This window comes from Puntigrus tetrazona, chromosome 24, assembly GCF_018831695.1.
Source record: "Puntigrus tetrazona isolate hp1 chromosome 24, ASM1883169v1, whole genome shotgun sequence".
Classification (NCBI taxonomy): Eukaryota; Metazoa; Chordata; class Actinopteri; order Cypriniformes; family Cyprinidae; genus Puntigrus; species Puntigrus tetrazona.
The window spans coordinates 19,176,406-19,445,703 of record NC_056722.1 but is presented as its reverse complement, the minus strand read 5'-3'; the positions used below and the strand labels follow the sequence as shown (position 1 = coordinate 19,445,703).

General features: G+C 36.5%; 13 protein-coding genes across 24 annotated transcripts; 7 read left to right on the top strand and 6 right to left on the bottom strand.

The window, feature by feature from the left end:
* Window positions 1–82,577: 82,577 nt before the first annotated feature.
* Window positions 82,578–84,800, bottom strand: bhlhe22 (basic helix-loop-helix family, member e22). Its single transcript, XM_043225618.1, has one exon. The coding sequence runs from the start codon at window positions 84,220–84,222 to the stop codon at window positions 83,431–83,433; it is 792 nt and encodes a 263-aa protein (XP_043081553.1). The 5' UTR covers window positions 84,223–84,800; the 3' UTR covers window positions 82,578–83,430.
* A 69,609-nt stretch (window positions 84,801–154,409) lies between these two features.
* On the bottom strand, window positions 154,410–163,488 carry ythdf3 (YTH N(6)-methyladenosine RNA binding protein 3). Its single transcript, XM_043226444.1, is given in 6 exon segments — window positions 154,410–156,077; window positions 159,841–161,046; window positions 161,048–161,503; window positions 162,095–162,174; window positions 162,772–162,796; window positions 163,132–163,488. Coding segments are annotated over 6 exon segments (1,815 nt in total). The 5' UTR covers window positions 163,156–163,488; the 3' UTR covers window positions 154,410–156,053.
* Window positions 163,489–164,868: 1,380 nt separating this feature from the next.
* On the top strand, window positions 164,869–169,599 carry pdha1b (pyruvate dehydrogenase E1 subunit alpha 1b). The gene is given in 13 exon segments (XM_043225856.1): window positions 164,869–165,029; window positions 165,482–165,502; window positions 166,068–166,136; window positions 166,204–166,377; window positions 166,462–166,588; window positions 167,002–167,093; window positions 167,168–167,260; window positions 167,351–167,390; window positions 167,393–167,505; window positions 167,647–167,718; window positions 168,425–168,492; window positions 168,678–168,786; window positions 168,874–169,599. Coding segments are annotated over 13 exon segments (1,200 nt in total). The 5' UTR covers window positions 164,869–164,972; the 3' UTR covers window positions 169,039–169,599.
* Window positions 169,600–170,261: 662 nt separating this feature from the next.
* Window positions 170,262–203,107, top strand: rps6ka3b (ribosomal protein S6 kinase, polypeptide 3b). 9 transcript variants are annotated; one of them, XM_043226370.1, is made up of 23 exons: window positions 170,262–170,600; window positions 174,070–174,129; window positions 188,521–188,807; window positions 191,057–191,173; window positions 192,583–192,664; window positions 193,725–193,805; window positions 193,918–193,997; window positions 194,158–194,264; window positions 195,214–195,251; window positions 195,657–195,799; window positions 195,956–196,026; window positions 196,903–196,991; window positions 197,424–197,488; window positions 197,577–197,679; window positions 197,847–197,971; window positions 198,081–198,203; window positions 199,108–199,197; window positions 199,728–199,886; window positions 200,611–200,772; window positions 200,855–200,931; window positions 201,003–201,120; window positions 201,224–201,364; window positions 201,823–203,107. In XM_043226370.1, exons 2-23 carry the CDS (start codon window positions 174,123–174,125, stop codon window positions 201,943–201,945), a joined length of 2,388 nt encoding a protein of 795 aa, XP_043082305.1. In that variant the 5' UTR covers window positions 170,262–170,600; window positions 174,070–174,122; the 3' UTR covers window positions 201,946–203,107. The 9 variants fall into 9 exon arrangements, with proteins under 9 accessions (XP_043082305.1, XP_043082304.1, XP_043082308.1 ...); XM_043226369.1 differs by having other exon boundaries at window positions 198,078–198,203; XM_043226373.1 differs by lacking the exon at window positions 188,521–188,807 and adding an exon at window positions 186,633–186,784 and having other exon boundaries at window positions 170,263–170,600; window positions 198,078–198,203.
* A 257-nt stretch (window positions 203,108–203,364) lies between these two features.
* Window positions 203,365–205,746, bottom strand: si:dkey-226l10.6 (zinc finger protein 133). Its single transcript, XM_043226379.1, has 2 exons — window positions 205,259–205,746; window positions 203,365–205,059 (listed from the first exon to the last, which is right to left on the bottom strand). Exons 1-2 carry the CDS (start codon window positions 205,547–205,549, stop codon window positions 203,911–203,913), a joined length of 1,440 nt encoding a protein of 479 aa, XP_043082314.1. The 5' UTR covers window positions 205,550–205,746; the 3' UTR covers window positions 203,365–203,910.
* Window positions 205,747–206,406: 660 nt separating this feature from the next.
* Window positions 206,407–209,521, top strand: eif1axb (eukaryotic translation initiation factor 1A X-linked b). The gene is made up of 7 exons (XM_043226930.1): window positions 206,407–206,590; window positions 207,154–207,237; window positions 207,320–207,423; window positions 207,697–207,747; window positions 208,155–208,236; window positions 208,363–208,454; window positions 208,556–209,521. The coding sequence occupies exons 1-7, from the start codon at window positions 206,575–206,577 to the stop codon at window positions 208,559–208,561; spliced, it is 435 nt and encodes a 144-aa protein (XP_043082865.1). The 5' UTR covers window positions 206,407–206,574; the 3' UTR covers window positions 208,562–209,521.
* Window positions 209,522–210,253: 732 nt separating this feature from the next.
* On the top strand, window positions 210,254–227,097 carry map7d2b (MAP7 domain containing 2b). 3 transcript variants are annotated; one of them, XM_043226999.1, is made up of 17 exons: window positions 210,254–210,539; window positions 211,727–211,795; window positions 212,084–212,247; window positions 216,824–216,926; window positions 218,134–218,226; window positions 219,949–220,044; window positions 220,167–220,294; window positions 221,192–221,313; window positions 221,650–221,873; window positions 222,181–222,313; window positions 222,399–222,579; window positions 223,339–223,443; window positions 224,107–224,154; window positions 224,247–224,325; window positions 224,629–224,755; window positions 224,857–225,002; window positions 225,842–227,097. In XM_043226999.1, exons 1-17 carry the CDS (start codon window positions 210,512–210,514, stop codon window positions 225,886–225,888), a joined length of 1,893 nt encoding a protein of 630 aa, XP_043082934.1. In that variant the 5' UTR covers window positions 210,254–210,511; the 3' UTR covers window positions 225,889–227,097. The 3 variants fall into 3 exon arrangements, with proteins under 3 accessions (XP_043082934.1, XP_043082935.1, XP_043082933.1); XM_043226998.1 differs by having other exon boundaries at window positions 210,255–210,539; window positions 224,857–225,110; XM_043227000.1 differs by lacking the exon at window positions 218,134–218,226 and having other exon boundaries at window positions 224,857–225,110.
* Window positions 227,098–227,656: 559 nt separating this feature from the next.
* On the top strand, window positions 227,657–236,274 carry zgc:112982 (uncharacterized protein LOC503771 homolog). 2 transcript variants are annotated; one of them, XM_043225862.1, is made up of 11 exons: window positions 227,657–227,881; window positions 228,985–229,028; window positions 229,122–229,649; window positions 229,944–230,612; window positions 233,585–233,754; window positions 233,861–233,999; window positions 234,183–234,240; window positions 234,322–234,452; window positions 235,247–235,343; window positions 235,422–235,530; window positions 235,709–236,274. In XM_043225862.1, the coding sequence occupies exons 2-10, from the start codon at window positions 228,991–228,993 to the stop codon at window positions 235,521–235,523; spliced, it is 1,932 nt and encodes a 643-aa protein (XP_043081797.1). In that variant the 5' UTR covers window positions 227,657–227,881; window positions 228,985–228,990; the 3' UTR covers window positions 235,524–235,530; window positions 235,709–236,274. The 2 variants fall into 2 exon arrangements, with proteins under 2 accessions (XP_043081797.1, XP_043081798.1); XM_043225863.1 differs by lacking the exons at window positions 228,985–229,028; window positions 229,122–229,649 and having other exon boundaries at window positions 227,706–227,881.
* lipib (lipase, member Ib) lies at window positions 236,117–241,844 on the bottom strand. Its single transcript, XM_043225864.1, has 10 exons — window positions 241,753–241,844; window positions 239,300–239,676; window positions 239,099–239,207; window positions 238,899–239,000; window positions 238,601–238,690; window positions 238,210–238,377; window positions 237,382–237,471; window positions 237,187–237,295; window positions 236,927–237,100; window positions 236,117–236,701 (listed from the first exon to the last, which is right to left on the bottom strand). Exons 1-10 carry the CDS (start codon window positions 241,802–241,804, stop codon window positions 236,626–236,628), a joined length of 1,347 nt encoding a protein of 448 aa, XP_043081799.1. The 5' UTR covers window positions 241,805–241,844; the 3' UTR covers window positions 236,117–236,625.
* Window positions 241,845–243,130: 1,286 nt separating this feature from the next.
* Window positions 243,131–246,294, bottom strand: zgc:112408 (uncharacterized protein LOC550260 homolog). Its single transcript, XM_043225717.1, has 7 exons — window positions 246,185–246,294; window positions 245,982–246,088; window positions 245,692–245,761; window positions 245,497–245,579; window positions 245,194–245,397; window positions 244,770–244,904; window positions 243,131–243,533 (listed from the first exon to the last, which is right to left on the bottom strand). The coding sequence occupies exons 1-7, from the start codon at window positions 246,279–246,281 to the stop codon at window positions 243,345–243,347; spliced, it is 885 nt and encodes a 294-aa protein (XP_043081652.1). The 5' UTR covers window positions 246,282–246,294; the 3' UTR covers window positions 243,131–243,344.
* Window positions 246,295–247,018: 724 nt separating this feature from the next.
* abcc13 (ATP-binding cassette, sub-family C (CFTR/MRP), member 13) lies at window positions 247,019–257,951 on the top strand. The gene is made up of 23 exons (XM_043225716.1): window positions 247,019–247,242; window positions 247,597–247,640; window positions 247,718–247,847; window positions 247,953–248,128; window positions 248,394–248,571; window positions 248,714–248,965; window positions 249,093–249,158; window positions 250,014–250,151; window positions 250,588–250,734; window positions 250,850–250,925; window positions 251,044–251,080; window positions 252,395–252,452; window positions 252,555–252,774; window positions 253,071–253,222; window positions 253,450–253,605; window positions 253,724–253,899; window positions 254,410–254,530; window positions 254,609–254,710; window positions 254,904–255,047; window positions 255,805–255,963; window positions 256,216–256,382; window positions 257,450–257,644; window positions 257,743–257,951. Exons 2-23 carry the CDS (start codon window positions 247,618–247,620, stop codon window positions 257,825–257,827), a joined length of 2,958 nt encoding a protein of 985 aa, XP_043081651.1. The 5' UTR covers window positions 247,019–247,242; window positions 247,597–247,617; the 3' UTR covers window positions 257,828–257,951.
* Window positions 257,952–259,550: 1,599 nt separating this feature from the next.
* lyz (lysozyme) lies at window positions 259,551–260,817 on the top strand. Its single transcript, XM_043225718.1, has 4 exons — window positions 259,551–259,756; window positions 259,912–260,067; window positions 260,320–260,395; window positions 260,575–260,817. The coding sequence occupies exons 1-4, from the start codon at window positions 259,621–259,623 to the stop codon at window positions 260,642–260,644; spliced, it is 438 nt and encodes a 145-aa protein (XP_043081653.1). The 5' UTR covers window positions 259,551–259,620; the 3' UTR covers window positions 260,645–260,817.
* A 1,849-nt stretch (window positions 260,818–262,666) lies between these two features.
* chodl (chondrolectin) lies at window positions 262,667–269,013 on the bottom strand. The gene is made up of 7 exons (XM_043225720.1): window positions 268,603–269,013; window positions 266,942–267,287; window positions 266,704–266,861; window positions 266,521–266,571; window positions 266,349–266,435; window positions 265,464–265,560; window positions 262,667–263,912 (listed from the first exon to the last, which is right to left on the bottom strand). Exons 1-7 carry the CDS (start codon window positions 268,676–268,678, stop codon window positions 263,828–263,830), a joined length of 900 nt encoding a protein of 299 aa, XP_043081655.1. The 5' UTR covers window positions 268,679–269,013; the 3' UTR covers window positions 262,667–263,827.
* Between the last annotated feature and the right edge of the window lie 285 nt (window positions 269,014–269,298).

Genomic DNA, 269,298 nt, shown 5'->3' with positions numbered 1-269,298 from the left:
TGAGGTCAAAACATTTGCAAAGAAGTGTTTTTTCAGGTAATTAAAAAAATTAAATAACTTTGTCTTAAAACTTACTGTTGTTCTACTCAACCTAAGTTAGCCTGACGAATCCGGTTACACCTGTGTGTGTACATAAATGAAAACTTATTTTTACATAAGCTGGATATGGATGTTGTTGGTTTTTTTTCTAAACACCTGGTCCTGTGACACAACATTTTATTCCTTTAGATGTCAGTGGAATGACAGTAAAGATCTTTTAGTTATATTTATACAGTTAAATCAATTAAAAATAAATTCTTGAGGACATACAACTTTTTACCACTTTTTTTAAAAATGCATTTTTATCATTAGTTTATCCAATATGATCTTCTGCAGACTTTTCTTAATTCAATTAGGATCTGTTTGATTTTATATATATATATATATCTATATCTATATATATATATATATATATATATATATATATATATATATATATATATATATATATATATATATATATTAGACTTTTAGGGCAAGCAGTATGAAGGTAAATGCAACAATTTCAGTGACCTAAGGTAAACTATTGTAGTTTTCACTATAGCTTAAGATATCATAGTCTTAGATGTCTAACTTATAGGTTGCCAAATATAACACAGTATTTTATGTTTTATTTTTTATTTCTAGGTTTAGAAGAATACAGGTGACCTATAGCGCTTTCTTGTTTCTTTCTTGTCTTTTATGTTTTTTTCTTCACAACATTCATAAAGTCACTTGTATATGAACTCTGTTCATATACATTTTTACTGATATAGATGCAGAAAAGCTCCTTCTTTTTAGTTTAAACCGTATATAAAATATATACAGTGTATATGCATATTCATTATACCCATAAACCTGATGTGTTTCATTGTTTTACATTTGACTGTGAAAAGCAAACTGTCATAAAGACCTTTAAACTCACCTTGGACGCAAATACAGTGCGTTGCCATGAATTCCACTAAAACATGTTTTAATTTATTGAGTATTACAGATGCATCTCTTCCCTCCTCTTACTAGGCAGTTCATTTTATATGAAGAGGGAAGCAGATAAAGCTAGTGCCTCCAAACCTCCCTGGCGCTCAAAGATATCGACCACAGCTCCATATTTGTGCATAAATGTGTCGTTACTATCATGAGCAGTATTTGCATTGTTAATCTGCCTGCGGCCAGGGGCTGATTGTGTGCTGATGGGAGAGAAAGGTGCATCTTATTGCCCAGGCAGTTTGATGATTTTATTTGAGGTTCAGCTCCCAGTCAATGGGATCGGCCGTAAATTACATTCTATGTGCGGGAAAATGATGTGACACCCGTAATTTATGTCAAATAACTTTTTGAGGATGTGAAAGTGTGTGTGTAATCAGCGCTGGTGCTGATACTGGAGATTTAATTGAGACATTTTTCTTTTGGCTGATGGAATGCCGCCTTGTTGTGTAATGTTCTGTAATGTTTCATTTTAAATCTAGGGTCATCATCTGGCTCAGGGAAGGTCATAGATTCACCAGATCGTGGAATGGAACCAGCTTTTTCACATACATCTATCTCCAGAAATCAAGATGCAGCAAGGTTAGTTCAAGCAGGCTGTCTAAATAACGGTATGCAGGTCTAAATTTGGGTCTTGCGGTTCCTCAACATTTTAATGTTCAACTGTCATCAAAGTCTCTTTAAATTTATGATGTAACGTAAGTAGCAGTAAATTTTTATCTTTCATATTCGTATCTAATTCAAGTGTAATGGATTATTGAAAAAAAAAAAAAAAAATATGATGAGATCTGGGATTTAGTTCTGAAAATGGAGATGGGATTTCGAATCAAAATGGCATGGCATTGCAATCAAAACAAAAAGTTGTAAAAAAATACATTTAATACAGGTTATTTAAAATTAAACATGGTCATGTTTTGATCATTTAAAATTGTAAACGTTTATGGGTCAAGTGTTCTATAACATGAGAACTAAAACATGCATTTACAAAATGAATAGTCTTTTCACGCCAACTTTAAGTGAAGTCAGTTCATTTGGCGGCCATCTTGGTAATGTCTCTGGTCTCTGAATGAAAAAAAAAAATCACAAACATTGGTTATCAGTATTGCATTTCTGTAACATTGCAAAGCAGTGCTAAAAACTGTCAGAAATGGAATCAAATGCATTTTCAGCTCAAATTGTGCATGAATTGATCTTTGAAAGTGGAACTACTTTTCTTGGTGGATAAACATCTGCGTAATTGCTGTGAATGTAATTTCAAATGACTCCAGACGAAAAAAGTTTTGAAGTGAAAATAATAGAAGTTTATGAGAAGTGCCAGAATTTTTACATTTGATTTGTTTTGAAAATGAGTTGCTAGGCTTTTATTGTAAGTGCATTAATGTGAACACAAAAAGTAAAATTCTAACAGACGCTGTTATAAAGACTGAACTTAACCTAGAATATCCTGGCATATAATGTGACACTTTTAAACAGCTCATGTTGTGTTTAAGGCGCCCTGTTCGTGTGATCTTGCGTCTGCCCCCCTTGGGCTGATGAAATGTGTGAGCACAGGAGATGATAATAATTGTGTCCATAGCTCATTACAGCTCCCAGATGATTTGAAGCCGTCGGGAGAGCACTGTCCTCTAACACCGCCACGGCCGCGCGGCACCGCTGACTTCAGGCGCTGATTGGTGGGATGAAATATTGCTGGGGAAAATTAAAAGGTCCCCGTGTCAAAATAATTCATGACATGCATATCTTCCGGCCTGATGAAATAGCTGATATCTGGATTAGAAGGATAATAAAAGCGATCAGGCTACAGTTAAACTATTTCGGCGGCGGAGACGTTCATTTTGTCAATGTCAAGCGCAGAGGATCGCAGGGTCAAGTTCTGAGTGTGGAGGAGGAAGTGTGTGTGTGCGTGTGTGTGTGTGTCTCAGTGACAGAAAATCAGTGTATGCTGCGGGTCACTCAATATCCCACCTGCGATTTGAATATCTGCTATAATTGTCCTAAAACGTCCCATCAGTGGATCTGCCGGACGCCATTACGGCTCCACAATATGGTGTGACATTCAAATTCCCCCCAAATGACAGGTTATTAGAAGCGGGGAGCAGGCGGCATGTAATTAAGCACCATAACTTTGACCTGTAATGTGAAGTGATGGCAGGATTGTAATAGGTGGAATGAAAGAGGCACTATGTTAAAACAATGCAGGGAAGAGAGCGGACCACTATAGGGATTATTTGCTTCGGATTCTCCTTGGGTTTATCTTCGTAACGGCCTGTCAAAGAGATTTCTGAGATTTCTGACCGTTTACTTCAAAGGTTATGGGCCACAGTTATGATCACTTTGGACGTGATGCTTGCTCTGCCTCGAGCTTGGCTGACGATATATGATTCAATTGAATTTTTTAAGGTGCAGTCATGTGAAATTTAATTCTCCTGCAAGGATGAAAAGACTTGCCACAACCACCTTTTACTGTGGTAATGATCGCCCTGACTATTGTGTGCACATCGCTGAGTTTTTTAGAGGAGAAATGGTCTAAAGCTGCGTTATATAAATCAGTTTTAAAGAGAGTGATATAAATCTTTTTATAGTGAGATTTTATGTCCACGGGATTCGTGGCAAGTCGAACGCGATGCAGGGGCTTTAAAGTGAAACTGCTCGGTCAGAACTGGCTAAAGTAGCAGAAATAAAAGTTGTGGAGTATTAGTCCAGCGGAATCACGGCAGTAAATCTGATTCCAGGCCTCTACAACCATTACACTTGTTTGGTTTTGATGTTAAACTCATACACACTGAGCAGGACGTGTGACGGTCGGCCAGAATTTGGAAAAGGGGTTTTCTGTGACTTACGCTGTAAAAAATGGCTTATCTCACTTTGTATCTGTGTCTTGTTTCGAGCCAAATATCTTAAAATCAAGATATTTTAATATATAAGTAAAATGACATAAAATATGTAGTCTTGTTTCTGTGGGGAAAAAAATAAAGCGTGTTTTTCTTAAAACAATAAAATCGTCTTTAAGTGGTGTAAGTAAATATACTTAAAACAAGATTATTTCCACTGACAGACAATTTAGAATTTTAGAATTGTTGAACTTTGCGAAACAGACATAGATTTTGGATTATCAGCATTTAGTCAATAGAATTTTTTTTTTATTAAAATACTATAATATAATAATATTTTATGATAAAAATTGGGAAAAAAATTCAAAAAATACCTGTACATTTTAAAACTGCACATTTAAAAATTCTTAATAATAAAATATGTTTGCATGTAAATATATTAGAGAATCATTCCCAGAAGTCCCTGGATAAAGAGTAAGATTTATTTTATGTTTTTAGGTTTTTGTCATTTAAAGGTGTTAAGCTGTTTGATTATTGCGTTATTTTAATGGTAAAAATTGATAGTGAATTTTGTGTATTGTAGAACAATGTTTTTGTAAACATCTCTCTTAAAATGGTAAAAAAAAACTGTGGTATAAAGACTTTATAAATAATTTGTTGGTAAAATGGCGCAAGTAAATATATGAGAAAAATTATTCCCCAAATTTTTGTTGTAAGTTATGTACATTATACATTTTATGTTGTTTAGTTACTAATCATTACATTATTTTTGCAATTTTGTAAAAGTTGATAGATTTTTTAGCAAACGCTGTTTCCTGTTTGTTTTTTGTAGCAGGATATTTTTTCATTTATCTACAGCATATGTAAACTTGTTTTTATCCACCTCTCTCTTTAAAATGATAAAAACAGTGGTATAAAGCCTTAAATTAATCTGAAAACCAGTGTCATACTTATACAGTAATAATCCCATCAGTGACAGATTTATGTTGGCCTGTGTAGTCAGCTGTTAGCCAAAGACAAATTTAAATAGTGAGAGAAAACAATGTGTGATTTTCAAGCATATCTCTTATGTGCCATCAGTACAGGCTCACGCTGGCTTCATTTCCGGCCTCGTCCTTTTTGAAGAGCAACTGGACGTTTTGATGAGCAATAGAACCCATCTGCTCCTTAAATTCCTCCAACTGGTGTGTGAATATGACGTAGACTATATGTTCAGCGAAAACCCTCGTCCTTCTGTTACCTGGACTTCGCTCTGGGAAAGTATGGCAGATTTTCTGCCCGTCTGGCCTCGTCCGTCTTGGAGAACGAATTCGTACCTACGACGCGTCTGCCCGACCCCACAACTGTCCCTCTCGAAGGCGAGCTGGATGCGGCAGCGTGTTAATTCAACACGCTAAAGGCTCATCTATTGTGTGATAGTAGGAAGACTGCTGAACAGAAGGTCCGCTGTCTCTCCACACTCGCCGCTCGAACCCACCCTCACCCCCTTTCATAACGATGGCAGATGGCTCCCGATGAATCCTTCATAATCATGTCAGGACGGCTCCTCCAATCCCAATTCATCTCTTTAAACACATTTCAGCAGACAGAGAATTACACAAAAGATAAAAGCAGCCACCGGACGACAAAGACAAACAAACATCCGCTTGGCGAGCAAGTGTTCCTATTCCTTTTAATCAAACTTGGTCTTATAGGCTGCTCGCGTTCGGCCTAAGAGTTGAAAACACAATTTTCCACATAGACTATTGACTTTTTGTATTCTTTTGTCTGCTAATGTCAAACTCGGCCCATGTAACGTCATTAATTGTGGTTCAGGTGAGGTTTGTCTCACCTCATTTCAAGGTCATGCACCACTAAGGCCATTTTCTTGACTCAAAGGGCACGTAATTTCACAGCAGTGTACTCCTCATTAATCCCTCCTGAGTGGGTGCTTGGGAAGTTCCAGATCACAGATTTGTTTTGGTCTTGTTTTCTGACTCACTGCGTCTCACGGCTCCACCGAAACATTAACCCCTGCACCCCACCTCGCTAAACGAGTGCGCACACACTTGCGTGACAACAATCACAAAGGGGCTCTTTTCGCTAATGTTCCTTGTTTGTGGATGAGTTACTTTGGAGGTTGTGGGAAAGATTGACGGTCTGGCCTGGTGGAAATGAAAAGATTTGAATACAAAAATGTTTGGTTTTCTATAATAGTGGGGACTTCTAGTGTTTTTATACTGAGCTATTGGCATGCTATGGCTTATATCCTTCTCAGAACCCTTTTCAACACATTTAATACAGAGGCTGAAAAAAATTATTAGCTTGTCCATATGACAATAAACTACTATGAGCAATTTTATATACAAGTCGCACTTTACTTCTGGGGTAAATGCTGTTGTCTCAGCTCAGTATCAACATTTTGTTGTCAAATGCACTTTCCAGTGCATGTGTGTGTGTGTGTGTGTGTGTGTGTGTGTGTGTGTGTCTTTGTTCACATAGTCCAGCAATTTTCACTTTTCATTCCTTTTCATTTCTTTCCGCTAAACTTTTGTTGATGCATGAATAATTTATGAGGGAAACTGAAGCTCTTTCATCAACATGAAATAACAATTTGCAAATTTATGGAAACCACTAATTACTCGCCTTATTTGCCGTGACTATGATATTAAATATTCATAAATGTGTGATTATTTTTCTGATTTGTCTGTGGTTTGTTTTCAGACACCATTTTCAATAAATGAGATGCTTTGCAGCAGAAAAAAAGCCAAGGCGGAATAAAAATGTTTTGATTCACGTCTTTTGCAGAACTTGTCTAAAACAAAACAAAATTAACCTTAACCCTTCGCGTCAGATAATCCAAAGACGGTTTCAAAGCCAACTGTAATATTTTATAAAGCTGTTACTGAATTTATATCTCATCTACATGGGGATCTGAGTATCTCAGACCACTAACCACAGCTGACAGCATTTTGTAGTTGTTCTTTGTCTCAAAGGGCTCATCTGATCTCTCAGTAATGGTGAGATGTTGGATCCCAGCTGGGACTTTTATTTGAGCCCCCCCGTCACCGTATCTGAAGGTAATGCCGGCGTTTAACCTTAAATTTACGACTTTGTTATATCAGAATTAATTACTGATAGTTCCAACAAACTGAAATGGTGCTGACGAAAACACTAAGCACAGGCAATTTAGCTCTATTTGCACATTAATTTGGGCCCACCTGTGATGCTCACTGTGCTGAGTAGCTACATCAGTTTTCATTACGGCTCACGCCGAGTGGTTTTAGTTGAATTACGGTATTAATTATCGAATTCACAAGGTATGAGGGTGACTAACGCTCCTCCGCAGACACCTGTGAAAGTTTTCCGTTCCTCCTGGAGACGGTTTGCATGTCTCCTTGGCATAACCTTCAAAAAAAAAAAAAATCTGGTAATGAACTGTCATGATCACCCAGATAACATTCAGGCTGTTTTTGAGATTTATCCTGCAAATATCAAATCAAATAAGCTGAAATTGTAAAGCAAACGTGTCCTGATCGGGTCAGTTTGTGCAGTTTCTTCTTGACAGGTCGGGGTCGGGAATCAAAGAAGGCCGTCATTTAGCCCTTGGCTGGATCTTCATGTTGTAAAGTGCTGTATTAATCATAATCACACAACACCATTAGACTATGTCATTCTATTACAGAAATCACATTATCATACATTTCATTAATTAAAGTCTAACCCAGTCAACCTACTCAGAGAGGTGCCACCTCCAGAGGGGAAAAGCGGAAGGGATAAGTAGTTGAGAGTGGAGGGCAGAGGTTAAAGGTCACACTACTCTCCAACGCGACATAAAAGAGGTGTGATATTTGCATGTACAGGGCTTTTGAGGCATCTCCGGCGGGCAGGTTTTGATGGGTTCTTCTCCCGATGAGTGTCCTCTAAATGCGGCTAACAGCGAGGAGATTTGAGGTACAGGTGAAGGCACAATTACATCCTGGGTCAGGCGTGACATAGGACAACAAGGCTCAGACAACTCCTCTGTTTCTCAGAGGCCCCCCAAATTAACATGGAGTGGTCTGGATGAGTGGTACCTGTCATGGACACCGGTGTGACGATGCTTAAAAGTGTGCCTCTTTCCAGAGTGCCCTCCATGCCCCCTATTTATCCCACCAAGATCTCCATTTTCTCAAGTACACAAACAACTGCAATTACCGCAGGTAGCTTGCACTTTACTCAGCTCTTGTAAACACATGCAACTTCGTGCGAAACTGAGTAAAATTGCACGCATACAGCCCAGTGAATTTTAAAAACTCTTGTGTGCCTCATTATATTGTGAGTAGAGGAATGTGAAAATGAAGGCTGGTGTTTGCCAACAGTTTTTGGAGTGTTTATCCACAAAGGTTTTGTAATAGATGCGACAGTACTCTGAATTTTAACACCATAAGAGATGTGGCAGCAGTGTTAAGGTTTGCATAATGAGCATCCAAACTGCAGCGGCAAAGGTCGCAATTAAAATATCACGCAATGAACTGCCATAACCCACTAATTATGAGGAAAAATTAAAAAAAAATATAACACTAATTCTTTGGTTAAAACATTATTCTTGGTGTTAAACAACAGAGGCATCCCACATCAGAATTTACAACTAGGCTACTTTATTAAGTGCGATTATTTAAATTGCTGAAGCATTAGCGCTGCCCTGGAATACTTGCTTCTGATTGGTCAATAATGATGTTAATATGACATAAATTTGACCCCATACTGTTCACCTCAGATAAAGCTAAATAATGGCACAAAATAATGTTTCTCTATACGCCACGTACAACTTTTTTTAATAAAACGTGATTTAGATATCTGGATTATACACATATATAGACGCCTCATTAGACCGTTCCATGCGAGTAGAGGCTGATCTAAATAAAATAGCCAATCGCTGTTCTGTGAAGTCAGCGCATCACCACATCTGCCGTTAGAAGTTCTGGTTGCTATAGAAACAGTCAGCATTCTGAGACGCGCACCTAGGACTGCGCATTCGCACTGGCTGATCTCGCCTGAGAAAAAAGCTTTTTATAACGCTATTTCAGCAAAAGAAACAACAATTATCGCAAAGGTCAAATTTCATTGGTGATTTGAAATATGAAATTTAATCGTAAGCTTAGTGAACAGTTTGGGAGAATTTGATGTTTCCCAATACAAAGAGATAGGAGTTTCGCTTGGATGCCCGAGAGGCGTTTCAAAGATGGCCGCCTTGTGACATGACTTGTCTTAAAGAGACTTTGACTGTATGTTCGCACAGAATCGTTGAGCTGTTCTGTGCTGGAGAACATGCTTCTTTAAAGGTGAATGTTAAACTTTTGTTATGGCTAGAAGCAAGCAAGAAGACGACGACTTCACTTGGAAACCCAACTAACCAGTAATTTGTCAGTTAAAGTGCAAACTTTATTATTGTAATATTGTAATGTTTTGTTAGGATGCTGATTAGTTTTTGTATTACTTTGTAATGGACGGATTCATTTTCTAATTATCTACAAGTAAGATGATAAAATAGATTTTTATTTACATGGTGGAATATTTTAGCTGCCAGATAAGCTACTCTCTATTCATATAAGCCTAATAAATTGAGTCTAGTCTATTATATGATCTTACTTTTGGTTCTGTTAAATTTGTTTATTTATTTGGGGTAAGTGTACAAGCACAGTAACAAACATACCATGTAAACAAAGAAATACATGTACATAGATATAGGCCTACAAAGATATGACACATTTTGATATCATAAAAAATACATAATAATGTTGCTTGGTGAAATTTGCTCACAGTTACAGGTCAATGGCGAAAATCTAAATAGTGTAATGGCAGAAATACAGGTGATCAGACAGACAGGCAGCGCTGGTGTCTGCCATCTCTCTGGGCCTGATTAGCATGTGTACTGTATGTTCTCTCATGCTGCAGTGTTGACCTGTGCTGTCATATCCCTGATTACCTCCCTGATTCACTTTCCTTGTTCAGTAATGTGCAATCAATCATAATCAATTAGCCAAAATGTTGAATCATTAAAACCATTATCATTAATTAAAATAATTATCACTTTCTGCCAATGCTTCATTGCCACTGTTGTCTAACGTGTCTGCAGCCCACCAGACTCTCTCTTGCTCTCTCTCTTCTCGCTCTCTTTCTCACAGCTCTAATACTTTGACGGGAAAGATTTTTTTTTTTTTGCTAGGAATCATGAAATATTTTTACATGTCACTTTTCTTCTTCTTTTTTTTTATTTACCAGTTTATACATATAACCACTTATTATGTCTTAATACTTATATCAGAATTACAAGACATGTAGTCTACTGTATTTAGAACAATATTTTCTGTTAATATGCACATTTTATTTTTACTTATAATTTTTTGCTAATTCATTTAGCTCCATTTAAACATTGTTTTGTAGTGGGGCTGCATATTTAATACATTTTCTAATCGCAATTACAATTACAGATTGATACAATTGTAAAGTCATTTTTGTGGAAATTGATCATTTAAAAATACTACAATTTGGTGGCACTGGCTCAACCAATAGTGTGAGTTTGTTTGCCAGCGCAGATCTGGCAGTATTTGGAAAACCAGTTTGAAAACAAATATTATTTTTGCAGCTTCTTTTAGTAATATATGGCGAATGTTGCTTTTTTATTTACAGAAAATGCAAACCTACCTTTCGTCTGCTTTTATGCAATGTTGAAATTGGCCCCTTAAAAGTGGCGCAACAATGACTACTTGACATTGAACGCCCTGATGTCTCGCTGTCAGACGGTGTATCATCTTCAATAAGGGAACATTACATACTAGTTCCACTCTCTCACGCTTGACTCGTCTTTCGTAGTTGATGCACATGTGAATTTTGCAGGACTTTGAGAGAGATGCCGGTAATGATGTGTAAACATCCAAAAGGCACACTGCACAGAAGCCCTGAAGGCAGAAGGGAGGATAGAGAGAGTCATCCGAAAGCGCACGGGAATGGCGGTAATTCCATCTTTTCACATGACTGTCAGTACGCTTTTGCTCTCTGCTCTCGGTTTAAACCTGGAACAGACCTGTCATCTTAAAACTCTCAATAATTGCACATGGCAAATTTTCCTTGAACGTGCCCAGGGGCCGCACGCTCGCGTACGTACCCCTGTCGACCGCGTCTCCAGTCAAGCTCACCCGTGAGATTGAGGTCTCTGCACAGCAATGCTCAGGGGAATCTAGGACATCATTTAATGCTACGGTGCTAAAGCAGGCATCTCATTGGGGTCACATCGCACCTTCGAAATGGAAATTGACCCGAACGTTGCAGGGGATCCCACACGCAGCACCGTTAAATCACTCTGTCATGAGTGAACTTCCACACTGTAAGGGTCCTTGCGTCCTCGGAAAACACGGCGGCTCTTGCCATACTACCCAGATCCCAGACTCTGCTGTCAGTGCGTAGGGGGGAGATTGGAGATGCTGTGTCTTCTATGGCAGTCTGCCTGCTGGGGAAAGGAAGGAAAGGAAGGCCCAGTCAGAGAAAAAGGTTAAAAAGATATCACTTGGGCTGGTACCCTTTCAAAGTGTACTAATATGTAGTACATATTAGTACATATTTAGGTTCTAAAATGCATCCTTTTGAGGTAAATATGGTACCCTGTGAAAGATTTTTAACCCACTGACAACTTTTGTACCTTTTATTTTTTGAGAATACAGGCTTAGAGATGTAGGTCTGGAGACATGAGGCATGCCACTCAGGAGCCCATCTATGGAGTGGCATATGAAACGCACTTGATTGCATTACTAGCAAATGGTCTGCAGGAATGAGTATAATTGTAGCTCATTATGAGCTCTGGAGTGTGACGTGGTTAAAAGAGATTACATTTTTCCATATTCAGAACTATTCTGAACTCTGTCCAAAGGCATTGTATCAAACATGCCAGTGAGAAACAAACATAATCTGTCAGGTAAGTAGCTTAATGTGCACAACACAAGAGCAATGCTCCTATTAAACAGTCACGGTTTGATGTTCAAGTTGTCACATGACATGTTTCTCAAGTAGGATATGTTCCTGGAACAGCATCCATTGTTCTTCCTGAATCATATATATATATATATATATATATATATATATATATATATATATATATATATATATATATATATATATATATATTTGGTTGATTGGTTGAACCTAAAATCTGTTCTAATTTTTTAGCATTTTGGTGAACATTTATTTTTAACAGACAAACTTAGCCTAAGACAGGATTAGGCCATAATTTACTTAGGACAATTTTATAAACATGCCTATTATGAACAAAAAAACCCCCAGAAAGCTATAACATTACTGGTATGCATATTGAAACAAAACAAAGGCACTGACATGTTTTAAGATCTGTTGTACTCTCATTCATCTTTGTAAACAGCTTAAGATATTTTTTATGAAATCTGAGAGCTTTCTGACCCTGCATAGACAGCAGTGGAACTACTACATTCAAGACCCAGAAATGTCTGATAGAAAGAATCTGACAGAATTTTTGGGTGAACTATCCCTTTAAGAGGGTAGTTGTTATTCATGATCTTTTGACTAATTTCTAAGTGGTTATACTGACTGTACAACTCACCCTGTTTTGCAACCACTCTAATTATCCCCTACTGTATATATCTGGTGCATTAATATGATAAACGCAAGGAAAAATGTGAAAAACCGATACGCGAATGATATCACATAGCTCGTTTGTTTGCATGATGGATGGGTCCTGCTCATCTACTGAGACTGTTTGTGCTTAAAGGCTCTCATTGGTGTAAAAAAAACCCAAGGCAAGCCGTGCTGGCTGTCGTGTCATAAAGGATGCAGGCCGAGAACGCAGACATGATTTCATGGCTAATGATTCCCGCGCTAATATCACTATGGGCAGCGGAGAGGATAACCAAGTTGAGCTGTCTTAGCTCAAATGATTCAATTAGGCCAGCTGTCCCCATTTGTCATGGCCCAACTCGCTTTTAGATTACCTTCCAAGAGTGCATACGTGCCTCTGCATTGGACATACCCACTCAACAATATTGGGGAAATGAAAAAAAAGAGAAAGAAAAGGAAAGGTAGTTAGAAATAAATACATTAAAATTGTCACATTAAGTACATAAAGCCAATTATTGATAATAAACGTGACCTATTGTTTCAAGCCAAGCTTGATGGCAAATGCTCGGTGTGAAATAGAGGGAAATCCCTGGAGCATGTCACATTGATTGGCAGGACAGAGATGGTCCTTCTATGCTTGAAAGAGACTACAGATGAGACTACACATGAACGCGGGAAGTCATTAAAGCAACTGGGTCAAAAGCACGTGAAAATAATACAATATATGTATAAGTGCAAATGCTTTTGTTTCTAAAATTATGTTTTACACTATAGACAAAAATAATATAAATACATTTTTAGACTATTGATAGACGTATGACAGACTCATGATTACTCATCTTTCACATCTATATTTTTTTCTTTACACCTTAAATGGTAGTTTATGAGCAAAGTAAATCTGTAATTCTGATTTTTATCTCTAATTTGCGAAAAATTTTGCAATCACACATAAATACAAATAAAGTAATATAAATGCTAATGGGAATTTAAGCTAATTTCAGATAAAAAAAAATAACATTACAAAAAGACTTATCAGAAATAATTTCTTATTATAGATTTTATTATAATGTATTTTTAAACATATTATTGTTTTACATAGTCTTACATTATAAATGTACATGAAAAATGTATTTGTTAAGGAGAAAAGTGAATAGTTTTAAATCTGTACTAATTTTATATACAGTGTTTTGTGGATAACATGATAGCAGTCAGATAGTAATTTAGTCATATAGGTGAAAGAACAAGTAATTTTACTGTATTTTGTGTATTTTAGGCAATATTGCTTTTAAACTGTATATGTAGCAACCATGTGCAGATATAAGATTATAAAAATATTAGTGATCACATGTGAGAGATCATGATTCCTAGTGTGAGAGGAGAACATGTATTTGGAGACATGGCTCAGAATAGGGACATATACTTATTACAGTAATGGAGAAAGGAAATCAACAGCAAGGAAAAGAGGGGGTCACACTTATCCATGTGAATTCACTCATTCACAGCAGCAAACATTCATTAATGCAATTTCCATCTATTTTGTCAGTCTTGTAACCCACAATGCTAACAAGGGGCAGGGAAAATGAGGACTGTGGGCCTTGAATAAAAACAAGCACTTAAATTCTGGACTGAATCACAGGGAATTAACAATGCTCAGACACATCAGGCACTGCTCTTGACCTTCAAGCCATCATTATTGGAGGGGTGCTAATAGAACAGTTGTCAGTTTACAGTTGTCAAACCAACAAATAACAGGAAAGTAAATAGCTTACAGATAATGTTACTGATGGAAGATTTAGCTTAACAAACTTCAAGCTTCAGTTAAGCGTCAGCAGGAAATAATAAAGGCTGTTTGCTCTCAAGGGCAAATCCATTATTTGCGATCTTCAAGATACAGTACATATCTTGTTAAATACGTACGGCATAGAGTTTCTGTAACAGCTACGTTCATGTTTCGGCCTTTCAACTTCATAGATGTAGATGTGGAAGGAATACTGAATTGTAATCCAAATTTTAATTAATCCAAAAATATGAAACACTAAATAATTACATCCTTGCTGTTTCCCATTTATTTCACAAATGTTTCTTTAACTAAGTGTTATATTAAAATTAATTGTAAACGGAATTTTTGAAAATTGAAAAAAAATGAAAATAACATATGTTTGTAGATGTTTAGGAAACGTATTATGTTTACTTAGCTGTTTCTCTGAAAAGTAATGTTATTGCCAGTAATTCTAGTCTGTTAGCTGCACCTTTAAATAATACAAATATCAAAAGGTATCAATTACTAAAAGGGTTAGTTGAATTCTGTCAGTAATTACTTGACCTTCGTTCATCTTCAGAACACTAATTAGCATATTTCTGATGAAATCTGAGAGCTTCCTGTCCCTCCATAGACAGAACGGATCCTTACACAATCAAGGCTCAAAAACGTGTCAGGAGATTGTTTAAAAAATGTGACTTCACGAGAATACTATTTGTGTGCAAAGAAAACAGAAATAATGACTTAATTGAACAATTTGTCCCCTCTGCGTCATTTTAGAAAGTATTACATATTTAAACAATGTAAGCTGCTCTGTGTTAGCAGCACCGTACACGGATCTAGTTACTTGAATTTCCTTGAATTGCAAATTCTATTTAAATTCAATTTTACATCTAATACAGAAATCCAATCCTCAGTTGTGAATTGGATCCTTTTAGATCAAAACATTTGCCTTTTAATGAAACAAACCATCAGAGATGTTTAGTATTTGAGCTGGCATTACGACTTTGACTTTCCCGTGCTCCCCAGCATGATGTTCTCTCTGCACATTCTGTTTAAAGGTCAGAGATTATCACCTCATCAAATCCCATTCAAACATCCATCTCTCTGAATCGTCGCAGCGTTCGGAGCGTTCCCGGCGACTCGCGTCCCCTCCTGCTAGCGGTGTGCTTTGTTTAGCCGAAGATGCTGGCACCCGTTCTGTCCCTCCCTACCTGCAGCATCAAGCAGGCTGCATTAGGGGGCTGAGGCCATGCCAAAACACAATTTGGACTGTCTCCAGCACTTCATTGGAAAGTAATGGTTTTCACTGAACTGAGTTATGACCAGCTGTTTGCAGACAGTCTGTGACATACTGATAGACCAGAACACCGTATGTTGCTTTCCAAATCAAATGATACAAGGAGTGTGACAGAGTGGTGAAACATCTGTCATTAGCAATTTTCAGCACGCTCCACTAATTCTGGACAAAATATGGGTAATGAAGTTACCGCAGGAAACTTCAAATACTGTCAGCGCAACAAGGCTGTAAGAAACCGGTGTTCATGAAGGCTTATAATCTAATTCATTTGTTGTAAGACATACAGACGGAGCGATAATTGTTTTTGATCATCGTATTTTAAAATGCAAATCACAAATGTTCTTCTTTAATCAAAGAACAAAAATCAAGGACGGGCGGGAGATTTGTTCCTTGTTACCGAGACTCCCCTCCCTTGTAGTTCTTGCCATCAGCGGGGGCATCTGAGTGAGGGCCACAAAGGTTTGACGTGTCTGAGCGTCATTGCTCACTCGACCCAGTAGAGTGAATCCATTTTTGCTTGTTCTCTGTGATCTACTGAAAAGACTGCCTGCTGTTAGAGGGAGCTGGAATGGAAGCGTTTTATCTCACCTGCCGCAAAAGACCACCATATGCAATTTTAAATTTGCCTAAACAGTAGTTCTCTCAGCATTGACTCTCATTCAGTGTTCATATTTTTTTTGTTTGTTTTTTTTACAGTTTTTCCCTATTTTATTTATACTGTCTCTTATAATCACTCAGGCAGTGAAATAGTAATATTGTGAAAATATTATCTTAATATTATAATATTAAGAATTTAATTATTTTATAATTTTATGTATTTTATTACATTTTATATATTATATATATTATATCTGTATTTGTCTTTCAGTTGATTTTTCCAAAAATCATTGTAATATGCTCAAGAACCATTTCTTTTTATGATGTGCCATTTTTTATTATTATCAATGCTGAAAACAGCATGAAACCATAATAAAACATTTTCAGGATTCTTTAATGAATATAGAAATATAGGCTTACCTTTTATTCAAAATAATAATTTTATATTTATATTAGTAAAATAATAACATTTTTACTTAATAAATGGTAAATGTAATAATGTATAATTTTAAATTAAAGCATTCATTTACTTAGACAAAAATGCACCCACCCCTAACAGCATTTAAAAATATCAAATCATTGTTTGGTTGCTCAGAATGTCTGTCAGATGGTTAGTTCCTGTAAGTGGGCGGTTCTTGGCCAGAATGTAGTGAGTATGTAGTGAAGCAGGCTTTATATTAGTAGAAGTCTGGCTATGTGAGACAAGCAGACCTGTGATGTGATCCATCTTTGGTCTATTTTCTCAGGATAACAAGTGATAACTGACTATAAAACCCCTTTTTTTTGTCTTAAAAGCACTTTCTATATTATATATTTACCAACATAAAATACCTCTATCCTAGGACAGGGTTGGATTAAATACTTGCACTGTTCTTGAGTACAGCTTCAAGGATTTGTCTTTTCAAATCATTGTCAGAGTAAGACATGTTGAAGCAGGGTGGGCGTAATGAAGCGCTCCAGAGATCACTGCACAAACAAGGGGCCCGTTTTGGCAAAGCTTGGCAGCAGAAGGGCTATAAAATGATATGTGTTAATTTTGTGTTAATTATTATGGGTGCCACATGTTAAGCAGAATGTTCTACCATTGCAGAAGTTAGAAAAATCCTCACAGATAATTATGAATGTGGAAGGGAGCAGTTGGACTCTGTGATTGTAAAGCTGTACTGCTGGAGTCCTGCCCCAGATCTGATGCCCTATTTTACCTTTTGTAATGATGCGTCTCATGTGGCACATGGGGTGAATTACTGGCGGACTGTCACTGAACGCATGATAATCACCCAGAATTCTCCAGGGAGTGGGCGACTACTCCTGGGAAGCACAGAACTCATTAATATGCAGACTCCCACAATTCCTGCTTGGAACATGTACTGTCAATTGGTTTTAAAGCGACACGGGGTAATTTTTTATTATTATTTAGACCAACCATCATCAAATTAGATTGATATTATTCAAACATTGTTTAAAATGCAGAGCAGTCAATTTTTATTTGAAATGCAAACATTTTTCTACTTTTCATATGTGTGTGCAAATCAAATGTACAATTTAATACAAGCGTCCAAAACAAAGAAGCTTAAAACCAGATATGTTTAAACTCTAGTAAATCATTCATAATTGACAAATAGTAAAATTTTTAGCTGAAATAGTTATAGATGCTTAGAAATAAATTTAGATGCTTGTATGTGATGTTTAGAGAAAATGCCAATTGTTATAAAGCAATGGAGAGGAAATGTTTTCGTTTTCCTCTAGTGTCACATTAACAAATGAAATATATAGATTTGTCTCAGTCAGAAGAACTGAATTTACGCGCTCATTGGCTTGGTTGACAAGTTGTTGAACACAGAAAAAATGAGCATTGAGCAAACACATTTTACTTGGTGTGCATTTCGGTGCAATATTTTCCGTTTGATTTCCCCAGATCCGTGAATGCTGCTATCTTCTTTCTAAACCGAAGTTGAAGGCATTAAATGTTCCTCCATTTCTCCGCTGGGTTTCGGATGCCCCCTCAAGCATGCTGTCATTGATAACTGCTACAAGCTCGGCAGAGCTTGGCTGGAACGCTCTTGGCAGAGCTGTGGTTTTTGCTTAGAAATATCACACTCCATCATGCGGCATGAAAAGCTTTGTTTTTCTCCTAGTGACCTTCTCCCACTCCTCTGCCTCCTCCGTCCATCTGTCCATTTGTCCATAATGTCGAGCTGACAGAGGATGGACAGATTCTGTCCCTCAGAAACAAGAACTTCCTGTGCGGTAGCATGTGTGGAGGGTAATTCAGTTAGTTGATCTGATTGGGTGTTGGTGACATCACTTCAAGAGGTGTTGTTTTTTAGCAACAGATTTTAGTCATGTTTCATGCATTGTTTCAGGTTAATGTCATCTGAAACAAGTGACAACGTGTGATCTAGATGTCAGCAGCTCGAAAAATACAGGTTTGAAACGCAGTGCAATCATTTTATAAGTTAAATGCGATCATTTCTGCCTTTGTGTGCCGCCAACACCTGTCAAAAGAAAAAGAGATATATAAGAGAAATAAAAGAACCACAGACTTCATCTAACTGCAGAAATAATGACTGTTTTCAAACAAGTTTCCCAAATTATTTCTGCAATAGGTCTTAGACACTAAAATATATTTTCCTTTAAGAAGCGAAATTGCATAAGATATTAAAGGAATAGTTCACCCAAAAATGTCAGAAAATTCTGTCATCATTTACTCATCCTCATGTTGTTCCAAAACCATGAATTTTTTTTGTTCTGCCAAACGCAAAGAAAGATATTGATATATATACGATTGATTTCCATAGTAGGAAATACAAATACTATGGTCAAATACTAAGTCAATGGTGACCCAAAACAACCTGGTTAAAACTTATATATATATATATATATATATATATATATATATATATATATATATATATATATATATATATATATATATATATATATATATTTTTTTTTTTATTTATTCCATTGTGTACTCCAGAACAAAGAAATTCATACAGGTTTGGAACTGATTGTAGTTCGACCTATTTGTAGTTTACTTGGTGAGTAAATAATGACAGAATTTTCATTTTTGGGTCAAGTATTCCTTTAATACCTATTTTCAGTTTGTAATAAAATACTTTTTCTTTATCATGTTTTTGTGGCTAAAGCTAAAATAATAAGACTTTGTTTCATAGGAAAAATACATAAATATATGTAAATATATAAATACATTTTACTTATTACATTTTTATTTAGTTTAAATGTAAGATATAAAGGCTTAAGTAAATTAAATAAATAAAAAAAATAATCTATTTTGTCTAAGATACTAAGACTAAAATCTATTAATTCATCCATCCATCAAATCAATTTTATCAGTCTTGTTTTGCAGTATATCTAAACTTTCAGTTAATAAAAGCAAATCTGCTTAAAATATTAAGACTTATATTCATAGTAAAGTAAATAAATACACCTTGTTCATAAAATTTATTTTGTATTTTCATTCATTTATTTTGTAATGTATTTATTTATTTTTGCAGATGTTTGCAGACTGCCTTGCCTATTGGCAAATCTTTTCACCTAAATTTGACGTCCTTTTTTTTTATTACTTTATAATTATTTTCTATGCATATGTGAACACATTATATATCAAAATAAAGAACCAAGCCTTATTTTATTCTATCTTTATGTGTTCATGTTTTATCATTACTTGAATGCAGGTTGGTTTCATCAGAAATACAACATTTTGAACCAAAAACTGAGAAAAACCTTTTTTTTTCAAAGCAGTGCATTTTCAAGCAAAATACATTCAGATATCAAATTCTTTTACCTGTAAATAATTATATGGATAATTGAAATTTCATTCAGTAAACAGAACAATCAGACACACACAAGCACACACACATACATTTAGGCTACACACATGCATATGTACCTATATATACACACATACTCTATTTATATATAGATCACACAAATACATACATATTCATATCGCCGTGTTATCGATCTATCCATGACATACTAGAGATCTACATACTGTAAAGGCATCTCCGTCACTGACTAGCCTACTTCATACCAATCAGATTAAAAATGGTCACAACACGATCCACATACATGATCTACATATACAATCTATATTGTGATCTACATTATCTCTGATCCTTTCGTTTATGACGATCATCTTTTTTTCAAGCCCTTTTTTTCTGAAGTCCTGTAACTCGTTCAGGTCATGCGCTAGGGCTTTCCTTACCATAATACACCTAAAACAGGGATAACCCTAAAAACTCATCTTTGGCGAGGAAGCGTTGTAACCTAATGGCAAGAAAATTCAAGTTAATTCAAAAAAGTTATATAGTTTTGCTTCTAAAGGATGTTGAAATATTTTAAATATTTTTGCAGAAAAACATACTAAAAAATGCACAAGTTACACGCTTTACATTTAATGCAATTTAGCTTGCACAATAATCCAGTTTGTGAGTTAAAGAAGCCTCCTGCATTTCTTAATGTTGATCAGTGATAAGTGATAGCACAGGATCAGGATATACAGTAGCAGGTCACGAAGAGGAGACAGACAGTGATGTGACATGCAGACATGTCTGTCAGAATAGTGAATGCCTCCCCACTGAAATCTACTGACATTGATTTGTGAGCATAATGGCTGATTATAGGATGGGTGACAGATAAATTTTATCAAAATTAAGGCACAATTAAACATTTCATCTCCCTAATTACTGGCTGTAGATTTGGCCTGATGACCATGTGCTGTAGGAAATCAGCAACCATCACATATTTTAATGGGACACAGCTGTCCTGCGGCCTAGTAATATCTGCACACAGCCCCGGAACTGTAATTTATGAGGGGAAAAAAAAGGATAAATTGACGGCGGAGTTGGAGAATAGATTTAGAATAAGTAAGTTTTGGATTAATTGTTGGTTGCTTTGAAAAAGTATTTTTTCCTCGATTTTTATTTTATTTTAACCGTAAAGAAATTAATACTATTTTAATTTTGTTTTAACTTTAACCTTAAAAAATTAAACACTTTGACCATTTAATGATAAAATGTGACCCTGGACCACAAAACCGGTCATAAGTAGCATGGGTGTATTTGTAGCAATAACCAAAAATACATCGCATGGGTCAAATTTATCGATTTAGCTTTTATGCAAAAAATCATTAGGACGTTAAGTAAAGATCATGTTCCATGACGATGCTGTTGTGATGTAAATATATTCAAACATAATTTTTGATTAGTAATATGCATGGATATGGACTCCATTTGGGCAGCTTTAAAGGCAATTTTTTTGCTCCTCAGATTCTAGATATGCACGTATTTGTATCTCAGGCAAATATATATCAAATATGATATTATGTATGAATCTCAGTTATCACCAGGGTCACAGATATTTAAAATCATGTATGCTCACCTAAGATGAACTCCAGTTAAACCATTAGCGTAATAAAACATGTTTTATTCCACATGAGACTGGTTGATTCAAGGCCAAAATATTGAAATCACGTGACCAGCTGATTACTATTTTTGAATTATTTTGCTCATATAATGCATGAATTATGTCTGACTGAAAATACCACACCAAATTGTTGCATATATGCCACCGTGTCAGTAACGTCAATGAAACTGACCAATTTGACCTGTGCATGCTATAAAAAAAAAAAACAAGTAATATTTAAACTTAAAATCCCACATTTTGCTGTATTTTTGTAAAACGTTTAGTTCAGCCGGAATGTAAATGATTACGGCCAATGAAAAGAAACACAGATTGTTTGGTGGCTTGTAATTATATTTGGAAAATCAAAATCTGTGCCCCGCACATTCCACAGGCTTCCTAAAACAGACAAAGAAGAGACGCTCGTCCACTGAACGCATGAATTTCAGAGGCTTGGAAAGGCTTGTGGGGTTCACACTGAAGTAATCAGCCTTTCTGCTCTGTCTCTGCCAAGGAATTAGCCTGGGAAATTCACCAAAATGTGGGAACAGCTTGGGAACAGATTGATGCAGAGGGGTGAGAGAGACGAGAGAGGCTTAGACTGTATGTGTGCACCATGAGTCCATTCCAGAGCAAATATATGGAAAAGCTTCTCCTAAGTAACTCAGCTCCTCTGAGCACGGCTGTCACGCTCTCTGGTGTGAAGGATCTTGAGTGCTTCTGCCGGCCTGCTTCCGTTACTAGCAGGTTTGCTCCTCAGATCTACACTTATCTTTTTTGAACTAGATTTTTAGATTTGCTGCTCGGCCTAAAAGAGTCCGAACCAAAGTCCCTGGTTCGTAGATGTCTTTTAAATCGCTCTTTTAGTCCATTTTATCATTCATCCTGAAAGTCTGATATGATTTGAGTCTATAGCACAAAAAGCAACAAGATCAATTATGCACTGACGTTTACTACTTTGTGTTAGGAGATTATTAATTTTATTTATTAATTCTTTTTTATATGTGCCGCAATCATGTGCACTACCAGCGTGAAAAGCTGTGACATGCAGGTTGGTTTTCATGTAAATCTTGGCAAAGTTAAGCACATGTAAATGGCACACGCTTGTAGTACTTAGTACTGTTTTAGTATTGATTCCATATTTATTTTCAAACATTCAATGCCTATTAAAAACCTACTCCGAATCGGTTCGTGCCAAAAGATTTGTGAGCAGTCTCAGCCACCAGAAGTTAATTTCATTGCTGTTTTCTGGGTGACATCCTCAGTCTGGTGTGGTTCTGTTTCTGCAATGTGCTCATGGCAGTTTCCATGACCACCCACTGATCTGAACCTGGTCCCAGTTCAGGTAAACATGGTGCCCTAAAGGGGCAGTTGACCCTCTTTTTGTGGTGGCTATTTTTGGGTCCTACTATGCATTTGGCGTGTGTGTGTGTGTTTTTTTTTTTTTTTTTTTTTTTGTGGGTCAGGTTTTATCTTTAAGCAAGTCTAAATATTTACATATGCAGTATGTGCAACAGAGATGTGTTAATTGTAAAATGGAAAAATAATGCTTGACATAATATACTGTATTGTATATATTATATGTAATTATTACATTTGATTTAAAGTATTAATATTTTATTAATATTTCTTATTTTTTATCTATTATTATGATATTATATTAATTTCTATATTAAGTTCATGTCTGTGTGTTTGTATGTGTGTGTGAGATAATATTATGTATATATATTAAATTATATTTAAATTGTTCAGTATATATTATAATATCATAAATAAATATAATATATACAATATATGTAATATATTTGAATATATTTTAAATGTATATAAAATATATATTGTATAATATGAACCTTACACCTTAATATGTATGCATGTATATGTGTGTGTGTTAATTTATTTTATATATTATATACAAAAAAACATTTTATATATAAAAAAAACTTTTATTACTGCAAATAAACATTTAATTAGAATAACAGTAGTGTGAATTGTGTGAATGGTGAATGATACTGTTCATATGTGTTGAGACTTTGTTTTAGGGGCATGGATGGGCATAGGAAGTTGAAATTGGCTTTATGTGTGCACATTTGTGACCACAGGCTCGTGTCACTGTGAGCACTGTGCTGAAGCCTGACAAGGGCTCTCATGCTCACAGATAGCCGGCTGTTGTCCTAAACAACGCAACATATTGCCACATTGCCCTGGGACAGGGAATCAGGAAGAGCAAAGAACAATGACATGCACAAGGTCTCCACACTGTTTATTCCATCTGAGCTAGGCGAATATGACTTTACTTGAAAATGAAATGAACCAAGTAAAGGAGCTTAGATTTATGAGGCTGTCAAGACGCCACTCTGTTTACTGTCAAAACAGATTATCTGTTGCATTCGGCACGTTCTATCAATATGTTACAGTTGGGGTCTCAAACTTTTTTAAAAGCATCAATCCAAAATGTTTTATTGTTGTTCTGAGAACTACTGAATATTCGATACAAACTAGTACCTAACATTTTATCCGTTGCATTACTTTTTTTTAATTGTATTTTGTTAAATTTTTATATTTATCTTTTTTTTTTTAATCCTGTTTATGAAGTGACATATCTTTGAGTTGTATAGTGTTGTTTCTTATATTTTGCGTATACAGTTCTGATCTTTTCTTAAGACTCAAGATCTCTCACAAAGTCTTCTTCGTGTTGTGACATGACATTGGCATGCTAGATGTGTGCGTAGCGTTCGTCTCTGAGAATTGGACTGCTCAGTGTGAAATTGTCTAATTTGCTTCACTGGATGGTATCGCAAATGAACTCGGAGTTCTAAACAAGCATGAAAAATATGCATTGATGGTACACATGTCGTATTTTCTTTCTGCACATTGTCCTTTACCCTCCTGGTCATCTTCTACATATGTCTGGGTTTGGAACACATACCGCCTGCCATCATTTCATACCAGGCTGTGTCTGTTCTGAATGTGCAGAATGTGCCTCTTTTATGCCCAGTGACTTTTACTAAAAGAGGCAGACATTAAACCATCTGTGAGAGAGAAACACTTTGTTAGATTTAGGTTTTTTTTATTTTAGTACCATTTTTGGAAGAAATAAAATGTAACATTTTTTTCGTGCAAAATATTGTTTTATATTCAATGTATATATTTAACATATATATATATATATATATTTTTTTTTTTTTTTCCCATGTAAAATATCTCCTTATAATGTACATAACAAAATTAGCCCAGTAATACTTCATTTAAATGACCTATTCTTATTAACTTCTTGCTTATTAGCATGCATATTACTAGCATATTGGCTATATATTAGTACCATATTTATTAGTATAAATATTAATTCCTTATGAATGCCTTAATCCACCCATACCCAAACTTAAATATTAACTAAGCAGTAAACAAAGAGCTTATTAAGGAGAAACTTAGGTAGCATGTGTTCCCTATTCTTTGTGGAACTTTTACTATATCCTATTAAAAAAAATTAAGAAATAAATTTGGTTTGGTGATTTTATTTGTGAACTTTTGCTATATCCGTGTTTTAAAAAAACAAAATAAAACAGAAGTATTATAACATTTCACACGCAGGGAATGTTGTTTTATTTCTTCTTATAAAATGCATAACAGAATGAGTCCTTTAATGTGGTCATGATGTTTGGTGATTTTATTTGTGATAATTAAACTATATTTTGTCAGTCACCAAAGGCCGTATTAGACTGGACAAAATATTCATTCCCATAATAACCAACCAGCTTGTTATGCCAACCTTTGATGTCACAGTTTCCATGGCAACTGATATCAACACGGATCCTCGGGATTTTGCAAAGCCTTCAACAACTCTCATTATTTCCAGACGAAAACAAAGCGCAAATGCGCGTCCTCGTGTTTACCTTCATATTAACCGGCGTGAGCGCATTGTTGTTTGTTTTTTATTAGCGGCGCGCGCAGGACGCTGACAGCTGAAGAAGACTGTATTTGGGGAGGAACAGCATGGCTGCAGAGAGGAGTGGAGATCCTGAGGGAGGCCTAATGGTTCCACTCCTTCCTGCACAGAGATAAAGACTCATAATAACCGTGTATACCCACCATCTGGCTCTGTGCATGTGGTCCTTATGGAAGAGAAAGCAGTGCAATCTGTAAACGATCAGGAGCCATAGCACTCCCCCCAGAGAGACCGCCATGCAATCAAGGTGACAGATGGCATAGCTACTGCTGTGGCCGCATGGAGGAGATCAAAATCACCTTCAATAAACTCTGACTAGAATGGGCACGGGCCTCTCCAAAAGTCAGTTTGTCAGTCAAACTGTGGCAGCTTGCTGCATCGGGGGGTGAGATGCACTGACCGCCGCCCCTGTTTTCCATATTTTCCGTCTGACTGCTTTTGAACTGTGATCTTTCTCTAGTTGTCCTCGCTGCTCGTGGCGACGTGGGCGAGCCAGGTCTGTCGTTTGTTGGGGAGGAAATTAGGTACATGATGTCACAGATATGGGGCACGGGCGGCTGGTGGTGTTTGGGTCACCTAATGCAACTTTAAAAGAAGCACTAGCTTACTACCGAGTGTGCACTGTGTTCTACATGCAGTACTGTATACACTTATATGTATATGCTGCATTTTTGCGCATGACTTTGCATGTTTCATTTTAATAAGCTGTCAATTTATAAATGTAAATTTAAATATAATGTAATTAAAGTGTATTATTTTACACACACACACACACACAAGCTGGTAAAGTCTTTCCTGATTAGCAGTCTTTTGTGTCTCATCACTGAGCTTCAGTAATTTCTTGTTCCTGCTCATAAATAAAATATATAAATATAAAATATATGTGACCCTGGACCACAAAAGTAGTCTTAACTTAAAATTATCCATTTTATGCCAAAGATCATTAAGACATTAAGTAAAGATCATGTATATATATTTTATTCATGTATTATGAAGAAACCATGAAGATTATTACCTGCTGAAAATATATCAAAAGCTAATTTTTGATTAGTAATATGTATTGCTAAGATGTAATGTTTAATGTTATAATGATATAATGTTAGCTATAATATTAATATAATAATGTCTAATGCTGTTTGTCAGAGAATGGTTGGTCTAAATATTTTGGTCCGTATAGAAAGTGTTTTACGCCTTTTGTATGCATGTATTCATTTATTTAGTAGTTGCATTGTTGTAAACTATTGTTATTAATATTATTGAAATGATCTGATCTGATCAGTGGTGGGTCATACTTCTGGATGTTTTGCTGCATGGAAATAGAAAGTCAAACTGAGTGCATTGCATTATGGGATAAGTATTGCATGCAGTGTGCTTTGTATGCTTAATACTACACACAAAATATACATACTACAGACTGCAGAAATAATAAGATTTGCCAATATGTTATTGTGAAAACAGTCACATTCAAATCCAATCATGTTTTGTTTGCTCTTTACATTCATGGTTTGCTCACATAAACAGTCTGAATTTTGAAAATGTAGGGCAATAATCAACAGCTAATGCGTCTGATTTCAGCACTCGGTTTGGGAGGCTGGTGAATAATTATGCAGCATGGTCTCTAGCCCTGCTTTGGCTCAGCATCTCTTGGTGAGCTTGGTGAACAAATTTGCGAGGGAGAATTATTTCACACGTCTTCTTCATCTAAGCCACAGCTCGTGTCAGTGATGTGAGAAAAACAGCCTGACTTTCCAAGCTCTTTTTTTCTGCTCTACTGCAAAAAGTTCAAAATGGAAACACCATCTGTTAAATCCAGGAAAAAGCCAATCAAATGTTTTGCTGATTGGATATGTCATATCTGATCTTGAGACTACAAGGTTTGAGTGTAGCATTCACAAAATGCTATATAAATGAATACATAAGGAAATGTTTTATTAGTTTATAATTAACGTTATATTAATAATACATTGACACTAGTATTATTTAGGCATTTGTACTAGATTGTATTAGATGTGTATATATAACAATAACTTTTTTGATGTAAAAAAATATATAAAAGGTACTAATACTGTATAGAATGCAGTGGTAAAGTGAAAAAAGTGAAAAAGTGTTGGCCCCCATCCTGATTTTTTTTGCACGTTTGTCACACTTTAATGTTTTAGGATAATCCAACTAATGTAATCATTAATCAAAGATAATATTTAATATTTAAGTTTGTTTGATGATCCGAAACATTAAAGTGCGACAAACATACAAAAAAATCAGGAAGGGGGCCAACACTTTTTCACACCACCGTATTTACTTACAGTATGCGTAATATATTTTAATGTCTAATAAGATGACATTCACACTTTTTAAGTACAACTAAAGTATCCGGATACTTTTGAGGCCACTGAAGGTATAAATCATCCCTCATGAAATATTTTTAGACAGTACTTTGAATAACAAAAAAGACCAGGGGCTACAAAACCCATTTCATATCTCTATATTATAATGTCTACCCTCTTTAACTCATATGAAGAGTTGGGCACTTATGAAAGGTTCCTTTGTCCTTTCACCCAGCTCTCAGTGAGTATTCACTTAGTTAATTGGTGCTCTTATTTGATTAATTGGAAAAATTCCATTGTACTCTCCACAGCGCCTTGTTTTATGGGGGTGTCCCTCCACATTCTCAATCATCCACTTTTAAACATTTTTACAAATGTTAAATATGTGCACTTGAGTCAGTAATTAGATCAATTAAGTTAATTGAAACCTTAAGCTCCATTAAAATCAGGAGAGATTTTTATGACTTTCATTTGCCACTCTAGCCTTGGCAAGATACTGTCTTGAGGACTTTTTGCTGCATCAAAAGTCCCTTTCTCACCTCTCACGGTTCTGTTTCCTGGTTATTTGATTATTTATCTGGCACGAGAGATTGTTAAAGCTAACGAGTCTTTTCATGATAATCATTCTGAATGGTGACTGCAGAGGTCACCTGTTTGTTTTGGCTGTCAGGTTGCATTTCCACATCCTCTTATTCAACATGACACAGACAGCAGTGTGAGTGTAGACTGTGACATTTCGCTCCCTTCCTGTCAGCTGAGGGGAGGCCTGCGCTCGTTGCTAATTGTGTCTCTCTAAGTGGCAGCTAAAGCTCTGTCGTGCCATTTTCAAAATGTCTTTCAGAATGTGCTCAGCAGACAGAAATACATCTTATTCATTTAGCTCTGATACACCGGGGCTACTTTTTACCCTATGTTATAAGGTAATTAGCATATATATATAAGGATAAGCACATATGTTTACATTTAAAAAACAACAGAAAACTTGATTTTTTTACTCTTCCCCTAAAAAGGTAATTTTTAAAGGTAATGTCAAGCATAAATAACAAAAATGTAATTTAATTTATGACAATAAAATACTAATTAGTTATAATTTTACTTAATTTGCCACTATATATAGGTTTTACCTATTTGTCAGTGAGAATTTTTATATATATATATATATATATATATATATATATATATATATATATATACACACACTAAATGACAATGTAACATTATTATTATTTTCCTTATATCTTAAAAGTAGACACTTTACTTAAATTTGAAGTGCTTTCTTTTCTTCTGAACATAAAATCACTTTTGTACATTTATTTTGATGTCAACATCTTGATGTCTTGACCCATTTATTTCATTATTATTTGCTGTAATTACATCTGTTAATTATTTTAATATATTATTTTTTGAACTATTATTTTAATATTGTATTTATTTGAATGTCATAGAATACCAGCTCATGACAGCTGTCATTCAGGCTGATTACAGATAAGTGCCACACAGATACACTTACTAGAAGAATTACTACACAAGCGATGTTGTCCCCCATTCTAGAATTATGCCAGATAGATATTAAAAGAGGAGGAGAGAAGCAGATGATCTTGATGCTAATGTTGGCTTTGGGGCTCAGTGATTGGGTTAAATCATCTTGATTCATAAGTAATCTCACACACAGGCTACACTGCGTTGTCAAATGAAGTGTTTAATTTAAACCCATCCTGACTGATGCCTGTATTTTACTCTGATTGGAAACGAAGCATAATTTTTTTGCCTTTTAACCGTCTAGAACAATAGAAGATCTATCCCTGCTGAAAAAAACAGCGGATTAGGTATGTTTTGAAGCTGGTATACTGGTTTAATCCAGTCCTTTGTTGGTGTAAAGTAGGTTTTAGCTGCGCCTTTGCTTGTTTATGCTGGTCCTTTTGCTGGTTTATGATGGTCACACGCTGGCAAAGGACCAGCAAATACCAGCAAAGGACCAGCTTAAACCAGCATCCCAGCTTCAAAACATACCTAACCAGCATATGCATTTTTTTTCGGCAAGGATATGTTTTCGTTTTAAAACGCATAACTTTTGATACGGTTATGCCTATTGTTTACACTCCTTAGCAATTTCAAGGTTGAAAATTGAGACTTGAAAAATGCTGCAGAACCCTATTTAGTCGGAGAACTCCAGGGTTGCATTTCAGTGTAAATGGAGCAAAAAAATGGTGTGACTGCTCACATTCGTTCTGCCATTCTAAAACAGCGTTTTAAATCGAAAACGCACTAGTGTGAACCAGCCTAAAAGCTTAGCATTTCAAACTTTCAGTGCTGTATTGCAAAATGTGACAGGCACTACGACATATCTGGCGTCCTTTGTGAAATTTAAGCATGTGGCGGCTTGTCTGGAGCGTCCCTCAGACCGCACTGTACGTGAATGACAGGTGTCACCTCAGCGACTGTGACCTGTATGCGTGAGAGAGAGGGGTTTGGTGGAACAGTGTATGCAGAGGAGTTCTTCCACTCCGTTTTGCTTTGCTTCACCTGACAGCGCTGCCACGTATTGTCAGTTGGCATCAGCAGATGACTGACAAAAGAGCCTCTCCACTGTAGACAGATTCCCCACCGTCTGTGGAGGGGAGGGTGACATGGAGTCCGCTTGCACAATGTTCCCCTGTTCCACATTTGAGGAATATGGGCACCCAATGGCAGCTTTATGGGATATACGCTCTAAAATGACTCAGTAACTCATTTTTAAATGATTGCATTTATGATTTGGTATGATTTGGAAAAAAATGTTTGTTTATATCTAAAAAAGAATAAATATCCACTTGGTACATGAATAAATTTGCTCGGCTCAAGTGGAATCCAATTATGCATTATAAGCTGGAGTTGTGCAGAAGCTTGTATAGTCAGCCCTGTGTAGCAGATGGCTAGTCATGCTAGATCAAAATGGTGTTTCATTCGTAGACTTGGAATCATGGAAGGACCCTCCTGTTTCCAAACTCAGTGCACCCGCCACAAATCGAGGTGCTCGGCATAAACAACACTGTCACTTTAATATTTGCCCTTTTGGTGACGGTGCCCATAAACCTGACTCTATTCCAACAGCTTGATTTCACAAATGGAAAAACAGCATCTGTTTTCCTGCAGCTTCACATATGGCTGTGATTGTTGCTCATATGAGATGAGGCAGGTAGGCCGGGCGGCGGGGGTCCCAGAGCATAGCATGAGGCTCTGGGGACTCGGCTGGGGTCTGCTGTGAACGGTGCTCGGTCCCTGGCCAGATGAACTTGCATTGACAATGAGGCCAGGCAGAAAAAGTCATACCGTTAGGGGTCCTGTAGGGGCCTCACTCTGTGGGCTAGAGCAGAATAACAGATGATCATTGATAATGCCAAAACTACTTTGTTTAGTTGATTGATCTTTCCGTATTTGCTGGATTGTCTTGGCCATCTATGACTTGTACTGTCTATAAGATGGAAATGGTGCTAAAAACAATGCAAAACAATTATTATTTCTAGGTTTTGTTTTGTTTTCAGGGAATTAGCCCGAGATACTGTAGTAACAACTGTAGGTGTTTGAGATAGAGGATGAATAGATGTCAGAATGATAGATAGATAGATAGATAGATAGATAGATAGATAGATAGATAGATAGATAGATAGATAGATAGATAGATAGATAGATAGATAGATAGATAGATAGATAGATAGATAATAGACAGACAAGCAGATAGATAGATAGATAGATAGATAGATAGATAGATAGATAGATAGATAGATAGATAGATAGATAGACAACAGAACAATAGACAGACAGACACAATACAGAACAGTAGATAGATAGACAGACAAGCAGATAGATAGATAGATAGATAGATAGATAGATAGATAGACAACAGAACAATAGACAGACAGACACAATATAGAACAGTAGATAGATAGATAGATAGATAGATAGATAGATAGATAGATAGATAGATAGATAGATAATAGACAACAAAACGATAGACAGACACAAAACAAAACAGAACAGTAGATAGACAGACAAGCAGATAGATAGATAGATAGATAGATAGATAGATAGATAGATAGATAGATAGATAGATAGATAGATAGATAGATAGATAGATAGACAACAGAACAATACACAGCCAGACACAATACAGAACAGTAGCTAGCTAGATAAACAAGCTAATGGACATATAGACGGGTAGACAGATAGATCTACTTGCCTGTTCTTATGAGATTACTCATCATGGTCACAATCAAGGACCCTGCTGCTACACAGCCTCAGAGGGTCACTGGGGAATCTGTGACCGCTCAGCAGATAGTGATTTCAGAGCCACGCAGACTTGCTTTGTTCTTATGCAAATAGAACTCAGCCTTTCTATGATCTACTGCTCAACATGTTATGCATGCACAAAAATACACTTAGACACAAACACCGGTGTCTACATAATCATTCATTATTGGATGTACACAAACTCGAACGCTGGCGCTCAGCAAATGATTAAATAGTCTCAAATTCCTCTTTTGGCATCGAGCACATCTGATCAGGGGAAAAAAGAGAAAAAGTACTGGTAATGATTGCTAATTGCCTTGTTAGTATGAAAACAAAGCTGTACTTTTTTGCTTCAAGGGCTAAATTACCAGCAAATAAACGAGTGGAAAAAATTGCGTGAAGGAAGCTGGTTTTACACGAGCATCTGCAAATGCAGCTGGTGTGCGATCTGGCCTCTTCTCCTCCTTCAAGAATGCAGAACGCCAGACGAGGCCTTACCCGAGTCTAAACTGCAAGCAGCATGATGTGACGTTACAAAACTAGGTCGCTCACATTATAATCAACAAAGCTGTCTACAGTACAACAGCAATTTAGATGGGAGGTAACGGAAACTATTTCTTTTTGTTAATACATTTCAGTCGACTGCAGCATGCAACCAAAGCTTTGTCCCAAATGTTGACTGCTCTGCTTCCTCAGTGACATTTTGAAAAGTACATCCAATATTTGCATTATACTATAATTTTTTATTTACACCTATATTATTTGTTAAATGAAATAAAATGTTCTCATATTGCTTCAAATCACCAGCTATTTTGAATGTTTAGAATTGTGATCATGATTTTAGAATTAAACAAAGCTGTCTGCTTTCAGTCGTACATTGCAGAAAACTTTTTTGATTACAATGTGAGAAAACTATTTTTTTTAGCTCCAATTGCTTGTGGTTTAGACATGGGTAACGTATAATAAACGCTTATCTTATGGTGAAAAAAGTGACACTGACAGCATATTCTTCCATTTTACGATTGTAAGCAGTTTCCCACCACCTTTCTTAGATTTGTTCTTAATAGAACATGTGTCTATTTATTCTTTTTGTACTGGTTTTTCGCTGATATATATAGGACGCTGAGACATGGAACTTGCAGAATAGATTAAAGTTTATGAATGCACAATAATGATGCCTACAAATAGCACCTCTGGATATTTTCCTTTTTCTCCTGGAATAAAGCAGAATTTCCGATGCAGCTGTTAACATGATTAAAAGAGAGCGGGAGAGAGGGAAAACACAGCTCTATTCCTTGGAGAATTGCATGTTTATACCAGCAGTCACCTGTCACGGCGGAGCCCAAATGAGATTCAGCAGCCTATTGTCCCAATCAGCATTTTCCTTCGTTCTAAATGCTCCCCAGAGACAATCATTATTACATGACATGCTCTTCATCGTGGATAAACGGTGCTTAGAGTGCCAGGCCCGTCTGCGTTAGATGGACAGCTCTGGACCCGAAAAATGAAAGGGCCTGCAGCTTCATTGACATTTTAATCAAAAACAGTTAGCGAGGAATCACTTGCTTGTGGGAGGGCTTTGTATTCAAGCATATTCTCAAAATTCACTGGCTGCACCACGCAACCATCTGACAAGCAATTTACCTGCTGTCACTGGGATTGTGGGTGTCACCTAGGCTACCTGTTGTGACGGGTCCTTCTGAGGCTGGGCACGGTAAAAAGAAGAGAATAAAGGGGACAGATTGGATGGTCAAAAAGTCTGGGACACAGCATGGAGTCGCAAGCAGATTGGGGGATTTTAGATGTTGATGAATTTAATGGGAGGGTGGATACTCAATTAAACTGTATTTGATTTTCTGAGAGGAACCAGAATTTTATTTTTCCTATCCATCACAAAAATAATATTGGTTACGGAAAGTGTTTTTAAGCCCGACAAATCATAGAAATTTCCCACATTATGTAGTACATTAGAAAAATTCCCTCAGAAATCTCTAACAAAGTGAAGAATTATATAGAAAGAAACTTTTAAACAATTAAACAAATTGACAGACTGAAATCTGTCATCTTTGGGAAAAAAAATGTTCAAAATTGTAAATAAAGCAATGTAATTTCTTTTACAGAATACATTGGGGGGCGTGATTAATTGTGTTAAGCTTTTATCACTTCGTTTTTATTATATAAAGTGTTAAATATGAATTATTTCACGTATGTCTCTAGGGATGAAGAAGCTTTTACATTGTTCGCAGAGTTGGCTCCCATTGCAATTGATAATCTTTTATATTTTAAGGTCAGTTTTTTTTTTTTTGTGCTGCAGGAACAAGCATTAAGATGTGTTATATTCTTAAGATCTCTTGAGACTCTCAGCATCATTCATTTACTTGCTCGTTGGTTGGCACCATTTTCACTTGTCACTGTTTCAATAATCAGGCGGGGAAATATGCATTTCCAACTGTGCAACAATCCAACCAAGTATATTTACATAAATGTTGAACGAACAATTTCCACCTCATGAAGGTTATTTTGACTCCTTTTGTCAGATTTAATGTCCTCCGTGAGTTGGAATGTGCAGGCGATATTAGGCACGTAAAACGATAACATTAGCATTGCTGTTAAATAATTCATGGTGTTCTGAAGCCCCTGAGTAAGTTTAAACATTGCAGACAACAATCCTCATACCCGGTCCCATACAACTAATTGTTAAATACACTCCATTGGGTTTTAAAGATGTTGTCACAGACTTTTCATTAAACATTAATGTGCAATCCCAGTGATTTCATGCTATCCAATTTTTATATCTCCCTTTTAATGGCACTCTCCGAAAAACATTAAACTCATCATAAATCGCTTAGTAATAATGATGGTGAGGAAATATCCTGTTTCTAACCTGTCACAAGTTGATCTATGTTGAGCGATGCAGACAGTCTTGATTCCAGCTCTAATGAATTACACCCTAACATTAGGTGACAGAAGAATCTAAAAATAGAGATAAAAACTGAATTTCTTTTATCCCTCCCAAATTAAAAAAAACTACTTTTTTTAATAACTTCAATAAATGAAGCATCAACACAATGCTAGAGCAAAAAAGTCTTTTTTTCATATAGATCTCCTTGTTATTTACTGTGAGTGGGCTATTAGGGTGAAAACCAGCTCCTAATCAGGAAGCAAATGACTTTCAGTTTCAGTTTCATTGCATTTAACACTGTATTGAATCCAGAACCTGGATGTTTTTAGTGGATCAGAGCATATATTTATGATTAGTCTTATGAATCAGTTATAACATGTGTGTGTGTGTATATATATATATATATATATATATATATATATATATATATATATATATATATATATATATATATATATATATATATATATATATATATTATACATTGTTTTCATATATCAGTATTCATATATCAATATCTTATGAATTCTGAAGAAATTATTCTTATGAGGCGGTTGGTTTTTAGTGAATTAAACATATGTAGCACAACAAGTGTAGTCTAATTTGCAAATAATGACAAATTCTTTTTACTGATTTAAACATATGAAAATTTTATTTTGTGTCACTTCTTTTTACTGATTCAGCATAACCAGTGTAGTCCAATTCCCAAAATAATGACTCTTAGGAGTTGGTTCTTATTAACTGAATTAAACATACAGCACAATCAGTTGTTTATTTATACTGAAACAAACAAATAAATGCATAAAAAGTTTCCAGTTTTTGGCTGAAAACATTGCTGTGTAAACAGCCCCTCAGGCCCTGAGTTTTGTTTCAAACCACAAAAAACACAGTTGCTTCAGTCGCTAACAAGCTCTGCTGACTCCGCCCTTCTCTTCGGTGGAGTGACAAGCTGTTCTCATGTTTACTTTAGTTGAGGAACTTGCTAACTATCACACTGGATCATGAATGATTTGTGTAAACATGGATACATTTAGACAGATCAGAGATCTGCGCATTCTCTTCAAAGTGAAAGTAACGTTAATCCTCTGCGTCTTCACTGGCTCAGATCTCGGCAGTAAATGACGAGCGCTATATTCATTATTACATCCAAAAGTTAAACACCTAAATTTCTTAATCGAAGATCACTCGTCTTCCCTGCACTGGAGCTGACCCCTTTAAAGCTCACTGACAGGTTATTCTACATTGGAACGACATTTCCGAATACTTCATACTTAAACAGCACCAGTGATGGGAATAACGGCATTATAAATAAACTGCCTTGCTAACAGCGTTATTTTTTCCAGTAATGAGCATTTAAATTAATTACTGTTTCCCTCGTTGAAACGCCGTTACCGCTATTAACAATAAACTGAGGTGTTACCATAACTTATTTTAGGCTCAGTTCATCTTATTGGCTGCGTTATGGAATGCACCTGTATTTGACGTACAATAAACTCTAGTGTGAAGGCACACAGATTGCCGAAGCTTTGACTCACACAACCAAAGAAAGACACAGAGCTAAACAGTGTTACATAAAACACAGAATTGACTCGCTACGTGTAAATGTTATTTTTTGTTGCGTTTTCCTGTCAAAATAACAGATAATAACCAGAACTGCCGGGTTTCTCTGGTAGTTGGCAGTAGGCGCTCACCTATTGTTGTCCATGTTTGTTCTCAGCAAATCAAAGTTATTCTAATTACTAAGGCTCTATCATCTTATAATGTTAAATTAGCACAGTATCATGTTATAATGCTAAAAAAAATACTATGGCAATTAGATTCTAAAGGTGTCCATGGAGAGTTGAAAATATTTTCAATAATATATTGATTTTGATAGGTGTCTCTCACATTGTCACATGAAAATAGTGTAGGTTAGTGTACAGTGTTTTATAATAATAATTTATTCTATTTAGTGTCCTTTTCATTCATTTTAACATATTTATATTGGGGACATCCAATTTATTTGATATATTTAAATAGCTACTGGTAATTAGTTACTGTTATGATTTGTGGGAAGTAACTAGTAACTGTAACTAATTACTTTTTTTAAAGCAACATGCCTTTATAATTAAGATTAACGATTCCCTTCCTATTTATGATAGTCTAGAATAAAATCGGGGGTTTTCATCGCAGCAACTCTTAGTTTGATACCGCTCAGTATGTATGATATTATTTCCTTGAAATAGAAGCAAAGCACGGCCTGACAGCTGCCTAATTTACTTGTGTCACTGGGGCGACTTAATTGAGCAGCAGTCCTTCTGACAGCACGCACGCAGACGGCACAAGAAAGGTGGTGGTGTCTGCTTTTTTGATGCACACAGAACAACCAAGGTCACTTTAATTAACTGCCAAATTGCTATTTAAATGATGATACTGATCACTCACTTTGCAATATAGGAAAGCTACTTGCTGTCATGGTAATTTAGTGCCATGGGGGAACGGACGTCTCATGTCCTGCCACATAGCAGGTTTTATGTCTCCGTGCTCAGTATTTATTTACAGGAGATGCATTCCTCACGAGGATTTCAATTAGATACCTCTGATGCTTTTGTTTTTTTGTAAATGCTTTTGCATTGCATGCTAAGACAAAGCAACTGATTGCGTACCGAGCTTAAAAATACCAAATTGTTTCACCAACGTAATTCCCTCGCTAATGGGCACAAGGTTACTGTGAATCACTATGCGCATTTAGCTGCTAATTGGAACGGGATGCGAACATGTCCCCAAAATAGACTACATTTGGAGTATATGAACATATTACATCAACAAATGCCTTTCCTCGAGCTGTACTCACACACAAGAGCCTGGCTGGAGACCACTAGACTAGGGTCCAGACCATTTGAGATTTATTCCAGCCAGTCTCCACCCCATTACCATTAGCGTCCATCTGGCACTGTAGCCGTGTGCAGGACTCCTAAAGGTTACTCATTTACATACAGTAAATGCTCCACCAATAATTGCGGGCCTTTAATCAGTTAGCAGCTAGCTGGATGGCCAATCCCTACAGTGAAATAAAACTCTGATTGAAGAAGGGAACAGGAAATGAAGTCCTGAATTGTCATCACAACGGCTCTCTCTTTCAGTTAAACAGTGCATAATTTGGTCATACATTACGGTGGGAGATCAGAACCTGATTTATTGTTGTAATCATTTGCCATATGGCACAAACTGCGTTTCCCCTTATAGTCAAATAAGAAGAGATTATAAGATGAGGTCATAACCTTCCGCACGGCATAAAATGAATCTGTCTGCTTGGAGAAACTAAAAAGGCCAAGAAATTATGCAAATGCATTTATATGTTGACAACGTGGGCCTCTGATGTTTACAGCTCTTTAAACCCCTCAAGAAATGCTACAAAATGTTTATAAACAAAATGTGATTTCTGTCAGATAATCAGTGTTGAGAAAGCTGCTGTTCCCCAAACTCGTGGAAGACCTTATCTGTGACATAAGGTAAAACCCCTCCCAAAAAACATGTTTTGGTAAATCATAATTAATAAAAAGTAAAAAAAATTGTGACATAAAAGGTCAGATTTATGTGAATCAAATTTATTAAATATATGTTAAAAAGTATTAGATAAAGACTAAAATTATTATTAAAAATGGTCCAAATTATTGATTATTAATTAGGGATCATGCTTCACAAAGGGATTTTGTACATTTCCTACTGTACATATATCAATTCATTTTTGGATTAGTAATATGCATTGCTAAGAATCTTTTACTCAATATTTAGATTTTTATTATAAATTATTATATATTTTTTTGTGGTCCTGGGTCAAATATGTATAATAAGTATATAAACAATAAGGACTGAAGTTAGTTTGACCGTATTAACTGAATTATAACTAATACAACTGAAAATACATACATAAATATTTAAAATCCCATACAAGGATTTTATGCAAAGAATCAATGAATCAAATAAGATTACCAACCCACTATCTTTCCAATGCTATATGAAATTTCAGTATGTGTGTTAGTATAGATTATTATCTAAGCTCGCTTATAAAAATGAATACACTGGGCTACATAGCTTTATGTTGGAAAAAGTAGCTTGTTAGCACACGAAGAAAAAATATTAGTACTTATAATTATTTAAATACCAATGTGGCAGATTTTAATAGCTTACAGCTTTTCCTTTTGACTCTTTTTTTTGATGTAAACGTGATGTGTCACTCTGATTCATGCGGGAAAAAGATGGCATGATTGAGCTGCCGCAGCGGGCTCGTCTGAGTGACAGGTGTTTGGCAGGTCAGGCCCTCTCTGTTGAGTCTGGCCTGCTTCAGGACACTCACCTGTCATCTCAGGTGAAGCCTGCTGCACATCTAAGAGCAGAGGCAGCAGGCCGGCTAAAAAGACGTGAGCTGACTTTGACATCAAGTAGGTCTCTGTTTATCTGGTGTCTGAATAATATGAGAATTACGTGTTATCTGAGATACTGTGAAGTCAGCAAACGGAAACGTGTTTATTTAATGGAGTCCAACCAAATATGAAAGTTCTGTCATTATTTGCTTACCTTCCCGTCGTTCCAAACCAGTTTCAGTGAAAACTCATTTCCTCGCACGAACCTAAATAAAGCTTGAGTTAGATCCTCAGCCTCCGGGACCCATGGGTTCCTTTCCAAATGTTGTTTAATTACCATACTATGTCCTCATTTAAACAGTGTTCAATTTTTGAAGGTATATCTGTAAAATTAGCAGCAACTGAATAAGACTGTCTAAGGTTAGAACTAGTAGTGCCTGAGATTTAATAAAATGTGAAGTACATCACATTCATTATCATAAACTACAGTGAGGAGGCACCGTAATTAGGCCAAATCTGCTCTGACATCTTTCTGCTTCGACTCGCCGGCTTCTGTCCTCCCAGACTGCAACAGCAGATTTAACGTTGCGTTACAACTCTTTCACCATTAATCCTAGAACTGATGGGAAAAGCAAAAGATTCTTGCTTCAGACACACACATCTCTCTCAGACACGTCAAGGGAAATCGGGAACCGGCTACACACACACCACATTTTTTTTTCTGTCTATTTCAAAAGAATGTCCTGACAAGTATCGTGGGCCATGTGTCCATCAAAGTCAGTCTGATATAAGCAGCAAGGACTAAGGAATGATGGGAAGGTGGAGCAGTCCCTGACTCAGCCTGACCAGAGTACAGCAGATCAAAACATTGCGGCTGCTTTCTAAAGTAAATGATTTAAGGGGAAATTAATAAGACAACCGTGTGTGTGTGTATATGTAAGGAATAATTGACGACAGGCCCTTTTGCTTTGTGGCCGCATCCTCACCTCGGCTATGCATTATTTTTATAATAAATGAATGGCCCTGAGTCAATTATTCCTCTTATACTATGGTTGCCACACCTCAATAAATTGATCAGATAAAATATTTCTAGGTATTTGTGTGTGTGTGTGTGTGTGTGTGTGTGAGAGAGAGAAAGAGAGAGAGAGAGCATGTGAATTACCTCTGAGTTCAGCTAATAGTGAAATTTAAATTCCATTTTCTTCATTAACAGCGCCATTGTTACCTCACATGTGATAAGTCAAGTTGTTTTCAAGTTGATGTTAGAGATAAAGTCGTCAGAGTTGTGCAAACAACATTAGCGCATATGTTAAAGTGTGTGGGTCTCTGAGGGAGAGAGAGACAGAGTATGTGATTTCCATACATAATAAATAAAAATGTAATACAAAATAATAAACATTTTATGGCGAAACATGGAAATTAGCTGTTTTTATCATATTTATTACTATATTTATTTGTTTGGCCAGTGTTTTTGTGGGCTTTGGTTATTTTGCTGTTGTAAGCATTGATATTCGTGTATATATCTATGGTTGTAAGACCTTTGAAATAGTAGAAACCATTTGGTGAAGTGATATGGAACTGTAATGCTGCCTGAATCTACGTTCGACGTGCAAGTCCCTGAAAATAATATTGGTATTAATTATAAAAAAAGTCCCTTGTTTGTCCTGAACAGTTAAACTGTCCGCTGTTCTTCAAAAAAGTCCTTCAGGTCCCACAAATCCTTTGGATTTCCTGCATTTTGTGTGTATTTGAACATTTTTTAACAATGACTGTATGATTTTGAGATCTTTTTACACTCTGTACAACTGAGGGATTTATATGCAACGATTACAGAAGGTTCAAATGCTCACTGATGCTTTGGAAAAAACATACATTAATTTATAGATCAAGGTAAATTTAACTTGTGTTGATATTTTAAAAATGCACACCCTCTCCATTCTGTTCAAAAGTATTTTTATATATTTACATCAGATTGATGTCAGTTTTGTGATATACATTCAATAGTGGTGGACGTATACGTTCACATTGGCGGACAAATGCATATGCGAGAATCATGAAAGCATGCTGGTATTTGTAAAACGTAATGTGTTTGCCGTATGTATTATTAAAAACATTAAAAGGGAAATTGGCTCAGTTGCAATACATTCATATTTATGCATGTACTTTCAATTCTTTTAAGCTGTAGTATCAACATTTCACATTTAAAATAATGATTTTACATTACTTACAAAAAAAAAAAAGATGTGAACTCTAAATTAATTACTTAAAATATTCCTCCCTCCCTCCTGTCTCTATGCAGGAAATGTGTTTTCATCTATCTGTTGGCTGTTTAAAGGCCGTGTATCAATGACTCGTTGCTGCAGGTGATTTCTGTCCCCCAGGCGTCGAGGGGTGAACATCAAAAAATTGCATCTGCATTTTAAATATTATGATTTTCATTGTCACATTAAAATGCATTTGCTCGTGTGTCCTCCATGAAGAGAGCTAAAGCGTGCCTTGGGAGCCTAGGCCCCGTCGATGAGATTTGCATCAAGGCATCGCCGGTGTCCCACATCTCTCTCTGGAGAGCGGCACACATCAATCTAGAATCAACAAACAGCTCAGCTAATTAATGGTTGCACCATGAGGGAGCGCTTTTAAACAATGTTGACTGGTCCTTGCCTCCAGACCCACCACACTAAAAGTTACTGCTGGATTCCTGAGGATAGGTGACCTAGAGGTTGCTCCAAGGCTGTCTTTGAATGCACATGTTTATGTGTTTGAATTTTGTGAGGTTGAATCATTCTGAAACTCTGCAGGAGCTGTACCCTAATTACTTTTAAATGACTGTTTCTTCACAGAGCCTACCTGCTGAGAGGCAGGTTACCATTTTTGTGTGAGTGTTGGGCAATTGGAAGAGCGTGTTTTGGTTATAACATAATAAATTGGAGTGAAAAGATTTTTTAAATCCATGTTTATCCAAGGCATAAAAAGATCAACTTTTATAGTCTAATATAACTTAAACTTGTTTTCATTCATAGCTATAAAAATAATTGTGTATGAGTTCTGATTGGCTTTCAATGCTTTTTGTTCATTAGCTGAAAAAACGTTGAAAGTTATTCCAATGTTATCGTTCTTTAGTTCTCTATTGACTTCTCATAGAATACTTCATGATCATTGTTATCATTATAGCGTGTGTCCTTGGTTTGAATGGGTTTTAACTGATTTCAAAAAGTGGTATTTTTTCCTGCCAATGTGAGAGTTTCTCCGCATTGTGACTAAAAATATGTGTGCAAACTGTAAAATGTATTTAGAAACACCTGAGCCCTGTTAATTAGCTACGCTGAAAACAAAGTTTCTTGAAGAAACATTACTGTAAAAATAAATGGTGACCATCGGCTGTCAAGCTAAAAAAAACACCATAAAAAGTCATTCATAAACTACATTTCTGGTCTTCTGCAGCTGAACAGTATAAAATAGCTTGATGTGGTCTGTTTTGAAGGACATGACGGTGAGTAAACGATGAGAGTATTTTCATTGTAGACAAACTGTCACTTTAAGTACACTGAATTCCGCAGCCAAAGTCCTGTTTATTTGTTCATTTGGGATGAGTGAGGATATTTAGTCACCTTTTGTGTAGGCATGCTAGCAAACTGCTCTCGTGAAAGGTGCCCTCCCACCATCCCACCCCAAACACAAGGCCCCATCTGCTTAGAGAATGCCACAACATTTATCAAAGCACAGATGATAATGGCCTTGGCATCCTCATTACGAGCGCAGAGTAATCTTCATTTGTACATAGCCATGACAATGAGACAGGCATGGCGTTGGATACACAAATAACTTAATATCTTGTTGTTCTCCATTGGTTTGTGGCATGATGAAAAACACAAAAAATGTAATTTTTGTGCCACTAGCTGAATCGAATGCTTTCGTTCTGATTCACAAAGTCTCTGTTCACTGCTCCTTATACCCTGAGCATGGGATATCAGTTAACATAAAATAAATGTATATTGTATATAGTGCCTTTTGGTTTGGATTCTCATAAAAAAATTGTGAATAGCCTGTGAAGTCCACATTAGAAGTGGAATATGTTTGAATAGAGCTTACCTATTGTTTTCAAACTGGTTTCCTGAACACTCCCCCATCTTCCATTGGTCAGACTAATAAATAACCCCTCCCCAAACTCACACAATTTTTTCAGCTCATGCAATGCAGTGTTTTTAAAGTGCTACAGCAGTGTTGCCAAGTCCACAGCCACTGGAATGCAAATTGTACCATGGGAACCCTGCCAAAAATGTGTATTTATCCCTCCTGAATGCGATGTTTACTGGGGGACCCCTTTGAAACTTGTTTGGGCTAGTTTTAGACTAGTTTTAAGCAGCAATTGGATGGGTTTGGTTGTGAAAACTTGGCAACCCTGTTCCACAGAGCCACAATCTGCGTCTCTTTGTGCATATTATCCACCCTTTCTGCCTTAAATAGTATTGAAATAGAAGAATTTAGTATAATAATATGCACATTGGGAGGCAGATACAGTGTTTTGAAGAGCGCTGGTTAGAAAACAATTACTTTTCCTACTGACTTCCATTGTATGGACAAAATCTACAATGGAAGTCAAATGGAGAAAAAAAGGTTTGATCACCAAAATGTATTACTCTGTTTTAATTAAAAAGTCAGTCATAGAGGTTTGGAATAGTTTTGCAGTCGTGATGTCAAAACATGGAAGACTAATTCGCCATGAATTTCCTCAAGATTTTCGTATGGGTTTTGCTAATGAGATTTTTCAGGTTGTGAGTAAAATAAGGTCAGTGGTAAACATAACTTGATGATACGGCCATTTTCTTTAAGAACAAAAACCAAAATAATGTTTTTCAAAATAATGCATTTTTAGTATGGATGTGTGCAATTTACGTCATAGAGAAAAGTGTATATTGTCAGTTAATATTTACCATTAAAATGCAATAAAAAAAAAAGAATTAGTCTTGCAGGGTTTGGACTTCATAGCTGTTGTAGTCTGTAACATAAGATGAGTGTGTAAGTAGTCAACTTCACCTTTAAATATCTGTATCATCAGTGATATAAACACTACACTGAAAGGTTGAATTTGCACCCCCAGAATTCAACCGTGCAAAAGGGGGACAAGCTCGATTTTGTGCCCCTGCTTGGCGGGAACACGCAGACGGCCACTTCCCTTTATGTGGGTCACACACGGTTCCCAGCTGTTTGAAAGAGTCAGCTGTGCCACTACTGCGCCCACCAACATCTGCTCCACAAAAACAATCTCCAGCTTTTAGCACTCAAATGGAGGTTACACCATATGCCAGCCAGCCACTTAGTTTATGCCAGGGGAGCCAGGCTCGCGCTCGTCTCAGCAACAATGAGGAGAACGGGTGATGTGACTGCAGCCTCACATGCTCCGTGTGGCTCCATCAGGCCATCAAGGATGTGCCATGTGCATCTGTTCAAGGTGTTGGCAGCGGTGCCTGCTGAATATTAATGCCTCTAAACAACGGTTTATCTGCAAGGTCTGCTCCAAGGTCTGTTCAAGTTTTTTCTGGGCGCGTACGGCACGCACGACAGGTAAACACGCAGGCGCTGAATGTAATCAGACCGTGGGCAGTAAGCTCTATCGCCGCACGTGAGCGGATTTGCGACTCTCCGTGGACTGGAGGTGTTTGTGTTGGCGCGGAGAAAATGTCAACACATCTGTTTAAAGAGCTCGTCCCTGTTTGAGATGTGAGGTGACTTACGTAATTAAGGCTCTCAACTTTTGACCTGGAATTGTGTGAAAACTCTGTCAACATGTACTCACCAAGTGGAATGCAGAAATGTCATTCTAAAGACTGTTATGGTTTTACTTTTAATGTATTTAAAGCTTCATTTTTGCACACCATAGAATTGTTATTAGCCTATTAACCTACATCCTTCCCTGAGGTCATTGTTTTTTCAAAAGTGTAACAAATAATACCTTTGTGGGTCAATATGACCCAACCATAGGAATGAATGAAAATATTTTTTTTAAATATCTGACACAATCCAGAAAAAAATTATGTCCAAGAGAATGGGCTACAAAATGAAAAACAACACTTACACACACACACATATATGGTACATGCACACAAGTTTAAGGAAAATATATATTTTTTCATAAATACAAAATCTTTGAAATAACTACAGAAACATTAATAAAAATACTGACCTGCAAGGGAGAGATTTGCAAAAGAAAGGATGAAGGTTAAGTTGTTCTGGTAATATTCACCTCCGATGAGTTGTAAACATCTGTGACCGAATTATCGATTCAGTATGTTAAACTTGAAATGAATTAGCTTGTTTCATGAATGAATCAATTCCTGAATTTGAAACAGCATAATACTACTCTTACTACTTCATACACATCTTTAAATGGCAGAAATATTATAAGTAGTAGCCTATATGGTATGCTATTCTGAATTATTTTAACTAAATCAACCAATTCATTAAAGATTTGACTCAAAGTAATGATTCAATCAAATTACACTTCTCTCGTGAATGAAACTTCTCTTATGTATGAATTACGTATAGCGCATTCTGACCTGTTTTATGATCATTTTATAGTTCATTTGCATTTAGTTTTTTTAAGTTGAGCTTATATACTGCTCATTGCATTTGCATTTAAAAGGGAATGGATACAGCCTTTAATAAATCACCATTCGTGAAAGACTTTGGCACAAAGTAAAATGATGACAGAATTTTAATCTACAAGATAAATCGTTCTTTTGAAAACATGATAGTACTACATGTCCATAAAGCATGTGACCGAATAATTGCGCTCCAACTTTGCTTCGCTATTCAGAGAGAAAAGGCAGAGCATGTGATATGCAATCTACCCATTAAGACCAATTAAGAAAACCAGTCTGAATTGTATCTGCTGTAACACAGCTCAGTACACAGAGGTGATAATGATGTTTTAATTAAATATGGGAGGAAAAGGTCCCAAAATGAAGCTTACAGCTAACCAAGCAGCAGCCATTTGGTAACTGTGCACACAAGGCCCTGTTAATGTCTCCAGCCTCTGTCTGCCTGGGCACATGTGGCTCTCTTGGTTTCCTTCAAGCTAAAAGCTCCCCGTTAATCAGAGTTAAGTGAGAAACTAAAGGTCTATACAGCTGTAAGTTAAAACTATGCTGATCCGTGATGATGCGTTTGAGCCACGGCACATTTTAGTTTATGTCTCACGCCATTAGCACTCACCGGAGAAGTGTTCCAGTTTTATTTTGCAGTTATAGACCCTGTTAAACCCTGAGTTTTAAGTGCCGTATTGCCATTTAAATGCTCTATTTCTTTCTCAGAAAGAAATATATGCACGGGTTTATAACATAACAGATATAAAGAGACTTGGAGCTCAGGTGGGAGGGAATCATGGGAGTTTGTCCTTGCGGCAGTGCAGGTGAGAAATCGATTGGTGTAGACTGGGCCGGGTGAACAGATGAGATTGTGAGGTCAGGTCGGGGCTGTGTGCCGGGGGTCATGGTTTGTGATCTGTTTAATAGTGAAGTACAAGTCAGACGTGGGAATCTTCTGATGGAGGGTGAAAGTTCAGTGGAGGAGTATGAAATCAAAGTGACCGCTCGTATATATCAAACCTTGAAAAGGCAGTACGAGAGTGTTCGCGGAATAAATGCTGCATGAAAATGAAACTGTTATTGCTCAAATGCGAGAACCGATCTGGATGGAATGTAAAACGTAATACAATTACACAGCCAAATGACTTGAAGTCAAAAAGTTTTGCATATTTAAAGGAATAGTTCACTCAAAAATGTACATTTGCTGAATAAGTACTCATCATGTGAGCGATTCCTCAAGGGCTAGTTTACAAAGTGCATTTATTATCTAGACTTATTTTTTAATAGCTTTATAAATCACTTTAAAGGGTATCTACTATCTTCTATATATTTGATATTTTCTGTCTGACCCTCCCTAGACAGCAACGCAACTGAAATGTATCCAGGTCCTGAAACGTAATGTTAGTAAATACATCTGTAAAACAGTCCATGCGGCATCAGTGTCTCTACCCGGGGAGAAGTAAATTATGCTATTTTTGTTTCCTTTGAGCAAAAACATATTCTCGTAGCATCACAAAACTGAAGTTTAGCCACTAATGTCACATGGACTGTTTTACCAATGCGTTCACTATGTTTCTGGACCCACATAGCTCTCCGATTTCAACAAAAATATCTTAATTTGTGTCTAACATGCGAGTAAGTCATTAATGACAAGGCGAACTAACCCTTTAAAAATTATTTATGAAGCTTTTCAAAAAATCTGCCTAGAAACTGAACGCACTTTGTAAAGAAGATGGAGGTGGATATTGGCGTTTAATACTCTGTCCACTTTTTCCACTCTGTAATGAAGCTGAGATGTGGCTCAGGGGCTAGTGTTAATTTTTGACGCTGAGGTTACTTGACGCCCACCGCTGGAAGAGATGCAGTAGCAGCATGATGTTTTCGTCTTGTAAAATAGGCTGGCTAAAATGAAAAGCAGTTGATCATTTTGCACAACCCCTCTTCGCCTGTGACGACACGCTGTGAACATGTACCTCACAGATTGTCTGCGATCCACTTCAGGTTATTTTGATCATATTTATCAAATACTATATCTGTGTACAACATAAAAGAAGCATTGGCCCTGAAAGTAGTGCATATTTATGTTTTTGAATTTCAGGTCACAGAAAATACTTTCAGAGAGATGTGTTAAATTCTTGCCAACGTCTTTCATTTGCGTGTAATCTTGTAAAGAGATTTCGAACAACAACTTAATCTGCTTTGAAAGCAGGGTGATGGAATACCGCCCTTATTTATTGCTCCAAAAGATTTTGTTTACTCCCTTTGTCAAGATATATTCAGTTTTTCAATTTCTCGCATTAATCTGATCATACACAGGACATAATGCACTTTTAAAGGTGCATTATCTTTCGTGCGAATGGTTTTGTGTGTATTTCTGGTTGCAGTCAGAGGAGGGCGCTGTTACAGAAGGAGCCGGGACTTGTTTTTCTGTTGCAGAGAAAGAGGCCAGAGCCTGTATTAGTTTGGCTGAAACAGTAGTCATACAATTAAGTAATGATAATGCAATCCAAATTACAAATTCATATTTTCGTTGTTATTGTAATGCATATTCACAGAAATTTCAGCATGTAGCATGTTGTTTTGTCTGCTGTTTATCTGTTAATGATAAATAACATGGACAAATAAGCTCTGTGATTATGCAAATAATACAGTGATTATGTTAATTTGGGTAGAAAGGTCTAAAAAGCTGTGATGAAGTTTTCACATTATTATTAAGATGATCTGAACCAGTTATATCACATACTATTTGCATGTTTCCATGCAGTTTTTGCTTGCACGTGTTAATATTTGAGTTTTTGACAAAATTACACTTCAAAAGTTTTACATGTATTATTATTATTATTATTATTATTATTATTATTTTAGTAGAGGTTTAATCTTAGTTTCCTATTATGCGTTACATATATAATAATTTGTGCACACGTGTCAAAGCTTAATGCTTAACTATAGTAAATAGTATTTTTCAGGATCAATTTTACAGTAAAATTTATATTTAAGCAAGCAACAACTGTAGGACGTGACAGGAATAAAATGTAATGTTCATTTGTATATAATCTACATATTTAAACTGCCATTAAAACTTCAGACTTCAGCAAGAATCTAATATTAAACATCCAGATGCTTTTGGAGCAGGAACGTTGACATGTAGCTGTCATATTCATCTTTAATTTAGACTAAGAAACGCAGGCACGTTCTTTTGTCGCCAAGTTTGCACAAAGCCATTTTCACGCCACTCTGATTTATTCATCGCCAGGCAAATGTATGCGATCCTGCGCATCAACCCGATATCCAAATACATTGCCAAACCAGGAAATGGAGCCCAATGCCACGCGTCATTGCCTTTAATGGTCAGTGCCTCAGAGCTGTGCGCAGACAATGGCTTTAATCTCCCTTCAGCTCAGTTCGTGGGTCCTGATGCTGACGATGTTCCAGGAGGATGCTGTAGGTGCCTGTAGGTGCGGTTAGGGTGGCATGTGCAGCACCCGCTCTGTAGGACGATGCTCTCGATGGGCACCGCGGGGCAGGACCTGGTGCTGTCGGATGCAGGCTGGGGCTTGGTGGCACTGCCATCTGCTGCGGAGAGAGGCGTGCTGATGAAAGATTCAGGGCCTGAGACTCACTCATCTGTTATCGATTATGCTGCAGATGTGGAAGCATCCCACTCGGAGACCGTGACAAAACCATGCCAGATTATAACATACAGTGATGACATTTGCCTTACATAAACCAAGCATTGTTAGTAATTATTAGATCAGAATTATTAGATATTAGATCAGAAAGTCGCGTTTTGTAAAGGAAATAAACATTTCTCTGGAGGCTCAGGAAATGCTCTTTGTGATTCTGTACAAGTTAGCGAGGAGCAATTTTGGCTTTATCTTGAGGAATACATAACTTAAATTCCACTTCTAACTACAGTGAGGCAATTAAATAAAAGTTAAAATACTCACTGTTTCAACAGTATAAGATGTAAGCAATATGTTGCATGATTTTTGTGTGAGATAACTGATTAATAACCTTCTCTGTGCAGTATATGCAATTTTACAGCTTTGTTAAAAATAACAAAATACTTAAAACTTAAAACCATAACCATAAACAGCATTACATTTCAAATAACAGTAACTTTAACAAATGAATTAATTGTAAATGCTTTAATAAACTTAATAAAATACTTAATAAAAGTAATACTTAATACTTAAAAAGTAGTATTTAATAACCTCTGCTCCTGTAAAAGTTGGTCTCATTCCACAAGATGTTTATTTATTCATCTATTTTTTTGTGGCTATCAACATATATATATATATATATATATATATATATATATATATATATATATATATATATATATATATATATATATATATAGTCAGTTGAGTAATCACATCCAAAATGAAAAACTGTTTGTTTACATAATATATTTATGTGTGCTGTGTATATTTATTATGTATATATAAATACACACACATGCATGTATATATTTAAGAAAACAATGTTATGTTTACATAAAGTCTCAGATAAAGTCCAAATTCAACATAAATACAGTTACAGTGTTAATATCTAAATTGATTGATTGATTGTTATGAAGCATGCTTTTATTATTGGTTGGTAAAACTTTTATTCTCAGACCAGCTATCATCTCTGCTTTGTTTATTCTCATTTCATTCATGCAGCTGCGAACCTCGCTCTCAAAGAGACTTAAAATATATATATGTAAATGTATTGGTGGGGCTGAAAAAGTGAAATGAAGCAGCCCATTTTTTCAGATCAGTCGTGCACACCGAAAAAGCTAGAACCTTCCTCTTCCAAAGAGCCAGGGTGACCTCAATAATTAAAGGACAATTTTCAAATGCAATTCTAATTTTCTACTAGACTGAAAAGCTTTATTATCCAATGGCTGACAAAAAAACTCCCCTGAATAGTCTCGACTCTTGGGCTTTCACTAAACTGGTCATGAATGCACAAACCATCTGTTTTTCTGGACGTTTGTCAGCGTGAGCGTGGCAGAGGCAGCTGCCAGAGTGGCACTGGACTGAATGATGAACCGCACAACCTTTGTTTGCCGTGCGCTGGGCTTTGTGTGGCTTCGAGCTGTCCACTCGCTCCTATGGGCCTTTCATTGCTTCTCCCCCCGGGCCCCCCCACCTCTGTGCGCACCAGTTACTGTGAGGGAGCAGAGGAGAGGAGAGGAGAGGAGAAGAGAGGATGGACACTGGCTGCATTGTAGCTGCAAGGAGGGATTTGGGGTATTGTGCGCCTTCCAATCTGTAGCGCAGTGGGCGAAGATGTCGGGAGCCAAAGAAGCTGTGTGTGTGTGCCAGTGGGGCAGGGGAGAGGTGAGAGCAGCCAGAGGGGCTGAGAGACACAGAAACAGAGAGTGAGATGAGAGAGAGAGAGAGAGAGAGAGAGAGAGAGACAGAAAGAAACAGGAATAGAGAGACAGACAGACAGGGCGGAGGGGGCCCTCTAGAATATTACACACTTAAAATATAATCATGTCCTGGCAGTCGGGACACAATCTGTCTGCATATTTTCAAATTAAAAAAAGGCCAGCGTCGGGCAGCCCCGGCATATTGGAGCGTAATTTGATTCTTATCATGTGTGGTGCACATCTCGCTGTCTTTGTCGCTTATTTATTTGCGATCTCGTTGTGTTGTTTAGAAGATTGCGTCCTATGAACTTATTTGTTTGCTTCTTTTTATTTCACTTGCGTGAAATATCACTTTCATTTCGAATCAGCGTCGACTAATAAGTGGCCCTTGTACTGGCTATCGCTGTGACCTAATTGCATAAATTTGCCTCTCTGGTACACTTGACCAGAACAAAAAAAACATAAAAAAGGGCAATCTGTGATTTGAGGAGACAAGATCAACCTGTCTGAGCACTCTGGGTGAAATAATCTGCTCCATTTTTGAGCAACCTTATTTACTAAAAAAGGATTAGCATCAAACGGAAACTATCTTAAATGTACGATCATGAAGCTTAAAGTATAAGAAAGACTAGACTCTGTATACCAGATAGATACAATTACATTCATTCACTTAGATAGATAGATAGATAGATAGATAGATAGATAGATAGATAGATAGATAGATAGATAGATAGATAGATAGATAGATAGATAGATAGATAGATAGATAGATAGATAGATAGATAAAGAGAGAGAGAGAGAGAGAGAGAGAGAGAGAGAGAGAGAGAGAAAGATTAAAATGATTTTTGATCAAAATGAGTCACAAGCTACACTTGAATAGCATAATGTAAAGTCTTGGTCTGATGGGAAGAATTTGGATGAATGGACATTTGGTTGAGCTGGTAAAGTCTTTCCTGATTAGCAGTCTTTTGTGTCTCATCACTGAGCTTCAGTAATTTCTTGTTCCTGCTCATTGGGTTTCAGCCTCATTAGAAAGCAGGCTAATAGCTCAGAAGAAAACGATTTAATTGTTATAAAAGACTGTGTTAAAAAAAAAAAAAAATATATATATATATATATATATATATATATATATATATATATATATATATATATATATATATATGTGTGTGTGTGTGTGTGTGTGTGTGTGTGTATATATATATATTTGTGTATCTGAACATGCCTATACGTATATTTGTGTATATCAACATGCCTAAATGTTCCTTTGTAAAACAGAGACTTCATCTTATTATTCCTGTTATTAATTATGACATTTTTGCGTGAATTTGACTGCCTCCCACAGCAAAACAAAAAACCCTGTTTACAGTGGCCTACATAATTGTGCATGGCTGCTGCTGGTAAAGGAAGGTTTTAGCAGGAAACAGTTGTGCGCTTTCACACAGCGGTCAGAGCATGGCGGTTTTCTTTAGCCCGAGGGGCTGGAGGCACCCAGCACCGATGCTATGAGCTTCTCTCCCTCTGAGCTGCGTGTCATGAGTCAGACTCGATTACCGATGACGGCTTTGTGATGTGGGCAAATTGTCACTAAGGGCAGATCTGGAGCTCCGGCTCTCTCGCTACACTCGGAAGTGAAAGTCAAAGCACCAGAGACCTTGTTAGAGCTAATTCTGTACTCCTGTCTGCGAGACAAACTGTGCTAGTCTAGCATGCTTGGTGTGCATGACGGAGATGATAGAGATAAATTGTAAGAGTTTATTTCTGCCTGCTATTAAAAGTATAAAAAAATTATTGAAGGTTTTTATCGAACAAACTGCTTCTCAGAGAGGTGAGTTCATCAGATTCAAAATCTAAAAAAGTCTGAACATTGAGATACATACTCGCAATTATGCAAAAAAATTTGAGATTCCAGTTTTTTTTTTTTTATCCGAATAGTGACAGAAATGTCAAAATTGTGAGATATGCATAAGCTCGCAATTGCAACAAAAGTTGCATTTGTGAAAATAGATTTTGTAGATATAAACATTAGGACTTTTTTTTAGCAGATTTGCGAGCTGATGTCCCACAGTTCTGACTTTTTTCTTAGAATTGTGAGATAAAAACGTAGTGACAAAAATTGTGAGAAAAATTTTTAATTGTGACCTGTAAACACAAAATTATTCAAAAATCTGAACTGTGGGATATGAGCTGCAATCGCAACAAAGTATCTAAAAAATATCTCAATTCAGGTTTTTTCCACAATCTTTTCCAAACATTTTTATATCTCAATTCTGTTTATTTTCCAGAATTGCAAGTTTATATCTCAGAATTGGGCTAAACTTGAAACATGCAAGAAAAAATCTGAAAAAAACTGATTTGTGACAAAAAAAAGTTCAAATTGTAAGGTATACTCGCATAAACTCGCTATTGCAACAAAGGTCAATAAAATAATTTTCAGCAATGCGAGTTCAATCTCAGCAAGTATGAGAATTTTTTTCTCAGAATTTGAAGTTTATATCTCATAGTTTATTAAGTTTATAGTTTATAACTCATACTCATAGTTTATTAACTCATAAACTTAGTATTTAATCATTTGTGAGTTTATATCTTACAATTAAAATTTGTCAGAGTTTCATGTTTACATTTCAGAATCAAAAAACTGTCACAGTTACCATTTTAGCTTCAAATGCTTAGATTTCAAAGCAGGTGCTTGCGTGGTGTTGAAACCGATAGTCTTGTTTTGTGAGACATTCATTGTGATTCAAATTTACAATAGACTGTGAGTCACTCATTGGGGATGTGGTGCTTTGTCTCTAACTTTAAAATTGCACAATAGCCTCAGCGATTATTGAGTACCCTTCTTTTTTTTAACGGTTAGTGGGCCGTGTTAGCCTGAGCATAAGCTTTTGACTTCAGTTGGGGCCAGAGAAACATATGGAGAGCTAAATAAAATTCAGATCAAGCACAATGATCCCTGCAAATCTTTTGTTATGCCACGTCCCCCTGTGAAAGACAGTGGGAGGAGAAGGGAGTTAGATACTTATAATGAGCTCATGAGGCATGAGCAAATGAATGTATAGCTCGATAATGTGGCCTTCTTTTGAGGCAGGGGAAGTGCAGTGCTGCCTGGGGAATTTTCAGAGACCCCTTTTCTCTAAGTTTGACGGTTGAGGATTTTGAAGCCTCATTGGCCGGCCCGTGTTGTCCTGTAATCAATGACAGTGACACTTGACAGATTGTCCAAGCTTGCGTCCTTTGTTGCAGATTGGTGAAGTGAAAAGGCTTGGGAAGTAGCCAATGAATAAAGATGTTTAAAGCCAATAAATAAAGCTTATAAGGCTATCGGTGTGAGCGGCACAGGGAAAAGCTTTCTTTCACACCAGTAAAAAAAAAAAAATCTGCCACCTTTGAAGGACTTGTGAAGCCGAAGGCGTCTCATTGCTCAATCAAACAGATTAAGTCAGTCAGACAAGCAGCAATCTGTCCTTTTCAATAAAGTTACTTTTGTCATGTGGGATCACACAGGCTCACATACATCAGATATTTATTTCATCATCAAAAAAAATTGTGACTATTTTTTGAGAATGGTACAAAAGTAAATATAAAAGTGTATATAGTTGCTAGCTATATATATATATATATATTTATGTAATATATATAAATTACATATTTAATTATTCACACACACACACGTGTCTGTGTGTGTGTGTGTGTGTGTGTGTGTGTGTGTGAATAATTAAATATGTAATTTTTGTGTGTGTGTATTAACTAACATCAACCATGCATTTACTATACATTTATTACTTTAGTATTAATATTTTCTTTTAATGTTAATATTTTTAATGAAAATACAGTCATTCATTGTTGTTTTATGTTAGGTCACACAGCATAAACTACTGTTAAAAAAACAACTTACTATTTTAATAATGCATTAGTAAATGCTGAAATTAATATCAACTAAGTTTATTAAATGGTGTAGAAGTATTGTTCATGTTTATTAATGTCGTTAACTAATGAACCTTATTCTACAGTGTTACATAAACTGTTATATATATATACACACACACACTGTAATTACACTGGCTGAAATTATTTGAAAATGACAATTGTGCCCTTTAGTTTAAAGTAGAATTTGAATTTTAGAATCATGATTTCATAAACTTGACATAAAGTTGTAAAACAGCAGTCCTCACAGTCACTGCGATTTGTTGTTTACTAATAGGAGCATGCTGTCTTTTAAAGCAGTTACGACCCAGTAATGAGGACATCTGTTTTCATATGGCGCTTGACGCGTAGCACCAGAAATTTGATGTCATCCTGTCCAAACTTGTACATGGCTGGCAGATACTATTAGATTCTCTGATTGGTTCTGACAAGTCACTGACAGCTCTGGAGGTGAGGAGGGCGCATGACAAAGGGCAAGAAAAGGCTGAGCGAATGTCAGCTGGAGTCCACTACTCCGTGCTATTCCTCACAACCCCCAGCACCCAGCCTCTGTACCTCAGCACCCCCCTTCCTGACCTCTGTGACTTCAAATCGACACAAGCCCGTCAGCACTCTCACAACCCCCCACAAACAAGGCATGCTGTGAGGCCCCGCCCACTTTGATAACAAATCACGCCCACAATCTACACCTAGACAACCATTTTCCCAGAATTCCACTTAGAATTCTTGATTCGCAGCGTTTTCACAGGTGTTGTGAAAGAAATTTGATGCAGATCGATGCCAGCATTTTCTCTAGAAAAATGCTGTTATGCAAGTTAAGCCATTAGTCAATTTTAGCAGGCAGACACAGCTAATCCATTTTATTATTTAATCATAGTTTATTATTCTGGAATCTCTTATATTGTCTACTTTTGTGTTCCAAGATTCACAAATGCTTCGTTTCCAAGATTGGCTCTAGCTTTGGCAACATCTTGCCAATTCATGCACAATTTTTGGCCAATTTTTACGCTAAACTTGGCAAATGGCAATACTCTGTAAATTAATAGTGTAGTGGCCATGTGTGGTTTAAAATAAATGAGGCTTTATTTATGTCTCTTATATCTTTCTGTATAGACCAATATTTTGAGACTTTTCCCTTCAAAATCAATTTTTCACATAAATTTTTAGACTTTAGATTATTTAGATTATTCCACATCAAGCTTTTTAGAGTCATTGTAAGATTGCAATTTTTCGGCTTTTCCACTTGTGATTTATTGAGTCTAATCTGAAAAACCTGAATGTGGAGTCGCAGTTAGAACGATGCTGTTACTGTAAAAAGATACAACAGCCAATTCATTTTAGATTTGAGCCATGATTGCAGAATTTCTTAGAAAAATAAATAAGTGAACTGTTTGCCACCAGCATCAATGGCCAAAACATAGGGTTCCCGTGTCTCTTGACATAATGCGTGGAGCAGATTTTTGGCTTTCAGTTATCGTTAGCACCTTTTTGGTCCCCTTTTGAAAATGAAAAGATGATTCACAAAGAAAGAAAAAAAACAGACCTTATGATGAATGCCACTGGAAAGCTTCCCAAACAATTCAGATGCTATCTTATGTTTGTCTTATGTTTATCAAGTGTACTGTATTTCAGTATTTACTGTATTTATTAGTCTACATAAAGCATTTTATGCATATAGATTAATTTAACATCGAAAGATTAATTTAACAGTGAAAAAGTTGACCTACCTCAATGGTTATATTAATTATGTATTCTGTTCAGATTTAAGCGCAGCATGCTCACAGAGATTCAGAATGCATAATGCGTTTAGTAACATTCTGTGTAGCAGAGAAGTTCATTTCATTGGTGCCCTCTTAGAGGAAACCCGGCCCTGTTAGCAGCCTTTCTGTTGTGTGCTTGACCCTCAAATCTTTGCTGTATATCTCTAGCATGTCAGTCCAGCTAAACACTGACCTGTCATGTTCTGTTTGACCTGCGGTGGTGAGATTGCTATCTCAGTGCTACAGGGGCATCTTTAACTCCCTGTGTGGGGAAACATAAACGACCCAGGCCTCATCTCATCAGATAATAACATCCTTTACAATTATAATAACAGCCCTTGAATTTGTTCATATATGGACCTCTTTGTTAGTGTTGTATGATGTTATCATCATCATTAATGTTAATGGTTTGCTATGATGTTGTAGAGTTTGGTCTGTTTCCCAATTTAAACACGTATGCATTGGCAGACTTACTTTGCATTGAAGATATTAGACTGTTCATGCACAGTGGCTATAGTAAAACTGAGATGCTGCAACCTTTTTATTTACTTATTTATTTATTTAAATTTAATACAGTATTTTAGAGTTGAAACAATACCTTTACATTTTACAGTCATTTAAAAAAAAACACTGCAGAGATCTGAAGTTTCACTACCTCCAGGCATTCATGTCAGAAACACACCTGAGCTGGGTTGAATCACAGGAAATGTCTTTCTCACAGTGTTTTTGCAGCACACTGCCCTGACTTTATGTCAAAGGAGCAGTGACGTCTCAGAAGCTGCAGGGCAGTTTGGACCATGACATGACCACCTCAAGACCTATAACGGCAAACTTTAAAACACCGTGTCACTGTAAGCATGAACATGATTTGCTGCGTGCATCTTCAGTCTGACAGATGCACAACCTTTGATTTGTTTGCCTGCCAACCAGACACAAAACGTTTATATGTAATCCAGCCTGACCACAAAAAAGGTTTTGAACGAGAACCATGTGTTTTCACGATTACAGTTTGACCGGTGGCCTTTCATTTTAACATAGCAACATGCTAACGATGAGCACACCCGCAATCCCCAACGAGCCTGTTTTATATGCCGACTGCTTTGCATGCTATCAGCAGTTTTCTTCATGACATTGCGGTCTTACAGTCAATCACCCCTGAATTTACAGCTTATTCTTGTCTTAATGTAAATGAACAGAGAGCTGGAAGCAACATTGCCGTTAACAGACCTGTATTCTGTTTAGCCATAGATACAAAAGCATTGATTCTCTACTGCAGTTCTGGCTATGAAAATTATAATATGGAACAGAGATTAGAAGGAAATTATTATAGCCAGGAGGCATTTACCCAGAGATGGTGGGCAGAGAGGAAGAAAAAAGCCCTCGGCCCAAGAATAATGATAATCCATTTGGTTGGGCACGCGTGGTATTATTGCTGTACATTATGTATGTTCCATTTATACTACTACACACGCCACGGCCATGCTGACAGATAGGTAATTACTCTCTGCGCCAATGAACACTTATCAGCCCCACTGCTGTTTATTGCCAAAATGAAGAGCACTTGTCTGTCAAGGTCACTGCCTTGTACGTCCTCTTTAATAGTTCTTTCTTCACAGTTGTTGAACTTTGCATGTGAGCACTTTAAGTGGCAGGATGGCGGTGCCCTTATGAGAGCTCAGAGCTGAGTCTTCCTGTCTCCCGAGGGAGATTGTGCTTTATCAATCATTGTTTCAAGGCTCTCCAGAAATTTCCTTTGGGCTATATAAAAAGAACACAGGGGAAAAATGGCTGCAAAGCTCCCGTAGAGGCAGAGATATGTATTTATTTGTAATGGATATAGATGTTTGAACAAATCTATAGAAGTAACAAATACTTCTGTAATCTCTCAAAAGGAAACATCATTTTATTTTGAAACTGTAATTGTGACTTCATGCCTGACGAAGTAATGCAAATTAGTCTGTTGGAACAATTAAGTAAATTCAGTTGGTGATTTTATTATGTTGTTGTATGTTTTAATGTATTAGTGTATAATTGTGTGTGTTCATTTCATTATTTTAACATTTAGATACTGTACTCGCTGAGTTGAAACATTTAAATTATTTTATAATAATGCCATTGGTTCTTGTAAATAGTATGGAAAACCATTTGTGCCATGGAATAAAAAAAAAAAAAAATAATAAATAAATTCTGACTTTGTTTCTTGTAGATCAGAGTTCACATCACAGAGTTTATATCTCTTAAATTCACTTTTTCATTTCCACTTTCTCACAACTGTGAGCTCTTCTTAAAATTATATGTATGAAAAAAAAATTCTAAATGTGTGTGGAAACGAGATTCCATAATAAAAATGACTTGGTATAAGTTGTGCAAAAGCAAATGTGAGAGCTTTATAGAAAAATTAATATCCAATTTTCATGTTACGTTTTATAATGTTATGATGCCTTAATTTATGTGTAGCATTTACATAGATGGACTTTAGACTTAAGCATTGTGTACTTTATTCGATAGTCAAAAAAACAGCCATTTTAATACGATACATTATAGCTTCTCAGTATAATAGTATCTCCTTATTGTTACTGGACAGAAATGAATAATCTTGCATATTGCACCTTGATATTTCTCTTCGTAGGTACTTGTGTAGAGTAAAATTTAAAGGATTATTTCACCCCATAAGGAAAATGGTCTCATTAATTACTCACGTTTATGTTGTTTCAAACCCGTAAGTCCTTCGTTCATGAAGGGAAAACCTGCGTCGTTTACGTCTAGAGGAAAGCTTGCGTATGCATTGAGATACACTCTGAAAAGACGTAACTCGGGGAGAAGAATGGTTGAGGAAATTATGATATTTTTGTTTTCTTTGTGCAAAAAAAGTATTCTCGTAGCGTTGCAAAAATTAAGCTACTGACATCACATCCTGTTTTACTGATCTGTTTATTATGTTTCTGGACCTGGATCGTTTCAGCTGTGTTGCTGTCTATGCAGGATCATCATATCATCAAAAATATCTTCATTTGTGTTCCGAAGACGAACGAAGGTCTTACGACATGAGTTTAAATCTGTTATTATTATATCTGCTCTTTGCTTGTATCATGAAAATGCATCAATTTTACTCTCATTCTCTCATTTTGTGCACTAGTGTTCTGAAGCAGGAATCTGAGGTGAGAATGTCACAATGTTTTGGTAGTGTTGGATAAAAGTCTCTACAGCGACGTTTCCCTTATGAGGCCGCCTGGGTGTGTACAATAAGTTCAGCTGACAGGAACCAAAGCCTGTTCCTATCTCAAGGGGCAATAGTAATGCATGAATGCCTTTGTTACTCCAGTTAACACTAAAATTACAAGTAACCCATAGTGCAGGACATGCTATGGCCTTGGGATAAAAACATATTTTTGTTGCCTGGGCCTAGTATAGCCTAAAGCTGCAGATTTTTGCCGTGTGAAGCCCGGAGATTCTGCCCTGTCTCATATGAGTAGTGTGGAGACATGTGTTCGCTTACGTATTCAGACTGTTTAGGTAGTTTGGTGTGCCCCGTGGTAACTGTCTGCTGTAGTTTATGTTGTGTTTGAATATTAGTGCTGTAATACTGCTCACTTCATTACCATTTCAATTAGTTTGCTCACAGTCCCTCAAGAAAATGTTTTTGGATTGCAGTATTAGGTCCGACATTTTGTATCGGTTTGGTTTAATATTTATTATAGCAAGTCTGACAGAAAAAGCTGATTAAAAATTTGAGTGAGTTTGTCTTTTTAATGTATTTTTAATGAGAATTTGATATGGGACTTTACATGTTTACCAATGTTTCAAGCAGTGTATCATTTTTGCATATGCTATTATTATTTTTGTTAATATTTTAAATTAGATTTTAGTTTTATATTTTCAGTTTATAATTTGTGATGTTAATATTTATATATACATAAAAAGAAACATTTTGCTTTGGCATACATATATATATATATATATATATATATATATATATATATATATATATATATATATATATATATATATATATCAAATTCAGATAGTGTTTATTTTATTTTATTTTAGTTTATTTATTAGTTATTTTTATCTTTTGAGTTTTATTTTTAGATAACGATAATAACCCTGGTTTCAAGCTTTAAATGTATCTCCAAATTCTTCCGTGTGGACAGATTAGATTGAAGAAATGAACAGTTCTTTTTCCTCCCTCTGATGCGAGGCTGACAGGAGTCACTTTGATACACTTTTGGAGCTGGGATTTTTCTATCAGTTGTGTGTGTTTTTTTCCTGGGGCTTCATCTTTGCAGACGTTGTGAGCTGTCATTTCGTTACTCCCTGTGACACGCTTGACACTCACAGGTTATGACAAGTGCTGGACATCAGCCTCAGCGCAGAGCCAACTGATAATATTTCTTTAGGTGAAAAGACACAGCGTGTAAATACACTTCCCATTTTTGCAGGAGCAAAGCTTGTAAATATTCTTTAAATACAACCAAAGGTACATGGACATTTTATCTAAAAGAATATTTAGGATTAACATTATTATTCATTTATTTTTAGATATATATATATTTTAAACATTTAAAAGCTTCAATAATATAGTGCAAATTTTCCTTCACAGTTTCTTTCTTAAAAAGAAACACTTTATCCTGCCAGATTTTTTTATTTAGTATCTACTTGACCTCTAGTGCTTTAAATGTTGTAATTTCTGAATATGTCCTTTAATTTTTTTTCTGTGGCCTCGAGGCACATTTTCACAGTTCAGTGTAGATTAGACACCTACGAAGGGCCTGTTGTGAGCCTTGGGCCCCTGACCTACCGAAACGCCTGGTGAGCGGTGCAACTGTTTTTGAGTTGAAATTGGTCATTTTAACTCTTTCTTAAGGTTGCTTATTGCTCATTAGCATGTTACTCAAATATTAGCCATTTACTAGTGCTAATTAAGCACATATTAATGCCTTATTCTGCATGACCTTATTCTACATTTGTAATCCTACCCAATACCTAAACTTAACAACTACTTTACTAACTATTAACTAGTAGCAATTTAAGTTAGTCATGATTGATTATTTGATAGCATTAGTAAAAAGCAAAAAATGTTCTGCTTCCAAACTACTAAGCATTAATTTAGTTTAGAATAATTAAGATTATGCTCTTATGCTCTTCAAATTCTGCATTTATTTGATCGTCAATGAATATCAATGCAATCTAAAATAACTTGTGATGCAAAGCAAAGCAAATTCACCGCATCACTAGTTTAAATACAGTTTAATCAGCTTTTTTAACATTATAGATGCCTTCAGTGTCGTGTTCAATTAATTGAATGCATCCTTGCTGAATAAAAGTTTCTATTTCTTTAAAAAAATTATTTACCCCTAACTTTTGATTGGTAGTGTATCAAGGTTTGAACAAAAATATGAAACAGCACAAATGTTTTCAACATTCATAATAATAAGAAATGCTGAGCATCAAATCAGCACGACACTGAAGACACAGTAATGGTTGCTGAGATTCTGTGCACTTTTAGAGAATGCTTTACAGATCCATTCTGCATGCCGTTTATTTTGGTTTGTCTCTTCTTTGGGGCATGTTAGCTGAGGTTGTTGAGCGGGGAGTCTCGTGGTATTGATAGAGGTGGAGAGTGTGTGACGGGCTTCAGATCTGTTGGCATATGACCTGCAGGGCTGCTGCCGCCGCTGAAGCCGGTCCAGGGCGCAGAACTGAGCCCACGCCGCACTTCACAGCTAGAGAGGGAATCTTGTCACCACGCACCACTCCAGGCCAGCCTCGACACAAACACACACACACACACACCACTCACGCACACATGTCTCCAAATTCATCCATCACCACGGAAACCGCCACAGGCTTCAGTTCCCTCACAAAGACAGTTTTGACTGGAGTGCTAAGAGCCAAGATGCACTCAGTCAAAATGCCAGAGATTTTACATGCCAAATTAAAAAGGGGACAAATGCTGATTTGGAACACTTAATGAGATGAAGCGATAGGAGAAGACATGCTTGTGTATACTTGGGAGAAACGTCTCACTGATCTAATCTCTTGCCGTTTCTTTTTTAAGAAGGCGTATTTATAGACAGATTGTTTTTGCAGATATGGTTTTTCGTACATTTTCATTGCTCTCTTTACCTTATTTTCCAATGTGCACTAGATTTTTAAGCATTTTAATAAATGCTTCGTACTCCAGTTTTATTAAGTATTTTAAAAAGTACAAAAGCTGTCAATGGGGCATGGCTTTTCAAAATCTATGCAAGGATGCATTACATTAATCAAATTAATTAAAAGTCACAGTAAAAACATCAAGAAATGAGGGGTTTTTTTTAATTAAGTGCTGTTCTTTTGAGTGTTTTTTTTGTTTTTGTTTACACTAAAATATAAAACAGCTGTTTTTAATATTGATAATAATTAAGCAATGTTTCTCGAGCACCAAATCAAGATCATGTGACACTGAAGACTGTTACCAACGACTGCTGTCAATAAACATTTATCATCACAGGAATTAATTACATGTTAAAAGATACTAAAATATAAATCATTTTTTGTTTATTGTAATAATATTACAATTAAAGGAATGGTTCACCCAAAAATGAAAACTACTCTCCCCCGAGCCACACTAGGTGTACATGACTTTCTTCTTTCAGACAAACACAGTCATAGTTTTTTAAAAATGTTTTCTGGCTCTTCTAAGCTCTTCCAAGCTTGGTAATTCTGGTGGATGTCGGCCATGATTTGGAAGCCGGAGGTGTATAGGTTAGTTTCATGAAGCAATACTTGCAGATATATCAGATTTATGAAGCTTCAAAATCATGGCCACCATCCAGTACATGAGCCAGGAAACATTTTTTAAAAACTTAGACGATACACCTAGTATGGCTTGGGGGTGAGTAGTTTATGGCACAATTTTCATTTTTGATCTATATAGATAGATAGATAGATAGATAGATAGATAGATAGATAGATAGATAGATATACATTGTGCTGTCCAGTCAATTAATAATATTATTTAAATAAAATATAAATATGATTATAAATACATATATATATATTAAACAAAAACATATCATTTGCTTTTGAATTTATTAATGTGACAGCACTAACGTGTATATGTTATTTAGCATATTATTTAATGATATATGTTTATATATGATTTAATTTGCTTGGTGTTTTTTAATTACTGTTTAGGAACTTTCAATCAGGCCATGGAATTCTATTTTTGTTTTTTAGAGTTCACATGCCTTTCAGTTTTTCAGATACTAGGAGGAGCTTGTATGTTCCGGGTGTGGTCCTAGCTTTGTTTACTTCATGTAGAGAACTGTAAGTAGCCATTATTATCATTATTTTGCATCTGCAATCGCTCAAGAAACAGCTGTTGGATTTGAGAACAATGCAAAGTGGCAGAGCCTGGAGTTGTTCTTGTTCATTCGGCTAACTACGCTTTGACGTGATGAATTCTGGCAGGGTTTTGTGCTGAATTCCACATCTTTGACAAGCATCAGTGCCACTGACCAGCAGTCATGCTATTGCCATGTTTGAAGGGGAAAGAGGAGGGGAAATGTGGAAATTCTCCACCTTCTGCTTTGGGTGCCACTGGATCACTGCCGGCTGCCAAGTCTCATCCGCGTCACTGGCCTGTCAGCAGGTCCCATGGTCCTGGGGTCAGCCCAACATCTGGCCCCTCTGCCTCGTCCTTTAAGGACTGTCACTGGGCAGCATCTGTTTATAGACACTGGCCCGATACCTCAGACTGCGGCCAGGAACCGCTTCAGTCACCTCCATGGTGTCAACACATCTGCGTGAAGTAAATGCGTCTGCTCACAATTTGCTTCCATGTTAGCACCATTTTTTGTACATATTCATTAAGGCTGTTTTTATAAAACGATGTTTGAAGACATTTATTTTGCAATCATTAATAAGATCGGCTAGTCGGTCACATGAGAAGGCTTTATCAGAAACCATTGCATAAATGCTTGTTTTCTCTAGCCTTGATTCACTCACTATGTTGCTTTCAAACATACAGCATTGTGTTGCATATTTTTGGTAAAACTTTACAATAAGGTTCATTAGTTAACACAAGCTAAAAACATTAGCTAACATGAACAATAACCGATACTTCTGCAGCATTTATTAATATTTGTTCATGTTAATTTCAGCATTTGCTAATGCATTTTATGTAGCCAAGACTTTACAATAATTTGACTTAAAATCATCCCCCCCGAGAAACATTCACTTAAGTAAAAAAAAAATAATAATTTATACAATTAGCCCTAATCTTCAATATACTTGCTCTTAGTTTGCATGCATTTGCATTCAGCATATATGTTAAAGGAGATTTAAATATAAGGCTTTATATGTAGTACAATTCTTCTCAGAGCCTTTATTGTTTGGATATCTGATATCCTTTGCACATCACCAAAACGCAAGTCACATGACTGTTTGTTTGTCACAAAGCAAAGTTTGCGTTTGTGGTAAGCTGGGAGCGTCACGGCCTCAGAAGGGTCATGGCAGAAATTATTGAACACAGGTTGAGTGACAGAGGGAGCTGGCTCAGGGATCAAGCAGATGTTGCAATCATAAAGAAATACACAAGTCCTGAATTAAATATGAGGCCTTAAGGCACGGAAAACACAGGCCTGAAAAGACATGGATTATTGCTGTTCTACAGGCTTTTTGGATGCAACAGGAGCATAGATTGATTGTAGCTCGTGGCAAATGCAAGGAAATCCCAGTGAACATAAACGCATTGGATTATGTGAAATAACTGTAGTTATGTCTAAGGCTGTCTCTTGATGTGTCAGTCTTGAAGAACATTTCATTTCTGGCGAGTAGACAGCTGTTCTCAACATATTGCAAATTCATTATTCAAATGGCTGGGATCCCTGGACAGCCCCTGTTATGTCAAAGGGTTTTAAAGCATTTACTTTGCAGAGCACAGAGATGAAATTTGTAAAAAGGCAAAGAACTTGACAGAATCTCCTCAGAACATGGATTTACCAGGAAATGATTTGTTAGCCAATCATTTCTCTATGTTGCAACATGCTTGAAGAGGCCGTGTTGAGGGATCTGTGAATATTTTACAGTAAAGCTGCTGGGTGATTACAGAGTATTTTATAAAAACAGTAGACAAACAGATAAAAGCCTATATTTATATTATAATTTAGCCCGAAATTCTAAAACACAAACAATAACTTTATATATTTCTAAAAAAAAAAATTTTTCCAAGAGGTAATAATGTAAAAAAAATGGGGTTAGTACATCAATATATTTACCTTCATTTCACTCCAAACTAATTTTAACCCCCTTTTTCTTCTGTGGAACACAAAGATATTTGTGTTAAGTCGATAAATGGTGATCAAAAATATCACCTTGACTCCAAAAGTCAGGTTTGAAAGAACATGCGAGTAATTTAATGCTGACAGAATTATCATTTTTAGGTGAACTATCCCTTTTAAAGTGCTTCAATTTAAGAAAAACAAACAACGAAAGCGAGTCATAAAAATAAGGAAAAGGTAAGCCTTTTTACTAAGAAAAATTATTATTATTTATTTATTTTTTTTATGACAATGCAAATTAGTCAATGCTAGTATTATTTAGCAGATTTAAATATATTCCTGTGTTGTTGACATGCAGACAACATTAACAAAGCTGAAAATACATTTGGCAGTATGAAGCTTTTTAATGTTTCAGAGCGATTAAACTTTTATTGCCTTCCTCGTAGCAGAACCTTTTAGCAAAGCTGCCGATTGTGTGATCGTTTCGCATGCCAAAATAAAGATCTCTCACTGCTATCCTTCCATTTAGTGAACTATACGTCTGTGATTCCCTTAACAAGTTTCCAAAGAGGCCACTGGACAACAAAAAATATTGAATATATGAATAATATTATACCTGACAAAACAATTACTAATGATTACTTAAATACGCAGTTAAAGCATCATGCAACAAATACATTATTATTTTTTCTCTGTCAGTTTTGGTATCACAAAATGAATTGTGGTTTAACAATCCCAGTTTTGTCCCAGTATCGTGTCGAACCATGGGAGGCCTTTGGTTCAAAAATCATAATATAATGGACGACCGCATTCAGAGTTGGTGGCCTTTTGCCAAAGCGACGAGTCAACTTTGCCGCCATATCTGTAAAACAGTGTCAACAAAGTCAGGGTCACAGCCAGATGGATGATGTAAGAATTGACACACTCCCTGAAATCACATTTGCTTTGCAAAGAAGGCAAGTTACCGAAGAAAACAATGGTGTTGTGAATTCTTGGCAGCGGGTTGCGGGGCGCCATTGACAAAAGCAAATGTGATTAAATTTTACTGGGATGGCTAGAGTCTCCGCAATCATCAGTGAGCTCAGGCTAAAGAGAGATGACACATAAATTACTCTGCCTCTTTGCCTCTAATGGGACTCGTCACTGTGGGGAAGTATCTTGCACACAGAGCAAATGACAGAAATGTTCACAGCTAATAGACTAACAATTTGCCAAAGCATCTCCATCGTTAGGATAGAAATCACAGAGAGGCGAGGTGATCATCTCCTCTAGATGGGCTTTTTCGGAAAATCTCGACGCTGTTGTGATCGAAATTTCGAATCGTGAAGCGCTTCAAAGTATGTGACATTTTGTGAGACGCCGAAAAATGGCATTTTGGATGGAAATATGATGAAATATGATATTTATGTCCATCTGTGTTTGTGAAGAGCAGAGCTCTGAATATGTGTGTCTGTCCGGGGCTGTCTGTGTTTTGGCGTGTTATTGCATGTGGGCAGTGTCTGGGAGAGGAGTCTAACTTGCGTCTCTGTGTGGACAGACCCCTGGGGAGTGACATTTTCCACAGGCAAACGCAGGGCAGCCGTGTGACTGTTTGACTCCTTCAGTGGTCAGGCACCACGTCTAATGCCACACACCTCTAGCGCTCAGTCGACATGCTTTCAGCTGACACTTCACTGAGCACAAATCGCTTCTGCCAAGGGTTTGTTTAAGTGTTACCTGAGCATGATGGGTAGAGCGGGTCTCAGTACCGGAGAGAAAATAACTTTGAATTAAAGCTGAAATGCTTAGAAATTATATGTGTTTCTTCAAATGTAGTGGACAGTCTCATAAAACACAATCTTTACCCTATAGACTTACTCCTATAGACTTTTTTTTTTTTTTTCCATGTCAAATTATATATATATATATATATATATATATATATATATATATATATATATATATATATATATATATATATATATATATATTTTTATTTTTTTATTATTTATTTATTTTTTTACCAGGGTTATTATCATTAGCTAAAAATACAATTTAAAAAAAAACATTCACTGAAGTAAAATAAAATAGAAAATGTAATCTTATTTTCAGCTAGTTGTATATGTCTCATTTTCATTTAAACTTGAGGTACTAAATAACAAAATACTGAATATACTAATTAATACAAATAAATAAGTACTATATAGACATGTTAAAAAATGTTAAATTAAAAATGTTACTATGATTAACCGAAAACAGAAACCTGAAAAATGAAATGCACTTCAAAATATGTACATGTGTGTGAATGTGTGTGTGTGTGTGTGTGTGTGTGTGTACAGGCAACATTTTTGAACATTGGTATAACTCATAGACAGTCAAAGATTTTCAAATTTAATTTGACCTTGAATGAACACAAGAATAAAAAGTCAAATACATAACAATACTGGATAAAATTGTAGTCTCATTTCACGTGGAAATTTTTAACAAGCGTGTGCCTGTGTGGGAAAGCAACAGTGCACAAATCTGTGTGTGTTTTAGTGTGTCTTATGAGGTTAACTGCGGTGTGTAAATTCCTGGGCGGCATGAGATATAGACTTGTGATCCTCTGATCTCTGATTATGTCTGAGCCTGTAAATATCATGTGATTAATCAAGAGGGCTTGTTCTGCACACGGCTTCCTCAGTCACCTTCACAGCTGGGAGACCAGCTCTGCCCTGTTTGCACGGATTTGTTTCAGTCTCGTCTGCCTGCAGCTTATTTCATTTAATAGACCTTAAATCTGCTGCGCTCTTTACTGTCTCTGTATTTCTGTGTTCTCCAGCGGTTTGAGACGCACAATTTATACCACGTCACATGTAGTTTACACTGTTCTTTTTATGGTATTTATGCACATCACACCTGGAATGTGTCTCCAACCTCTTCGACCATGAGGTGCTGTCAAAGGACATTTGCTCTGTGTTTCTTTCACAAACATATTCAGAGGTTGTAAACGTATAAAGAAAAATGTAAGGCTTTTATGCATAATATGTGTCTTTTTGACTTGTCTGGAAAGTCATTTCGCATGGCTCAGCGCATATTCTTTAATATTTAGAGAGACAGGCTTTAAATATATAGACCTTTATTTTGAAACCAGTGTCTTTTATTTTGGAAGTTATATCTGATTGGTATAAATCCAAGCCTTGATTGTAGCTTCATAGCTGTGGTTTGTTTGCTAATTTGCTAATTGTTTGTTTGCTAATCGGCTGTGTCCTAAGCTGGAGGTAGCTGTCTTGCTGCCTGGACGACAACAGTGAATATTCAATAATTAAATGCTTATTTCTTGGTAGATATTTAATTGTGAGGGGAAAAATATATATATATGGACACTTTTAACCAATCTAGCAGACATGTTTGAATTCTTTCAACTTCCAACTCACACACACAGGATTATGGGATATCTTAAAAAGAAAGGATATATTGATGCTACCTTCAGTAATCAACCAAATAAATGTTTCACAAAGATTGGATATTTTTCTTTCCTGACTAGAGCCACTTTTAGTGAGTTTATAAATTCTGATCATAATAAAGACATATTTTTTATTACTGTAATTATGCTTTAGAGTAGGTTTTTGTTACTTTTACATTTTGTCTGTTTCACTTTGGTTTTAAACAGAGTGATGTATCTCGAAAACAAGCAACACGCATGTCTCCTTTAAGTGAGGTTAAAAATATTATACATGAATGACCATGCAAAGTTGTATTTAAAAATGAAAAACTTAGGCTGCGTCTCAACTACTTCTTTTGAAGTAATTACTTTGCATTTGTTAAAAAAACATAATAGGTGTAGTATGAATGTATGCAAGAATTTAATCCAGTCATAGTAAATTTGTCATCTAGGAACATTTGGCCTACTGTAATTGACTCTGTACTGATTTTGTCTGTTATGTAGCATGGAATCATGGAATTTCAGATGCAGCTTTGGAATGAAAGACGGAAAGTCAGAAGAGGGCCATGTAAAAAATGTTGGAAAACAAATCTGTTTTGAGTAATACAGTTAATACAGTTCCCCTTGGCTTATACTAAATAAATGTAATTGTTAAATGATGCTTATTTAAGTGGTGGAGATGAGTGGCATTCACCATTTTCTCTTTAGACATAGAAAACATTTTGATAATACTTTATTTCAAGTAGCTAATGCCTAATATTATGTACTTCTAATGTAACAGTATCTGCCTATTACATCTACATAATATAAAACTGTAAGTATCTGTTCCATGACTCAAGTACATTTTGTTTTATATAAGTACAACGGCTACTGCTAAGTACTTACTAGGTAATAATTCTGTATTGTGGACACCCTAAAATAAAGTGTTACCAGAATTTTCCATTTCCAAGTCATCCATAATTTTGTTTGGACTGCCTCTGTATTGTATAGCATGTCATGATAGCAAACACCCAACTTAAAAGTAGAATTTTCTCAGGTGCACTCCATGGCTTGACCTCTTAAAACATGCATACACCGAGGCAAGTCTCCTTTCTGCATCTTTGACAAATGCCCTGTCATCTCCTACCGCCGTTATCTACCAATTACCCCTTTTCAAACCAGTTCACTTGGAAAATGCAGTCGGATGGCACGGGTAACTCACCACGGGCTCGAAGAGGGCGAGTGATTCGGCTGATTGCTGAAACCTCAATGATTGTCATTCTAAGATGGTGTAGGGGACATATATGTCAGCTTAATCAAGACATTAAACCTAGCGCCCGTCCGCCAGGATGCGGAGCCCTGACCTGTCTGAGAAAATAGTTCTCTAATTGGTTTTGTGTGGTGGTGCAGCGTTCCCGTTCCCGCCCAACCGTCATCCCCACACACTCCCAATGCACATCACTGTCAGTAGGCCTGGAAAATCTCCTTAACAAGATCCACGTTACATAAACACTCCTTTTTTTATTGAATCTTTAAGTGAGGCTCTCAAGGAGAGGTTGCGTTTTCTATCCAAGTCGAGGCCAGATGAGAGAAGATGGTGGAAAAACAACAACCGCTAACCTGGGAATGCATCCAAACCTTAGCTATGCTAATTTTGTCAGTATCACAGCTTGACCGTGGAAAGATAGAATTAAGTTCTTGAGCAATTTGAAAGGGGCGTGAGGGTGGATGACAGGCCTGGTGAAATATGCCACGCGCTGCCCTTCTTCAGGTTAAGATCAGGGAGAAAATGCAAATTTACTGGATGCGCTTGTAGAGGTCATGAGCCGTTCTATTTATCAGCCACCCTTGCGACAATGAACAAATACTACTACAGTTATTTTTCAGACATCATAGTGTGTTGTACTTGTGGCATTAAGTGTTTTTGATACGGGTTGTTGGTGATAAAACTTGCAATCAAACTCATAAACCTAGTAGTTTTTGATATAAGCACGGGATTTTTTTTACATGTTGTTGAAAAACAGTCTAATATAGCGGGGGGGTTAACTCAAATAGACTTCAGACCGTACCATATCATAACGTTTTACAGCAGCTAATGCAAGAGGAGTTTCTTTTATGTAATTCTACTCATTCGTTTACCCCTTTTACTAATTTACATATTATTTTAATAAATATTTGTTTGCTTGCATGTATGTGTTTTTGTATATAGTAAATAAGCAAAGAAATTATGTGTGTATATGTTTTTACTTAATTATATGTGGGAAATAAGAAAAAAATACTAACATATTTTACTTGTAATCTTAAATACTTATGTGTTAAAAAATACCAGAATAACATGATCTTGCAGGAAAGTGTTTGTATGCTATAGCGTCCGTGCTAAGATTCTGTTTGCTTGTTTTTTCTTCAGTACGTGCTGTTTATCACTAATGATTCAATTAAAGCCTTTTATCAGGATTCTGATGGGAACTAAAATAAAAGCTCTCTTGTATAGATGTCATATTGGCAGAGTTATTTATTTAATCTAATATATGCATGACTTCAGCCACAGTCGTTAGGTTCTTAATGAATTGTTCTATTTTATTTACCCTAATCACGTCAGACTACACTCCTTAATAGCTGAGCAGTTTTTAGGTTAATGCGTTAATTGAGATATGCAGCTTTTATTTCTATATTCAGATAATATGTGGTTGAATCATCATTTAAAACCAGCATTAGAGAGCACTTATGTTGAGCATTCAGCATGCTTTATTTTTAATCTGGCTCATTACTGATGATAAATTACATCTTAATTATAACGATAAACACCCTGAGTAAATGAATGAGGTGTATCTGACAGGAGGACTAATTTGCTAATAACTATCACCCTGTGAATAAATGATGACACCTTTCATTTTGCTTTTCACATTAGTCATGTCTCTTTTGTATTCCTTTTAATATAGATCCTTTGGATTGAAATGCGATATTTAATATCGATTAAAGGGATAGTTCACCCAAAAATGAATAATTTACTCACCCTCGAGTTGTTTCTTCTGTTGAACACAAAAGAAGATATTTTTGTCAGCCATTTACTTTCATAGTTTAAAAAAAAAATACTATGGAAGTCAATGGCTATATATATCTATGTATAGGGCCGTGGTTAAAAGAATAAAATCAAAGTACACAGCAAGTCTCAGACATTTGTTCACAAACGCAAAATCCCCATGTCACTCTATTGACAAGCTTAAGTGCTCAGATAAGCCTTGAATCATGGCACTGTACCTCGGAGCAACGACTCAACCGTGAGCTAAACCTCTTCAGTGATAAACATTAACGTGAGGCGAGCAGACAGAGAGTTCCTCCATTAAAATATACAGCCCTGGTTACTCCACAGGAGACCGACGGCTCGTAAGACGGGACGAGGGTGTGCGACCTTGAACCATTAACTATTCCTGCTAATTGACTAATAATAAAATGTTTTTATTGTGCAAAAAAAAAAAGCCTTTAGGATAATTGAATTTTGCCTCACTTTGTGATAGGTCTGGATTTTTGCTGAGGTTGTAAAACATGACTCTTAATTGTCATAATGAAAAAGATTACAGTGATGGCTGTGATTACTGTCCTCGCTTTCTGTAGCCATCGCTCTGCCAAACTTTACATTTAAACCAGACTCATTAAGCTGCAAATTACAGCACACAAACCCATTGGTCCTCATTAGCATTGACTGATCCTTAGCTGGGCGGACACCCTCACGTATTTTAATTAGCTACACCTCACATCCAATCAGTCTAATAACAGGTGTTAATTTTTCATTTCCTCTTTTCTTTCTTCTGTTATCGATGTTGATTGCATAATATGAATGGGCACCTTAGATCGCATGATCTGTTTGACCTTTTTTGTATGCTGTCTTCAAAAAAGTGCTAACAGTGTTCGCCAACTTCTTTTTAGCTCCAGTACCTCTTTAACAAAATGTGTTCCTATTAACTTTTGATACCAGGGTTATTCGTCGTACAGGATTGAGAATGCCTTTTAAATTCTAATTCAGTTTATGAATTTAAACGTGAATTCGTAATCAGTATTAGAATTAAGGAAATGAATACAATTAAATCATAATCTTATTTTATCATTTATATATATATAGTCTATTTTGTAATTTTTAATTTGCTTATATGTGTGTGTATGTGTATATAAATCTAAAAATAATATATGACAAAAAATTGCTGTCAAACGGTTAATGGCCATTAACTGCATTCAAAATAAAAGTTTTCATTTACATAATATATGTGTGTGTGTTGTGTATATTTATTATGTATATATAAATCCACACACATGCATGTATATATTTTTAAAAAAATACGTAAGGCTTATATATTAAATATATTTATATATGATCTAAGTTATATTAAAATAAATATATAAATGTAAATATGTGTACATATTTTCAAAATATATGCACAGTACACACACACATATATTATGAAAACAAAAACTTTTATTTTGGATACGATTAATGATTTGACAGCACTAGTATTTGAGATGAAGTACTGTATATTATATCATTTTATTTATAAAACATCAATTTAATTCGAAAATGCTTTTATTTGCTTTTCCTACAATTACGTTAAATTATTTTAATTTAACTTTTTATTTTATATTATTTATTTTTAATGAATGAATTCGTTCACTCTTTATGTTTTTTTTGTGTGTGTATTACTCCCATGAACCCCTTTTACTCATTACTCATACCTAAGACAATGCGGTTTCAAATCTTTTAAAAGTCATCTACACAGAAAACGCCAAGGTGACAGAAGGTACATGGGTCTGTTTTGATTTCTGATTAAACTTACAGGAGTATCAGACAAGTTTTGTCATGTTATCATGTATTCTGCTGCATGAAAACTGTGACGCTGGCTCTGCCCTGAAGGCAAGCAGTCAAAATGCATCAATCTCAGCCGAAGTTTTGCTTACGTGCCTGCAAATACAAACCCTGCAACAGCGTCTTAAACGACGCGGCTTATACTGTATACATTTTCAATTTCTACTTTGCATAAAGGACCAGTATTTCACATTTATGTCCCGTTTAGCGATGAATCCCCAGCACGGTGCAAACTAAAGATCAGGCTGTGGTCTATGCAGCGCTGTCCCATATATAACAGGGACTGACGGGTCTTCTGATAGGGTGTCAGTTTGACTGTGTGTTAATGTTAGGTTGCCGGGCCACGCTCCCAGTCTCATTACAGCAAATTTAGTCCGCTGTGAGCACGAGAGTACCGCTCGCATGCGCATTATAACAAAGAGATCTGTTTTGATATTAGCTCTAATGTTGAATTTTGCAAAATGAACCATAGCAGTTTACATAGCAGCCTATATAGAGATCAGCAGGACAGCTGGACGGGATCAGCGCTGGGCAAAGCAAATTCCCTGGTCTGCGAGATCCCTGGCAGATATTCAGTTCCGACTGAGAACCTTGATAAATGTGTCTTTCTCTTTTTAAACCGCCCCATACAGCAAGACCACCACCGTAGGACCCCTCATAGTAATCAATAATACACAGAATAAACCGCTTGATGCCTTCCGGCGTTATCGTAACATGATGTTAGCAGCATACGGGCATCTGAATCACCAGCCGTCATCCATCATTCCTTTCCCGGTAGAATAATTGTACGTGCCTGGATGTCGATAGTCCTAAAACGGCATTCAGATTAAGTGTCGGAGCACTTCAGTGACATTAGAGCTGTTGGTTTTAGGGTGTTTGACTGAATAAAGCGTGCGCTCGGGGGGAGGCGGGGGACTGTGTTTATGGGCCGATCCCTTGACATGCCCTAAATTGCCTTGTTTGCTCAGCACATGCACAGAAACAGATGCTGCTTCACTGCGCTGGGTCATTCACTCCATCTCCCGGTGCTTTGAGGAAGACCTTCGTGGTTAGTCTCGTCCTCTCCTGTCCGCGTTTGTTCATACTGTTAAAGCAAAAAAGCAAGCGTTTTTTTGTAATCGCGAGATGCAAAAATGGTTTAGGAAGCGAGCCATTCGAAATGAATTAATCCACTTTGGCTGAGGCTAATGTGACTGCCATCATTTACTAATTATCGTCTGGCTTTCTGAAAACCTGTGTTAACTGAGGGACCTCCCCAACCCCTGGAGAGGAGGTGGTCTGTGCAGACATGTCATTTAGAGCTTTGTTACGGAGGTTTGTGCTCTCTGGCCTGGATTATTATGATTAAGATCCACCTCGCAGACGACTGTCCAATTGTCACCTTCATTATGCCACCGGATCTGGAAGGGCACATGTGTTGTGCCAATTCTTCGTGGCACCAAATAAATGCTCATTGTTTTGCTGTCATCTGATGGTTGTTTCTGTGCCATTACGGAAAAAAAAAAACCTTATAAAGGTTTTATCTTTTTTTTCACATCTAAAGCCATAACACACATCTAACCTCTAACACATCTGCTGATTATAGTAAGAAAGGCTTGGCTTACAGGATGTCACACTGGATCATGACAGTTGGCAATTAAACACACTGCCATTGCTTTTGATAAATGTATGAAAAGACAAAAGACTTAGAAAGTGCCGTAGAGCCAGCAAATATAATATCCTAAAGCTGAATGTTTTTTGTTTTGTTTTGCACTAACATTATGGATGCCCAATATGTTGGTGGTCATGTTGGTATAGGGTTTTATATATATATACAATATAAGTAAATGCAAAGATTTTATTTGTGTTATAATGTAATTATAAATGACTATATATACATGTAATATATGAATAATTATTTATTCAAATATATAAATTATAAAATAAATGCATTAAACAAATTATAAATTAAATAACACATTAAAATTGAATCAATTATGATTAATTCGTAACATAGCGCAAGTGATTTTATAATTATATAGGAATTCATATTGTGTGTTGTAATACATTATAACTTTTTCAGTCTTTTAACTTTTTCTATTTCTATTTTTAGTACTATTAGTGAATCAAGTTCATTCGAAATGAGAAATGTTGGCAATTTTTTGTCTTCTTTTTTGTTTCAATTTAAATATTAGTTTCTCGTATTTCAATTAAAGTTTTTTTTTTTCGGTTAAAAACAATAACCCTGTATAGTAGTCCCATATTTTCATTATTAATTAATCATATTATTAATAATTACATATCAATTATTTAATTTATTAATTTAAAAATTATTACTGTAATTTGAAGCAAGCATGTCAAAAAGCAAACTGGTTCAATTATAATTAATTATTGGCTCGCATCATATTCACCAAATAACACTGCATCTCTTTACATCATACTCCATTATAAATCTTTTGTGTATTTCTTTGTGGCTCCTGCAGATTATCAGGCAAATGAGGCTAAGGCTTTGGTGGTCAGACCTTCAGATTTTGTGAGCGCTGGTGGAGAGAAGTCAGCTTTGATTACAAACTAAGTGCTGCGCTGCCAGACGGGGGAGGGTCTACACGCTGATATGCATTCTATCAGAATGATTCATGCAAATTATGCACATTATTCCTGCAGGAATTTCCTCTGAAACTGCCTGGAGAAATTGCCGAAAATTAGCCATAAAATTCAGCGTGTCGGGAGTGCAAGGTGAAGGCCACTAGGAAGCCAAGGACACCGGGCTTGTGGTTATTCTGCGTGTGTGTGGTCACCTGGTGGTTTGCCCATGGATGTGAACGGGCAGCGTAGTGTTCTTTAGAGGATTTTCCTCTACTAACGCACGGATGAGATTTTCAGTCACATGTCTGATAATGAGGTCGTGAGATGATGATGAGCTCTGTGAGTGTTACACTAAAACACATCCCCAGCTGCTCATTCATTGTGTCCTGCACCCTGACTCGTTTGTTCCTGTTGTAGCATTCATTCATGTTATCTTCCATTAGAACATTGTCTTAATTTGCAGATTAATTAAAGTGATCAGTTAACATCTTGATGAACCGGTTTGTTTTTCAGCGTTTGCATTAAGAAACGTTCGTTTTGAAGAGCAGAGTTGAATCGGTTAGAGTGAATGTTCAAGTCATGCAACTAAAACCTAAAATCACTAAAATATCACTAATATTTGTCTACTTCTGTTGTGTAGTATCTGTAGTATTTTATTAAAAATATTCAGGTGTGTGTGTGTGTGTGTGTGTGTTTTAATCTATAGAAATTTAAACAGCGATAAAAAATATACACGTTTTAAAAAGAGTGTGTGTGTATAAAGATATGAATATATAAATATATAGATATATAATATTTGGATTCATTTAAAATATATTTATATTTATTTCTGTGTCTGTGAAATACGTGAGGACTATATTTATGCATGAAATTTCAACGTGATTAAGAGATAATAAAAGATATATGCATAATATGCATAAATCTGTGGAATGTGAAACTTTTAATTGTTGTTGTTTTTAGACAGTTATTTTTACAGTAGTTTTTAGTATGTTACAGTAACCTAATCAAAACAGACATTATTAATGTTCTAATGCACATTATCTTCACAAACAAATCATATTTTTCTTAGAAATGTAATTTAGCTATAATAAAACGCGCTTAATAGAAAAAAAAAACAAGTGATTAAAAAAAGAAGATCGATCTATCTATATACAGAGAGAGAGAAAAAAAATGTGTGTGTGTGTGTATATATATATTTTTTTATGTTCATGAGGATGTAATGAACAACAACAGCAAAATGTTGTTTTGCAGGCTACAGGGCCCTTAACAATTAACTCCCTTTTTTCTCATTAGGAACACAAAGCCTTACATAAATACAGTGCGTAATGTAGAACATGAATGCATACATTAATCGTGGGCCACAATCAGCAGGGGTCTTGCTTTAACTCCATATGTCTGCTCTGAGCCTCATATGGCTGATGCTGAAAGCCTGGCCCGCCTCATGGAGCGAGGGAGCAGGGCTGGGGATGTTGCTCTGACTGACTCCCCTGGTAATGTTATTGTCCCGCCAGCACTTTACGCTTCCCCCACAGCCACATTTAATGAATATCAGGAGTTGGAATGTATTTCAGCGTAGTGTACACGAGGGTCAGTGAGCTTTGAGCACAACCGTAGCCCTTCAATGTGCACGCTGTGATCGTCCTGAACAGGTGCTGGACTATGTTGCTCATAACCACCTAAGCGTACCTTAGAATATGCACATTAATATTCATATGCCATTTACAGTGGTAAAAATGAATCATTTTATAAATGAGTCATTTGATATGGCAAGAATCGGGCCGTGATCACACTTTGTCAGTTTTTTCTGTTCGGAACACATATGGTGATTATGTGACAACAGTTTCATGTAATGAAACTCCCATGCCAAAGTATTTTTACTTTTTTTAACTTTTCAGAAACGCGGTCGCTTATATTCTCGCTGCTTTTAATTAAGTATATTGAAAACAAATTACCACATTTTCTGTGTCATAACCCCTAAACTGTCTCTAATTGGGCTGAACCGAAACACTCTGCGTATGTTACAAATTGAAACATTTTCCCTCGAAGCCTAACGAGACCGTAGTTACTGGTGCAGGTGGTCCCTCACCTTTGACCTCTTGTGTAATACTAATCTTTCACTAGCAGCATTGTGTCTGAGCAAAGCCTAATCCCAAAACAGCTCCAAGAACATCAGATTATTATTTAAAGAAAAGGACAAGGGATTAAGATAATAAAACTGTCCATTAATCTCATTCATCTAGACAATAGACAATACAAATTTAATTCAGTGATTCCTGTTTTTTCAAATAATAGCTTGTAATCACAAGTGACAGATCTAGACCGTGACTAGATTTCCAGTACTTTCTCTGACGAATTTGGCATAATTACAACACATAAACATATATAAAGATCAAGTGATTGAAGGCTTTAATCTTTTTAAGACCAAAAATGCAAGATGCACAGATATTACCGTGACCTAAATTCAAATACAAATTGCAATTGCATCGCGATTAATGTCACAGAAACAAATTTGACAAAAAAAGAAATTGTTATAAATATATATATATATATATATATATATATATATATATATATATATATATATAAATAAATGGAAAGAAAACTTATTCCAGTGCGCCTTATTGACAAAATCAGATCAGTTTACCTTAATATTGGGTATTTTGCACACTGTTTTTTTTTTTATATCCGCATTATGCACAGCTCTCCCACAGCCAAGTGTGAATTACAGCGTGTGACATTGGGGTAGCGTCGCATGTATACAGCATATTTCTTCATCTTCTTAGTATAAGAACAGAGAGATGATTCAATTCCTAGGCTTTGAGCCTGATTCTGATATGAAGAGGACGGTCCAATAGGGTCCTCTAATGTATACTTTGAATATCCTTGTTTATCACCCCCAGCATACATCACATCTATATTACAAATAGGTGCCCTGGTAGCTCTTGATATGGTAAATTGGATATTTTATGGTTTATGAAAAGCCGCCTTTTTTATCTTTCACTTTTATTCATGACCTCCGAAGCTACCACGCAGACATAGTAAAGACAGGTTAAGCTTTATTAGGTTCATGAATACAAACACTGCTGTGATTCTGTGTCACCGTTAAGGTGGTTATCTCTTAGTTGCCTCATTGCTTTGGAGTTTATGTGAGTTTAAGCAGCACAAGCTCTAGAATCTGTGCGATAGGACTTCCTTTATGCATCCCACTGTGTTTGATGGATCCCGTCCTAATACTTTTGAATTAAGCCCTTTGTGAACTAATTGCCGTATTAAATAATGCATCCCAACACGATCTATAATTAATGCACTGTCGTTATTATCTCGTTGCCTGTTAAGGTATGCGAAAAGGCAGTACTAGTTGCTCTGAGAAAGTGAACATGGGAGCGAATGATGGAAATCATGTAAATGGGGTCTTGGAAGTAGTTGACTCCACACAGTAATTGCTGACAGTATTTATCCAGGCAAGGCTTTGTGATGGCTGATTACTGCTGGCCCTGATTAACGACTCCTGCATGTGTCTCCACATCTGTGCTGTGCAGAGAATTAGAGAGGACAGAGTAATACCATAATACCAGTGCTTTCCAAATGGCTAATTTACAGAGTTGAAAACATTGGAAAGAGTCAAGGTGTTTCAAAAACCGCCTTTCTATCTCGTGCGGATTTGGGAACTTTTGATGTTTTTTTTTTTTTTTGTGTGTGTGTTTTGATTGTTTCATAGCTTATTCATCTCCATTCATTGCACGGAATACTGTACTCTTTTTCGTTTAGCAAATGCAATTTTTTCATTACGCAAGCTAGTGCATTTTTTTTTTTTTCCGAGATATTTTGTGCTCCGTTAAATATTTCATTGGTAGAGAAAGCCTTTTTTTCCCCCTACCTCGCCTCTGATTTCATGTGATTATTGTAATTGGCTAATGTGTAAAATTAGAAGGGGCTTGGCTTTTTTAATTATGTATGATTTTGTCTCATTAAACGGTGGCTGAGCGGGGTTGCCAGGTCGTCCCTTGTAAAACTGAGCGAAAAATCTGGTCTAAAACTCTTTAAATGGCCCTGACAGTTCTCCTTCATCCTTTTCTGAAAAGGCATTTCCGGTGACGTGGATTACAAAGGTTGTGATGTCATGCGGTGACACTGCTCGTCATGTGTAGTGTTGGTGCTGTCCCTGGTGCTGAACTAAACACGAGTCACATGGTGCGCGAGAAAACACTTTGTAATTGTTAAAAGTATCTGATAGGAACAGCTCTGTTCGTGACACCCAAAAACCTCTCACTTTTTGGCGATTAGATTTAGATTTCATCCCCCTCAGATCTCTCAAAAAATACTCTTGACAAGACGTATTAAAACTTACTTTAGTTACTTATCTAATACGTCGGTAACGTGCAATCTAACTGTTTTATCTTTTACTCAAAGGCGCTGAATCAAGCCACGGTTTTTAAGAGAAAGTCTTCGATGTTAACAATACTAAGATTTCCTTCTCGCACTTTCGTTTATTAGTAGTAGCAGTGTGGTGGTTAGTATCGATTCTTAACATTTTTTAAAGCTTTTTCACCTTTTTTATTTTGCTAAAATAATGTAGTAAATAAATAACTAATCGTTTATAGAGCCTAATTTTCTAAAGAATGATTTTTGATATAGCCTACAGAGCCTATAGATTTTTGAAATACATCGCCTATAGAGTCGCTATATATTTGAATATTGCATGTAACATTTAATATATATATATATATATATATATATATATATATATATATATATATATATATATATATAGGCCTAGTTGGATATTGCATTTTTGTGCCTTAAACATTAGCACAAGCTCGACTATTTCATTTAAGAAAATGTCAGCTAAACGTGAGCCGAATGTCCTTCAGATGCGATTGTTGTTTGTTGTAGTAATGAAGTTTTCAAGTTTATTTCGCGCTCGCTGCCAGCTTCATGTGAAAGGGCATCTCCCTGTCCGTATCTAATCGTCCCGTCGTGATGGACAACCGAACTAGAACAATGCAAACTAATGACACCGACACCGATGCTGGTGACTGTTTCCTGTGATTAAAGACACCCAATTACGGCAGCGAACAGTGTCGTAATTATGTTCCTTAATCACATCCAGGAGGTTTAATTGCCTTAACGATGTGTTTAATTAAAAAGAATATAGGTATTACAGTCGACAGTTTTGATACACTGTTGTTTTCAAATTAACATTATTAGACAACGTCACGGATTTTCTTTTAATAATCATGATCGGGGTGACTAAGCTTTATCCTGTAATACTAGCAGACATTCTCTTTTAACCGTGGGGCATCGTTGCGCGTAAAGTCCGGCCTTTTTTTTTTCCAAGGGCATTTAAATGTAAGCGAGCATAAAATTAAAAGCACTCGTGTTGTACAAACCACTGATCATTTAAAGAGAAAAACGGTCGTTTCTACTTCGTTAAACGTAACTGAATTGTTGTTACCAGATGCCGAAGTTTATAATTTAACAAATTGCGTGTCAGCAGTAAAATATTTTTTTTTTCTCCCGAGCCAGAAGAAGCCACGAATCACTACCAGAGGCATCACAACACACAACCAGGCGTAAAACGTTGGATCAAAATATTTTAATAAAGCTTTCCAATACATCGACACATACAAATGGCCCTCTGTGGTCATATTGATACTAATATATCTACATTGCTTCCAGCCTCGACCTGACAACAAGTTGAAACCGCCACGTCTCTAGCCAAACTGCATGTGTGTTTGTAAAAAGCCAAATCGGCGAGATTTACAGCAATGATGACAATGCATAATCAGACCAGGCATGCAGACCCACTTGATTTCATCCATTTAGAGAAATGAAAAAGGCAAAACAACTTTTTTAAGATTCCACCAAACTAACAATATATTATATTACAATTTTTTTTTTTTTAAAAATGAACGATCTCAACTAAGCTTTCGAAATAACACGTAGGCTACTTTGGAATAAAGTCCAGCACGCCGCTCCTCCCAGCAGCTGCTTCGTAAAAACACAGATGTCACTTGAAAGCAAACATTTACATAACATAAATTCAAAGTAGCAAGAATACGCATTATTGCAAGTTAAAAACCTTAAACCGTTTGGCATCATAAATAAGGTAAAACATGGTTGCATGTTGTCAGGTCAGTGATACACGTCATTCTGAAGGGTCCACGATAATTAACTGTTCATTCTTCATCATCATCATCATCATCATCATCAGTCATTAGACTTTGTTTGGTTTTCATCCCACTCTCACCAGCACTTAAAGTATAGGCTATACCGTATTTACACAATCAGTGTTTCTTGGAATGAAGTTGTGTAAGAAAAGTTTTTAGCATTCTTCTATAGCGACTTCATTGTAAAACTGCTGGCAAACATCAGTCTCTCTTTTTCAGAGTCAAAAGTTGCGCGTGTGCTTCTAGCAGAGTCGGCTGCAGAGTTTAAGGCTTGTCAGTGCATTGCTTACAGAGGCTGGAGGTGACATTGTTGAAAAGGGCACATTTGTCTGGACAGGAGGACGCTGCGACTCCTGCGGGGAACGGGTACCCGGGTACAGGCGGCTGCTCGTACGCGCTCAACCCCGGCGTGAGAGCTGTGGTCGCGGGCAGCGAGGCGGCAGAGATAGCCTGGCCTTGGTTGAGATACGCAACCAGCCGTCTCATCTCCTCCAGCGCCTGCGCCTGCATGAGGATGTAATTTTTGGCTAAGAGCAAGGTGGCAATTTTGGAGAGTTTCCGTACAGACGGACTGTGCGCGTAAGGGATGACCGCGCGCAGCTCATCGAGCGCATCGTTCAGATCGTGCATTCTCCGTCTCTCCCGGGCGTTGATGTTTAGTCTCAGCATTTTTTGCTCTTTGTTTTTCTTACCTCCCTCTGACTTTGCGCCGGGCACCGTCGTTCTCCCGTCCGTCATGAGCATCATCTCGCACCGGCCGTCACTGTCATCGTCCGGGCTCTGCTCGCCGCCGCTGCTCTCCGCGGCCGAAGTCCTGTTTGCGCTCTCGCCGTATTTCACACACAAAGATCCGGTGGGCAGACCCAGCGTGCCCGCTCGCCCGCCGGGCTGCACCGGGTCCGGGTCGGTCTGCTCAAAACAGCTGATGGGCGACTGGCTGTCCCGCGAACCGAGATCAATACCCGCAGCCGGTCGAAATGAGTCCATCTTTTTGCTCGAGACTGCGCTGAGAGTTTTGTGAAAAATGTCTCCACCCAAGTTTATTCTCCTGTCCATAGTCTCCCGAAAGTCGGATGCGATGATGAGGCTTCACTCAGCCGCTGTCCTCTCCTTAAGTTTCTACTCTATGAAGTGGAGTTGATGTTGATGGCCGCTCCGCTTGTCAAGTGAGGCTCCTCCTAAAGTGCTCTACACTGCGTTTATCGTGTTGAGACGCACTTTGTAGATCTCGGCAGCGATCAGCATCAGCAGCAGAAGGGGGAGTCTTTTACATCATTATCTCAAGTCGGGCTATTAATATGAAGAAGATTCGCCTATCGGGATTGAGCGCGCGCTACCCAATCAGGTTAACGTTTTAATTAATGGGATTAAAACGGTAACAAACAACCCAAACGGCTTTCTCGCAGCTTTACAAAAGCACCCCAGCTCTTTTATTCCTCTGCCCATCTGCGTGCACCCAATGAGCAACTGTGTTTAAGCCGCTGTTGAGGTTTGTAGCGCAAAAACTTATATTATAGCCTACGTTCTGCGCTGATGGTGCTTCCTGATGGACAGGCTACCGCGGACGCGTTTCGTAATGTCAGAGTTTGGACATAAACTCTGAGGAGGATACTGAAAGGGGGCAAATGCTCAGGTCAGATGACCACGCAACAAACTCTGGAATCAACTGTGTCAAGCTTTGTGTTTTCGAAAATGCAGTATTTTCGTGGGACAGGCAAACGTTAACACTGGAAATAATACAACTGAAAGAAAAACAGTTATCGTCTCGTCGTGTGGCAACGTTTATTTCGATAGATATTTAGTAGGCTCGTGTTACTTTTAACAAAAATCTTTTCGACGCTCCCAATAATCAGTGCATTTTTTTTTGTATTCATATTAATTCATATTACATAACTTATTTGGATGAAGTGTAGCCCGATCTTCAAAGCAGAGCGTGAAAAAAAGTTTCTGATATTGTTAAGGTGCGTCTAGAAAAGAGCACTGCATTTTTCTCGTCTCCAAAAGCATTCAACTCAAAACGGTACGTTGGATCAGCGAGAGGACTTTTTATTGACCCTGTGCCTTATATCAGAGGCGTTATTTAACAGTCGTGCTAAAAACTCGTGTCATTTTACATTTGTGAGTGAAGTGGACACGTGCACTTCTAACCTGCTTCAAACGCGAACTTGTGAGACAATGCTCCTAAAAGAAAGAGGGTACATTTGTGAACCCGAGTCGCCCCCGCGTGGTCACAATGTTTTTCTGGGGTTTTTAAAAGTAGTGTCACTTTCTGGTCGTTTCGCTATCATATAATATAGCCATCAGCAGTGATGTTCAACAGAGGACCATAGCTTTTAAATGTTGTGCTTTATATATGCGAATGAATATAAGATAACCATAAAACACTCAAACAAATGACTTGTGTTGGCATTAATGTGAATACACAACCTGTAAGATCACTGTCAGCAGGAATGGTCACCCTTACAACCAGACAAACTGGGCAAAGGAGACAAGATGAGGCAGGAAGGACAAACAGTCTGCCTTCACGCTCCAAGCACAACTCAGCTACCTCTTCTCTTCTTTACTGCAGTCTTTACTTTTTATATAGCCTGCAGACAGCTTTTTCACGTTAGTAAACTTCTTAGACTTCAGTAATGATATTGTCAGCTTTTTTTAAACCTATTTCATTTATCTGTTTAGTTAATATTGTTGTATTTATTTTTTGAGCTGCAATAGCCTACTCACCTTTAAGATCCCTGCAAGTAGTTATAAACAGTACATGCACAGTGCATCGCGCTGTAGTAAATGTTTTTTTTGCAGTGACTGTCCTGTGCCACATGGTGTCAGACTGCACTCATTAAAAGCACGCTGAAACGTCTTACAACTTTTTCTGTACAACAGTTTATGAAAAAACACTTTCTGTTAAGTGTTATTAACTGTTTGCATTCATACTTAAAGCACATATATAGTCTACTGTTGTGCCGATAATTGTAAACTTAAAACATAAAATCATATTTTATTGGGTACTTTCTGTTGGGAGATGACTGTCCCGAACTCTAAACTTTAAAATTATATTTTTTAGTTTTTTTTATACCTTTTTTCCTGTTGTTGTTTTTAAAAGTAACTTTTACACTCAAAAAAAACATATTTTTTTAAATATTTACTGTAAATGATTAAAACATTAAACTTTATGTAGGAAAATGTGTCCTGTGTTTTCATGTCACTACCGAAACTTACATTTATGTTCAGGAAATATTTATGGGTCACAATCACTCATAGCTACATGGTGAATAGATGTAGACCCTCGTTTTGAGGTAAGTCTATTTGTGTGTAACTTTAAGGAATGTCATAACCAAAGTTATTCCATATTATTTGGTTTTATATGTGTACCATCATTCAGGGCTGCGTTTTTCTTAAACATATACATGCACTTGTGTGCATTTATACAAACATAATAATGTCAACTAAAACATTGATTTTCGGATGTGATTAATGTTTGTGTGTGTGTGTGTGTGTGTGTGTGTGTGTGTGTGTGTGTGTGTGTATATATATATATATATATATATATATATATATATATATATATATATATAGTTTTTGAGTATCATTAATTGTGTTAATTTGGCTATATAGCTGAGTATACAACATCCAACTTTTCTGAAGGCAGATGCATATAAACCTACTACATTTACCACAACTAGCATTTTCCAGTGTGGTGGATGAACCGGAAGTGTTTTTAATTTCTGTTTAGCTGCTTATTAGGACTGTGATATACCACTTATTAAACATGCAAAAGGATTTGCACTTATTCAGTCCATTTTTTTTTCATTTTACTGTTTCTGTTCCCTCGTACACTAATGTGTAGTCTACTCGTTTAATAAATATTCTCATTCATCACTTAGCAACGGCATAGATGCTTCCCATGTTTACGCTCAAATATTATTTTTTTAATTCTGCTGCTCCTGCAGATGGCGGAGTTGCTCTCTATATGTCGTTTTTTTTTTTAATAATCTTGCGTTCTGTCCTTTTCGTTCTTTTAACAAACACTGGTTGCATAGCAACACAATGAACCCAGGCATGTTATTTTTTAGTGAGTAGCAATTTTATCATTTCAAAGTGGTCACTTTATACCAATTACTGCATACTTCTGATACGAGAGCGGCTCGCCTCACGCAATCGTGGCCGCGCGTGCTGATCTGTCAAGGCTCGCGCGTGATATGAATAATGATGGCGGAGTTTATGTGATGCATGACTGCTCTGCGTTCAGCGCCTTGGCTTATTTTAATAATGGTTATGCGGAACGTGATAGCGGGTTTAGTGCATAGACGTGATTCTCTCAGTTAGCTATATCGTTTATCCTCCAAATTTACCACGTTTTATTACGTTTACGTTTTTGTTGTTGTTTTGTCAAAATGCCTTTAAAGGCTTGCGACTTGTACGTAAATATATAAATATGATACGGTCAACATCTTGAAATGTCCTGATGACGTGCGTTACGTAACTATGCTGTGGCAGCAGTATCATGGTGCCTTGTTCCTAAGAGTGCCTTTAGTAAGGCTTATTTAGCTTTTCTTCAATCCTGGGAGGTTATATATTTATTTTTAATTTTATTCATTTTTTGAGCCATGCTCCGTATCCTGTTGCCATTATTTGGTGTCTCTGTTATCCTCTATCACGACCACTTCTGACAGATGATTAGCGTCGCTGTCACGTTGACCCTAAATATGTAACTGCGTGAACGTTTTTCTTTTATTGTATCTGAATTCGACATTTATGTTTTTGCATAGCATACCTCACGTTTTCTTCTTTGTTTGACGTATGATCTTGATGTCTCGACGCAGCATCATTTGGTTTTGTAATTTGTATGCTTGTATTTTCAAGGAGGAAGGTGACAAGTCTGTAATGTATCTATTCTGTAATGTATGTGAGAATGCATGTACTGTGTACATATTTGTTTTGGTATAGATATAAGTCTTAAAAGTTTTGGCTACTATTGACTGTCAAAATAATGTCAAATGATCTTATTTTGTGTTTTGCAACAAAGTGGTACAAATTCGGTAAATAATGACAGGGAGCGGGGTGTACTGTCTCTTTAAGTTTTTCCTCTTTTCGTCTCGATTTGGAGACTAACGTATACGTGTTTAGCCGTTAGGGGTCGACATCTCCTTAGGGATCGTTCAATTGGATTGAAGATTACTGTAGAAGAAAATCAACTCTAAGCAGGCCATCCAGAACGTAGCAGATACATTTGTGGATTTTTTGCCATCAGTGTCAGTCTCTCTCTGATACTCAGGCGACGGTGGGTATTCATTTACGGTTTTCTAGATGAATTTGTGGTACGAAATACAAAACTATGTAAACAGTTGAGTGAGTGCATGTTTGGCTGACTTTTTATATGATTTCAGATGCACGTGATCTCTAATTGTTGCTAAATACGGTGTATTTCCTTCGTGCTGTGGTTTATAATAATAATAAAAAAAAAACCCTGCCATCTTTTGTCGCTCAAACACACTTGCACGTGTGCAAAAGGTTCGTTTTCGGTTATTTGCTTGATCCGTTCCCGTGATGCAGTAAGAGATCCGCAAAGAGAGCTTCAGCACCACGTGCGGTGGACAGCGCCTCACCTTCAAGACCTCTGCAGCGTATCGCATTGTTTCCTTTTTATGGTTTTCCAGATTGCAGCACACGTACACTTTAACAGTTGCTTAGCACAATATGCAAAAAACACAGACCAGAACTATCAGAACTAGCTTTATTAAGGGGGGGAGGGAAACAATTGAATCAAATTATCAGGAAGGATTTTTTTTCGATCCTGCGGTACTTTTGGCCTGCTGATGGTGGAAGGCTCCGCTCTTGGCATTCACCGCGTGCCTTAATTGTAAGACATTAAATCAAGGTCCGCTGTGAACACGGAGAGCCAGAGTCTCAAATCACGCAGAGCCTGTCTGAAACATACCACAAACCGTCTCCGTCGTTGTAAAGAAAGCCAAAGCATGTGTATTATCATGAAATCCTTCGTTTATCCAGTCATCCCCCGGCCTCTGGTTTTAGTGTCCCGGCGCGTATGACTCTACTACGGCGTATTTCCTATTACATGAATGCTTTTCAAACCCCATTTCGGCGATGTCCTGTGCTACTGAAACCATCCCGTTAAGTGTTTAAACGCAGCACGGATCTGCAATAAAGCGAAGCGAATGCTCAAAAGGATTACTTAACCGCCGCATGATGAAATATGGTCATGAAACGTGGACAGCAAAGGCCTTCGTTATTTTTTTTGGAGCTGGTTTCAAAATCACAGCCAGTCTGGGACAAAGGGGACGAGGGGGTGGGAGGGGAGGAGGGTAGGGGTCGACCATTTCAACTGCTTGAAAGGACCTCTGATCTGTCAAAAAAGCGTCAGGGGCTTCGATCACGTCCGTACGCACTCAAACACCTACAAGAAGAAAACACAAAAAAATGCATATTAGAAAATGTGATAGGACTCCAGTTAAACGTGCAACCAAATACTCAACCCTCGAATGCGTCAAAAAAAAAAAATTCAGATAAATTCCAGGCAAACGGCGCGTTAAGATAATACGCATATTCGAGAAAAGAGGCGTCCAAGTGCGTTCTGTATTCCACTCCAAAGAAACAGCCGACAAAAGCAACGTACGTCCCGCAGCTTCTTCTTGGACTGAAGATGGGCTGAATATTCCCAATATCCGTGCTGTCTCTCTCTCTCTCTCTCTCTCTCTCTCTCTCTCTCTCTCTCTCTCTCTCTCTCTCTCTCTGTCCAGTCTTTTCCCCACGCTGACTGACTTTAGGATTAATGGCTCTCCAGCCAAACAAATAAGGCATCTGCTTTTAGCAGAAGAGGATTGCATGGGGGGTGGTGACGTCACTGGGCAAACAGATGTTTGCGACCAACGTCCTGACCGTCTCCTTATGTCCTTGAGAGTAAAAGGAGCGCACGCTTGCTCTGACGTAACCGCGCTATTCGTTTCCTTTTAATAATTACTCCTTCTTTATCAGCGTCCGCCGCTTACAAGACGCCTGTCACCATTGTCAATCGATCAGCGTAATAGGCCTAGAACTAAGAGGAAAGAGAATTAGCTATTGAAATTTAAGTTTGCCATCATCAGCATTTCCGGTGCAGAATTTCCCTCAGGATTTCCGAACGCCGTCTTCATCTATGCAGACTGTAATAGGACGTTTTTATAACGTCGGATTAGTTTGTGCTTGGCGCAGATAAAACGCTACGTATGCGTTGTGCTACTCTGAAATACGCGCACGGAGATAGTTCGCGCCATGTCCAAACAGTGCAGCGTATGCTTGCGTTTAAAAGGAAACTGTCATTAGTGTCGCAGAGAATTTCTCGGATGATATCCTACTTCTTAAACCCGGTGCTACAAACAGCCTGGGGAGGGGGGGAAATCTGAAAGTCGAGTTCGTTTGCGCAGTAATCCGCATTTAGCAGTGCCAGAAGACCTCTCAACAAAAACCTACTACTGTATGCTGTTTTTAATTGGCGCGGATACTGTATGCCAGTGGCTTATTTTCATGCAAACAGGCAATCGTGGGATCAAATAAAAATGTAAAACGTAAACACTGACGATTTAAATGCACCATCGACATCCACACCAAGAGGACCCTGCATCCGTTAAAACACCTTTAGTACACGGGTCTACTGCGTTAAAATCTATTTCGTGTTTTTGAGTCACGCAGCTGTCTTTGAATCATTAGCAACTCAGTTAAAAGCTGATTTTTTTTTTCGTGCGACGGTCGTGTGAATAGAAGCGAGAAACAAAGGGAAACGCCATTTTTGACCAAAAATGTCTGTGCATTGCATTATAATCCGTACCGGTTGCTCGTTTCTGCCATGTAACCCACGCGCTTCTGATTTATCAGTGTTTGTGCTCTCATAACGAGCAGTAAAATATGACCTAGTTGACCCAGCGTCCATTAATCTATTGTCTGTGGCAATCAAGCGGGCACAAACAAAGCGAAACCAACACGTAACGAGACCTCGTGCGTTTTGCGTGAAAACCGGTCCGCGTTTGCAATAAACGGCGGGTAAGCCGTTTCGAGCGCTGGCGTGCTTTGATTTTGCATGCGTTTATCCATGCGCCGTAAAAACAATAGCAAGTGCAACGTGGGAAAAGCATCACCCCCGTTAGGTAGGCTACCGATGATGCCGATCGCGAGCAAACGCTAACAAATACGTTGTGTCTATTACTAGAAGCGTTCCTTTTTAAGCGTTCTGTTTTTTGCATTTGTCGTTTTATGCTGTGTATGCGTAATCCCATACATGTGTCCTACAATATTCCACACTTACGCGTTCGCTCGCTCCACTTCCTCAGCAGGCGGTCGTTGGTATCTCTCGCATTCATATCCATCAATTTTCACCAGGCAGTCTTCGTATTATAATGCTCTTTTCTCGTTTTAAAGCAACTTAATTGTATTCCCGGGTTTCTCTGTCGATGTGTAGCTGGATGCCTCCGCTAAGCGACTTGCCCTATCTTGCAGTGAGTCAGGGGCTGGAGCCCCTGCAAAGCATGGCTGCGTTTTTCTCTTTTTTTCAAAAGAGGGCAGGTCGCTATGCATTATAATGAGTTAAATCTCTCTCTCTCTCTCTCTCTCTCTCTCCCCCTCGCACACACACACACACACACACACACACACACACACACACAGTTGCAAATTTGAAATTGCAATAGACCTCTCAATAAAAACATCAAGCTTTTGTGTCGTTGAAGAGCCGACCCGTGGTGTCTAATGTATACATCACTGATATTGCATTTATCAGCGCATTAAATAAAACTCTGATGTGTTGCCCGAGCGATGATCTCATTTTAGACCACTGATGCACATTGTGTGTTAGTGTTTTGAACGCAGTTTGTCACGTTCGGTACGTTTGTCCGTTACGACGCCACTGTGCGTGCTCCGGGTTAGCCTATATGGAGCAGTCCTTGCCCAGGCTCACTGTATTTCTTAGAGTGCATTTCTTGCTTCTTATGAACACAAATGGCATTTTATTTCACCGTGCTGGAAAAATGCAGTTTAAGTGGCTATAGCAGGCTCACTGGTTTCCTTCTTCTTCTTCTTCTTCATCTCTTTTTTTTTTTTTTTTAGAAATATAGGGTACTAAGAAGGATAAATTCACAGCCAATCAGGCGGTAGTGCTTTAGCCTATCTCCTGCAGTAACCTATAAACCCAAATGATAATTATATAATATTCGCACGTGCAGTTGTTAATATTCCACACCGAAAACCGAATCAAAACTTATCAGAAAAATCGAAGAAGGTTTTGTTATTAGTATTTATTCATCTATTTAAAAGCGTTTACCACAAGAATGAAATGTAGCCTGTGTCTTTCTGTCCGAATGTTGCAGAAAAACGTGTGAAAAACACGATTCGTTGTGGATTAATTTGAGCGAATGCTTAAATTGAAGCAAAAAAAAAGGCTTTTGGTTCTTCGAGAAAAGCCAGTGAGAAGTGAAGCAGCATTAATAATTAATCGAAGTACCGTAGTTGTCTGCCATGTCAGTGGTTGTATTTCTTTTATTTTTAGCCATGGACAAGTGAAGCTAATGTTCGTAAGGAACAACACAGACGTAGCCTATAAAATAAGAGCAATGTTTTACTATCGTTTGTGTTTGTCCTTTGGTGCAGTAGCTATCGGTTTAATGCAATGAAATCACTTTTAGGAGGAGCTACAGAGCTTAGTCTTCATTTTAAACACGCTTGTTTGCGATCTTAAGGTTTCTGTCAGCGATGGAGAACAAACTGGCAGGCAGATTAAATAACTTAAATGCAACACATAAACCTAAGACGCATGCTAGTGATTAATATTTTAATTCATACGCAGTTCGTTTCCTTTTGCATCAAACCCTCCGAAGGCAGCCCATCAATTCGTGCCACTGTCGTGCTGCAACTTTAAAGGGAATTTTAAAGAGCTTATTTTCCCTGGGAAAACGCCATTGTTCGTACAGAAACAATAGAGGCTGCAGGCAACCGCAGTGAGGCGGCATGAATGGCGAAGCTCCGGGTCAGTGCATTGGGTCTCAGGCCCCAAAGCCCCCTTTCCCTGCGCGCCACAATGACCCTGCGCGAGGTCGAGGCTCCGCGGGGTCACAGGGCATCACCTATTGTTCCGCACTTCAAAACAGATAAACATTTTTTCATCTAGGTTGGCCAGAGGGCCCTGTTTCTCAGGGGAAAATCTGGTAAAGTTGTACCGCGAGTGCCATAGGCCAGTAGGACTTCTGATGTTGCGTACGAATAAGACGTATACGTTAGAAATCAAACGGAGCCAATTATCATCTTTCCCAGGATGAAAGGACCTCAAAAATTCGCTTCTCAAGTAAGGCAGAATTTTTTAGACGTTTCCATGCAGTAATGTGCAGCAGTCTAGCTTACACATATGGCACGATTTAATGTATGTTTTGGCGCACGTTCTTTTTCAGTGCTGCCTTGGTTTCAAAAGAGTTTAATGACAACTTTCTGCACAGGCCCAAAATCATTCTTAAAAATGTCACTACGGATCAGCTATTGTTTATGCCGGTTTTCTTCTCACGTTAGAGATAGCTTGCGTTTTTAATCTCGCGTCATATTTTACACTGATGCATTGTGTTGACATAGACCACGAAACATTTTTTTGTTGTTGTTGTTGTTGTTGTTGTTGTTGAAATGACTGGAAAGCAGCGTTTATTTTTAATACAGCATATTTACCAGTTTAATTAAAATCATTAAAGTGTCAGCTTAACAAACGATCTGGCGTTTTTAACGAAATCATGTGTGATTAGAGTAATAATATATTTAACTGTATTGTTACGTTGTAGCTAGGTGCAGCCTACTGAAGCTGTAAATCGGTTAAACAATTCTCTGTAGTGATATTGCTCTTTAGTGCACCTAAATTATTGTTCGAACGATTATGCAATGTAGTTTGTGCGTTGAAATATCAATTTGACCAGGTGTGTTTTTTTTTTTTTTTTTTTTTTTTTTTTGCAAAGCATGGTGCATGTTGCGTTCAAATCAAACAACGTGAAAGCACGGGACGAGAAACCGACGCGCGCTTTTATTTAAATCGCATATATTTGTGGGAATTTAGCATGCGTTATTCTTAAACGTAAGAAGTGAGTTGCATAGCAATCCGTCATGAAGGCTGCGATACTGCTGAGCTTCCGTCCCAAATCAAACGCGTTGTGGTTAGATGAGGAGCATGGCTCAGCTTCCCCCAGCTACCGACCGAGCCATCGTCATATTCTGTGCGATAAAAAAAAAAAATCTACTTCATTTGAAGCGTCTTTTTTCTCTTTAAAACCCCTTAACGTGTACGTTGACTCCGGCACAGGGAATGTTATCTCTGAATGCTCTTCAGATAAACTGTGCTGCCAGGTAATTGATTTTGTGAACTTAGTATTTGTAGGCATGTAAATGCATGCTTTTGAGGAGGTCTGACCTTTAGAATTGCATTCTTCAATTTCAAATAACGGACAGAGTGCATACTTATAATGGTCAGTCAAATCTCTACTTTTAGTCAAATTGAAACGCGTAGGAAAAAGACCTCAAATAAATTCAGTGTCTTTGTTGCATTTTAATGCAAAATTTGGTTTAACTGTGCAATGCATTGTCTTAATCGTCATAAGTGACACGTAATCATTTAGATTTATTTCAAGAAGAATGCAGTCAGCGGCTTATATCTGTGTCTGTGCCTCAGACTCGTTCAACCTTGCTAATCTGCAATATGGATTTTATTATCAGACCTCGGTGTTTGTGTACTGTATATGTCTGTGCTGAGCAAACATCAGCAGGTCAGTGATGGAGTGATGTTTATGAAGTCCCTGTTCAGATTTGTGCTCCTCACCCTCCACATTCTGCTCTCAGCTGGTCTGGGAGGGGAGTCTTCCGTTTTCCTTTGTCTGTAAAGGATACTGTCCTCATCCACGTGAAAGAACATAACTAAGGTTTTCCCTTCTCTCCCACTGTGATCTAATTTAGTTGTTAATAAGCTGTTAAAACTCCCAATGATTGCCGCTTTAGAGGATTTCTAGGTACTGGACTTGGATAGGAGGTCGGGTCATTTTGCACAAACCAATCAGAATGCACTACAGGCCTCTGAAGTTATTTTTGGTGCTTTTTGCCCTTCGTGTATATTGTGCACTAAGCTGTATATGTAAAGCTTTGTAGTTTTAAAGTATCCGTGATCACTGGGCTTTATCCTCACTCACAAGTGTGTGTACCATTCATATGCATGAACCATTGTCACCTTTATTTTTTTCCTGACGGGTCAAGAAAGCACATGACTGTGTTTGGGCTTCTCCTGTCCTACATCTCTTGAGGTCAAACATGCACGTTGAAGCATCTGATCTACTAGCTGCTATCACACTGAGCTGTTAAATGTCAGAAAGAAACAACAGAGAATTAAGGCCATTACAGTCTGTTATTAACAGCCTTTGCTTTTATTTCCCTTCCAGCTTCAGTTTTTTGACTGACAATTAAAGAAAGCGAGAAACTGTACAGCGGTGACCAGTTCTGACGTTCTTGCGTGAATGCCCCCGTAGGTCAGCTGTCCACACTTAACTTACCTGGATGAAAAAAATTAACCATTGTTTATATTCAAGGACTGAAGTGGGTCAGAAACATTTTTGTTTTTGTTATAACAGAGAATTAGTTTTGTTTAAATTGAAATATTTAAGTCTCTTCCTGAAGTTCTAGTGCATAGTGCTCATGGAGGCTCTTTAGAATTAGCCCGTTTTGAGAAAAAGATAATAGTTTAGTGTGTACTGTGCATTTGGAACTTGATTATTATTAGTAAGTAAAATTTACATAACAAACACAGAAAGCTCTATACATTTGGAACGACACAGGGGTGAGTAAATGAAGACAGAATTTGAATTTATGTGTGAACTATCCCTTTAAGGACCGTTTTTTTTCCTGTGAAAGGAAAATTTTAAGCCCTTTTACTGAAATCTGCAATCTCATCTAACCTCCCTTAGCATTAAAATACATCAACGGTAAATATTACGATATCCAGCAGCGACAGTAGACTTATAATCAAATATAGAAGGCAGCATGGGAACATCTCTCGGACTAAATATCTGTCATTCTTTTACAATGCATCTTTATGATGTCACCTGAAAAGTGACAGATAAATCAGCATCCCAAATAACAGTTATTACGCTTTCTGTGTTTGTTTGTGTGTGTGTGTGTGTGTGTGTTCTGCATTGCTGTAGTTCATCCAATGCCACAATTGTTTCAATAGGTTTGCATACAGCTTTGCAACAAACAATTTAATCTTTTGAAAATATCACTTATCCCCCACAGCCTTTGAAATGCTGTACAACCGGCTAACGCAGTTCCACTGGAAATAGTCAATTTGTCAGCATAAACAAATAGACAGATAGAACCAAAGGGGCTGGAAATTTCAATTGCAGCTCAGGCTTCGCATTGCACATCCACCCACATGCGCTACCAAATCTTCATGTGCTTTGGTGGGTCCGCCGAAGGATCTAAAGGCTTAAGCTAAACTCAAATGAATTGATGACAGATTTATGCTGCGTGTGCTTGTAAAGGATTTTGCATACACCTTGTGAACGCAGGACATTTGATTGAGAACCATGGGTTGATTTTTTATTGAAATCTAACTGATGCATTGTTTTTAATTCACAAAACGATAAAATGTACATGAGCAAAGGGAATTAGTATGATTTACACTGTAAACTCTAAGCAGATGCTCCTAGTATTTGTAATTATTGTGGTATGAATAAAAACATATTTGTTGGCGTAATTAATGTAGTCAGGCTGAGTTAGTCTTTTCATACACTGGTCGATTTAGATGTAAACCGCAATTTTAGCACATTTCGTTTTTATTCCTTCTCGTCATGTGCAGCATTTTTCATTAAGCGCAGGTTGTCTTTATAGCCAAAAAGGATGCAAACCATAAAGAAAATTAATGTGAGGGCGTCAGACATTAAAATTAATATTTGATTCTACCAGCCATTATTTGCACCAAACTACGGCGATCATTTTGGCCATTTATGATGCTATTAATGCAGCAAATGATGGGCGAACATATGTTTCCATGCGATTACTATCCTAGTGACTTGCTGTCCTAGTTGCCTGCTATCGCCTGACTGCTGGAATGAGAATATGTGCCTTGAGTTAATGCTGATTGCAGCAGCTGCCAACACGTGAATCTCCATGGCAACAATAATGGTTGCCTAGCAACCATGTTCTTTTAGGGACACTGGAAGTGCCCAAAGGCTTACTAAAAATATATGAGTATAATTCCCCATTAATGCTTCAGCTACCTTTACTGCTGCTCCTACCGCATTTACCAACAGATACACACGCCAACTCGCTGAGGGTCGGAATGGAAGCGCTTTGAAATTGGATTGCAATTTCATATACGTGAAGCTCACTTTTAAGTCAGATTTAAAATAATCGAACCTCCACTGTGGCTAACACTAGAAGGCAGATATACAATGAGACGTGCCTGTATTTTTAAACAGCGTTTGGATTCGTCGCGCGAGCCCTCGGTGGCTGGTGTAATTGAACGGAGCATCAGCCATCTTGCTGCACACGCAGCGTGCATCTCGCAGCTCTTGCTCAGACCCAGGTGGCATGCGCACACGCTGAGGAACAAAGCATTCCATCAGTGCAAGTGACATCACTGCAGTCAGCTCAGCTGTTTCGGCCCACGTTCTGTAAATTGTGGAAGAGAGTGAGGTGCAGAAGCTCTTCCAGGCCCGTATTTTGAAAGATGCTAGATATATGAAGTGTATTATTTTATGTGCGGTTCTTAAGTGTGGCTTGTCTGAATTTTTAGCCGGTTGTTGGTTTGATGAGGCAGTTGATGGATTTGACATGCCGAATGACTGTATTTTTCTCTCGCTTTGCACATAACGTATTATAATCAGTAGCTCTCGATCATAAAAAAGAGGAAATCTTATTTTATTTGACCTATAATTTTCAAGTTTGAAATTGCAGCATATATTGTGCAGTTATTTATAATATTCTAAAAGATTGCATAGAAAATTGAATTGAATTTTCATATATACACATAATGCCGTGTGTGTGTGTGAGTGTATATATGGTGTGTTGTACATGTGTGAAATATACATATGTGTGTGTGTGTGTGTGTATTAGTAGGTACTTTGGGTTTGGAAAGCTTATTTTGTTTTCAAACACACTGAAATGCACAAAATCTTATTATTTTTTAAATGTACATGTATTGCAGACTTTTATTCCCTGATATTTTAAATGTTTGCATGTTCACTGGTCTCTATTGCTTAAGGTTCACACAACGTACAGATAAACAGATACAGTTTTTTTTGATTGACTAATGTTCAAATGATCAAATTCTTATTATTATTTTAATCAAACTTTTTTATTATTTAATTACCCCCTGCAGTTCCTGTACAAACCCAAGTTTGGGAAACCTTGTTGTCCAGTGCAATAAATGGAATATCTTTTCTTGGTCTTTGTCTATTGATTACATGATTACATTTAAATGAATGTGATAAATGAATTCAAAAGTAATCTAAAAGTGAAATCTAAAATGTGTAACATAGTATATTATGTTACTAACTATAACTTTTTTGCCATGTAATTTGGAATCAGTAACGTACTATAATTTCTAAGTAATCTAGTGTGTGTGTGTGTGTATGTATAAATACATTAAATTATTCATTAAATCATTAATGTTATTATTATTATTATAAGTATTATTAATTATTGTAATTATTTCAAAAAAATATCCTTTTGATGTCTTTAATGTATTTGTCTATTATATCATTCTAATTAATATAAATATATACATGTAAATTCACGTAAATATTTTCAAGAAATATACTGTATGTGTTTATTAATATATGTATTCGTAAATACAAATGTATTAATATATGTATACACAGTACACACATGTAAACAAAAACGTTTATTTAGGATTAATCATTTGATATATATATATATATATATATATATATATATATATATATATGTGTGTGTGTGTGTGTGTGTGTGTTTATACATACAGGTAAATAGGTTATATTGTTAGATATAAAGTTATTAAATTATTATCAGTGCAATTTTATATGATTTTTAAAATAGTAATTTGATCTATTTTTCAGCATAATCATATTTTTCATCTAAAATCTCAACCACAGAACCCATCGGGCCAGATTCAGAATATCCACTATTTTCCCAGCATGCCGCTGTGGGGCTTGGTGAAGGGGCGCACCTGCTTGCAGGCTGATAACGCCGCAGCAGTACAGTGGATAGGCCAACTTTCCTATCTTTCACTATTGATCCCCTCTCAGGAGATAATGGCTCTCAGACCTGAGTAACTGACTGATTATAGTCACTTGATTCCTTCCCTCTCTCTCTCACACACACACACACACACACACACACACACACACTGCCCAGTGTGTGTTTGAGAACACAATAGCGGGCCCTCTCTCTGGCACTGAAGGGAGAGTTAATGCACGTGCAGCTTAAGCTGTCGCCGCAGCGAACCGGTGCTGGGCTGCAGCCGCTGGCTCGGTGCCAGCTCTGCCGTGTGCCCGCTACGTTCCCCTGCAGCCACTGCTCGGCCAAGCCCCGCCGGGCACTCTCTCATGCAGAAGAGGGCTGAGGTGGTACTGGCCGAGAGCCAGGACGTGTGCTTGCGGGACGGATGCCATGGGTGCAGCGCTACAGGCTGGCAGCAATGGGGAGCATGACGGTATTCAGAGTGGGTGAATGTGCTTTTTGTCTCTGAGCGCAGTGCCAGACAGCCTCTAATGAGACGCGTCTTTGTGGCAGGCCTCTCGACATCAAGTGGGCTGGTGGGCTCATTAACCTGACGATGGCAAATAAAAAGCCCCACACAAGAGACGCCATGATAGCATACTTAAGGCTGTTCGAACCCTCTTGCAAGCTTTGTAGCCACGGAACTGACAGAACAGCACGTGTGAGAGTATAGAGTATAGCTTCGGGTGTTTTTCTTAGTGTCACATTTCTGCCTCGCTAAAAATAACTCAGCATATCATTTGTTCAGTATTGCCGGTAGTGATTGACATACTATAAGTAGTACTTCTGAGCGTAGTCAAGTTAGTTCTGCTGTTGTGCTTATTGTTGGCACGTTCTCTGCTCTAAGAAGAACAAAGCGGTGATAGTTTTGCCAAAATAGATTTTTTGGAAAAACTCTTTTATGAGAGTTTTTTCAATTATTTTTTACTGTTCTTCTGCTAAAAAATCTTAATATAATGTGTGTTCGTTTGTTGGTTACTATTGCATTTGTTACTACTCGTATTTCTAAATTGCTCTTGCCATAAAAATAGCCTAAAATGCTGACATGGCATTAAATAAAAATATACTACTACTATTCTTCTGCATATTGATGCCATGTTTTGAGTATTTATGTGGATAGCTCACCCCAAAATGTACATCTCATCATCATTTAATAATGTCTTTCCGTACCTGTATGACCTACTTTGTTCTGTGAAATGCATTATTTGGTGTGTCATCGTTCTGATTTATGAGATATAAAATAATATAAATATAAATATAAAATATAAAAAGTTGCAATTATGAGATACTAAGTCATAATATGTGACATGAGATAAAGTTGAAATTAAGAAGTTGAAATTCAGATATCAACGACAACATTTGACTTCCCAGATTGTAATGACTTTTTACATTTTCATTTAAACTTTTAATTTCATATTTATGACAAATTATTTTTAAATCTCATGTTTATGACTATTATGTGTTAATCAGAGTGTTTTTTCATCTTCTGCTTCTTATGTGCTGGAAATAGACTTCCGTAATACGAAGATGAATAAATGATGACAGACTTCATTTTTGGGTGAACTGTCCCTTTAAGGCTATAGATAAATACAGTAAAGAGCCATTCGCAGGGTTGTTCTGTTTAAAAGCATGCCGTGCAACCAATTGCTGTTTTTATCATCTCTGATGCATTTGATGGGGTGGCCTGTATGTGTTTGCATTAATTACATATTCACAATTTCCCGTTTTTTAAAAATATTGCTCTTCCTTTTATAATTTTTAATGTGATTTTCATTGTAAATTATTTTCTGCTGCTTTGGCTACACAGAAACATGCTGTCTTTTTCAGCCTGAGCTATAATTCTGGGATGTGGGAGCTCATGCTAAGGATTAGCATTAGTCAGGGTTGTCCTGCAGAGAAAAAAATTGAACATTGGTATAAATATCAAAGGGATGACTATGTGCGACACTGACAAATTGCAGTTGAGGCGCCATTAATTAAACGGGATCAGTAATGTGTGTTTAAATGAATTTACTGTTGCATTATTGATTCGCTCGCCGCACAAATTATCTTTGGAGGTGCATATGGAGGTTGCGGGTCCGGCTCCCCGTGAAGGATTTGTCAGGGTGAGGTCTGTAGACGTGATCTAGGCCTAAGGATGTACCCGTCCCCATTTATCTGCCGAGGAAAGCCTGGGGGGATAGAGGGGGGTGGCAGAGCTTGCCGGCTTTGTTTGCATTCAAACTGCAGATAACAAGGAAGCCCGAGCGGGGCTCAGAGAAATCACTGGCTCTGCCCATGTTGCCAGACTGAACGGTGAATTAGAGAGGTGTGCTTGCGTACTTCACACACGGCTGATTGTGTAGCGCACGTGCTTTGTTCTTTTCTCTCATTTTTCCTCCGTTTTTTCGCAGGGAAAGTGCTGACAGCACGCCGGAGCTTCCTTCTATCTGTGTTTATTTGGCCTGCGAACCATTTGGGCGCAAGATAATGTCTGTCTTTACTTTGTCGGCATGCGGAAAATAGATATTTCGGAGGGGGTGGAATTGAAATGATTGCTTTTCTTTCCTCTTTCTAATGTAATAAATGAATGCAAATTCGAAATTTAATCAGCCCATAAAAGCACATAGCTAACAAAGCCCCCCGCAGCTCTAACACAGATCTGAATTATATTCGATTACACCTATACAGGCTCTGCAATGCATTAAACTCCAACCAGGCCTGTGACATTTTCTTTGCATTGTACCCGAGGGCGAGATCGAGTCTGTCCATGCATCCCAGCATGCCCCAGGGCCCTGGCTGAGCGAGGGAGAAAGCGCGTTAACATGCAGCAATTTGTCAGGACAGCAGTCTTCTCTGAATTGCGGTTCATTGACAGGTACACAATGCACCAAAGGCAAGTGCTCTGACTCGATAAAAGTGAATGATGCCCTCTCCTAGATGTTCGCTCTTTCTAATTTCCTGTAATGGACTTTTGTATGCTTTGAGATTTGATTTAAGTTGAAGCGGTCGGTTTTAGGAGTCTGTTAGCCGGTTTGCTTTTGCTCTAATTGTTCCAGAGTAATTCAGCCGCGGTGTGGAAAATGCTGCTGCCTCTCAGCTGCGTGTTTATAATCAGAGACACAGAGTATATAAATCAACCGCTGATTTAACTTTACCACCTACTTTAAGTGGCGCTTCATTCATAGTCTTCTCTTTTTCTGATTCACATATGGCCATTTTTATCAGAATAAAAGTGTAATGTCATCAGTTGTGTCTAAGTTTACAGGTATGCAGAGGAAATCTGGCATTTATTTATAAAATTATTCACATCTTATATGTACTACATTTGTATTGTATATATTATTATTGTATAATATCTATTTTATATATATTTATATAGATAGATAGATAACATTTAATTTGATGGATAATTGCGCTCATAACAAGTGAAACATCTGCCAATGTTTCACAAGAAAATATCATTTTATTCATAATTTCAATTCTTTTTTTTATTAAGCTTGAAAGCAAACGTTTGTCTTTTTTTAAGGATGTATTGATGCTTTAATTGGAGAGTAATACAAACACATTTATGCAGTGTATTGAATGTTTTTTTTTTCTTTCTTGTTTTCCAGAACAAAATATCTAAACATCTTAAAAAAATAAATTTTGCTGGTAACATATGATATATCTTTTTTTAAGAAGTAACTTGAATTTATTTCAGCGTATTATTACTGAAATAGCTGGCATTGTATTTTTTCCCAACACAGTTTATTAAGATGTGTGCTCAAAACAAGAAAAAAAAAAAACCCTGTAGCTTACAAAGTAATAGTGCTTGCAACATCCAGGTCATGGGTTCGATTCCCAGGGAATGCATGTACAAATAAAATGAATGCACTATACATTGCTCTGGATAAAAGCACCTGTCTAATGCACAAATATATATTTATTATTAATTCATACTAACATTATTCTATCAAATTAGTTTTAGATATGGTTACTACAAAAATGAGATCTACTTCTTATCTTCTTTTAATATTTGTTTTGTAATTTTACACATTTGGAATCAAATTGTGAGTGTTGATTGAGGTATAAGGCTGGATGTTAATTTAGCATTGCTGTCCTCGTCGGCAAGCGATGCAGCTTTGGGTCTGTGGCGAGGTTGGCTAGATTCCCATGGCACAGAGAGCAGCTGCCTGAGTTTCAGGGCTCTGGATAAAACTGTTTTTCTTCCATGCCGAGAGAGCGTAATGACAGTAGGGCCCTTTGGGCCTGCCAGCCATCTGCAGGTACAGGTACACACTCTTCCACCTCCAGATCTCTCTCTCTCTCTCTCTCTCTCTCTTTCTCTGCAGCTCTGCTCCGGCTAACTTCCTCTGCACCTTACACTTGTTGAACGTCCCCTTTCCATCTGTCCATCATGGCGCCTGCCCCTAGTCTTGGCATGCATGCGGTGCATCTGCTGCCAAGGGAAGGACAGAGAGAGAAAAAGAGAGATGGTGAGAAGTGAAGCAATAGCAGGCAGTATAGGGTAGATAGCATATGACATTGTGACAGCAGACAGAGGTCAAACTCAGCAGGCACAGGACCAAGCAATATCATCAGAAGTGGCGCTGTGGGCCTGAACCTCAGGGGCCGGCTTCTCCACTGTGCCCAAATCTCCAAATCTGTCTTTGTTTGTACTATATGTTGATTTGATGCAATTACAGTGTCAATATGGTATAAATCAGCAGCTCGTTTTTGATCTGTGCTGAATTATTTTATGGTTCTGCAAAATGCCTGTGGTTTACCTAAACATAGCTGTGGCGTATGAAAACTCACTAAGCTGTCGTGGGATGACCTAGATAACTGAAGCCGAAACGCTGCTCACCCACATAATAATGCAAGATAATTTATGCAGGATTGGCTCGATTTTCCTTTTCTAATCATGGCGGTTATCTGGAAATAAAGAGCGGCTGTCATTTTCTGCACCTCGCAGAAGTTCTGTTTTTTAATATGGATTAATCACAAACATTACAGATGCATTTGCAGGTAATGTTTATATCGAGAGTATTATGATAAAGAACAAAAAAAGGCTGCGCAAGTATGCAGATAATTTTAATTACAGATAAAGGTAACTAATTGAAATCTTTTGCATTTGAAGAGTTTGCGCAGTTTATTTATATACAGTCATTTATATACAGATCTTTTGTATTGATGTGTGTGTGTGTGTGTGTGTGTGTGTGTGTGTATATGTATATATATATATATGCATAAATATTTGTAATTTTGTTGTTTTGCCGCTTTTATTACTTTCATTTTAAAATATGTCTATATTGTTTTCCTTTTATTTTAGCTGTAGTTTTAAACCATAGTAAAATTAGAAATATTGGTTGAAATAACAAAAAAATAATTTAAATAAATGTCATTTTCTTATTTTATTTTTAAGCAATAAGTCTGCCTTTATTATTATTATTTTTAATACACACACACACACACACACACACACACACACACACACACACAAATACACCTTGTTAATAAGCAGCAAATGAGGAGTTTATTGAGGGAAAATTCATAGTTAATTGTGAATATGTGTTCCCTATTCTAAAGTGATACCACGAAGACAAGATAGAATATATTTCCCCATTTCTTTTTTCAGTCTCTCGCTCACATGTTCCTGTGTGCTTAAACACACAGTCATTATTTTGTGCCGCTATCATGACCCCTGCACACATGCGGCATGTGAGCTGGAGAGACGGAGGGGAGGAGGGGTGGAACATGATGGTGTCTTTCTTTCTTTGCCTTTCTCTGTCCTTGTCACTCCCTCTTTTCCTCTTATTCCATTTTTTCGTTCAGGTTCCCTCCAATTTTCCATCTTTCGTGCTCTCTTTGTCATTCATCTCCCGTTCGTTCCATACACACTGACACACAATGGATAATGAAAGGCAAATAATATCTCTGTTTGGCAAAATGCGTTCAGCCTAAACTGCACTGAAGCTTCAATTAATCTCTCCTTGACTGTGTGTTTCTATGCCCACCTAAAGTAGAAGATGATTTGAAATAGAAGAGATTGAAAGTAATTAACTAATAAATTTAAGGTGAACAATTAGTGTGTACAAATACTGTTACTTTGTAAAGGTATGTAAAAATACGCAGTGCTCGTGCATGTGCGCCTGCATGCTTTCATGAGTGTGTGTGTGTGTGTGTGTGTGTGTGTGTGTTGTGCTCACTGGCTCTCACAGACAGTTAATAATGTTGCATATTAATCAGGGCCCAGGCGCCCTATGGCGGATCAAAGCCTTCAGGTTGAGATTTTCTGCCATTAATTTTCTGAGGATGTGGAAGAGGCATTTAACCCAGCTGGGGCTGCCAAATAGAGAGCAAATCGTTCAGTGTCCTTCCCATTACATTCTACTAAAAACCTTAAATGCGGCTTAAAGGGATAGTTCTCCCAAAAATAAAATTTAAAAAATTATCCTTGTCCTTCCAAATCAGTATGAGCACAAAATGAGAAGTTTAGCAGAATGTCTGAGCTGCTCCATAAAATGAAAGTACATGGGGACCAGGTGCAAAAAGGAAAAAATAGCTTCATAAAAGCTTCATTAAAGTATTCCATATCACCCAAAATGCACAAGTCTTCTTAAGCCGTTTGATTTCTTTATGTGAGAAACTGTCTTTATTTCATGGAAATCATTAAAATCCTTTCTCCACAATTGCAGTCACTGTTTATTCGCATTTAATGGAAAAGAGCATCAATGTTTGCATTCCTCATATAAAAGTAAATCGGGTGTGCTAGTATGATAATCCTTTAAAATATCTATAGCATTCGATTCAAGCTGGTGACATTATTGAATTCTGCCATCCAAAATATTAAAATAAAATTGTTTTTGTGAAACATTATGCCACAAATTCGGTCGATGCATTTTATAGCTTATACTGAACCAAGAAAAAATGTAAATGCATTTAATTTCTCTTTTAAATGGTGTCATTTATTTATTTATTCTCTCAAACAAGGCAAACTAATTTTGTTCTGTTTTTTTGTACCCTGCACTATAGATAGATAGAGCTCTTCTAAAATAATGCAAAAAAATCCTAAATCATTTAATTCATTCATTAATTTATTTATCGACTTAAATAAGGCAAGAGATTTTTGGTCTGCTTATTGTACTTTGTAGCGCTGCCAAAATAATAATAATAATAAAAGTGATGTGATTTGATGTGAAGTTGCTTTTAAACTGCTAATTTTGTGTTAACCACATCATATTAATATTTGTGTGTTTTTTAGTTACTAAAGTGCTAAACATTCATTAAGCCTTTGTTTCTCTTCTTATGTCGTCCAGGTCCAGGTTAAGCATGACCAGATGCAGAGAAAAGTCTTCATGCTTCCTTTCAGCTGATTAGTGGAGCCGGTTGATTGGTGCAAATGAGGAAGCTTTTATCCTGCTTGAGTATAATCTGCTTGCATCTTTATTGGCTAAAAGCAGGCGCGATGCTGGCGTGACCCAGGCTGGCCCAGGTACCGTCCTCAGAAAGGGAACTGACACTAATGTTTTCTGACACACACATCACCCATGCCCTTCCTGTTAAAGGTACACACACAGATACGCTGCTGAAAAATCTCCAAAGCTTATGGATGCACTTTTTAATAACACCACTTTTGTGAAAAGTACTTTTAAAAACATACACCGTATTAAAATGCACAATCGTAGAGAGGGCGAGCGGGAACGATCAGCGCTTTGTAGCTGTCGGCTTTGGCTTATTGGCTGCCTGTTTTCTTCTCATCCTCTTTTGTCCTTAAAGGACGCTGCCTTGCCTAGCTGCGCAGATCCTTGGAGCATCTTTCCTATCTGTCTGTCCCTTTCTTTGCCTCTTTGCTGCAACACAGCCTGTTATTTCAAGGAAAGTGCAACCTTTGCCTTGGGCTTTAATTATGTTCAATTTGCCAAGCCGAGCCTGAAAAATTCAGAGGGTAAAAAAGCTCTATGACCTATTTATTAATGCTGCGTTGGGTCTAAAGCTACACTGAGATCAGCACTGCATCACTCAACAATAACATCCATCTCTGGAGAACAGACTTCAATCGCACTCGATGTTTTATGTAATAATAAATAATACTACTAAATAATAAAGTGTGCATTTCTAAAATATATATCTGAATTATTGTATGACAATATCAAACAATGTTTTCTTTTCTCACATGAGGTAAGTTCTCTTTTCTTCTCAGTTTTTTTGTACCTTGTACTGTTCGGTTGAGCTCTGCTCTAAAGCAGTGGAAGAGAGAATTCTTTGTGTCGATACAGGAGGAAAAGCATGAATGATTTATGGGTCAATCTGAAGGTTTCCCCAGCAGTGCAGTCACTGCTTCAGCCCTACAGCAGGCAGAGACCCCCTTCCACCCCCTGAAACGCTCCCTTCTGCAGTCATGCAAATGAGAACATTCTCCAGCCTAGGCATTTGACAATTAGTTTTATTTTTAGAGCTTGTCCGATTTACCAATTAAGGCATGCAGCCGTTGTAGCGAGAGAGATAGAGACAGAATGTGTCATTAATGTCACACCCTTTGTTTATAAAAATCGAGAAATATCGATCTAGATTCATCAAAAGGGGACGTAGTTATTTCAGAATCTGCTGAAATATTGTTGAAAATGGTTGGCGTGTATGCTCTGTGCCAGTCACTCAAATATTAAGTGTGTGAGTGTGGCATTCATCATTTATATGTGTTAGCGCGTGTGAAAGTCCACTGTCATTTCAGCTCCCTCTCTTCTCTATTGCACACACCTCTCTACATCTTCACAAAAAGATGCCATATTCGATTCATATGTCAAAATCGTGAATTACACAAGCACTTAAATATTTAAATTCAGAAAAGATGCACTGTCACCGTTCATCCACAGTGCATTTGTTCCCATACAAGAAGTATCACTGAAACTTACTGTCGGCAGGTTGGGGTGAAATAGTTTTGCATAGTTATAATAGATGGAAAGCACTTTTACCCTGAAGCTGAGCGCAGAAATAGAATCCAGGTTGCAGTTTCAGCCGCTCTCTTACTGAAGGCACAGAGGATTTCAAGAGCTTACATTATTTGATGCCTGTAATAACTGATTTATTTGTGAATGTTTCTAACAGCAATTATCTTTAGTATCTATTGGCGTTCAAATTAGTGTGTGACTCTCAGAATGACCCTGATATGACATCAACAGGAAAAAAGGAGCGTTCCATCTCTCTAGCCTTAATCACTTATAATTATCATAGTTATTTTCAGCTAGGTTATTGTTGTCTTAATTCTGAGAAGAAGAGACTCTAAAAAATCAAATGATTGCTTTTGTATGAAATAGTTTTTTATGACAATGTCATCTCAACCTTTTCTGTAGTTGATACACTACCTTTAAAAAAGTTAATTAAATCGATCAAAAGTAACAGTAAAACGGTAAAATATTTCTATTTTACATAAATGCTGTTCTTTTGAATTTTCTGATTATCAATGAGTCCTTAAAAGAGAAATATATTTTTTCACCAAAAATATTACTGCTTTTAACAACAAAAATAGGAAGAAATTATTCCTGATGTGACACTGAAGAACATTCAACAGAAATAAATGTTTAGATTTTAAAAAATTAAATAAAATATAATAAACTGTTTGAGTTTTTACTGTATTTTTGATCAAGCGAAAAAAAGAAACATTTTTTTAAAACAATCTTTTCAGACCCCCAAACCTTTTTAATGGTAATGGTAATTCTCATTTCTACAGACATTCGATCACATAAAGACCATTGCAAAATTACCCTCCCTAGATTTTGAGTTGCAAAAATAAGATCAGATTTTATAGATACAAACAAACAAATGCTAATATCCCCCAATTATTTGTGGCAATAAAGACTCCTTGCATATTCATAATTGGTCTGAGACTGCTGCAAGTATTAACAATTTGCATATGCATACAGTTACATAAATTGTAATGGGTCATTGAAGATGAAGCTGTTAGAAGTTTCTAAAATATAATGAATGCATCCCTCATCTATTCTTTGCTCCCATAAGAGTTAGGCGAGACTAGACATCCTGTTCACCACAAGGAGATCTATGACCTCCAAAGCCCAGGTGGAGTTAACGGATCATTTTGACAAGATATGAAATATTGATGGTGTTCGGTTTTCATCCATATTAAAATGTTGACACCCTCCAATGGCTTCATTTATGGTTATTTGTTTACCTTCATTTGGAGCATAGAGAGATGAAGCAATGCTATATTTGCACAAGCGCTATCTCACGAGAGCTTCACCTCCAATTCCATTTAATCGGTGTGTATTGATCTCCCTGATGACGACGTATTTGATTGTGTTGTGACAGAGAATGTCAAAGTGCTATAATCTTTGTTGGTGGTAGCAAAGAGCTTTCCAAATAGACTCACAATGCATTTAAGGCCTATTGTGTCACAATATAAAGACCAAGTGCATCACTAATGCAATTTGACTAGCCCGTGCAATTGTGTGGAAGAAGGTAGTGCGTTTTCATGGGAGGAGAGAAGCTTTTAAACTGTCACCTCAACTGTCTTCCCTCCAGAGAGGAAGCCTTTTAACGGGGAATGTCCTCTTGTTGGCCTAAGTTCTCTAATGGTGGAAAAACAATGCCTTCCCCCCATAATAGGGTGATGGTCTTTGGTTTAATAAGCATTTGTCTGATTCTCTTAAAGATACTAGACTGGAAGTAAGTGATGGTAAAAATGTGGCGAGTTTCTGCATCTCAGCTCCTTCTGAGAGTCTTATAAGGATAGTATACTATAAAATGTCATTTACTCACTTTGATGTCATTCCATACGCGCATTTTGGTTTTTTCCCATTTGATATATTTGTTTTCCATGCTCTTTTTCTGAGCGATTATTATGAACAGGGAACTGTTCAAAGCTTTCAAGCTTCAAAAAGAATGCAAAATCATAGTAAAGGCATCATTAAAGTGGTCTATATGACTTGCACAATATATTTTGAGACTTGAAATAGCTGTGTTTGAGACTAGTAATGTGTAATCAGTGAATCATTGTTTTCAATGAATCAGCACGATTCTGATTCATTCAGGAATTAAACTGATTGATTCAGCGACTTCAATTTAAGCTATACAAACTGTTTTTATGATGCATTCATGATTCTTTTATGAGGCTTTTTCAAGCTTCAGATTTGTGAACATCTATATTTATGTAACACTGTTAATGTGTAATGTGTCAATCATTTTGCTTTCAGTGAATCAGTTAAACCAGTACAACGATTCAGTCGTGAATTAGACTCATTTAGTAACAGTTCTTGAGTCCACCTCACTGACCATGAAGTAGATCACTAGTAAATAATGATTTAAACAAACTGCTTTTATGATACACATACATTTTTTCATGAGTCATGAGTCAAAAGGTCCTTTTTCAAGTCTCCATTTATTTTAATTGCATGGAAAAGACTGTTCAAAATATTCATCAGAACTTCTCTTTTTGTGTTCCACAGAAGAAAGAAACAGAAACAGTGGGTAAATGATGAAAGAGTTTTCATTTTGGTTGAATGATTCCTTTAAGCCTGAGGGAGATGAGATGTCAGCCATGATTCAGAGTGGCTCCTTTTACCAATTTGTTTATTTCCATTTCTTGTTTCTTGATTTTACTGGAGAATCAGTAGAATATATACAAGTGAAGTCATTCGTTTTGCTTTTTTTTTTTATTTCCGTACTTAGTAACCCGCACAGTGATGTGTGGGTTACTACAATACTTTTGATGTCAGTAGTTGCTTTTTGTGTAATTGTGAAAATAAATAAAAGTAAATAAATTTGCGGAATGCTCAAAGTTCACATTTGTTTATTTAAAAAAAATTAAAATATTATTAGCCATGACAAAGTTGATGCGCCTGTGTCTCGAGCTTCATGCATGAATAATGTATAGGAAGCCTTGGGCTATAGATTGAGTGTGAATATTCATTAATTTGTTTGCCCTTTGGGAGGTAATGCATATTCAAACAAAGGCGTGCTCAAGTCCCTGTTTGCCAACTTGTCTGTCCACGGTTTGTGTGAGTAAATGACGGAATAAGTGCAGATAGTCCTCTTCAGAGGGACTTGAGTGACTCTGTCTGTCCCTCTCGACAACTTTACAAGGACATCACCTCAACTTCGCTAGTGGGTAAATGGTTTAAACTCGGATTACTTATTTCACAGAAGGAACCCAGCTAGCTCTTTAAGTGCTAAGACACAACGGCGCTGGAAATCCTATTACCTGACAGGACAGAATCAGCTCTGATTGCACTGATAGGATGCAGCAGACCTGTGCTGCCCAGGTCAAGATTAATAAGCCCCAGAATAGCCAATTGGATTCAAACATGGACTGTACCAAACAAACACATTCAGTCTAACGGCACTGTGTATTCAAAAGCAATGTCCAAAAAGCTTTGGGTGGCCATAACACTTGTCGAGAGAGTGAGTATGTTACACCAACGGTCCACAATAATGCCTAAAACTGATGGAGACATCAGGACCGGAATCAAGAGTACAAGTAACGCTGTTAGCCCCTGCTGGTAGGTGTTGTAACTACACCATCTGGACCCAAAAACACACTTTTTTCATTGAGGTCATTGAAAAACAGTAGCCATGTTTTCTGATCGAATGATACATTTAGCTGTTATGTAGCTTGCAAAGAATGTATTAGATTGACGCAGATGCTTAACTTGTGTTTGTTTATTCGAACATAAATATATTCAGCACAAAATTTGTATAATTAATATGAATTCACTAGCTTCTAGCCCTAATTATTACACATTAATAAGAGTACTATCAATTAGTCACATCTCAAAAAAGTTTTTGTCTGCATAATATGTGTTTGTTCTGTTTATATTTATTATTTCTTTAAATATGCACACACCAGCACACATATATATTTAGAAAATATTTGCATATTAACATGTCTATATTTATATTCATATAATTTATGTTATAAATAAATATATTCAATATAGAAAATTAAAAATAATAAACATACAACATACATAACATTATAAACATACACAGTAAACATCGGATGTGATTAATTGTGATGAATCATTTGAAAGCACTAATTAATCATATTAATAAATAATTATTGTTGTTTAATTATAATAGTTTACAATCTACAATTTCTAATTATTACAATAAAAAGTTTGTTTGTTTAATAATAATACTTCGCTAGCTTCTATCCCTAAATATTACAATTATAAATGATTATTGCTTATTAATAATAATAATATATAATTCTAATAAATAATAAGAAAAATAAGATAATTCACCAGCTATTGAAATAATATTTGTTTTTAATAATAATAATATTGATAATAATAAAACTCCAGGCTTTACTTTGAAGGAACCGTTGTCATCATGAAGAAAGCCACGTATAAAATGTGAATGTTTGTAAGGTCAAATTTTGCACTCAAAGAAACCACAGTAATCTACTGAAAAGTCATAAATGATTTACCCCCTGCACCTCACACCCTGCTCTGCAATCGTTTCATTCACACTGGTTCCAGCACCTCTCACCTCCCAGTTCTGAATCGCTATTGAGGACAAATTGCTTTTGTTTAGATGTTGATTTGCGCAGAGTTCATCAGCGCCTGTGAGCTGTGCCTGCCCTCGGAGTGAGGGTGGGGTACTGAATGGACCAAGATAAATGACTCATTAGCTGTAGATTGATAACAGGCTGTAGGCCCACACGGACATTTCACTCATTAATATTCCAATTTAATTATTCTGCCGGCTCGGCACGCATGTTGACTTTGTAGCTCTAATTGACACGTCACTATGTGATATATGAATTATAATAATGAACGTCATTTTGGTTTTAATAGTTTGTGTGTCGTGCGCAAGTGTGTGTGTGTGTGTGTGTGTGTGTGTGTGTGTGTGTAGATGCGTTCATGCACCGAGGATTCATACATACTAAACACTTGGGCATTTATCAATACAGTCTAATCAGTCTGTTGCCGTCTCAAACACTCTGACCCAAAGGTCATCAGTAGTTCTGTATGAAGTGCTATTGAAATTTTGAAAAAGTTTAAACTCTGAATGAGCTAATTCTGTATGTGGGCAAACACTCAGCGCAGCAGGATGACCCAGATAGCCTGTGGGCTTTGGTGGGTTGTGTTCGAGATAAAAAACCAGGGTGCGTTTTGTCATTGTTAACACGTTGCAGAGTTGGTAAATAGACGAATAGTCGTGTTTCTGCTTCTCTGCTTCTTTTACCTATGGAAACCTGTTTCCACAATGGAGTTGAAAAATGTAGATCATTTTTAAAAAGATAATTGTGACTTTTTATATCACGATTTGAACTTTTCTTTTCACAATTCTGAGCTATTTTTTGCTGACTTTTTTCTATAGTATTCGGTACTTTTTACCACTTTGGCACTTTTTAATTCAGACATTTCTTATTACAAATTGTGAGTTTATGTCTTGCAGTTTTTAGTTTATGCCTTACAATTCTTACTTTTATTTATAAATGACATTTTTATATTAAAGAGTTGCTCCACCACAAAACTAATATTTGCTATGTCCAGTAAACCCATAAAAGCTTTTTTCATCCTCAGAACACAATTTAAGATATTTCAGATGAAGACCCGGAGGCTTGTGACTGTCCCATTGACTGAAGTAAATAACACTGTCAGGGTCCGGAAAAGTATGAAAAACATTGTCACAATAGTCCATCTACCATCAGTGGTTCAATCTGAATGTTAGGAATCAACAAGAACTTTTTGTACACAAAGAAAAAAATATATAAATTATTTTTTCCCTCAAATTTATTGCCAATTTACCCTATATTTAGAAAAAGCAACATGGAAAAATTCTGAATTTTCAGAAAAAAAAAACACAATTCACCAAAAAAGGCCATATTGCAAAACAAGAAGTCACAATTACCTTTTTTGTATCTTTTTTATCTCAAACTTCGAGGAAACAAGTTTTTTACATTACCTCTACATACTAGAACGAGAATGAAGGAGAATCCTATTTTCCTCTTTTAACCTGAGCAACAAATTACACGTGCATTTATATCAGTCTCTATTTTATTTTACTATTCTGTCCAATCTGATCTGTAAACCGGATATTTTTCAACTCATAGCTGCTGACATCCCTGACAACCTTGCTAGCGCGAGAGATGAATCAAAACCTGTGCATCAGCATGTCTTAATCTCAAAGAGCATAATCTGGGATTATTCTTCATGCGGACGCAGATCAGTTTTGGTTCGTGTGCGATATTGGTGCAACTTGCACATGCTTTTGCATACAAGTGTGTTATTACGTTTTCTGTATATGTGTTGAAATGCACCTGTGCTTGTATAAGTATGCCTAGATGTACGCACGTGCATGGCATCCGAGTTGCCGTCGGATATGGGAGTGTGGGAGGTGCATGAATCAGTCGAGCGGATGGCGGTGATTGGTTGGTTTTTGGAGTAAGCCTCTGTGTTGCCGGATCTAAGAAACAGCTCAGATAGGCTATAAATGATTATACACGACAGAGCTCGAGAGGCACGTTTTTGACAAAAGACTTCGAGGATGTTCAGACCTGAGTAATAAATGAATCAGTTCTAAGAAATTATTTGAGTTATTCTTGCTATAAATGGTTGCATTATTACATTTTATAAGGTTTAAGAGATGTTTAAAGGAAAATGTTGCAGTCTTAGTTTTATTAGTGTTTCAACAAATATTACGTTTCAGTTATCAATTGGTGATATACTGTATTATCAATACAAACAGATGTTTCAGACAGTAAGATTGTGCCACACAGCCTAACCCTAATCCAAAGGTCAAGGGTCAGACCGGAATGGCAGCCCATCCAGTCTCAGCAGCTTAAAGGACAGATGGGTGCTGGTTGTCTAGTTATCTGACCTGGGTTCAGCCTACTGTCCAGCAGGTCTGGATCGGAGCAGATGTACTCGTGGGTGTGCATAAACTACCACCCATTTATAATATATTTCACGTTTTGCATTATAAGCTTCAATAAGAACTAAGCTTTCTGATCGGAGCATTTTAACTCCTCTGGTAGCACAAAACAAAAGCAGAAGAAAAGGCTGTGCACTAAATGCTATTTATTACATTTTAGTAAATAAATGGCATATATAATATTGTTCCATGTATAATATTTGTTAATAATGCAGCGTAGTATGGCTTCAGCATTCATAAGTGGTTTCGTAACTCTCATTTCAAGCACTGCTGGCCGCATTATCTCCTTCCTTTCGCTTTTTTCAGTTTTTTAGCATCTTGGATTACATTTCCGGCAGTGTTTGTTTTAATAAGTTGCTCTCAGACGGACTCCGAGGTTAATGCAGAGCAGAGGTAGCTCTCGCCTGTAGGCACAGCATAAATGAGATTGAACGCTGACTGTCTGTGTGTAGGACTGTTCCCACAGCTCTTAATTTGCTCAGGTTTTGCTCCGGGGACTTCATGTGCCGTGAGACTGCAATTTCCAGCCCGATATAAGCCTCTCGGCTCTTTTTGGCCAGTTTCTTTACTGCTGTCATATTTATTTACAAGTGTAGATTCTGAACGTACATGACCACAAGTCACTACTAGTGCAGTTTGTGGATGTTTAAGTACACGATTTGTGCAAGGAGAGTTTTGCGGCACTTAAAAAAAATGGGATCATTGATGTGAGTATTAAAAATGCAATATCATTGCATCAACTTCATTTCTATAGCATTTTATACAGTACAGATTGCATCGTAGCAGTGCAAAACAGTAAAAAAAAAACAATCAAATATAGAAATGTTATACATGGGTATTTAATGTATGTAAATATTTTATATATGGACTGCATACATGTTGATACCATGATTGCTCGTATAAGGCGAAACTAAAAGCACAGATCATAAATGGTGTCATATTAGATTGAGTTCAGACTGCTCTTATTTATTAATACTCTTAAAATGAGTAATTTTCCATAAATATTCAGCTGCTAAAAACAGTGCTGCATTTGTAATTAACCTTGTTTTTAATGTGTAAATAACTCAATTATTTAATCAAGAACTGGCACTTTTATTGTATTTATTAAACAATTTGCAAATTAAATACCGTATGTCTAAGCTACAGTACATAATTAATCTAGTAGCTAAACAAAAAATGGCCAATTAATTTGTTTTGCCGATACTCTGTGTTTTATTTGTTTGTATTTTTAATAGAATTTTGATTATATGCACGTCCGATACAAAAAGGAATAATTGCTCTGCATTTCGCTTTAGATGTTCGCTGCATTTAGCCGTAATCTGGCCGTCCCTTTCCTACACGAATGTGGTATTAAACCAGTCCAATTCAAAAGAATTTAATGCACCGTAATCTGCTTTCCAAACCCAGATTAGATATTCACATCAGAACAAATCAGCAGGATGACACAGAGTGCACAAGCCGCAGGCTTTGAGTATATTATTTTCCCTCAGCATTATTCTGCTTGGTTGCAGGAGAGAGAGGTAATGGGCTCTAGTGCTGGATGTGTTTTAACACACACACACACACACACACACAAGATTATTCCGGAGAGATGCCAGAATGAATATTAAAACATTTTCAGATTGTACACGTCCAATGCCTTATTACTTCCATTCTACAGCACTAGTCATAAAACTAGCCTAAATGGAAGGTGACATAATACGGAGCTGAAATTGAATAAAATAATGAACACACAATTTAAGATATCAGCGACATCGCTGGATCAAAATGGAGACCGTGCCATTTAGGGCATGTGCGTGAAATAAGAACAGTTTACTTATTTATGACGCAGATGTCCGAACGTGATCCGTGACATCGTTATAATGACCAATGACAGAGCACCTTTGACACTGTCAGCGGGTGAATATGTGAGTGTTTGTACACAGACGAGCGTGTGTGTGTGTGTGTGTGTGTGCTGCTGTGCAGTCAGGGAGCAGGTGAGAAAGGTGATGCCGGGGGGGAGCGTAACGATCAGGATGGGCTGTTTTTCAGTCAGGCCTGTCAGACCTGCAGCTCAGCAGCCTGTCAATGCCAACACAAAGCTGAGAGACTGGAATACATTTCATCCCTGGCCTCCTACAGGTCAGCAATGACAGGCCTGTTCTTCAATTACCAAGCATCACTGCTTTCTCTCTCTGTCACACACAAATACACACACCTGTGCACATGCATGTGTCCCGGTGGTGTGTCAGGATGTATGCGTGTGGTTTAATTTATCCGTCTCATGTTTAAGAACTTAAATAACAGCAAAAAAAGTGTCCATAGTTGAAGAAACACACAAACTTTTTTGTACATGTGTGCAGTGCATTATACATTTTTAGTATGAATGCAATGAATCACATGGATTTTATGATATGTAAGTATGCAGGTGGCATAATATATATATATATATATATATATATATATATATATATATATATATATATATATAATATATATATATCTCACTCACACCATCATATCTGATCCTGGAGGAATCATCATTGTCTGTAGCTTTGCATATGCACACAAGTGCACGTCTAATAATCAAAGGCTGAACCGAGGGCCATGCATTTTAATGGGACCTCTAGGAGAACAGACACATGGCCTTACAATAGAATAGATTTAGGATAAGTCAATACAATAGCAGATTGACCAGCTGGAGCCTGTACTCTCTGACCCGGGTCAGCAACCATCATAGATCCGATTCCATGCCCTCTCATTTAATTACATGCTCCTTTTTAAATTGGAAACAGCTTATTTTGGCATAATTTTCAGTAATGATTGCTCAATTAACCTCTTTTCCTTGATTCTTTTGTTCAAATACATTGTATTCTATTCATATTCGTTATAGTAGGTTTAAATCATTTTTAATGCTCAATGGCCCCGATAGAACCCTTTACTGTGATGAGATAAGGTATTGCTAGCTTTTTTTCCTCTTCAATTTTAAGTTTACATCTCAAAATTCTGTCAAAACATCTCACAATTCTTACTTTCTCTCATCATTTTTTCCCCACAGCCCTATTTTTTGGCTGAATTTACATCCTGCTATTATTTTTCTGTTTATTGTGACTTTACCTCCCACGACTCATACTTTGTCTCTCAGTTTGGATTTTTTTCCCCATCGCAATTAAGGCTTTATAAAGATGTCAGATGGGAATCAGAAGTGCAACATAAACTCATGATTGATGAAAAATGACAGAATTGTGAAATTTAAAAAAAAAAATTGTTACCTTTATTTTTTTTTAAATCAGTTATGTTCACAAATTAAACAAATCATATGAGGTAAACATGAACGATCTTGTCATATCAAAGCTTAAAACAGTTGAAACAGAAAAATGATCAGTTGACCCCAAATTGAAATTATACCATCATTTGGTCCTCCTCATGCCTTTCAAAAAATATGTCTTATTTTTATTCATAAGCTTTAGTTGCATGCTGTTAACACTGTGTTTTTGTCATAGTGTGAAGTGATTCGACCTGAAGTTATTAACTTCTTTCTCCGAAGAGCTTTGCTGACTTTGCTGAGAGTGTTTAACACCACAATCAACAACCAAATAAAATGAGACTTTTAATTATCTTCCACTCTGCTGCCTGAACACAATATCGTTTGTGCAGTTATCTAATCTTTTCTGTAAATGTAATTTGTCATTAACATAAAAGGTAGGAGGCGTATTGCCGGGTTCAGTTCTTTTTATATTTTGTCATTGTAACTTTGAGTGTAGTGATTTATGCTTTTGAGGTGCTGGCTGAGAAAGTGTTCGCTTTGCTCTTTGCTTTCAAACCCTTTTCAGAGAGATTCGTGTAGCCTGAAGCTAACCGTGATGTCAGATATAAAGGACCTTCATGTTTCTCTGTGGCTGAAGTAACCAAACAGTTCTGGATAGACGGTAATAGACATGCTTACCATTAACAGAGAGATGGACTCAACAAAACACAGGCCTCGGAGGTTTGAATCTGTGGGCATCTATTGTTAGCTGTGAATGCCTGGCTGCCATCCCATAATATCTTGAGAGCTCTTTGTTCGCTCAAGCCTGTCACCAGCCATTTTTCCACACACTCTATAAGCTGCTTTTGCCTGATAGGCAGTTTGTTGTGGATTTCCCTCTGATATCTTCTGAAACGGGCCAATTGGTTGACAATATGAAACATTAACTAACTTAACTACAATTTTTAGTATAGTGTGACAGTCACAGTAACACAGCTGTTATAAAATAAAAATTACGATAAGTGATGATAAATGGTAAATCGCAATTTTATTAGGTATTTGTCATTCAGAATATAGTGGGAAATATTTTACTTAACATATTTATATCTATATTATAAAATGTTATTAGTGTGTGTGCATGTTTTAATTAATATCTAAATTAATAAAAATATTGCAAAATAGTAATGTTGTTAAATATTATTGCAATTTAAAGTAAATGTTTCCTATTTAATATGTTTTAAAATGCAATTTATTTCCGTGATGGCAAAGCTACATTTTCAGCATCATTACTCCAGTCTTCAGTGTCACATGATCCTTCATAAATCATTCTAATATGCTGAGTTGCCGCTGAAAAAAACATTTCTTATTATCATAAGGAAAACAGTTCTGCTTTTCTGCAATTCTGCTTTATTTATGGAAATCGTAATATATTCGTATTCTTCAGGATTGTTGGGTAAAGTTCTATTTCTCTTCTAATTTCTATGTATTTTATTTGAAATAAATAGCTTGTAGCATTACCAGCGTCTTTAATATAACAATGTAATGCACTTTTGCTGAATAAATATAATCATTTCTTTTTTATATTCTTACTAAATCTATATCACATACCGATGCAATGAAATTATTGTAGCAAATTTTGGGCATACTTGGTCACTGTAATATATTTGCTAACCAAAGAGGTGGAGTTCTCCATACCTGTATGCAGCAGCAAATTCCCATTTCTCTAAGAATTATGTCCTGTGTCTCACAGGCTCCAAATCAATAACCGAACCACTGATGGAATTTGCAGCATGAGTGCGCAGAACTCAGGCCTAGTTCTGGTCAGCCCGGCATGCTTTCTTATTCGACACTTTTTATTTGACTTTTCAATGCAAGAGGGATTGTATTTTTCATTAGGATTATTCTTTTTTTTTCTCTCGATCTAGTTCCCCCAGGCTGAAAGAGACTGATATATTTTGTACAACCGTGGCAGACCCTTTTCAAAGAAGGTTTCATAAGACCGGGACACTGAGGCAAGTGAATCCATGAGACCCTTCGTAAGAGCATTGTGCACCTAATTCATACTGATGGATCCAGGTCACCCCAGTGAGACGGCCTGACGGGTCTGTTCCTGACCTTGACTTAAAATCCGGGATTGTAGGAATAAAAATGTTGAATTCTGAGAAGCCGTGGCCTGGATATTGATTTCTGTGGAAAAACGGTTTAAGAAATCACCAGATTAAATGCAATTGGTATGGCTCATCAATCTTCAAAGCAACGGAAATGACTACATTTAGTTCCTGTGTTTCACTTGCTTGCTTTGCCTTTTACACAGATGACACATAAAGGAATATACCATTCATTTTTTAGAGATTTAGATTCAGGTCGAGATGTGGATGAGTGTTTTTCTTCATCGATTTGTCGTTCGCTTGCTCACCTTTGCAGTGAATGGGCGCCGTCAGAATGAAAGTCCAATTAGCTCATAAAAATTTCAGTTCATAAATTAATATCTTAGAAGAGAAAATCTATTTGGTCGTGACAAAAAAAAAACAATTAATTATGTGTCTTAAAAACTAATTTTGCACTATTTTTGTTTGCTAACTATACTGGACCTGTGCATATTCTGTGCTCAAGCAATGTTATGTATTTTAGCTGTAAGCAACTTTTTTTTAATCAGCTGTTTCATTTTGGCAGCACCCATTCACTGCAGAGGTAAGTTTACTTTGGCAGTGGGTCATGTCTTGGCCAAAGTGGACTTACTCCTGTCCCAGTATCCTGGCTGAAAAACACCTTCTCTTAAAGCGGCAGTATAATTATTGAAATACTGGAATAATTCCTGCAAAACAGAATTAAATTTAGTCCGAACATTTCTTTATTTTCTAGACTTGTCAGCTTGGACTAGGCGCAGCATATGACTGTGAATACACTGCGCTTTGTAGCATGTTGGAGGAGGAGAGAGAGAAAAACACTGTTTTAATCAGATTAAGCTTGGCTACAGTCCCAAGATGAAGTGCACTACTTGTGTTTTGTGCATGGCTTATCCTAAGTCTCATCCATGGAAATAATCTGCTTTTAAAAAGCAGGAAACAAATCAGCTACAGTAAGGACATAAGTCAGTGTCATTAGAGAGTGATTAAATATTTTATGTAGCGCTTTTGAAATTTTGCATGCGTTTCAGTGTGTGTGCGTGTGTGTGTGTGGTCCAGCTGGTAGACATGGGACGCATACGCCGAACTCTTAGTAATAGAACAGGAGTCACGGTCTGCCGCCCACCTGCCTAAACTAAATATCACACTTAAGGCAAAATCATAACACACACACTCACAATGTACATGCTGCCTCTATATAATAATATAGCAGCCTTGACTACAAGAGTCCCAATTGTCCAAGACAATATTCCACGTCCCCCATGTAGAAAAGATATTTCCTCTGGTACTTCTGCTGAAGTGATGACAAAGCTCCTGCCGTTTTCAAACTATAGTTTAAATCTCATTAAAATAAACCTTTTAAATGATTTTATATATGTATATTAGATTTGAATTAAAACAAATTGTGTGTGTGATAAGACTAATATATTAATAGATTTTTAAAGTTGTTCTGAGAAAATATTAAATATTGTACATTTTAAAAGGTGTTTTTATAACATTTTAATTATTATAAGGGTACTTATTTTAAGTAATTGTAGTTATCCTGCAGCCCCTCGAAGTCAAAGAGCCCGGACAATATTCCACAATGAGGAGTCATCATTCTCATAAATGCAACATACTGGCTGATATTATATTGTATATACATTTTTTCTGCAGTAATTAATGTATTTTGGTACATGCATCAGAATCCTAGCAGTTCAAAAATAAAATGAATAAATAAATAAGGAAATAGGTCCTGAAGAATCCTGAAACAACACAAATTTTTTTAGAACTGATAATATTTAAAAAAAAGTTTATGAGTACCAATGTATATTGATTTCTGAAGGATCGTGTGACACTGAAATTGCTGTAAAAATGTTATTTTATTTTCATATGAATAAATTGAATAATTCAGTTTTAAATTGCATTTCACAATGTTTTTTTCCATATTTTCTAAAATGTAAATGCAGCCTTATTGAGCATTAGAGACTTCTTTCAAAACCATTACTAACATTGGTATGAATCTTCTATTTTAAGATTATGATCAGAATAGTTTACAGAACATTTTCTCTTATTATAATCGTATTAAACGATCATTTCAAATTAAATTATGCAGAGCTTTAGTATTAGCAAATGCTTTTATAAATAACGGTGCCGTTTAATAAGTCCATATGCTCTCAGACAGTGAGGATTTACTTTATCTTAATAATGAAGTGATTTCCTTGGTTATGTGAAAAGGGAGAGATCAGCTGGTGTGGTTTTGCAGAGGGTCTAAGGGCCGTGGTACGAGCAGCAGGGTTTTAAATTATTTATCAAAGGCCTCAGAGAAGTCACTGCAGCGGTTCATTTCTCTTGCTGCCTCTCCTTCATTCCCTTTCCACTCAAGCGTAAATATCTAACAAGGAAAAGATGAACATCATCGCACTCAAGATCATGCACACCATCCGACCGGATTTTAATGACACAGACCGATGTCTTTCATTAATTACAATACTCCTCTGCAGCATGTCGGAGTTATACAGTAGGACGGCGTGGTGAAGAACAGATTGATCGGACTCCGGTTGGGTTTGTTCGTGTCAGCCGCTGCCACACTTACCTTGATTGGATTCCGATACAGCCCGTTTCAAAACGAGCCAGGACTCATTATATCCTTGGAGTTGACTCCATTTCATTCCACGCTCGCTAGATTAAATGTAAGAAATGCCATAATGCAATTTTAGCCCATTGAGGGCGGGGATTTAATTGCATTAGTCTCAAGCGTTTGCACGCAGACCCATGCATGCGTACGCCGTGGAGCAGCAGGTGGTGTTTTTGCATGTGCCAGCACTCAGTCAGATTAGCTGCAATCCATCCATCCACCTTAATGCACACAATAGCATAGCATATGCCCTGTAGGCCGACTGTCTGGTCTGTTTCGGGATTTTCCCGTTGAAGATTTTGTCCTCTATGGCAGAAAGATGTGCTTGCAGAAATAACGTCTAACCAAGGACATGATCTTCACCCTCGCTCGTATACAGCAGGGTGATTGGAAGCTGAAGGACGGAGACCTTGGCAGGGAGGTTGGTTCGGTGATCTAAGGCAGGCTATTGAGACTGGAAGTAATTACAGACTTTTTGGATCCTGGGTACAGCTTCTTTAGAGATTGGAGAACGCTTTTTTTTCTGGCTACAATATAACTCTAAAAACGTACGTTTTTTTTTTTTTTTATCACTGATCTTTGAGTATTCAGATGTAAAGGATGTATCAAGGTAATACTACCATTTAGATGTAATTTTGATAAGGTGTGACTCACATAGAGTTTGAACATGAAATGTGTCCTGTGAGGCCATCCGTGAAATCTGAAATGGGCCAATCTCTCTCGGTGGGCCATCTTTCTGCCTTCTTCCTGTTGGATGTGATATTCGGCTGTGTGTGCAGCCTGTTAATGGAGTTGATTTAGAGCTGCTGTGGATATGTGGATTATATGTTTGTTAAAGCGCTTGTCTTTTCCGTTTTTCAACCAGTATCACTGCGCATATAGTCATACATACACTACCGGTCAAAAATTTGAAATAATTACAGTTTTTATAATGCTTTTGAATAAAATCTTTTTTACAGTGCTGTTAAATGATTAATCACATACAAAATAAAGGTTTAGTGTACCTAATATATGTATGCATAATGTGTGTATTTGTTATGTATATATAAATATAAACACATGCATGTACATGTTATGTTTATATATTAAACTAAAAATTATAATATTTGTAAAATATATACTCAATGCGTGTGTGTTTATATATATATATATATATATATATATATATATATATATATATATATATATATATATATATATATATATAATAAATATACACATACATATACACAGTACACATACATTTATTATATGTAAACAAAAATGTTTATTTTGAATGTGATTAATCATGATTAATCGTTTGAAAGCACTATAATCTTTTAAATTTCACTCAGCAATAAACAGCAAAATTGTGGAATAACTGTCTCTGTTTTAATTGATATTAAAATGTAATTTATTCATGTGTTGGAATGTTGAATTTTCAGCAGCCATTAGCTTACTCCAGTCTTCACTGTCACATGATCCTTCAGAAATCATTCTAATATGCTCATCTGGTGCTTAGTTTTGCTCAATTATTAATAATGGTTTCTATTAATATCAATATTGAAAACAGTTTTTACTGTTTAATATTTTTATGGAAATGCTACACATTCTTTTCGGGATTATTTGATGAATAGAAAGTTTAAAACAACAGCATTAAAACAGAATTAGCTTTTGTAACATTTTAAGTCTTTACAGTCATTTTTGCTAAATTGAATGCATCCTTGTTAAAGAAACGTATGATTTCGTAAAAAAAAACAAAAAAAAAACTTGCTTGTGCCAAACTTTTGCATGATACTGTATTAGGGTTTCCACAAAATATTTAGCAGCAAAAAAAATCTTGCTATTCCAAACTATTGGCTATTGTTTGTGTATACAGTATGATATATTACAGTTTTTTTTTATCTTTATTTTATTTTTTTCCTTATCAACATGATCTTATGATCTTATTTACGATAAAATAATGTACTTTATCAAATAATTTTCTTCAAGAATATTTTATTTAATATTATATATAGGTCTAATAAATTATTATTTTATTTTATTTTATATTATTTTTTCTATACAATTGAATTTAGAATTTTTTTGTGGACATTTTGCTTCCAAGCTGACTGTAACTTTAAGCTGTACACACAGTACGACAAGCGTTTAGGAATTCTGCTGATGAATTCAATCAGTGGAGATCCAACAAATGATGTTACAAGCCAACTGTGTGCCTCGACTCTGGAGTGAGTGAATTTGTTCTTTGAGTCATGGCATCCACTGCTACAACCCCATTGAAAGGCAGAAGGCAGACCCTGGTATTATACTCGGCCCCACTCTGCAAGAATGGTCCTGTCAGGCTGTCGCCAATTACTGGGACAAGTGCCTAAAAGTAAACCAAACACGCCTGTCCGGCTTCCAGCAGACCCTACAAAGAACCAATTGACTAACCAAGTCTCCATTAATTCTCCAGCCAATTTGTAAACATCACGGGCATTAACTTTGACACCCACAGGCCACTAACATCTTAAGCCACAGAATTGTGAGATTTTCCCCCGATTAAGTGGAGGGAACATGTCTGGCACGTGTGCATTAGGCCAACAGGGCAACCTTAATTAAAGCCAAAGGCCACAAACCCACACACTCCCATCATGCATCATTCATGCAGATGGTGGAACAGGGATGATTTTTTGTGCTTATTTTAGCCTTTAACTGAACGGAAGGTCTTTAGGGATCAATTTTGTAATCGGTTGTATTTAACAAAGAATGAATCCAGATGAGTTCATCAACGCGGGTTCTGCCTGTAAGTGAATGTAACAATACATGTGTGTGTGATTTTTTATTTACTTTTGTTGTATTAAATTATTTCCTATACAGTGAAAGTCACTGTGACCATTGTTGTTTTGTTATATATATATATAGATATATAATTCTCATTGTAATTATAAAAGCAGTTGAAACGTTCTTCAAAATTTCAGCTCCTGTGTTGTTGTCGAAGAGTTTTGGAGAGCTACTCCTCTTTAACATGTTTTATGTTCCTGTAAAGTTCAGCAAGGCAAAGAGAAATAAAATTAAATAGCGGTATATCCTTAAAAACGACATCAATAATTAGAAACATAAAAGCATAAATGGATAGGTGGATACGATCTAAGAAATATAAGATCAAAGCGCGGTATGAACAGAGGGGATGAAAACAGTCAACAAGACTGCTTTTTAACACTTTTTTAATATATATATATATATATATATATATATATATATATATATATATATATATATATATATATATAAATCAGCCTTTTTATTCCTGTCTACTATCTGCAAATGAACAGAATTCCCATAATTGCACAACCTTTAATGAAAAGAAGTGAAATAATGCTTAATCAACATTGGCTCAGTAAAACTGACAAAAGTCCGCTGATAATATGTTAAGCAATTTAGAGCAGCTATGTTTAAATAAGGTCCTTTGCCTGTGATAATTAATATTTGTGCTCATAATTTTACTACAGAGAAAATGTGTTTCTCCTTTAGCCACACACTTCTCCTCTACATTCATCCTGGTTTTGTATTTAATATAACATGTATTGTTCTTAGTTATATTTGAGATCAACACGATTTGCTGTTTGCACATTTTTTTTTATTTAACGAGCAAAAGTGAAGGATGGGATTTGATTTGATTGGTTCTTAAAAGGTGGGCGTAACATTACAGTAAAACAATGTTTAAACAGCGGTTGGTTAACGTCATCTATTTACAGTAAAACCAAGAATGTGCAAGCGAAATAATAAATAGCGTCAGCTTTAAACAACTCACTATTGATTACTGTCTTCTGGCTCTTACACCCACAAACACATTCACACACTCTTCTCATGCAGCGTAACTACTGTACACTGTGCTGCAGAGATGCTGCTTGCTGCTCGCTATTATTACACTTTCATCTTATTGAGTCTGACTCATAAAAATGTGATCACCTCGGTGGAATGATAAATGTACCTTCCAGCCTATAAGAGAAAATACGTGAGGAAAGGATTTGGCACTTCTCCCTCTAACAACTGAGGAACCCCAAAATGCTAATGTATTAAAGAAGCAGATTTATGACTTTAGGACACCGTGTTTTCGTGTCTTTTCTGTTTTTGCAGCATGGCACGTATGTGTTAGACCCGTTGTAGGAATTTGTGTCTTCACTGCAATGCAGTTATTGTGATCTGTATACTGTATAGTGTACATTTTGCATGCAATTTTTTTATTTTATTTTTGCATAAAAAAAGGAACCTTGAATGCTGGATTAGTGCTGTGAATAATCTTTAATTTCTTTTTCTTCAAGGATGTTTTTCCTTAAAAAAATAAAAATATATGGACATATCACAAAACATAAAAATAAACTGCAATATACAGTATGCATGGAACATATTCAACATTATCGATATTTATTCATACATTGTGTGTTTGTGTGTGTGTGTGTGTGTATATATATATATATATATATATATAGAGAGAGAAAAACTGTACTACAGTTTACATTTTTATGTCACTTTTACATTTTCTTTATTATTTTCGTTATTCTTAATTTAAAGTTACTCTTAATTTAAGTTACTCTTAATTCATAATTCAGGATGAAAACATATATATGTATATATGTATAACACAATCGCATCCAAAATAAAATGTATCATGTATTTATTTATTACTGAGCATTAAATTAAATTATATATATTCTCTTAAAATGTTCAAATGTTTTTAATTCATTATTAAAAATATTATAATATATTAACTCGATATATTATTCTGTATAATTACAATATGCATTGAATTATTTAATATATTGACTGTAAATGTAAAAGTCAATATATTTTCTGGCGTTGCTGCGCATCCCCATCACAAACGTGACACCGCAGCAAGGCCCACGTTAGGCTTAACGCATTAGTTTGTGCATTACGCATTCATTTGCGTGATATGTCTTTCCTCGCCGAACGCTGATGACAAACAAAGCTGTTTAATCCTCAACAAGCACCTCGGTTTTGATAAATAGTGGGATAAAAATAATATGAAGACATCAGTAGGATTCAGAATCTTCTCGTTATGCTCCCTCTCGTGTGGCATGAGCAGAGGCCCTTATAACAAGTTCATAATTAGTCGCATGCATAACCTACGGTGATTAGCGCAGGCATAAGGTTGTTAACACTACGTTCCCTCATTTCCCTAAAGAGGTTCCTTTTAATTAGAGAGCGTATTGTTAGTTTTTCTGCTGCTATCTTTCTCTTTGTGCTAAACGAAAATTGCATCTGTTATAATGTGAGCCAAAATGTAAACTGCATAATGTATGTGTCAAATTCATCCATGCACACCGGCAATAGCCTTTCTTCTTTATTTACAGCAAAATAACTATTTTACTTTTTTACGCAGGCGTAAACAGCATTCCATGAAGTCTATTGTTCCTTGAAATTGAATTCCTCCAATCCACTAACCCTGAATAGAAATAAACAAAACACAAAGCCATAAGATAACAAGACAGACTTGGCTATAATATTAAGTGTAATGAAGGTTTCCTCGTCGCCCTCAGCTCACGTGTTGGCGATCCTCACACACATGGTCAGTGGTGACTGACACAAGAGAATCTATTAAAGAGGTCAGGATTTTATCAGCACTGAATATTGATCCGTCGCCGTGCTAAGCCTACAAAGATGCATGGAAACCAAAGGGGAAGAGCATTTGGCTTCATGCTGCATGGATATGCTGTTTTGAGATTGCTCATTCTGATGCAAGATGAGTTGGACTGTGTGAGATCCATGTTTACGGCTGCCATTTTTTTTAATGATTAATACATGAAAAATTCCTGGCAAAAAAAAAAAAACATTTACATGAAAGAAATCCAGCTGCAACTTCAGTCAGGTGACTTTCATACCTTTAATAAAGTCTAAAATATTTACATTTGCGTTTGTTGCATAATTAAATGGAAAGAGACGAAGACCGTGATCATAATTATATATTGCTGTAATTTTTTTTAATTAACCTGTCTACTTATTTATTTATCTGTCTATCATCTGTTTGTTTGTTTGTTTGTTTTTATGTAAATTGCAAATCACGCACAACTGCAAATAAAAAAGTGTTACTTGAAATAAAATAAATGTTAACTAAAATAAAATGTAAAAGCCTCAGTTTGTTTTTATTGTTTAATTTACAAATACAATTTTATTAGATATATTTAAACATATTGATAAAAATGGCAAATTACACACATTACTAGATTGCTAAAAATGAAATGACTATGAAAACAATTTATATAAAAAAGGTAAAGAAAAATCTGACTAACAAAATCCAATTACTAATAAAAAGTAGAATCGTGATCGTAGTGCTCAGTTTGTTTTTAGTATTTTATTTACTTTAACTGAATGTACTAAAACTAAAAACAAAACAAAAAAATTTATAAAAATGTATGAATCTATATAAATATTTATTTTTAAATATACATTTTAAAAATGTGAAAAATACAATTTAATCACTAAAACTTTGAAATGACTAAATATAAAGAAAAAATGTATAAAATTATTAAGATATTATGAAAATATTCTTATATGAAATATTTTTTTAAAAATTGTAATAGTATCTTAATATGATATTAAAATATGCACATGCGTATTGGTTGGGGAAAAAATTATTTGAACTTCCAAAAACCTGCGTGAAATATTCAGTTATTTGAGGCAAAACCTAAAACGACACTTCTTTTACAATAATTATTGCTTTTCCGGATGAATAATTATTGCTTTTGTGATGCATTACTTCTCCTGTCCACACCGTATTCTAGACGCATATATGAAATCTTTTTGAAATTGCAAAATCGATGCAAAAATTCAGCGAGTAGCGCTCTCTCCCCCGGTGTCACCATTCATTTGCATGTTCTGTCAGCAGTGGTCAGAAGAGCTTTGATTCAGCAGAAAGAGGCATGCTCCGGTCTATAATATTGATGCCAAAAGAGAAAGAGAGGAAAGAGGGGGAGGTGTGGAGGGGTAAAGGATGCAGAAGGGGTGGTGGGGTGGGGCCTCTGGATTGGTGGGGGTAGGGCTGAGCCTTAGCTGCAGATTATTCTAGAAATTGCCAGCTGCAGCAGTGTCTGCAATCAGGCTAAAACCGGTTTTGACTGGGGAGGTGGAAGTCACAGTCGATTTTTGTCAAGCCAGCCCGGGTGACTGTTTATCTCTAGGGCTCAATGGGACAACATGCATTACAGCGAATGTGAAAATGTCCCAGCACTTCATAGTCAGTTTAATAATTCATTCACCTCCTTCTCCAGCCTGTCACAGATTGAGAGAGAGAGAGAGAGAGAGTTGTGATACTTCCTCCCAGCTCTGATAAACCGTAGCCCATGCTTTCAAATTCAAACAGCAATAATATGTACCAAACAAAAGCAAAGTAAACGCTGTAGTGTTGGTAGATTAGATACAGCGCAGGATGTCAGGCCGCAGTCGTTTCCTTTTTTCCCCCCTCAGGACGGTGTTCTCATTTCCACTGCACATCTCTATGGAGCCGACAGATGCCGGAGGTCCTGCAGGATCCAGAGCCCTGGGACTGTGCCTGATTAAAACACACTATTAATAACGAAGAGCCGCTCTGCCGGCGAACGCGCCCACGCAGATTTAATCTTAATCTGTAAGCGTTCGCATTACGGAGCCCAGAGCCCTGACCCCCTATCGCCTCCGTTCCCCGTGACATCAGCAAAGACAGGGCGCCATTTTCCCGCACAGCGCTGAAAATTTGTAATGGAGGGAGCTGAGGGGAGGGAAAGAGTGGAGGCCAGATGCATGGACGGCAATGCAGCAAATCTAATGTGAAAACAATTTGACGGTTGGGGGGACAGTTTTAAAAACGGTACGCTACCGTTCTAAAGTTCAGTACGATTTTTTTTCAGTAAGGTTGGGTTGCGCTCACCAAGTCTGCATTTATTTGATCAAAATTAAAGCAGTAATATTGGGAAACATTATTACAAATTAACTGTATTCTTTGTTAATATATTTAAAAAAAATTGATAGATGAAGAAATATATGCCCCTGGACCACAAAACCGGTCATAAGTAGCACAGTTATATTTGTAGCAATAGTAAAATAACACTGTATGAGTCAAAATTATTGTCCAAAAATCAGTTAAAATTAGTAAAATATTCACTTTTTTTTGCATCCTCAGATTCCAGATCTTTAAATAGTTTATTATAGTATATTTATTTTTAAATATTGTCAGATCCTAACAAACCACATATCAATGGAAAATTTATTCAGCCTTAAGATATAGACGTATAAATCACAATTTCAAAAGACTGACCCTTATGACTGCTTTTGCAGCCCATTAACCATGGATTTAATATAAATAAAACTACAAAACTGTGGTTACTATAGTTAAACCATGGTAACCACAGATTAACCATAGTTTTGCTACACTAACCATACTTTAACCATGGTATTTGTAGGAAAGCTGTGATTATACAAATGGTAATCAATACACAAAAACCATAGATACTACACTTCTACTACAATAAAATCACATTTCATTTTCATAGGACTATGGTAATGAATTGTAACCATAACCAGATTGAATTCAATTTTGAAAGCAGGAAAGTCCCTACAGGCTAAATGTATAAAATTTATTTCATTCACTTCTAAAGACCATTAATACATTTGATTTAATCTGATTATTTTACCCTATATTTGTTACACTAGTTTGGGCTTATTCGAGTATCACTGTTAGCTTAGCAACATGCTAACAGCAAACCATTAAAATCAGTTCAATTCAACTCTGAGAAATCAAAGTCAGCATTTTAAATTGGTCAGTTATCGATGTTGAAAGAAGACGGCTGTCTATGTAGGGAGCAAGACAGCTCACTAGATTTTGATACAAAGCTTATGTCTGCAAATACAACACCATTCTTGAGTAAACACAGTTTATCATATTGATCGCAGTGGGGATCGCTCCATCTTCAAACTGTCTAGAGACAGCCATCCTGTCTTTCAAACCCAAATCATTTTTCTGGCTTCAGCATGAGCGCGCATGCTCTCGGTCTGCAGCAGAAGAAAACGAACACCCACAAGGATTTCTTACATGCCAGCTCGCCTCTTTACCTGAGAGGACGGTTGATACACATACTGTGAGTGTATGTGCTCTTCATCGGTGTTTGCCGAGTGAAGCCGTGATAATATCTCTGGGCAGAGCAGTACATGTCCTCCGGCAAGGTAGTAGTGGGCCAGTCAGAGATCAGGTGGATAAATTTAGCCTCGCTCCATCCTGGATTCACATCTGGAGAGGGCGCTGTGTAACAGCAGTTTGATTAAAATAACCACAGGTAACTACAAACCAGGTCAAAGCAGACAACCTGTGTACATGTGAGAGAGACTAATGTGACAACTCGCCCCTTGTATATATAGAGTGTGTATTTTTAAGCAGAGATTGGTTTTACATATACAGGCCTCGTTCGTTTAAATATATAACACTGATCACTTTTGTTTTAGATTTTAGGGAATGAGGGTAAAATTCCAAGAAGCAGCAGAAAGCAGCACCTGAATTTCAATCAATGGTTTGGTATCATGTGGAGGCTGATATTTCCTCTGTTGTTCTGCTCGTCGTGTCATTCCCTCTCTCTCTCTCTCTGTTAGGTTCTTGGTTTTTTTGAGCCATAATCCCTTGACATTTGATGTTCTCACGTTTACTGTTTGAAGTTCTCTGTGCCTTGCTGCTCCCTCTCTTCCAAGCAAAGACAAGATCCTTCGTCCTGCCTTTGTACAATCGCAGGGCACAAAACAGCTCCTTCTACATATTCAGCTGTCGTTGCTATCAATCTTTTGATGCTTTTGCCATACCAGGATGACCACTACAGTACATGCATTTGTGTTTGGCTTATTTTGTTATATATTATACTACAATATTATAGTACAACGTTTACTTTATTTATACTTATCCTAAACCATTTATGAGACATAGAAAAGCCATGTAAACAAAATCAGTCAAATTTTGCTAAACTAAGATGCAATTTACTCGAGAAGCCAACTAGTTAAAGATTGAGATGTATCCTGTATTAAGATCATTTTTCTTACATTGCATTTGCAAATTGGTTGTTAAAATTCTTGCTTTAAGCATAAACCTCACTTAATTTATGATTAAAACAAGGGAACAAAAAACTGTTTGCTAAATGGATGAGAAAAATAGCTTATTTTTTCATATTCTCTGAAAACGAAACAAGCTGATGTCAAAATTTTGGGATGTTCTAATCTTTTTCTGGATGAAGGAAAAACAATGTAGTGTTCACATTTGCCATTTTTTCATCATGTGTAATATCAAAGGGGAATATTTATCGTATGTCAAGCTTCTGAATAGATGATGCAGCTGTACGATACAAAACATACATAAATATAACAATGCTGTGTCTTCATATTTAAATTTCACCTCCCTATAGCTAATATAAATTACATTTGTTTGTGAGATTGGGGTAAAATATATGTTTTGGATTTTAATAATATGAAATAAAATAAGATAATAAGATTTCAGATTTACTTTTTTTTTCATACTATTAATACATTTCTAAGCAAGTTCAGAACTTACCCTGCAACATGAATGATGTCAAACTGTAAGGCTTTTTGAGGAGAGCGCTATTTAATCAATCAATCAGTCAGTATGTGGTTTTACCGATTAAAAGATGAACTGAATTAATGAATCAATCAATCAATAGGTTTATATCGAGCGATGGATTTGCATTTACCAAAATATCATATGCACTTTTCCCCAAGAAATCATATGCATAACAATATCAAAGCCCATCTTAGTTAAAGAAAACACAGTAGCAGTAGCTTGAATTTCAGGAGCACTTGAGAAACAGGTGAAATCACTTGAAGTTGTGGTGGAGTGCATCATAACATAAAAAAGACAACTCTCTGGAAAAAAAATTAGGCTGAAGAACTGAGCTAATCAGACACAGTTACAGCCAGGTGTCACTTTTCCACAACTGCACAGCAGAAGTGTGAGATTTCCTGGAGATCCATAAGCTTGTTCTTAGAAGTAGATCTTCTGGTTTAATTCACATCATTTGAAAAGCAAGTGGAACCTGGTTAAAAAAAAAAAAAGAAGCCACATGTGGTCCCATCAGTAGATGACACATCTGCCAATTTGATCCCTTCTGCGATTTGAGCATATTGTATCCCATGACGTGGACCCTGTGTTTTAATTTCTGATTTATTTTCCCACAATAGCTTTATCATTCACCTTTAATTTGTCAAATGTTCTCTGGAAAACTCCATTTGTTTGGACTGAAGCAACCAATCACTTCATCTAAATTTAAATCTTAAATACGCAACGCATTCATTTGCAAATCTAACAATGGGAACTTATATGTGAGATGGACCCCTGTGTCATCGCAGCTGTAATTTAAAGCAGTGATCCCCTGTTCCTGCCTCATTTTGCAATCACTCAGGGGGGTGTACGTCGTACTTTGTTCAAATGAGGCTATTTGAATATGAATAACACAAGGTGTGGTGCATTATGATAATAGCTTTCAATTAAGCACAGATATCTACATACTCCTTAAAGAAGCTAGAGTGGAATATTAGCCGGCTAACAACGCTTTGCACAATAGGAAGTGCTGGTTCTCATAACAACATCATATGATGATTTGCAATTTCATTATATCCTTGTATTTGTATTTGAATCTGTTGGCATTAATGTTAATGGATTGTCTTGTTTTTCAAGCCCTCCTGATTTTAAAATTGCTTGGTGGCTGTCAATTGTGCGAGTCAATTTTCCAATAGTCGCCAAACCATTTAGTTTTCCCCATTGGCTGGTGAAATTGGTCCTTTTGAGGCTGTCGTTTCGCATTTAATGTGAATAGGGTATTGATCAGCGCTTCAGAGTAATGGCTTAAAATAACCTCCCATAAGTGCCAGAAATAACCACAAAAAAAAATAATCCTGGACATTTTGCAAAATGCCTTCACCTGAAATACTAGTTGGTAAAGACGTGTTATTTAGTACAGACCTTAATAAGATATTTCACGTAAAAGACGCTTACTTATAGTCTTCTTAAAATGAAACCATTAAAAGTTTATATATACACTTCCTGACATACCTAATTTGTAACTTAGCTGATCCATGTTTTTTAATTAAATTTCAATTTCAGTATGAAAATCAGGGAGAAGGTACACATTTAAGTATATTCTGAAGGGCGGTATTAAATGAAAAAAGATATATATTTAAACAATATAAAAAAGGACATATGCAAAAGATGCTGTAAAACCACTTTTTTTTTAAGAAGGTTTTGTTGTGAATCAACAGAATAGACTTGCAGTGATTTAAAGAATGAAATTTCATTAAGTTCCAACATTATTAACTTCATACCATGCCAATTTATCAGTTTTATGAACACTACGTTTTTGTACGACACTTCAACAATATTGCGCAGTTCACAGATTTGATGTCAATAACAAAAGGAAAATCCTAAATGGCGTTTTATGCAATGACAACAAAAACTTATTTCAGTTTCCGCCTGGTTTAAATAGCCCAATTTAGTTCATTTTTCATCATTTGTCATGCTTGAATTAAGAAACAAAGTCTACGAGTTGCGCTATGTAGTCATTCATGATGTTGGTACAAAAAACTTTTTCATTAAATGGCTTTTTTTTTTTTTTGCTTAGATGATGTTGTTTAGACAATCAGTGTGGGTCCTGAATAATGTATTACTCATGATTGGGAGCGCTGGTGATTTGGAGAGGTCAGAACTGTAGACTTATACTGAAAAAAAAAAAAGATTTATGGCAGCATAATGACATGGTGGCATGAATATTCATGAGAAAAAAATTAGAGTAGGCTATGATAATTCTAGGTCCTTTGTCCTTACAATGTCTGAAAGCAGAAGAGCTTGTGTCTATCAGATAGGTTCCATAAACAGGTAAAGCTTGAAGTGTATACCAAAAAAAAAAAACCTCAAAGAGGATTGTTCTTCTTTATCTGCCTTTGTCTGCATATTTACCTAATTCAGATGAATTCAACATTCATGGCGGCCTAATTATCATAATTATACATGTTTCTATGGAAACCTACTTGTCCTTTATTTTTGATTCATTAAGTTTTACCTTCGGGCAGATTTTAATTATTATGTTTTGATGTACGAGAGAATGTTACAATGGTGTTTAAAAAAGGCTGGATTAGAGTGGAATCTCAGCAGACTTTAAAGTGTGTCCTTTAAGAGTGTTTCGCAGTTTCAGGGTGAAGAGAGCGTTTGAATGTATATGAGAAGCATTTGAATATCATTTTATAATGTTGGATGGACAAAGCTGATGTCTTTCATTAACATAGACACATCTTTTCACAAATGTACCCAGAGGACATTACCGTAGATTTTGCTTGTCCTGTCTATCTTTGAAATTACCAACGTTTTTGCATTTCCTTTACAAATAAGAACACTAGAAGATCTGTTTGGTGCCAATTAACTTCTCAGCAGGGAAAGATGTACCGCTTGCTATGCTTTTCATAGAAAAGAAGACCGTTTTAAATAATAATTAAGTACCAGCTTGCAGATCCTGTACGGGCTTAATTGTATATATATCACAATATATATAGTACATATACAGCTAAACGGCTTGTGCATTTGTGTAGAGATGTGTGTGGAGATTCTCATTATGGATGACTTTTGTTTGACTTTGTAGGAAATAATGGCATTAGTGTGGTTTGTAAAAGTTTCTATCTGCCAGTTTGATGTATATTATAGATTTAAGTAATGCTTAATCTTCTTTTTAATATAATATTAATGCATTTATTTAGTTCTTTATCATTCATGTCATAAATGATTGTAGATGTGTGTTATTTGTTGAGGTGGTCTCCAAATGCCCGCCAAGTAAGATGCCAGTCATAAACCAGGATAACCATCTTTTATGCCTGGATATATCTCTGCTGCAGCAGTATGTGATCACTTAATTTCAGTGAGACACCCAGATAGCTCTAAACGGATTAGATAGCATCCATTCAGGATCATGCACTTATAAAAGGAGCAGCAAAGGCCTGTTTCCTATTCAGGGGTAGTTCTAATCATATATCAAGGAGTTCTGTCAGCTTTTGATGATTTTATTTTTACAAAGCTTTTGTGGTTGTCCCCTGTAACATGTAAGTAAATGTCCTGCTTATGTTTTGAAGTAAATAGACCAATACTAGAGCTGGGAATTGATTAATCGGGATTATTCGGATCCAGAATAAAAGTTTTTGTTACATAATATATATGTGTACTGTGTATATGTATTATGTTTAGATAAATACGTACACATGCATGTGTATATATTTATTAAAATATTATGCCTATTTGTTAGATATATTTATTTACAAAATATATACATGTAAACATTTACTAAATATATACTGTATGTGTGTGTCTTTAAATATACACAATAAATATAAACAGTACACACATATATACAATACAATTTTTACAATACATACAGTATTTATTTGAGCTGAAATTATTTTACTTTCTTCCACTATTCACATTCCCAGTTTGTGATATCAAGCAGCATGTGGAACTTTTTTTTACAGTTAAAAATAAACTGGAAAGTTACAATTTTTGTCCACTCCAAGATTAAAATTTAGCTTAAATGACAGCATAATTCCATGATTGACCAGTATTTCATAGAGCCATGTAATAAGGTGTGATACTCTAAATCGGAGACATTTTATCGTCATTTAAAGCCTTTCACTGTTCTGGCTTTGAAAATGAGGCCGAGAGAGATTTGACAAACACTATTAAACTTTGATAATGGAGTACAGTAGAACAGCTACAGCAGCTGTGTGGACAGATGTCCAAACCTGGGAGAAAAATGCACCGTTATCCATCAAAGCAACAAGCGAACACACACACACACACACACATGCCATTTGCGGTGTATTAACAAATTTTACATCTGTTATGCTGATAGAGTTTTTCTATGTTTGAGTGTGTGTGTGTGTGTGTGTGTGTGTGTGTGAGAGAGAGAGAGTGTATGAGTGAGTGAGATGCCTATAATAACCCTAGTAAGGGGGAGGGAGCTGTCCAACAGCAGGTGCTGAAATCCACAGATGCACATACAAATACAGTATTCTTGTCTGCATCCGAAACACAGCCATACGTTCCTCACATATGATTTAGAGGCACATTTCAGATATCATTCTCATAAATGTTTACTAAATATCATCCCGTAATGGAAATCGCAGGAAATCTAGGTGCATTTTAGAAACCCTGCCTCCTCTTTCCTCTTCCCCAGACATGAGCGTATTGATGTGAGACAGAAGCAGAGAAACTGATATTCTCCTCCTGCTGCTTTCATGAATTTCACTCGCAATGCAGGGGTCAGGCCACTGCACTGAAACATTAGCCAGTCTATTTCTGGGCTTCCCCAGTAGTGCTCTTTCCTTTCTGGTTATATGTTTGCAAAGCATTTTCCTCTCTCACTTTCTTTTCTTTATTTGCTCGCCTCTTTTTATTCATTTCAATCTTGAGTTAGGGAAACGTCGGTCGTATGTCGTCCATTCTGCACTGTCCTCTCCGTGACCTTGAAAAAGAGGCACGCGCCGTGCTGTCACTGTATTCGGCACAAGGCTCCTGTGGCTCGTTTGGGGCCAAGGCCTCTGCGGGGATCCATCCAGCATGAAGGCTACAGTGTCGGCTGCAGGAATTAACTGAGCGTGGTGTGGTCACGTGGAAGGCTAGGCTCGGTCTTTGGGGGAAAAATGAGGGTGAGAGCAGCAGTCTGAACCACAAGACATAGTTTATCTCCCACACAAATGGGACAAGGTACAAGGTTTTTTTGTCAAGGGTTATCGGGGAACATTGATGGTTTTTGAATGTCAATATTGTTCTCTAATTGTTTAGAAGTAAATGCATTTTGGTTGCACATGTTCATTCTTCTTTGCGTGTGTTCATTGTGAAAACGTTTTCAGTTTCATCTTCAGGTTAGTGTGTGTGAGTGGGCTTGTAATCTTTTTTTTTTTTTTTTAATTAAGAAAAGATTTCTATATGTATTATTAAATGTAATGTAAATAAAAATAAAGTGAAAAATGAAATATAATTTACTGCCAAAAATAGAAAAAATTATAAACATCTTATTTAGGAATGATCGTAAATTTGAGCTTTTTTTGCATATTTATTTCTATAGTATGTATATATAAAATAAAAAATAGACCCTCAGTAAATATAAAATGCTCTAATAATAAATGCTATAATTAATATAATATAAATTATATTTATATTACATTAATAAATACACATATTGTAGTGCAATTAGTGTGTTTGTTCCTTCACAAAAGCTGTGTGTCTGAGGTTAGAGAAAACAGCGCCATCACCTGGTACCAGAAAGACCTGCATCCAGCAAACCTCCAAAAATTATCCCAATCTCCAAATACACATAATTTCGTACTCAGACTGACAACAATCAGCGATTCTTCTAATGGTGTGTTTATTTGACTCACAAAGGGAAAAAAATGAAAGGCTGAGTGTTACCTATTATCATTATCAAAATTACTAGAAGTCCTCATTTAATTCTTATTAGCATTTCACAAACACTCAGCCTATTTTCCTTTCATTTTTCTGTACCTGTTTATTGAATCCACCCACACATTCTGACACACAAATGAACCCATTAGGATGCTGGCATTAAAAGCATTAAAAGCAGTTTAATTCATAATGAAGTGCTTCATTTTAGAGCAATTCTTTTCACTCTAATGTTGCTACAACAATGCTGATGCTTCAGTGATATTTGTGGCAGGCTATTTTCATTATTGCCTTGCTCAAGTCATAAAAAATAAACACATTAGTAAGACCTTAACAAATACTTTTGAGGAACAATGTGACCCAGAAAAGAACCTTGATATTGTTTTGTAATTTAGTTTTTGTAGGCATATTACATGCGTTTTTCCTTGGTGAAGACTACATACTCATACAAAGAGTTAACTAACCATAAGGCCTTCCAAGCTGTAGATGAGTTTATTCTACATAAGAAAAGATTTGGAAAAAAAATCACCAATAGATCTTCTGCAGAAACAAGCCATCATTAAAGGCCAAACATATCAGTCCCTATTTACACAAGTGTAAAAATTACATGTTGTCATTTGTCATTGGACAGTTTTTTTTCTGAACAGTGCTTGATCGTTGCATATTTCTCTCCTGATTCAGACAAGATGAATAATTTATGAATAAAGGAATCATATATAAAGCCAGAAGCAACAGTTTGATGTTTAAAAACATCTTAATGGATTTGTTTCTTTCAAGCAAGACTGATGGACTGGAGTTACTTGTGGATTATTATGATGTTTTATCAGATGTTTGGACTCTCTCTCTCTCTCTCTCTCTCTGACGGCACCCATTCACTGCAGATGATACATTGGTTAGCAAGTGATGTAGTGCTAAATTTCTCCATATCTGTTCCAATGAAGAAACAAAGTCATCTTTGATGGTCTAAGCGTGAGAAGTACATTTTAAGCTATTTTTTTGGGTGAATTAACACCATTAATTGACAGCCCCAGTTTCTAAACATGAATCCTGGGGTCCTGTATTTAGGTAAGCGCATGATTCACACAAATGCACACAAGCACAGACATATCTCAGAATCGATAACAGGCCTGCAAAGAGCGTGATATGGCCGTGTGCTAGTAGCTAGTGTAATTTTAGGTTCACACACTCTCGGTGTTTGTGTTTATTCTGCTCATTTTTAAACGCCACTGACTGTGATTTACCTTTCACTACATAATTGAAAAAGAAAATCAATAGAACTCACTTGAGATTGCTGTCTCTCAGGAACTCTGACTCTTGGCTAATGAATCGATCCGTTTTTTTTCCCCCCTCCATGTTTTGTTCTTGGCTGAAAGAGCAGCCCACCTCTCGCATTCATATCCACGTATTCCGAGCTGTCAATCAATCCGCTAGACTCCTGACATTACATATTAATTTCGACATATACCATCACCACATCTCACATGATTGCAACACGACTTGTTTAGCACCGCTATCACAAATCGATGGCAGGTGGAATTTGTTTCTGACACACTTGGGCGTTTCTGAGCCCTGCTGTAATCTGTCCACTGGCAGAGGGAGGTGGAATCCATTGTGCATCTCTGATATCTGCTGCAATGCTGAAACAATCCAGCCTGCTTCCTCCAGATGTGGTGAGCACACATGACTGGGCGGATCAATAGTGCTGGCATGGGAAGCATATTGATTGGAGTATAATCACTGGAGAAATGGCTGCTTCAAAAATTCACAATCAGAGAGAGAGAGAGAGAGAGAGCTTAGAGAGAGATTCTGCGCTACGTATATCACATCTGACTCAAGATATTGGCTGCGTTGAAATTATTTATTTAGGAAAAAATAGGTATTATGTTTCAAACTGTAGTAGTGAGTCCTTGCAATGCATATTACTAATAATAAGTTAAGTTTTAATATATTTAAGGTAGGAACATGATATATTCCAAAGATTTTGGCCATAAAAGAAAAAAATATTCATTTTGACCCAAACTATGCATTTTTGGCTATTTCTACAAATATACCATTGCAACTTGACTGCTTTTGTGGTCCAGGGTCACATATATATTTTACATAAAATCATTCAAATAAAAATCATTAAATTCTATATGTTTTCAACTGGTTTCAACGCTATTATAATAACAGCTCTTTCCTAAACACAAATCAGCATAATGACATTGAAGACTGAGAATTAAGCTAGAAATTTAGCTTTGACATAACAGAATGAATTACATTTTAAAATATATTAAAATAAAAAACAGTTAAGAGTTTAATCATTTAAATTGCAATAATATTATGCATTATTACTGTTAAATGTAGATCAATTGAGAAACTGGCTTGACATTTGATTAGCATTATCCAATTACAGTATTATTTCTGAATCTTTTGTCATAGGTGTATTGCCAAGTCAACCACATTTCGTTGTGGGATTTAGTATTATATGCTGGCGCGCAAGTGAGTTCAGTGGATGTGTTTGAGCATTTTTGAATTTAATAACGGCAGAAAATTGTGAAAAGAACAGCATAAATTATTGTGACATAATAAATGGATAGGAAAAAATGAGGTAAACGCATTAGTAAATACTGTTCTGCACAGAATATTTATGCAATAAAGGTGAAGGAACAAATTAGTGACGTTAATGGCATTAGATGTATTGTAAATAATTATACTCTAAATTGAAATTTTGTTTATTCGTGATCAATTCGGACCGACTAGATATTGAGCTGTTTGCAGTTTGTTTCTTTACAATGACAGAATGAGAGCAGCTCTCACCTGCCCGTAATCCTGACTCTGCATGCTGGGAGTGTGTGAACGGCAGCTGACTGAAAGAGCTGTGCCATTTCTGAAGGTCAGCGCAGGGGGTGGCCTTTATCTCCCTCTTACTTCCCTTATCTCTTAATCACAGCCATTACCACAAAAATGTTGTTTGTTTGTTTGTTTTGTTCTGTCGTATTACAGTGTTTGTTTCTTTCTGTGTGGCCCTCACAGCAGGAGCTGAGACTGTGGCACACATTCATGCTGCCTGCTAACCCGCAACCTATTACACACAAACACGTTTCTTTCTGTGAATTGTGGGGACTTTCCAAAGAGTGTGTGTGTATGTGCACTTGGTATTTATCGCGTTATGGGGACCAAATGTCCCCAGAATGATGGATATACCAGGTCAACTTTGTGGGGACATTTTTCAGGTCCCCATGAGGAAACAATCTTATAAAACATACAGGATTTAATTTTTTTAAATATTAAATTGCCAATAGTTACACCTAGGGGTCTGTGCAGTATACAAACCATTACACCTATGGAATGTCCCCATAAAACATGGAAACACAACGTGTGTTTGTGTGTGTGCGCGCATACACTGCTTGGCTGAATTACCTTGGGTTTAAACATGGTATATTCATGGTCTTTTTGGAGCTGTGTCCCACTGCTAAAAGATTAATGTGCCATCTATGATTCTTCAGCATCTCTAGGCAGGTAATTTCCTCTATCAGCCTTTCCGTAGATGGTGACCTCCTTTTACATGGCAGGTCTCCTCTCTCCAACCCATGTCGGAGAGAGTGTTATTAGACAGCAAACTGGCTGTGTGAGGTGAATGAGAGAGGGCAGCTCTATGAAGATGGTTAATCTTGTGAGTTCCTCTCACCTTTGCCCAGGGGTGAGACATCTACACTGTATAATTACCACATAAAACTTGCAGGAAACACCTCCAGCATGCTTAGAGAAATATAGAGTCTAGGCTGTCATTCTCACCGCCTCTTTCTTGCTCTCTCGTACTCTAACTTTGCTAATTGTATATCCCACTGTGAATGAGAGGAGAAATGGTTCATAGAGTGGTTACGGTAATATATGAGTGATCTAAATGGGGATATATAGTACTATATAAAGCTAATTATACTGCATTATCTGCAGGTTACAGTGAATAGGTGAATGAACAATTTGCTCGACTGGCTCCTGCAAAACTAAATAAGTGACCATCTTTACATGTAAGCAATTTAACTCACTCAATTTAATTTATTCAGGACATACATGTCTTTAGGAAGTGTCCTTTTGTCTTTCAACCGACTGATTTGTTCACAAATGCTAAATCATTAAGGGATTAAATAAACAACTAATTAGGAAGTCACTGAATCATTTGTTCCTAAATACTCTGGCTGCATCTGCACTTGCATTTGTATATGTAGCATATGTACAATATCTATATGCTGAGATTACATTCACGCTATACACATTTATATTACACAGAACATGCTTTTTTTGTACGGTTCTTATCCAAAATAGTACATATTCCGAGTTTTGGATACAGGTACTACTTTTGAACGAGTCTTTGAATCATTTACTCAACCGACTTCAGAAACACTGATTCATTCAGGAATGTCACTATTTTGTGTTGTATGAAGAGATGTAAAAATGGATTCTACTTTGGCTGTGTTTAGAGTAATTTTCACTGGTGAAGCAAACAGCTGTGTTGATTACGCGGCATTGGTTAATTCAAAATAATTTTTGCATTCTAGAGTAAAAAAATGTTTACTTTTGACTTTTTACATCCTACTTGCTTTAGTGGACGTCACATGCCTCCTAAAAGAAAGATCACATTTTCAGATTTAGCTCACATTTGGGAATAACACACACACACGAAACAGACTGTGTCTTATTTATTTAATGCCATAATATTTATTTGTTCACAACTTCTCAAAATGCTGCTTTAAATTAGAATGGCAGATTTTCAATGTGGCCTCAGACTTTTTGACCCCGTTATCTCTCTTCATCCTTTTATCTCCCCTGTATTTCTGTTTTTCCATCATTCCATCTTGCTTGTTATCTCACCTGCATATATTCTCTGAAATTGTCCATACATGTCAACCAAACAGTGAGGAGAGACAAAGCCACTGAGCTAATTGCCCATCATTTACAGCAGATGGCTGCTGACAATATGTAAATGGTAGTGTGTGTGTTTTTGTGTGTTCATGTGCTGTTAGGGCATAAGTGTGTGTGTGTGTGTGTGTGTGTGTGAATTTGGGGGAGATTTGGTCAATGATTTTATTTTTTCTTGATTGATAGTTAATGACTATAAACTGATAACAGCTGCAATTACCGGTTGTAATTTTCATCAGTTTTTTTCTAACCTTGCTTGTTCTTATATTTATATATTTGAGCATGTAAAACAAGACCACTGGTTATGAAATAGAATAGTTTTATTATATAGGAAAACCCAAGTTAAATATGGTTATCATTCACTCCATCTCATGTCATTTTATTCACAATAATGAATAATGAATAGTGGCTATAAAGCAAGGTTTCTAGTTTTTCACACAAATCTTTTTATATGGATTCAGAATATTTTAATTTTTGCTTACAAGTCAGACTGACTTCTTTTATAGTGTTTTTTTTAGCTTGCAGGCTCTAGTCCACATTCGCATTCATAAAGAGAAGCACTTGAACATTCTGTTAAAATCATTTCTTGCGTGGATAAAGTTCATCAATTTCAAACAACTTGAGGGAAAGTAAGTGACATTTTGGCTTGAATCAGTGTACGGTATAAACTCACAATTTGCAATTAGCATTCTTTTCGGTCTTCTAAACTATCACACAGATGTAAAAACACTTAAAGTAATCTTTTTATCCACCCAGCAAAGCTCTCCCGTGTTTATGTGACAGTAGACCTTTTTTATTTAAGGCAAGGCCCTTGAGGTTTTGCCTTCCAAATCAAGCACTCTTCATAAAGAGCATGGACTGTGTTGGTAATTTAAGATGGGTGGTTTTAATACTTAACATGAATTGAATAAGGGGCTGGAATCAATGGACTAGGCAGAAGCTCAGTCCACAGAGCGTGATCTATGTTCCAGTGGGCAGCACACAGGAAGCTGTGAAACCACAACCGTGTAGAATCTTCCTGTCGCTGGATCGATATGGCCTCTGTAAACACTCACCCTCTTACTCTCTTGCGTGGCTATAAATCAGGGCTCAGCGTATAGTGCTTCCACAACAGACTGAGAGTGTGTGAATGTAAATATGAGGGTAGCTCCTTGGATATTAATAGATCTATTCCCACATTGGTAATCCAAAAATCCTTTGAATGGCTTTTGGGGCGAATTATATATTGGGCATTAGTGCCCATTCAGTGAAGAATGTATTCTCAGAGGACAATTTTATTGCTTGGAGGTTGCTCTGTCATGGCTCAGGAGAAGTAATGGAGCTCTCAGTTATGCTTCAGTGAAGTATCAACTCTTTTAAGAGATATAAAAAAGAAACGTGAGCATGAGCAACGTAGCACAGAATTTGATGAGAAATGTTTGAATTAATATTGAAATGTGTGTGTTTGTGTGTGTGTGTGTGTGTGTGTGTGTGTGTGTGTGTGTGTGACCCTGGACCACAAAACCAGTCATAAGTAGTATGTGTATATTTTCAAAATGATGTAATTTGATGCCAAAAAGGTTTATTATGTAAAGATATTTTGTACATTTCCTACCATAAATATATAAAAACGTAACTTTTGATTGGAAATATGCATTGTGAAGAACCAGATGTGGTCTTGAAGTATATTAAGTCTTGTGTGAAAACATGAAACGAACAGTCTGTTAAAACATGTCCCCCTCTCACGCTGCATATTTGGATTAGATTAAATATTTGCTATTAAGTGTTATTGGAGCCAGATGGAGTCTTGTTAATTTTACAGTAATTAGGACAAGACGGATCACTAATGAAACACACACACACACACACACACACACACACACACACACTGTGGTGCTTTAGCATCCCTTCATCTGCTCACACACACAATGCAATTTGATCACTACAATATTGTAGTTTCCATGTCTGGATAAAATGACACCCTGCTTCCGTTCAGTTTTAACAATGTCTTCTGACTTGCTTTTGGTGACCTCTAGACATGTGCTCTACTTGTTTTAAATAGCAGGTTCTTATATTTACATTTCTTCTGCACTCTATTAAGGAGGATATTTCAGTTTCAATACTAAATCAGACAATAGTGTTGACTTGAAATTAAGGGTACATCTCTAGTGATCAAGTCAGTGCATCACAGCTGGCCTTGAGTGCTTGTTGGAGAGCAAAAACACAGTAACCGGCTTCAAAGCAAGAGGGACCTCTATTGGTCAAGATCTAGCACTTACACCACAACTGCAGAGGGAGGAATAAACTGCTGCTTATATGTCAATATTCATTTGAAATGCTAATTCTGATTGCCATGGAAATAATCACATGACAACGATTTTTAAGGGATAGCTTTTTAAAGGGATAGTTCGCCCCAAAAATGGGAATTAACTCATGATTTACTGACCCTCAAGCCATCCTAGGTGTATTAAACTTCTTCTATTTCTATTTCTAATTAAAATAGCCATATTTAAAGCTTAATCGCTAACTGTTGTGCGTTTTCACAAGAAAGTGGCATTCCAGCAGATGATATTTTCATTGCTTCACTTCAGAAGGCCTTTATCAACCCCCTGGAGCTGTATGAAGCTTCAAAATCTAATTCAATGCCACTATGAAGTTTGGAAGAGTCACAACATTTTTATAATATAACTCCAATTGTATTCATCCAAAAGAAGAAAGTTATATACATCTAGAATGGAGTAAATCATGGGGTAACTTTCATGTTTGTGTGAACTATGCCTTTAAGTAAATAAATAATCCAAAAACCAATCATTTTAAAGGAATAATACTTTAAAGTTAAAGTATGATTGCACTAAAGCTAGTGAATTTCTAACAAACAAGAAATATTTTCAGATTAACTTCAGGTAACGTTGGGGCAGGGTTCTTTCAAAATTAATTTTCAACACATTAGCACAAAAAAATACATATATATTTATACATCAGTCATTGGAAATGTTTAATTTCTGAAATGTTACAGTTGGACTTTCATCTTTCATCTGGACTTTCAAACATTATTTTTTTACGTTTCTGCTTGTTTTGGATGTTCAGACTGAGGGAACATTCAAAACTTCAAAAATAGGATTCCCAATACGTCTGAAAAATTCTAAAATGGAATGTTGCTTTAATGTTTGCATAACACACACACACACACACACACAAAGTTAGAAAACTGGATGTTTTGAATGTTCCAAGATCCTACAGTATATGGGACATTCCTAGAACATATTTTATAGCTGGATTAAAAAGGCCTTGACCCATTCATATGGCTGAGCTAGCCAATTAGTTTATTTAATTTATTAGCAGACATGCTTATAAAACCGTGCGGCACATCATATTAAATACACACTCTAGTAAGCAACATATCTTGAATCTGCTTTGCTCATTAACTGCCAGTGAAAACCCTCACTCTCTCTCTTTTCATACAGCCCTCCTCATTCCCAATCACTTGCATCACTTTCTGCCTGCTAGCGGTGTGTGTGTAGCTCTTTGATCCTTCCCGATCGGAGGATAAACACGGGTCCCGTCCTGAAGCAGAAAGCCATTATATGCACTCTGTGTCTGCAGCCGCCCGTCATGCATGGCGAGGCTCAGATCCCGGCGAATCAAAGGTGTCCATTCTACCTCCAGCTCTGGCATGAATATTAATGGGTGCTGTGCCGGCTGCCCTCCTCTGTGATGTAATTGCAGTGCTGAGTGCCTCTGTGCCACAGAGTTCATCCAATACAAAATAAAACACAAGGACCAACCACACCCCCTCTGTGTACTAGCTTGTTTTTGACAAGAGAAAGTGAAAAGCACTTTTTCAGTGCTAAAAAAAAACCTCCTGAGATTAGCACATGTTCCGCAATTTGGAAAATATGGTTATATAACACTTCAGGCTGTGGCTTCTACACACGCGTTAGTATTCAGGACAAAACAACTGCCTCTTTTCTTTACCTGATATGACCTTCTTTGTCTTTGTGACCATCTGCCCACAACACATATTCATACACAACTGATGAGCTCTATATCCATTCATATCTGGCAGACTGTCATTCATCAGTGCGATATACAATCTCTGCCCAGTAATGAGAACTGTAGCGGTTATATTCATTTACATATTCCTACATACACTGCCCCTGTTGAATATTTCAGCATTTAGGCCTAGGTTATTTACTCAATCGCTCTTATCCTTAGGTTAAAGCTGGTTTACAGTATTACTGATTATACTGTGAGGTTGTTTTTTGTTTTTTATGAATGATGCTGTGACACATACAGGACAACCAGTGTAGTTGTATTCATGAATGAATCAATTTAAGGATTTGGTTGATTTTAGTGAATCAAAAACATAATGCAACCGGTTTATAGAGCTGGGTAAACTACTTACAAGTTGTAATCCGTTACTGAGTACAAATTACATGCTCAAAAATGTAATTAGTAACATAATCCATTATATTATGCAATTTAGGTTGGCTAATATAATCAGATTAATTTTGGAAACGACCAAAATTTTTGCTCTAGTGCAAATAATATGTAAAAAGTAACTGTAGTCTAAATATGAGTATTTTAAATTGTAGCTTACTTAAATCTGATTACATAATTCAGATTACATATAATCAGTTACTACCAAGCTCTGGCAGAGTTGGTTATATTAGTGAATCTAACACAAGAATTGCCACATGTAGGTGATTGCTAAATTAGTTAGTCTTTTTAGTGAATCCAAACAGTAGCTTAATTACATTTAACTGAGTTTCTGAGTAGTTGTTTATGATTCATTTTAGCAAAATGCAACCTCAGCGCGGTGACGAGCTCAACTGTAGCCATCTTACACACTAGTCTAATTACAGTATGAACAATACCTGTGAACTGCTTCTTTTTAGTGAATCAAAACAAACAGCACAGCTGATTCTTTATTGAATCATTTTATGCCTGTTCTTTTCAGTTAAAAACAAAATACATGCAAAACTAGTAGCTCATGATTCCTGGGTGGGTAATAAGTCTGTATTTTAGCAATTCAAACACATGCAGCTTTACAACTAATTGTGAGCCTACTGAGTGATAGTTCATATGACACATAGTTAGGATGCACATTATGAGATTTGTATTCGTCTCATATTCAGAAATCTTTAAACCTGACACTGTCTACGTTTCTACCAAATTACTCTGTGATAATTCCTATGGTGAAACTTGGGAAGTGACCCTTTGTGGTAAATTCTTTATTGGCAGCCACTGCTGAGACGTGGAACTTAACAGAAATTCTGCTGTTCTGAAGTTCTGAGAACTTTGAAGATTTTTTCTCTCTCAATCTTTTGGGTTTATTTGGCACGTTGTTTATTTGTCCTGGATCTGTCAATCATGTGTTATGTGACAGATTAGAGAATAAAAACCAAAAGGATGGGAGAGAGAGTGCGGTAATCACCAGCACCATCCACTCTGTGGAATAAGACCCAGTTCTGTCACGCTTTTCCTCAGAAAAGCTTATATGAGCACTATAGAGACTGCTAGAATGAGATCCAACCTTCAGGTCCAGACAGAGAGCAGTCTGTAATTCTGTCCCTGATGAATGGATAGGAGACATGCACACCTGAGGTCAGGGATTTGAACACTTAACCTTAAGTATTAAACTTTAACATATAACTTATCCCATTCTGTTTGTGGTAAAGTTTACCGAACTTCTTTTTCTCATTTAGTTAAAATATCTAACTAACTCATTCATGTTGATCAGTTGATTCTGAACAGACTTCTATATATAAAATTTCAGATTCATCCTAGAGAATCAGTTTATCCTGAATGGTCCTCTCTCGTATATCAAATTAATTCAAGTGAATCGGTTCACCCTAAATGAACCTCTCTCTTGATTCATTCAAGTGAATCTCTTTTTTTTGGAACAATTAATTCAAATGACACAAAAATGATTCACCAATATGTGTCCCTGTACAGTGCATTTGTTTTTGACTCAATCTATGTTTTTACTGTATTTCATATTATTTGGCTTATTCAAATATGGTCACTCTGATGAAATTGTTAAATCATTCAAAACCTCACATTGCTTTTAAACGTAACTTCTGGTTACATTATTAAATATAAGAATTATATTACTATACTTTAAATACTATACTTTTAATACATTTAAAAATAGCTTGAATTATTTGTAACACATTGATTGTATTGTTACATTTTGTATATGTAGGTTTATTTTCTGACACTATAAACGAGAATAACAAATACTATTTCAAATAAACTCTGGAATTAGGTTGCTGTTCTGGATTTGAAACCATAGCTGCACATGTATTTCTGGTTAGAGTGGTTATGTTGCGATCATTCAGAAAGAAAACATGGAGAACTCTGATACCCAGTGGCATCCTATTTAAAAGAAATCCAAACAGATTAATAAGAAGCGCTCCATAACTTGCAGCAATTCCATAAAGCAGCCTGTCACACTTTGCATTGTCTTGGCCGTTCTCGCATTCTCTTATCAGTCATGACTGTCTGTTTTTCTGGGCTTCTTAACTCGGACCTGTCATAATCCAGTGTGGCAGAGTTGCAGTCCAGGCTTGGTCTGCCTCAGTCATGGTGTGGAGCTTTAGGAAATGCACATGTCAGCATATGGTTCTATGGCATAACCGAGAACTTTAGCAGGGGACAGAAGGAAGAGGGCCAGGGGAGGGGTGACAACAGTTGTAATCGGATCATTGGCTAAAACAAGCTGAGTCGATGGGATCAATAGAAACTGCACATGCAGCAAAGAGCCTTTAATGGCCTTTAATCTCCATTAGGTCTTAGAGGGGAAGTCAGAGGAGAGAAGGTTCAGGCCCCTCCGAGCGTCTGTTTTGTGAAGATTCTTCTTTCTTTTAACATTTCCGAACGGTTCTGGTTTTCTCCTCTAAACTGATTGTCATATTTATATATTAAATATGCATTTGAAATAGTAATTGAATAAAATGATAAATAAAAATCCCAGGCTTTGTATACAGATACACTACAATTAGAAAAATACTAGAATACAAATTCACGATTATAAATAAATAAGCAAGGATATATACATATATACATATATACATATTTAGGTATAGGAATCAAAAATATAATAATCAAAATAATATTGGAAAAATCAGTATATTTCTTGTGAAATGAAATCATATGACATAAATATTATCATGCATTTATGCATTTAAAGGAAATGCTTTTAAGATAACACTAAACATCATTATCCGTTTTTTTGGCAAAGCCCTATCAGATGGATAAGTAAAATAATTTTTCAACAGGCAACCATCCTATAAAGCTTCAGCCTAACCTTGCTCTCAGCCATTTCTCGGCAGTTAAATACGACAGTTGCTTCAAAGAGAGCAGAATCAAAGGCCTTTGGCTGTGGCTCTCATCTCTTCCTAATTGGCTATGCTGAGCCTTCGAAAGGAACATCTGTAGAATAACAGAACACCATTCAACTGCATCAGAATGAATCAGCTCCTTCCGATAAAAAAAGATTAACATCACTCACTTGGTTTGTCCATCATGGTAAAATCTCGACTGCAGCTTTAACCTTTAGGATGGATGATACAATTAAATGCATTATAAATATGTATACCAGGGATAAAGTGAAGTATTTCACAGTATCACTCGCTGTTTTTTTAAAGATGTCACATGACTGTTTAAATTTGTAAAACATACTCTAATCGGACGCCACATGGTTTAACATTGAAACTCCTATACGCAAAGGATGCAGAAGGTGAGGAGAGGAAAAATGTGAAAGATGAGCGCTTCTCAAAAGGTCATTGGCAATCCTTCGCAATGCACAGATCAAGAAGATACCCTGAAAATGTCCATTTATATTATGCTACAAAATGTTCTACAGATGCGTTTACATTCTCAACGTGGTTATTTTAAAAATAAGGACTTTTTATGCACAAATGGCACAGTCTGTTGATTTGCCGTGATTGATCTAAGATGTATGTTTTGTTCAAAAGGCCTGTTGTGATCTGATCCGACTTCTCAAAAACAAGGGCCAGGAAACCCCAAGCCAGCACAAAGGCTGATGAAATAAAAACCATCATTTGCATATTCAGCCTTTGTTCTTTTCATGCCTGTGAGCCAAACTGGCAATTAGAGGGAGTGCAGCAAAGGTTATTAATAGCATAGCCTGTGTTGTACAAACTCACCTAAAAAAAAAAAAAAAAAAAAAAAAAAAGGTAAAAGAAAACGTTTAGCAGTTTGATCCAGATGGGAGTACTGATGCATACGTGGCGATCGCGGTAAAGTCATAATTTATAATTTAAAGCCTCCATCTTAGTAATTACAACTTTTTCACCGCACCAGACAAAGAGAAATTTCTTCTGTCACGCAGAGGGATTCTCTTGGCAAGCCACCATTAATTGACTTTACAAAGGTGCAGATTGGACAACAAGTGCCATGTTCATGCTGTAATTGCCTGATTAAAGATGAAGAGGCTTCTGGGCGAGAGACGAGAGCTCTGCCTTTTTTCCACCGAAATGACATAAGACCTTGTCACCGAGTTCATGTATCTGCACACTCATCCTTGCTTGCCATTATACTCTTCCAGTTGAACAGAATCATTTAATATCACTTTCCTTTTACTGGTGTTGCTCTTTTGTAACATACTTGCACACAAAAATGCATATATATATATATATATATATATATATATATATATATATATATATATATATATATATATATATATATATATATATATCTGCAATATTTACCTAGTGGAATCTAGTGGACCACTGGTTTTAATTTTGTTAATTAAATAGTATATAAATAAAATAGTATCTGAATATCAAAATAAAATATAAAAAGAAACAGAAACTGTGGGTATTAATTAAGTATTGATATATTAATAGGAGGGGGAGGTTGATAAGAATTATGATTTCAGTAAACATCTTGATTGTTTATAAGCATTTAAAGCAAGTTAGAATATTTTATTAGATTATTAATATATATACATTACATTAATAATGATAAGTTATGATAAGTATTTTAATTATATATAGTTTATTAGTTTATATATAGTTTATTTATTATTATATATATAATATTAAGTATATTATTAATTATAGGCTATCAATAGTAAATGTCTTACCACTGAGGCATTAATAATTATGATTTTTTTAAATAATATAATTAGATCTAATATTTAGAATACAAATGATACTAATAATTAAATAATTCTAATAATAATAAGTCACCGTGCCCCACCACTTATGCATTGCGTAAGGTTTTTTGTTTTTTGTTTTACATAACATTTTTGTATATTTATTTACTTTTTGTTTTACATTACTTTATTTGCCCATATAATGGGATAATTTCTTCTTGGTAGGGTAATTTACTCTATAGTTCTTTATATCTGTTAATTTCAAAAGAAGAAAAGAAAGCTTCAGGCTCTAGACCTGATGTATTGGGCAATAGCGCCACCTAATGGATGAGCCATTGAGCACAACAACTCCGACTAAAATACAATAAACCATGGCAAATGTTTACATTTCATCTCAAACGAACCTATGTGAATATTTAGCATTCAGACTTGTGTTATGCGTTTCCAACTAAGGTTAACATTAAAGTAGCCTATTTTATTTTCATCTAAAATTGCAACGGCCACTTTCTTATTTGAATGCGTATTGTCATATTTAAAACTAGTTCAGGGGGATGTTTCATAAAACAGGTTCACCTAACAAGCCGGCCTTACGTCAGTCAGTCCGGTTTATTTTGGATCAAACCGACTATGCCATACTAAAATAAACCCGTTTTATTTGGTACGCTTGTTTTACGAAACGATGTAAAAAACCAAACCTGCTGCAGTCAAGACAATTTTCAGAATCCATTTCCATAAATCTATATTTATTTTTCAAATCAGATTAATCAATCAATCACATCATACCTCAATTAGCATCAGCATCATTAAGAAGCATTGATTTACAGTAACCTATACAAACATGGCCTTAAACCAAAGCACACAGAAAAAGGGAACGGAAGGCGTCTCTTTCTGCAGCAGTGTCGTCTTCCCGCTGATTTCGACCGTAGAACGCGAACCCAGACGCGATGCCTGTTCCATCACTGGGTCCGGTTCTTCTTACCCACAACCTCCTGAAGCAAGAACAGCCTAAAGTGGTCTGTGGAGAAGGCAGCTTCCAGTGAACACACAGGAAATAGCAGAGACTGTAGTTACTTTTGCATTACTCACAGATGTTTGAGAAGATCAACTCTTATGGGGGTGACCTCAAGACACCCGGTATCTTGCACCATTCAGACTTTAACGTCAGGCCATAGCAACAATATTCATTTTATCATTCATTCAATCAATCAATCAATCAATTAATCTAATCAAGACCTAAATAGATTGTTTCATTTGCATGGCCTCAGAACAATGCTCAGTATATAGTTGCAAACAGCAAAACCGAAAGTTCTCATGCAATACGAATTTGGAAGATACTAATAATATTTCACGCTCGTTAAAGAAGGACAAACTCAAAACGTGGCATCGCTAAACATGGATAATGTTTATTTTAGCTAGTGAGTCACCTATAGGAGAAAACTGTCACGTTCTCACTGAGCTTCAGCAATTCGGACTGAATCCTGATTAGCAGCAGATTAGAATCCTGATCAGTCCAAAAAAAAAAAAAGCGTTAAAGAGGTTCTCCTGAACACCAGGCCTGGTTACGTCTGGGGACGACGGACTTCAGAGGAACTTATGGCATTTCTGAGCAGGTTTCTCCTATGACAAATGCACTTTTGAATGACAGGATTGCAGGAAATAAAAATAACCAAACAAAAATAAAGTACAGAAAAAAAGTGCATTGGCTGGTGTCATTCTACACCAAGCTGCAAACTATTATTTGGTACACAGAAATAGATGCTGATACACAAAGGTGAAAGGGCTACTCTGGAGGCAGTCTACTATATCGGACGTGATTATTCTGACTTGGGATTCAGTCAGATGGGACGCAAGCTTCTGCGCCTCTATGTTTTTTACAGCTTCACGTAATTCAAGTAAAGATTTTTTCTTTCCTTGGATGCACAATTCTCATCTCCTCTGAGCGTGCTCAAATTTAAAGAGCGCAAAAATGTAAATGATTTACCAAAACAAACGAACAAAAACAAGACAAAACAATAAGCCTACAAATACACTTGAAATCCTCAGAACCAACTACACTGGTTAGTCAGTTAATACCAAACAGATGTCCAATGATAGTTAAGGGTACTGGTAGAAGCTTTTAGAAGGGCTGAAAGTGCTTTAAGATACAGTTTACGTGACTGATTTTCTTTCCGTTTCGTGCGAGACTTGAGCGTAAGGGCAGATCCATCAGAAGTTGACGCAGAAAAGTCCACTGTCGTGATTAAGTGTTCATACATCGTTTTCAGCAGAAAAAATACGTCAGAACCCCATTCTTCCTCTGAGGTTATACAATATTTAAGGTTCTACATCATTAGTGTTGACGTTCTACCGAGGAGATCTCTGTAAACCTACTGTTTATTTCTATTTCGCTCCTGTAAAGAGAAAGAGACAAAAGAGACAGAAATTAGATGATCGAATGGAACATGATGCCATTCAAATTTTACTAAGCTAGTTTGTTTTAACTAACAAATTAAAACCGTTGGTTGCTCATTATATCAATATAATCTTTCCCACACTTCAAAATGCTCTAGAATCTTTTCTACTTGCGATTTAGCTGATTTTAACATTTTACCAATTAGCTGATCATAATTACCCTGAAAATAAAATATAAAATAAGTTTGTTTACATGCTGTACATTATAATGTCGTGACGCCCAAGTACACTGTATGAAAAAATATATTAATTTTGAATTCTGACATAAAATAGTCAGTGATGTAAATTTGAGTTTCTATGGAAGTTTACCTTTGTCATCTGACTCAATGTAAAAATTGAAATTAGCCCACAAATATAACACATATCAAATGATCAAAAACGTATGCTGTTCACAAAGCAATCTTTGTCAGATGAAAAGGTTAAAAATGTTAGTTTGCTGAAGATGCAGGTCCAACAATACTGATGCATGTAACAGTATGATTCTGCGTATCTGAACTGCTGATACAGCCAGTGGTTTCAAAACAGTATGAGGCTGATTAGATCGCTCTGACATGCTGAGAGTAAAACTTTTCACCCTTGACGTGATTTAAAAAGTAGCGAGTAATAATTTTGACAAATGCTCATGGTAGATGAAGACCACGGTTACATAAAAGCCATTTTACTTTACATTAGTGTGGTTGTCCACGTTATACGTCCAGCTGAATAATGCTTAGTTCATCTTAGATATTGGATTGGAGAATAATTAATCATGCATGAAAACGATATGCTTGTGAACAGTGTTTTTTTTTTTGTTTGTTTGTTTTTTAACAATAAAGGTAACTGAAAACCTCAAACACACCAATAGATGTGAGTATAAAGGCTGATGACCATGTTCTTATCTTAACAAAGTTTAGAAACAAATAGCTAAAAAAAAAAAAAAAAAAAAATTCTAAATAATTACTCACCCTGAGACCATCAGAGATATTTATTTTTATTTTATTTAGAGAGTACATTTTTTGTATTTGCCAAAGATTTGGAGAAAATAAGCATTACTTGCTCATGGATCCGCTGCAGTGAATAGGTGCCGCCAGAATGAGAGTTCAAACAGCTGATAAAAGTATCACAATAATCCATAAGTAATTCACACAACTCCAGTCCATCACATCTGGAGCTCCCTGTTGAAGCTGACATTCAGTGCTTGATCTCTACATCTTTCTTTCTAGGTTCAGACGAGGCACGGTTTTTCAATCAACTATATGATTAGAAGACTTTTATTTTAGCCAGAAGCAAGATTGAAGCTAAAAACATGTTATTCAAGTTGGTTGTATTAATTTTGGATGACTGTAATGTTTTTATGAGCTATCTGAACTCTAAACCAACAGCACCAAATCACTGCAGAGGATCCTGTGGTGAGCAAGTCATGTGATGATAAAATTCAGTATTTTTTTTTTTGTGAACTATTCCTTTAAACTTCTGGTGGAGTTTGGTCATTTTTGAATTCAAAACATACTTTTACAACATACTTAACTTTTTTGTTTTTGTTTTTACTTCACCTGAATAGCATTCAACTTGGTAAAGGTTTTAACACTTGCTTTGTGAACAATCACAAATCATGGATATGATCTGAAAATTTAAAACGGTCCTAAAAAAAAAAAAAAAAAAAAAAACCTAAAATATAGTACATTAACTTAAAAAAAACAAACACTTTTTAATAGCCATGTGGAAAGCACCAGAAGGGTAGTATACCTTAATGCATAGACCTGTTACATTTAAAGATATGATGCAAAAAAAAAAATCCAATGGGTACAAAAATCGTTTATGTTTACTGCCTAAGCAGAGGTATGTTAGCTGCTTCAGGAGACATGTTAGACTCCAGTCTGGCTCATTAGTATTTCTAAACAACATAAAGCCATGTGCCACTTGAAGGCTTTAATACCCCTAATTGGAGATACTGATTGCATTATAGACAGTGCTTTTACAGCCCACTGTTGGTGACTAAATCAGTTGTCAAAATGTCAATGATGCAGACTGACAGAATAGATTAGAATTCATTAGCTCATCATTCCTAAATGCTTGACATTTCTGATGATGATAATAAAAAATAAATAACCAGATTTAAGCATTACATTTATGAATACACAGTGGCATGCGGTATTATGCATTTTTTTCCCCTTTACACTGCTGTATGCCTCAAATTAAAACCATTTCATTAGATTAAATAAAGCATTAGGTTTCACAAATTAAACCAGAGGCCTTGGAGACCTTTTTAATTTAAATAGTTGATTTTATTATGGCTTTGGCAATCTACACATGATTGGCAAGGTAATGAAATAGAAAGAAATGAGGTTCCGAGAAAAACTTAATCTGAGCTTTGATAATCTCTCACAAAAAAAGAAGCTAAATTAGTCCAAGTACAACAAAACACCATGATTAGGCCAGGCGCCATTTTGATTGCAATTTTTCCATTTATGTTCTTGACTAACAAGTTCATCCTAAAGTGGCTTACGTAAAGATGCACATATATCGTGTAAGTGACAAATACTCAATCAGCTGAATACAAATGACATGCTGATGTAACAAGGCCAATAGGGTTTCAGAGCTGCATACAGGCCATATACATGCAGCAACAGTTTCAGTCAATTCACAATTTGGTTATTCACAGAAGTAAAAGCAGCAGCTTAACACTGATAAAACACAGAACTCTGTTCAGCCGAAGTTTATTGACAATTGCTGGACAATTAAAACATTTATAGCTTTGGTCAAAAATACCTAAAACTAAAAAAAACTGCTGGCATTCATCCATGTTTATTCTATACAGGCACGTGACAGCAAAACATTGCAATGGTTATCAGGCATGTAAACCATCACAAGTTTGGGAGTCACTCCAAAAAAATGAATTAAGTACATAACCACAGTGGTACAAAGTTGGGCCGATGAGTTTAGTGTAGATGCTAAACCGTCTAGCGCCGAACAATTTCCAACAACTTCCAAACAAGTTTAAACTCTATCAAGAACAAATACTGAATGACTACTTGTTTAGATGCAAAACAAAACATTATTAAAGGTCTGAACTTGATAAACCCCCAAAATCATGTGGAATCTTATCTAAATGCTGTTTTCATAACTCACATTCAAAAACAAAATGCAGCTGGTGCCGAGGTAACGTGCACAGACATCAATTATTTGTGTTGGTTAGGCAGGAAATGATGTAAGTCCAATCTATTAATGGGACATCTGCCTGCTGTTTGAGCAGAGACACTGATTGGTGTCACAGCTCAACGCCAGCCTTTGTCAATAACTGGTCAGACACTTTTTCCCCCCAATTTTTTTAAAGAACTATTTATTTCACAATACCCATCTTCTGAGACTTTAGCAGTTCAGTTAACTGAAATATAGGGGAAATGTGTTATGTGCAAGTGGTGTTGAGCAATAACACAAACAACTTATTTTGTGACCACCAGTGATGATGTATGGACCAAATGATGTTACCAAATCTAACAATTCATTTCTAATTATGACTGACTGCACAGTTTTTGTCTTGCTGCTGCCTATTTCTGAAACTCAAAAGAGACAGAAAGGCTTGGAAATGAGTTGCTATTAAAAACCTACCTTTGGAAATGGATGGACATGCTGACGGCACTAAAACGAAACAATGTTTACGAGATCTAAAGGTGCAGTGCCTGCTTTCTGCTATTGTGAAGAGTGGCAGAAAGCTGCGCTTACCCTTCGCATGGCTTCCTCTTCCTCCTGCCGCTTTTCGTAATGTGCAAAATCGTCAAAGATTGAGGTGGTATGCTTGAAAGTAGCAATAATTTTAAGCACTTGCTTTGCCTTTTCTAGGGGCACTTCCTGAGTGTCCCTGGAGTTGGTGACAGGCTTGTTGTCATTGTTTTCTAAGCGAATGTGCCGCAGTTGGTTATTGGGCACGTCCTTAACAAAGATCCATTTCACCTCAAACTTGCCCTTCCACTTATCCTGGGACCAGACGCCGGCGTAGGCGTTATAGTCCACGGTGGACTTCATCTCAGCCACACCGCAGAAATGTCCGCTGCCGTTGACGCTAAAGAGCAGGTAGAGCGGACCTTTGGCACCGAGCGAGCGGTAGGCGCCATCCAGACGCTTGTTTCCGTGCTCTGTGCTGCACCAGATGGAGTACTTGATGGAACGGTGGATGTCGTCCTCAGAGTAGCTCTTGATGATAAAGACCCGTCCGTTTTTCAAGTTCCAGTCAAAGTCTTTGGGGTTGTAATTGTTGAGGGCCTTGAGCTTCTCCAGCACAGGGTGAACCTCACTGGAAGAAGGCGACGAGCTCATGGGGACTCCTGTCCCAAGTCCAAAGTTCTCCATGCCACTGTTCTGGTTAAATGTGGTTCCTCGGTTCCTCGGAGCCACCCAGCGGTTCTGGAGTGGGGTGTTCTGCACTTGAGGTGGGTGCAGGGCCTGCGGGGGACCTGGTTGCGAGTGATGGTGAGGGTGAGGGTGGGGGTGGGGAGGACCTGGAGGCAGCTGCTGAGGGTGCTGTGGAGATTGTAGCTGCAGCTGCTGGTGTTGGGGTTGAGGAGGCAATGGACTCTGCAGCATGGGCTGAGGTTGGGCCAAGAGTTGCTGCTGAACCAAGGGCTGAGGCGGGAGCATCTGCTGCGCAAGAGGGGGTTTGGTGATGGAGCCTTTGTCCTCCCAGGTCCCAATGTTCATGTTATGCTTTATCGGCGGAGGAGGAATCGTGACACCGCTTCCCAAACCCATGTTGGGCTTCGTCTTCAACTTGGGCTGAGGTTTCGCCGGTTTCCTCGCGATGGCAGCCCACGAGGTGGGTTTTGGTGCGGAGGAGCTGACAGGTGGCATGCTGTTGGCAGCCATGCTACTCATACCTGCTGTCCCACCTAAAGGAGAACCAACCGTTTTTGTAACAGCCGACATGTCGGAGCCGAAGCTTGAGCCCGGCCATTCCCTGATCGATACTACTGAGCCCTGGAACTTTACTAAGTTGCGAGTCACTGCCAAATCCGGCCTGTCCGTCAGCAATGGCCCGGCCCAATGAGCTCGGGGGATATCCATAACTGCTGCTGTATGCTGAGCTCTGTGTAGACTGTCCCTGAGAACCACTGGTGCCCCAGGTGGAAAAGTCTGCATTTCCGGGAAAGAAGTTAAATCCATGTTGGCTGAGAAAAGGGGGCGTGTTGCCTAAAGCACCAGGTTGGCTGAAGACTCCATCGGGAATGAAGTGATGCTCACCATTGCTCATCTGTCCATACGTGGTCAGGTATGGCATAGGCGGGTCTCCTGCGGTGGACCAAGCAGCCTCTCCCAGGGAGTAAGGGAATCCAATAGAGGGAGCATAATAGCTGGGCATGTAGGGATCAGACATTGGTGGGTAGCTATTACTCTGTAGGGGGTAATTAAAGATAAGTCAGTAATGATGACGTAACAAATCAGGGTTGTGACATAAAAATGTAATAGTTGGGAAAAAAAGTGTCATAAACACACTTTTTTTAAATTAAATATTTTTATTGAGCACGGGTGCACACAATGTATAAAAAAGACATTTATAATCTAACAAAGATTTCGATTTATTTCTATTGACCAATGAAACTTGAAAAAAAAAAAATAAATACATGTATCACAATTTCCACAAAAATATTAAGCAGCAGAGCTTTAATAATAATAATAAATGGCTCGAGCATCAAATTGTCATATTAGATTGTTCTTTGAACATGTGACACTGCAGAAACTGTACTTCACAAAATCACCATTGTTTAATGTATTTTTAAACCTTTAATGCAGCATTGTTCAGTATAAGAGACTTGTTTTAAAAACATTACAAAAATCTCACAGACAACAATGTTTTAAATGGTAATATACAACACAAATAATACAATACGGAAAAGGTCAATGATTTGTTACATATTTACCATAGATTACATTTTCAGAGTACTTACAACTAGTAAGACAATATAATAATAAAAAAAACCCTCACCTGATTTGTCTGGCTGCTCAGGTAATTGTCAAAGTCATCATCATTTACAGCATCCTTCTGATGCATCGAGCCGTTTTGCACTAAGAAAAATTACACCAAAAACAGTCAGAGGCAGAGTGTCAGTTAGTTTTACTTCATTCAATCCGCCATGATGTTGATAAGAAATAATGACACACAGCAAAAGTAAATTACTTGGAGATGTCTAAGTAGGATCACCAAGTAAAAACATATTAAAATCGCTTCATTAATCAATGTCACAACTAAGAAATCACACAGAGAACTGGATTAATATCAGGTTCTACTACATAAAATACGATTCACAGAAGGAGTGACTATTTATAAATGCACACAAGTGAGACAGCGAGAAACACAACAGTAAACCAACCCCCTTAAAGAGACAGCTCACACAAAATGAAATCTTTCATCCACATGTCAATTTGATTTTCTTTGGCAAAATGATGGCGCCAGTCATCATTTATTTTTATGACATGGAAAAAAAATGAAATGAAAAATTAATGCTGACTTATAGTGTACGTTGCTACCATCATGTCTCACAAAAGAACAGATCAAAGTTATACAGGTTTATAACATGAGGGTGAGCAAATGATGAAAAATTTTATGTTTGAGTGAACTGCCCCTTTAAAAGTGGACAGAAAACGAATCTTTTCAGCACATACCTTTGTTTCCTTGTCCTTTAGGTCTCTAAATTTTGGGTTCAGAGTGTGCAGACAGTGACAAAAAGACAAAAAACAAACTATGAACATCAGTTTATCACGAGCAGAACATGGGCACAATGATTCGGCCTAGCAGAAACACAGCTATCAAATTCCCAAGACAGTTTGTGGAGAAGCGGCTTGAACGTGATTGAGCTCGACTGTGTTTTACAACACAACGAAGAGCCTGACTGTGCGTTAGGTTGTTTTGAATCGTTTATACCTACCAAGCGCGCCAATAACGCTGTCTAGGTAGCTAGGTTTTAAAACACAGCCACTACCTGTACATGCACAATCGCGCTTATATAGTTATATAGATGGGACCTGATCGACAGTTGTCGCAGACATCCTCCGGGAGCCCGAGCTGATCGCTGTTATGACTGTCCACGGCTGTCTCTCCTGCCACCGCTGCGGGTTCACGTTGTTTTTCCTCTCTCCGGATTGCCCTATAATCACAGCGTATTTCTCAGGCGTTGATCTCCTCGCCCGGCTTCAAACGGTCGGCAGCGGTTCTCTCTGCGGTACTGACAGCGAACGTAAAACGGCTGGGGGAGGTCGGCTGCTGTGTGATGCGTTCAAGTTAGTCCGAAACATTCACACTCTGTGTAACGTCTGGACAGAATATTACCCCTGCTCTGCTCCACAATGGCGGATGGGCTCTGACTCTCACTTCCGTTTGAGCGCTGACCTTCCGCCGCTGACGTAAAAGAGGAGACATGCGCTTGTTTTTTCATGCAGTGAAAAATATAACTCTTCCGACTTGTTAATTGTAATAGTAAATATTTTGTACATTTCGTGTGTTTACAACGCGGTTTGTTTTTTTTTGTTTTTTTTTAGATTTCTTTACATTAATCTTTTAACTGTTTCGAAAATGTTCGGGTATTCCCTTTCACGTTTTTCCCCCCTTGTGACATGTCTTATCATAAAGGACAATATTTAAATAATCTGCTGCTTCTATTAGCTAAATTTAGAATGCATCTTACGTAAATAAACCTTTGTTTTCATTATTTCATTATTAAAAGTTCAACAATGCCTAGAAGCGATATTACGTTTAGGGGGAAAAATATTTAAACTTTTTTTTTTGTTTACGTCCATTTTTTTTTAAATAGTAAAATCTGCACACTGACAAATAAAAATTAATAGCCCACCCAAAATGTAGGCAAAATGTGTTTGGAAGTAATATGTTGACATAGGCTATTTCCATGACCAAAAAGAAAAAGCATATTTTCAGTTATTACTATTATTTAGAAGTAGCACCAAATAAAATATTATTAAGTTTAAAATATCTTCATTTTATATGTGGCATTATGTATTTATTTGTATTTTTACGGTTATACTTTGGGGACAAATATAAATATTTAGTTATTTCATACGTGTTGTTTTATCAGGTTATTTTACATTATTTTAATAATTAAATCATATGACAAACATTTTACAAAATAATTAAGAATTCGATTAGAGGGCATAACCAAACAGGTAGGAGGAAATCAGACATAAAAGACATCACTGAAAAGACAAGATTAATTCTGTTATAAGTGTTGTTTCCCGCTTGGCGGCACTGTTACATTTTACGAAAATAACATGACCTGTGAATGACGTTCTTTTCAAGTCATCAAAATAAAAGTCATGTTTCTCTTTATAACACCTACAACCATCCGAAATATTGTAACTTAAATCCCAAACCTCAAGAAAGTCGAGACTATATCTGTTATTTTTATCTGTTACAAATAATTTACCATAAGGAATTAATAAATATCAAAATGTAAACCAATCATTCTGTCAGACTGTTATCAGAGTTACTTTTCTGTAAAATAGATTTTCTTTCTTTCTTTCTTTCTTTCTTTCTTTCTTTCTTTCTTTCTTTCTTTCTTTCTTTCTTTCTTATTTTTTAAAGCACAAATACAAATATTCACCTTTATCTGTCACATATGTGCATAATGTGACTTAAAATTATTAAATTACTCTAATATCTTTTATTTGAATATTTATTTGATGTTTAGATTTTGTTGCTGTTTTTGTTCAGTTAAAGCAAACTTTAATTCTTAAAACAAAGTGCAGTCCAATCCTCGGCCATACTGAGCTAGTGTGAGTGTTTCTGGCTTCAGCTTACTCTGTGGGGTAATCCTCCTGAAACGCTCCTGCACAATCAGGCTGGGCTTTGGAGCATGCAGAACATGCTGACAGTGATAGCAAACGCACTTAAGGGTGGTGCCAAAATAAATGTAGGTATCATAATCTATGTGTGTTTGATGTAAATGAGACAGAGCATCGAAAGATTCAGGCTCTGTTTAGATTAAAGTCATTAAAAGATTTAGAGAGGCTAAACTAGATCTCTGTAGTCTCATCGACCTTGTAGTGTACCGCAAACGCAGAGTCATGCTTACTGTAAATAAAATAGCCACTGAACTGACCAGATCGGATTAAACTACAGAGACGTTTCATGATTCAACCACTTTTGTGTTAAATGATCACAATTGGTTGTTTTTAACTTTGTTTTAACTTTGTTTTTGTGCAATTGAGGATTGGTATAATTTGCTTGGTCTGACATGGATGTCAACACTGACCATATTGTGGTCTTTTTCTGATATGCAGTCTTTCTACAATTGATGTGTTATTTATGTTCATTTACAGTATCTAAATACAATATGTTTCTATCTTTTTGTCTGTTCTATAGGGTGCCCAAACAGTGTCAGAGGTAAGATGTAAGGTTTGGATTTGGCACTCAATTAACTTCTCTTTCATGATCCAGCAACACCAGCTCAACCACTTTTTTTTATGTCTGCTACAATATTAAAATTTGAAATAACAATGTTATATTTTAATATATTTTAAAATGTAATTTATTATCATAAAGGCAAAGCTGAATTTTCAGCAGCCAATATTCCATCCGTTAGTATCATATGGTGTTCAAGAAACATTTATATATATATATATATATATATATATATATATATATATATATATATATATATATATATATATATATATATATATATGTGTGTGTGTGTGTGTGTGTGTGTGTGTGTGTGTAAATATATATTTTTGTAACAATTTATATTTCTTTACTGCCACTTTGATAAATCAAATAAATCCTAAATAAAATTATTAATTTCTTTTTTCTTTTTTTTTAAGATAGTTTTTTTATTTTAGGTACACTGTGTGTGTGTCGACGAAATGGTTTTCAACTTTTAATCAACTCTTGTCAAGTTAAATACATTCTCGGTTTTAAAAATTTATTTCTGCACTCTACTCTTCTCCAGGGCTCCAGAGTTGTGGTATCAGCACGCTCTTTTGCTGACTTGACACCTCAAGCCAGCTTTGACATCAAGGTATAGTTGTCATATTATCTTAAACGCATGCACAAACAACTTTATTCAAGAACTTGTTTGATTTCAGAGATGTGATCTTCATCGGTTGGATGAAGGCCCTTCGGGGCAGACGGTGCTCACCAGAGAGGATGGACTCAGGTATTACCGCACTATGCAGACCATGAGACGCATGGAGCTGAAGGCAGATCAGCTGTACAAGCAGAAGATCATACGAGGCTTCTGTCATCTTTATGATGGCCAGGTAAGACTAAACTGAATGCCTTGTAAGTCTATAATAGCTGTTTACACACATTGTAACATTGTTTATCTCTTTGCTACCTCTCAGGAGGCCTGTGCTGTAGGCATTGAAGCAGGTATCAATCCCAAGGATCACCTGATCACAGCATATAGGGCTCATGGGTACACCTACACCAGAGGTGTGTCTGTGAAAGAGATCATGGCAGAGCTCACAGGTGAGGACGTTCTTCATAAATTCTTTGTACACAAAAAATATCGTCATAGCTTTATAAAATTCCATTTGAACCACTGATGTCACACAGACTATTTTAATGATGTCTTTACTAACTTTCTGGGCCTTGATTTTCATACTTCTGGATGGTCAGAGAGCTCTCAGATTTATCATAAAAAAATATAGAAGATAAAGGTATTACCGGTTTTCGGAACGACATTACACAAGTATTAAAAATTAAAATTTCTGGGTGAAGTATCCCTTTAAGAGTGTCACAGTTTACTGCAACAGCTGAGAGAGAACTTCTTACACAGACTGTAACTTAAAAATACCAAATGAATCTTGTGCTAGGCGTCAAATCAAGAAATGTGTATTAGTACCTAGCCCTTATTTAAACATGTTTACAATCCATTTCAGGTCGAAGGGGTGGTGTTGCCAAAGGCAAGGGTGGCTCTATGCACATGTATGCCAAGAATTTTTACGGCGGGAATGGTATTGTTGGTGCCCAGGTGAGATGCACGCATCATAGCTTACAAGAATATTACAACAGTCATTTTTAAATCTAAAATTCACTGTTTTGAAGGTTCCTCTTGGGGCTGGTGTGGCCCTGGCATGCCAGTATCAGGGTAAGAATGAGGTTTGTGTCACTTTATATGGGGATGGAGCTGCTAATCAGGTGAGAGCAACTTTTCCTCAGTGTCTTCACAGGTTTGCGTGCAACCTGCTGTTGCCAAATAATGTATTATCTGATTAATCTCTTTATCAGGGCCAGATCTTTGAGTCGTTTAACATGGCAGCTTTGTGGAAACTCCCTGTATTTTCATCTGTGAGAATAATAAATATGGCATGGGAACATCAGTGGAACGGGCCTCAGCCAGCACAGATTATTACAGGAGAGGAGACTACATTCCGGGTCTAAGGGTAACTTTTTTAAATTGGTTTTTAGTTTTTTCTAGTTGCCTTATCCTGTTTGTAAATTTGCCAGTGCATGCAAGTACATAAAAGGTACATAAGTCAAACAACTGAGCAAATAAGTCAAACCCGTTTTGTCGTTTTCTCCAGGTAGATGGTATGGATGTTCTCAGCGTGAGAGAGGCAACCAGGTTTGCGGCAGATTATTGCAGATCTGGAAAGGTAAAAGAAAAGTGTTTTACATGCTTAACAAGTAAAGGAGACGTCATAGATTTAAAGGAGTAGCTCACCTTAAAATGAACATTTGCTAAAAATGTACTCACCCTCAGGCCTTAAGAGCGTAGATGAAGATCTTCATAAGAACAGTTTGCTCACTTGCTCACCAATGGATCCTCTACAGTGAATGGGTGCCGTCAGAATGGGAGTCAAAGCCTGTCAAAACGTGAAGTGAAAAGCTTTGGAATTGAAAAGCTACATGCTGCATGTTTGTGATAAGAAAACATATCATTGAGATTTTTTTAACTTCAATCTTGTGGTCAAATTACTACAATATAATAACATTTTATAATAAATAACCTCTTATTCGTTATTATTATCTAATTCAAATTACTTTTTCACTGCAAAAATAAACATTATGGAGTTGTATTTTAGCCAGAAGCAGTCATGTAGATTGCTGTTTGGACTCTCATTCTGACGGCACCCATTCACTAAAGAGAATTTATTGGTGATCAAGTGATGTAATGCTAAATTTCTCCAAATCTCTTTCAGTAAAGAAACAATCTCATTTACATCTTGAATGCCTTGAATAAATGACAGCAAATGTTCATATTGGGAGGAACATTTCTTTTCAGCACAGCTAGTTTAGTAAAGGAAAATGACTTTGGGTGGTCTGTACTGGTGGGGCAAATGTTTGGCCTATGCTCTTCAGGGTCCCATACTAATGGAGCTCCAGACATATCGTTACCATGGCCACAGCATGAGTGATCCTGGGGTCAGGTGAGGTTGACCTTCAACCTTCCCCCGTGGCAAGCGCTCAACCTTCCTCGGTTCATTTAAAACCCTCTCCCCATCTGCTAAGCTCCATAATCACAGTCCTTCCTCTTTAGTTTTAGGTAGCTTAAGCATCATTTCAGTGGGCTCACAATTCTCTGTACTCTAAACCAGTGCTTCTTTCTTCTTAGTTATCGCACACGCGAAGAGATTCAGGAAGTCCGGAGTAAGAATGACCCCATCACTATGCTGAAGGACCGTATGATTAATAACAACATGGCTACCCTGGAAGAGATCAAGGTACCTGATGCATTACAAGGTACTTAATGAATACTAGAGGGTTAACACCTACCGCATAACCATGTTATGTTGTTGGAACTATGACAGGAGATTGATGCTGAGATTCGTAAGGAGGTAGAAGAAGCAGCACAGTTTGCTACCTCTGATCCAGAGCCCCCGCTGGAAGATTTGTGCAACCACATCTTTTACAATGATGCACCTTTAGAGGTCAGAGGCACCAATCCTTGGATGAAGCTGAAATCCATCAGCTAAAGAACCTGTTAATAATTCAGCACTCTGTTCCATATAGTACAGAGAGGACCTCTGTTCCTAAACCTATATGCACAAAAAGATGGATGAGATTGTTCCATAAAGTCATAATTACGTTCCATAACTGCTGTTATTGCCTCTCTAATTAGCAATCGGTTTGGCAGGTTGTTAATACATTTGGAAACACATAGCACAACGTACAGCAATAAATATTTAGAGAAATAATGAAAAAATAGATTATGAATAATTATTGAGCACCATCTTTACTTGTTAATGTGAAATCAAAGGCCTCTGAAAGAAATGTAGGCCTATTGAAAATTATTTGTAGCAATGGTGCAATTTTTATGTCCTATAATAGTGTGATGCTGTAATTGCTCTTGAATTATGAGTGCATTTGTCATTTTAATATAATATCACTAAGCCTAAATTTCTGTTAGTAGCCAACCAAAATTTTCGCTAGCATCTAAGCTTAAGTAAATTGTAGCCAGCACATTTGCCCTTAAAAAAATCTGTATTCTGGTTTTGAGAAGACTAAAATGGATGCAATTAATAAATATGTAACAATTTGGCTTACATTGTGTCATATGTGTTCAGTTTGTTTGGAATGAATGCGAAGACCCGAGTCACTGAAACGCACAGAAGAAATTTCCATAGACTCACCAGCAGGTGTTGCACTCTCACTCGTGAATCACAGCTTGACAGGGTGCATTTTTAATACTGTACATTACTGTAAATTACTGTACTGCAATACTGTAAATGTAATTTGATGCCAACCAAAAACAATAATAATAATCATGAGTGTACACATACTACACGGAATAGTTAAATTGGTGCTTATTTTATTGTAAACATAGTGATGCACTAGCCCCGGGAAATGACTTAAAATGTAAAATCATAAACTGAATTTCATTTATGGCTGCGTGTGTACAGAATAAATATTGCGGAATAGGTAAAGCTGGGCCTACATTTTTGGATTATAAAGTTGACCCTACAGATTTGCTATCTTCCATACAGTAAAGTGTGATATTAATTTAATGTAATTTGTATCTAAAAACCTGTCAGCACATATCACAGGTTGCTGCATCGAATGCACTGCGCTCTCACCTGTCCGTCTGTGAGCGCCACCGCTTCAGCCCCACCCTCTGAGAATGATTGACAAGCATATCAGCCAATCCGATGCGTCATACCGAAAGAAGCGGAAGTGAATTGAGAGCGTGAACGTGTTTTTTCTGTCAAAAGGGGACAGTGGCGAGAGAGAGAGAAGGCGACTGGCGCGAGATCAGGGGCACGGTCTTTCTATTTCTATGGAAACGCTGCACTGACTGACAGAGGTGAGTGGAGGAGAAGGTGGCGGCGCTTTCGGATGCGTTACGCACGTAGCGGATTCCCAGCTTTCTTCTCTCAGTGTCCAGAGCGCGGAAACAGGCACAATCTCCCCAAAGTAGCTCGGAATTGTTCTTTTGAATCAGATTTATAAAAGAAGGAAGCAGCAAAAAGTGAAGATGCCCCTGGCACAACTAGTTGACCCTTGGCGAAAGATGGCAATCGGGAGCGCGGCGAGCGAGGTGAGTCCCCGCCGTTTCTAATGGTTTATATCACCGATATGTTCATTATAAATTCGTTACTTCTGTTTTTAGAGGCCGTTTTTTGTGTGTCATTGTTGTACAACCTGTTCCAGATCTTTATCTGTATATCCGATGCCGGGGATTAGCGGTTATAGAGTATGACCCGTGTTATGTCTGTGCGTAAATGCTTTTAAAACGATCCGTTTGCCAAAGGCCACGGATACGTCTTTCTTCTTTTTCGACTTGTAGTTTCTTTGTAAGCAGCGTACGAGTTCTTCTTGATCACCGTGCTTTGTTAATGGAGACTGAAGTTTTAATGAATGACACTACGTAATGTTCACGGATCTCGGGCTGATTCATACCGGTGCCGTGATGATGACAGTAGAATGATGAATCGGTTCATACGTGGGACTTTTTGCGTTATGAATTCATGTAAGTCATTTTATTTAACCTGGTTAATGCAACAGTAACGATAACAACGACTGCGTGCATAAAACGACGTTTTAATCAGATCAGACAGATGCTAAATGTATTTTTGGACATTTTTAGGTTCATTGCAGAGAATGCTCATTAGTCAGACCTCATTAGTCACGCGCAGTTAAATAGAAATATGTCTGAATTTCTTTTCTTTTTTTAAAGGAATTGTTAGGGAGAATGAAAGTGAATGTTGACTGGGGCTGTTCTGCCTAATTTCATTTCTTGTTCCATAGAATTTTCATTTTTAAGTCAACTGTCCCTTTAAGGGGAAACAGTTTTTTATTGCCATTATTTAAGAACGTTATGTGTTTTTAAGATGTTTTCTGCCAGTTCAAGTAAAGTGCTTCTATTGTGTCAATTAATTAAAACAGTCACTAGAGCGTGTGACCCACTTGATAAGCCTAGAACTGAATTTTTGTATCTGTGGCTGAAAGTGCATTGGAATAGTTCTAGTGGGGTTATTTTGCCTATAACAAAGTTTTAACATTTATTTACTGTCGCTTTACCGCAGCAAAATTTGCTCTTTAATATTTGGTTCAGTCTGTTTCATGTTATGTGTTACGTGTTTTAATTATAGTCGCACATTTAAGTGAGTGATTACACAAGGAAGATCAAAAGGTTTTTTGATGTTTCCCGAGGATTCGAATGAGAAATTATATTTAATTCAAAAGTGAAAATGAAATGAAATACAAAGCACTGCAAACATGTTTTAATATTTTGTCTGTATGTACATAAGAAAATGTTAGGACGATGTATGGTCACTGAAGCTGTTCAGTTTAATTTATTTTCTTGTTACATTGAGTTTCCTTTTAAGTGAACAGTCCCTTTATGGGGCAGGATTTTCCCACTACAGTTAATGTGTATGGACATTTTGTCCTATTATGAGGATTATGAGGTGCTTCCCAATGCCATTTAATACTTGTCTAAATTGTACCTTTAACATAGGCCTGTCACGATAACAACGTTTTGTTGTGCGATATTATTGCACCTTAAATATCTACATAAGTGATATTATTAAAAAATTTCAGTTTTTGTTTTCTTGGCTGAAAGTAGACTGAAATCATTCCAAGGGTTATTTTAACCGTAACAAAGTTTAAACCTTTACCAAACCCACATCACTTTTCCGCAGTTTGCTCCAAGACTGATCAATTTAATTGCTGAAAATTTCCTGAAAATTCAATACCCCTTTATTTTGTCTTTTCCCGTGATGATTTGCAAAAGGCTAACGATTCTGTGAATTCAATAGCGTGCGTGCAAACGACTGTAGGCTTATCCAGTGGGTTAGAAAAACTCATATTCGGTACAGCCTGCTCTGTCATCTGCTCTGGAAAGCACAAGGCTCAGAAACGACTGCTACAACTCCATTGATCCACAAGTAATAAGTCCGCTGTAAAGCTGCTGAGGTGGTATTGTGAAAGAGACCAAGGGAAAAGAGAGGCAGGTAGCACGATGTTCCCTTCCAGGCAGCAGATGATCACTGGCCATCCGTCAGTTTCGCTCCCGCTCGGTGACAGATCGGCCCGTCTGACTAATTAACCCTAAACAGTCAATGACAGCATGTAGGCCCGGTCTAACGAGACGTTCCACCACTGTCATTTGGTGCAGAGCAGCAGACGTTCATGCTGGCACGAGTGCGTGTCTGCTGTAGTAATCAAGGCTTTGTATCGCTCTTAGAAACCGATCCACACTGCGTTGTTATGTTCAGTGTCGTCTCAGCCTCAGACGGACCTCCTACAGACCGCCCACAGTCAGTTCGATGACCATCTGATGATTCATGTTTTATACAAAGCTGAAAAGCACTTGTGAAATTCACAAGCTCCAATCAGATTGTTATACAGTATGTCATAATCAATCGAAAATGCAATCGTAATGTGAGAGAAACAAAAGGTGAAAATAACGGCATAATTATGACATTGTAAAATGTGGCTTTTTATTTTGTAATTGTGAGTTCTTATCACAGATTTTGTGGAAAAATGTAGGCTTTTTGTTCATAAATAAATGTTAGTGTTATGAGTTTTTTAGAATTAGGATTTGCTAAAAGATTAGTTTTTTTTTTCCCCATATGGCTTCCGTATTGATAACTCAAAGTTAATCTTTAAAAACCCTACTTATTTTTATAACTGTTATGTACATTAGAAAAATCAGAGGGGGTGTAATTCTTATATACTAGGTCATAATATGAAAAGAACTAAATGTCAATATGAATGACTAAATGTAGCTTTTTATGTTATATTGACTTCTTATATAAAAAATAATCAAATATTTGCCTGTCTCATTTAGACTGTCATAAATGCATAAATGTTAATAAATGCTAATGTTGTGGTTATGAATGTTTTATGTTTTTACCAAAATATCACTTTTTCTTCCATATTCATCACTTAAAGTTAAAACTCAATGTAATCTTAAGCAAATCTCAAAATGATTATACATTTTTAATGCCTCACATTACAAATGTTGCGACGCCTAAATTCACTTAATTCAGCTTTCAAAAAACATTGATTTGAGTGTTATTTAGACAAAACTGCCCGTTTATTGGGTATTGAGTGTAACGTGAAAATTAGAAACATGAAAAATAATTAAAATCGTCACTTATATATTACAGACATTAAACCTATGAAAGTTTTATCTGAAGCGTGTTTTCAAATTTGTTCTGCGTTATAAAATGAAATAGCCAGTGCTTATAACTTTTGGACTTGATAAATTCTCATCCCAAAGTTTATGGAACTTGTTTATTCTGGCATTATATCTGGCACATAAATAATAAAGAATGAACTGTAGTTGTTCTGTGTTGCTCAGATGGTCTCTTCCTGTCTGAGCTGGCAGATACTGGCCAGAATAAGCCACAATGTGAACCAGGCGTTACTCTGTTAGTCAAAGGTCTGCCTATGTGCTACTGTGTTCACTGCAGTTCAGACCTTTAACACGTTATACTGTGTTCACAATGCATCGTGAGACACTCATTTTCCATATTCACTTTTCTCTCACATGACAGACGGAGCCCCATCATGTCTTGGAGGACTCCACGGGAGAAGATGAAAATCTACCATGTCAAGTGAGTGTCATGCCTCTCCCCACTGCTTGTACACCCTTCTTATGTCTCTCTCACTTTCCTCGGTTTTCTCAAGCTGTCTATTTCTCAAGCTCTTTCTACCTTTTTATCCCTGTCTTTCTCATTTTTTTCATGGGCTTTGATCTCCTCGTATTATAGCAGTTCGGTGTTTTGTAACACTTGACATTTGTCAAGGAGCTTCTCGTCAAGGATGCAGCGCAGAGAAGTGGCTCTTCTGAGACGGTGGTCTGAAATGTCCCTCCGTGTGCGTCCGTAAGGCGAGCTGGTGATAAATGGTAGCTATTGATCACGTGTTCTCCATAGACAGCAATTGCATTGATCGGTCCCTGATTGCTCTGTGCATGGTGGAGAAGCTGGAAATCCGGCTTGTTACATGGGCACCCTTACACTCACACTGAGCGCCACTGTACCATACACACTGTATGGGGGCCCAGCATTCCTGTGCCCCTGCTGAAAAGATACCAGCCTAGACAACAAAGTGCTCATTGTTTTTGTTTGTGGGAGCAATTCTGTTTAAGCCGCAGTGGTTGTTCTTGTTCAGGAAGGATTCTTCCTACACTCAAATGGCATTAATGAGTTTCCGTAACAGGCATGTAACGAGTCCATTATGACATCATGCAGTCTGACCTCATACAGGAAATGGCAAAGACTTTTCAGGTCTTCTCTCCCACTAAAAGACTCCTCCGTCTTCCTCCCAGGCTGATGCTGAGAAGCATTGATTTTTAAATGCAGGGCAGATGAACCTATGGATCTCGTTTGTGAGGAAAGCTGGGCCATCAAAAACATTCTCTAGAGTATTTGCTTTTCTCTCTGAACGTCCCCACACATAAGCACACGCTCGGATGGATAAAGCATCTGAAAGCTGCAATTGTTTCATGATAGATGTGGAATAGATACGTACTGTATGTTTCCTCGCTCCTTTTACATCCATACTTGTGTTTGCCTGTCTATTGGAGCATCTCATGAAAACACCTCAGTCATATTTTACATAATCAAAATAGTAAAAATAAGCAAATAGGACAGTTTTATGAAAGTTAAGCATATATTCTCACTAAATTCTTTTGACCATGATTCGTTTTTAATTATTCTTATCACTCTGAACGGTGACTGTCATAAATTTATTACGTAATGCAGTAATTTTATTTGCTGCAATGCATTATACGTCGAGCTTTCTGCAGATCTTAAAAGGATCTTTCAAAATCCTTAATCCACAAATTAAGGCCTTAAAAATCAGAGTAGACGGTCTTTAAATCATGGCATTATATGTTGCATGCTGTGCAAATTCAAAAACTATAAATATCTTCCACAGTATTCTTGACCTGTTTTCCAGTACAAATAACTAAACATCCTTACAAAATGGGTATAGCGCTTGTACTGTATTCATGTTCTATATTATATATTGATTATATAAAACGGTATATATCTTTCTAATCCGTTACAGTATGAAAATTTGATTTAAGAGAATTAAGTGTGAGAAATATACTTAATTATCATGACAGTAAATAATGTAAATAAAGTCTTTATTCCTAAATATATATGTACATTTTGTTAATTTATTTATAAACAAAATGTAATTAACAAATAATTTAATAATAAATAATGTATATAGTCATAATAAATGAAAAATAATACAAAAATAATCAAATAATGCCGGCGTTGGTATAATTAATGAAATAATTGTCAAATAATGCGGCTGTAGTTTGTTTTTGCTTTTTTTGTTTATTGTTAATCAAAATATAATTTCTGTATTTTTATTTAAAAATGTAGAGCTCTACCAAATAAAAGAGTACATAATATGAGTATGTCCTTCAAAGCTTCAGCTCTGTAAATGCATGTAGGTGTATCTTGGGGTTTTTTGTGTTTATTTAGTATACTGTTGTGGTTGTTTTTATGTGTGTATGTGTATTCACCTGGACTTGTTCCGATCCCTGTGTTTAATGGGGCGTATGAGGGTAAACAGTATTTCAGTAGCGTAATGAGAGTTAATGAGTAGGAGAGTGTGTGAATGCATTAGTCATGTGCTCAGTTAAATGGTCTTAAAGCAGCTCTTTTTCTCGGAACAGCTAATAAAGCAGGAAGGAAGTAGTGAAAGTGTGTGTTTGTTATATTTAGTTTGCAGTCATCCACTTAATTTTATCTGGAAGCCATTTGAGAGTTTATAAACGGGATCATATTTAAATTCATTCTCAAAACAGATGCAAAACAGTGAATCATTCCAGTTAGAAGCTCACTGGCTCCCTCTGGTGAAAACGCATAATTAGGTGATTCATTTAAATTGAGATGTAAAGCATTTCAGACACACTAGCGGTTCACAAAAACAGTAAGGCTTTTTTGATCCAACACGTACATTTATTATAAGCACATTTCCCTGAGTGATCCAGGATTACGTGCACGGTATTGATGACTCACAAGTCTCCGTAGTTCAGACTTTTTGGTGTTTATCCACTGCACCATGAGTATATGTGAAAGAAGCTCTACCTAAAAAAAAAAAATAAATAAAAAACTACTGAGGACTCCACATGTAGCCTTGAACTCAAAATGAGCTGAACCCCTCCCTTCTTCACAGCTATCCTCTCATCAGGTAGATAGCCTATGATTGCCTGTCATCATCCCAGTCGCTGTGATGTGTGTTGTCCGGCAGCATCCATGTCTATGTGCGGGATGTGTGTGTGTGTTGCTTGTTTGTGCTAATGTTTGGCTATGTGTCCAGATCTCTCTGGCAGATGGTATTTAATCTTCTCTGGCCATCTGGACTGACTTTCTCTCGCTTTGCGGACACCCACTCTTGCCTCTTTTTACCTCTCTCTCTCTCTCTCTCTCTCTCCCTCTCTCCATCTCGGTCTTCTTCTGCAGTCACTTGTGTGAGAGAGTGCCGAGACATCATGCTGTCTTTTATCTACTCTGACTCACTCTTCCAGCATGGCCCTGTACACCTGATTCACAGAACTTGCCTGACTGTTAAGTCACAAACTCTGCTTAAAAATTACTCTTTTAATTTGCTGTGGAATGAGTCATTAGTAGCATCACTATTACTTTTGCCTCGTAGTTAAGGTTAGGGATTGGAATAATGCATTAAATGGAAAAGAACGATACATTAGATCATGCAGATTGTTTCGGAAGAGTATGCATAATCTTTTGTCTTTTTGAAGCCACTTGCAAACTATACAGCTTTTTTTTGTGCGGCCCGACAAAATGTAACCTGAAATCTGAATGGTTTTTACCTTATTCAAAATTCCAATTTGCACAAATTTCCATTTAAATGTCTGGATTTTGCCAACAGAATTGAACTTGGCAACAAATGTGACCACACCTTTTGATTTAGGAGAGGTTTGGAAGAGGTTTGGCTGACAGAAAGCTTGGGAATCCCTGCATTTGTGGTCATGTTTGCGAAATTTTGTGGGCTAAAAGGTCAATTGTCCATTGTCAGTATTGTAGCAATGCATGAAGCACAGCTCATGAAGTCACTTTCAAATTTGCGATCGTATGAATTCCTATTGAACTTATTTTATCTGAAAGCATTGCCAAATAGATGGTAAATGTAACCTTTAGATTTCCGCAAGGAAATAAGGAATAGTCCAGAAAAACTTCATAGACAAAATCCTGTCATTTCCAATAGTAATCCATAAGATCAATAGTTTCACATGAGGGTGAAAAAATTCCCAATGCAGGATTTCACTCATGTTCAACCAAAGATTTTTGGGTTTAAATCTGCTTGGTTTGAAAGTGACATCTGTGAATGACATCTACTGACAATGAACAATGCACCTGTTTTGTTTTTTTGCTTGCAAAATTTTGCTAGAATTGTGCTAACAACCATACCTGTAATTCATAAAATGCACCTGACCATCAATTTTTCTAGATTATAAGCCCAAATTTTGATAACCATTTATTTAAAGCAAACACGTTTAATTCTTTTTGAATATATTTGACTATTGAGATAAGTGGGATGGGGGGAGATAATGTGTGTTTGGGGGGAGTCTGTTGAGTGCAGTGCATACTCATCTCGAAGTGAATCTGTTTTTATATATCATGTAAACCTATGGCTTTTTCAGGATTACATTTCTCCGCCTTGTTTCTTTCTGTATCCGGACCGAATTCAGTCCATCTATTTCTGGTTCCAGGCCATATGATCCTGCACCAATTGGTATAAAATACCCGTAATACCCTTTTGATTGATTAAAACATGGGTCTGTTTACTGACGGATCTATTAAGAGCCGTTTACACATGATGCTGATGGCGTGACCAGGCGGTGATTCAGTCACAATCCCTCCCCACCCCGTCCTCAGTCCCAGCGGCATCGTGATGGGTCACAGCTGGTGACTTACAGTCCTCTAATGCTTGAGAATCAATAGAGCTTGCTGAGAGTGATGGCCCTCTCTGCCTGTTTGCTGCATCCATGTGTCCATGCATGTAACACACACACACAGGTTGTACTGCGTAATGGCATTAATTCTCACTAAAGTCTTCCTGTGGATCTTTCATTGTGAAGCTCTTTCCTTTAACGTCCCACATAACCTGGACATAAAAGCGGTGTGACGGCACTCTGTATGTGTGAGAGAGCGCGAGTGGGTGTGTGTCAGAGACGTGCCGTGTGACTGCGGAGCGATCCGAGACCCTCGGAATCCGTGTTGGTTAAACTCTGCTCTTTGTTCCCGGCTGAATAAGTGTGGGAGAGTTGATTCATCTTCATTCCATCGCTCAAGAGCTGCTAGGACAGACTCTCATTAGCACGGCAGACTCACAGCCTCAAAAGTGGGGTAGGGGATCGGTCAGGACCTGGATGGGTCCTGTGCAACAATGCCTCAGCCTGCAGAGATCAGCAATAAGGATTTTTGTCTGCTGGCACACTTGGGCAAGTAGGTCAATTGCCCTACCTTTGCCATTTGTCCTTATGCTTTTTTTATGTGTGAAGGGGGCAAAAATGTATATATGTACATATGTATGTGTGTTATGTAGCTGTATGTGAATGTAAACCGTTGTAAAAAGTTGTAAATCCAAGTGTAGACAATATATAAAGAATACTCAAAAAATATAGAATCGACTCTATACAGCTTAAAGGAGTTGTTAGTAGTTCAAATCCCACTTCTGTGATGACTACACATCATTTGCATAATTCCTGCCTATGAACAACTTGACCCGCCCACAAGTACGTCATTTTACTGACAACTGGTGTACATGATAGACCAATCACAGCAAACTGGGCCGTCTGACCAGTCAGAGCAGAGTGGACTCACAGAAAGGAGGGGTTTAGACTGAAGCTTCGGATGAATCATTTGAGAATCACTGGAAAATGTTGTAAACACATATTTTTAAAAGACAAAAGCATTTTTCACCTTGCGTGCATGTAAACCAATTGGACACTCTCTAAACAATATTAGGAGCTTTAAAACTGGCATAATGGGGCACTTTAAAAATGAAGCACACGGTTTCATCAAAATTCCAACATTGATTATAATAATTAGAAATGTCTGAAGGACACTGAAGACTGAGGTAATATTTGCTGAAAATTCAGCTTTGACATCACAGAAATAAATGGTCCGATCTGTTTTTCTCTCTCTACCATCACTTTGTTGTCACCTCACTGCTGTTCTACTGCATTAAACACATTAAAAAGCTCATAGATATAACTTATCCAAATTTTGTGTATGGGTTTATATATATATATATATATATACATACATACATACATAAAATAACTTTTAGCAGAATTCATCATATTTCACTATATATCTTTTTTTTTTTTTTTTTTTATATCTAATAATGTTGAGCATAAAAAAATCTTAAAGTATTACAAAATCTTTTGAACAATATAATATAGTATATGACGGACCATTAAATTATAATAGCATTGTGATAAAATGCATTACATGTGCATTACAGTGGCCACAACATGAAGCAGATAATAGAATAGAATAGAATATTATGTACATTAATGTATACATTTGTATGTATCAGGTAAAAATAAATTCATATAACATTAGATTCACAATTTTTTTTTTTTTTTTTACACACATTTTATCATGTTTATTGCAGTGATATATTAATATTTTACAGCATATGGTTGCACATGGTGCAGACATGTTTTTTTGTTTTTTTTTTATATAATTTTATTAACTCATGCATGTGATGACGAAATGTAAGATGCACGGAACGTACATACTGTTTTGACCGGGTACAGCTCCGTCAAGTCGCCTGAAGTTCTTTCACAGTGACATTGATTCAGTGTTCATTCTTATTGTTAAATCCTAGTCTGTATTGCCAAGATGAACACATGACAGAGGAATGTGAAGAAAAAAAACAAGGACAGTAAAGTGGCAGCCAGAGAGGAAATTGAAGGCAGAGGAAGAGAAACATTTTATGAGAGAGATTGTGGAGGGGGGGGGGAGGTTGTTGAAAAGTTATTGAGATCTAGAGAGGAGGATCCATTAATCTTGTCTCTGTTGGCTTTAATGCAAATGTCTTCTTCAGCAGCACTCACTCTGCAGTTAAACCGCCCTCCATCTCATATACATCAGTGGCCCAGTGCCACAACGACAATAATTGTGAATGACTCCAGTGAGTGTTTTGATAAGACAGACACGTCTGAGAAGCAGCAGGAGAGACTCGCTGAGAAAATGCTGCTATTTTCTGCAGTGTGCATTCAATGCCGTGTCGGGATGAGTAAGTGCCGTCCATTGCTCTGCCTGAAGGACACGCCATGTGGAAGGTATCTCAAAGGCGAGCAAGGCTATGCATATATATATATATATATATATATATATATATATATATATATATATATATATATATATATATACTTTTAATTCAAAAGTTTGGGGTCAGATTTTTTATAAATTTTTTTAATGAATATTTTTACTCTGCAAAGGATGAACCTGTTTAATATAAATGTATTTAAATTTAAATATAGTTTGAATCTATTAACGTATTTAATGACATATTGATCAAGACTTGCAAATATAAAAATTAGAATAAAATTTCATTTATTATTCACTTTTATTAATATTTAATCTAAAATGTATTTTAATGTCACTACTGATGAGGGTTGTGTGATCCTTGAATAAGATCAGTTTTTAAATAAGTGTACCTGATATTTAAAGTGTACCTGAAGTATCAATCAAGTCAAATTAAATATACTTCAGTGTATCTTTAGTTTAACCTCAGCACCATTTCTGCACAGTTAGAGTATATTAACTGCAAAATTATTTTGTTTAAATTTTGCAGACTTTAGATAAACCAGTTAGTATAGTGTAGTATGTTTATTAAGTACAAATATGTAAATGCATTTGTAGTAAACTTAGCAGTAAAGTTGTTTTTCACATTTTTGTATATTTTCCACTAGGGAACGAATCAAAGGATCACCGTTTTCACAAAAATATGAAGCAGCAAAACCATTTTCACTACTAATGATAAGAATTTATTCTAGAGAACCAAATCAGCTTATTATAACGATTAATGAAGGATCATGTGACACCTAAGGATGGAGTAATGACTGCTAAAACTGAATTGAATTGAATTTTAAAATGCATATAAATAGAAAATGTATTAAAGTTATATTAAGTTGTAATAATATTTCCGAACATTACTCTTTTTACACTGTATTACTGTATCAAATAACGATAATTTTTTTTTTTTTAGAAAAGATTTATAAATTGTTCTCGTTATTGGATTTTTAATTGGCTTCATATTGATTTTGTTTATATGAACCTTTACAAAAAACATTGTTATATAATAATATTGTAGAATGTAGTTTAATGGCCCATTTCTATATTTATATAAAAGCTAAAAAAAAATCATCACCATAGGCAGGTGTGAAAAAACATCAATTTTATACTTGCATCATTTTTGGATCACAAATTCCTCCTGATTCCGTGTTCAACTCAGCTTTCGGCACTGTTCTGTTTATCATTCTCTTAACTTAGAAAAACGGCATTAGTAGATGTCACACTTCCCTCCGAGACTAGAAAGAGACAGGGACGATGTTTTTCCACATCTGACGCATGATGGGAGGCAGTCTTGGCGCGGTTCCACGCGTGAGAGGAGGATTTTACACCCCTGTGAGGTCAGGATCTGAGAGTGATGTAATGCACATGTCAGGGTGCCGCACTTCCTGAGAGCCTTCCAAGAACAGGGGGCCGACGGGAGGGTTCCTGCTCTGTCATTCAGCACAGGAAGTCGGGAGAAGCAGATGAAAAAATACCACCAAACTTTGAACTTGATCTGGCGCCACATGACCTGGTTCAGCCCAGGATGATCTGACGTTGACAAAATTTCAGCTGTAGGAGATCAGCTATTTAAGAACTTTCCCTCAATGTCTCACTCCTTTTAAAGGTTCTTTGAGATGTCGACAGCACATTTTTGGGTTAAAAAGGCCTCACACTTTAAAATATTAACAACGATTTTTGTCCTAAGCATTATTTCATTTTGGAGGATGTGCGACAGGAAACTATATACATATGTATGTTCATGGCCGATGTATTAGTGATGCTCTCTTTGGATAGATGTGCCTCTTCCTGTGCAGGTGTTGCCTAGGAAACCAGGGCAGGACATGGTCTAATCTCGGTGCTGACCCACAGCTGTAGGCCCTTCCTGGGCAGGCGTTTCCTTTTGCTAGTCTTTTGTATGAACGTATGACTGCACCACAGTCAGAACTCCTAAGTGACCACTCCTGGACAAGGGTTCTGGTTTAACCATCCAGAGCATGAAGCGCCTGACATGACGACAGGACCATGCTGAAAATGTTTCCCTTGCGGATCAGGCAGAGAAACGCACGGGTAGGAACTTTAGTATTGTCAGTTTGAAATATTAGGGAGATTGTTGCAGTGTGTAAAAAGTGGATCCGATATAAACTGTTAGCTATGTTTTCGTTCTTGTAAGCAAAAGAGGTGTATCTTACATTTTCCTTATAGATCAATGGAAGTGGAAACTGGGCATAAAGAGGAAACTGATGATGTATTAAGGATGTGTAGATGGAACAATGTAATGCAGTTTGTTTGGGTTCTTTCTTTTTGTCGTTTTGAGCAGGAAGAACCACATCAAAGCACTAAAGCACATTTTTTTTGGAATGTCTTCAGCTTGCAATAGTTAGGAATCTCTCCCTCTCTGCTCTGTTTTGTGATAGGCCACGCTTTCTCGTCATTTTGTTTCAGATTTTGTGTTGTGCATGTGTTCTTTTGTTGCGTCTTTCTCTAATGAGCGAAAGCTTTGTGCCCTAGAGACTGAAAGTTCGGCACGGTCTCAACTTTCGCAATTAGTAGCTTTAGGACAAGGCCCAGGAGAAGCAAAATTAATAGGGGACATTGACAATGAGATTGTGTTAATCAGAACATTCTGATTCATTTAAATTCAGTTTATAATTATAATTTACATTTATTTAAAAAAAAATTATTTAAAAATGTATTTGTGTACAATAACATTCAAATATTTTCGAATATGTTTTGAAAAAAGTATTATGGTGTAATACTGTGAATATTACTATTTAAAATGCTATTTTATTTTATTTCATTTTTGCTATTTTAATATATTTTAAAATGTTATTTATTGCTTTATATAATAAATCATTCTAATATGCTAGTTTTATTATCATAAAAGTTAAAAACTGTTGTGCTGCTTTATTTTTGTGGAAACGTTCATTTTTTTTTTTTACATTGAAATACAGGATTAATTTGTGTATATAAAATATAAAAAGAATTATGTTTGAAATAGTCTGTCACTTCTGTTCAATTTAAGAAAAAACATTTGAACAGTTGTGTATGTAGAAATTTCAAATAAAAAGGTTGTTTGCTGTATGATAATCACAATTAATATATTAGCTAACTGAAACTTTTTGTGAAGCACAACCCTTTAGATTAGGAACAGTGTGACAATGTTTTTATGATAGGCTTCATTTTTTTTTTTTTTTTTTTTTTTGCAAAATATTCTTGGTTTTAAGATGAAATGTGACCCAGATGTGTTCTTGACATGTTTGATTGAAAACCTGACTGTCTGTTGGGTATTGTACGTTGGTCTAGTCTTTCTGACATCTGTCAAAATTAGATTGACGTTTTGATTTCTCTGTCTTGGCTTGGAAGGACCGAGCTTTCATTTCTTTCTTTCTTTGTGTTTTTATCTTTTCTTTTCATCTCTTTTATGTTTTTCTTTTCCTCTCTGGGCATTTCAAGTTCACATGGAGCACAGAAATTGTCAGGAAGTTGAGATTGGAGAGTTGGACACAAAGGATAGAGGAAACATTTTTAAAAGATATGGATAACCCAGTTTGAATGCAGTCGGCAATCTTGTGACTTTCAAAAAACCCAAAAACCAGATAATCAGGTTTTTGTTTGTGACTTGTGACTCAGTTCAAATCCCTGTCCTATAAGAGCCACAGAATACATGCTCTGGTGTTTGTGGGATCTTTGCCTAGTTGACTTCAGACATCTCTTTGGATTAGTCATTCAGGTCCTGAGTATTTCTGTCAGCTGAAATATTACAGAAGGCTCAGTGCTGTGGGCCAAAGAGTCAGACTGTGTTGAGGAGTCTAGCTCACTTATAATTGATTAGTTCTATTGATCTTCTTGTCCCCCCTCGGAAATGTATGAATAAATTATGCCTCCATTTCTCTTCCATTTGCTTCATGTAGAAATCTTTTCGTCTCTTTAAAAAATGCACACACTTGATTTTTCCTTAAGAATATGGATTGATATTGGATATGTTATTGAAATTATCGCTATGCAGATCATCCTTTTAAATAATTTTATATAATGTTAAGATTATATGTTAATACATATTATTTAGTCTTTATTCATTTATTTTAGAAAATTATTTTGCCAATTGTATTAACAATAGTGAAAGAACAAGGACAAGAAATGTTGCAGACTTTATTCAAACTTCAGTTGCTCAGAGTTACAACTAAACTTGATTATTCGTCTTCTCTTAGTTCCCACAATGCACCTGCCTCTGGCATCTTTGAGTTTTAGGATGTTTTATCTCATGAACAGATGGATTTTTATTTTGTAGAATGGATCATCAGACTCTCACTTATGTCATTCACCAAGGTTGACCTTGAAATTCTTCAGTACAATGAGAGAAATTGGATCCTCGGAGATCTCACAGCTGCTGTCGGAGGTCACAAACCTGCTCCGTTGTGTTGCATAACACATACGCCAAAACGCGAATCCAGAGAACGGTCCAAATCGGACAGAGTTCGCCACACTCGGCTTCTGTTTATTAGCACCTGACTTATCGGAACAGGAAGCTCTCCTCGTACCGTGATAATGCGCTCTTTTCAGAGCTGTTGGTTGAGCTTGTGTCATGTCAGTGGAAAATGGTGAGTGTGGCGTCCTGTTTATGGGGCATAGAGTTTGCCTTTCTGACTTCAAGGGCCTCAAAGCCCGGCCAGCCTAGCTGTTAATTGTGTTGCGCAAGCGGCTTTAGTGAAACTGACTCCCAGAATTCCATACATGCAGCTGAGCTGACAGGATCTACAAGCATGGAGAGGTGGAAAATAGATAGTATGTTCCTCTTGGGTGATCCCTAGAAGCCCTTATTGTCCCTCAGTAATGTCCTCTTGAGTAATCAATTTTGTAAAAAGGAAATTAGGTTTGAAGTAGTTATAAACTAAAATATGACAGTCAGGTTGAATATTAATATACTATTTGACCCTTTTTTTTGCATGTGTTTTGGAAAACCTTCCAGTGGATAAACATATTCTGTTTTTGACTATTTTTGTTGTGTAAAATAAATGAATGAATGTTACTTGTATCTGTTTATTTTTTCAGATTTACTTGCACTAGCTACTAATATTTTTATAGAACCAATGAACCTTCAAAAATATTTATTTTGCTTTTTTGAATTATTCTAAAAAAATTTCTCCTTTTTGTATATTTAAATTGCTTCACCTTTCTTTTTTTCTCATGAAAAGAACAACTGCAGCAATATGTAAATAATATAGCTCTAACTACAAAAATCTATAAACAAAATTTATGAACTTTTGCTGGAGAACAATGTCACATTATGCAAAACTATTCATTTTTCAAGTGATTTTTGACAACATGAGCTACAACACACACACACACACACAGTTTAATATTTATCACAGACATGCCTTTCTAGTTATCAACACTGAGCATATGTTAAGGTTTGTTTGTGTTTGTGGAGTTCACTGTGTTCTGCACACCTATGGACTGTTTGAAGGCGAACAGCCTTCTGGACTGTACACAACAGGTGTTTGTTAATCTCGGCTATAGCCCAACATCCTGAAACAAGGCTGAGCGTGTGTGTGTGTGTCTCTGTGTGACTGGTCAGCTGTGAGAGTGTTTGGGGATCTCCAGGACGCTGTACTGGAGGGATTGGTGGGTTCGCAGAAGGGGAATCTCCCAGTTTGGCTCTAACACTGCCTCCTTCAGGACTGGGCTTCCCCCCTCAGTGATTGCCATCCAGGCGTTCACTCCTTACAACTTCTGGCATATCCTGGCACACGCACTAACTCACTTGGACCGTGTTCCTCTAGATCAGAGACAGAAGCAGGGCAGTAGCGGTATGGCAGCTTTTAAGCCCTGGACACTTGTTTTCGGGGAGGCAGTGATCCACATGCTGCAATGTAGGCTGAAGGCTCTTCGGAGGCTGTTTCAGAGACCGCCTGAAAGATTCCCCTGCAGAACGGTGAGTACTGTACACTGGACAGTGATCGGGTTTCCACTTGACTCCAAAGCTGACGTGTACCTCCGGAAGGCATGTATTAGACACTCACTTACAGGTTATTATGGAAAACAAAGGACTACATTATTATTATTTAGTTTTTCCCCTTCACTTGTAGGCATCATGTTACATATTTATTTTTCAAGAAATAATAATAATAAAAAAAAAGATGATTAAGATTAAATATCCAATATGTATATTATTATCTTCTTTTAATTGTAATTTCTTTTAATCTGAGAACTTTATTTCCCTGCATAGACAGCAATGTAATTAAGGGGCAGAAAAGAATAAAGACGATTAAAATAGACAAAAAGCTGCATAAAGTTGTTATTTTTGTTTTCTTTGCACACAAAAAAAGTATTCTTGTACCTTAATAAAATTACAGTTGAACCACTGATGTCACATGGACTATTTTAGCAATGTCCTTGCTACCTTTCCGGGCTTTGAAATCGTCAGATCCCTTGCTGTATATGGAGGGTCAGATAGCTCTCAGAGTCAGGTTCTGAAGATGAACAAAGGTTTTATATGTTTGGAACAACGTGAGGGTGAGTAATTATTGACACAATTAGAATTTTTAAATGAACTATTTCTTTAACTAAACCACCAACACAACGCACTCTTGAAGGGTTGCCATGTCCACTTGTCTTGGCTCAAGTGTTTTATTTCTAGCAACACTAATGATTTAAGACATACCTTTTCACTGTGATTTCCTGCAGTGTGTACAAAAAATGCACAACTCTGATATGTGTTTAAATGCATTGTTAAATACATAACAAGTTGAGTTCGTTTTCTGATGCAGCATATAATTTTTGTAAATGCAGTTGCCACTGCCTGAGTTTTAAAAGCAATTAATTCAGTTATAGAATGCGCCTGTCACTTTGTGAATTACTGAACTGTGTGTGCAGAATAGGATTAAAAGGTGAATTGACAAATAAATGTAGCTGCAGTGTTCACTGTGAACCCCAGATGTGTTTTTCTGTAGATCAATAAGACGTGCCTTTGTTTGTACGTGTGGTACAGGTGCTCTTTAAGTCTGTGATTACATGGTACATGCACATCCTGTATTGTTACCATCTGTACTCTGAATCACAGTCTCGAACATACCACAACAAGCACACAACACTTCATCACACTTCACACACACACACTGGACAACAGCGCTCCATCAGACAGGAATCATTCACAAACTGCACACAAACACACTCTCAAGCATCCTAGAATCAGGCCTCAAGCCTTTATTGTACATCTTTGATCTTTTTAGTACTTATGAGTTTATAAGATGTAACTTGAATACGTTGTCTTGTATTCCTATCAACCCTAAAGCGTCAGCGACTCATTCTCATTCTGAAGTATCAGTTTCCATTCTTGGCGACATTGAGATGAGGTGTGAATTATGCTCAGCGAGAGCTGAGGAAAGAGGCGGGGAAGTGCTGCTGGTTGGATGCTTGTATGTGTTTAACATGATGCAGGTGAACAGCGGATTCATCGTGCCTCCCTCCCTTTGCGTTTCTTTTCCTCCTTCGTTGGGTTAAATGTTTTTTCTCTTTCATATATCAGGAAAACACCGCTTGCATTGCAGCTTTATAGGCTTCTAAATATTCCAAGTTCCTGCAGATCCTTTGCCATGCTTTTCAGCAAGACCTTAACAAGCCAAGGCGTCTGAAGTGGAGTGCAATTGGTTTTATTCTTTATCTCAACAGATCTTGTTTTTGGGAAATACTTAGCTTGGATGCTAGAGACAAACTCTCTAGACTGGACTAGACTAAGACGGCTACACCGTCATACCATAGACTTGCCCGCGGGGCTTCAGGAAGCGACAGAAAGGTTTGAAACGCTGTCAGGGCTGGACGGAGATCCAGCACCTCATGGCAGGATGCTGGCTGCTCTGAGAGAGCCCAGGCTGACACGATGCCAGACTGATTTGGGCTGGAACAGGATGGAGGATTCGCTGGCCTCACTTCCACATCGCTCTCCATGCGACTCTGAGGTATTTATGTTTCCAGCCGGCTTGAGAGATAACACAGAAGATGGGAAAAAGAGGGAATTCGGGGATCTTTGTGGAGGTGGACTTTACACAAGACTTGTGAGCTTTACACAGGGGATTGTAGAAAATCTCTGGGTGTGTTCAGAATGGAATACAAACATTCTGCACAGTGTTTACAGCCTTTTTTCCAAAATAATATTGGGAACAGAAGGCAGTGAGCAACGATAAATGTTAATTTTATCCTGACATTTGGCAGTTCAGTCAAGTGAGTCACTATGTAGATGAGGATTCGATATTGATTATGATTCATTTGTCACTCTCCAGATTGAAGGTTGGGTGCATTGCATCAAGGGGGAAAATAAAACACACAGTGTGCTTGTACAGAGTGTATACTTTATAGTTTTTATAAGGTATGTTATGACAAAAATTAGGATATTATGCAAAGTATACTGACAACATAATTCTCTTTACATTCACAACATATTTTAATTAATTTAATGTTGTTATTTTGAATTACCGTTAATGTTTTCCAGATAATATTAAAATATTTTAAAATCGTAAAACGTAACTACTTATGCTGTTTTAAATGCTTAAAAAACAACAGAGTTGTTTGAGGTAGGGTTAATTTAAACACAATCTGCGTCACAACCTTGTTGCATTGTGGTCTATGGAGCTGCCTGACATATGAAGTATACTTGCTTCCTTGGTCAGAATCAAGGGGTCAAGGGTCTGTCCGCATAATCTTCCATTGTCCACTTCACGAAATGGAACGCACTTCAAAATAGAAGCGGGGATTCCCCCAAAGGGAAGTGCTAAGGGAAGTTTGTGAGTGATTGTGCGTCCAAGCAATTTGAAGCACAGCATTAGTGACTAGCGTTTAGTTTCATTAACATATCAAAGCCACTATCAAAGCTGGGTAGAGTACTTATGCCACACTGATATAAAAATACAAAGAGTAAATCTATTCCAGTGCATTTAACCATTGTTTCATCAAAGTTCCAAAACTGGGGTTTGTAAATAAACTGCAGGGGGTTTGTCAGTTTAGTGAAAAGCTGATGATTCATGAAATCATAAAAATGTCAAATAAAAAAAACATAAATCAAAATCATTAACCGTGAACATGGAAATGTGATGATAATTATTATTTCATTTTTTTTTTTTATTACAGGCTACGTTAATATATTAGGTGACAGATGTTCAGGTGATGAAAAAGTAAATGTAAATAAGAAATAATGCGAATTTGTGCATTTTAAAATTGTGCGATCTTTGTGTAAATGTCCTCAAAACTGACTCAAAAAGAGTTTCTTAATGTATATAAGCAGTAGGCTATTTTAGAAAAGAAAATTTTATAGGAAAAAACAGGTAAGACTATGTCTAAAGAACTAGTTTGACCGACTAGTAGTTAGTCAAGTTACTTCTTCGGATTCAAGTCAACCAGTCTAACTGACTAAAAAATAGCATGACTAACTATTTAGTCGAATTTTGTATAATTTCACTTGTGTCTAAACAACTTCTCTTAATGCATCATGGTGGAGGTTTTGTTATTGTTTGAGTCTCGGTATATTGAGCAACAGAGGACCGTCTGTGGTCGTAAACTTTTATCGGTTGCATGAGAGACACTTTGCTGGTACGCCAACGTAGGATGACATCATCTCACCGTGTGGAGATGGAAAGCTGATGGATTAGAGGGGGAGACAAAGAGAAATGGATGGAAAGAGAGAGAGAGAGTGGGAGGAAGAGAGTGAGGAAAGAAGAGCTTGAACGTTGTGTCTTTAGTCACCCTTCTCCACGCCCACCGCTACTGTGATGGAGCAGGAGGATTGGGGGCGGTGTCATGGCAACCGTGTGGGAAGCTGTCCGTCACATGAGCTTTCTACAGAGTTTGGTCCTGCTCTCTCTGTGCATCAGAAGCCCAGCAGCAGGCGCACACTGCAGGGGGATTGCCGGGGCTCAACCCCTCCTCCTTCAGGCATGGAGCGGGGTGACGAGCCCCAGGTCGGGCCCGAGAACACGTGGGACACAACGGCGCACTGCCGTGATGTGCGTGGCGTGGGTGAGAGTGATGCGTTTGCGACCGCATATTCAAGCCGTGTGTTCATTTAATGCTGCTTGTTCAGGTTTATTACTGAGTTGAGGCGAATTAAGTAAAAGTGCTTTCTCTCTGGCTGGTGAGCTTGTTTTCTTGTTCCGTCTGTCAAAGTTTTTCACGCTGATGTAATTCTTTCTCTGGCTTGTTGTCATCTTCTCTCCAGGAAGAAGTGTCTGTTAAAGAAATCAGCATCACACATCATGTTAAAGAGGGCTCAGAGAAGGCCGACCCGCAACAGTTTGAGCTCCGGAAGGTGCTTGGACAGGGCTCCTTCGGAAAGGTATGACGCATTCATTTAGAGCTGTGTAGTATGATTATTTTTTATATATGTGTATATCTCTTTATGTATGTATGTGTAGTATTATTTAGATGTTTATTGCATCCATTTATTTAGTTATTTAATTTTTTTAAATACCTGGTATCCAGAAACCATATACAATAATTATACAGCTCTACTGAATACAGTATAAAAAAGACAAATCATATAAAACCAGTATTGTGTAGTTCGATTTTATATATAAATATGATGGTAAATTGGTACATCTTCTGTTATACTGTTTATACCAAGGGTCTTCAAACTTATTAGTTCAGGTAGGTCAGTGGAGAGAGCAGGGACTGGTGTTGTTATTCTAAAATAAACTTTAAAAAAATGAATATTAGATGAAAAGCTTTGTTTAATAAAGTAATGAATAAATATTTTTAAGTTTAAAAACTAAAATATTAAAATACTGATTAATAAAGAAAAGGAAAAAACAAATACCAAAATTGCGAAAAATAAAATTAATCAAGACTGAAAATATTTTATATTATCATAATATATTCATATTACAAAATATGAATTATATTATAGTAATATAATAGAAGTGGTATAGTAAATAAAAAGGCACCTCCACATGCTATATATATATGGGGTGCTGTATTTTAAGCTAAATCTAAATTAATAAATGTAATCAATATTTTGTTTCATTTATTAACAATGAACAACACTTCTACAGCATTTATTAATCATCATTATTTTACATTTCAGTATTTAGTACATTTTTAAGATTGTTTCTAAAAGGTGAAAAGTTGTAACATTAATGTACAGTGAATTAACATGAATATACATTTTTGTTAACTAATTAACTAATTAATAAAATAAAAAAGGTTAATAAAGGTTGTTAAAATGTATTGCTCAAAATGTATTGTTTTTACCTCAAGTTCCAAAAAATACAATTATGATTTTTTTAAAGTGATTATGTTATTACATAAAATCAAATGATGCATATTATGTGATTTATTTTAAACATTTTGAAAAAGGTTTTGTGTACATATTGTTACTGTGATTTAAAATAACTCATACAGTGATATAAGGTTTTGGTCATACCGCCCACCTATATGAATGTATTTTTAGTGTTTTGTGTGTGTGTGTGTGTGTGTGTTTGCATTGTGCTTTGAGAGGCAATCAGCACAGATGAAAGCATGAGCCATGCATTGATTGAAAAAAAAAAAATAAAAACCCAATCATTCATATTTTCAGGACAATCTCAGTAAAATTACACATGGAGCTAGTCATGGTCACTATAGTTACAGTGTTACAGCACAGAACTAATTATGTTTTCAAAAAGAACTGATGAGTAAAACAGATCCTGTTTTAAAGTGTTTTTAATGTTGTTTTGATGAAGCCTTGATTTTGTTTGTGTGTTGCAGGTGTTTTTGGTGAAGAAGACAACAGGCCCAGATGCAGGACAACTGTACGCAATGAAAGTGTTGAAAAAAGCCACTCTTAAAGGTATTAAGTAAGCCAATATTTAGTTTTTGGTGGCCAGTGCTGAGATCTAGAGCAACGGCCATCATTACAGTATGTGCATGGACATAAATGCATGCATATACATTTATTTACACTTTTCAAAGTTTTTTTTAATAATTTGTTTAAACTTGTAAGGTATGCATGCATGTAAATAATTGTACAATAAATTCAAATATAATTAAAGAAATGATGTATATAAAATTTATGTGAATTTACATGTAATACATATATATGAATATAATTTATTTAGTTATACATTTTTGTAGATTTTGTTTAAATTAAATATATTTCAAATAATAATATAAGTGAAACTACCATTATTTTACATAATGCTGCTGTTGTTAATCAACCATTGACAAGGTTGCCGGTACAATTTGAAATTGAAACAAGTAGCAAATCCTGTTTCTGTAATTATTATTAAACACTGCCAGTGTTTATTGAGTAGTGAAATTGACGTGGATCATGTATAAACTAGGAACTGTAGGAAGTACGGTTTGGCTTATTTCGCTCCTTAAAACCACTTCAACAAAATAGGAAAAAGATTTGATGTCCGGCCTTAGTCCTGTTGCTTAAACTTACATTTTTTTTGTCCTCAAGGAAGACTTTCAGGATTGCGTGCAAGATATTAAAGGCAGTACAAAAGTCTCAATAACATGGGACTCCAGATTGCATTTAGTTTTTCCACAGTAACCCGTTTAAGTTCTGTTTATTCCAGTGTTTCGGTTGGTTAATTCCCAGCTGTAACACTTTAAGAATGTAAATTGATGTTCGTGGAACTATGAAAAACAGCCCTTCCAGATGATAAACACATCTACATCCACAGGAGTAAAATGACTCTCCTCCCCCTACAGCTCTCAGCTTCTCTTGTCTCTCTTGCACTGCATTTTTCTCCCTACTTTATTTAATTAGTCATCCGGTGCCATCTGCGTAATTCTGCTGTGCCAGATTTCTGGGCGGGGGACTTGTTAGAGGGGAGAGAAGCGTTGTTAACGAACTCAATGGAAGTAAACAGAAGTGTTGTTATTTATGCGTGTGTTTTCAGTACGGGATCGGGTCAGGACTAAAATGGAACGAGACATCCTGGTGGAGGTTAATCATCCCTTTATTGTCAAGCTACACTATGGTAAGTGCTGGTCATCAGCCAATCAGAATAAAGAACCGCTCTCGTTCTAGTGTTCTGTTAACCAGTGAAGCCATTCTTTCTTTTTCACACTCTTCTTGTGTACTTCTTGCAGCATTCCAGACTGAAGGAAAGCTTTATCTGATTCTGGACTTTTTAAGAGGAGGTGATCTCTTTACTCGACTGTCAAAAGAGGTGAATAGTGAATGGTTATCTCAAGCATTACATTTACATTCAGACGTTTAGCAGATGCTTTTATCCAGAGCATGGTCTCATGTAAGCACCAGTCTCTTTGCAGCACAGAGAGGAAGACTTTGTCTGATTGACATGTAAAGCATGTGCTCTCTTTGCTCAGGTGATGTTCACAGAGGAGGATGTAAAGTTTTATCTGGCTGAACTGGCTTTAGCTCTGGACCATCTGCATGGACTAGGCATCATCTACAGAGATCTAAAACCAGAGAAGTAATGAAATTTCTTAATTTTTTTTTGTGGTTCACCCAAATCAATGAAAATTGTCATTATCTACAGTGCTTATTATTTACTTATTCCAAACGTATTTATTTTAAATCAAAATGCGGAAATGTTAATTTAATTTAATGTTCATTATGTATTCAATGTTTAGACTTCTATTGTATTCTTAAAAAACTAAAAGAAGAAAAAAAGTGACATATAGAAAGAAAATTTGTGAATTTTTTTTATTAATGTTTTTTTTTAGCAAAGATGCACGACATTAATCAGCGGTAACAGTATAGGCATTAATAATGTTACAGAAAATTATTTATATTTATTAAGAATTAAGAAATAATTTGTGTTCTTCTGAACTTTCCCTCAGCAAAGACACCTCTGGAAAAAAAAAATATTTTCTGCAAAATAAATAAATAAGAAAAATAAACAGCACAGCTTCAACATTTATGATAATAATACAAAATGTTTCTTGAGCAGTAAATTAGCATATCATAGTGATTTCTGAACAATCATGTGACTGAATGATGCTGAAAATCAGGTTTTAATTTTTTTAAGTTAACACACACACAAATATATAGATATTGTAATATTACTGTATTTTTATTACAGTAAATGCCGCATTGGTGGACCTTAGAAAAAAAGGTTTTGAAAAACATACTTTTAAAATCCTTTTTTGAAAAATAGTGTGTTTTTGTCCTCTCCATGCTTTTGTTTTTTTTCTTCATTCTCCTTTTTCCTTCCTCACTGCTGTCTATAAGGACGACCATAAATCACATTTATGTCTGGGTAGAATAGGGCTATAAAAATAATGGCTGTAGTCTTGTAGCCGTGACATACAGAGATATGTCCTCATGGCTCAGGGTGGGAATATAAGTGAACCCTTTGTGTGAGTGTGTTCATGCTCTGTTAAATGACTTTTTAATGCTGTGAATCTGTGTAATTTCAGCATTCTCTTGGATGAGGAAGGCCACATAAAGCTGACAGGTAGGTAATTTCAGATTGCTGGAATGGCTGCATCAGCATGGTGCCACCTTGAGCGTTTAGGGCTTGTGTTGATAGCGTTTGACTGCAGCCTCTTGGGAAGGAGACAGGAGCTTTAACCTGCCCTCTGTAGAGCTTTATGACTATCTAAACCGCACTATATGACAAGGTGAACTGCACAGAGCTAATGTGTGGAAAATGTATATGTAGAAAATTAGGTTTTGTGAAATGATAATGGGAAATTGAGATGTTGCCCTTTATTACTTATAACTTAGTTAGTTTTGCATGATATAAACTCTTATTGTGCATGATTCAGCATTATTTGAGTTAACAAAAACTATTACATTTAGTAGTAGATTTAGGTACATGATGTTGCCATACTCAAATTGTATTTATATGTGTCTTCAGATTTTGGACTCAGTAAAGAGTCGATCGATCACGAAAATAAAGCATACTCTTTCTGCGGGACAGTAGAGTATATGGCTCCAGAGGTGGTGAACAGAAGAGGGCACACTTATAGCGCTGACTGGTGGTCTTACGGTGTACTCATGGTGAGAAAGCGCCACTTCCTGCTTCATTTCGTTTATTTGAACTTTTTGTAAAGTAATCTTTAGCAGTTAAGTATAAACGAAAAATTCCTGAGAGCGCTTTTATTCATATGAAATCACACTTCAGAGAAACAGCTTTTGTTTGTTCTCCATCCTCAGTTTGAAATGCTGACTGGAGCGCTGCCTTTCCAAGGCAAGGACCGCAAGGAGACCATGACTATGATTCTAAAGTGAGTGCGACGGCCTCATCCTTCCGCTATCCCAGCAGAGACTCCACTCACACTATAATCTAAACGCAGTCATCCACTCTGAGTGGGAAGAGCCAGCGGAATTGGTCTGAGTAACATCTGGATGCTTAGTGCTGCAGCAATGAGGATAAGCCCTTAGTTTAGCTGACAGTGCTGTTTAGCTTAAAGACTAAGCACTTAACCATCAGTAAACACGCAACCACACAAAACACACGTCACGTCATAATGCGGCCTGCTGAAGAGTGAATAATGCTCCGGCGTGACACCAGCACTGCTGCGGTGGATAGTCATAATCAAAGGTCTACGTACAGTTTTACGGCTTTGATAAACTGTAGTAATGTGGTTTTGGTGGAGCGACTGCAGACGTTTAGGGAAGGCAAGATGAGACTTTGTCAATTACAGTGCTCATCTGAGGCTTCTGCAGAGGACTGATAAGAACCGACAATCGCCACTGATGTGAATACACAAAGTATTAGCTGTGAAAGTGACATCAGTGCAGATGACAACGACTGTCTTTTTCCTCTGTTCTGTTTTCTGACCTCTAGGCTTTGTGTAGACCAATTTTGGGCCATAATTTAAATGATCTTCTTCTTAATAATCTGAAGATCTGACACGGCTATATTTTAGCTCATTCTGGTAAATGCTCACTTGGACAGAAAGTAATTTTCATGCCGACATGACATGTTTGACGTGTAAAACCTCAAAAATGATGTAGAGAAGATGCTTAATTGGATAACAGAACATTAAAATGAGAATATGTTCTCCAACCTGATTGGTCAACATCTGGCACTCATCTTTCATTTGCTGACTGTCTGAACTCTGGCTTGACTCTTGATGGTTTTGTTTCGTTTTTTGTAGGGCGAAGCTTGGAATGCCTCAGTTTCTGAGTTCAGAAGCTCAGAGTCTCCTCAGGAGCCTTTTCAAACGAAACCCTTCCAATAGATTAGGTAAGCCTACTAACCAAAACCGGCTTTTAAAAGGTTAGGGACTTTATTGTATTATATACAATTCTATCATTTTGGATGCAGTTAATCGCTGTTAATCGTTTGACAGCACTAGTAACAACAAAGACATTTACAATGTTACAAAAAATATAGATTTCAAATAAATGCTGTTCTTTTTTACTTTCTGCTCTTTAAAGAATCCTAAAAAAAAAAAAAAGAGTCATGTGATTTTTAGCAATCACGGGAATAAACGTTTTAAAATGTATTAAAATAGAAAGCAGTTGGTGTCAAATGATATTAATATTAAATTCATCAACCATTATATTTAAATATATTTATTTTATTGTGTGAACTGTATTTGTTATTAAAAAAATAATTGTATTAGAATGACCGAGTGGTCATTTCTGCGTATTTGATGACTGTGATCATCTGCAGGTGCTGGTCCAGATGGAGTTGAAGAGATAAAGAGACACCCATTTTATGCTACTATTGACTGGAATGTAAGTCTTTACAGAAATGGTTTTACAGGAATGACACTTTGTGAATGTAAGGTGGTTTTAATGTTTTCTCATGTGTTGTTTGTGTAAGAAATTATTTAGAAGAGAGATTCACCCTCCCTTCAAACCAGCCTCTGGCAGACCAGACGACACGTTCTACTTTGACCCAGAATTTACAGCAAAAACTCCCAAAGGTACATCAGCTCGGCTATGTCTGCGTTTGCCATCCATCTCTAATCCCCTCTCAGACAAATACACCAAAACCTATTTAATTAAATGCTGCTAGACCTTTTGAAATCTGTCAGATTATTTGATGGTGTATTTAATGACCAAATTAAAACCGCTGTGTGTTTTGTGGTAGACTCTCCAGGTGTACCCCCTAGTGCCAATGCCAATCAACTCTTCAGAGGTTTCAGTTTTGTGGCCATCAGCTCAGAAGAAGAGTCTCAACCCCTGCAGAGCAACAGCGTGAGCTCTATAGTTCAGGTATGCGCGCGGTTCCACGTAGTATATGCGGTAATGACTGTTTTTAACGTCTACATATGAGTCAGATTTTATGTCAGCATTACATCTGGTTGGTTTTACTCTGTAGCAGCTCCACAGGAACGTGTCTCAGTTCAATGACGCATATGAGGTGAAGGAGGATATCGGAGTTGGCTCATATTCCATCTGCAGACGCTGCGTACAGAAAAGCACAGGCATGGAGTATGCAGTAAAGGTAAGTAGCGAGTCATACTAAATCACTGACTGGTTGCTTTCATTGAGGCACCAATAATAGCAAAAAAAGGATTTAAAAACCAAATGTGGTACAATTATTTATATGTACCAGTCACTTTTGGAAATTTAACTGTTCCTGTTAATATCCCATTTAGTTTCTATTTAGATAAACACTAAAATGTAAAATCAATGATTTTAATTGTAATTTTAGGCCTCATAACGTAAGAAATGTATCAAAAAGAAATTATCATAAATAATAATTAGTGCTGTCAAAGGATTAAACACGATTAATTGCATACATAATAAAAGTTTTTGTTCACATAATATATGTGCATATACTGTGCTTATTTATATATGAATTCAAACGCATACATGTATATATTGTTATATAATGTTTATATATCAAATGTATTTATGTATAATATAAAATATAAGAATATAAAAGTATAAACATGTAAAAAACACTGTGTATATTTGTATATACATAATAAATATACACAGAACACATACATATGTAATGTAAATAAAAACTTTTATTTGGTATGCAATTCATTGTTTGACAGCACTAATAATAATATAATGACAATTATTTAACTGTATTATTTAAATGTAGTTTAAAATAACTAATTAATTTTCAATTTACATACTGACATTTTACATTGACATTTTTCATTTTTAATAATAAAAAACTACAAATGTATTAACTTTGTTAAATTATAACATTTAGCATATAACAAAAAATATCAGTTTTTATAGACATTATAATACAGGAATTAAATTATTTAAATTTTACACAGCATTCATTTAGAAAATATTGGCCTTTTGAAAGACAATTTAATATTATCTTTTTATACAATTACTTTCTTGGACATTGTAATATATCTCTCTATATTTTTCTTGTTTAGATAATCAATAAAGCTAAACGGGATCCAACGGACGAGGTGGAAATTCTGTTACGCTATGGACAGCATCCAAATATAATCACCTTGAAAGACGTGAGTGTTTAGAAACAAGGATGCAACCTTTTTATTTTCATCCATAAGGATGAAAGACAATAGTCTGTGGCGGCAGACTGAGCTTTGTCTTTGTGGCTAAACACAATTATATTAAGGTAATGTCTCGTTCTTTTCAAAGAGCATTGATGTGTTTACCTAAGACCGATTCTGCTCTGACATTTCCGGAATGAAAGAGTAGTGTAATCAGTTTCTGGTCTTATTGTCTTTCCTGCAAATAACTCTGAGCAGACTATCCATCATTCATATTCATTTAGCAGTGTATTAGTATTATTGTTTCCAGTGTTTCCTTACATTATAAATGCTTCTGCGTCAAGTGTCCCTAAACCGATTGCCTTTAAACACAAAATTAATTTTGCTGCAGATGTAACCATCCTAATCATGGCGTTATGTATTCCAGAATTTTTTTTTAAAGCATTTAATGAAAAGTGACGTTAGCAATAATATAGAAGAGATTGAATTTAAACTGATTAGCGATGATCCATTTATTATAACTACATCACTGTATGCAGGTGTACGATGATGGGCGTTCGGTGTATCTGGTGACAGAACTGCTGAAGGGAGGCGAACTTCTGGATAAGATCCTCAGACAGAAGTTCTTCTCGGAGCGGGAGGCCAGCGCTGTACTGTACACCATCACAAAGACTGTGGAGTACCTGCACACTCAGGGGGTATGTGACCTCTCTAGAGCTAGTAAAGTAAAATGTTTGCAGGGAGACAATAGCTGAGGGAATGAAACTTAAAGCCCAGCAGAAGTACATTAAGATTGTGATCTTGGGAAACAGATGAGGCTTTGTGAGACTGCCGCACCCCTAGTCTTACCATATACTGGTTTTCTAATGCAGAAGCTAAGAGAATCTCATTCAACAATCGATGAAAAATATTTTGAATTAGACCCATATGCTTATTAAGGCTGCATTGTTTTCATGAGAAATACAGTAAAACAGTAACTTTGTGAAACATTATCACAATGTTTTCCATTTTAATCTGTTTTAAAATATCATTCATTCCTGTGAACTGAATTTTCAGCAGCATAATTCAATGGCACGTGATCCTTCAAAAATTATATGTTGTTAAATGAATTTTTGGAAACTGGGAAACTCCTTTTTTTTCAAGATTATGAACTGGATACGGAAATCTGTGTCACTTTTGATCAATTTAAAGTGTCCTTACTGAATTACATTTTTTTTTTTTTTTTTTTTTTTTTTTTTAAATCATACCAAATTTTATTTTAGAATGGTAGTGTATATAAGTGTTATGATTATAATTGAAATGATTATGTAAAAATGTATAATAACAGTAATAATTATAATTAGAAAATGAATTTAAAAAATTCATTAATAAGGTCAGTGAGCCACTCTGGTTCTAATATAAGCTTCCTTTCCTCCTTATCAGGTGGTTCATAGGGATCTGAAGCCCAGTAACATCCTTTATGTTGATGAATCTGGGAATCCAGAATCCATCCGGATCTGTGACTTTGGCTTTGCCAAGCAACTGAGAGCGGAAAACGGACTGCTGATGACGCCCTGTTACACTGCCAACTTTGTGGCCCCAGAGGTACATTTTGCATATCGGACATGGCACATTTTGTAAAATAAAAGTCAGTTTCTTAATAAAAAACAAAAATTTTGATCCCCAGGTGCTGAAGAAACAAGGTTATGATGCTGCCTGTGATATCTGGAGTTTAGGTGTCCTTCTGTACACAATGCTAACTGGGTAAGTATTCAAACCTAGCACTGTAGTTTTCAAAGTGTGCGTGTATTCGACTGACACTGAGTTTTTCTCAGTTTTACTCCATTTGCCAATGGCCCAGAGGACACGCCAGAGGAGATTCTAGCTCGAATCGGCAGTGGGAAGTTTTCTCTCACAGGCGGATACTGGAGCTCCGTTTCACTTGAGGCAAAGGTATCCACTTGAGAAGTACATCTAAATTACACTCTTCAAAAAACATCTCCTTTTGTGTGGCTCACCAGACAAAGAGATCATTCAAACACCTTTTCTCTTACAGGACTTGGTGTCTAAGATGTTACATGTGGACCCCCATCAAAGACTAACAGCTGCACAGGTGTTGAAACATCCCTGGATCTTTCACAGAGACCAGCTCCCCAAATACCAGCTAAATAGACAGGACGCCCCCCATCTGGTTAAGGTTCGGTCCTGTACACACACTTTGCTGTAGAATAAAAATGTTACTATGCTGTTAGTCTTTCTTCCCATTTTCAAAAATAATTCTTCTGGGATGATTGAAAAAATTTTGTCTTACATTAATCTGAAAGACTCTATATAACTGTCCATATTTTTTTTCCTAATATTTGCAGTGTGTGTAATTTTGTATATTTATGCTGGTTTGTTTTTTTTATAACTATATATTTTAAAAATAGTTGTAAAAATGTATTTTTGAATTGAATTGTAGAATTGAGATGTCTTATTTTGCCATGAATGTAGCCAACGATGGCGTTAAATCATAAAAAAATAGTCTTTCTTCCAGTGAATAAGCACTAATTATTCTGAATAACGATAGATGGATAGATGGATAGATGGATAGATAGACAGTCTTCTGAAATGTGTTTAATTCAGTAAGGTTTTTATGAATCTTTCCTCCTGTAGGGGGCGATGGCTGCTACATACTCTGCCTTGAACAGGAACGTTCCTCCCATGCTGGAGCCCGTGGGCTGTTCTATTCTCGCTCAGCGCAGAGGAGTGAAAAAATTGACCTCCACTGCTTTATGAGCCAACACCTTCCACCTCCAACCCCGTGACCTCTAGCTTGGTTTGAGCACAGCCTGAACTCGGCTTGCTTGCTGCCCACCATGCATCTAGGCCTTAGAGCCAAGCGTAGATTCTGAGGACCCCTGGTGGACAATCAAAATCTTCCTTCACTGGTTACTACGAAGGCCAAAAAAAATACAGTCCGGCCTCTACAATCACGCCTCTGCCTCTAAACGCAAACCAATGAAGAATCTGTGGACTATTCCTGAGCGTATGAATATAAACATACTCAGTCATTATAAAAAGCTAAGATGTATTCAGGGAGGATGTGGATTTTAGAGGACAACAACAAAAGTGTGCGCACAGTTGCAAAAAGCTCCAGTTGTATGGGGATGTTGTATATGGGATACGTCCCTGTGAGGTTGACACTGAATTTTCAAACTGTATCCTGTTCTGGCCTGTTATTTTACATCATTAACGCCACATTGCGTATTTTAGTCCCACCATTCCTGGCGTATCCCAGCAAACCTTGTCTAGGAGAAACTCCCTCACCAGATCCAAATGACGAGTCCAAATGTTCATACGACCACTGCTGGCGTTAGCTTAGCGTTCTTTTTACAAAACGACAATGGGAACGAGGTCCAAAGCACAAAATGCAGTGGAGGCCTATGTGTAAACGGCACAGAATGTCAAATAAAGAACTCAGGTGAAACGCAATACATTATACAAAAAAATAATAAAAAATAAGCTGGGACGGATATGTATATGGTTGTATCGGCTCACCTAAAACCTGCTGACCTGTTTATTTGTTTGGATGTAGAGAAGTACAGATATGCTCAGAGATATATGTAGTGACTTTTTTTAAAGTGACTACTTACAGCCTTGACATATTTTTATAAATGTGCATGGGCAAGATGCTATATTAGCTAGTAGCTCTGTGGAAGTGGGCATGACTGAGGATGTTTTCCCCCTTTAATATTTTTTAAAGTTCTTCTTCTAATTCCTTGCAGTTTTTTTTTTCTGAGCAAGTTTAAATATGATGTACATTTTTCTTTTAATCTCAGTTGTATTTTTCCCGTCTTTGACTTGGAAGAGTGCTGGAAATGTTGCTGTCCATATAGCAAGCTGCTATCCTGTTCTTTTGTACATGTAGAAAATAAAGTTTGCCATTTTTACAAAAACACTTGGGTTGTGATTGTAAATGTATTTTATTTTTTTTGTACTGTTGTCATTTTTAGAAAGTGTTTATCACAATACTCAGACAAGACAAGCTTCTAAATATGCTTTATTTGTAATGTGACTAAGCACAGTCCTTCAGAAATCATTCAAATATGCCGATTAAATGCTTAGGAAAAATGTATTGTTATTCTCAGTGTTGAAAACATTTACGCTGCCTAATACTTGTGTGGAAATCAAGTTTAAGAAGAACAAAAATTTAAATGCGAATTATAATTGTCTTTATTGTCATTTTGGTCAATATAAGGCATTCTATACTGAATAAAAGTATTCATTTCTAGAACTTACTAGTGCCAAACCTTTAAACTACAGTATTCAAAACTTTTTAAAATCTGATCATAAGTGAATCTCTTTGCATCAAGACTTTACCAAAAAGAAGGCATGATTGTTATATAGTTATAATCATAAATTATATTTTAACAGTTTTTAAGAAATGCATCTTATAAAGTATTTGTCGTCGTAAATATGCACATATAATGTCTAAATATTTATTATCAGCTTAACTTTAATACTAACACCACAGAGACATTTTTACATGATTAAAAGATAATCAAATGTACATACAATATACTGTTACATATTCTGTAAAAAGATACCTACAATTTCTAGCTTAACTGATCATGATCAAAACATTAGGTCCTTAGTTTTAACCATAATCTTAAAAATAAAAAAAATAATGAGTTTTTTGTCTTGGGTAAACAAAACTTTTTTTTACGCAGTTGATTATAAATTGCTGTTTAGACTGAGGTCTCACTGTGTTCCAGAGCTTTCCTCGCTCTTCTGCTTCTCTTCATGATTTTCTTGAAGTTCCTTTTCCACAACCACATTTCCAGACTCCAAACCTTCGACAGTTGATGGTTCCACTGGATCCCCAGACAGAACCTCCATCTCATCTTCACTGAGCGGCTCCATCTCGGCTTCTTCCTTCCTCGCGGTCACTGGATCCAGTCCTTCCTCAGAGCTATTCACGCTGATGAGACTTATTTCGGTATCATTTGGCTGGTTCTCAGCAGACCGCTGCTCTGGAAGGCTCTTCTGCTCGTGGGTGGCCATGTGTGCCGCGTAGCCTCGCTGCGAAAGATAAATTTTGCAGATGTCGCAGTGGAACGGGGTCATGACGTTGTGTTTGTCCATGTGTTTGACGTAGCCGTTGACTCTCAGGAAACCTTTATCGCAGGTCTTACACAAGAGTTTCTCTCCAGCGTGAGATGATTTGAGATGCTGAATGAGGGAACCTCTGAACTGAAAGCTCTTTTCACAGATGGGGCAGATGCACGTGAGTTTGGATGAGTGATGTTTCATGTGAGCAACGAGAGCAACTTTGTAGCCGAAACGTCTGGGACATAAGTGGCATGTGAACGGCATGGTCGACTCCGCATCCTCGTGAACTTTCTGGTGAGCTTTCAAAAAAGCTTGATGTGGGAAGCCCTTTCCGCAATGTTGGCACACGAACCTCCCTTCTGGATTCTCCTTAGTGTGTATGACTCGATGGCGCAAAAGGAGACCCATTTTATGAAACCTCTCCCCACAAATTGAACAAATGAAAAACTTTTCTTTGACTTCAGCTTCGGTTTTATTTTTAGCGTGATTAGCCCGTCGATGCTTCATTAGTGTGCGTCTGCTGCGGAACTTCTGGCCACAGGTTAGACAGTTGATGAACTTTCTGCCATGATTTGCTTTAACCCCAAAAAGTACAGTCGAGATGCCGTCCTCAGTGACGGCTAGCTCACTCTCTTCATATTTAACCCCCTCATCCAGTGAGGAGTTCAGCACCTGTCCAGATGTCATGTTGGTACTCAGCTCATATTCAAGAGGCTCCTCTTTGACGCAAGCGAGTGAAACGGCCTCAGAAATGGTGATTTTACATGCAACATCTTCCACACTCTCATCTTCTGCTTCCTGTCAGACAAAACATAATATATAGTATTACATATTACAGATAGATAGATGTATTTACATTTCTATATACACATTTAAATTGCATATAATTAAACGTAATATATATATATATATATATATATATATATATATATATATATATATATATATATATATATATATATAAAATTATATCAAATATATACAATTATTTTCCTACCGGTATCTCCCTTTCTGGCTCAAGTGATCGATTAACAGTCTGTACTGTAGGAACAGCATCCACGCTTAGTATCATGCATGTTGTGTAACCCAGATCCATTTTGAAGTAGTCCTCCTCGGAGAAATGATTCCCGCATACTCGGCACGAAGAGGTCGCGTCTTCCGCATTAGCTTTACTGTCTTTGATAAACTTTAACCACAGACTCCGTCTTTTGGGATCCTCGGGTAACTTGTAATGAATAATGGTGTCCGATCTGTTCGGACAACCACCGACCACACATTTATGCCGCATGTTTACGACGTTACTGGTTTGGGCTTTAATATGGAAAGACTGCGAAAACGATCTGCAATCTGCATCTAGATTGCTTACAATCCATTGATCGTGGTAAATAATTCGACTTTAAGAGCTTTTAAATATACAGCGTGAAAAAAAGCGTTCGAAACAAGCCGCAATGCTCTTTCTTCTAATGCCACACGCGTTAATTATGACACAGTCGCCACCTACCGGACAGGAGGGCAAGTCAATCTATTGGGATTAGTTCGTTTTATTGCTCTTAAACATTTTATTTTATTTTTATCAAGCGCGTCTTTTAAACTGTTGTTTTTATCCGTGTTTATATCGGTAGTTTTGTCTTTTAGTTACTTTTGCCTTTTCCCCCTAAAATTATATAATATATGAATTTGAATTTGATATCATATCGTATCGTATCAGATAATAATAAATTAGATTCAACCCACAACCATAAAAATGCATAATCTAGCAGCCCCTGAGCTGGTTGTTGTCGTGAATAAGGTTTTGCCCTGCGCATTGCTCATTGTTTATTTATTCAGTGCTTACAAAGAAGAGGAAATATGAAAATGGACAACATGTACTTGTGAGGCTTATGAAAGAGATCGTTTCCAAATAACCAACGCTCTTAAGATATTTGGAAATAAATGACCTGACACTGCAGTTGGTTTTATTAAGTGATGGACCTAAACAATTAAGAAATAGTTATTTGCTTAAAATAAATAGGATTTTGGTTTTTTTTTAAGCAGCTCTAGTTTCAAAACGTCCTATTCAACGAGCGCTTCACACTCCTTTCCAGTAGTGGCGGGATTGCACCTATTAAGTTGGTTTACCAGCCGCCATTAAATGCTAAAAGAAGAAGAGGAAGAAGAAGAGAGGATCTGCGCATGTTCGTTGTCAGCTTTTCTCGCTAGCGGCGCTGATCTGCTCACAACAGCACGTTTGAGAAGTAAAATATCTGACGTATTGTTACAGCTCCCTAACGTTTCTGATCTTTATACGAGAGCCCTCGACGTCGTTTAAAGAACATGCCGAAAAACAAAGGTAAGGTGGTGTGTAAAGACAGCCATGTGAGATGTTAGCATTAAATTTAGCACACAAGGTAACGTGAGCTATTGCGCGTGATGTTGAATGTCGAAGTTTATTGTCACGGTTAGATGTTTGATTGTGGCGGTTAAACGTGTTTTTGGTTTTGTATTTGACTCTTTTTGGTTTATAACATGAAATAAATGCCGCTGTCAGGAAACGCGAGGGATGCGTTTGGCCGCTGTGTGTTGGTTAGGCAGGTAACTTAACGTTACTTGTGGATAGTAGCGGACCTGTTAAACGTATTTTGATCGATACACGCTTATAAATTAAATTAAAACCTTTACTTATTAAGCTAATATTTAAAAATCTCCCATACATGCTAAAGCTAAATACGTACACAGGAAATGAACAATAGTTTAAGATTTCGTTGTAATGGGTGTTCCGTTTAATGTCTGTACTTTGCTCAGTCATTAGGCAACGCTTCGTTATTGTCATAGGAGTCTGTAGTTGTGTTAATAAGATGGCATTTTTCCAAGTGTATTGTGGTATGTGATCGCATTTTATTCCTCTGTATCCAGGTAAAGGAGGAAAGAATCGGCGACGTGGTAAGAATGAGAATGAATCTGAGAAAAGGGAGCTGGTGTTTAAAGAGGATGGACAAGGTTTGTTGTAATAACACCGCCTTCTTTTCAAAACATCATCTGCTTTTAGTTTTTTTTCTAAAAAGCTTCTTCTGTCTTCTAGAATACGCTCAGGTCATCAAGATGTTGGGAAATGGGAGATTGGAGGCCATGTGTTTTGATGGAGTCAAGCGGCTTTGTCACATCCGAGGAAAGCTCCGGAAAAAGGTGCACTTTACAGATCCAGTCTGTGAAGCTTCAGACTGAATGCAAATTCAGCATTTCCATCATTTTGTGAATGAGATGTGCAGTGTGGACTGACAGAAAGATTTAGGCCAATATAGGTCAATATTGTTTGATCAAACCAACGAATGTAACTCATTTTAGGTTTGGAATTTTTGATATGCTGTAAAATTTCAGCATAGGACAAATTTTATGTTGTTCTTCAGCAATGTTTATATTCTTTACACGATATTTTAACAAACTATTTTTTTTATTTAGGTGTGGATTAACACATCAGACATTATTCTCATTGGATTAAGGGACTACCAGGTTTGTTAAATATTTCTTGATAAAATTCCATGTATTATTATACACAATATAGCTATAATAAAATTATTTAATTACTCGCTGCTTACTGTAATTGTGTATGTTCAAAATTTAACATAAAATTTAATTACTTGTACTTGCTGGAATTAGTTATCAGCTTTAAAATGTATTTTTAATATAATTATTTCATATACTTGTAGCTTTATACAAAGCAAATAATCATATTTTGTTATTTTTATATATATATTCACACACACACAAATGTATTATGAATTAAATAATTTTGTTGTGAAAGAGATGAGTTTACAGTGTTTTGCCATTTGAAAGTTTTAGTCTTTTATGCACAGGCATTTTATGGAGTGAATTATTTTATTTATTTTTTTAATTTAATTTGTGAAATGTCTTGTCAGGATAACAAAGCAGATGTCATTTTGAAGTATAATGCTGATGAGGCTAGGAGTCTGAAAGCCTATGGAGAGCTTCCAGAACACGGTGAGTATATTTAATTTAAAAAAAAAAAAAAAAAAACCTGGTTCTTGGCTTACAATATGCTGATCTTTTTTTGCTGCACTGTATTAAATGTCTTGTCATTAAATTCTTACCATTGGTGCCTTGCAGCCAAAATCAACGAAACTGATACCTTCGGGCCTGGTGATGATGACGAGATTCAGTTTGATGATATTGGTGATGACGATGAGGACATTGATGATGTTAGTACTAAAACACTCATAACTATCTGAAGTTTTATTAATTGGAGACATGATGTAAGCAGTCAGTGTTTTGTTCTGACAATATCATATTCCTTCCCCAGATCTAAGAGGAAAACGCTGGGAAGTGAATGTTTCTCGGCCCGAAGCGACAATATCCTCACCCCCCCTGAAGTCGCCCCTCCATCATTATGTACGCGGAGGCTCAAGTTTTAGGTTTCTCTGACTAAACGCAAGACTGCATTGTCCCCTTCAATCCATTTTGTTATCTTTTAATGTATTTATATTGATTTCACATCAAGTGGAATTTAGTTACAGTACAGAATCTATGGATTCGCAATAAAAAGATAACCAATTTTATGTTTGGTCTTGCAGTCTGTATCCTAATAGATATGTTTAAAAGCTCTGTAAAGGAGAGTGAAACTCTTTTGGTAAAAGCAGATACCTCTAGAATGCCTTTTTGAATGTTTTTGAAATCTCTTATGATTTACTGGTCACACAATGATGCATTTGCTCAGAAAGCCTTTCTGATTAGCTCTGTTTTAATCCATCCGATTTTTTTTTTTTTGTGTGTGTGTTCATGTCTACTTCAGATGATTACAATTGAATACTTATGCAGGGCTGCTCAATTTTTGAAAGTAACTAATCTTGAAGCTCTATGTATTACTTCACAGTTGTTACTCAGTTACAACGTAAAAGCTTGATACTAAACTACAGTCTACATCAGCAACTGAAACATTTGTAAGATGAAAATGGAAAAACTACTTTTTTTTTTTTTTTTTTTTTACTTTCTAAAGTGATAGCTCACAAAGCAAATAACCAGAATAAGGACGTATTTTTGTATGCAAATAGGCTAATCAATGCAAGAATTCAGAGAGTTTATTGATTGTATTCTTGCAGGTTGGCCCTTTTGAACGAGCATGGTGGTTGTTGGTTATAACTTGTTCATTTTAGGCGTGTTGTTGATGAGTTTATGATGGTTGCTTTTGTCCTCTGCTGCTTTTGATCAGAAAACCTGTGATTTTGAAATAAAAATCAACCACATTCAAAATCCTAAAAAGCCTTTTAAATATCAGTCGTTGTCCAATTTATTTTTATTATTTGTTATCCACCAGGTTTCTGGAAGTAAATTTTTACCTTTTAGTATTAATGAAAAGCACAATCTCCTAATATATTGTCTTTATTGTTGCAGGTGTTTTGGATTATGTGGGCATAAAACATGCAGTATATTTATAGCAAGTGTGTGTCTAGCCATAGGCCTGAGTGATATTAGTCACTGTTTCGCCCCATCACGTGTGTTGCAGTGTGAAAAACAAAGGTAGCCTATAGCACATGCATCTGCGTGCTCAGACAGATGTTAACATAGGCTTGGAGGACAGTACTGTAGTGTGAAAATAGCCCATATGCTACATAATGTCATTTAAATTATGGTTAAAAATGTTACTAAAATGATTTTTTTCAAACCATGCTAGGAATAGACTTTAGAGGATCTGATTGTGCACATTTTGCATGCATATATCTAGTCTAGACATAATCCAGGCGTGCATTTGCATATTTGAGCAGTCTTCACCTCTCAATTATAAGACAATGCCATATTATAAAATGGCATCCCGTGTTTCCCTTTGTGACAACTGAAGTAGGCTATGCCTATATATTTCTAGGCACGTTTAATTAAATGTCTCAAGGGGGGGAAATGGGAATTTCTGCCCTGTGCTCAGCTGCTGAGCTTTCCATATATAGCGCTATGTAAACTATGACGTAATGCGTTGCTCGTGGGTGCATTGCTTACGCGCGCGTGCGCTCGGCACGCGGCAATTGGTCGAGCGTGTTATAATTTATTAGAACCTCGCGCTCTTGAGGCTCTGCCTTCAGCCTTCGCTAGGAATATCTGGTCACAGACCGAGATGGTGTTCGGATGAAACGAACCTGAGGTGAAACGGTTTAGTTTTTTCGTCGCGTTTTGATATTTTCAACTTAAGTAGTGATTGATAAATAAATGTTGTGAGACGGAATGTCATCTGGATATTGATCGTTGGAAAGCTCTCATAAATCAACTGGATATGGCCACCGTCGTGGAAAACCTGACAGGTACGTGATGTTGCGTTATATTTTCATTCTTTACAAAAAAAAAAAAAAAAAAAAAAAGCCTCACCCAGATTTGACAGTATTGAGGAACGGGAAACTGGGAAAGCGAGCTGTTGTCATGGAAACAGGCTGCTGAGGTGAGAGGAGGATGGGAAACCTAAGACTGTCCTGTCCAGGTGAAGACTGCAAATTAAAATAAAACATGCGTTTTTGCAAGTATATTTGTTTAAATATGTTTGTATTATTATTACTATAAAAAATTTGACCGGGGCAGGTTGTCACACTGTTTATGCCACTAAAATCTTTTCAGATTTGCACACATACCTTAAACTGTTTACCACACAAAAAAGGGCATTAAACATTTCCACTGACTGTTATTAGTAAGAATGATGATGAAAGATGCAAGTTATTAACCACTTTGAGCTAATGTGAAAACATGCCCCAGTAGCAACAACATTGGTTCTTGGCATTATGAAGCCTATTACATTTTCAGCTAAATTTACACAGTAAAAAGTTCATGAAGCATATAACAGTTCAAAAAAAATTATCAAGCCACCATTTTAGCAGACAAATTATTAAACTCTGTAGCATTTAAAACAGCCAAATTTAAAATAAAATAAAATAAATGTATGAGACTAACATACAAAATCACTGCAAAATTTAATTGCACTGAAAATCTTAAATATAAATATACATTCTATGTGACAACTAGCCCTGGTTATAGCTATTTATAGCTATTTTTGAACAGATACAAAATATATGTGTTTGATGTTGGGTTTATTTATTAGATTCTTGTGTTTACTTGAAGATTCCTATAACTATTTAACAATGCATTCTATGTGAAATATTTTTTTTCTTAAATAAATAAATAAATGTGCTTTTTAAATGTGCTTTAGATTTGAAGCTAAAAGGGATCTGACAGACTGTGCCACAGGCTCTGCTGTGAATCGTGGAAAATGACTTTACGAAAAATCGCATTTGTGTTCCCTTTGAGCATTTTGACTTTGCATGTATTTGCATACCATTACATAATTAAAGCCAGTGTTTTCCGCCGCCTTGTAACAGGACTATAACCACCACAGCCATCGAGAGTCTTGAATATTTGGTGCAAGAAAAAGATTGCACAGGCTCATAAAGGTATGTTCACTGTTTATGCGCATAGTAACATTTGTTTCCTTTCTCATGCAAAGATGGAGGCTCGAAGAAGGACAGAATTCGACTGGCCAAAGAAAGAAGAGAGGAGAAAGATAAGAGCCAAGGTGAGCTGCAAGTTTCTTTCAAAATAGTCTTGCCTTCTTTGGAAGCATGTTTAATTCCTAAATGGATTTCATGACAATCTTATGGATAAGTTAAAGCAGAGGGTTATTTCAGGGCAATAGACTGCTGCTCCATTCATCACTGAATCTGATGGCAGTAGACTTCTGATAATACCACTAAGTGCTTAGCTCAAATGAATCAGTATTGTCAGCAGGTAGGGAGAGGCTTGGCCTTTCCCGTATCAGGGCAATCTATAGACTTACCCATGTCCACCCCCACCGTGTGTCTAGCTGTGCGGGAGCGAGCTCTCCTGGAGAAGGAACAGCGTGCACAACAGCAGTATGAACGCTCGATGGTGGAGCGAGGGAGGCGTCTGGAGGAGCAGCGGCAAAAGGAGATGATCCGTCGTTCCGCTGTGGAGGAGAAAAGGAAGCAGCGAATGGAGGAAGAAAAGGTCAGGGATTACAGCCAAACTTTATTCTCTTTGTGGTATGCACTCATAGGACAGATATAAACCTTCTTCTCTGTGAATTCTTTCATTTTTGGTGTGTAATATTATAATTTTTTTTTTATTATGCATAGTTTATTGCTGTTTATTTTTTTCACAGGTTGCTTAATCCTTGATGTGACGTGTGTAATTTATAGCCATTTTAAAATACTTAAACATACAGTTTCTGGAGTCAAAACAAATCAATCATTTTCAATCAATCATTTTTATTTATATAGCGCTTTTAACAACACAGGTTGCATCAAAGCACTGAAATGAAATGCAGAAGAGTAAAATATAAGTAATATGCGATAATGTTAAAGGTTTGAGGTCAGTAAGATTTTTCTTTTCTTTCTTTTTTAAAAGAAATTAAAACACATTGTATAGATATATTGATATAACAGAAATAATAGAATTATTTCTGAAGTGTAACCTGAAAAGTAATTTTGCTAAAATTCAGCTTTGCCATAACAGGAATAAATTACATTTAATAATGTCATGCAATATTCGGTATACTATACTGTCTTCAATATTAAATAAAAGCCTTTTTGTTGAGCATAGGCAACATTAAAAAAGTAATAATCTTACTGGCCCAAACATTTAAATGTTATTTTATGTATATTTCTAGTATTTTGTTATATTATAATCTATATCTGTGCTAAACATAGACCTTTTGATTTCAAGACAGCAACAAAAACACAGTGGGACTACCTTTTTGTCCAAACAATAGAAGATCTAGGGAACATTTAGAAAATCTGTTTGGAAACATTTATTATCTTTGCATTTTTGCTGAGCACAAAAATTACACACATCATCTTTAAGTCAGAGCAAAAACAAAGTTTTTTTTTAAGGTGTAGGAACGAATTCCACTATTTTTCATATAGCAATATGAAGACCAATACATTGCAGACACCTTGCATTGTGATGGTGTGATGGTGATATCACACATGTTGACATCTTTACTGGGCTCTGGTTAGATTTTTAAAAAATAAATTTTTGTAACCTGTGTGTAATGAAGTCTTTATCCCAATTGTATATAACCTTCTATAGACTTCCCACCTTTTGTGACATTGAGCTTTGTCTTAGCAGCAGAGCGAAGTCTTTGTTTATATTGATTGAAAACTAGCCCCCAGTCAGAGGCTACAATGATTGGTGACTCTCTCTGGAGTGATCAGATGACCTCACTGTTCCCGATATTCATCTTAACTGACATGTACAAATCAAATTTCTCTAGACAAACGTGGTGTGTCATAGTAAGAGTGTGTTTGAAGAAGCTAAAAGGAAAATACTGTACAGTGTGATTCAGATGCTTACTAAGAGAGACTGCAGTTAGGCCGTATATCATTGTGTGCAGGGTGTGGTGCTGTTTTATGTGTTCTGGTATTGCTGTGTTTCTATTATATGTGGTCTTACCTCAGACTGCTCTGATCTTGGCCAGCGTTTGGATTGAAATGAATTCTGACTCCTCTGTATCTGCAGTGGTATCAAATCTTTTGCAGTACACTGGCCTCTTTACGTCCACCTGCAGACAATATATGCAGCATGAGCAACCTAGTTTTATGTTTGCTCAAAGCCATTCATCACCTTTTCTCTTTGTTAGTCTTCTTTATTAGATTAGTAATGAGATGTGAAAGGAGAATGCAAGATGCAAGAGGGGTTTTGCATTATCCTAAAGGGTTTATTTTGTGATAAAATGTCTACATTGTTGCTGATTACATGGCTAAATTATGATGAGTCTGATATTGTTTGCTCACATTCATGTTCACTTGTGTCTGATTTCTGTAGAAAAACGAAAATAACCTGCCTTGTGCTTTTCCTTATAATTAAAGTGAATGGGGACTTGATGTGTTAAGCTACAAAATAACAAAGAAGAGTGATCCATACAAAATGTGAAGAACAATTTCAATCAAATCATCCCACAAAGCTACCATACCTTCAGGATACAACCCGGATTCCAGAAATTTTGGGACATTTTAAAATTAAACGTATTTTGATAACATAACAAATGTTTAAACTGAGAAATTTGACAATTTTATGCACAAATTTCAAATTTGATGCCTGCTACAGTTCTCACAATAATTGGGACGGGGGCATGTTTACCACGGTGTGGCATTCCTCTTCTTTTCAAAATAGTTTGAAGACACCCAGGCATCTAGGGTATGAGTTACTGGAGTTTTGGTTTTGGGATTTGGTTCCATTCTTGGCTGATACAGATTTCCAACGGTTGAAGAGTTTGTGGTTGTGTGATGCACCAAACGTTCACTATAGGTGAAAGATCTGGACTGCAGGCAGGCCAATACAGCATCCGGACTATAATAGCTGTAGTATGTGGTTTCGTATTGTCCCGCTGAATTAAACAAGGCCTTCCCTGAAATAGATGTTAACTGGGGGGAATCATATGTTGCTGTAAAAACCTTACATACATTTAGTATTCACTTTTTGCATTAAAGAGCTGTAGTTGATATCTGCAGATGGCACGGTAGATTGTGTTTACTGACAGTGGTTTCTGGAAGTATTCCTGGACCTATTTAGTAATGTCAATGACAGAATCATGCCGATGAGTGATGCAGTGTCATCTGAGGGCCCGAAGAACACGGCATCCAACAAAGGTCTTGGCCTTGTCCCTTACACACAGATATTTCTTTGAATCTTTTGATTATATTATGCACCGTAGATGATGAGATTTGCAAAGCCTTTGCAATTTGACATTGAGGAACATAGTTTTTTTTAATATACCATAATCTTTTTACTCGCTCTTTCACAGATTAGAGAGCCTATGTCCATCTTTATTTCTGAGAGACTGCCTCTGTAAAACATCCCTTTTTTAGTTAATCATACAGACCTGATTTGAATTAACTTAATTAGTTGCTAGATGGTCTCCCAGCTGAATCCCTTTAAAATGTATTGCTTTTTCATCCCTTTCTTGCCCTCGTGCCAATTATTCTGTAGCATGCATGAAATTTGATAATTTAGTGGATAAATGTGTAAAATTTCTCAGTGTAAACATTTGTTATCTTCTATTGTAAATAAAATATTGGCTCACGTGATTTGAAAATCAATTTTCATTTTGTCAGATTTAAAAATGTCCCAACATTGCCGTAATTCAGGTTTAATACACAGTTTAATATCTCACAAGTCATGTGAACTGCTTTTATGATACTTTCATGGTGGTGATTTTAAATCTTGACAGTTCTTCTCCATTTCAGTTTTCAGTCTCTTGTGAAGTACACAACAGGGCACTTATTACAGAAATAATACTTTAAAATATATAAATATAATTAAGTACAAATTGAATGTAATGTTTTCAGGCACATAACTGCATAATTGCAATCAAATAAAAATGTATTGTTTGTTTAATTTGATAAATGCAGTACATCTTTATGTGTAATTTAGTAATTGCTTTGTTTGGTTAAACTGAATTGCTTTGTATGGTTAAACTGAATTGCTCAGTATATTAACTAGTAATTATGATAATTTATGGTAAAATGACACTTCCATGTCATTTCTATTCAAACTTATTGAAAAAAATACTTTAAAATTATAATCACACACTTTACATGTCTTTTGTTATTGATCACATCAAAACATATCTTAAAAAATATGACAAAAGACTATTAAAACTGATTCAGCATGTATGCTGAAGTAAAAGTGTACTTCATTTTGTTCAGATGTAATTTCTTTAATATTCTATTACTCAAAGTACAGTTTTTTAAATGATATACTAATATTTTTTATATACTGACAAGTAATCCATTTATAAGTGCAAGTTGTTTTTTTATAATAAACAAAGAGACTACAGAGTGATGAATAACTATATAGATATATAGATAGAACTATATATATAGTTTGTAAATATTTGAATCCAAAAAAAATTGGAATGCAATGTAGATCAATCAGAATGAAGTTAAGAGAGTCACGTTATTTCAGTCTTATGATTTTAGTATTCATCTGACTAGGCTATGTGTTGTGTCCTTGAATCTGGGGAGTTGTTTGTGTATTTTACATGTGTAAACATCAGTGCTATGGAAAAGGTTATGAGTATACAAAATGAATCAAAATGTTAAAAGCAAGGTTATACTGGTCAGAGGAAATGCAGATAGAGGGCAGGAATAGAGAGAGAAATTCAGGAAAACACATATAGGCTTCCTTATTTTCACTGATGCAACCTGTGTCATTATAATACTCACTCTGTGTGCGTGTGTTCACCGTTTATGTCAGCTGCTGAGGGGGGAGGGTGTGGGTGGAGTTATGGCCGTTCTCTCCTCCGTCTGGCTGTATGCTCTCTTAGACACACAGTCACCTGGGAGGAGAGAGATACAAAGACTGAGTGGAAGGGAGAGAGAGGCAAAAACAGAAGGCAAGGCCCTCGTCATTTCGCGCGCACACATACGACGAGGAAGAGCAGGGAGAGAGGCAGAGTCAGAGACGGATAGGAGAGGTGGTCGCCATGGAGCAGCCAGCCTCATCCCCGTCCACTCGCCGACGCAGCGAGAGCTCTGTCAGAGAGTCTCTTTTCTTTCCTGTTTTGGAACGCAATGAACAGGAGCGACTGGAGGCCCTGATGCGGCGATCTGTGGAGCGGAACCTGCAGGCGGACCAGAGGCCCAAACGCTGGACCTGGGGCGGACCTCCAGGAGTCTGCGAGGGTGAGTGTGTGTGCGTGTGTGTGTCTGCGTGCAAGGCGTGGAGGGTCCCTTGTGTGAACTCCTCTATGGGCCGAGGGGAGCGGGAATGGTTGGAGAGATAGGAAAAACAGGGTGTGGGAACTGCACTGCAGCCCTTTTGTTTTAAAACCGACCAGGACATTGACTAGTACAGCAGCTGTGGGATGAAAATGCAGCTGTTTTATGAGGGAGCTGCAGTGTTACACTGAGACATCGAGCTGTTGCTGATCTCAAGGAGTCGCCCCAGTCACATGAAAACACTCTGTCTCAAGGTTAGCATTGTCAACGACTGATCACAGACTCGTAGGCATTATAAATCATCCGTGCAATAGCTGCTTGGGGGCAAGGGGCAATTTAGCTAGCTGTTTTAGCTAGAGAACAAACACCGTAAACTGTGCTGTCACTGTGACTGCACAGGCTATATTAGACTGCGCAGCCAAAGGCTTTTTGCTCTGTCACTGCCTCGTTCTGACTTTAAATAACGCCTTTTCAATTACACAAGCCTACACTGAAACTGTTTTTTGTAGTATGTTTCACAAATTATATTTCAGTTTCATTTCAAAGTATTATGCTCACTTTAATGTTTTTTTTGATATGGTGAAATTCACTAGTAGTTCCTGATTAAAAAAAAAAATTCTAGACCTGAGGCTCTGGTAAATCACATCACCACTGGAAAATGATGCTTTGAAGGCAGATGTGAAAGCACCACCCTGAATCCGTGGTGCATTCATAACTACATCAATTATTTATACTGTCCAAGAGCAGAGCTTTAAGCCTGATCCTGAGTCAGTCTGATAATATATCTAGACAACATGCATGTAGCTTCTGTTTTGCTTTGTGGATAAGGGCGAACGATTGAGAATGAGTTTATGGTCGCCCTTGGAAAACATTAGGCTCACTGATAACCTGATATCAGTGCATCAGCTGCATGCTGTGCTCTGGGTTATTTCATCTTGCGTTGGTTCATATTACCATCCTGCTTTTATTAGCGAAATTACTTTTTTTTTTTAACAAAGAAAAATGCCCTGCTGGATGTTATGCAGCTTCCCGTCAGAGAAAAAAAACTGCTGATGGGGTATATCAGTATTTCACAGAGACACACCGTTATGACTTCTCATAATATTCACTGTGATCTTGTGAAATATTCACACACTTGTACTTTCTCTGCTTTGCATCACCTGCCGAACAGGTGATCCTAAGATTGCCCCACCCTCTCCTGCTGCTTCAGCCTCCTTAACCAATGACCCCGCTGCTCACCCTCCTGCCAGCAAATCCAGGAACGGTACTGACTTCCTGCTGCTTTATGTGTCATCCCCGTTCACCTCCCTAAAGATTTAGTCACAGTGATTCTGATGTTGTTGTTGTTGTGATGGTTTGCATGTGCATGAGATTTTACATAGGTGCAGATTATATTTGTGCTAGGATTTACTCTATGCTATCGTTCAAAAGTTTGGGGTTGGTGATATGTTTTTATGTTATTTTTTAGGTTTAATGTTAAAGAAGCAGTTATTACAACATAACGTTAAACATTAATATATTTCATGGCGGGAGTAATAACTGCAAAAAATCTGCTTTGCTGTTACAGATGTTTTGCTGCGTAATTTGTTTGTTGGAAACTCTGATATATATTTATTTTGAGGGTTCTTTGATCATTTGAAAGTTTAAAAGAACAGCATTTATGTAAATATATGTATATAAACATCTAAACTGTCACTTTAGATCAATTTAATGTGTCCTTGCTGAATAAACTTATCAATTTCTAAAAAAAATCTTACTGACCCCAAGCTTTTAAACGTCAATGCATATTGGTTTTTATCTATAAGTGTTTCTGATGTTGTCTGTTTTCTTGTTTATTTCAGTGGCAAGTTTTGTTATTAATGGTGCTTGCTAAGGCAAACGTCACTATTGCTATTGTTCATTATAAGATTTTTAATTAATTCAAATATTTGCCTGACAAATGATAACCAGGAAAAAAAGGTTTTGACTCTGACGTTGGTGTATCTGGGGACCAGAATAACAGTGGGTCAGCATTTTAGACTTCGGTCAATAAGAAACCACTAAAAAAAACCTTGCTAAAATCTGCTTGAAACCCCTTAACATCCACATAGCGATATGCTAAAGAAATCACAGTGAACACTGTAGCAAACAAATAGCGATATGCTAAAATATTTGCATCTAAATAACGGCTTTCATATCGTTTTATATTATAAACAAAAAAAACCCACCATGGATCCCATCAAACATCAACAAAATGGAGGTGACTTTTTTAGATTAAGCACCACTTACATTTGTATAAAATGTATAAGTCTAGTTGTAATCATTATTATATTGTCTGACGTGTGTGTTTACAAGCAATTGCAGGCTATATTTATGCTGCAGCGCCCTGGTTACACCCTATTATCAGTTTTTGCATGGACAAGCACCTTATATCATTTTTGTGTTTGGAGTAGTTTTTATACTGTACGTGTCTTTCTTTCCAAGGTGAATGTAAACATTGTAACAACAAGGAAATTAAACTGTCTGGAGAACCAGTCAGGCTCCCATAACAGGACATAAATTACATACATAGATTTCACATCTGTCATATTGTTCCTGGTCTAGTAAGGGATCCGGATGCACAAGAAAAGAAGTGTAATCAGGATCTGCCTACAGCTGCATTGCACCCCCTAAAGAATGCACAGGGGGTCTCATCTGTCAGCTCATTTTAAATGCAGGCCAGCTTAGCAAACTCCCCCTGCAACATCACACATGAGCTTCATAAACTCAGAAATCTACCTCATGTGAAAATGAGCCTGCTGTTCATGAAAGTCTTTGATCGGTGTAAATATTCATACCCAAATGGCCACTAATTATTAATCACAAAGAAAGCCTCAGGCGTTCATCTTCAGAATTAACTTGAATCTGTTAAGTCTCTGGGTGAAAGAATATCATTATGATTGTGTCTGATCGCCTGTGCCTGTGTTTTCTTTCTCCCTGGAACCTTTCGTAATAATTTTTACTGCAGTCCAAGATTTTATGATTCCGCCCGAGTCCCCAGACTCTGTCCTGAGCAGGCACCTCTCTTCCTCCTCCGCTACTTTGCCCAATGTGACAGAGAAAGGCAAGTGTTTTTGCATTAACCTTCACTATTTAATTGATTGCAATTTCTGCCCCGCCCCTGTTTGCTCCTTTGTCTTCCTGTGACCTCTGGCCCCTCAGTGTCTTGTCTTTGTTCCCGAATAGCCTCCTCCAGCCCTCACAGGTCTCCTTACAGGGCTTCACCCAGTAGAGCCGAGCGAAAGAAGGTTAGCACATCATTCTACGGACAGCTGGAAGACTGCAGAGTGGCCACAACCCCGAAAAGCCCCCAGGTCTGCTCTGCGTGGATGTGATCAACATTTTGTCAGATAGCTCAGATATTTATATTTGGTGCAAAGCACAATGGGACACAACCCAGAGAGGAGCTGGTCTCCTAGCAACTGCATTGCACAGATCTGTGCATGTCCAGTTTCAGTGATGGATTTATAGCCATAGATTTTTAAACAGGAGGTTGGGAATGTCCTGCAGATACAGTATGAGACATATATAATTTTTGTGTATACCTTTTGTGCACCTTATATATATTGAATGCTCTAGAAGGTAAAGAATTCAAACATTATACATTATTTACATTATTTGAAGGAATAATGAATCCTTATTCTAAACCTGAGTGACCTTCTTTCTTCTGTGAAACAAAAAGAATTGAGAAATTGTTGAGAATCATTTCCCAAAATTATCTTTTTTTAATGATCCACAGAAGAAAGTCAAAAGACCTGAGCATAAAATTAAAACAATAAAATGTTGTTATTTTTTAACAGAAATCAAATGCAATATAAAAAACTTAAACTTAGTTGCCAAGGCAGATTTTTTTTTGTTTTCATTTAGTATAATTTAAAGTACTAAAATAGTTCAATTAAATTAATAAAAACTATACAAACAATATTTAAAACAATGAACACATATAAAAATAGCAAATACACACAACGAAAAATCTAAACAAAATAACAAATAACAGTACCATAATAGCATATCAGAAATAATAAAATAACAATGGTGCAAATTAATAAATGAGAACAGAATTTAAATTCTTGGTTATACTATCACTTAATGCATTAGTCATCATGAATGAGCAATACTTATGTTTTGTTTTTGGTTTGGCTGAGAGTTTTGTGGCTTCGTTAATGAATTGTACAAATGTATAATTCTGGTATCTGTTTTTGGGTGTTTAGACTGAGAGACCTGAAAAGAGCATCACTCAAACCTTAGCTGACTCATCTACAAAAAAACCTGAGTCTCCAACAACACCCACCCGAAGTTCTTCTAACCGCAAGAACCCCAGCACACCAAAAAGGTTTTGTATTTTATCATATTATCATATGAATGAATGATTCATTTGTATAGCGTGTTATTGTGTATTAGTGTATACCTAAAGCATTTTACAATCTCTCCACAACCAACACCACTGTGTTCACTACACAGTGGTGTAGTGAACAATCTCTCCACAACCAACAATCTCTCCACAACCAACACCACTAAGTGCATCCACTTAGATGGATGGATGGATGCCTATATTATTACTTGTTGTCATTTATTCATTTAAAGACTTCAGACTGAGTGTATTTTATTTTATTTGTAATTAGTCCTGACTGAGTGTAAATTTGTTTTTGTTTTTTTCATTTGTAATTAGATCTAAGTCCTGTAAGAGCCGCATCCAGTCCCCAGCCTCCCCAGGTCAATACCCCCCTTCTCCGATGAGACACAGAGCCACAACGCCAAGTTTAGAAAACAAGAGATGGGAAGGAGAGGAGAAAGGGTCCATGGAGAGTAAAGGCAGCAGCACTCTAGAGAGAAAGACCTCCAGAACAGAGAAAATCACAAAATCTGCAAGCAAGGAATTTGGACATAATGCAGGTATTGTTTTTTTAAAGGAAAAGTTCAATATTCTGTTATGTATATACTATGATATAATTTATTATTATTTTGAACTTGCTTTCACTTTTAGATTTTCAGGTTTTTCTCGTTTTTTTTTTACATGTTATATTATTTGAGCTTTTTTACAGATATACAGTTGTAATAATTTAGTTTTAATTTCTGTTAACAGTACCAATACTCATTTTATCATCGTTTACTATGGCAGTCTTTCTTCTGGTATAAAAGCTGTGCTAGTGGGATCTCAATCACGTGACGTGGACTAAGTGCCTCCTGTCTTGTGTTTCAGAGTCTCCAGTAACTCCCACTGGGAAAGCAGGTACCACTGATGCCGAGGAGGCCTCCAGGCTGCTGGCGGAGAGACGACGCCTGGCAAGAGTACAGAAGGAGCAGGAAGAAAAGCAACGCCTAGAAGAGGAAAGGTAGATATTGTGTGTCTCTAGGGTCTGTGTGTCACATTTATGTGTTTGCTTCTGTATTATATATCATCTTCTTCATGAATCACAGGCTCAGGGCTGAGGAGCTCCAGAGGCAGCAGGAAGAGGAGAGACAACGGCAGGAACAAGCAGCTCGAGAGGCAGAGGAGAAAAGACAGAGGCAGGAAGACGAGCGCTGTCAAAGAGAGCTGGAAGACAGGCACCAAAAGGAACAACGCTGGAAGGAGCTCCAGGATGATCTGGAGAGACAGGTCGTTACATTAAAATACTATTAATTATATACATTTTTGAAAGAGTCGAAACTAAAAGTCTGAGAAAAATGTTATATTCAACTTTTTTAAAAATAAATTACATTAATAATACAATGCAGCATATATTATATGTTATTTAAAAAATGAATAAAAAAAAAAGGAATCTATTATTTTTTCTGCAGTGGTCTCTCAGATTTTTGGACCTCACTGCTAAAACAAACAAAATAAAAATTGAAAAATTAACGTAAACTTTACATACAAAAAGAACAACGAAAAAGCACAAAAATAAAACTGAATTATCAAGACACTCATCCATTAGGTCACTGACACGTGCGGCACCAATCTGTCCTAATTAATTAGAATAATTGTTTAAACACTGGAGCTTAAAAATTCTGAAATGTTTTTTTATATTATATGATACTATATTATATCATATGATGCTATATTACATTTTATGTTTATCAGATGTTGTATTTTTTTTCTTTTAAATTCTATTTAATATTTATAATGACAAATATATTATATTGTCAGCAGTAATGACCCTACTATTTGAGCAAACAAATTAATAATAATAAAAAATCAAAGAAACATTACATAAATACAAAAAAGACAAAAAACAAAACAGAAATAAGAACTGACTCATTTAGCATACTCATCCATCCGGTCACATGCAGCACCAATCTGTCTTCTGTAGCTGTGAATATCTGTAGGGATGAATGTGATATAGTTGGAGATGTGATGTGTCATGATGTTTGGCAGAGGGAGGAAGCAGTGCAGCGCGTTCATAGAGAGGCTGAACGGAAGAGACAGGAGAGAGAGCTTCTGAAAATTCAAGAAGAGCAGGAGAGACTTCAAAGAAAGAAGGTTCTTCTCTTTTCTGTGTTTTTATGTTTAGAATCAAGCAATACATGGAAAATGTATCCACAGTGGCACTATTAAAATGATTATGTAATGTAAAATGCATTATAATGAGAAAAGTTTAGTGCTAAGTAATTATTAAGTTGTAATCTCCAAGGGCTACTTATCTATGCACAGATTTATTTCTTAATTAAACCTTAATATAAACTTTGTAGAGCGTGCAACATAGCAGCTGAATCTGGCGGCATGTGAAGTCAATGAGAAATGTTGTTTGCAACCCAATTGTATTTTTCGTGGCAAACAAGATATTCAAGATGTATTTAAATAAAAATAAAGCGTATATTGATTTTATCCATCATAAAATGATTAGGTGTATTTTACATGTCTGGTTCACTGGCTTTTCTTGCTTAGATGTTTTTGTCTTGTTTCCACATTCCAGCCAAAATATCTAAAAATGATTACATCAAAAATTCTTATCTAGACAAGTAAAAATTATTGTCTTGTTTTCTTGTTTTTTTTGCTTGAAATAATCTGTCAATGGGGTAAGCAAAATAATCTTATTTCAAACTGTAAGCAGGATTATTTAGCTTACTCCACTTGAAGTTGATCTGAAGTTATGTTTTAATTAATGTTTATAATGTGGGATGTTTGCATCTTTTATTATGACAGCGTATTGAGGAGATTATGAAAAGGACAAGAAAAACTGATGGGGAAAAGGTAAATAAATTCTCTGCAGGCCAATTAAATTATCAGGTGACGAGTATTTACTGACTGAAGCAAATAATATTGAATGTCATGTGTTTGGACAGAAAGAAGAAGTGCAGATGGAAGTCCCATCCCCCATATCTGTTTCCCAGTCCATCTCACCATCTCCTTTGGAAATCGAAGGTATTGATATGATCTGTATCACTATACAATTCTACAGTGAGTATATAGCAACATATAACCCTCCCTTTCACTGTGTAAGTTCCCTCAAACACACACTCCTTATTATTAGTCGTTTTCTTGTTGCCTAGTGACTCAGCATCTAGAATTTTTTTTTTCTGCAGAAATAAATTAAATAGCGCCATCAAGCGGTGTAATTACGACCTGAAACGAGTTTGTCCTGTCAAAACAGAATATTGAAAATCTGGTAAAATGCTCAGAATTTTTGTTTCTATTGTATTAAGCTACATTCATCTTGCACAACAGGTAACACGCCGATCATTAGTTCACCAAAGGTACCATCTCAGTCCCCAATTATATGCCTTGAGCCACTGGAGGCAAAGAGCTGCGGGGCAGATGATCTCTCGGATGGGGTTCAGTCCATGGATGTCAGGTTAGCACCAAAAAAATTCATTTCACAATAATTTGGGTCGCTAACCACATTGATAAAATACTGCCAGTCCCCGTAATAAACCAAAGTACTTGTCATTGCAGTCCAGTGTCCAGAGACGAGCTCGTTCCGGAATATTCCCCCATCAGCGAGATCTCACAGAACAGCATGACTTCTGTGGCTTTGGGCGATATCCACGTTCTGACGGGGCAGGTCTCACATCCCAAAGTGTCTGCTGCTCCAGCTTTTGGTGACTGCAACAAGAACCTGATCCAGGATTGCAGTAGCGCTGCTATTGACTCATCACTTTTCCAGAGTCTTAGACCCACCTCAGACAAGCTCAACATCTAATGCAAAGGTGATTGCTAAGTCAAAGGTTTGACTTAGCAATGAGGGGATTTTGGATTCTTTTTTTTTTTTTTAAACCATGAATCAGAAAATTCAGTCAACGGCCAGATATTTTTTGGGAATACAATGTTATACATATATATATTTATATATAAATACAAATTTATATATAAACGAACCCCTCTGTAAAAAAAACCCATCAGAATATAGATTAAAGAATAAAACTGTACATTCTGGTGTGTGTAAGTGCTGCTGAAGTGGAGATTTCTGACTCGGTGCATGAGAAAACAGCCTTTAAAATATATGTTGTTATTGAAACTAGATAAAGTGCATAAAAACAATACTTTAAAATGTATTTTGGATGTTTTCTTTTCACTAGTCTGAAACAACATGCTATGAAAAGCCAAAACTGACTGTAGTGTCTTGCTTTATACGGACAGTTCACCCAAAAAAGGAAGTTCTGTCATTGTTTACTCACCATCATTCTGTTATTTAAAACCTGTATGTTTTTTTTCACAAAATGACATGTTCATGAGATCAGCAGCAAAATCTGATTCATAAATGATTCCCGGCTAGTTTTGTGGAAATGAGCGACCGATTCATTTAGGCCATTTTCATTGTTTAAAGAAACTCAGGTTTGAACCAAAATCATAGTGAGCAAATGAGGGCAGAATGTTAATCTTGGGAGTAAGCTACAACCTTAGTTTGCCCATCTAATATTTGTTGTCTTTTCTGTTTTAGACACTATTGACGCATGGGGCTGGAGTGAACTAATGAACCGGAGTTGAGCTGAAAGACGAGACCAGCCCTTTGTGCCTCAGCAGCTTCCTGAATATCCTCTAAACAGAAGAACAAGGACTGAATGTCAAATCATATGTTAATAGCAAAGAAGGGACAACCGGACAGTTGATTCCCTCTCACGTAAAATAAAGTTTGCCTGATTCTCGTAGATAATATATTTCACACCATTTCAGCTTAGTATCACCAGACAAAGCAACTGTACTAGCGCAGTCGTAGTGGTCTTCTTATTCTTGTTATACACCTGTAGCATTGAAGAGTGATACACCGTGACAATTGTAGCAGCTCCATTGTGTAATTTGTTTTATTTTGGGTTGCATAAATGACCAGCAAACCGAGCAGTTATGTGCTGAGTCTGCTAATTGTGCTGTATTGTATGGCTGGGGTTTGCAAACAGTATATTGTGTAAATCCATGACTTCTCCGCGTCGTCTCTGCAATCCGAGCTTTGTAGTCTGAAAGTGGATATGAATAGATGTTAAAGTGTGATATTATTCCACCATAACACTGTTATACTGGCATTAATGTATTATTAGTCAACGGCGATTAGACGTTATGGGGATGTATACAGAAAAAAAAAGTGTACTTCTAATGTAATTTATTGTGTAAAAGTTTAAAAAGGGAATTAAAAGTGCACAATTTCATTGTGTTAAATAGCATAGTGCTTTTAATTCTTCATAGACTTTTTCTGTATTGTTTTGTTACATGACATCATTGCACACAGCTCTATGCAGATCAAGAAAACCAAGCAACCAAGTAAGAGCGACACAAATCAAAGTAATTCAGCATCCCTACAAATGTACAGCAGTGACTCAAAAGATCTGTACATCTTGAGTATGATGCTTAAAATACTCTGTTTACCATCTTGTATACTCAGGGTGCTAGTGAGCTTTGCATGTGAGATCAGTCCTTTTGATGTTTGGTGGTGATAACACGATGCTGTTGTGCAAAACTTTGGATGCGCTGGATTGCTTCAGGACCAATAAGAAACAAATTTCTTGAAAGATGGAAATGACCTATCCATGTATCTGTCTGAACTTGGGATGTTGATTACATTTTTGATTATACAGAGAGTGAGGGGTTAATACTGTAATTCAGCACTTCAAAGTGAAATTTGTGAAAAGGTGCATGAATCAGCTGCTTCGAAGTTGCCGAACCTTGAGATAATGACATTACAATAAAACATTTATCACACCGTGATCTTTCGTTGTTTACAATTCATGCTGTTCGTTTACAGTATGTATTTGCTTACATTATCATATCGAACACATGCAGCAACATATTATATATGGGATACAGAGATATACTTTATACATTTTATTAAATGCTTGTTTACCTAAAGCAAGACATGTTCTCACATATAAATATAATAGTTTAACAGTGTATAACATAACTGTAATTTTATATAGCCAAAACAATGGTTTAATATTTTTTTAATTACCTTTTGCATTTTCTCTATTTCAGAAATAGTTTTGTTTAGATACATTTTCATATACATATTTAATTTACTTTAATTACTTAAATATTTAATTAAATATTTAATTTTATTTAAATATCATATAAAACCTAAACTTAAACACGTTTTAATTAATCACAAGTTTAATTGTGTAATGATATTAGAAATATTTGTAAAAGTTAAAAATGTGTTTTGTGTGTGTGTGTGTGTGTGTGTGTGTGTGTGTGTGTGTGTGTGTGTGTGTGTGTGTGTGTGTGTGTGTACAGAGGTGTCTGTAGGGGCCAGTGTCGCGCACTATGAATCAGTCACTGATTCTCTTCCGGGTCAAGCTTGTATATGGCTCGCTGGGTGAAGTTGGTCGTGTGGAAAAATACATACATCAACAATCTACCAATATTTGAGCCGTCGTTCTGATTCTCGTAGCTTTAATCTGTCATGTAGTTCATTGCGCGACAGTCTGTTCTTTCGCAAGAAACTGGTATTTTGGTGGACGCATCGTCTAGCTGTGTGTGGAAACCGTTTTGCGGGGTATGTGAAGCTAACACTATCTAACGCACTGCGATTTTATTTACTGTCGTTTTATTCTATAACTTGTTTTTTTTCTTTTAGAGTGTGTTTCTCTAGAAATGTGCTTTAATTATGCCATACTCTAGCATCATCGTCGATTTCGTGGCAGTTTGTGTTGAGCAGGCCTATTACATGGAAATATTGAGGAATATTAATTATTAATGTAACGTTGGTTAGTGTAACGAGTTACTGTTTTATTTGGAGTGCTTTTGAAAGCTATTTTATATTTCTATTTTATATCACATTATATGTGAGTTTTTAATTGTCATAACGTACCACGTTGTAATATTGATTAGGGTGATCATAGGAGCCATTTTCCCGGACGCGACCTGGCCAGGATTTCTATGTTGCCTAAATATGTAGGTTTTAGGTTTGTTTGCGTGCGGACCGATCGGTGTAACGCGCTCGAGGTACTTTTCAATCAAAGCAATACAGAAATCCTGGCTAAATGGCTCTTATTGTCACCCTAGTATTGATAGCATTTGTGTTTTCTCAGTGGAGCTTAGAATAGAGTTTCTAAAGCTTAACTGTTAAGATGTTTTACTACAATAACGTCTACTCGATGTGGTATTTTTTTATATAAATGTATATATGAAAGCGTAAAAGAAAAAATAGCTACTTGAATCTTTGGTGGGAGGGGATGGGGTTCTTGTCATTGAAACTTTACAAAGATTTTTTTTGAAGGCTTTTCTTCTAGCCTTGATTGGTTCTAGCATAGGTACTTCAGAATAATAGTTAAAATTTATTTCACAAATTGACAAAAATGGAAAATTTTCTAATAATAATAATAAAACAATCATGCAGATTCACTGTTCAAAATGTGTGGAAACGTCAAAATAAGTTTGTTTAAACTTGTGACCACATTCAGGTTCATAATTCATATAAACTTGAGTTTTATATTTAACATGAGGGATTTTAGAAAGGGTATATTTAAAATATGCCATATTGTGCTATTGTATTTTGCTGAAAAACTACGGAGTTAAAACGTTGGTTCAGATTGGAGACCTCGGTTGCATACTTTTTTTTTTTTTTTTTTAATGGCTAATAGTTTTTTGTTTTTCAAGGAAACAATGTCACGTCCGCGTTCGAGATCTCCCTTGTTTTCAAGGTATTTAATCTAAAGTCGGTGTTACAAAAAACGTTAATTTGTTGTTGCATTGCTGGTTATTAACAGCTTCTTGAACCTCTCGAATATTAACAGAATTCCAACTCTTCATGGGAGGAGAACGGAAGGATTATATGATAACCAGATACATTCATCGGTACAGTCTGATGCGTGGAGAAACCCTGAATATGTCAACAAAGTAGAAAGTAGCACACATTGGCACAAAGATTCCTATCAAGGAGAGAAACATATTGACCACTGGGCCAATTTTATTGATGCAATAGAACATGCTCAAAAAAGAGGGGCTTCACCTATGACCAGATACCACATGCAGGGTGATGAAGAAAGGTCGCCGCATTCTCCAAGGAGGCTGCCTAGGGAAAGGTTACCTTCACCTGATCACACACATTTTGGTGTTGAAGAGCGCTACAGGATGCCATCACCAGGCTGGAGCAAGAATGAAGGCGTTGATAAGGAGCTCAGTTCACAACATAACCACAGAGAATCCAGGGACAGGCCATATCAAAGACATGCCGAAGGAAGAAGACAGGACAGAATGGATTATGGATATCATAATGAAGAATATGGCGGTCAATATCAAGAAAGGGGCTCCTTTTCAGAGAGGTACAAGAATGTATTTCTTTCCTCGCTTCATACACCTGACGTGGACGGAGAGGAATGAAGAAAAGAAGAAAGGATTCAGTCACTTTCTTTGGATAAATGTTTTTCTAATTAGATCTGTTACGTTTTAGCACTTTAATTTTGATAAAGATATATATTTAATAAATTAAATCTTTATTGTTAGCACTTCTTTTGTTTTTGTTATATAGATCCGGTTAATTGTACTGTTCCTTTAAACATGTATTATTGTAATTTCATTCTAATCTTGGACAAATGTTACTTGCTTTCTTAATACAGGTCATCAAAGTCAGATTATAGGGAGCAACACCCTCCTTCTGAAGGATTTACTACAGATTTTGGTCTGCAGGATAAATTTGTTGACCATCACAGGGGCTTCAGTCCGCGTCGTGCACCTGTCATTGTGGAACACGATCATGGAATTTCAAAACAAGACTCAAGGAGCCGCGATCCCCCCAAAACGAGTGGCAATCTGAGGAGCAGAGACCCACCTAGGACAAGTGAAACCCAGAGGAGTCGAGATCGAAGAGACCAAGCCTTTCAAACTCGTACCATACAAGATCGACATGGCGGACGACCAAATAGTAACCCCCAAGAGGAATCAAGAAAGAACTACTTTTCTTATGAAAGAGAATCTCAAGGAAGAGAGCGTGCAAGACACATAAATCAACCTAAAATGGAGTCGCATTCAAGAGACTCAGAAGCACGAAGGGAAATGGATTTGATGGATGTTGATTTGAGGAACAGAGAAAGAGAACCTGTCGCTGATTGGGAGGAAGAGAGATCACAAAGGAATCGTGGAAGGATGATGGGGCAAGGAGTGGTTCATCAAAGGGCTGAGTATCACAGGACGCCAAACACTAATGTTCCTGCAACTAGAATGGATTTCAGTGAACAGGAGACCCTCAAGATCAAGGTGGACATGAGTCGCGCCGTTGGGCAAAGCAGGTATAGTATCATTGTCGTACGACTTTTGGTTAGGGTCAAAAGTTCATGCCTCTTTTCTGTGTCCACTGTCGCCACACATGAAGACATAAAGTCTACAGACTGTGAACATCAAGAAGATTCAGTGGGAAGTGTTGAGTTGCATCCAGAATACCTAGTAATGGGCATTAATTGTCATTGTGTACATGGGTATTGAAGATGTGATGACTGCAAGAATAATCTTCATTCAAGGTTCCCAAGATATCTTGGATGGGCCTCTGAAGAGCTTTAAAAAGGAAAGGATTTTTGAGGATATTTGGATGTGTCTCGTGACATTCATATCTCTTGTCCATCATTTGAATCCATCTCGTTCAAACCAGGGAGCAATGACCAAGGATTGATCTGATATTTCTGAAGTATTCATCTTGTACTATTGTGTTGGCACACAAATGTACACGTCTGGTTCAAGCAGATGTTTGGTAGTGCGAACTACAGATCTTTCAGTAATCAGGAACATGGATTACATCAAGGCCCTGAAGTGGCTGATTCATCCTTAAATGGGATCAATGGGAGAAGGACACTACTGGTGATCATTCACAAGAAAATGGCTACAGAAGGTATGCGGAGAAATTCCAGATTGCATAAAAAGATATCCGATCCAATATCCAAGATGCAGTGTGCTATGTTTTTTTGACATGTCTTAACATGTGGATGTTTCTCCTATGGAGATTTGGATTGCCTTTCATTTTCACTCTTCATTTAATTCTTCGTGGATGTCACAGGACCAAATTACCATGTTGGGAGTAAATCCTATTGAAAACACATCTTTCTGCTGTTAATTTCTTCATATTAATGGTTCATCAGATGTCTGAAATACTACACTGGAATTACATGGATTTGGTTAAGGACCATTGGTTAAGGATGATGTTCTCCACCAGTCAACACAGGCAAAAGAAAATTAGTCCCCACTTTTTCATCCACATTTTGGCTATTCAAGATGATGTCTCCACCAAAATACCAGTACCCCACAGGATTTGAGCTCTTCTACTTAAAGCTCTATTGACTGCAGGTAAGTCAGCAACTATATAATCGCAATTGAAGTCGAGTAGGTATGCGCAAGATTTCCAGATGTCCACAGCATTCAACCTGTCACCCACTTCAGTTTTCCTTGTGGTGGAAGACGTATGGCCATGTTTGAGAGGAAGAAGATGAGGCTGAAAGCACAGTTAATTTAATTTGCCGATGAAGGAAAAACAGTCACTTTCTATCTTCAAGAAACGTCTCGGATGTGACTTTCGCCAAGCGGAATATTTGCTTGTACTCTTCTAATAGGTATTGGTTGATGTTTTTACCACGGGAAAAACTGCATATGCAGGAAAAAAAAATTCTGAGGCAGATGCCCATGGAAACAGATTTGTGATTATTAGCCTTCATTTGATGATGACAATCTCATTCAGCAGTCACCCATTCTGCTTTGAATGAGTAGTGGAACGTGGGTGGACAAAGATGCTTGGGTTAAAGAAGACACACCATTGTGATGTTACCATTGTGTAGAACTATCAGCTGTCAATTCATACTAAAAGAAACCAAAGAAGCATATTCAAAATATTCTATTCAAGTGGACATTGCAATGTTTTGAAGCAGTTTTGTATGTACTCATTTGGAAGACACCTCAGTCCAGAGATTTATGTTTACAGTGCCTTATTCCTTGCCGCACAAACCCATGTCCTTGGCATTGCTAGCACCATAAATTACCAGATGATCTACAGGACCTTGTTTTTATATTTGGACTTGTATTTGAAAGTCATTCCGTTGTATCAGTAAGTGATGGAAATTCTGTAGATATGGCTGCAAGATTCTTCAAGAAATTTTTGCCATGTTTCCTGAATGCATCTGTTGTGTTAAGGTATTTTCACAAGGATTTAGCAACAAAGACAATGGAAGACCCAAGTGACAACTGCAAATTCGACAATAATACCTTTTTACTGATGAACTTGTTTGAAGCAAGTGCCAACAGGCATTTAATTTCATCCCCAAGACAGTCAAGCAGCAAGAATTGCTAATGAGAAATGATTTGCCATATGCCAAGGACAAGTCTGTGGTCATTGCTAAAATTGGAGGATGGGTCTTTTTACTCAGCAAGAAAAGGGATCTATGAAGACGCCAACCCAACCGAAGATCTTCAGAACTTCCAGCAATTACCTAAAGTTGATGCCATCGCTCCCATTAATGAGTTTATTGTGAAGTTCAATGTATCTAATAATTTCTCAAGACTACTCAAGCTCAAGATCTTTAACTGCAGGAAAAAACACAATGAACACATTGTTTTGACTGATTGTTTTGGTTGCCATGTCTTGGCACATTTTGGAGGATCCTCTGAATGGAAACACAATGACAGTGAGAGGAGAGGCATGAACTTGCCATATTTATTATTATTATTATGTTCACACTGAGAATTCAAAAAAGAAGTTTATTTTAAATACTCTGCGCTTGAAAGAAAGAAAAGTGAATTGTGGAATGTTGGACATTTCTCACTCGCTTTATTTAGCAAAGGGGTTTGGGTTATCAGTCACCAATTATAGATGAAATAACATTCTTAAATTCTTGCACTACATTGTTTGGTATAGATTTAGTTTTTTAGCACACCGCTTAAATTTAACTGAAATGACACATTCTTAAAACAATTCAATCACTGTTCCCCTACTTTTTATTTACTGGGTTACAGTAAATTGTTTTCAGAAAAAGAAGTTAATTTCTAGATAAAAGGGATTATATGATTGGTAAAGGACCAATTGTTTTGAATTTAAAATAAACATTGCCGTGTTTATGGTTAATCTTTAACTTTACTACTGAACATTTGTACCTAAACTTTGTACTTTGTTATTCCCATTTATAGGAATTCATATGTATTGTCATCTGGTTAATATGTTGAAAGAAGAATTTTAAAGCCGTAATGGGACCTTATATCTCTGTAAATCATGTGACCTCTTGTCCAGTCATTTAGGATATTCTTCAGATAGACAGTTATCTCTTGACTTAGTCAACGTGGGTCGACAACGCCTTGATTTCCTTCCTCTGCTGGAGCATTCTGGAACTTACAGGGAATCAGCAGTGCATTCTGGGACATTTGCCCAAGAGATCATCACCCTTGTGCACCAAGTTAAAGGTCAGCCATCAATAGATTAACTTGGCAGTATATTGTGTATCTTAGGAAGCTTATTTACTTAGCAAAGTTTGTTTTTAGTTAACTAGTTGTTTTATTTGTTTTGCAGAAAATTTCTTTAGGGGCCAAGGCATCACACTTAATGAACGTTTTGCAAATGAACAGTATTATTCACTCCAAGATGAGTTTAAGGAGGAAGAAGAAGATCAGGAGGAGGAGATGAGAAACATGACACCAGCCATGAATAGGTACACTTGTCAGCTAGCTTGTTTTATTCATTAGTAAGACTTTAATCATCGCTATTGTTTTTTTTTGTTGTTGTTGTTGATGTTTTTTATTTATGATTAAAGATTTAATAGGCCCCAATCCTAAATTTCTCCACACGATATGCGATAAGCCATATGCACGAAAATTCTGTTCTTTTGTCATAGGCAACACAGAATGCCTTCATCAGAAACTCAGATCTTCTGCAACATAGGGCCGGATCCAGTAAGTTGATCAAGTTCAAGTTCATCAATATCATTTGGAATACTTAATGTATGTTGGTTCAAATTTGAAATGTTTTGCTAGCTTCAGAGACGACAGCTTGTCCCCGACCCTGGTGACCTCAGGTATGACCTGGAGCGAAGAAGACAACAGCGTGTTGAGGGTGTGAAGATTACCATTGCTGGGGGAAACTTTATTCCAGCAGCTCCTGAGGGGTATGGACTGAAAAGTGTTTGTGTTAGCGGTTTCCATTAGTGACAATAAAATGTGGCGTTACTATTATTTATATTAGGCTCAATTCATCTTAATGGATGCGTAGTGTAATGTACCTGTATTTGGTGTGCCATAAACTCTAGTGTGAAGGCGCACTGGTCACCGAAGCTTTGACTTAAACACACAAAGAAAGATACAGAGCTATAGAGTGTTACCTAAAACACAGAATTGATGTACACATTGTAAATGATATTCTTGATTGTATTGTCTTGTGAAAAATAAGGGTGTTCTTTTTTGATGTTGTCAGCTTTTAAGAACTGGCGGTTTCACTGGTAATTGGTGGAACTAATGTGCTAATGACCATCTTATTGGCTGGCGCTCACCTATTTTGATTTGAGCAAACGGAGACTATGTGATTAATATTTATAAATCCAGCAGCTCATTAATTCTAGTGCAACTTTTATTGTTATCAGTAGTATAATTCCTAGTATTACCATTTAGTTTATCACAATTATCTTTTTCTAGAAACGCTAATGTCTTAAGCTTAGTCAACAAATATACATTTATGGTTTATCTAAATACTGAAGTTCTATCATCTTGTAATGCTAAATTGGCACCAATTCAGTTACTATTTGTGAGAAGTAGCTAGTACCTATAACTAATTACTTTTTCAATGTAACGTGCCCAACACTGTTGCTATGCCAGTATTTTAAATAAACACAATTATTGCCTAGACTAAGCCAGAATTAGGCCATAGATCAGTTAACTATTGTCTAATGCTATTGTCTTTCCAAAGTCAAGAGAGTGAGCCTCACTATCTGAGTGATGATCCTGAAGAAGCGGATGAGAACTTTAGGTGGTCGGAGCAAGACCATAAGCATCAGAGTCAGTGGGTGAGTTGCTGTTCATGTGAAACATGTCTGTTTCTGAGAGTATAATTGTTCATCCAATGAATCATTTTGGTCCTTCAGGATGGTCCCCGTCAAAGAATGCCAGTTCCTAAAAGACAGAACTTAAACCAGCAGGCGAAGTTTCGGAATCGGAAAAGCAGACCACGTGGACGAAGGACTTGAAATAGTGGTAAGGAAAATGTGTTTGAATTTTATGTACATTTTGATTTAAATAAATGTTTTTTGTTTTCACTAATCAATATGTGTATACATTTATTTCTCTGAATTTCAAAAAAGTATTCATTTCTTCTTCTTCTTTTTTTGTTGTTGTTGTTGTTCTATTGTTTTTAAATTTTTGTTACCTGAAGGTGGCAGTGCGGGAGAAGAAAGTCAACAATTCAAATCCGAGGACACTTGTGCACATCTATGTTTTTGTTGTTTCCATTTTGATATCAGAACCACTAAAACCTTGATTTAAGGTCAACTGCTTCTCCACATTTGGTGGATATTTTTCATCAATTTTTTTATTCCCATTACCATTTTTTTGATTCAAGGAAACCCCTTGTAAAGATTATTTGATTTGAAGATGGAAACAAATAAAATAGGAAAGCTCATAGGGCATGTTAAAGTGATAGTTTAAGTATCACCTTGCCCTCTTCTTATTAATACTATAACATTATTCTTCATTGTTAACTGCAGTTTAGTTTTTGGTTTGATATTCCACAATATTTTCAAGACATTAATTACAATGTTATACAATATGCAAATTTAATTGGTAATTTTACATTTCATAACAGTATGCAACACATGGATGGTTTTGCTTTTATACTAAAATACTGACTTTTTGTCATACCCTCAAGTGACAAAATTATGTCATATTTGATGTATCCTGCTGTGTAAACAAAGTAGCAAATAAAATGCTGTGTAAATAAAATGTATTTGTGCCAAAACGTTCTTAAATGAAGCTTCAGGTGCTGGCAGTCCAAATCATTTATTTTACAAAAGAATGCAAAAGCTGTACATGTAAAACATCTTTACAGTAGAATATTTGGTTCATACATATATACAACTATACAGAGATGTTATAAATTTTTCCAGCAGACGTCAGAATGTAATATTGTAAAACTGCACTTTAACTTTGCCCTCAACACTGGAATATGTGCGCTAGTATAATCACAGTAGTAATCTCACAGAAAAGGCACTAAAAGTTTTTAACCGTTTAGACCCCTTGAAATGTCTCTTATAGTTCAGATAGGCATTTTAATGTGATTTTCTACAGATGAGATTAATCACAGGACAATGGTTTGAAAGACACCTCAGCATTCTCCTCCAAAATTATGTCATATCGACACATTAGAGGCCTGTTGGGGGGAAAAGAGCAGACAGCATAATTAAATGCCTGTTTTTGTTGAGCATGCATTAAATATTTGTAATATTAGTATCTTTTGATCATGTAAATGCAGCCTTGTTAAGCGTAAAAGGCTTCTTTCAAAAATATAGATCCTAAACTTTTTAACAGTAGTGTATTAATTCATTAGTTTAGGACAGTTTTGATGGGCAGTAACAAAGTAATTGCAGTTATTCACCTGTTTGGATTTTCCAGTGGGGTTATTCGAATACGAAGCAGCCTTATCTTGTATCGAGGTCCAATCACATTCCCAGTTACAATCCTTAAAGAGATTTTCTGAATTGGATATAAATCGTCATCGAACTGTGCCAGTATTCGAGTGGATGTATACTGCTCAAACCTCATCAGCTTACTATCAAAAACATACAAAACAACATTAAACGATGACAAGGCAAACATGAATGAATCTATATAAAGTAATTATTGCAGTTTACGTACGTATCTATCTGGGACTCTGTTACGTTTTTTCCATTGTACAGTCGGAGTATGACCACCCCCCAGCGCAGAAACTGGTTCCAGGTAACTAGGTCCACTCTGTAACTTGTCTCTGTTAAAATGAGAAATCAGAATATTGCACAAACCCTTTGTGACAAAACATTTTCTGCAGTGAGCGTTACAGAGCTGCAATCTTACTGCTGTAGGGGAGGTCTGCCGTAGTTGAAAAAAATGCTCTTGTTTGCCCCAATCTTAAAAGTGTATTCTTCCACTGGCTCATGTCATAACCTGAAGAAGAAGAAGATTATATACGTTAATCATACATTATAACAGCTTTTGTTTGTATCACTTCACTCGAATCTCAAGAAGCATTTGCTATTGTCAGCGATGAAAACAGTGCTGCTTAATATTTTTGTCTAAACTGTGATGTCCTTTATTTAATAGAAAGTTCAAAAGAACATTTTAAATAAAAATCTTTTGTAACATAAAAGTACGGTATCTTGATGTAATAATGCATATTTTCTAAATAAAAGTATTCGTTTTTTTTTTATAAATCGCTCTATGATTACAGCAGTAGCTAGCGACAAGTAGCCTTCAAATTGCAGCCAAAATAAAAGTGTTTTTTTTTTTACATAGTATATCTTTATAGGCCTGCTATGTATATTTATTATGCATATATAAAGACACACATACAGCATATGTATGTATATCCGTATAAATGATGTAATATACATTTCAACATTCAACTGTTTCCTTTAAAAAGAAACATAACTACTGTTTGTTGCTCAGACACGGGAGACTACTTAACATCTTCACTTTACAAATTTACAAACAATTTCTGAATCAAAATGTTTCTACACCAAATAATTTCAGCGTAGTTTGTTAGTAAATTTACTTTTTTATTGGTTTAGCAAAAGCAGGCTGGCAGTACCTGGCAATATTGTGTGTAAAATGTAAGTTACACTGTTTATTCATTTCCATGTTTACTCATTTCTTGTGGTTAATTACTAGATGTACTGCTTTTACCCAGAACAGGACAGGAAGCAGGCTTGAAGGTCTCACACTGCAAACAATGGCCGCTGAGGAAGTCACTGTATGAGGAACACGGGTATGCTGTAAGTTTACAGGTGTGATTCAGAGCGCACAGGTACAGGAAAACAGACCTCTGATGATCACACACAAAATAAGATTTCCCTGTGGAGAAGAGAAGGAATGAGATTACATGTTAACACAACTCTAATCAACTCAATCCCATTGTGAGTATTGCATAATTTAATTATGACAGAATCCTGACTAAACGGACAGTTTTTTGCATTTTTGTGGTTTATTTGGAGAGTATTCTGTATGTGATATACAGTATCATTACATCAGATCTCAACCTTGATCTTTCCCAAATGTTTTATCTTAACTTACTGACCTGAGAAGATGGTCTTGGGACATCCGGGCTGATCTAATCCACCATTGGCATAGAAATCAATATGGCCATGGGTTCCTCTAAGGCCAAAAGCTGCGACAGGAAACAGTGTTTGAGCATGGGATTTTTAGGCTATGTTTGGCACACTATGTAGCCTAATACTATTTTAGTAGAACATACTGTGCAGAGTGTGCAAATGTTTTGTAGGTATGGATGACCTTCGACCTTTGATGACTAATCGTGTAGGTACTGAGCTACTCCGCAGCTGTTTCTACCACAGCTTTAAATTTATTATACTTACAATTCATATCTGTGTGCAGCACATCTACAAACTGGGCATCAGTTGGATCAAGGCGTTCCTCAGGAGGAGCACTGGCAAACATTGGTCCTGCTGGGTCCAGACCTTGATTGAAGCATTTAGCAAACAATATTTATTGGACAAGTTCAAATAACTAAAGATGTTAGAACTGGTTTAGTTTCATTGGCTTTCCTAAATCTCACCTGTTATTCTGCCCACCCGTCCTCTCAGCATTGCGCCGATGAACCCAGCCACATGTGCGCCCAGGCTGACCCCAATCAGATGGATGGAGTCAAGAGATGCTCCCTCTTTCTGAAAGCAACGCCATATTGATTAAATCGGAAGACATTACTGACCAAAGCTATTATAGTACTGAAACGCTAATGAAAGACTACTGACCCTACCTCCATACTCTCGATGAAGCCGGTGATGTTCACAGCGGTACCCCGTGTGTTGGCCACAGCCGTGAAGTAATTGAGATTGGCCGCCCCTCTGTTCCAATCCACTACTACAATGTTCATGTCCTTCTGTGCTGCTAACAGGTGCACAATGTGGTTGATCCAGATAGGCGGTGCGCCTGTGGGCCGGTACCCATGTATGACAAAAGTAGTGGGTCTGGTTACATTAAACAGGGGTTCCTGGGTGAAGTTATGGTGTGGGAGTTCCTGACCACACTCAAGGTTTGCACGGGTGTAGAGCAGCAGGCGCACGTACAGATAGGTCCCCATGAAAGACTCATGGAAATCCAAATCGGTGAAGTTGTCGCAATCGCTGTCTTCACCTAACGACAGAAGACACAGGTTTAATGGTCTGTGTTTTGAAGAGTAAAAGAGATTAACTGAATAGAGCTGAACTGAATAATTGTTATGGCTTTTTATGACTTTGTTTCTTGACAGGTTTGTTTTAGAAAAAAAATCACACTTAACTTAAATGAAAATTAGAAATGTTGCTGTGGCAAGTTTGGGTAGTAAAATTACTAATTGTGAAAATAAATACAGCTATAGGATGCTCATAGAGAAAAAAAAAACTAAAGTGAAAATAATTTAAAGAAAATGCAATTTTCTTCATATTAATTTAGAATTATTAATTTTTATTAGTAAATATTATATTAGCCTATATAAATTATACTAAAATAACACTGCAAGATTGACATTTATGTAAAACAAAATATTGTGTAAACACATAATAAGCAGAAATCCACACAAAACAAAGCTGATGTTTCCCGTTATTCAATATTAAGTAAAAAAAAAAAAAATCGAAATAAAGAAATAAAATAGTTTGGATACTTTCTGGTTGTCAATTCAGTTGGCTGAGTTATATTAAATGGGTATTTAGTGCACGATTTGAAATGTAAAATTTTAAAACTTTTTTTCTTTCTTTAATTTATTTTTTTTTGCATGAATATTTTCAAATTAAATATTTTCCTATTTTTGTGTTCCTCATTTAGCCTTCTCTTAGCAAGCTTAGCCACAGCTTAGCCATCTAGCTTAGCATAGTGCTACTTGGCTCTGCTGATTAGTTCAAATAATATCATAACACACTATTTTTTTTTGCAGACTTCAGTGAGATTTAAAATTTGAGAAAGTAAGGGTCACTCAAAATGACACGAAAAATGTAGTACAGTGAAATTTATACATGTGCTCTGTTTTGCTTCCTGGTTTCAAAGCCTTAGTTGATCATTTAAAAATATTCCCAGTTCCGATTTTTTGGAAACTGCTGAAAACAATTTATTTCCTTCTGTGCATTTTGGAGGAAAACTTACAAAGGTTAATGTTTTTCCCAATATCTACACAGACTGATCCGCAAGTAAGACTGGATTTTAGCGACCCAGTTCCCGTTCATCTTGCTGTGCGTCATCTCCACTAAACACGTCAACATTTCATGCTTGCATTTTTCTTTGCCGTCAACCTGCAGAATATCTTTTTCATCATCCGCCAGATCCTTACACCATATGATGTGTCCACCTCATATTTAAGCCATGCAACCTCTCAGGTTTTCCATGTAGATTTCCGACCCTAGAGGTCATCTGTGCTCCGTAATTAGCCCGCACGTAAGTCACAATTGGATCATGCTTCTATAAAAAAGCAGATCATCCCACCTCTCCTTCCACATGTTTCCCTGCCCCCTCCTTTTCCCACGGTAAAAAGATCTGAGATGATTACAGGTGTCAGTCACACGAGCTGCATGGGGGTTCATTGCATTTAACCCTCTTTCACGCTGATCTGTTATGTCTGCCATCTGCAAGCATTACTCATTACACACGTCACTGAAATATTATTGGCAAAAACAGAATACAAATAAATCATTAAGTCTTTGGACCAGAAGTAAAAAAAAAAGTTAACATCTTATCTTCCTCAAATTATTGTTCCAAATCCAAGTTTGTGTGTCTATTTCTTGACAAAGTGAACATGCACTTTTTGAAAAACACAAGATGTTTCCATTCTAGCAATGTTTGGGTTCAAGCTGCAGTTGAATTCTGTGCATTTATTGGGACTTTGAGACGTCTAACTTAAATACTATAAAGATCTACTTTGGGAGACACTTAAAGTGCCTTACAATAGTTACATAAGACATCATCCTAAATGTTCAATAGGTCATCAGGTCTTTCAGACCCCAAACACAACATGATAGCTAATGTGGTTGAAGCTCATCTCATAGTTGAATATCATAAATACAAAATGTTGAATCACACTGAAAAAAACATCCCAGATAAAAAATGTCCATATAGTCATAACTAAACATTTTAAAATGAGAAGGATTCAGCCAAGTCCCCAGATAATAAGAGTCAAATGAGATCAAATGGTTAGCCAAATTAAATCAGCAGTGTAATCTGCTGGACAGAAGTCCTATCTCTTACCTTTACAATGCATGAAGATGCTGAGCAAAATCAGAACACGCCACGGAGACATCCTTACCGCAAGACGTGACAAAGGTAGATTCAAGGAATATCAAGAAAACTAAGAAACAACATTGGAGTATCTGTAGTAAAGGAACGAGCCCATGGAGGAGGAGTTGTGGGCGGGGCGAAAGAGATTGAACGAGATCGCACATGCTCACCCTGTGGTTAATAGACAGTGTGATAAGTCAGCAGGCCAGCTTAGGACTTCCAGAAGAGTACAGATCATGAAAAGAAGCATTTGATGACTAAACAACTTTACAGAGACAGGTCATCCTAAAACAAGAAGTATAACTTGTATTTAAGTTGTTCAAAACCTGTATAACTTCCCTTCCTTTGTTAGAATAAAACAAAAAAAAAGATAGATAGATAGATAGATAGATAGATAGATAGATATTTTGAATGTCAGTGGAATCCAAAGATCTTTGAACCTTAATGTTCTTCAAAATACCTCCTGTTGTGTCAATGTAAACAAATGGCAAAACGTTTAATTTTTGAGTGATCGATTCCAACATTTTTTGGACACTTCCTGTTGCTGCTTCTTCCAATGTTAAGCATATTCTGCCCTCCAGTTGTTTTGTTCTGCATTAAAGGGCACAAGGTGACAATGGAGTGATCCTTTCAAATGGGCCACATCAGCACATATTCTCATAGTACATAGTACCCTGTCAGCGAATACACAAATGTGATCTTCATATTTCACCTATATCGAGCATTCTCCAGAGAAAAACAATGACCCAGAAGACATTCACATTGCTTCACTGCCGAGTGCCTTAAAATCGTGTTTCCTCAAATGAAGTAATGCATGAAATTAGCACTACCCTATATCTTGTAGCCTCAGCAACTTACTTTACGCCATCTTTGCATTCCCTGCAGGAATGAGAGTGTAGCAACAGCAACAGAAATGACTACAATACAGAGGTACGTTTCTTTTCATTTCATCAGTATCAGCATATATATATATACTGGAGACAGCAGAAATGAGAGCATTATGACAGTGTGTCTTTGGGGTTCAGGGTCAGAACAGAAGCTGTTTTTGTCTGTGTGAGGTTGAAACAGATTAGATGGCAGATTACAGTAACTACTAAACTGTCCATCCATTCCTGTATGTAGTCAATCCTATTATGGGACTCACCGATCAGGGTTCATTGTACCCATTTTTTCTGCATCAGACTGACAGATTAACCGTATGACTGCATCAAGGGTTAAACAGTCATTCTGTCAGATGATCGAGTTCTCTGTGTATGTGCGTACTTGTTGTTAACGTAGTCTATAGGCATACACAAAGAGATTAAAATCATTTTTTATTCTCATACTTAAAAGATTACTTAAACGCATACAAAATAATTCAAGCAGATTAGATCAGAGTAGAACATAGCTTAGCCACATCATTTGATCACTTAATCACGTAATACAAAACTATTTATTTAATTTCAAATATGTATGAAACAATGCAAAGGGGAAAATATAATATATTGAATGTTTTGCAAGCATAGAGAAACTATGTACTGTACAGTGATATTTGAACGTTAGTAGATAGCTCCTACATAAGGTCACCTTTTCATAAAATTAGTGATGAAGTCAATAGGAAGAGGAAAGACAATAGTTGAGTTCCTTTCCGAGGCGATCTCAGTGAGCGTCTGCATGTAGCGCAGCTGAAGCGCAGACGGAGACTCTGACATCACGTTCGCTGCGTCCTTCAGAGCGCGGGAGGCATTCATTTCTCCCTCTGCTGCAATCACCTGTTTTACCATAGATTAGAACACACTTAAATATATTCATTTTACAAAGGCAACACTTCAGTGGTCAAGCACTTCACCACAAATTCATTCTTCATATAAATACACTCCCAATTCACAGTCTGGCCTCTGGCACACACCTTTAATTACTCGGAAATTTCCATTGAGCAAATCCAGTTTGTTTTTCCGCTGTACTGTGCCATAGTGTGAGGACATAAAGACTCAGGTTTCGAGTCAGGAATATGACTCACATTATTGTAGTGTTTATTGAGAGAGCTCCTGCTGTGTTTCAAGAGGAGGTCAGGTTAGCATCACTGAACTATTGTGTGTGGATGGATTAAAAAGAAAAGAAAACAGATGAATGGTGGGTGGATGAATAAACGATGTATGGCACTTCTTTTTATGGGGATTGATTGATCAGTATATTTAAGTTTGTGTGTGTGTGTGTCAACTAGTTAATTAAAAAAACATTATATAAATAATACATTTAAAAAAGTATATTACATTGAATTAGCTGTATTGGTGTGTGTGTGCGTGTGTGTGTAAATAATTTTTCCTTCTTGAGAAATATATGTATCTATTATTTTATACACACGCAAATGATTTAATTAAATGTAAAACAGTTACATTCATTTACTAACTTTAATTTAATTTGTGTAATTTAAATTATATGTAATGTAAATTATAATATTAAATAACGTTATATAACATTTGAATTACACAAATGAAATTATTTAATGTAACTATAGTATATTTAATTAATTTATGATTTATAATTTTATATAAATTATTATCATAATATATTAGAATAATACAGAAATAAAAATAAATTATTTCTATGTAACTATACACGCAAATATATATCCACAAGATAAAATAACTACATTTACAGTCACAAAATATATACATATATTTCATATTCTGTATATTTTAAGTGGTCAGTCATCACAAATAGCAATAAAATAGGCTAATGTCTTGACCTGTAAGTGCTTTACTGGTCTGTAGGTCTTGTTTTGGAAATTGGTTGGCTTAAGGGGGTTATAGTTCATTTACACTTCATGAGCGTATGTGAGGGGCTGCAGGTGTTCATCCACCAATCAGAGAACAGCGTGTCTCCCCAGACAGACTGAACACAAAGCTGCAAAGCTGATAAGACTAAACTTGGCAGGCCCGGCAGAACAGACAGTATAGCATGTGTTTGTGAAGCATGTAACAATCTTTCAGTGCTCAGACACCCACCTTGGCTCTGGCGTCTCTGGTGGCCTCGGCCTCAGCTGCCATGGCTCTCTGCAAAGTGGTGGGCAGTTTGACGTCTTTAAGCTCAACCCGTTCCACTTTGATACCCCAGTTCTTGGATGCAGTATACAGCACAGCCTGCCAGGCAAAAGATGAAACCATGAACAGTGTTTATTTAAAGCATTTATATGCTCCTGTCCAGAAGAAAATGTTGAAATACTCTTAAAAATAAAGATTCCAAAGATTTCTTCAATTATGCCATAGAAGTAACATTTAGATTTCTCTTAAAAACCTTCCTTGTGGAATGGAAATATTCCATGTATGTTAAAGGTTCTTCATTGACCCATACATGCCAATAAGGACAGTTTTATTTTTAGGAGTAAAACAACTAAAGATTTAGAGTTGTTTTCAGAAAGGGTTATCTTACCTCCATCTGTTCAGACATCTCCTCACGATCTTTTAAGATGTCTGCCAGACTCTTAGTTCCCAGCATGTTTCGTAATGTTGTCTGAGCAATCATCTGTGTGGCATGATTAGCATTTTCCACTTTGGTAATAGAGACAGTGGGGTTAAAGACGCGATAGTAGACCACTGCATCCACCATGATAGTCACTGAGTCTTTGGTCAGTACCTGAGAACATGTGATACATGTCACATTATTAAAAAATATTATGTATAAATTGAAAAAAAAAAATAACAAGATGTAGATGTTTTCCAAACAATCACTCACCTCCTGTGGAGGGATGTCAAAGGACACTGTCCTTAAATCAACCTTCCTAAATGTGTCTACACACGGTATAATCCAGAACAAACCTTTGCAAACAATCAACAAAAAGAACTTCTAGTTATGACTAAGCAAAGCAAAAAATTTTGTATTTTTTTTTTTTTTTACAAATTTGTGATTTTAAGAATAGTAATTAATTACCAGGTCCTTTAGCACCACCTAGGAGTCGTCCCAATCTGAATATTACTGCTCTTTCATATTCCTGGACAATCTTTTGACAAAAGAAATACATAGGATAATATATATATATATATATATATATATATATATATATATATATATATATATATATATATATATATATATATATATATATATATATTTTAATTAATGATGAAAGTGATTTTCAATTTGAGGATCATAATGTTTATGTTAGATCGTAATGTTTATGTTATGTTAGTATATTTTACATTAGGTAATTTTTTTCTTACCTTCATACAAAACCAGACTGAGACAGGAAATGTAAGAAAGACGAGGAAAAAGGAGAAGAAGGTAAGGAGGTATCCACAGAATCCGGAGCTTGTGGATTCACCACCATCTGATAAAAAAAAGCAAGAGGTTTGTCTCAAATGGCATCAAAATTAGCTGAACAAATATATTATTAAAAAAAGTAAGAAACAGAAGCACAGCAAACCTGACTGGAGTATGACTTTTGTGTCATTGTCTTCATTTGCTACAGGTTCAATTTTGTTCCGGGAAATCTCACTCTGAGAAGGCAGAGCTATAGACATGGTTTACGGTTTTTGTCTTCTGCTGGTGAAATCTAGTTTCAGTGAGATATTTAGGTTGATTTAAATATGTTCTCGTTTTCCATTACCGCCCATTTTCACACACAACATGGAACTTTGCATGGTATGTCTCTAAGCAACACAACTGAGCGCCTGTTAAACCTGAAAGTCGATTACTTGTTTACTCATTTTTATTTGAGGCCTTATCATATATCATTAAATCATCTTTTTGTTTACACATTCTATAAACAACAGTTTTTTCTGCACAATCAGATGCATAATGTATTTGAACATACAGAATGAGGCCCAAATTAAATATTTTTATATATGTGATATTAATAAATAAAATAAATTCATAATATTTATTCTAGAAAGAACTAGAAAAATATGTGTGTATATATATATATATATATATATATATATATATATATATATATATATATATATATATATATATATATATATATATATATATATATATATATATATATATATATATATATATATATATATATATATATATATATATATATATATATATATATATATATATATATATATATGCATATATGTATGTATGTATGTATGTATGTATGAATGAACAAAATTGACTAGGAAATATTTTTAAAGGTTTATCCAACAAAGTGATTGACGGCTGGGAAACACGCCCACAGCAGACAGCGCAGCTCCTATTGGACATGTGCGCACGCTGCACGCTGCTCTGTTTATCCTCCAGAAGCGGTTTAATTCCGCTATGAAAGCGTACTTTAATTATTCCAAAAGACGTAAGAGGACATTTAAACGTAAACGTCGTCAGCAAATGTAAGTGACGTGAAATTTAGCCTACTTTATGTGTTTTTCTGTGAGGTGCCTTTGTTCCAGCTGTAGGAGACGCAGATGCAGTCATTAACACGCGGCAAGACATTATATTGTTTTTAGACGCTGCCACCTTTACCGAAATTAGGTAAGCACAACTTTTGTTGATCTTTTTTTTTTCACACTGTATACACTCAGAAACTGAATTTCTCTTATTTTTAGACTGTCAAGAGAACGCCAGCAGGTTCACATTATTATAGCCAAGAATTGATGTTTGACATGTTAATAGGATTTCCTTTTTTCCAAACTCTTTTCCTTCGGAAATACACATTTATTTATTTATTTTGTATTTCCCAAACAATATTTTTATGTTTAATCGTTTTCTAATGGATAAATCTATTGATTCCCTTCAGTATTCAATAAATACATATTATTAATTCATATTATCTTTCACCAATGAATAAGACTACTGTACTAAGATTTGTTTGATTTGTGCTCACAGTCGAAAGGAAATCGTATCTATATGAACCTTTTTTGGATAAAAAGGTAAGTCTAAGCCTATAAGTGGGGAGGTATTTTATGTTATCAACACAGCAAGCTTTAACACTTTTTTCTGTTTTCAGGGTGGTTGTAATGGGCCACAGGGGACCGCTGCAATTGTCTGACCTTTGCAAGCTGTATAATGAGGAGTCTGTCCACACCCTATCCTCTGTGTTTGAGCATGAATGGGAAAAACAACAGAACTACAATGAGGTAACCGTGAAGATACACAACAGACAGACTCCTCTGTTGTACTTGTTTTCATTTTGAAAAGCATACTTTTAAATTACATTTACTGTTAATATTTTATTCATACAGAGGTTGGACTTAGAGGAGAATTCTGGAATAGAGTCACTGCTGGTCTCCAGAAAAACCAATACTGGTTATTCTCTCCTTTATGCAATATGGGTGACATTCCGTCCAGCCTTAGTAAAAGCTGCACTTCTGAGACTGTCAACTGATATTTTTAGCATTTTAGTTCCTTTGACACTCAGGTATGACTGTGATTTTGATTTTGAAGTTGTTTAAAAATGCAGTTAAAGCAATTATATTGTCAAATATTATTGCAATTTAAAAAGAACAGTTTTTTGCTTGAATATCACGTTTCAGAAAAATAACTTCAGCATTTAGGCACCAATTAATAATAATTGATCAAATCACTAAATCAGCATGTTTAAATGGTTTCTGAATGATCACGTTACATTGAAAACTACAGTATTGGCTGCTGAAATAGTTTTTGTACATGTTTTTTAACCTCAGGTGGGTGATCCTGTTCTGTGAGAGGCAGGCTGTGTTTGACTGGGCAGGATACACACATTCTCTGGTGGTTTTGGGAGCAGTTTGCTGCTGTGCTGTTTCTCAGCATCACTTTGAGAAACATAGCAGGATAATTACAGCCAATACACAAGCGGTTCTAGCTGGCTTCCTCTACAGGAAGGTAAAGGTCTAATTAATTGTCTCATTATCTCAGTCAGTTTGCATTCAGTAAAGTATATCAATTTCTTTATATGCTGAAAGGATTATCTTCTTTATTCCATGCTTCATGTTCCCTCCATTTCACCCCCTCCTATACATTTAAGACATTGCCTTTTTCCCATAGTTCTCAACAGCAATCAAACACCACTCAGGGGACAGATGCATTAAGGGAGGTTGACAATGTGACAGAGCTCGTGCTCACATTGGCTTGTCTTTGGTCCAATCCCCTGAGAGTGGCTCTCTGTCTGGGCTTACTGTGGGGAGAATTGGGTCTAGGAGTTCTAGTGGGGGTGGCATTGCTACTAGTCCTCATCCCTGTCAACTCTGCAGTAGAGCACAAAGCCAAACAGCTTCAGGTTAGTAAGGCCAGACTGCTCAAGAATTCCTTGGGAGTTAGCATGTTTAAAATAAGAGGTGAAGCATGCTCAGTGTATTTCTGGAAATGGCTGATATGTTTTAAAATCTTTGTTTGTTGTTCCTAAGAGAACTCAGATGATCATCAAGGAAAGGAGCGAACAACTCATCAAGGAAATGTTGCATAAATACCAGGTTTTTTTCTGTTCCTAATCCTTACATGTGATCTTGACATTTATAGGCCTAACTCTCTTGAATTTGTTTCAATCCTAATCAGAGCTGATTCTAGGATTTCAGTCTTAGGATGGCTCAGTCACGTATCTGAGCATGAGCTGATTTAGATTGAAGGAAAATTCAAGCTTGAATGACTAATTTTTAAAGTCAACATGAAATCCAATTGACAGTTACTGACACTTAATTTTTCAGAAAATGTTGCAAGGTTTATTTATATATTTATTATTATTTGACAAAATGTATGCGTCCTCATAATCTTTAACCAAACAAATGAACCTCTACTCCTTGCAACAACTTCTCTCTGATGAATGCATCCGCATGAGAACAGAACAATAATTCCTGCCCTTTTGCAACCTGTCACTCATATGAGATCTCAGAAGTTATCAAACAACACCTATCCACTCAGTTCCCGAAGGACTAAATCAAGTCCTGCTCTGAATTTTTTTTTTTGTATTTGAGAAGCTGTTGTGCTGTTGAAAGACAATCCCAACTTGGATTTTGTGTTGATTAAAAACTAACAAACAAACGCAATAGCATCTCTTTGACTAATGGTTTTATTTTTGTGATTTCACTTCAGTGTAAAGTTCTATATTAGCTGTCCACATACAAGGCATTGTTAATATGCATAATTTTTAAGTGCCTAATTAGAAATAATAGAAAATTTAAAATGTTAATATTTTCTTTAATTACATGTCATGTTATATTATAGCAATAACTGAAGTGTCAAACTGCTTAAAAACGTTTGAAACAAAGGAATAACATACATTAAGGTTCATTTTAGGTGAACCATCCTGACTTCAATCTGTCTTTGTGTAGGCCCTGAAGCTTCTCACGTGGGAGTCTTGGTTCCATGAAAGAGTTACAGAGTCACGAGCCAGAGAACTGGAGATGCTAAGAATTCTGGGATATCTGACAGCATTCTCTATGCTCAACTCTATCTGTTTGCCTTTCCTGGTGAGTGCTTGATATTCAGGACAAATATATTAACAAAAAAACTGATACTACTTTACCATATTCATCAGCAAGATGGGCTGACCATCATTTTTTTGCAGTGCTAGTAGTTATCTTACTATATAATCAAAATATTTCATATCCTTACTAATATTCAGTTTTTCACTTTACTACTGCTAAACTACTCTCTGTGAATTTGGCTTCAAATTACCTTGCCTCTCTTCTCCAGATGCACAGGGGCTTACTAAGTAAACAAATCCACAGAGCTCTGAGATTAAAACCCAAATCAAAGTCTTTCATAGATTACAACCTGAGGTCAGAACATTTTGGTCCTCATCATGCCACTCTTTCATCAGAATGGACATGACCTGTCACTGGACAGATGACCTTAATAAATTCTTTGACCCATATTTCCCATGCTCTTTAACTTTCTGTGCAGGTTGGCTTTTCTAGTATTGGTGTGTTTGTGCTGGTGGATGATGGGAATGTTCTCACGTCGTCTCAGATCTTTACATCCCTCTGTTTCTTCAGATTGCTCCGCCAACCTCTGCTGGAGCTCCCTGGGCTCTGGTGTGTTCTCAAGCAGGTAGCATGCATGTGACATAACATCAAAATGTTATTGAACATCTTAAGTCTAAAGTTTCTTAGTATTTTATTAGTATGTGTGTTCAAATTAATTAATCTCAGCATAATTTATGCAGGGACACCTGTCTGTTTGCCATCTGGATAAGATCTTTCTTACAAAGGACTTGGGCACTACTCAGTTTACTACAAAAGGTAACATCACCATATATGTGAACTCACTGATGCATGGAGACAAGTTTTTTTTTCTTTTATTATGATGGGGTGGGGGGGGTAAGTTATGAAGTGTTATGAAGTCGGTTATGTGTTACAGAAGAGCCATCTGATGGCTTCCAACAGCCATGTGACAGGTAAGTTTGTACTTGTTTCTTTGCATTTTATAACATTTATTTATTGTTTTATAATTTTGTAATTAATCTATTGAACAACCTCATGTAAACACATACCCCCTGTTTCACAAACAAGACTTAAACCTAGTCCTAGGCTAAAATTAAAGGACTGTTTATGTCACTAAAAAGCGTCTGCAAAATGACTAATTGTAAATGTAAATGTAAAATTTCAATCTGAGCTGTTTCAGTCTGAAAGAAACTTGCACTGACTGATCCTAAAACACTCCAGTGCCTTTTTTCTTAAAGGGATAGTTCAACCAATTTATGAACATTTTATGTTTATCTACTTACCCCTGGGGTTTTCAAGATGTGTGTGGCTTTGTTTCTTCAATAGAACACACACTTAGATTTAACTCAAACCTTTTATGGTCTCTCAGTCATATAATGCAAGTCAATGGGCACACAATCTTTGAGAGAGAAAAAACATGCATAGACAAATCCAAATGAAACCCTGCAGCTCATTTTTGGGAGAACTATTCTTTTAAGATACACACCAGTAATGCTTCTTTCTAAGGCGAGTTTATGAAAATTACTTAAATGTATATGGCTTAATCCTGGCTAAGCCCTGTCTATCTGCCCTGTCTGACATCAGCCCTTAGTCTGCTAAGACATTTTCATGATTTAAAGAAGTCTCATAGTTTTACAATCATATTGTAAAATATTATTACAATTTAAGATAAATGCTTTCAATTTCAATATATGTTAAAATATACTTTTTTTCTGTTATCAAATCTGAAATTTTAGCTAGCATAATAGAAATACAAATGTTTATGTGCATGTTACCTTATCCTCTGACATTTGATTAGGCAGACTCCAAAACATTGGGTAAAGCACAGTGCATGACCTGACCCGGCGCTATTGGTTGTCCAGTACATATCCAGCATTAATATATTACAATTGCTTTAATCCAAGACAAACATCAGTGCATTTAAGAGCATTAGCAGTGCTTCTGATTCTAATATCTTTCTGATCCCCTCTGAGAGAATGTATCATGCTTTTCTTACACTGTGTTCTGTGTACTAGAGTGGCCTTTGCGGTTTAGTTATTAAGGTTAGTGCAGGTTAAGAAATTATGATATGTGTAGAAACACAGGCTGGGTTTGCTGGTCACAGGATGATGGGGACCAGTAACATCTCTTTGGAAAACCCGAACAGTGTTTTCTTTTTGTCTCACATTAGTGAGCTGCTTGGTCTTCTGATGCTTTTGCTGCAGTTTTACCTCAAGCACACTGTATCTTTTATAGTCTAAATATTTTTGATGTATTGATTTTTACAGGTGTAAAGATAAGCACAGTCATTCTGATGAGAAAACTGATCGCAATCTATCCCAAAAAGTATGTACCAAAAATTATTTTAACTTTTAAAATTTGGTAAATAATTCATATGTGAAATATATAATATAGTATTAGTGTAACGATGTGGTCTTGTCTTCATAGGGCAGTGGAAAGGCCTTCAGGGTGTATTTGAGGGCTTTCAGCTGGCACTGGGTGTCAGTTTCCTGGCTTGTCTATCTGTCTGTGTGTGCTGTTAGTTTAGCACAAGATGGCATCCTGAGTGTATGGACAGGTGAAGCCAAAGAAGTGCAAGGCCTGGAAGGTTGGAGAGAGCTCAGAAACTCAAGACTGTCTGCATACGCACTGCTCGGACTCCTGCAAGGTTATTGTCAACCTGCAACTTCATATTTAGGAGTGAAAGGAATAGTTCACCCAAAACTTTAAATTACGGCATATTTTACTCACCCCTAAGCCATCCAAGGTGTATATTACTTTCTTCTTGCAGACGAACACAGTCTGAATTTATCATATGTCCTCTGCAGATCAATGGGTTTTTCTAACAAAAAAATTTCAACCCCTCCGAAAGCATATAGGTTAGTTTTATAGGTCGTATACACCTAGTATGGCTTTAGGATTGAGTGAAATATTTCTTTTAACTCATGCTTTTTTTTATTGCAGCCTTCCTTGTGTGCTGTGCCGCCTACTCTCTGACCTGTGCTTCTCTCAGGGCTTCTCATGCACTGCACTCAAAGCTTCTGTCAGATGTTCTTCAATTGCCTGTGCATTCCCAGAAGACTCACATGAGACGGCTGCTGCAAGCGTTCACACAGGTGAGTTTTGTCCCCCAGGAGGCAGTGTGGAGCAAAGTTCAAAACAAGTGAACCGAAAAAAGGGCCTGTTTGATTCCCAGAAGTAGCAGGTCATCAATCCCGTGGCCTTGAGGAAGTATGTATGTATATTATACAACAGATACAAGCAGATATGATGGAAAATCAAGATAGATCTTCCTTAATCCGGTTTTAACAAAAACAAACATTGTGATCTCATGTTGGATTAGGATACGCAGGTGATTGATGAAAAGCTGCCCAAACATTTGCACAGCTGGTTGAAGAGTCTTTTGGACATACTGTGCAGCATCACTCTGATCAGCTTCATCATGCCTCTTTTCAGCCTAGCTGTCTTCCCACTGATAATCCTCTTCCTCCGTATTCAGGTACATCAGTTTTCCCAGAAACCTGAAGGTTTATACTTAAGTAAACTGCCATTTAACATCAAAAAGAAGATACAAATGGTTATTATACATGTATTAACATTTCTTTTTCTTCTTTCAGTCAAGCTTTCCTTCAGCGCACATGGAGGCAAACCCAGTTGCTTCTCTGGAGCATGTGACACAGTGTGTTGAAGCTCCACTTTCTGGGCCAAAACATAGGGAGGTGTGTCTGACACACTGCCTCCAAGCCTTAAATCAAAACCTGCTGGTCAAGTACAACAAAATCCACACAGAAAGGTTAAAGAAGTTTTTAATTGCATTTTGTTTGTGTTCGTAGTCTATGAAGGATTCGGAGAGGTCCACTCGTTGTGAATTAGCTGATTTTTATTTTGTTTTTTATTGGATAAAAAGCACAAACATTGAATTAAATCACCTAATTAATGAACAGTGAATTTAATGATGAACTTTTTATATTGTTTCACTTGACTAGGGCAACTCCAAAAAGTGTGTACACTAGGGGGCGCCATTTGAGTGATTAATTCTCATTTCTTTTGCACCTGTTTTTGGATTCCTTGTATTTTCAAGCCAATAAAATAATTGTACATAATTATGTACAATTATTATATATATATATATATATATATATATATATATATATATATATATATATACACACAGTATATGAAATTATTTGTTTTTATATGATATTATTTTAGAAATATAAACATCTACTAAACATGTCAAATAAACATTTATTGCAACTTAATACAGCAGCTTTGATTAGTGTGATTTTTGACCTGTGTGCAGTCGGGCTGCGTTGCGGTTAGATGGCTTTGCTGGGATTGTGTTATTCGTGGTCAGTCTGATTTTGCTGGAGAATGAAACAGACTCAGGGCTTGTGGTTCTGGCATTGATCTGTGCCTTCAATGTAAGTTTATCTGTTCTGATACCTAACTTAGGTTTTGTTTGATTAATCCATAATGATTATGAATACATTTTGTTACAGATTAAAGAAGCTGTTCACCAATACCCTAAGGCTGTCTCTGATATCAACATGGACATGCTGAGCATGCAAAATCTTTGTGAATTTGCCAAAGTGGAGAAGGAGGTACAGGCTAACATAATACATAGTCAACAAGTAAATACTTCTTCTCTTTGTGCTTGAGGGTTCCCACCGCTCCACACTTAACCCTATATGGTCAAATTCATTGTGAACTAATATCCAAAGAGGATGCCTTGTCACCTCTCAGTGTCCCTGGATATCATTTCCTCTTAAAGCCAACTGCCCCGTTCTACCTCAGGCAGCATGGAGTAACTCGTACAGACCACCCAGTGACTGGCCCCAGCACGGAGAGGTGAAGTTCACGAACTTTGAGTCTGAATCCTCTTCTAATTTCATACCAGCTCTTAGAGGAATTAATCTCACCATCCGAAAAGGGGAAAAGGTAATATGAAAGTTTATCTTTTTGTTTTCTTGCCTAAGATTTACATACTGAAAAACAATTATTAATAATTCAATATTAATTAATAATTAGCTAGCTTATTTATTTATAAGCCTAAGAGTTATTAAATATATTATTATTTATTATTTGCAAACCTAATAATGAATCAATAACTAATTAATATCAGTATTTAAAAAAAAGCTGATAGTAATCAATATGTGATTTGTTTTATTTTGATTATTAATGTTACTCTCAAATATAAAAATCCATAAAATATATATTAGTGCTGTCAAACGATGAATCACAACTAACTGAATCCAAAATAAAAGTTTTGTTTTCGTAATATGCATGTGTTCTGTGAATATGCATAATGTATAAATATGCATATACAGTATATATTTTGAAAACCTTTTAACTTATTTACATCTCTATTTTTATCCATATAATTTATATTATAAATAAATGTATTTGATATATAATCATTTTCTGAAAATGTACATGTGTATATACAGTACACACACTAATATTAATTATTCATCTCTATTTGCTGTTAATTTATTAGTAGTAGTAATAATAATTTAGCTATTTTACCATCATTGTTATAAGGGTAACATAAGGAGTTATATTTTAGAGTTACATAATGTATTCATTTTAAATAATTTATTTAAAATTCAGTAATTATATATCATATTTATTTTATTTTTATACTTAATATATCCATATTTCAACCTCAGGGTGGTTTTTACTTGTGCATATGTAGATTGGGGTCGTAAGCCAGAGAAAGACCGACACAGATGTTTTGGTTAGCAGTCTGTTCCGGTTAGTAGAGGCCAGGAGCGGCGCTGTGCTCATTGATGATGTAAACATCGCCCGCGTGGGGCTACGTGACCTTCGCAGCTGTCTGCAAATCATTTCTCAGGTTAGTCAAACAGCTTCATATTTGCATACAAGAGAATAATATAGATCTAGCTCGATCCAGGCACAGCAGCAACCATCAAAGACTGGAGGCGAAGGAGTGTTGACAGGTAATAGAACTATTTCACTGGGTGTGGAAGGAATGCTCTCCAATATTATGTGTGATGTAAAACAAGATTGACCCAGGCTCCGCCAGTAACAAGCATTATCCAGGTACTGCAGTCACTAATGAGTTATGGTGTCCCGTGTGTTACAGGTTCCCGTCCTGTTCTCTGGTCCCCTGAGGGCTAACCTGGACCCGTTCGTTCAGCATACTGATGCACAGGTGTGGTTGGCTCTGGAGCTCTGCCATCTGAAGGAGCGTGTTCGACTATTACCTGCTCAGCTGCTGCACCCTGTACAGAGGACCTCCTTCGCTTTCAGGTGTGTGGGAATCAAGTCTTTATATGCCTCGGGCCCATTTGACATCGCTCCAGTATATACGTGATCTTCATTCAGTTACATAATTGGTTAATGTAGAAAATATTGTAGCATATTGCAGTGATACTCAACTCAGGATCTAGGCAGTCTATTATTTATTTATTACATTTTTTCAATTAAATTTACTTAAATCATAATATTAATTTTAGATAAAATTGCTTTATAAATTGTCAAGTTGGGTGCCATGTTATTTTGTAAATGAAAGAAATAATAAATAAATAATAGCCAAACAAATTATACAATACAGAAGTTGTCTAATAAGTCAATTTGATATAATACAAAATATAAAGCCAGGTACATAAGTTATAAAAAAATAAAATGTTACAAATAATAAATCATTAAAAATTAAGAAAATCATTAAAAATAAAATAAATATTTATTAAAATATATATAACATTGAATTAATACATCTAAAAAAACAGGATCACAAACAACTTTTTTTATTTGAGTATAAAATAAATCAATTAAATGAAATTTGCAGACTGGGTGAAAATAAGTACTTTAGCTGATTCATTGTTTCCAGCTATTTAATATGAACTTCAAAATTTGACCAATCTGGCTCAAGCCCTAGACCATTAATAATAGCAAGTAAATAAAAATGTATTCAACTGAATAAGAAATGATTAAATATTAAATAATGTGTTAAATATTTTATTTATTATTTTTATACAAATAAAAATCAATACAGGAAATAATAAACAGAATTTCACAGATTACAAGCACCGCATTTGATTTATTAAAAATCATATTTAAAAAGTTGTATCTTAATTTTGCAGCATAAATAATGGAGCCAATTTGTTGTTTCCCAAACGGTTATAAAGGCTGCTTATTTTGCAGCATGAAACGATTCACGTTCCGTCTGGAACCAATCATGAGTCCAGGTCTGGACCACGGCTCTGTTTTATTACCTCATGAAACAATATAGTTTTCTCTATGGCAACCTTTATGTACTGGCACAACAAACAAGTGGTTGTTATGGGTTAAATATTTCTGTTTTTGTGTTGTGAAAGCTTTGGCCAGAGGAGGCTGCTCTGTTTGGCCAGAGCCCTGCTCGCAAGGGTCAGAATCGTGCTAGTGGAAGAGGCCCTTCCTTGTGTGGATCTAGAAACAGAGGACCTGCTCCGACAGTTGATCCACACAGAGTTTAAAGACTGCACTGTGCTGTGGCTCACTCACAACCCGCTCACTGTCATGCACACTGACAGGTCAGGAGCAACTGTTCTTTATATAACAAGTGAATTATCCTGTCGTTAAATGTCAAATATTCCAGTAAGGTATTTATGACCTGTTGTTTCTCTTTCAGGGTGCTGGTTTTGAATAAGGGACAAGCTGTGAAGTTTGACGCCTCTTCCACCCTCCTCCAGCAGGGGTCGCTGTTCAGTCAATGAGACCAGCTCTTATGTCCAATTATTATTCTGTTTGCATTGATTTATTATTTTGCCACTAATAAAAAAAAGTTTAATGAAAAAAAAAGTTTCAAGATTGCTGTGTGTTTTGACAAGCGTTGATATTTTTGACACTTTTGATGCTCTGTTTTCAGTGCTTTACAAGAAGCATATGGAAATTGCACCTGCAATATCATAAATAATAAGCAAGAGAGCAGCAGGTCTTCCCTTGTGAGGACTGTTTGTGGTTACGCACAGCGGCTGTTTAAGCTGTTTGTTGACACATTCTCATCTTCTCTATTTCCTTTGCTGTTATTGTCAGTTAATTACACATTAGGTTGCATTAAGGAGCAGTTTTTTCACAACGGTTTTCCACATTGCAACCGACTCTTTCATTACAGACTGTTTGGGTTAAAAAAACAAACACCTGTAAATTCTGTCACCATGACCATAGTTTTAATTTTGTTGTTATATTTAGTTTTTAATACACGTATGGAAATTTCTGATTTAAAAAAAATAAAATATAAAATCTATATTTTTCATGTTCTTATATGAAATCAAATCAAAATTGTTTATAAAGCATAATAAAAACAACAGTTACTAACCACTGACAGCACTAAAGAGGAGAAAAATGATCAATGACAAATCTTTTTACTTTAAGGATAGTTACAAATTTTGGAAAAAATGTAACTTTTTAGATAACTTTTTATAAATCTCTACTCCACAATCTAACCGCTTTAAAAGATCATTAAAGAGATATAGGAGTCTTTTCACTCAGACCATAATCGGTCACCCTTTATATAAGGTGGCCTCAACTACTATGTACTTACATCAAAAAATGGGTATGATGCATTTATTGTGGTCGCATTGTAAAACTTGCTGCTATTGAGATGGGATACAGGTAAGGTTAGTGATAGTTTTGGTGCTGGTTTAAGGGTGGGTTTAGGTGTAAGGGATGAGTCAACAGTGTAATTATAAATGTAATTGCATATAGGTAACGCTGTACCACATATACACTGTACCAAATGACTCATTTAAATGTAAGTTCATCATAATCAAGCTGTGATGACACAAACACATGGGTCACTCTCTCAAACTCTTTAAACAAACACTTATTCTGTGATTCTAAACCTCTTTTCATCAAGGGTAGGTAGATTTGGGTGTCATCAGCATAAAAAATAAATGACACCCCATGCTTGGTAAGGATGAACCCCAGACTAAGCATAGATGATAAGATAAGTCCCTGAGGAACTCAAAATAGAACTAGCTAAAGAAAAACCATCAAGACAAACAGAATACGTTCCGTCTTCAAGATAGGATTTAAATAAGTCGAGGGCACAACCTGTAATGCCTACACATTGTTCAAGATGAGATATGAGGTTTTTATGATCAGTAGTATAAAACACAGCACTTAGATCTAATAGTAAAAGTATCACAGAGTCCCCCAAATCTACATATAATAAAATAGCATCCAACATTTTTAAAAGTGCGGTCTTAGTGCCATGAAATGTGTATATACATGTGTTTTATTATGTCTGATCTAAATCTCTTTCAGTTATTCTGCACAAAAAAAGAGATGTTTGGTTCTAGAAGTAAAAAATGAACAGGCAAAGTCAGTTATTGCCTCAGCAGCCATATCTGAAGCAACTGCAAACTACATCCACTTGTGAAAAATTGGTTGCGACACAAACCATTCATTTGACTTATAAATAATCCCACTCTACAGCTTCCACCCTCCATCTGAACTCCTCTTCAGATAGCAGGCATAAACTGATTTTGTGAGCAGCAGTGCAGATATGAGGGTGGCCGTTGCAGTATTGTGTCTGATGTGGCTGTGCTCGTGTGAGAGCCGCAGGCTGGGCCGCTGTGATGTTGTCCGTATCTTCAAACAAGAGGGACTTGATGGCTTTGAGGGATTCTCGGTTGGCAACTGTGGGTACTTCTTATTTGTATTTGTGTTTTCAGCAATGTTACATTTGATTGCATCAACTAAATCTACTTAAAATCTCAAGTAAACATTGTAAGCCTATTGTAAAACTGGTCATGATATATTTTGTTCTCTTTTGTTTTAAACTTCATTTCAATAGATGTGTGCACAGCCTACTGGGAAAGCAGGTTTAAGACCCACAGAGTGCGTTCAGCGGATACCGGGAAAGACTATGGGATCTTCCAGATAAATAGTTTCAAATGGTGTGATGACGGCACTCCAGGTGGAAAGAACCAGTGCAAAGTTCCCTGTTCAGGTACTTTATTATCTTTTAAATAGATTTATGAAAAATCGCATTCAAAATTGTATTTATAAATGTACATTTAAACCTGCAATTAAATTCTACTAATAATTAAAAAGAACATTAAGTAGAAAAACTTATACTGTAACTTTCACAAGTGTTATGCTGAGAATATAATTTATAATGTGATGAAATTTGTACAAAAACTCTATATCTGTGCTTTTAAACGTTGATGTTTTTGTTTATACGTGTTTCCTATCTTGATAGATTTGCTTCAGGATAACCTGAAAGCTTCGATTGAATGTGCAAAGCTTATTGTGAAAACCGAAGGACTGAAATCATGGCAAGTATTTATCCTTGGGCACAACTGACAAAGCTTGTTTGTCACATTAACAAAGCTTGTTTGTGCCTTTAGATATCTGGCCTCAAGCTATGTCTATCACTGCATTATATCTAGTGTATTGATCTGTTCTGCATGTGTATTTTTTGACATAATGGTAACGTTGATCTTTGTGTCTGCAGGGAAACCTGGGATAGTTACTGTAATGGGCGTAAGATGAAACGTTGGGTGAAAGGTTGTGAGGAGCACTAATAAGACCTTGATTGCCTGCAGGAAATTTAATTATCTATAATGCCCTCAGATTATGCGCTAATGCATTTAAAATCTTGGTTGATGTGACTTTTAAAACTAAAAGACATTGTCATTATTAAAATTTGTAACCTTGATCTTGAGATGTATATTAAAACATCTTCCCAAATTGTTAATCATTTATGCTGTGCATTTCTTTTCAGTCTTACAGTTAGGTGAAGCTTATGCTGAAGCAAATTGTGACTGATAGTTAGTTTGATACTACTAGATAGCGGTGGGTTTTCATTTAAATTGCTTTTATTAAAAAATGGAATAATCATTTAAAACCCAAATTATTATTATTTTATTTATATATATATATATATATATATATATATATATATATATATATATATATATATATATATATATAAATAAATAATTTAGGTAAATTAAATAAAACTTTATTAACTGATGACACATCCATACCACTGTAAAAAAAATATTCATTAAAATTTTAATGAAATTCATTATCAAAAAAGCAGCTGTTTTGGCAATTGTTTTAGTTTTAAAGATTGAACTGAGGTAAAATTTACAGTTAAAAAAAAAAACATTAACTGGTATTATATTATTTACAAATCTTGTACTTTTATGAGCCTTGTAGAAGTGCTAAGTAACGATACAAATCTTATTGATTTTCAGTGTAACCTAATGTTGTTTTTTACTTCCAAAAACTGTACATTTGTGTTGAAACAGTTTTTCTCTCAAAAATTACTGGTAAATTGCACAATTAAAAAAAATTGTTAGATGTGAAATATTGAAGTAAAACGATTAGGCTATTTTCTTGTAAAAGGTACATTATTTGCAATGAAAAAATGTAGTGTTCTAAATATCGTTAATGCATTAATCTTTCAATTTCACTTCTCAAGTGTTATGCTGAGAATATAATTTGCAATGCATGTGTCATGCACACAAATACATAACACTGTTATGGTAACACAACACCAAAATGAAATATCAATAACTGATTTAGCAACGCAGGATGCAACACAAAACCATAATGTGCGTAACTAAACATCACCATAAACATAGATGAGTTCCTTTACACATTCAAAAAAAACTAATTTAACAGTATTTTACCTGTAAAATTGCAATTAATAGTACTTCTACAATTTAAGCTTTTTTGTGTTTGTACCACAGCACTCTTGCACTCTTTAACAATAAATGAAGTCCATCCATCATAACAAAGATTTAAAACTCCACCTGATTGCAACTACAAATCATCATAACCCATTAGTCATAACCCAATTGATTAGTATTTAATGTCTTTGACAGACAGCTGATTTCCAGCTCCCTATTTCCATCATAAACTAACTGTAATCCAGCTCTAATAAAGCGATGTGAAGAGCTGTTTGGATCTTGTTCGGGTGGAGAATGAGATGCTTGTTGTATCTCTAATAGGCTAAAATCACCCCCCTCTCCAGATGGGAAAGGGTTTGTTTCTTTAATTCTAGCCTGTGCCTCCAGAGTAGTGATTACAGTCATATCTATAATTACCAGATCCTGAGTGTGTGACGTGAGTTCTCCTGTCGAAGCAGAGGACTGATTAGTTTAATTGGCTCCGTAATTAGCAGTGTGCTTTAAAGTCTATGCTGGCACTAATTGCAGACCAGGGTAAATCGCATACAAAGTACCACATCTTTTTGGTGTTAATGCGGTCCAGTTCATTTGTCTTATGTCTGGCTCTAACTTTGCTTGCCAGCTGGACCCCCTGAAAGCTTTCTGATCTCTGCGTCTATTTAAATTCATGGCCACTACCGTGTTTCTCATAAACAAATACAAATGGTGTAATTGCCAGGAGGAAATCTGTAGATTTGATCTGTGTGTGTGCTTGTGTGTATGGTATTTTTCTTGTGAAAGAAACCCGCAAAAGAAGCAGAGATAAGGATGTTAATTCTCTGTATGTAAATACGCGATAATGCTATTAATATTCAATATCCGCTAATCCAATTGAGTTAATCGATAAGACCCTATCTACAGATTTTTCGCTCCTTGATGAATCACAAAACAGATTAATCAAAATTAATCCAGTAACTCAAAAGTTTTTGTTTTTGTTTGCGATTAAGCATTTATGTGGAATGATTTTAGATGCATAAAAACATACTGAAACATCCTCGCAATTAAATATTTTTAATCCATTTGTACACGTCCAATTCCTGTCTCAAAAATATAAAAAAGTATTAACAGCACTTTTTAAATTCAAACACGCAATATTACCCACGCTCACAGAAACACATATTCCTGTACAACCAGACATCTAACTGACTAATTTTGGTATCTGATACAATATCACTATGATGCAAACCAGTTCAATAAATACCATTGACGTTTTCTATATGCGGTATTGTAAAAGGGGATGATAAAATACTCACATGCAAAAAACTGCATATGTAACAGTGGCAGCTAAAAGCAGTTTTGCAGTCACATCGTACAAAAAATATGTACATTTATTATGAATTCATCTGTTTTCTTTATGACAACGTCCTCATAAGCTGCAGCGCATAACAGTCACTATATAAAGCCAATAATTCTGAAGTCATTTACAGAATGACTGCATGTGTTTCAAAATAATTCTTTTGCTACCAAATTATTAATTGTATGCACAGAACTTTACATGATATCATGCCATTATTGGCAATGCATGTGATTAAACAGGCCTCTCATTTCTTGAATTAGACACATTGCTCAAATTCTTCAAAAACCTATGAGGCGGTCTTATATGCTCTTTTAGTGATTGATTTCTTTACTGTGTCACTAGCTTTAGTTTGTGTGTCACTATTTGCTGTCACAAGAATTCTTAATCCCTCTTTTTATGTGGTTCCCACTTGTACTTGCTTTAATTACAGTAATTTAATTGCTCACTGTGTTTGGTGCCAATTAGTATTCACCCTCCCTAAGCAGCCCTCAGTTGCCTTCAGGTCAGACTATCTGACAAGAAAAATGAAATGGAGAAGGTGGCCATGGGAATGAGCAGGAAACTTGTAGACTAAAGAATTTCTGAGAACACAACGTTTGTACAGAAATGCGATATGAATATAACTTGTAGCTAGTATTAATAAATAATACACTAAACTAACCACCGGACGAGAATTTTGCTGATCAAGCAACATAGATGACAAAGCCAGAAAAATGGAGTTGTTTAAATCTTTAAACCTCCATGCCACTGTCTATCTTTGGCGTCTTGGAGATCCAGAGAGTTGACTGGTTAACGCTCGTTTTGGTCCGTGGTTTACTGTTAACAAAAAATAAAAATGCATTAAATAAAATAATTTATTAATTTGTTTAATTCAAAATAAACATTCCAACAGTTTTGGAATGATACGAGACAAGTTTTTGATTAGAAAATCCTCTAAGAATTTTCCTAAAACTCTAAGGTGTGCCCTCTATGGGTGTTAATTTATACTGTTATATTGTAATCTGTTAATATTTGACATGTGACCCTGGACCTCTTAATTGTCCATTTTTTCGAAATTGAGATTTATGCATAATCCGAAAGCTGAATAAATAAGCTTTCCACAGATGTATGGTTTTTTGGGATCAGACTATTTATATATTACAATATTTGGTCGAGATGCAACTATTTGAAAATCTGGAATCTGAGGGTGCAAAAACTACAAATCAAAACAATGAGAAAATTCCCTTTAAAGTTGTCCAAATTAAGCTCTTTGCAAAGCATATTACTAATTAAAAATTAAGTTTTCATATATTTATGATAAGAATTGTATAAAATATCTTCATGGAACATGATTTTAATATCCAAATGATTTTTGGGCTAAAAACAAAAAACATTTTGACCCATACAATGTATTTTTAGCTATTGCTACAAATATACCCCAGCGACTTGACACCGGTTTTGTCAGAGTCAAATATATATCGTTTGTCTGTGCATTATGAATCAGGCCTATTTCCCCATGTGAATCTCCACGTCTCTAAAGTTTATTAGCACATTAGTGGAGCTGTTATGTAAGCAAATCAAAGCAGCCTGGTCTTATGATGGTATTCAATCACCAGAACAAGTGGCAAACATCATAAAAAAAAAGAAAAAGAGAAGCATCATCTGTTAAGGAGTTAAGACGTTCATCCAAAAGCTTTGAACTCGCTCCAGGAAGCCTTTTACCGTATAGAGCGCACTCAGTCGTTGCCAGTGATTAAATGCATTGTCTGAGGATCCCCTCGTCTGCCACAGTGATCGGAAATATGTTAAAAAGACATCACTTTGTGGGAGCGTCAGCCGTATAAACATAATAAATTACACGAATAAGCTACTATGTAATGTCCTGTCAAGCACTAGCCGAGGGTTAAAGGGAGATGAACTGTGTTTCATGCTCTATATTGAGGGGCTGGAGCGAGGACGGGAACGGCTTGCTTCAGCAATTCTCTGCAGATCAGGATATTGATGGGAATAGTACTCTAGTTGGACTCTGTCTCCTATGCAGTGTGACGTAATGCTTCAGGCAAACCCCTCCCTTTCAAATATGCCAAATGTGCACTATAATAACAGTGTTGATGGTGATTAGTTTGGGCTGAGCTGTTTTGCCAGGCACAGTTATAAACAGCTGAACCTAATTAATCACGGTAAAACCTCTGGGTTAGAGAGAAAAGCGGAGGATGGTGTCAGATCTCGGCTAGTGAGCTGAAAACTTGATTAATCAAGACGCAAAGGCTGTTAGTGAGACACTGACTTCCTGATGTGTCGCAGTATTTGGATGATACTGTGCATAATAGGACAGCACATTAGCATTAGTCTGACAGCGTTTACAGTGATTTGATCTTAATGGCTCACCTCTTGCTCAACATCTGGAAACAGCACGTTCCTGAAGCCACCAGGATCAGCAAGAGGAGAGGGATGGTGGGGATAATCACGTAGATTAGCAGCATACCTGGGGAAAAAAAATAAACACAGAATTTGTCCTCTATTTTCATACAGGCTTTATTTTGAATTGAGTTTAATTCTTGGTTCAGTACAATGGACAGAATTTGTGGTTTAATGTTGACTACTGCAAAACTAGAAGGCAATAGAAGTAAATTTGACCATTTTAGAAGATTTAAAAGCAAAAATGTGAAGATTAAACTTTCATAAAAGTATGTTATTTTATTACTTTAAAATGTAATTTTAAAAGGAATTTTCCTTTGCTCCAGTCTTCAGTGTCACATTATATATATTAAAATTGGAGAACAAATAATATTTCTTATTATGAATGTTTTTGTGGAATCTGTGATATATTTTTATGATTATTTAATTATTAGAAAATCAATAATTAACAATAACAATAATTTGAAATATAGACCTTTTGTAACATTAGAAACGTCACTTTTAAACATTGCTGATTAAAAAAAAGTATATATTTAAGTCTATCTGACACAAACTTATGTATGGGATATATATATTGATTTAGGGTTTAGCGTGGAATTCTGGTGCCCTGGCAATGATGTAACTTAACACACAAAAGCATTTTTGGCACACTAAAATCTAACCTTTTTGATAAAACTATTTAAAAAAGATTGGGCTCATTCACCTCCATTTTATACTAAAAAGTTAAAAGAGATAAATAACATATAACATTTTTTTCAACATTATAACAGAAATGGCGAGCTTAACTTTATTCAGTTATGAACTGTATTGAACTTTACTGAATATAAATTTAAATAATTTAAAATCAAATTTTACTTGAGGGCCCTGGCATTATCAGTAGAGGGTTCTCTTCCTGATCGACGGGAGATGTTTTCTTCTCCTCTTGTTCTTCTGAGGAAAGATCTGGAGGGCACATTACCAGATTAGTGTCAACACATCTATACCTCTTTAAGTCAAATGATGACAGAACTGACACCTGGCTGCTTACCAACATTAAACCCTCCAGGCGTGTCACTCTGCACTTTTACCAGGTAACTTTCTGCTCAGAACAACATAACAAACATTGTAAGCTAAACCACTTTAATACGGTGGATACAGATTAATCAGGTCGTTTTTGACAGTTGTAAAAAAAAAAAAAAAAAAAAAAAAGCTCACAATGTAAATCACCTACTTGGTTCATACTTGCAGATGAAGTTGTGCTTCATATTGCACCTGTCATCATTCCACTGGTAAAGATACGGCCCACCAGGTCCAGCGAGAGCTGTAGGCTGGTGATACATCACCACGCAAGCTTCTCCTCCACACGATGGTTCATCAGCATACCAGTTTCTGTCGAACAAAAGTGCTCATTTTAATAACTCTTTAACGTTAATTTCCTTTGAAAAGGCCCCAGATCAGTCGCCTCTCACCTAAACTGTGAGACACTTCCATCTGTCCACCTATACAGGTTAGGACACGAGGCGAAGCTGCCAGGCTCCTGTGCGGTCTCGTCCTCGACTCGTGTCAGCCCGATCCAGAAGTCCCCGTCTGTGATTCCCGACCCACTGGAAGAGCCGGTGGAAGTGGAGACGCTGAGTTCCTGCAGGAGATGCTCGATGTGCTTCTGCTCTGCTGTGCTCTCGATGCTCAGCAACGAACCACCATCCATGTCACAAGCATGCTGAGCCTCCCAGAATGCAACACGACTCGATACATCCCTGAAGTAAGCGATCTTATAGCACGGCTGCTCAGGACTGCCCTGACACACTGTCTGACCTGAAGACATAAAAGGGATGCAGTATTTTTAGGTTGTCATGTTGTGCATAACATTTGTCCCAGTAGAGTACAGTACATTGATAGATAGATACACTGCAAGCTAAGAGGGGAAAATGCATGGAATTATTATTCAATCATAAACAAAGCACTTCTATTATGGAAAACACTTAAGATACACTGATAGGCCCAGCAAAGAGAACTGTGATTAATACACAGACTGTTAAAAGTCTAATAATAACATTAGCTCTCTGCCCGGTAGGTACTTTAAATAATTGCTTGGTCCAGATCTGCTATATCATCAATCTGAGCCCAGTAATGGGCCGGGTTTAACTGGGGGAAAACTGGACTCAGCATTTTCTCAACCAATTTCCTTAGCTTTCTTCCTCAATTCTTGTCTCTGTGGCACAGTTTTACTCCTTCCAGCGTGGAATAATCTGGCAGTTCCGTTCTTCAAAACTGCCACTTTCTTGTCACCTTTTGTTAAACCCTGATCTCATCTTAAAGACCTGTTCAATTTCAATTCCCTACTGTGCATCCTTTTAGTTAACACGTGTATGACAAGCCTATTTTCATCTCTAACAATCTCTCTCATTTTTCTTTCTTAATCATTTTCCTTTTTCATCTCATCACTATTAAGACAGGTTCAAAAATGATTTTCAAGACAAATCGTCTTTGGGAAAGAGAAAGCTATAAGCTGATCTGTAAGATTGTACAGTTGTAAGGTTTTGAGATATAATTTCATTATAAAATAAAGCAGTCAAAATTTTGAAGTTGCTGCACAGAAAATCAGTTTGCTTAGATTTCATCACATTTTCACATTTCCTTAATATATATTTTCACATTTCACATTTTCCATTTATTTATATATATATATATATTCAGACCTGTTTGACTTTGTTAGGCTGAAAGTAGAAGTTAATCAAATCTGCAAGTCTTATATATATATATATATATATACACACATACATATACATACATATATATACACTAAATGAAAATGTCATCATTTACTCATTTTGATCCTTGTATTACTTTCTTTGTTCACTGGAAGACTTGCAGGTTTGGTTTTGGCATTCTGCTTAACTTCTACTTTCAGCCTCACAAAGTCAAACACGTCTGAGACAATCTGTAGATTATTTAAATGATATTTAACAAAGGGATGTGAGCTATCCCTTTAAACTTGACTAAAAGCTATCCTTCGAGCACGAATTTACCACAAACAATTAAACATTTGACACATTTATACTCGCTGGTTTAAATTCCTAAAATAAATTATATGAATGAAAATAGCACCATGCTAAATAAACAAACTTACCACTCACAACTCTCGCGCCACGGCTGCACGAGACCAGGAAAGTCAAAGCACAAAGGATTCCGACCGTCGCGTGCATCGTCGCGTGTTTCTCGAGTAGATGATGGAGTGAACTTCAAACGGACTTGTTCTAGTCAGGCGCCTTTTTAACGTTTATTGGAAGAGTCCCTTCTTCATAGTGTTGAAACACATCATTTCCACCGAGCTGGTCTGACACTCTGAAAAGCGCCTCTGAGTTCTGGAGAAAGAGCGACGCACGCCTCCACTCGCGAGCGCGTGCTGTACTGCAGGTAATCGAACAGGGCGCAGATGTTTATCACCTCCTTTATTAATTGAAACACATCTCAGGGTCGACAGCCGCTCTCCAGTTATAAGGTGGATGATGGTGCGGGTCACAAACCGTTTTTAGCGTATCAAATTATTTAAGCGTGATTAGGTCAATGGTTGAGGTGAAAACACCCTTGAATAACGTGCATCCAATTTAGAGAATCAAAAAGACACAGACGAATTATTACGTCTTGGTTCGTAGGGTTGAAACTAAATTTAAGATATACAGACCCGGAGACTGTATGTTATATTTGCCAGTAGGCTATAATACAATCATGCTGCAGTATAAACAGATTGATTTGTATCAGTTTCAGATATGATCCATGTCGTATGTAGGCAACCTTTTAGATTTTACAAGTTACATTTTAATAA

Bases quoted from the DNA above. Each gene is read 5' to 3' on its own strand.
- zgc:112408 (XM_043225717.1), bottom strand. From the start codon at position 246,281: ATGTCTATAGCTCTGCCTTCTCAGAGTGAGATTTCCCGGAACAAAATT. The intron at 245,580-245,691 runs GTAATTAATTAC...TTGTTTGCAAAG, and splicing joins AGGTGGTGCTAAAGGACCTG to GTTTGTTCTGGATTATACCG. The intron at 245,398-245,496 runs GTGAGTGATTGT...ACATGTTCTCAG, and splicing joins TTGACATCCCTCCACAGGAG to GTACTGACCAAAGACTCAGT.
- chodl (XM_043225720.1), bottom strand. From the start codon at position 268,678: ATGCACGCGACGGTCGGAATCCTTTGTGCTTTGACTTTCCTGGTCTCG. The intron at 266,572-266,703 runs GTAGGTGATTTA...TGTTCTGAGCAG, and splicing joins CATCTGCAAGTATGAACCAA to AAAGTTACCTGGTAAAAGTG. The intron at 263,913-265,463 runs GTGAGCCATTAA...TTTTGTTAACAG, and splicing joins TTCCAGATGTTGAGCAAGAG to TAAACCACGGACCAAAACGA.
- lyz (XM_043225718.1), top strand. From the start codon at position 259,621: ATGAGGGTGGCCGTTGCAGTATTGTGTCTGATGTGGCTGTGCTCGTGT. The intron at 259,757-259,911 runs GTGGGTACTTCT...TCATTTCAATAG, and splicing joins GGGATTCTCGGTTGGCAACT to ATGTGTGCACAGCCTACTGG. The intron at 260,068-260,319 runs GTACTTTATTAT...CTATCTTGATAG, and splicing joins GTGCAAAGTTCCCTGTTCAG to ATTTGCTTCAGGATAACCTG.
- eif1axb (XM_043226930.1), top strand. The intron at 207,238-207,319 runs GTTTGTTGTAAT...TCTGTCTTCTAG, and splicing joins GTTTAAAGAGGATGGACAAG to AATACGCTCAGGTCATCAAG. The intron at 207,748-208,154 runs GTTTGTTAAATA...ATGTCTTGTCAG, and splicing joins TTGGATTAAGGGACTACCAG to GATAACAAAGCAGATGTCAT.
- bhlhe22 (XM_043225618.1), bottom strand. From the start codon at position 84,222: ATGGACAGGAGAATAAACTTGGGTGGAGACATTTTTCACAAAACTCTC.
- map7d2b (XM_043226998.1), top strand. From the start codon at position 210,512: ATGGCCACCGTCGTGGAAAACCTGACAG. The intron at 223,444-224,106 runs GTTCTTCTCTTT...TTATTATGACAG, and splicing joins AGAGACTTCAAAGAAAGAAG to CGTATTGAGGAGATTATGAA. The intron at 224,756-224,856 runs GTTAGCACCAAA...TTGTCATTGCAG, and splicing joins GTTCAGTCCATGGATGTCAG to TCCAGTGTCCAGAGACGAGC.
- abcc13 (XM_043225716.1), top strand. From the start codon at position 247,618: ATGAACCTTTTTTGGATAAAAAG. The intron at 254,531-254,608 runs GTAAGTTTATCT...ATTTTGTTACAG, and splicing joins CATTGATCTGTGCCTTCAAT to ATTAAAGAAGCTGTTCACCA. The intron at 255,048-255,804 runs GTAATATGAAAG...GTGCATATGTAG, and splicing joins CCATCCGAAAAGGGGAAAAG to ATTGGGGTCGTAAGCCAGAG.
- lipib (XM_043225864.1), bottom strand. From the start codon at position 241,804: ATGTCTCCGTGGCGTGTTCTGATTTTGCTCAGCATCTTCATGCATTGT. The intron at 239,677-241,752 runs GTAAGAGATAGG...TTCTGTCGTTAG, and splicing joins CATCTTCATGCATTGTAAAG to GTGAAGACAGCGATTGCGAC. The intron at 237,296-237,381 runs GTAAGATTGCAG...TCATTTTAACAG, and splicing joins GGCAGACCTCCCCTACAGCA to AGACAAGTTACAGAGTGGAC.
- rps6ka3b (XM_043226369.1), top strand. The intron at 191,174-192,582 runs GTATGACGCATT...TGTGTGTTGCAG, and splicing joins GACAGGGCTCCTTCGGAAAG to GTGTTTTTGGTGAAGAAGAC. The intron at 193,806-193,917 runs GTAAGTGCTGGT...TACTTCTTGCAG, and splicing joins TATTGTCAAGCTACACTATG to CATTCCAGACTGAAGGAAAG.
- zgc:112982 (XM_043225862.1), top strand. From the start codon at position 228,991: ATGTCACGTCCGCGTTCGAGATCTCCCTTGTTTTCAAG. The intron at 234,000-234,182 runs GTACACTTGTCA...CTTTTGTCATAG, and splicing joins ATGACACCAGCCATGAATAG to GCAACACAGAATGCCTTCAT. The intron at 234,453-235,246 runs GTATGGACTGAA...GTCTTTCCAAAG, and splicing joins ATTCCAGCAGCTCCTGAGGG to TCAAGAGAGTGAGCCTCACT.
- si:dkey-226l10.6 (XM_043226379.1), bottom strand. From the start codon at position 205,549: ATGCGGCATAAATGTGTGGTCGGTGGTTGTCCGAACAGATCGGACACC. The intron at 205,060-205,258 runs GTAGGAAAATAA...TTTGTCTGACAG, and splicing joins AGCCAGAAAGGGAGATACCG to GAAGCAGAAGATGAGAGTGT.